The sequence below is a fragment of the Ranitomeya variabilis genome, chromosome 3 (assembly GCF_051348905.1).
Source record: "Ranitomeya variabilis isolate aRanVar5 chromosome 3, aRanVar5.hap1, whole genome shotgun sequence".
Lineage (NCBI taxonomy): Eukaryota > Metazoa > Chordata > Amphibia > Anura > Dendrobatidae > Ranitomeya > Ranitomeya variabilis.
The window spans coordinates 364902953-365118645 of NC_135234.1; the positions used below are offsets into that span (position 1 = coordinate 364902953).

General features: G+C 44.5%; 2 protein-coding genes across 4 annotated transcripts; one reads left to right on the forward strand and one right to left on the reverse strand.

The window, feature by feature from the left end:
* Positions 1 to 19072: 19072 nt before the first annotated feature.
* RHCE (Rh blood group CcEe antigens) lies at positions 19073 to 190361 on the reverse strand. Of its 2 annotated transcripts, none has more exons than XM_077295922.1 (10): positions 139619 to 139776; positions 91169 to 91355; positions 79207 to 79357; positions 73624 to 73777; positions 62466 to 62632; positions 47898 to 48035; positions 38921 to 39048; positions 26028 to 26107; positions 21879 to 21952; positions 19073 to 19272 (listed from the first exon to the last, which is right to left on the reverse strand). In XM_077295922.1, exons 1-10 carry the CDS (start codon positions 139755 to 139757, stop codon positions 19246 to 19248), a joined length of 1245 nt encoding a protein of 414 aa, XP_077152037.1. In that variant the 5' UTR covers positions 139758 to 139776; the 3' UTR covers positions 19073 to 19245. The 2 variants fall into 2 exon arrangements, with proteins under 2 accessions (XP_077152037.1, XP_077152038.1); XM_077295923.1 differs by lacking the exon at positions 139619 to 139776 and adding an exon at positions 190232 to 190361 and having other exon boundaries at positions 19104 to 19272.
* Positions 168191 to 185708, forward strand: LOC143816018 (uncharacterized). Of its 2 annotated transcripts, none has more exons than XM_077295919.1 (2): positions 168191 to 168423; positions 180310 to 185708. In XM_077295919.1, the coding sequence occupies exon 2, from the start codon at positions 180315 to 180317 to the stop codon at positions 182541 to 182543; it is 2229 nt and encodes a 742-aa protein (XP_077152034.1). In that variant the 5' UTR covers positions 168191 to 168423; positions 180310 to 180314; the 3' UTR covers positions 182544 to 185708. The 2 variants fall into 2 exon arrangements, with proteins under 2 accessions (XP_077152034.1, XP_077152035.1); XM_077295920.1 differs by lacking the exon at positions 168191 to 168423 and adding an exon at positions 169088 to 169178.
* Positions 190362 to 215693: the final 25332 nt, after the last annotated feature.

The following is a 215693-nucleotide window of genomic DNA, read 5'->3' on the forward strand; positions in this document are numbered from 1 at the left end:
TTATAGTGCAACAGTGCCTGGACCTTATTTCACAAAACATTAACTATGCATCGTCCAACAACCTCGGGTGCAACTGAAAAGTTGAGAATATATGCACAACCTGACCCCCTGATAACCTGCGGTCGAATAAAGATAATTCACCGGGGGCCAAGACTGCTAGTCAGCCAAAAAAACATGCTTCTGATAGGAGGATGGTGATTGGGAGGATTTAACTTTGAAACAAGCGACAAGCGTCCGAGCAGTTAATGCAGGCTATATCACTAACCAAGACATCCTTAACTTGGAAAATAGAGGAGGTGCACTCTGAGGTGGGACGCCTGTGGCAGGACATGCAATCTATGAGGGGCTGCATTACGGAGGTGGAGTCCCGGGTATCTCGCCTGGAAGACAACTCTGTGCCCATGGAAACTAAATTGACAAAAGTGGCTGGCTCTATAAATGCCTGGAAGCAAAAGGCGGACGACTATGTCGGAATAATATCCGCATTATTGGGCTCCCAGAACGCTCAGAGGGTCAGCAACCTGAACAATTCCTGGAGAGTTGGCTATTGGAGATGAATTCTCCTCTACCTTCTCTGTGGAAGGGGCTCACAGAGTACCAACAAAACCTCTTCCCCTGGGTGCCCCACCGAGACCCTTTTTGGCATACCTTTTGAATTGCAGGGATAGAGATGCAGTGCTCTGCAAGGCAAGACGAAAAAGCCCCATAAAATTTAATAATGCCACTATATCAATATTCCCGGATTTCTCTATGGAATTGCAGAAACAATGTGCCCAGTTCATGGAGATAAAGAAACAACTCAGGGAAAACAACATTTTATATTCAATGATTTATCCAGCCTGTCTCAAGATTATTTACAAGGGTTCTTTCTCTTTCTTTATGACCCCAGCAGAAGACGAAGATTGGATACAATCTCATGTAGGAGCTAATGGGGGGGGATCCTAAATTACCTGCCGTCTTTACATATAGATACTCCGGAAATGGAACTCTTTCACTGGGTTTTCTTCTCCTTTTATTTTTTCTTCCATTTTTAATGATAAGAGCTCTTTTCGCCAAAGTCCATGAAAACAACTATACCGGACTCTGCTTTCAGAGATGGTACCCTCTTTTTTTTTTTGGACAGCGATAGGAGCAAGAAACTTTGCTCCCTCTTGAAGCGTATTTTGCTTTATCTTGTTTTAGTATTGTTAGGAATTGGTTGTATACCAGAAATGTGATTGGCGTGACAATGTGTATTATTTGTGGATGAGGAGGTATGGCATCTGATCTTACATGTTTGACCTGGAATGTGAAAGGTCTTGGATCACCCCGAAAGAGAGTTAAAATATTTTCTCAAATAAGACGGCACCATCCTCATATTGTAACCCTAGTTGAAACACACTTGACCAGAGACACGGCCCGCTATGTACAAAAACCGTGGGTACAATGGTCTGTACATACATTCCATACTAGTTATTCTAGGGGGGTCTCTTTATTAATTCATAAGGATGTTAGATGGGAAGTTGGGAAGGTACGGAGGGATCCTGAGGGTCGGCTTATCTTTGAACATGCGTGGATTAACTTGAAAGACTATGTTATAATTTGTATATAGAGCCCCCCTCCTGCTAATATGTCCATCATAAAAAATGCGTTGAGTTTTGCTCTGAATTATCCGGATGCATATATCTTATGCATGGGAGACTTCAATTTGGTTATGGACGAGGGCCTTGATTGTCTCAGGCTGGATGGCGAGGTTTTGGGGGCAACTCCCTCCCCTTCCCATTTGTCCACATTCATGGAGGGTAGTGGGTGGCTAGATCTGTGGAGAATACGTCATCCGGATGTAAAAGAATACACCTGCCACTGGTCTGTTAGACGCACCCTATCCCGCTTGGATTATATTTTTGGCTCTAGTAACTTGGTGATGTGGGGGGGGGGGGGGAGATAGAAACAGGGGCATTTCAGACCATAGCCCGGTAATACTTAAGCTCAACTTTGGTCAGACAAGACATAATGCGGTCTGGAATCTAAATCCATTCTGGCTCAAGCTGATAGGCCCTAATGATAGAACTATAGACCAACTAGACTGTTTCATAACATCTGACCCGGAGCCACAGAATATAAATGTTTTGGGATGCTCTTAAGGTGTACTGGAGAGGATGCTTGACCTCTACAATTTCCTACATTAAAAGTATGACCTCATGGGAAGATGATGAGATGGAGAGACGACTGAGAGACTCAGAAGAGGCCTATATTACTAGCCAAACCAGTGAGAATAGGGCTGAATGGTTACTTTCCCTAAACGTAAACTCTTTTTTTTTACTCGACAAGCATACTTTGAGTTGGGGAATCAATCAAGTAAACTATTAGCATTCATGGTACGACAACACAATACATCTAATACTATACTTAAAATCCGGAAACCAGATGGTGCAAATAGTGACTTCCACAAATGATATTCTTCAATGCTTTCAGGAATATTATAAAGAGCTGTATCGCTCTCAGGGGGACCTTGATACACCAGGTTGTTTAGACCATTTATCAGACATTGAGTTCCCTACGTTGAGCCCTACACAACAAGCTTTTCTAGATGCAGATTTCACTCTGGAAGAGATTAATGCGGCTATAGCGGATATGACTTCTGGAAAGGCACCAGGCCCAGACGGGTTCGCCATAGAAATGTATAGACAATTCCGGGATGTTTTAGCACCGTGTCTTTTGAAGGTGTTTCAAGGGATTTGGAGGGGAGATTCTTTGCCAGACTCCTATTATGAAGCAAATATAGTTTTAAAAAAGGAAGGTAAGGACCCCCTGGAATGTGAATCATATCACCTTATCTCATTGGTAAATGTAGATTATAACATTTTCACTAAAATATTAGCCACTAGGTTAAATACGGTAAAACTAGACATAAAACACCCAGACCAGACTGGATTCATGCCAGGTAAAAATACGTCCATTAATATTAGGAGGGCCCAGTCGCTTGCCCAATATAGCTCACTGGTATTGGAGAATAGATGGGCTTTGGCCTCGCTGGACGCGGCCAAGGCGTTCGACTCCTTTGAATGGCCCTTCCTGTCCGCATGTTTACAGATACTGATTTGGCCCCAAATTTAAAAAATGGATCAATGCAATATATATGAAACCTAAAGCCCAGATAATTATTAATAGCTCCATGTCAGAGACATTCTCCCTGAATAGGGGAACCCGACAGGGTTGCCCCCTTTCACCGGCCCTTTTTGCTATTACGATTGAAGCCCTAGCAATACGTATGAGATCCACTCCATCCATTAAAGGTATTGAGATAGCAGACTGCATGGAGGTTATTGGCTTAAACGCAGATGATATGGTAATATTCATGGATGACGTAGAGGAGACACTAAGAAGGTCAAAAGTGGCGCACTCAACAATTGAATGGTGCTCAAATGAAAAAAGGTAATATATCAAAAAAGGATAACCTTTAGCACTCAAATAGTTCACGATAAGTTCACTTTGAAACGGTGATTTTTATTAACATTCAGCCGGTATTATTAGAACAATAGACATCATAATATTCCGACGTTTCGGCAAATTCTGCCTTTTTCAAGGAAGTCTACAACATTAGAAAAAAACAAATGAACAATATCATCATGAACAAAATTCAACACTTCAATACTTGTTTTATTACTAGTGCACTGGTTATGTTCTCTCTTAGTGTTTTCATTCAGCCTTAGGTCCTGGTTTGGGCTTTTTGTTTTGTCTATTCACTTCATTACTTGATGTTGAATTTTGTTCATGATGATATTGTTCATTTGTTTTTTTCTAATGTAGACTTCCTTGAAAAAGGCAGAATTTGCCGAAACGTCGGAATATTATGATGTCTATTGTTCTAATAATACCGGCTGAATGTTAATAAAAATCACCGTTTCAAAGTGAACTTATCGTGAACTATTTGATTGCTAAAGGTTATCCTTTTTTGGTAGAGGAGACACTGCCGCATGTGATCACCGCCATAAATAGATTTAGTAAATGCTCGGGATTGTATATAAATTGGGACAAATCCGCCTTGATGCCTCTCTCCCATGTTTCAGCAGATCATCTTAAAGAGCTATCCTTATTGCCAGTGGTGTCCCACTTTAAATATTTAGGGATAATTATACCCAAATACAGTAGATTTGACCTACAATTTAATGTCCTCCCGTTATTGGATCTAGTCAAGCATAAATTTGCGGTGTGGAGTAAATTACCCTTGTATGTTTCTGGTCGCATAAATCTGATCAAGATGATATTACTTCCGAAGCTCAATTATTCCCTTCAGCACAGTGCAGTTCCTGTTCCAAGATCATTTTTTTCAAATCTAAATTTGTTAATCTCATCCTTTATATGGGGGAAAGCCAGGCCTAAACTTAAATTATATACTTTACATAGATCCAAGCAAATGGGAGGTGTGGCGCTACCTGACTTTTTCTTGTATTATTTGGCAGGACAACTTAGGGCTCTGGGTGAGTGGATGCCTGGGGGTCATTTACCAAACTCGGAGAGTCATCTGGCCCACGCTGCAAAGCTTGATTGCCCATTAGGCTTTTTAGAAATTGATAGACTCAACACCTCTAAATTATTACCGCTTCTCCGCTTAGCGGAAATGCCATTATGGAATAATATGTACTTCCCGGAGCTACTGAACCACTCATCTACTCAATTCTGGACCTCATGCGGTGTTGTTTTCATTAATAATTTGTATGAGCAGGGCGTCTTAATGTCTTTTGAACAGTTACAGACTAAGTATGATATCCCGAGGCCCCAATTCTTCCGTTATCTGCAACTCAGATCAGCAATACAATCGTACACGCGCAGAGTAAATGCCGTGCTAATAATATCATCCCTTCCATTAATAGGGATCCTTAAATCACAGGGGCCCCGGGGTCTTATATCCACATTGTACACTCATATGCTGTCCGTAAGTGCGGACTCGGCGGTATTGCCGGTTAAGGAAAAATGGAAACTCCTAGTTCCTGATCTTCAAGATGAGGACTGGGAGACAATTCTTGAATCCCCATCTAGGGTGTCCCCTTCGGGCCAACAATAAGATGATCCAACTATATATAATACATCAATCATATTTAACCCCGTCACAACTATTTAAAATGGGTTGGACTAACTCTTCAGAATGTCTGAGATGCCATATAGGGGAAGCAGATTTTTACATATGGTCTGGGGATGTCCAGTTAATCAATCCTTTTGGAGTGAGGTGACATCGTTACTAACCTCCCTTGTACATATCCCCGTTCCTTTGAACCCATTAATATGATTATTCGGGGTGCTGGAAGAAGAGACGTGGGGGCACCATGTTCAAATTTTTTTGAGAGAAACGCTTTTTCTGGCAAGGAAAATAATAGCTTTGCGCTGGATGGGAAACAATCACCCATCCCTTAGGGCCTGGATTGATCTGGTGAATTCAGTTATACCTTATGAACGCACATTATACCTGAATAGGGGTTGCATGGGAAAATTTGATAAGATCAGGGATATATGGAACTCATACCTCACCATGTCATCACGGAACAGATAGCCTTGCCTCGTTATAATAAATGGTGGAATTCTACATTGGTTCGCGCCTCGTTTCAACATTTAAACACAATTAAAATGGAATTGGTTTTGGCAGCAAGACAGTTTTAGAGTTTTATTACAGGTCCGTGGATACACTGTATTACTTTAAATTTTCTGAGACTGGGTCTATGTACCAAGATATGTGCCGATATGACTTGTGCTATACATTTGTACTGGCTTGGTTGCAAGCAACATGTATGTCTTATTGTTCTTTGTTCTTTTGATGTTTAATAAACGAATTTTGGAAACCCAGACACGTCTCTATGCATAGACGTCTTCGCTCACCAGTGGCTGTGCAATCTAGCTTATGCCTTTCCTCCAATCCCGTTCTTACCAAGGACTATGCAGAAAATAAGATTCAAGCTGACCAGAGTCATCCTGGTAGCACCCCTCTGGCCGTAGAGAAGCTGGTACGGCACCATAACCAGCCTGTGTGTGGACGGTCCTGTAAACCTTCCTCCAGTCAAAGATCTCCTGCCCCAGGGGCCAGTCTATCATCCAGACATGGAGAACTTGCATCTAGCAGCCTGGATTCTGAGTTATCAATTATGAAGGCCAAGGGTCTTTCTGAGAGAGTGATCAACACACTACAAAAAAGTAGGAAGCCAGCAACAAATGCTATATAGCACAAAACCTGGAAGACGTTTGGGTCATGGTGTACACCGAACCGACCGGATCCCCGACAGGCCAACATCGCCCAGATCCTAGATTTCCTAGAGGAAGTATTGGAAAAAGGACTCAGACCCAGTACTCTTAAAGTACAGGTGGCGACGTTGGGTGAGATGGTTCTTGACAGCAACCTCCCGGCTTCGTCTCAGATGGTCAATCTCTCCAGGACAGTGGCAGTGAGAACAGATCAGGCTGCCCAACCCATTCATCACACTGCTGTGCTCTGAATACTGAGCATGGCTATGTCAGTATAAAGCCTCATTCACATGTCTCTGATGCATGGACGTCTGAATGAGGCCTTACTGCGGCGTCTACGACTTTGTTATTCTGTACATTTAACCTCAATGTACAGAACAAGTGTCGGCTCCATGGGCTTACATTGTAATAGCAACTTCTGGCTCATACATGGCGCCCTGTGTGATCCGGCTGATCAGATTCGCTGTCACATGAGTGAAAAGAGGCTGTAAGATGACTTTTTGGGAAGGATTACTGATACACTTGCACTACATACAATTTTAAACAGGTTTCAGGAATGAAAAAATTACCGTGAGTGCTTCTATAAAAACAATAAATAAAAAATAAACTGATATTGCTGCATGCATCAGTAAAAGTCCAGGCTATCAAAATGTCAAATTAATTAGTCCTTTCTATAAATGCCATAAATAGCAAACTGCCTCAATTCTGATTTTTAGTTCACTCCATCATCTTAAAATAATGCAATGATAACATCATATATGCCTTAACAAATTAGATTATCAATTAATGCATTAGCTCACCATGCAAAAATTAGCCCTCGCACATCTCCATCGACTGAAAAATAAAGACATAACATCACACAATGAGTGCTTTAAATAACAATAATATATAAAAAAAAATTGCGTTTATTCACTGCATGTTTATATTGCTCTGTGGAGAAAGAGTAAAAACATTTACAATTTTTGCTTCCATTCAGAAAGCCAGAATCAGGACCGTAGTCCTCGGCGACCAGGGCCGGACTGGCCATCGGGCAGTTCTGGCAAATGCCAGAAGGGCCGGTGCCAGTAGTGGGCCGCTGCACGCCGACTCACCCTGCCCCCCCCCCAGCGCCGCCGCTGCCGCATTCAACTATACCGGCGTCTATGACGCCGGTACAGTTGAATGCAATGATGGAGAAGAGAGCGTCACCTGATGCTCCCTCTCCCATCATTCCCCGCTCTGCCTCTGACACTGCGGTTGCACGCGCACTCACTGTGCGCCGGATGGTCAAAAGCAAAACAGATTCTAACAGTACCTCCCCTTTTACGAGGATCCTCCGGATCCTCTTGGCTGAGCCTTTTTCAGAATTCTCCTGTGAAAAGCCTTAATCAGCCTTGAGGCCGAGACGTCCTCAGCTTTCACCCAGGAATTATCCTCGGGACTGAAACCCGTTCCAGGACACGAGATACTTCAACCTTCCTCTGTGCCACCTGGAATCTAAATTGCGTGAAATCTCAAACTCGCCATCCTCATCAACTGGGGGAACAGTCGGCATCGCCTCCTTAGCTGGTATGTCAACTTTATCAACTTTCTTCAGTAAAGATACATTTAAAACTGAATTAATTCTTCAGGACGAGGGGATGTCTAATCTCACCGCTGCCGAGTTGACAACCTGAACCACTTTGAAGGGTCCTACAAACTTAGGCCCCAGTTTTTTAGATGGAATCTTCAAATGCAGATTCCTGGAGGACAACCAGACAATGTCCCCAACTGCAAACAACACCTCCCTTCTTTTCTTGTCAAAATATTTCTTTGACCTCCTATTTGCCTCCTTCAGATTATGGCGTACATTGGTCCAAACCCTGTCCAAATTTCCAGAAAAACTCTCCTCCTCAGGCACCGCTGCTCCAATCTTTGAAAATGGACCGAAAGATAGATGCTTCCCTGTACAGCAAAAAAAGGAGAACACCCAGCCGAAGAAGACATATGATTATTAAGAGCAAACTCAGCTAGTGGTAGATATTCCACCACATCTCCTGATTGTCTGCTACAAAACATCTCAAAAACTGCTCGACGTCCTGGTTCTTTCTTTTGGTCTGTCCATTGGACTCCGGATGATAACCTGACGAAAATGACAAATGAACCTTTAATCTGTCACAAAAAGCACGCCAAAAGCGAGCCACAAACTGTTGTCCTCTATCGGAAACAATGTCCGTTGGAACCCCATGGAGCCTGACAATCTCTTTCACAAATGCCTTAGCTAGAGTCTTGGCACAGGGTAATTTATTGAATGGGACCATATGACACATCTTACTAAACCGATCCACAACAACCCAGATGACAGAAAAACCCTCAGAGATCGGAAGATCAGTAGATAAAATCCATAGCAAGATGTGACCATGGCGAACTAGGAATCTCCAAAGGGCACAGCAACCCTGCAGCCGGGGCATGTGAGGCCTTCGACCTTGCGCACACAGTACACTGACGCACCCACTTGATGATTTCTCTTTGCCACCCTGGCCACCAGAAACTTCGACCAATCGACTTTCTAGTTTCTGAAATCCCTGGATGACCCGCCAATGGAGACTCATGACATTCAGCAAACAAAGCTCTCCGCAAGGCTCTAGGCACAAATAATTTACCATAGGGAGTGTTAGTTGGGGCAGCATTCTGGGCCTCTAGGATGCTACTCTCCAACTCAGAAACCAATGCTGCCACCACCACCCCTTTCTGCAAAATACATTCCTCCATCTCAGTATTAACTGCTGGAGAGAAACTACGAGACAAAGCATCCGCTTTAACATTCTTTGTCCCAGGGATATATGTTACGGAGAAATGAAACCGGGCAAAAAACAGTGCCCACCTAGCTTGACGAGTATTCAAATGTTTAGCAGCATCCAGATATATCAGATTCTTATGATCAGTAAAAACCTGTATCGGATGTCTAGCCCCCTCGAAAAAAATGTCGCCAATGCTCAAACGTGAGTTTAATGGCCAGCAACTCTCTGTTCCCAACATCATAGTTGAGCTCAGTCACTGAAAATTTTTTAGAAAAGAAAGCACAGGGATGCACCCCATCCTCTCCTTCCTGGGACAGAACTGTCCCCACCTCTACTGAAGAGGCATCAACCTCCACCAGAAATGGCTTGGTCTCATCTGTCTGGATCAAAACAGGAGCAGAGCTAAACCTCTCCTTGAGATGCTCAAAAGCCTTAACAGCCTCAGAGGACCATTGAACAGTATTAGAACCCTTCTTGGTGAGATCAGTTATAGGTTTAGCAATCACAGAAAAATTCTTTATGAATTTTCTGTAATAACTAACAAACCCCAAAAATCTCTGAACTGACTTCAAACATTCAGGCCTAGGCCACTCTATTACCACCTGAACCTTCACCGGGTCCATCTCAAACCCATGACTGGAGACAAGGTACCCCAAAAAACTCATTTTCTGTACTGCAAACTCGATCTTCTCCAATTTAAGAGAGTGAGTTTTCGCCCAAAATCTGTAGAACTTTGCGGACTCTCTGCCACTGCGACTCCAGATCGGACGAGTAGATCAAAATGTCATCCAAATATACAGTAACACTCCTACCGATCAATGACCTCAGAATGTCATTAATGAAATTTTGAAAAAATACAGGCCCATTAGTAAGGCTAAAAGGCATCACCAGACACTCAAAATGACCTTCTGGGGTATTAAAGGCTGTCTTCCATTCATCGCCCTCCTCCACCCGCAGCAAATTATATGCCCCACGAAGGTCAATCTTAGAGAACCACTTCGATCCGGTTAGTTGGTTAAACAAATCCGGAATCAGCGGCAATGGGTAAGGATTGTCCACAGTGATCTTATTAATCTCCCGAAAATCCAGACACGGCCTAAGGTCCCCATCCTTCTTTTTGACAAAAAAGAATCCTACAGCCACAGGGGACTTAGAGGGTTTTATGTGACCTGCAGCTAAACTAGTCTGTAGGTATTCCTTTAAGGCCTCCCTCTCGGAAATCCTCAGATTAAATAAACGACTCTTAGGAAGTGTGGCACCTGGGACAAACTCAATAGCGCAGTCGTAATCTCTATGGGGTGGCAGAGCTTGCAACTCAACCTCCGAAAATAGCCTCCAGAAATCCTGAATGGCTTCATGTAGCTCCTTCTTCACAACAGCAGCAACGTGAACATTACAACAATTACCATAACACCCCTGACCCCAGGACCTTATAGTACTAGACGACAAGTCCAGCAAAGGATTTTGCATTTTTAACCAGGGTAAACCCAGGATGACTGGGCAAGGTAATTTAGCAAGGACAAACAAGTCTATACACTCCTGATTTCCATATTCACAGTAAGTGGGAACCCGGTCACCTTTTGAGAAATACACCCATGTTCCAGAGGAGTGTTATCAATAGCCACAACAGGAATAGGAGATGACAATGGTTCAGAATCAAACATATATTTGTCTAGGAATTGTTGATCAATCAAATTAAGTGCAGAACCACAATCCACCATTACCTGAAAATCAATGGAATGACCATGATATGTGGTATTACCAGAAAAAAAACTCATGCAGATCGTAAAAACACAATACGAACTGGAGTGTTACTCCTACTGACTTTTTTTTTCTTTCCTTATGCAAACCTCACATTGCTTAATAAAATGGTCAGCCTTACCACAATACAATCATAGCCCTTCAGAAAACCTCTTCTCCCTCTCCTTTGAACGAGAGAACATCACCCCAAGTTGCATTGGTTCCCCGTTGTCGATGGGGCAATCCTGAGAGAAGGGGTTCAGCATTATAAGAGCCTTCTCTTCATTCTGCCTGTCTCTCAATCTTCTATCCACACGGATAGCTAACTGCATAGCAGTTTCCAAAGTATCAGGTGCAGGACATGCAATGAGCAAATCTTTAACTCTTTCACTCAAACCTGCTAAAAACTGACACTTGAGCGCTGGGTCATTCCACCTGACCTCAACGGACTATCGTCTGAACTGGGTGCAATACCTCTCAGCATCAGCAGAACCCTGTTTAATCCGTCTGAGCTCTGCCTCAGCTGATGTGACCCGATCAAGATCATCATATAACAACACCATAGCAGAAAAAAAAATTCTTCTACTGAACAAGGATCATCAGGATGTAATGAAAATGCCCAGATTTGGGGTTCATTTCACAATAAAGACATAATAATCCCCACACACTGTAATTCACTCCCTGAGGATCTGGGTCTAAGCCAAAAATAAAAACATATAGTAAACATGCATTTTTAAACTTACAAAATTCCTGCCGTTTACCTGAAAAAAACTCAGGTAATCCTACCTTAGGTTCTTCAGAGCGTGCTCCAGAGTAATTACTCACATGCTGTTGCAGGTCGGCTACTTCCAAAGTTAACCATTGAAAGCGTTGAGCAAGTTATTGGACGCTGCACATATTGAAGGAATCCAATTTTTTTTTTGTATGGCTGGACAAACTGTTACGGGACTGCAACACAGAACTAGGATAGAAGGTGGAAAACTGACCCTGCACTAAGACTAGGCTGCGATGGAGTGGGCGACCCATTCCTTGCGAATAGACCCATCGATGATCCTAGGTTAATCTCAGCGAAGACCTATAGCTTGGGGGAAGGAGGTCCCTGAAAGATCTAAGGACTGGGTATAAAAACAGGTCCAGCTCAGGAAGTATTTAAAGATGAAAAATTATTTATTCCAATAATTATTAAAAATGGAAACACTGCATGTCAAAATCAGCGAAAAACATATTCACAGAGGGACATCCATGAAATAGCTGAACGTGTTTCGAACACTCGGTGTTCTTAGTCCACAGGATGCCAAAATTTGAATAGATTAATTAAATAAATTAATTTAGAAAATAAATAAGTTATTAAAAGGTAATTAAATTTCATATTCAGAAACCAAAGTAAATGCATGCTGTTATATTATATGAACACTAGATGGCACTACCAAATCATAATTTTAAAGCGCATGTGCATAAACCACCTGGGATCACAGAAACCCATCCATCAGATGAATGGAAACAATTAGTGTAGATACATAAGCTAAAAATACCCTAGCCATGGAGCTGCCACAAACAAGACTTGTATGCTTTTAAATATATAGATTCCTAAGTCCTGTGGCAAGTAAGACACACTAAGGGGCCTTTTTTAACAATGCTGCAGACAACCGGTGAAAAATTAAGATGTAGGCAGCCTATGATACCTTAGGCTACGTTCACATTAGCGTTCGGCGCCGCAGCGTCGCCACATGCGTCATGCGCCCCTATATTTAACATGGGGGCGCATGGACATGCGTTGCACTTGCGTTTTGTGACGCATGCGTCACTGTGGTGCATGCGTCAGGGCGCAGAGGACGCAAGTTGCAGTTTTTTCTGCGCCCAAAACCATGCAAAAATGGACGCATGCGTCACAAAACGCTGCGTTGTGCATGCGTTTACATTTGCGTTGTGCCTTACGTCGCCGATGCTGCGGCACACAACGCAAATGTGAACGTAGCCTTAATGTTGCTGCTGTGTGGAGAATTGTGCTCTGGAAATGAAGCCTTGGGAGCAAGGAGGCTTCAGTCAACATATCGTTGTTTGCGGCAGCTCCACAGCTAGGGTATTTTTAGCTTATATATCTAATTGCTTCCATTCATCTGATGGATAAGTTTCAGTGATCCCAGGTGGTTTATGCACATGCACTTTAAAATTATGATGTGGTAGTGCCATCTAGTGTTCATCTAATATAACAGCATGCCTTTTATTTGGTTTTTGAATATGGAATTTAATTACGGTACCTTTAATAATTTATTTATTTTCTAAATTAATTTATTTAATTAATATATTAAAATGCTGGCATCAATAAATTGTATTGGCACTTGCACTTTCAGTAATTGTTTTGTATAATTATTTTTATACGAATTAGCATCTTCAGGGATCATGTGCATTAAATGAATTTAAAGATATAGGAAAGCTTCATTGCATACCTTGCTGCTATATATTGATATTAGGACTTGGATGAAGCCTCTGTATTCCAGTATCCTTTTTCCTGAAATTTTAAATGTTTTTATTTATTGTGAAATAAATATAATGTTTTAAACTTATTTAGTATTCACTTTAATTGTTTTGTTCCCCAATATTTAATCGGGAACAAACCTTGGGTTCATAAATTTACTAAGAAACTGCAGCTCACTGGTTATGGGCATATTATATATATATGGACAACTTGTAATATAAATCTAATGGTTAGGAGATGGTGGGTTATTGTTGTTTGGTGGATTTATCTGAGACTGTTGCTAGGTTTTGGTTGTGTGCTAGTTCCCCTCCTTCTACTTTGATTTTACCCCATCCTCCACTCCACGGTGTTGACCTCTGTTGTTTAAGTTAGTATATTTGTATGATTGTATTTTCCTTTATCCCTGTTTGCATTACCTTGTTAGTCTGGTTGGTATATTGCCGTACACTACTACTCCCCTCTTCCCTGGGTGGGGGAAGGGTACAGACAGAGGACGGATTCAGGAATTAAGGAAGGTACAACATCATCAACTTCAGAAGTATTCCGGGGTACAGGTCGAGCTAGGACAGCCCTAGCATTAGGGACAGGGAAGGAGCGCCACCCAACAACAGAGTCGTGACAGGTATGTGTAGCCTTTATACTTTATGTAGTGCTATATGGGGGCCATTATACAGATTGCAGGGCTATGTGGGGAGAAAATTATACTGTTTGCACAGCTATGTGGGGCCATTATACTATTTTCAGGTACTATGTGAGGGGCCACTATACTTTTTGCAGAACTATGTGGTGGGCCATTAAACTGTTTCCATTTATATGTAGGAGCCATTATACTGTTTGCAGGGCTATGTGGGTCCGTTACACTGTTTTCAGGGCTAGGTGAGGTTCTAGTAAAACTGTTTACAGGTCTATGTTGGGGGCCATTATGCTGTTTACAGGGCTATGTGGGGTGGGGGTGTTATGTTGTTTGCATGCTATGTGGGGACCATTAAATTGCTTTCAGCCCTATGTAGGGGCCATTATACTGTATGGAGGGCTTTGTGGGGGGGGGTCACAATTTGGGCATCATATGGTACATATGGTACATGTGGAGGGTACTTCACTATGGAGATATTATATCGTGTTTGGGGGGCACTTTTATTGGCATAATACTTTATGGGAGCAATGAAAGGGGAATTCAGGGGCTTCAACAGGAGGGAAATGTCTTTGAAAGGGCAGCAAAGTTTGAGATGTGCTTTTCTATATCCCCGGCGAATATTATTTTTTCTTTAGGGGGTGGTCAATTAGAACATGCCATGGGACCCCATGATTTCTAGGTACGCTCCTGATACTTGAAAGAGAAATTGGCATGTTGCAAATCTGAAATACGCACTGCAGCTTAATGTACGCAGTGAAAAAAAAGCAAAGTGGGTGTGAGATTTCGATAAATCCCATCCACTTTTTTGGAACTGTAAGACATTGGGGTTTTTTGTGCACCGAAAATATGTCACATCAAAAATTCAATGTGGGAACTTAACCTAACAGTTGCATCTAAAGACCCTGTTGAACAGTGCATTTTTTCTTAAGGGTTTCTATGGGGAACTTGAAAAAATGCATGAAATAACTCAAAAGGCAATAAAAAAAGCTGCATCAAATCTGCACTAAAAATGCATACAAATGCAGTAAAAAAAAAACAATAATTAGAGCAGATTGCTATTGCATATTTTGATGTAGAGACCTGTGGAAAAGAATGGCCTAGTATCTGTACATTACCTAATGAAACAGCCATACGTTTACGTGCATGGCATAATATTAAAGTTGTGGAAAACTGCTTTAATCATTTATTATAAAAGAGAGAGAACATGGTGAGAAATAAAACTGCAGTAAAAATACTCAAACATCAAACCCATTTTTTAGAATTTGAAACAAACTGCATAGAAAGTAAAACTTTATTAAAGAGGTTGTTCACTACTTTTAGGCCGGCGTCACACTCAGCGTATGAAAATACGGTCCGTATTTTACGGCCGTAATAAACAGAAATGTTCCCAAAATAGTGATCCGTATGTCATCCGTAGGCAGGGTGTGTCAGCGTATTTTGCGCATGGCATCCTCCGTATGTAATCCGCATGGCATCCGTACTGCGATATTTTCTCGCAGGCTTGCAAAACCGACATCTAATGGATTTGTGTGCTCAAATGTTCGTTAAAACATATATACAGTATATATATATATATGTCATTGAGACACACACACATATATATATATACATATATATATATATATATATATATATATATATATATATATATATATATATACACTGTATTTATATTTAATTCAGCGCGAGATATGTGAAAAGCCGGCAATTCAATTGCCGGCTTTTCATTTCTCCTTCCCAAACCCGACAGGATATGAGACATGGTTTACATACAGTAAACCATCTCATATCCCTTTTTTTTTGCATATTCCATACTACTGTTAGTAGTGTGTATGTGCAAAATTTGGGCGCTGTAGCTTGTGAAATAAAGGGTTAAATGGCGGAAAAAATTGGCGTGGGCTCCCGCGCAATTTTCTCCGCTAGAGTGGTAAAGCCAGTGACTGAGGGCAGATATTAATAGCCTAGAGAGGGACCATGGTTATTGGCCCCCCCTGGCTACAAACATCTGCCCCCAGCCACCCCAGAAAAGGCACATCTGGAAGATGCACCTATTCTGGCACTTGGCCTCTCTCTTCCCACTCCCGTGTAGCGGTGGGATATGGGGTAATGAAGGGTTAATGTCACCTTGCTATTGTAAGGTGAAATTAAGCCAGATTAATAATGGAGAGGCGTCAATTATGACACCTATCCATTATTAATCCAATAGTAAGAAATGGTTAATAAAACACACACATTATTACAAAGTAATAAATGAAATAAATAATGAAATAAAGACACAGGGTGTTGCAATATTTTATTATACTGGTAATCCACCTGAAGACCCTCGTTCTGTAACAAAGGAAAAATAAAAAAACAACAATATCTCATACCTTCCCGTTGCTCAGATCAAGTCCCACGAAGTAAATCCATCTGAAGGGGTTAAATCATTTTACAGCCAGGAGCTCTGCTAAAGCAGTGCTCGTGCCTGTAAAACCCCCGGGGAATGAATGGATTGCAGGGGAATGACCTGTAGTTACCTTGAGTTGCGGTGATGCGCCCTCTGCTGGATATGCTGCATAACTGTGTTTGTTATTTTTAAATAAAAATAGAAAAGTGTGTTTTGTTTTATTTCAAGTAAAAAAAAGACTTTTTTCTGGCTGTGTCTTTATTTACAATACAACTAAAAGATTAGACTCCTCTCCATTACTAACCTGTGGACCTTATGTCACCAGACAATATAAAGGTGACATCAACCCCACAAATATTATCCCCCATTTGCCACCACTACAGTGCAAATGGGAAGAGCCATGCAAAGCACCAGAACTGGCTCATCCAATAGATGGCTGTGGCCTGCTATTTTTTAGGCTGGGGGAATCAATATTCATTGCCCCTTACCAGCTTGAGAATAGTAGCCCCCAGCTGTCTGCTTTAGCAAGGCTGGTTGTCAAAACTGGGGTACCACATGCTGTTTAATTATTTATTTGAATAATTTAAAAAAAGCATCATTGGGACCCTTTTGCTTTTGATAACCAGCCTTGCTGAAGCTGACAGCTGAGTGTTGCAGCAAGCAGCTGTCAATTTTGCCTGGCTGTTATCAAAAATACAGGGGGACGCATGCCATTTTATTTATTTATTTATAGCTTAGGCAGCGACTGATGAATGCTTCCATCAACCGCCACCTGCTCTCACTGTTATTAGTGGCAGCAGGTGTAGGCTTATGGGAGTAGTAGTCTCATCATCCGCCGCCTGCCGATGCTGTTATCAGTTGAATATAACTCTCATCATTCTCCTCTGCTCGCATCGATCGCCAACGCAGCAGGAGAGAATGATGAGAGTCATCTTCAGCACCCAGCATGGGGGAACAGCGCTAACTGTACCGCTGCTTCCCTGGCGCCGGTTTGTGTAGTACTGATGAAACACGGATGTCATCCGTGTGTCATCAGTGTGCACGTGTGCGGGATGTTTTGCGGCCCGTGCTGCTGGAAAAAACAGACATGTTTATACACTGACATGTGCACAGACCCATTCACTTGAATGGGTCTACTTGTTTAAGTGTCTCCGGTATGTGTGAAAACTGTCACCACACGTACCGGATATACTGACATCTGAAAGAGGCATAAGGGAGTAGCAAAGATGCAGATATTTGCAGGAGCCCTGAATCAATATACCCTGACTGTGACACCTCAGACCAACTCACCCCCCAGTAGGCGTACACGCCAGAAAATTATGCACATCAGAACACACGTTCGCTCTGTTGGCATCATTATAGTCTATGGCCCCATCGGCGCATACACCTAAATTCCATTTTGCAAGAGGTTGGGACACAGGCCCTGATGGGATGACTGAACATGGGCAGGAACGCAGTGTGAAAGCTACCTGAAAGCTTTGCAGTGCAGACTAGGACAAAGTCAGCAGGGGGTCAGAGATTTAATGCCAGCTTTATTGCACTGATGAAATCCGAGATAAGTACAGGTAGTAACACTACTCACACATAACATTCTGTATCTCTCCTATCACTTCCTGGGGAGGAATCTGCACTCATCAATAGAATCTAATAGTCTAATGACATTTCTCTCCCTTTACTATTTATTACAACTCGCTTATATAACATCATCACATTCCACGGCACTATGCAGACTTTATCATCACTTTCCCCATTGGGGCTCACAATCTAAATTACCTATCAGTCTTTGTAACATGGGAAAAAAATAGAATATCCGAAGGAAACTCACACAAACACAGCACCTTGCAGATGCTGTATTTGGTGGGATTTGAACCCAGGACCCTAGTGCTGAAAAGCAACAATGTAACCACTGAGCCAATGTACTGTCCATTTTTTTGAAGCTGCGCACACCCTTTGATCGCCAAATTGACAGCTTTCTAGGAAAGTTTAAATAAAAACGATAGCATTTAAAGACCGTTGCTTTAATTTTTCTTATAAATTCATATTTATGAATCAATAATACACATGAAACTACAAAACTTTGTAATATATCTTATCAGAGAAATCTGCTTCTTTCTCTGCCAAGAACTTATTTATTGAATGAAGAAATTACAGAATATTAAGAGATGTTTCGGTCAATACCTGACCTTCATCAGTCATCTGGATAGAGGAGATCTGTGTGGAAGCGCGCTGTGTGAGAGACTGCAGTGTCCACTGCTAAGACAGGAAGCGCTTGATGACTGATGAAGGTCAGGTATTGACTGAAACGTCTCTTAATTTTCTGGAATTTCTTCATTCAATAAATAAGTTCTTGAATACACCTATATGAGTGTCAAGTATTTCTACATCGCAGATGACGGATTTGGTTATCCTACTTGTGCACCACCAGAATTCCAGAAGTGCTATGTTTTCCTAATTAATTCTTTCTCTGCCAAGCCTGATCATTTATTTTCAAAATTCTCAATTTCTGGATACAATCTGCATTCAGTGAAGACACATTGTCACAATGTGTCTTCACTGAATACAGATTTTACCCAGGAATTAAGAATTTTGAAAATAAATGATCAGCCTTGGCAGAGAAAGAAGCAGATTTCTCCGATGAGATATATTACAAAATGTCCTCTTTTCATGTTTACTATTGAGTTGTGAAATAAAAATTAAAACAACTCTTTAAAGGGAACCTACAAATACAGATTAAACAACAACCACAAGATGGATTTCATCAACCAAGGTATAATTTTAATCAGTATATCAGCGCCGACCTGACACTCTCTGTATGCTACTGTGCACAATCCTGCTGACAGGTTCACCTTAAGAAATAACCAAAAATTAATTACATATACCCTTTAATGTACTTTTTTGGTAAAGTTATTTTTCTTTCTTTTATAATGTAAGGTAGAGTAGTCCAGATTATATTGACTGTCACTTTCCATATCAGCATTTATAAATAGAAATTAAAACAATCTGATAAGATAGTCAGCTGAGAAATCATCTGTTGTTCTTGTTAAATATGAGAGTCCACATGGGGAAACTGCAAAAGAATGAGAAAAACACATGCTAGAATTGTCAGGGCACATATACAGAAATTAACTATATAGAATAAAAACAAACCCCCTCATTGATCTTGTGCAGCTGAGAATAAAGCAGTCATGATGACGTCACTACATCGAGTCAGCTGTGCCTCCTGTGCCGGAGCTGAGGGAATGGGAATGGGGTGAGGTGAGCAATTTTTTTTATACTGTACAGTATATGTTATTTTGGGTGGAGAGATGGGGATGTGTGGAGACATCATTATGTAAGGGGAGGATATTATTCTTTAAGGGCGCTGTGGGACATCATTCTCCATGTAGGCTGTGTGGGGACATCATTCTCCATGTAGGCTGTGTGGGGACATCATTCTCCATGTAGGCTGTGTGGGGACATCATTCTCCATGTAGGCTGTGTGGGGACATCATTCTCCATGTAGGCTGTGTGGGGACATCATTCTCTATGTAGGCTGTGTGGGGTCATCATTCTCTATGTAGGCTGTGTGGGGACATCATTCTCCATGTAGGCTGTGTGGGGACATCATTCTCTATGTAGGCTGTGTGGGGTCATCATTCTCTATGTAGGCTGTGTGGGGACATCATTCTCCATGTAGGCTGTGTGGGGTCATCATTCTCCATGTAGGCTGTGTGGGGACATCATTCTCCATGTAGGCTGTGTGGGGTCATCATTCTCTATGTAGGCTGTGTGGGGACATCATTCTCCATGTAGGCTGTGTGGGGACATCATTCTCCATGTAGGCTGTGTGGGGACATCATTCTCCATGTAGGCTGTGTGGGGACATCATTCTCCATGTAGGCTGTGTGGGGTCATCATTCTCTATGTAGGCTGTGTGGGGACATCATTCTCCATGTAGGCTGTGTGGGGACATCATTCTCCATGTAGGCTGTGTGGGGACATCATTCTCCATGTAGGCTGTGTGGGGACTTCATTCTCCATGAGGGCTTTATGGGGGCATCATTCCCTATCGGGCTGTGTGGGGACATCATCCTCCATCGGGGCTGTGTGGGGACATAATAATGTGTAAGGGGACTTTGTGGAGACTTCATTCTCCATGGGGGCTGTGTGGGGACATCATCCTGCATCGGAGCTGTATGAGAACATAATAATGGGGACTGTGTGGGGACATCATTCTCCATGGGACTTGTGTTTAGAGATTATTCTCCATGGGGGCTCTGTGGGGACATCATATTGTGTTGGAAGCTGTTGATCAAGGTACAAGGGCTGAATATCAGGAGCAGTATGATTTCTAAACTTTATAAAAAGCAGTAAATTATATGGTTTTGATTCACTGCTACTGATAAGAATACATGTTCACCTCAATATTAAGTGATACAAATTAATATAAAACAGCAGAATTAAAATTGGCTGCTTGGGTCGGCCCTCCACAATAGTCACAGTATCTCATGTAGTCCATTAAAAAATGAATTGCCCACCCCTGCCTGAACCTGTCACCTTCAAAAATGCTATTTAACTGCAAATATAGGGTTAATCTGCAGCTAAATAGCATCCCAATGCTATCCATCTTTCTTACTGAAAGTACAACTACCAGAAGAAAATGAACTTGCTGACTCCTGGAAGCCGCTGGCTATCAATCATGGAGGCATGCACGGGGCAGCTACAGTCACCACTCATTCTACTCAGATGGGCTGCAGTCTGCAGAGCTGGCTGTCAATCATCGTTTTGGGGCATTCCCATGCACGCCCCCATGACTGAAACCCAGCGGCTTGTCCAGAGTAAGTTCATTTTCTCCCAGCAGTCACACCTTAAGTACTGCGGCCGGGAATCACTGTAACGCTATTTACTTGATGGTCGACCCTACAGTATATCTGTTTCCAAGATGACAGGATTCTTTTAGTAATAGCCAGATTCCAGTATAACTATTAAGGTCACAAAGTAATTAAATCTTAAAATAAAAAGATTTTTCATGAAAATACATACTTATAGTTTTAGCATATTGCAGTACATTTCTATTGTGATGTGTCTTGGATTTGATGTCCTTTTCAGTCAATTGCTTTTAATTTTAGTGTAAGGATCTCAAGATAATGAGGACTCTTGATGTGCGTTGCGAGCTTCTATATTTTGGCATAAATATCAACTAATACCTCATGCATTTTTTAATCTTTCCAGGATGCAGACAGGCTTGTAATGTTGATGGGGTGTATAGGTTGTCTGCCCTTATGGGGTGCACGTATATAGTTTCTTCTATGTGTAGCCTTATTACTAGAAGTTGTTCTAACCATTATTTCAGAGGTTTTTTTCTTTTAATCTCCTGCAAATATTTTTTTTTCATAGATTAAGAATGTCATGTTATATGAAGGGGAGAAGACACGAGAGAAATTCATCGACTTCATATCTTTAGTTTGCGGTGATGCATGGCTGCATCAAGATGGACACAGTCTACATTGGCATAGGTGGTGATTACTAGAAAAGTGGTTGACCCTGCATGCACAAAGTTTCCGATGTGTTTTCTAGAGGCCATATTGCTTACATAAAGCATGATTATTCTGGAACTTTCGAAACACAAGTTATGAGTATCCGCAAGCACTAAATGGGTAACCCCTTTCATAAAGTGACTGTTTAACATCTTACCTCCCAATATGGCTGATCATGAAAGAAATGCCATTCCTTGGGGGGCTTCAGTAGCTTACATTTAAGCAGAAGACCTGTATTAGAATAAAGTGGAAAATAAGTCGGTGTCATCTAGAAGACAAATATATTCGTATCATTGGTATCTAGAAAGTGAGCGAGCCCAGCTACTCGTGGGAGGTTAGCGCTCAACTATACCTGTCCAGAAATAATGCAGATAGAAAGTAATTAAATGTATACAGTATACTTCTATTTTGCAATTTATGTTTCAGTTCACAGATGAACATACAAGTTTCTCATATTTTCTAAGTGACTTACTAAATATATGTCACTAAAATGGCTACTATCGCCAGTGTTGCATTCTTCAATCATCTTTTCTGACCTCAGAGACAGACTGCAAGATACAGAAACAAAACTGAAAGTAGCCACGTGCACGTAGCCTTAGGGCTTGTTCAATGTTGCGTTTTTGCAATGTATTTTTCCCCCGCTTATTTTTGCCATGAAAAAACACAGTTTTTTATACTACCAACAAAGTGAATGAGAGTCCTGAAAACTAATGCACAAGCTGCTTATTTTTTCTTGCAAATTTTAAGTCATTTCAATTGTGCAGGATGCCAATTCTTTCAGTGTTGTTTTTATTTTGTAGCATTTTCACAAAATTTCGCAATTTTCAAACTTTTAGTTTTTATGCCCTTAAATTAGAGAGTCATATCACACAAAATAGTTAATAAATAACATTTCCCACATGTCTAATTCACATCAGCACAATTTTGTTTGTTAGGAAGTTATAAGGGTTAAAACTTGACCAGTGATTTCTCATTTTTACAACAAAATTTGCAAAACCATTTTTTTAGGGATCACCTCACACTTGAAGTGACTTTGAGGGGTCTATATGACATAAAATGCCCAAAAGTGAAACCATTCTAAAAACTGCACATCTCAAGGGACTCAAAACCACATTCAAGAAGTTTATTAACCCTTCAGGTGCTTCACAGGTATTTTTGGGAAGTTTTTTTTAAAAATGAGCATTTAACTTTTTTTCACAAAAAATTCATTTTCAGATCCAATTTGTTTTATTTTACCAAGGGTAACAGACAAATTGGACCCCAAAAGTTGTTGCACAATTCGTCCTGAGTACGCCGATACCCCATATGTGGGGGTAAACCACTGTTTGGGCGCATGGCAGAGCTTGGAAGGGAAGGAGCGCTATTTGACTTTTCAATGCAAAATTGGCTGGAATTGAGATTGGACACCATGTCCCATTTGGAGAGCCCATGATGTGCCTAAACAGTAGAAACCTCCCACAAGTGACAACATTTTGGAAAGTAGACCCCCTAAGGAACTAATCTAGATGTGTGGTGAGCACTTTGAACCCCCAAGTGCTTTACAGAAGTTTTAATAAATGATTTAGCCTGCAATTTTTTATTTTCCCAAGGGTATCCAGAGAAATTGGACCCCAAAAGTCGTTGTGCAATTTGACTTGAGTACGCTGATACCCCATATGTGTGGGGGAACCACCGTTTGGGTGCATGGCATAGCTCAGAAGGGAAGGAGCGCCGTTTTGGAATGCAGACTTTGATGGAATGGTCTGCGGGCGTCAAGTTGTGTTTGCAGAGCCCCTGATGTACCTAAACAGTTGAAACCCCCAACAATTGACCCCATATTGGAAACTAGACTCCCCAAGGAACTTATCTAGATGTGTTGTGAGAACTTTGAACCCCCAAGTGTTTCACTAAAGTTTATAACGCAGAGCCGTGAAAATAAAAAAACATTTTTTTCAACAAAAATGATTTTTTAGTCCCAAAATTTTTATTTTCACAAGGGTAACAGGAGAAATTGGACTGCAAAAGTTGTCCAGTTTGTCTTGAGTATGCGGATACCCCATATGTGGGGGTAAACCACTGTTTGGGCGCACGCCAGAGCTTGGAAGGGAAGGAGCACTGATTTACTTCTTCAACACAGAATTGGCTGGAATTGAGATCAGATGCCATGTCGCTTTTGGAGAGCCCCTGATGTGCCTGAACAGTGGAAACTCCCAAATTCTAACTCCAACCCTAACCCCAACACACTCCTAACCCTAATCCAAACCCTAACCATAACCCTAATCACACCCCTAACCCGAATACACCCCTAACCCTAATCCCAACCCTAACCACACCCCTAACCCTGACACACCCTAACCCTAATCCCAACCCTAACCCCAACCGTAAACTTAACCCTAACCCCAACACTAGCCCTAACCCTAACTTAAGCCCCAACCCTTACCCTAACTTTAGCCCAACCATAACCCCAATGGGAAAATGGAAATAAATACTTTTTTTATTTTATTACTTTTCTCTAACTAAGGGAGTGATAAAGGGGGGTTTGATTTACTATTTATTGTGGGTTTTTATAGGGGGTTTTTATGTTTGGCAGCTGTTACACAGTAAAAGATGCTTTTTATTGCAAAAAATAGTTTTTGCGTCATCACATTTTGAGAGCTATATTTTTTCCATATTTTGGCCCACAGAGTCATGTGAGGTCCTGTTTTTTGCAGGACGAGTTAAAATTTTTATTGGTACCATTTTTGAGCACATGCCATTTTTTGATCGCTTTTTATTCTGATTTTTGGGAGGCAGAATGAACAAAACCAGCAATTCCTGAATTTCTTTTAGGGGGAAGCCTTTACACCGTTCCGCGAGTGGTAAAATTAATAAAGCAGTTTTATTCTTCGGGTCAGTATGATTACAGCGATACCTCATTTATATCTTGTTTATGTTTTGGTGCTTTTACACAATAAAAACTATTTTATATAAAAAATAATTGTTTTTGCATCGCTTTATTCTGAGAAGTATAACTTTTTTATTTTTTCGCTGATGATGCTGTATGGCAGCTTGTTTTTTGCTTGACAAGTTGATGTTTTCAGCGGTACCATCTTTATTTACATCCGTCTTTTCGATCGCATTTTATTGTACTTTTTGTTCGGCATTATGATGATAAAGCATTGTTTTTTGCATCCGTTTTTTTTTTTTTTTACGGTGTTCACTGAAGGGGTTAACTAGTGGGATAGTTTTATAGAGCGGGTCCTTACGGACGTGGCGATACCAAATATGTGTACTTTTATTTTTTTTTATTGACATAAATAAATGGATTTATTGGAAAAATTTATTTATTTTTCTTTATAAAAAATATTTATACATTCTAGTTTTTTTAAAACTTTATAACATTGTCCCAGTTTGGGACTTTACTATATAATGTCAGATCGCTGATCTCACAGTTTGCATAGTACTATGTCAGATCAGCAATCTGACAGGCAGTGTAGGAGGCTTGCCGACACCTGCTCTCAGCAGGCGCTGACAAGCCACCTCACTGAAGGACCCGGAAGGACCCCGTGGCCATTTTGGATCCAGAGTCTCCATGGAGACCAATGGAACAACGCGATTGCATTTCGTTGTTCTGGTGGGAGAGCGCAGGGAGCCCCCTCCCTGCGCGATTGTTGTCTATGCCACTGTCACTACTGACAGCGGCATTAGAGGGGTTAAATGCATCAAAGGAGTTAAAGCTGTTACATACAGGTGACAGCCGCACGCGATCGCCGTAGTGCTCACTGTGAGACCCTGCGATTGTGCCGCCGTATTAGTACTGCGGTTTGTGGGAACGCTGGACAAACAATTTTTGATGAATCCAGCAAACGACAGATGAAACTTGAGGCCATCCATCGCAATCCGTCGCTAATACAAGTCTATGAGAAAAAAACGGATCAGTCACCGGATTCGTTTTTTCAAAATTTGACGGATAGCAAAAAACTGAAGAGTAAAAGGGGCCAACTTGGTTTGCACTGTTGCTCTGCAGTGCTAGTGTCCAGGGTTCAAATCCCACCAAGGACATCATCTGCAAGGAGATGTGTATATGTTCTCCCCGTGTTTTTGCGTGGGTTTCTTACTGGGTTCTCTGGTTTCCTCCCACATTTCAAAGATATACTGATAGGGAATAATAATAAGTACATCATGCCATATAATATGATGATTGCAATATATTAAGACAATGAAAAAATTGATGACAGTGCCTCTTTATTAAGTGCACATACCCTAAGGTTAGTTTCTGGGCATTTCTTGTTCTTGAGACATGTTTATTATTTATGTAAATGTAGTCTACAATAAATTCTGTACTCACCTGTAAGAATTCCACCACCTAAGCTTAGAGTCAATGTTAGAAGGATGCAGCCAACACCAACTAGTGCTTGAAAGCTTGATCTATAGAAAAAGAGAAGAAGCACCTTAAAGGGGTTGTCCACTACCTGGACAACCTCTTCTTAAACACTTTATTTAAAAATAACATATACTCACTTCCTGCACGGCACTGTTCTAGCAATGTTGCCACCAGGTCTTCCGAGGCTCGCATGACATTGTTATGTCACATGAATACTACATCCATTTGGCAGTTGCTGATGGGCTACTTTGCTAAAACTTCCTTTGATTAAACCTTTGGACGTCTGAAGAATATGTGAGGACTACAGTACAACTACAGTACATGTAGAGCGCCCCCAGACGCAGGGCCGCGTGGTACTCGGCACCGGGCTTCTCTGTCTCAGTTCTGGGGTTGTCACGGTGACTAGACCCGGTCCGTGACCCTGCTAAGGGGCGTCCAATGAAAGATAAGATGATGGTGGTGCGCGGTGCAGGTCGCGATGAATAACGAGGACACATGTTTGCAGTCTCTTTACCTCTTTACTGAAGGCTTCAGGATCCTCAATCCAGAGCACTGTTAACCGGGCTGGCTCAGTCCAGCCGGTCCGATGGCACATCCAGAGTTCCCTTTGCAGGTGGAAATCGGTGCCTACCAACTAGCGCTTGTGTGTTGTAGTACTTCCCTGCTGAGCACCACGGGATAGTCCTCACAACTGTTGTGTCTGTTTCTGATGTTCCCTCACAACTGATTCTGATGTTCTTCTCCATCCCCCAGATGATATGGATAGGACGCACCCGTATGACGGGAAGGCCTGGAGTTCTTCCGGGACCCTAGCGTCGCCCCTCTCCCACAGTTGCCCCCTATGTCTTCTTAGGTGATTTTGGTGAGACAGCCAACCTAAAATCAACTGTCCTGCCTCTGTTTGAAGTATTGCTTGGAGCCTAATACTTCCTCGGCATTCTGGCCACCGGCTACGCGCCTCAATAGGATGTTGCCTCGATCTTACAGCACGACTCCTATTGGTGTTATCTCCTTTTTGCTGTCATTTCGTTTCTCACTCTCCACAATAAACCTCGCTTCTTTGCCTTTCTTGAGATACCGCCGTGATGAAGTGCAGGCGCGGCTCCTTAACGTTCTTTTCTGTTTGCTAGGCCTCTGTCAGGATCCCACCCCTGACAGGGACCCCCCTGAATCTTCCCCTGCAACACCCTCTGCCACAGGATGTTGCCTGGTTCCAACCCAGTCGGCTTTCTCTCCAACTTCCTATCTAACCCCCAGTTTTACCAGACTGTGAGGAGTGGCCTAATACATAGTGCCCTTAGCTCCCCCTGGAGGCCAGACTGTGAAGTGTATTGGTGTCTGTGATACCTGGTCAGGTGAACTCCTTCAGTGCCATCAGACGTACCATCACCCCCCTTAGCGGCAGAGCGATGTTACTGCAACGACCAGGTCTCTGGGGCGCTGCACTCCCCCCGGTTAAATCCAGTACTCCTGGACTGGGAAGAAAACAACAATACATGTCAGCAAAAAGACATACAATTTTTGAAATGCAGAAACAAGTAAATTTGAACAGAGCTTCCCTTTATGGGAGGTGAGGACACTTGAACGTTACAAACAGAACATGGTTAAATATTTTAAATAACATCCTATAAATAACTTTTCTTACCCAGCCGGGTATTCTACTTAGTGCAAATTCTCAACAATAATTTAACTTTGCCTCTAAGGACGTATAAGCTGAATCCACTAAAGGCTTACTATAAAACTTCTAAAATATAAATTAACTTTGATCACTTCTCTCTTCTAAGTGCAACACTTTCTTCTTGATTTGTCTTATGCAGGACCGCCTGTCTATCTGCCCAGGCCCACTGCCTCTTTTCTTAGCACAGGAACACTGAACCATCTCTTTATGGCTCCTAGGAGGACTCACCATCTAACCCCGTACGGGTTCACTTCCCTGTCCTCAATCTCTAGCAACATTATCAAACATTTTCTTATAACTAACTAACTACATATTACTTCTACATATAAACATTATTACTACTGCTCTTAAGGTAACATTATACTTTAAGTGCTATTGGTGAACGTTCCCTTTAAAAGGGAACCAAGTCTCTTGGAGGTAGCGCAACTTCTCAAGCTGCAAGTTCGTGTAAGGCAGGAACTCCTGTACTGTTTCCAGGAACAGTTTATTCGCAAAGAGTTCTTTTTCTTGTAAAACCAGTAGGGGGCACCTTTAATAAGGTGCAAACTATGTACAAAACAGTTTGTGAACCATTCACCGTCCATGATTCAGTAGTCTTTAAAACAGTGATGAACCAATCAAAAAGGCAAAATAGGGATCCCGGGTCAACTAAGGGATCCTTTTAAGAAAGAACCCTGATCGGGTTATAGTAGCAAAAAAACACAAAAAGACGAACAATTAACTATATACATTCTGTAAAGCATTACTGCTTACTCATGTTCTGGCTGATCCGGAGGTGGTCTCCTTGTCCCAGACAGGGGTCTGGGTGGCCACCGTTTTGGTTCCAACGCCAACTTGGGCACCAGCTACCACTGCGGCCAGGCTTCCGGCCACCAGAGCGGTGGTGGTTGCGACAGTGCAGGTTGTGGTCTTTACCACGGTGCAAGTTGGAGTAACCACTGTGGTCTTGGTAGTAACGGTGGATCGGTCGCAGGAGGGCGTCTTCACCACAGGGGACTGTTCTGCTGGCACCTTGGTTGGGGGTGTCACGGGGTCCTGTCTCTTGTGGACATTCAATGCGAACCACCCCTTCTCCCCAAAGTGCCGGGTGTAGGTGACTTCGTCCCCTGGGTAGAGGTCCCGGTCCGAATGACCCTCCCTCAGGTGGGACTCGACATCCCTCCGGTTAACAAACACTTCGGCGTACAGGCCCGGCTCTTTAATAAAGCCCCAGCCTCCACGGAGCTTAAAGGTGATGACGATGCCCTGCCTGCACGGGGCCTGATGAGCGCTGGGGTCCTTACGGGCCCGGTCCTTCACTGCCAAGTCTTTCTGGTGATGGGCCTCCAGCCCGGCCTGGTACGTCTTCTCTTTCTTTTTCCACTGCTGCTCTAGCTGGGCCTGGTATTCCTCCCAGCTGAGGGCCTGCACCATCTCTCCTTCTTGGGTCGCCACCCCGGGGAACCCCATAAAGTCAGACCCGGGGTTCACCCAGCGGCACACCGTGTGCTCGGCATAGACGGCGCCCGGCAGGGTGACTGGTGCGATCGGAGCCTTTAGAAGGTGCTCCATGCCGGTGGCCTGGTCCCAGGAAAGGAGGTGCTGGAGTCGGTGGGTCCCAGGGGGAGGTGGCGCTGCAACTGGGCCTATCAGCAGGTCCTCTGCTAATGGGGCAGGGTCGGCGAGCTTACCGGCCAGTGCAACGTCCTCCCGCACGGCTGGCTCCGCTGGTGGTGACATCCGTGGAGACATTGGCAGCAACCCGAGCAGCGGTGCAGGGACCGAGGTCAGGGGATCCTCCGCTGGCGTTTCCTGGGATGCAGTCTTGGCTTCCACCCGCAGTTGGAGAAGTTGTTCGATTAGGTCCTCCATCTCGAGTTGCAGGAGACCCACATCGGCTGTGGAGACGGGGCCGCTACGCTCCTCCGGGTAGTTGGGGGAGTTCTCCACTTCAACCCCACATTCTGGGTCTGAGCGATCAGCCATCTCATCCTCCACGTGGGTCACTTCCTGATCTTTTTCCCGCTCTCTCCTTCGTGGGCGGTTTCGTTTCCTCTGCCTCCGCCCACCATTGAGAATCAGGAGGCGGATCTCGGCTGCTGACGGATACGTCCTCACGGTGCAATAATATTTAGACTGGGCGGCCATCGTCTTTCGCGCCCTTCAGCGGGTCTACGCCCACTTTCACGCCTTTCTTCTTCGGCGCTGCAATGGCGGCGATTTTGGCGGGAACTCTTGGTGGTAACAGCAATGCACAGTCTTTGTAATAAATCACGGTTTAAGCTCAGTTCAATCACAGTTCCAAGGCACACATGACCTGCTTCTTCAGGCTTAAGTAGATCCTGTTCGTGACGCCAAGTTTGGAGCGCCCCCAGACGCAGGGCCGCGGAGTACTCGGCACCGGGCTTCTCTGTCTCAGTTCTGGGGTTGTCACGGTGGCTAGACCCGGTCTGTGACCCTGCTAAGGGGCGTCCAATGAAAGATAAGATGATGGTGGTGCGCGGTGCAGGTCGCGATGAATAACGAGGACACAGGGTTGCAGTCTCTTTACCTCTTTACTGAAGGCTTCAGGATCCTCAATCCAGAGCACTGTTAACTGGGCTGGCTGAGTCCGGCCGGTCTGATGGCACATCCAGAGTTCCCTTTGCAGGTGGAAATCGGTGCCTACCAACTAGCGCTTGTGTGTTGTAGTACTTCTCTGCTGAGCACCACGGGATAGTCCTCACAACTGTTGTGTCTGTTTCTGATGTTCCCTCACAACTGATTCTGATGTTCTTCTCCGTCCCCCAGATGATATGGATAGGACGCACCCGTATGACGGGAAGGCCTGGAGTTCTTCTGGGACCCTAGTGTCGCCCCTCTCCCACAGTTGCCCCCTATGTCTTCTTAGGTGATTTTGGTGAGACAGCCAACCTAAAATCAACTGTCCTGCCTCTGTTTGAAGTATTGCTTGGAGCCTAATACTTCCTCGGCGTTCTGGCCACCGGCTACGCGCCTCAATAGGATGTTGCCTCGATCTTACAGCACGACTCCTATTGGTGTTATCTCCTTTTTGCTGTGATTTCGTTTCTCACTCTCCACAATAAACCTCGCTTCTTTGCCTTTCTTGAGATACCGCCGCGATGAAGTGCTGGCGCGGTTCCTTAACGTTCTTTTCTGTTTGCTAGGCCTCTGTCAGGATCCCACCCCTGACAGGGACCCCCCTGAATCTTCCCCTGCAACACCCTCTGCCACAGGATGTTGCCTGGTTCCAACCCAGTCAGCTTTCTCTCCAACTTCCTATCTAGCCCCCAGTTTTACCAGACTGTGAGGAGTGGCCTAATACATAGCGCCCTTAGCTCCTCCTGGAGGCCAGACTGTGAAGTGTATTGGTGTCTGTGATACCTGGTCAGGTGAACCCCTTCAGTGCTATCAGACGTACCATCACCCCCCTTAGCGGCAGAGCGATGTTACTGCAACGACCAGGTCTCTGGGGCGCTGCACATGAGCTGCCTCTGCAGTGTTCACGTGGAGCAACAATGTTATGCAAACCTCGGAGATCCAGCGCTGACTTTGTTGGATCAACACCTGTGCGTAAGATATTGGTTAGGTCTCATTCACACGTCTGTGTTGCACGTACGTGCTCCATGCATTTTTTTTTTACGGATACAACATATACCAATGATAATCTATGGTGTGGTTCACAGGTAGGTTGTCCGAGTAGAAATATGCTGTTCACAAGGGGTTGTCCCCTGGTCAAAATGACTGTTATTGTGAACAGTTAAGCAAGGTGAAGATGAAATGATCTGTATAAGGCCTAAAGTTAAAGTTACAGAGATCATTTCATCTTCAACTTACTTATCTGTTCACAATAACAGTCATTTTGACCAGGGGTTCCCAAAAATTTGCATGCCACTGTATACCAATGTAATAGAGTACAGTCAAAAATTGGATTCATTCATTATCTTTATTTCTTATCTCTATTTATTTGCTGACTTATCTCTTATGTGTTTGGCCAGTTTAAAGGGAATCTGTCACCAAGTTTCATGTTTCCCAATCTGAGGGGAGCATAAAAATAAGGACTGAGACTCTGAATAATCTGTGACAAGGAATGTGAGGCTGCTGAAGATACCAATAGAAGAAATAAGTAGATTCTGTGAACAAAGGAGTGCACTCAACTTAAAGGGAACCTATCACCCCGTTTTTTAAAGATTAGATAAACATAGTGTGAAATAGGGGCAGAGCTGGGCTTTACATTAGTGCCTTTTTGTTGCCTTTATTCCCCCGTTAGGCTGCCGAAATACCTGTGTGAAGTGGCCGTTTTGTCCTGTCACTCAAGTTGGTCAGGTCGGATGGGCGTGGTTACAGCGCTGTTTCTCCCCCAGAAACCTGCTCATCATTACGTTGGTGGCGTAGTGGTGTGCGCATGTCCAAAGCGAAGATCCACTGCCCAGGAGATTCAAAACAGCGCGGGCTTCGCTATTCGCCGTTTACCGGTGGGCGCGGCCATCTTTCCTGTGGCCGCGCGTGCGCAGATAGAGCGCTCTGCTGCCTGGGCTTCAGGAAAATGGCCGCGGGATTCCGCGCGTGCGCAGATGGAGATCGCGGCGGCCATTTTCCTGAAGCCCGGGCAGCAGAGCGCTCCATCTGCGCACGCGCGGCCACAGGAAAGATGGCCGCGCCCACCGGTAAACGGCGAATAGCGAAGCCCGCGCTGTTTTGAATCTCCTGGGCAGTGGATCTTCGCTTTGGACATGCGCACACCACTACGCCACCAACGTAATGATGAGCAGGTTTCTGGGGGAGAAACAGCGCTGTAACCACGCCCATCCGACCTGACCAACTTGAGTGACAGGACAAAACGGCCACTTCACACAGGTATTTCGGCAGCCTAACGGGGGAATAAAGGCAACAAAAAGGCACTAATGTAAAGCCCAGCTCTGCCCCTATTTCACACTATGTTTATCTAATCTTTAAAAAACGGGGTGATAGGTTCCCTTTAAGTTAAGATTAGATAAACATAGTGTGAAATAGGGGCAGAGCTGGGCTTTACATTAGTGCCTTTTTGTTGCCTTTATTCCCCCGTTAGGCTGCCGAAATACCTGTGTGAAGTGGCCGTTTTGTCCTGTCACTCAAGTTGGTCAGGTCGGATGGGCGTGGTTACAGCGCTGTTTCTCCCCCAGAAACCTGCTCATCATTACGTTGGTGGCGTAGTGGTGTGCGCATGTCCAAAGCGAAGATCCACTGCCCAGGAGATTCAAAACAGCGCGGGCTTCGCTATTCGCCGTTTACCGGTGGGCGCGGCCATCTTTCCTGTGGCCGCGCGTGCGCAGATAGAGCGCTCTGCTGCCTGGGCTTCAGGAAAATGGCCGCGGGATTCCGCGCGTGCGCAGATGGAGATCGCGGCGGCCATTTTCCTGAAGCCCGGGCAGCAGAGCGCTCCATCTGCGCACGCGCGGCCACAGGAAAGATGGCCGCGCCCACCGGTAAACGGCGAATAGCGAAGCCCGCGCTGTTTTGAATCTCCTGGGCAGTGGATCTTCGCTTTGGACATGCGCACACCACTACGCCACCAACGTAATGATGAGCAGGTTTCTGGGGGAGAAACAGCGCTGTAACCACGCCCATCCGACCTGACCAACTTGAGTGACAGGACAAAATGGCCACTTCACACAGGTATTTAAGCAGCCTAACGGGGGAATAAAGGCAACAAAAAGGCACTAATGTAAAGCCCAGCTCTGCCCCTATTTCACACTATTTTTATCTAATCTTTAAAAAACGGGGTGATAGGTTCCCTTTAATACTTAGCTTAGTTGTGGCATTTAAACATTATGCATTCTAAGGACCTTACAAAGGACCAGGGGACATTCATTACTATAGGAGAAAGGCAATTCCAAGTTTGAACTTGATGATGCTACTGTGGCTTTTGAAAGTATTCACCCCCATGGCATTTTTGCTACCTTACAACCTGGAATTTCACTGTTTTTTTTTTTTTAGGGTTTGCATCCTGTGGGTGTACCCTGAGGTACTCTTGCACAGCTTGTACAGTTTAATTCTATACCCGACCCTCTTTCTGGGCAGGTATTGTCGGAATTTTAGCCTCCCTTTGAAATTAACCAGAGATTCATCTATACAGATGTCCCTTTGGGGGTTGTACGCCTCAGCAAATTTTCTGCTGAAGTGTTCAACCACTGGCCGAATTTTATATACAGTAGACGATCAAAGTTAGGATCGTCTTGGGGAGGACACAGCGCATTAATGCAAACATTTGTGCATTGCTTCAAATTGTGTCCTTGTCATGGTCATACAGAATACAGATGTGCTGGTTCTATGACAATGCCCATATGCAGCACAATTACCCAAAATGTCATAATTTCTGCTGCATTTACAGTGGTCCATCTGGCTTATGATGACGTGGGCTTTTGGGTGAAAAATTGATGGGTATAATTTGTCTGGACCACCATAAGATTTATTATTTCTTCGCTGAAAAACAATTTGAAAAGGTCAATTTCAGTGAGGCCTGTAGCATCAAATTGGATTCCTGAGCTGACGATGAAATGTGAAATAACAGGTAGATTATTTTCAGGGGATGCAGTCCATATGGGATCAATTACTGCAGGGGTTGCCTGTGTGATAGGTCACCTTGCTGGGGGTCCCTCCTCACTAGATGAGGAATAGAAGAATGTGGGATCTTCCTCACTGGCTGAATCCATGTCAGAGGCAAGGAAAGTGTATGCCTCCTCTGGTCAATAATGTCTTTTTGACTAATGGGCCATTTTTATTGTATTCTTCAAAACAACGGGGTTTGTGTTTAAGTGGTGCTTTTACACTTGCATTGTATGGAGCTTGTGTAAAGGGTACTATTTATTATAAAAAGTGGAGAGAAAAAAGTAGAGAGAAAAGTTAAAAGGAAAAATTTAGAAGAAACACTTAAAAGAAAAACAAATGAAAAGAAAAATCAGTAAATGTAAAAAAATAAGTTTGTATAAAAAAAATTACAGTGACATTCATTACACTAATGCCCTTAATATAAAGCTACTCTTCGCTAACTATTCTTTTTTTTTTGCAAAAGAAAAACTAACGTCACAAACAATGCGAGGTAAGCTCTCCTAAAGCACTAGCTAAAAATTTACTCGGCGCAAACAATTCTTTTTTGTTTTTGCAAAAAGAAAAACATACGTCATGAGCTGGAACCGGGATTGGAGAACTGCTGCAGCTGTGATCACAGATCAGGTCACATAGCAGCCAGCACACAGCACAGGAGATCGCAGGAGGCATTGGAGGACATAGGTTGAAGGAGGATTGCACTGGCCACCAATGAAATTCTCTCTCTAAGGCCGGCGTCACACTCGGCGTAAGACAATACGGTCCGTATTTTACGGCCGTAATACGGCCGAAATACGGTGAAATGTTCCCAAAATAGTGATCCGTAGTCAGGGTGTGTCAGCGTATTTTGCGCATGGCATCCTCCGTATGTAATCCGTATGGCATCCGTACTGCGAGATTTTCGCGCAGGCTTGCAAAACCGACATCTAATGGATTTATGTGCTCAAATGTTCATTAAAACATATATACAGTATATATATATATGTCATTGAGACACATATATATATATATTCTGTATTTATATTTCATTCAGCGCGATATCTGTGAACAGCCGGTAATTCAATTGCCGGCTTTTCATTTCTCCTGCACAAACCCGACAGGATATGAGACATGGTTTACATATAGTAAACCATCTCATATCCCCTTTTTTTTTGCATATTCCACACTACTAATGTTAGTAGTGTGTATGTGCAAAATTTCAGCGCTGTAGCTGCTAAAATAAAGGGTTAAATGGCGGAAAAAATTGGCGTGGGCTCCCGCGCAATTTTCTCCGCCAGAGTGGTAAAGCCAGTGACTGAGGGCAGATATTAATAGCCAGGAGAGGGTCCATGGTTATTGGCCCCCCCGTGGCTAAAAACATCTGCCCCCAGCCACCCCAGAAAAGGCACATCTGGAAGATGCGCCTATTCTGGCACTTGGCCACTCTCTTCCCACTCCCTGTAGCGGTGGGATATGGGGTAATGAAGGGTTAATGCCACCTTGCTATTGTAAGGTGACATTAAGCCAGATTAATAATGGAGAGGCGTCAATTATGTCACCTATCCATTATTAATCCAATTGTTGGAAAGGGTTAAAAAACACACACACACATGATTAAAAAGGATTTTAATGAAATAAACACAGCGGTTGTTGTAATAATTTATTGTTCTCTCAAATCCATTTGCAGTCCCTCGCTTGGCAACATAATAAACGCACAAGATACATACCTTCTGATGTACTGTCAGGTCCAACGATGTAATCCATCTGAAGGGGTTAACTAATATTACAAGCAGGAGCCCTGCTATAATGCAGCTGTGCTCCGTGCTTGTAATTCCCCTGCGAATGAATGAAATGTAGGTCATTGACCTACATTTCATTCATTCGCGGTGAGGCGCCCTCTGGTGGATGTTCTCATGAACTGCAGCCTGGGAACTTTTTCCCACGCTCCAGGTCATATGAGGACATCCACCAGGGGGCGCATCACCGCGACTGAATGAAATGTAGGTCAATGACCTACATTTCATTCATTCGCAGGGGAATTACAAGCACGGAGCACAGCTGCATTATAGCAGGGCTCCTGCTTGTAATATTAGTTAACCCATACAGATGGATTACATCGTTGGACCTGACAGTACATCAGAAGGTATGTATCTTGTGCGTTTATTATGTTGCCAAGCGAGGGACTGCAAATGGATTTGAGAGAACAATAAATTATTACAACAACCACTGTGTTTATTTCATTAAAATCCTTTTTAATCATGTGTGTGTGTGTTTTTTAACCCTTTCATACAATTGGATTAATAATGGATAGGTGTCATAATTGACGCCTCTCCATTATTAATCTGGCTTAATGTCACCTTCCAATAGCAAGGTGGCATTAACCCTTCATTACCCCATATCCCACCGCTACAGGGAGTGGGAAGAGAGTGGCCAAGTGCCAGAATAGGCGCATCTTCCAGATGTGCCTTTTCTGGGGTGGATGGGGGCAGATGTTTTTAGCCACGGGGGGGCCAATAACCATGGATCCTCTCCTGGCTATTAATATCTGCCCTCAGTCACTGGCTTTACCACTCTGGCGGAGAAAATTGCGCGGGAGCCCACGCCAATTTTTTCCGCCATTTAACCCTTTATTTTAGCAGCTACAGCGCTGAAATTTTGCACATACACACTACTAACATTAGTAGTGTGGAATATGCAAAAAAAAGGGGGATATGAGATGGTTTACTGTATGTAAACCATGTCTCATATCCTGTCGGGTTTGTGCAGGAGAAATGAAAAGCCGGCAATTGAATTACCGACTTTTCACTAACAGCGCTGCGTATTTCTCGCAAGTCACACTGCTGGTCCGTGTGGAATCCGTATTTTTCTCGCCCCCATAGACTTTCATTGGCGATTTTTTTGCGCAGTACGCTGACAAACGCAGCATGCTGCGATTTTGTACGGCCGTAGAAAGCCGTATAATACTGAACCGTAATATACGGCTAATAGGAGCAGCCCCATTGAGAATAATTGTGCCGTATGTAATGCGAGTTTTACGGACGTAGTTTCTGCGCTCTTACGTCCGTAAAACTCGCCAGTGTGACGCCGGCCTAAGGGTAACAGAAGGGATCCACAACCACTCTGCATGCCAACTCTGAGATAAAGATGGCGTGCCGAGTGGGGATTGCTATTTTGGATTAACCCCTTTGGCGCTGATTGGCCAGTAACTATTGTTCTGCCAATCAGTGCTAAAGGGGTTAATCAGGAGAAGTGACTTCGCAATCACCCCACTCATTGTGATGGCTGTGGTTGGTGCTGTGTCAGACAGCAAAGATGACAGCATGTGACTTTTTTTTGCAACTTTATTGTGACTTCGCTGTGATTGGCTGAGCAGAATTGATCAGCCAATCAAAGTGATCGCCAACGCCGGAAGGGGGGCAGTACAGACCCCCGGGGTGACGTGCTGTAATGGCCTGCTGATGCGGTGCGGTGACCGTAAATGTAATGTAATCTAACCAAGCCATGGGGGAGTGAACACTTTTGGAAGCCATTGCATAAAAAAAACAAGTTGTACACTTAGTAAATATACAGCATAAACTTTTAGGAGGCCATGAATAGCAGCACACACTTTATTTTCTTTTCACAAGTTGGGGTATATTTTTTTGTGCAATTAATTTGCATTATGCTACAATTTTTTGCAACACAGTCAACACTGTAAATCGACTGGAAGTATGAATCTAGGTGTTTAAGGATCCATTTAACAAGAGGTTGTGTAGATGAAAATAATAAAGTGTCTAAAAAGTAAGCAGGAAAGATATATATCTTGGTACCGTGTTAGCCAGTAGATAGAAAAATATTTAGAATTGAGAGTCCTCAGTGGTTGATACCTTTTAAAGGCTAACTGAAAAGATGGTAACACATTGCAAGCTTTCCAGACCACTCAGGTCTCTTCATCAAGCAAAGACTAATAGAAATTCTGAAGAATCACATATTTATACACAACACAGCACAGAAAAGTGCCATAGATAAGACAGGTGATATGAAGCAGAATTACCATTATGTGAGTGACAAACAGTTATGTCCATAAATATTGGAACAGTTCATAGATAAGGAGTGTGAATGTTTTATTGTCCTCTGATTGGGGTCTGGTTCAGGCCATGTGGGGTCACCATAACATAGAACCAGACCCCAATCAGAGGACAATGAAACATCCACACTCCTTATCTATGAACTGTTCCAATATTTATGAACATAACTGTTTATCACTCACATAATGGTAATTCTGCTTCACATCACCTGTCTTATCTATGGCATTTTTCTGTGCTGTGTTGTGTATAAATTTGTGATTCTTCAGAATTTGTATTAGTCTTTGCCTGATGAAGAGACCTGTGTAGTCTCGAAAGCTTGCAATTTGTTACCATCTTTTCAGTTAGCCATTAAAAGGTATCAACCACTGAGGACTCTCAATTCTAAATATTTTTCTAAAAAGTAAGCATACAGTATACACACATTCTAAGTGTGAGTTCATTATTTTAGACATTCAAATTGAATAGATCTCATATTTACATCTAAAAATCAGACTCTAGCAGTTTGCAGTAACTATTAACTAACGACTACCCCCTTCCAGCCATTTTTTACTCTGCAATATTGTACTTACATTCCAATGCCAAAATCTGCTATTAGGATGATGACTGCATAGGCAATACCCCCGAGCAGTCCCGGTATTCCAAAAGTGTAGTGAATTCCACATGTATCATGCACTAATGTGATTACATTCATTGTGTTCTGAAAAATAAAATAATAATATTTCTATTAGAATTAAATTTATTTATTTCTATTGTGTGTTTTATATCTTATATCGTTATACAAATAATGACAGACTGACATAATGCTGATGATCTCACTATGAAGAACAATATACATTCATCTATGAGTGTAACTATAGTCATAGTATTTGTTAAAAGCGCTCAAGGTATTACAGTGAGGGTTCTGGCAAAGATGTAGAATATGAAACCACATCTCAACTTGTAATAACATCTCCCTCAGTGATATCCCCCAAATCCCTAGCTGCTAGGTGGGTCACCAGAGAGCTAAATTTGCTTGTCTAGATTAAATTCAATGTGTGTTTTCAATGTCATTGAAGTAAATGTAGGCATGCATATATATTTTTTTTATTGCTGGCATTGACACGCACTTTCAGGCTTTATTTAAGCTTTATTCACATTTGTGTTAGAGCCTCTCCAGAAAGTATGTTGCATGTTCAGCCACCAGCTGTGTGTTTTTCCTCTGCTGGTTAACGAATTTTCGGGGGATCCCACACTATTTTTTCTCTAGTGATTTATAAATGAAATTCATGTACAGTAAGCAACACGAGCATTGTACTAAATATACAGTATGTAACATTTTTGTATCTATCTATCTAATGTTAAATTCGCATTACATACGGATTGCATACACATGTCATATGAATGTCATACGGATGCTAGGTGAGAAAAATCGCTTTGTATTTGCATGACACTGGTATGAATTTTCAGGGACAACATCGGACAGATTTTATTCACGCTGATGGGTATGAGCCCTAAACCTGAGAGTTCTCCTATGTGCCCTGATGATCCAATGCAGTTAGTTCAGGCCGCTCTTGGAGCGCCCCCACACCGCCGCAGGGCCTAGGGGTACCCGGAGCCGGGCCTCTAGGTCTCAGTCCTGGGGTTGTCACGGTGGCTAGACCCGGTCCGTGGCCCTGTCTGTCAGTGGGGGACGTCCGGTGAAATAAGAGGTGTTGTAACGGTGCAGTTGTGGGGTGCAGGTCGCGATAAATAACAAGGACACCAGGTTGCAGTCTCTTTACCTCTTTACTGAAGATCTCTGAGTCCTCAATCCAGAATACGGCTCACCAGGCTGCGCAAGTCCGGCCGGTCCAATGGCACTTCCAGAGTTCTCTTCACAGGAGGAAATCTGTGCCTTCCCCCTAGCGCTATGTGTTGTAGTCCTTCCCTGCTGTGCTTACGGAAAGTACCCCACAACTGTTGTGTCTGTTTCTGGTGTTCCCTCACAACTCGATTAAATGATGTTCTGCTAATCCTCCGTCCCTCCCTGAGGTTCGGGTAGGAACGGCACCCGTTTGACGGGTAGGCCTGGAGTTCTTCCGGGACCCTAGAGACGCCCCTCTCCCACAATTGCCTCCCAAGACTTCATAGGTGATTTGAGTTAGACAGCCCGCCTGAGACTGACTGTCCTGCCGCTGTTTGGAGTATTGCTTGAAGCTGAATGTTATTCTACTCCCTCGGCGTTCCGGCCACCGGTAGTGCGCCTCAGTAGGATGTTGCTTCGATCTTACAGCACGACTCCTACTGGTATTTCTCCTTTGCGTGATCCCGTTTCTCACTCAGCACAATCTATCTCTCTTCTAAGCCTTTCTTGGGCACCGCCGCTACCCGGAGCAGGCACGGTCCCGTTACGTTCGTTCTCGATGCCAAGCCTCTGTCAGGATCCCACCCCTGACAGAGACCCTACTGTTTCTTCCCCTACAACACCCTCTGCCACAAGGTGTTGCCTGGTTCCAACCCAGTCAGCTTCTGATCTAACTTCCTGCCTGACCCCCAGTTTACCCACTATGGTGGGGAGTGGCCTAATGAATAGCACCCTTAGCTCCCCCCGGAGGCCCGGCTGTGAAATGTATTGGTGTCTGTGATACCTGATCAGATGAACTCCTTCAGTGCCATCGGACGCACCATAGCTCCCCATAGTGGCGGAGCCACAGTACTGCAACGACCAGGACTCTGGGGCGCTGCACTCTTTAGTAGGGTTCTCTTGCGGTTGGCCGGTGTGTTTAATTTGTGGTTGCAAGGGTCATTTTATTGGGGTCTGTCCTTCTGTACCGAAAAACAAGAAACCAACAGAAAACTACTGACCCCAAGATGTGTGGAGGATTACAACCTGGGCGTATATATCTCCTGTGCATGTACATCAGTTTATCTTACCTACTGTGGCAGATTTAGGTACAAAGACTGAGATCATATCTGTCCTCTTGGATAGTGGGGCAGGGCCAATATGATGAATGATCATGAGTTCTGGTGAGGTCCATTCCCATATTTGCAATTGTCTTTGCACCTCTTGGTCAGGGAAGTTTTACTCATGTGGTGCATAATGTAAACTTTCACATAGGGTCTCTCCATGAGAAGCTCCTTTCTTGCTATGTCTTGGAGGGTCTCCCTACCCCTCTTGTGATGCATAATCCTGTGGTTGACTGGCAGTCCAGGGAAATAGTTAGGTGGAGTGATTTCTGATAAAAATAATTGCTTGAGTACCATTATCTTTACCATATCCACTAAATCTATACCCTCTTTTTTTGTATGATTTTGTGGATGTATTCTCGGAAAAAAGGAGTCAAGAACTGCCCTCCCCATCATGCATATGATTGCCCCGTTAACTTACTCTCGGTAGCGAAACTACCCAAGACCAGATTATATAACTTTCTGGACCAGAAAGGCAGACAATTAAAATTACATCTCTCAGAGTCTTGCTAAGGAACACATTAGAACTTCCTCTTCTCTTGTAATGATGAGGTTTTTCTTTGTTAATAAGAAAGATGGCAGTCTGTGTCCCTGTTTAGATTTTTGTGAGTTGAACCGAATTGCCATCCAAGACCCTTATCTTCTCACACTCATCCCTGACTTATTTTATCAGATTGTTGGGGCTAAATGGTTCTCCTAGTTGGATTTCAGGGGCGCATATAATATAATCATTAGAATCAGAGTAGGGGATGAGTGGAAAACAGCTTTTAACACTCCTGAAGGGCACTATGAAAATCTTGTCATGCCTTTCGGTCTGACTAATACCCCATGCGTTTTTTTCAGCACTTTGTCAATGACATTTTCCATCATGTGGTGGGTAGATTTGTAGTGCTTTATCTCAATGATATTTTGATCTCAAAACACATCAGATACATGTCAGAGAGGTGTTACAGGCCATCAGGGATAATGAACTGTATGCCAAACTGGAAAAATGTGAATTTGTCATACAGGAGGTTAAATTTTTGTGCTTCCTGGTGTCATCTGCGGGTTTACAGATGGATCCAGATAAAGTCCGCGCAATTCAGGAATGGGATCCCCTGGAAAATCTGAAAATCTTTCAACACTTTCTGAGGTTTAACAACTACTATCAGAAGTTTATCTGGAACTTCTCATCGATTGTCAAACCCCTCATTGATATGACAAAAAAGGTACAGTTTCAAGGTGGTCAGACCTCACCCTCATCAGGCATTTTCTTCCTTAAACAGATGCTTTGTCACGACTCCTGTACTCATTCAACCCTAGGTCTCTCAGCCATTCATTGTTGACTTTGATGTGTCTGAGGTGGGGGTCAGGCTGTGTTGTCTCAAGGACCATCTCCTAGTAAGTGTCATCCATGTGCTTTTTTTTTCAAAAAAGTTATCGCCGGCTGAAATGAACTATGATATTTGCAATTAAGAACTTTTGGCCATTAAGTTGACTTTTGAGGAGTGGCATCATACCTTGGAGGGACAGTAATTACTGACCATAAAATCTGCTATACCTCAAATCAGCTAAACATCTCAATCCTAGACAAGCTAGATGGTCTTTTTTTTTTACCAGGTTTAATTTTATTGTTACTTACCACCCTGGGGTCAAGAAGATCAAAGATGATGCTTTTTCCCAGCATTTCCCTGGAGGAAGTAGTTTGGATGAATGCCTCCCTATTTTACAAGATGGGGTGTTCATCGCCACCATGTGTTCTGAGCTTGAGAATGAGGTGTTGAAGGCTCAGGTGGATGCCCCTGCTTCTCGGCCTTCAGGGAAATTATTTGTGGCATTACATTTGGGTCTAAAATTTTTAGGACGCATTATAACTGGCTGGTAGTAAAGCAACCTCAGATCTTCTCTCTTGTCGTTTTTGGTGGCCAAGGTTGCTTCAGGATGTGGACAAGTTTGTGTCTGCTTGTAACATTTGTGCGTGTTCTAAGACCCTGCATAATATTTCATCTGTGTCTCTCCTACTGTTCATAGAATCATAGATAGAATCATAGAATGGTACAGTTGGAAGGGACCTCCTGGGTCATCTGGTCCAACCTCCTGCTCACAGCAGGATTCACTAAATCATCCCAGACAGATGTCTATCCAGCCTCTGTTTGAAAACTTCCATGGAAGGAGAACTCACCACCTCTCGTGGCAGCCTGTTCCACTCATTGATCACCCTAAGTATCAAAAAGTTTTTTCTAATATCTAATCTGGGTCTCCTCCCATTCAGTTTCATCCCATTCCTTCTAGTCTTTCCTTGTGCAAATGAGAATAAAGATGATCCTTCTACAATGTGACAGCCCTTCAGATATTTGTAGACAGCTATTAAATCTCCTCTCAATCTTCTTTTTTTGCAGGCTAAACATTCCCAAATCTTGTAACCGTTCCTCATAGGACATGGTTTGCAGACCGGTCACCATTCTGGTCGCTCTTCTCTGAACTTGCTACAGTTTGTTGATGTCTTTTTTTAAATGTGGTGCGCAAAACTGGACACAGTATTCCAGATGAGGTCTGACCAAAGAGGAGAAGAGGCGTAGAGAGCAATAATGACTTCACGTGATCTAGACTGTATGCTTCTGTTAATACATCCCAGAATTGCATTTGCCTTTTTTGCTGCTGCATTACATTGTTGACTCATGTTCAGTTTATGATCTATTAGTATACCCAAGTCTTTTTCACATGTGCTGTTGCTTAGCCCTATTCCTCCCATTCTGTATATGCTTTTTTCATTTTTATTGCCCAGATGTAGTACTTTGCATTTTAACTTGTTAAAAACCATTCTGTTAGTTGCTGCCCACTGCTCCAGTTTATTTATATCTTTTTGAATCCTCTCTCTTCTCTAGTATTAGATATCCCTCCTAGCTTTGTGTCAATACCAAATTTAATCAGTGTACCCTCAATTCCTTTATCTAAATCATTGATAAAGATGTTAAACAATACAGGGCCCAGGACAAGTGGTACCCCACTTGAGACATGCTGACTCTGGTTAATCACTTCATTCTTATCCAGGTACTTACATACATGTTGTTTAATAATTTGTTCAAAGATCTTTCCTGGTATGGAAGTCAGTCTCACTGGTCTATAGTTCCCTGGGTCCACCTTCTTCCCCTTTTTGAAGATAGGAACAACATTTGCTCTTCTCCAGTCTTCTGGGACTTCTCCTGTTCTCCAAGAATTTTCAAAGATTATGGAGAGTGGTCTAAAAATTTCTTCTGCTATCTCCTTCAGTACTCTAGGGTGTAATTGATCTGGACCTGGAGACTTGAATTCATTTATGTTAGCTAAATATTCCCTCCCTTTCTTTCTGTTTATGGATATCCTGGATTCTTCTATTCCTTTAATAGGACAGTGAAGATCAGTTGATGTTACATTTCCTTTCTGAGAGAAAACAGATGCAAAATAGGAATTTAAAAGTTCGGCCTTCTCAACATCCTTTCTTACCATTTCATAATTTTCATCCTGTAAAAATCCTATAGCATCTTTGAATTTTCTTTTACTTTTGACATATCCCCAGCATCCTTTTTATTGCTTTTGACGTCTCTTGCAAGCCTTATTTCATTGTCAGCTTTAGATAATTTGATTTGTGTCCTGCAGGTTCTGCAGACAGCATTATATTCTTCTTTAGATATGCCTCCCTCTTTCCATTTCATAAACATTTCTTTCTTCCTTTTTAGCATGTGTTTAAGTTCTGTGTTCATCCATCCTGGTTTCCTGAAATGCTTTGTTTTCTTCCCTCTTTTTGGAATTGTTAATGATTGTGCTTTGAGAATCAAATTTTTCAAGATTTCCCAACCTTCCTGGAAATTTTTGTCCTTAAGGATATCCAGCCATTGGATCCCTCCGATTCTCTTTCTGAGTCCCTTAAAATCTGCCTTTCTGAAATCTAACTTTGAAGTCTGAGTCTTCACAGGTCTTCCTCCTCTAGTCATCCAAAATTCTAAAATAGCATGGTCGCTACCTCCTAGGGTCCCAGCCACTCTTACCTCCTCAACCATTTATTCCCTGTTTATAAGGATTAGATCCAAGGTAGCAGATCCCCTTGTTTTTTCCCCTACCTTTTGGAAGATAAAGTTGTCAGCAAGAAAGGATAAGAATTTACTTGACCTGTTAGATTTGCCTGAGAGAGATTCCCACCAAATGTATGGATAGTCGAAATCTCCCATGACCACTATGTCATGTCCGTTGTGGTGTCAGATTGGGGAACCTAGTTCGTTTTTAAATATTGGAGGGCATTTTATTCTCGTTTGGGGATGCATCTATCCTTTTCCTCAGCATTCCATCCTCAAGCTAACGGTCAGACTGAAAGTTTAAATCAGAGATTAGAGACGAAACTTAGGTATTTTGTGTCTGATAATCAGGAAGATTAGTCATCTTACTTACCCCTGGCTAAATTTGCATTCAACAGTTGTAACAATGAATCTACTGGCAGGTCATTATTTTTTGGTGTGTACAACTTCCGCCCTCAGTTCAGTGCTTTCAGTAGAGAGGGGTCTTTAGGGATTCCTGGGGAGTAACAATTTCCTTCATTGCTTTTTTCTATATGGCAAGAGGTGCAGAACAATTTTTGGGGGCACGGATACAAATGCATGGCTTATAAAAAAAATGTTTGTCAGGTCCAGACCTGAGTGTGAATGATTATGTATTGCTGTCCACCAGAAATATTAGGTTGAGGATTCATTCTTAGAAACTAGGTCCTAGGTTCATTTGTCCTTACAAGGTGGTTGCTGTAATTAACACTGTGGCTTTTGATCTTGATCTACTTCAAACACTTAAAATCCATAACGTCATTCACAGGTCATTGTTTTGTTCACTGCTCACTCCAATACTTGGCGCAGTGGAGGGGATAAGGTTCAGAGGAAGTCAATGTCAGTAGGTTAATACTTTCCTTCTATGCGGCTTATCTTAATAAACCCAGTCCTAAGGGTCCAGTGGCCCCTCGTAAAAGTGGGAGTACTGTCAAGACTGTGTCATATCCTGATAAGACCCCCTGGGGTATCCGGGATCAGAAAGTCACAATGTTTAATCAATCGCCAGTCCTCTTAGTGTCCATTCGTCTATTACCTTGAATTGGAGTGGATTTACTTTCATTTGATGCTGAAAGTGTTAAGGACCCTTTCCCTTCTGGTTGTTAGCTTGTGGCTTGAACAAACAGCTGTAGCACCTTGTGATCACTCCCTTCCACTATGTAAATCCACTGCTAGCTTCATTCCTTGCTGATTATAGTTCTTCTATACTGACCTCTCTGAAGGAGCCTGGCTCTGGATAAGCTGAGGAGTTTGTTCCTGTTGCAGCAGTGAAGTTTCCTTTTGGAGAAGCTGAGGAGTGTTATTTGTTGTGTCTTTTCCCACCTGTTTGTCTTACTTTTCTCTTGTTGTCTTGTTGTAGTAGTGGGACTAGTGCCTCGTTGGCCTACGCACTAGACAGGGAAAGTTCAAGGCCAGCAAGGGCTTAGGCATCTGATCGCATACGGGGTGGACCCGTCTAGGGACGATAGGGGTATCTGTTTGTTAGAAGGTGACCGCTCTTCCCTCCCCATATCGCCGTGGTCTTCCTTCTTTATCTTCCCTGGTGTTCCCCTCGTGTTGCGCTGCACGATAGGCATCCTCTCGCCGCCAGCATTACAATAAAGGTATGAACCAATTGACAAATCAGAGATTTTTTTTCATGTGACTAAATAATCAACATATATGATAAGATAGCCATGCTATGAATAATGTGACACACAAGAAAATATACTTAGTGCTGTGGCAAGGACATCGTAAAAGTCTACTCACTTGTTGGTTGGAGTCCCACTGCTTATCAGTACAGATGCAACATTTAACTATAAGATGGATGAGAGTTAATTTGGTTACCAGAAATTAACTCGGGGGCACAAATGACAGCTCTTACAAACCAAAGGCTCCTCACAGTTAGGCCTCATTCACATGTCTGATTTTTGAGTACAAGTGCTATCTCTGGTTTTCAAAGATAGCCCTCATACCTGTGATGGTCTATGGGCCCATTTACATGTCCATGATTTTTCATGGATGGAGTGGTCCACAGAGAATCACGGAAACATGTCCAATTTTGATTTGTGGGTCTAATCAAAATTGCCAATGCAAGGCGCCTTGAAACAAATTGGACTATATATGACATCCGAATAAGGTACGATTTGCGTGAACTGTCAGAAAGGAGAAGGTGATTAACTTTTTTTTTCTCCACGTATGAGAAAAACTGATGACACTTAGCGCACAGTCTGATCAAAATAATCGTCTGTTTTTCTTTTATGTGAGAAAATCGAACTTGTGAAAGAAGCCTAACTGAAGAGAAGGAGCCTGGATTACACTCAAGTTTTCATCTTTGGTGAAAGGAACACTTACTTAAGCTTAGCAGTATGATTGGTTTCATCTTGTAGGCTACTGGCATTTAGGCTACAGGACACCATAAGATAAAAGTGAAAGCTCAGACCATCAAATGGATTCAAAGTATTTTGTCACTAGTTGATGACCTGCAAAGCTACAAAGTTATAAATATTGGGCAAGCGTGGGTGGTGAAATATAGAGTAACTATACAAAAATTAATTTTCCTCTTTGGGAAAGGTCTCCCAAATAAATATCTTACCTGTAAGTATGTAAAACCAATTGTCGAGACTATTCCAGATATTAACCCTAGAGTCATTGAAATCCATGGATATTGAACGAAATAAGCTATAAATCCGGATGAAACCCCTCCTGCCAGTATTGCATTTCGGACAATGGCCTAAAAGACAAAAAAACACCAATCAGTAATTATTCTGAAAAGATACATTTCAGGAAATATTTAAAATCACTTCTTACAATTATAAGCTTAAGGTGACATATTAGACAAAATGCATCCAAACTTGCATACATTCGTAGGATGGCCGGAAAACTAAATGTGTATGTGGGCAAACTTTCCCCAACAGCAGATGTTGGGGAGAGAAGCTTTATTCCTTTTAGATTTCCAGACCACTGATTTGTTTAGAAGGGAGATAAGATTCTACCAGAGGAATCTTGCTTATTTTGCTTTCCCACTCAAAGGGAATCTGTCACCCCCTGGGACACTTTTAAGCTATTACTATGGGCATACAGGTGATAGAATTGTTAAAATAGTCCTATCTGTATGCCTTATAGCTGTGGTCTTGTTGCTGAAAAATAGACTTTTAATATTTTATGTTAATTAGTTGTCTTAGGCTCCAGGGCATGCGGTGCCTGGAAGAAAACTCTGTTAATTTGCGTACCATCCCCCCTCCCATGCATGTCCCTGTGCCATGTGACCTGTAGTTGTGGTGCTGGAGTACCGTGCCTTTGCCCTGCAATCGCGCAATTATACAAATCTTTTTCACCCTTCTATGGGCATTGGCTTCATTATCCTTCTGCGCAGGCACCAGTTGGTCAATGCTACTGAAGTAGCAGTGACTCACCAGTGGCGGCTAAGAAGAATGGTGAAGACACTGCCCACAGAAAGGTGGAAAAGATATGTATAATTGGATGATTGCAGGGCAAAGGCACGGTACTCCAGCACCACAACTACACGTCACATGGCACTGTGACGCGAATGGGAGGGGGGATGGTACCCAAATTAACACCGGAGGCAGAGTTTTCTTTAAGGCACTGCACGCTCTGAAGCCTGGAAGAACTAATTAACATAAAAGATTAAAAGTCTATTTCCTAAAGATTAAAAGTACAAATTTCCTCGGCGAGTCTGGAGGGTCTACCGAGGGACCTGAAAGATTTCAAAGACGCAGAGATATTTCTAGGAAAAAGAGGAAGAGATATTACCTCCCCATTGACCTTATGACTGTGCTATTATTCTTGTCCCTAATGCCAAATTACCTAAGCTCACCTGTGTAATTGATCGAATTCTGAACATATCGCCATGAAAGAATATAGATTTGAAAGCTTGCAAAAGGGTCATATCCATCCTTCCTCCTCACCCGTAGCTGTTGTTTTTTTCTTTGTTAAATAAAAGATAGACATTTCAGTCCTTGCCTCGATTTCCATGAATTAAGCTAAATTAGGGTTTAAGAATACTTACCCATTTCCACTCAACCCTGATCTATAGGCTATGTGCCCACAATCCAGAAGTAGCAGCACTTTGAACGCAGCGTATATTCGCTGCTTCCAAAACGCTGTCTTCTTTTGAATGCAGGTAAATCAACATGTGTTCTCTGAATCATGCAGATTTACTGTATTCAATATATTCTATTGGTTAAATTTCAAGAGAAATTGACATGCTGTGGTCTTGAAAGACACGCCGCATGCTAGTGTACGCCAGTGATCTGCAGGCACAGATGCACGCATAGTGGACGTGGGATTTATAGAAATCTCACCCACTATGCTGTAACAGCTGCCCGGTGCTAGTTTGACGCTGCATGAATACGCAGCGTTAAACCCGCAGCAATTCTTGATCATGGGCATTTACCAGCTTGCTGGGGTCAAATGGTTTTCTAAATTTGATCTTAGATGGGCCTACAATTTGATACACATCTGGAAGGGTGATGAGTGAAAAACTGAGTTTTTAACGTCTGAGGGTCTATTTCAAAATCTTGTCATGCCTTTTGAGTTATACAATGTGCCAGTATTTTTTCACAACTTTATGAATTATGTCTTTTCTGTATTGACTAGCGTCACAGGAGACATCAGTTTACCAGACAGAGAAATACTACCAATAAATCCATCTTAACAGGATTCTGGAGAGGCAGTGTATTCCAGATAGAAAGTATTGATCTTGAGTAGTGTTGAGCATTCCGATACCGCAAGTATCGGGTATCGGCCGATACTTGCGGTATCGGAATTCCGATACCGAGTTCCGATACTTTTGTGATATCGGAAATCGGAATCGGAAGTGTGCGGTGCGTATGGTTCCCAGGGTCTGGAGGAGAGGAGACTCTCCTTCAGGCCCTGGGATCCATATTCATGTATAAAATAAATAATAAAAATAAAAAATATTGATATACTCACCCGTCCGGCGGCCCCTGCTCTTAGCGGTGCCTCCGTTCCTAAGAATGCAGGGGTGAAAGACCTTCGATGATGTCGCGGCTTGTGATTGGTCGCGTGAGCGGTCACATGATCGCTCACGCGACCAATCACAAGCCGCGACGTCATCGAAGGTCCTTCAGGCGCTCATTCTTAGGAACGGAGGCTGCCGGTTACAGCGGTTACTACCAGGGCGCGTCAGAGGGTGAGTATATCCCTATTTTTTATTTTTATTCTTTATTTTACACATGAATATGGATCCCAGGGCCTGAAGGAGAGTTTCCTCTCCTTTAGACCCTGGGAACCATCCAGGATACCTTCCGATACTTGTGTCCCATTGACTTGTATTGGTATCGGGTATCGGTATCGGCGATATCCGATATTTTTCGGATATCGGCCGATACTATCCGATACCGATACTTTCAAGTATCGGAAGGTATCGCTCAACACTAATCTTGAGAAACAAACATCTGATGAAGTCATCTCTAACATGGTTAAGTAAATTGTAGGGATTCACTCTCTCAGGTAGGCATTAGGTAGCGTTCGCACAGGCAATGTGGTTTGGTCCAAACAGGTGCAGCTTTATTGCTTTCATAAAACTCCAAAGGATTCAAAACCAAAATGGCCTCTGCTGGGCAAAAAGGTATCACAGTGAAAAAATAGTTAATTTAGCAGGAGACATACTGTATGTCAGTGCGTGCTCAGCACAACAGATCCATTCTCCCGTAGCAGACTTCATAAACAGAAGAGGGATTATCCCACTAATTTAGGTATCACCTTCAGCCCGAACTCCAGCAGCTTCCAGTGCCAAACAGAAGTGATCGGGTTTGACCACATGTTGAAAAGAATCTCTGTAAGATTTCGGCCTCTCTTGGCAGGAAAAACGCAGCTGCAAAAATGTGCGTTTTTTTGTGTGTTTTTTGATTGATTTGAGGGAAGTCAATGGTGAAAAATGCAGGGTAAAAAAGCACATAGAATTGACATTCTGAGAATTATTTTCTGCACCAAATCTTGGTGCTCGCCTCCAATAGGCATATACATCTCGTGTCCCACTGAGCACACTGTTACTCATCATTATAGTCAATGACCCTGTCATGCTGTGTGAGCAGGGTATCATGTGTGGTGGCTGCGGGAGATACTACTGTTTGGAGTGGGCTGTGGGGATGCATACTGTTTGAGGGGAATGGAAGCATCATGCTGCATGTATGTAGGTTATAGGGGATCATACTGTTTGGGAGGAATCATGCTATGTATGGGGAGATGTGCAGAATCATACTGCTTGGGGGGCTATGGGGATCAGACTGTCTTTGTAGGACTGTGAGGAATCATTTTGTGTGCTTGGGCTATGGGGACTTTATACTGTTTGGGGGTCTGTGGAAATATTATACTGTGAGTGGAGAGATGTGAGGACATCATACTTGTGGGGAACTGCAGGGACATCATAATAAGTGGTGAGCTGTAAGGGATTTTTCTGTTTGGATGTTGTGAAGGCATCATACTGTTTGGGGGGCTGTGATGGCATCATACTGTGAGTGGGGAGCTGTGGGTGATCATACTGTTGGGATGCAATACTGTATGTGTGGGCTATGGGAGATCATACTGTTTGGGGGCATCATAATGTATGTAGGGGGATTTAGAGTATCATACTGTAAGAGGAGGCTGTAGGTACAGGTGCATCTCATAAAATTAGAATGTCATCAAAAAGTTAATTTATTTCAGTTCTTCAATACAAAAAGTGAAACTCATATATTATATAGAGTCATTACAAACAGTGTGATCTATTTTAAGTGTTTATTTCTGTTAATGTTGAGGATTATGGCTTACAGCCAATGACAACCCAAAAGTCATTATCTCAGTAAATTAGAATACTTTATAACAACAGCTTGAGAAAGTTATTTTAAAATCCGAAATGTTGGCCTACTGAAATGTATGTTCAGTAAATGCACTCAATACTTGGTCAGGGCGCCTTTTGCATCAATTACTGCATCAATGCGGCGTGGCATGGAGGCGATCAGTCTGTGGCACTGCTCAAGTGTTGTAGAAGACCAGGTTGCTTTGATACCAGCCTTCAGCTCTTCTGCATTGTTGGTTCTGGTGTCTCTCATCTTCCTCTTGACAATATCCTATAGATTCTCTATGGGGTTAAGGTCAGACGAGTTTGCTGGCCAATCAAGCACAGTGATACTGTTGTTTTTAAACCAAGAATTGGTACTTTTGGCAGTGTGGACAGGTGCCAAGTTCTCCTGGAGAATGAAATTTACATCTCCAAAAAGCTTGTTGGCAGAAGGAAGCATGAAGTGCTTTAAAACTTCCTGGTAGAGAGCTGTGCTGAACACAGTGGACCTACACCAGCAGATGACATGACTCCCCAAACCATCACTGATTGTGGATTCTTCACACTAGACCTTGGAAATCAAGGTCCCAGAGTCTGGACGAAGAGTGGAGAGGCAGACAATCCAAGCTTCTTGACGTCTAGTGTGAAGTTTCCACAATCAGTGATGGTTTGGGGAGCTATGTCATCTGTTGATATAGGTACACTGTGCTTTATCAAGACCAAAGTCAGCGCAGCAGTCTACCAGGGAATTTTAGAGCACTTCATACTTCCCTCTGCCGACAAGTTTTTTGGAGATGGAAATTTCATTCTCCAGCAGGACTTGGCACCTGTCCACACTGCCAAAAGTACGAACACCTGGTTTAAAAACAACAGTATCACTGTGCTTGATTGGCTAGCAAACTCGTCTGACCTTAACCCCATCCCCATACAGAATCTATGGGGTATTGACAAGAGGAAGATGAGAGATATCAGACAACACAATTTAGATGAACTGAAGGCTGCTATCAAAGCAACCTGGGCTTCGATAACACATAGCAATGCCCCAGGCTGATTGCCTCCATGCTATGCCGCATTGATGCAGTAAGGCTAGGTTTACATTAGCATTTGTGTGCACAGCTTATCATCTGCATGCGCAAACGCATGCAAAAACGCATGCGGGCCTACCTCTCGTTGTACACTGAGCTGCGTGAAAACCCGGAGAGGTTTTCGAGTACACGAGAATGTCGGAACAGAGCTTCGCTGAATTGCTGCTATGTGTCTGAGGATTCATCACCAGGCAGGACGCACAGCTACGTCGAGCAATTCCTGCTGAGGAACGTCTGTTGGTGACCCTAATGTACGTAATTTTGAAAAAGAAACACCTGTCATTAATATTTTTGTTCTAAAAGCCATGTACTGATTTTTTTTCTCATTTTCTGCTCCCCAAATTCCTGGCTACCGGAGAGACCTTATCATCTCTACATTTTCAATTCCGCATTGGAGTGTCCACCCTTTCTGGTATTGTTGGAGACACCTGCCGTGCTTTATGTGACGTTCTGCATGAATAATTCTTCCCCCAACCCACAACTGAACTCTGGCTGAAAAATGAAGATTTTACAACTGCCAACTGACAAGGGCAAGAAGAACTGTGGCGTGTGCCTATGGATTGCTGGTATCTAAATGGCACATTTTGGGTAGAGCTATCAATCTTAAAATAGAGACAATTGATGAGGTTGTGAAAGCATGTGTTATTATGCACAATTACATCCTGGCAAAAGAGCGACAACAATTAGAACTTGATGAACTTGTTAATACCACATTGCAGGATTACCAAGCTCATCCTCTGAGGCCTACAGTGGAAGTTTCCCAAATGAGGGATAAATTTGCTGCCTACTTTATTTCAGATATTGGAAGCGTGGCATGACAAGATGAAATGGTTTAAGCCGCTAAGTAAAATGTACCTTTAATGTTATGTACCTGTACTGTTTCCTGACTTTAATACTAACACCTTGACTATAACTTTAATAATAAACACCTTGACTGTAACACCCGTTAATACTTCACTCAACAATACACACATGTTTAAATAAAGAGATAAAGAAAACACAGGAAGACAGGTATTGTGAAGCCAAATAATTTTTAATAACAAAAATAAAAACTATTTGAAATTTAACAAATAAATAAAAAAAGGAAAATAATGGGTTTACTTTTGGGGTCTGCGGGAGGGAGTTACATTGTGAACCTGGGGGGTGTCGGGCTGTGATGGTAGGCTAGGAGTGGTTGGGGAAGTTGTTACAGGGCAAGTGGCAGTCAATTGGAGGATTTGGTCAGAAACATTGACAGAGGACACATTGGGGGAAGAGGACACATTAGGAGTGGAATACTAGTTGGAAGGGATTGACTGTCATGATCTCTGCAGGCAGAGATCATAGCAAGCCTATAGAGGGACAAGCTCTCGGAAGATGGAACTATACTGACCATGAACTAAGCCTGCCGCGCAACTAGAAATAGCCAGGTAGCATTTCCTATTTATCGCTAGAAGCCCAGCTCTGGCCTAAGACCTAAATAGCTAGCAGAGGGAAATATAAGACCTGGCTCACCTCTAGAGAAATATTCCAAAGAAGACAGTAGCCCCCCACATATAATGACGGTGAGTTCAGATGAAACAACAAACGCAGCAGGAAAATAGTCTTAGCAAATTTGAGGTCCGCTTACTAGATAGCAGAAGACAGATAGTATACTTTCATGGTCAGCAGAAAAACACTAACAAAACACCATCCAGAGATTACCTTAAACTCTGGCATTAACTCATAACGCCAGAGTAGCAATCCCTGATCAACGAGAGCTTTCCAGACACAGTAACAAAACTTCAGCTGTGAACTGGAACAAATAGGCAAAACAAAACATGGACAAAAGTCCAACTTATCTAGTAGTTGTCTAGAAGCAGGAACAAGCACTGAGAGGCATCAGATAACATTGTTGACCGGCAAGAAACCACCAGAGAAATGAGCTTAAATAGCGACACCCACTACTGATGGAACCAGGTGAAACAGGAAAGAGGATGACAAGTCCAATTCCACAAGCGGCCACCGGGGGAGCCCAGAATCCAAATTCACAACAGTACCCCCCCCTCAAGGAGGGGGCACCGAACCCTCACCAGATCCACCAGGGCGACCAGGATGAGCCCTATGGAAGGCACGAACAAGATCAGAAGCATGAACATCAGATGCATTGACCCAAGAATTATCCTCCTGGCCGTAACCCTTCCAGTTGACCAGATACTGGAGTCTCCGTCTGGAAACACGAGAGTCCAAAATTTTCTCCACAACGTACTCCAACTCACCCTCAACCAACACCGGAGCAGGAGGCTCAACTGAAGGTACAACAGGTACCTCATACCTGCGCAATAACGACCGATGAAAAACGTTATGAATGGAAAAGGACGCAGGGAGGTCCAAACGGAAAGAAACAGGATTAAGAATCTCCAATATTCTATAAGGGCCGATGAACCGAGGTTTAAACTTAGGAGAAGAGACCCTCATAGGGACAAAACGAGAAGACAACCACACCAAATCTCCAACACAAAGCCGAGAACCAACACGACGATGACGGTTGGCAAAACGCTGAGTCTTCTCCTGGGACAACTTCAAATTGTCCATAACCTGCCCCCAGATGTGATGCAATCTCTCCACCACCGCATCCACTCCAGGACAATCCGAGGATTCCACCTGACCGGAGGAAAATCGAGGGTGAAACCCCGAATTACAGAAAAACGGGGACACCAAGGTGGAAGAGCTGGCCCGATTATTGAGGGCGAACTCTGCCAATGGCAAAAAAGCAACCCAATCATCCTGGTCAGCAGAGACAAAACACCTCAGATATGTCTCAAGGGTCTGATTAGTCCGCTCGGTCTGGCCATTAGTCTGAGGGTGAAAAGCAGATGAAAAAGACAAATCTATGCCCATCCTAGCACAGAATGCCCGCCAAAATCTAGACACAAATTGGGTACCTCTGTCAGAAACAATATTCTCAGGAATACCGTGCAATCGGACAACATTCTGAAAAAACAGAGGAACCAACTCAGAAGAAGAAGGCAACTTGGGCAGAGGAACCAAATGGACCATTTTAGAGAAACGGTCACAGACAGATTAAACAAACGACCCTTTGGATATTTACAACCCGGTATCAAATCTATGGCACAATCGCACTCACGGTGCGGAGGTAACGACCCAAGCTTGGGTTCGTCAAAGACGTCTTGATAATCAGAGAGGAACTCAGGGACTTCAGAGGGAATGGACGACGAAATAGAAACCAAAGGTAAGTCCCCATGAATACCCTTACATCCCCAGCTCAACACAGACATTGCTCTCCAGTCCAAGACTGGGTTGTGAGACTGCAACCATGGCAATCCCAGTACCAAATCGTCATGTAAATTATACAGCACCAGGAAACGAATAATCTCCTGGTGATCCGGATAGATACGCATGGTAACTTGTGTCCAGTATTGTGGTTTATTATTAGCCAATGGGGTGGAGTCAATCCCCTTCAGAGGAATAAGAGTCTCCAAAGGCTCTAAATCAAAACCACAACGATTGGCAAAGGACCAATCCATAAGACTCAGAGCGGCGCCAGAGTCAACATAGGCGTCCGTGGCAATGGATGACAAAGAGCAAATCAGGGTTACAGACAAAATAAACTTAGACTGAATGGTGCCAATGGAAACAGACTTATCAAGCTTCTTTGTACGCCTAGAGCATGCTGATATAACATGAGTAGAATCCCCACAATAGAAACACAATCCATTCTTCCGTCTAAAATTCTGTCGCTCACTCCTGGACAGAATTCTATCACACTGCATACTTTCTGGCGTCTTTTCCATAGACACCGCCAGATGGTGCACCGGTTTGCGCTCCCGCAGACGCCTATCAATCTGAATAGCCATTGTCATGGACTCATTCAGACCTGCAGGCACAGGGAACCCCACCATAACATCCTTAACGGCATCAGAGAGACCTTCTCTGAAAGTTGCCGCCAAGGCGCACTCATTCCACTGAGTAAGCACAGACCATTTACGGAATTTTTGGCAGAAAACTTCAGCTTCGTCTTGCCCCTGAGATAGTGCCATCAAAGTTTTTTCTGCCTGAAGTTCCAAATGAGGTTCCTCATAAAGCAAGCCCAAGGCCAGAAAAAACGCATCCACATCGCGTAACGCAGGATCCCCTGCTGGCAATGAGAAGGCCCAATCTTGAGGGTCACCCCTGAGCAAGGAAATCACAATCCTAACCTGCTGAGCAGGGTCTCCAGCTGAACGAGACTTCAGGGACAAATAAAGCTTACAATTATTTCGGAAATTCTGGAAGCTAGCTCTATTCCCTGTGAAGAACTCCGGCAAAGGAATTCTCGGCTCAGATACCGGAGCATGTACCACAAAATCTTGTAAATTTTGTACTTTCGTGATGAGATTATTCAAACCCGCAGTTACACTCTGGAGATCCATTATTGTCAGGTGCACACAGAGCCATACAGAGATTAGGAGGAGAGAGAGAAAAAAGACTGCAGCAAGGCAGACTGGAGGAAAAAAAAAAAAAAAAAAAAAAAAATATTCCAGCAGACTTCTTATAACTCTCCTTTCTCAACCTGGGTCTTTAACACTTTATGGGCCGGTCAAACTGTCATGATCTCTGCAGGCAGAGATCATAGCAAGCCTATAGAGGGACAAGCTCTCGGAAGATGGAACTATACTGACCATGAACTAAGCCTGCCGCGCAACTAGAAATAGCCAGGTAGCATTTCCTATTTATCGCTAGAAGCCCAGCTCTGGCCTAAGACCTAAATAGCTAGCAGAGGGAAATATAAGACCTGGCTCACCTCTAGAGAAATATTCCAAAGAAGACAGTAGCCCCCCACATATAATGACGGTGAGTTCAGATGAAACAACAAACGCAGCAGGAAAATAGTCTTAGCAAATTTGAGGTCCGCTTACTAGATAGCAGAAGACAGATAGTATACTTTCATGGTCAGCAGAAAAACACTAACAAAACACCATCCAGAGATTACCTTAAACTCTGGCATTAACTCATAACGCCAGAGTAGCAATCCCTGATCAACGAGAGCTTTCCAGACACAGTAACAAAACTTCAGCTGTGAACTGGAACAAATAGGCAAAACAAAACATGGACAAAAGTCCAACTTATCTAGTAGTTGTCTAGAAGCAGGAACAAGCACTGAGAGGCATCAGATAACATTGTTGACCGGCAAGAAACCACCAGAGAAATGAGCTTAAATAGCGACACCCACTACTGATGGAACCAGGTGAAACAGGAAGGAGGATGACAAGTCCAATTCCACAAGCGGCCACCGGGGGAGCCCAGAATCCAAATTCACAACAATTGACACATTCGATGGACAGAACCAAGGGAAGGTGTGGACAGATTTGAAAACAAAGACACATTCGGAGGTGAGGGTGGAGGGGTGGCTAATGTTTCCTTGCTACTTTTCTTTTCCTGGCCTTCGTTTTGCTGGTTCCTCTCTGTTTTTTTTCCTGTTCCTGGGGAGCTGAACTCGGCTGCGTGGTGGAAGTTGAAGGCACGGCTGCTGCACTCAGATGCGTGGTGTAAGTTGAAGGCTGGGCTGGTGAACTCGGCTGCGTGGTGGAAGTTGAAGGCTGGGCTGCTGCACTTGGCTGCATGGTGTTGCTGGGTAATATAGGAACAGTCATAATGTCCAGCGGTGGTGGTGGTGGATAGGCCACTTGTTGAGCAGACTGGTATCCAAGTCCTTGCGATCTTTGAAAAGGTGCTGGTGGATTCTGCCACTGATGCTGTGTTGGAGCTTGTTGACCTGTAGGGAAAAAAGTTTCTGCCTGCTGCTGATATCGGGACAACGGCAGTGTCTCGGGATAAGCAGCCTGACAGGCCTTCATCACATATAGCTGGAGTTCAGGACTAAGGTTTTCCGACACGCCCCGTTCTATAGCTGAAAAATAATGTTGCTCTGGTCTATTAAGGTCAGCTTCCAGGTGGTCAAGGCATCTGTGGACTTCATGGAAAATTGTGTTCACCTGAGTGAACCCACTATCCAGTCTTTCTACAACGGCCTTCATCTCATCCTGGAAGACTGAGCTTAAGTGAATAAACTCGGGCATGATTGTCCTCTTCAAGGCCCTCTGCCGCTGGTGAGCAGACCCAAGTAAAGTAGTGGCAGAGGGCTGGGAGAGAGGAAAACCAGATGGACCGGCTTTCTGTTCCCCAGCCTGTGAAGCCTGCCTGGTTGCTACATCGCTGGTGGATGATTGGGATTTGGCCTGTTGTCGGCTGGTCGATAAGAGGCCCTCCAACAGAGGACGATCAAGGTTGTGTGGTGCTGCTCCAGGTTCTGTGTGGAAAATAAATGAAAAACATTAGTAAAAAAAAAATAAAAAGTTTTAATAATAGTAAGACAACACAAAAGATACTTACGTTTGCTGAGCAACCACAGGCCTCAGAAACAAAAGCAGACAATGGTACTTTCTTTTTAGATTGTTGGAGCAGAACCACTTCGAACCCAAATCTCCTCTCTCATGTCCTTATTGAAGCGATCCTTCATTGAAAGCCAACAGACTTTTATTCTCTTCACTGTGAAGAGGGAAAAAAATGAAAAAATTAATTTTAAAACAATGCACCTACATTAACAGGTTCACTGCCTAGTCAGACCACATTGCAATACTTACGAAATTCCTTTCTGGCATATGGCGTGGCACAGTCCCAATCAGCCAGCAGCGATCTTGTCACTTCTTCCCAGAGTTGTTGAATCAATGCTGAGTCTAAATGATTACAATCACGGGGGTCCCACAACGCTGCTCGCTCATGCACAGATTAAATTAGTTGGTCGTTATCAATGTCTGGTTTGCCTTCCTCACGTTGTGGCACCTATAGATGAAGTAAAAAAAAAAATGTAAGTAAAATTAATTAATTAAAACTGAAAACAAATTCAATTACAACTCTGATAAAGACTACTTACACTCTGTCTTTCCTCCTCAGAAACTTGAGGCCGATGACCCTGGCACAATTCATATCAACTCAACTGCTCCTGCTGTTCCGCACTGGAAGGTACCTGTAAAGAACATACATGATTTACCACATGTATAGTATTGCCAGTCAATACATACCAATCAGTATATCAAATGTGATTACATAATCCTTGTCGTGTCCACTCACGGAAGCTTCACGGGAGAACATAACAGGCAGCAGTCAAGTGAAACACTAGAGAAAAGAACAGATAAGAAAAATTAAACTTGTTAAGAGCCAAACACAATGTAAGCAAAAAAAAATCTACAATGGACACCAATACTTACATTACAGGCAGTAGTCCAACAGGACAGCAGTCAGGCAGCACAGAACAGGGACAGCATTACAGCACCAGGATGGACAGCAGCACAGCACCAGGACCGCAGCACCAAGAAGGCAGCACCAGGAAAGCAGCAGCATGATGGCAGCCCCAGGATGGCAGCACCAGGGAGGCATCGTCATGAAGGCAGCACCAGGATGGCAGCACCAGAAAGGCAGCACCAGGAGGCAGCACCAGGACGGCAGCACCAGGACGGCAGCACCAGGAAGGCAGCACCAGGAAGGCAGCACCAGGAAGGCAGCACCAGGAAGGCAGCAACAGGACGGTAGCAAAAGGACGGCAGTCTGGGACCAGAGCACCAAACATTCTACAAGGAACAGAAAAATAATTAGTACAGAGTACAGACTGCAAAGACAGACAGATATTTTCAAAGCTTCTATACTTACATCCAAAGTCTTGTGCTTGCATCCAGAGTATTGAGAGTAATGAAATTGCTGTGTCCTCACCCCCTTTTATACCCCTTTGTTTTAGGAGTGGCTGAAACCAGTTTCTGAACATGTTCAGGCTGAAGTACGCATGCGTACGCATGTCCTTGCATAACAATGAGTTCCCATAGACAGTAATGCGTTGTTTTGATGCACTCATCCGCAATAATCTGTATGCACATGATTGCATAATATTTGACGCCACAAAAATGCAACATGCTGTGTTCGCCGCACACCACGAAATGACGCATGCGTATGCATCCGCATGCGAACGCATGCAAACGCATGTCCCTGCGTACACCATGTTAAAGATATGTACACATGACGCATGTAGATCTATGCGGATCATACACTGCGCACAGATACACTAATGTGAAACCAGCCTAATTGATGCAAAAGGAGCCCCAATCAAGTATTGAGTTAATTTACTGAATATATATTTTAGTAGGCCAACATTTCGGATTTTAAAATAATTTTTTCAAGCTGGTTTGAGTTTTCATTGGCTGTAAGCCATAATCATCAACATTAACAGAAATAAACGCATGAAATAGATCACACTGTTTGTAATGACTATATAACATATGAGTTTCAGTTTTTGTATTGAAGAACTGAAATAAATTAACTTTTTGATGATATTCTAATTTTGTGAGATGCACCTGTACATTATACTTTGTTGGATCATACTGCTTGAAGGACTTGGGAGCTATCAGACTGTGTAATAAGGTTGTGAGGGCAACATATTGTGTGGGGGGGGAGCAAGTGATGAAGGTACAAGGGCTGAAGAGCTGGAGAAGTATGATTTACTGCTTTTTACAAACTTTATTAAAGGCAGTCAGCTATACGGTTTTGATTACCGTAGATGCTTCTGATAAGAATATGTCATAAGCCCCATTGTAACATGTATTATCAGTAGAAGTGAGTCAACATACTTAATTCCGCTCGATATAAAATTAATAGCAATATAAAAATAATAACAAGTTATTAATATTGAACAGAATAAATTTCAGTTTATTGGTTCGGCCCTCCATAACAGTCACAAACTCTCATGTGACAGCTCGAAAAAATTAACTAACCGCCTCTGCTCTAAAAGAACAAATCTAAACAAAAAAAAACAACAAATAATAATAAAAAAAAGTTATAACATATATATATAACATATCAAGATTCTAATAACACCCCTATTTCTCAATTAAAAAAAATAAATAAATAAACATATTTGGTTTTGCTGCATCTGCCCGGTCTATGAAAATATAAAATTAATTATCCCATTCAGAAAGTGTGTAAAGAAAAAATCTAAAAAAACAATCTGCTACTCTGTGGATACAATGCTGCCTACCAAGCCGAGTGGATAGTGTACTGCCTGACAGTGGAAGCCAACTTTGAGTAGTTTGTCATTTTACAGTGGCATCTATGCTCAAGTTACTAAGGGGGCCACGGGTCACTCTGCCACATGAGGGGAAAGCAAAATTACAAATCACAGTTTTGAGGACTAGTTACTGTGTTTTACAGTATTGATATATCATTATAATAGCTGTATAATATGCATAATAGTAAATATTACGGTACTTACCATTTTAAATTTTCCCTTCTGGTTCAGGAGCGATGATATGGAAAACACACTTACAGTGCTAGTGGCTAGAGCAAAAAAAGTACTGTAGATAGCATTTCTTAACTGGTACTGATTCACCAGCATTAAAGAATTATAAGATGGCCAGAACATCCATAGGAAGAGTGTTCCTGCAGAATATAGAAAAGAATATTTGACAAAGCAATATAACAATGAATAGAATTTTTTGCGGCATCGCAGAGAATTAGTTTTTTTCTCAGTAGTTTAATCAATTGCTTATACACCTAGGCCCATGGATCTCTGTAAGTCCAAATTTGTAATGACATCATATATTCACTTTTACTCAAAAGATGAGTACCGATGGGAAAAGTTGGGATGAAGAAGTAGAACAGTGGAAAATGTAAGAAATCAGGTGGTCAGATGAATGGACTGAACACTATCGCTGCTTCATAAATTATACTGAAACTATAGACATGACTTTTTCATTTATTTCCCTATTCTTAACTTATTTCCTTAATTTATTTCGCTGTTTTTAATCTCTCTAGGGCTCTCTACATAATCTATTGTCATTATTATTACCGAATATTATGTATGCTGATAATTCGAATAAGGGCTCATACCCATTTGCGAGAAAAACGGACGAGTGTAATCCGATAAAAAATCAGATTGCACTCGGACCAATGTTATTCAATGGGTGACATCTCATCTGCGATTTTTTTTTCTCTGCTAAAATCGGACTGAGAAAAAATCGCAACATGCTGCAATTTTCTGCGCATGTCAGACGAGACTCGCCAATGCAAGTCAATGGATGTGAGAAAAAAATGCACAGCACTCGCACCTTGTGAGTGCTGTCAGTTTTTTTACGCATCGGTGTCCTTTGAAAAGCCTTTAACTCATGTGCGGTGTGCAGTAAAATCAAACTGACAGGTTAGAATAGAATAGATAGAATAGAAATATACACATAGAATGCATATATACACATGTCAGCAGTAACACACATAGATATATATATATATATATATATATATATATATATATATACATATATGTAGCGCCCCCACTGCCGCAGGGCCGAGGGGTACCCGGTACCGGGCCTCTAAGTCTCTGCTCTGGGGTTGTCACGGTGGCTAGACCCGGTCCGTGACCCTGCTGAGGGGCGTACAATAATAGATGTGGATGGTGGTGGAGGTGCGGTGCAGTAAATAACGAGGACACCAGGTTGCAGTCACTTTACCTCTTTACTGAAGGCTTCTGAGTCCTCAATCCGGAATACGGTTAACAGGGCTGCGCAAGTCCGGCCGGTCCGATGGCACCTCCAGAGTTCCCTTTACAGGTGGAAATCTGTGCCTACCTTCCTGCGCTTGTGTTGTGGTCCTCCCCTGCTGTGCTTACGGGATAGTACCCCACAACTGTTGTGTCTGTTTCTCGTGTTCCCTCACAACTCGATTCTGATGTTCTTCTACGTCCCCCTGATCTTACGGTTAGGACGCACCCGTATGACGGGGAGGCTCGGAGGTTCTTCCTGGGCTCTATCGTCACCCCTCTCCTGTTGTTACCCCCCTGTGTCTTCCTGGGTCTGTGTGAGACAGTCCGCCTGTGACTGACTGTCCTGCCGTAGGTTTGAAGTTTGGCTTGGAGCTCTATACTTCCTCGGCGTTCCGGCCACCGGTTATGCACCTCAATAGGATGTTGCCTCGATCTTACAGCACGACTCCTACTGGTATTCTCCTAGTTGCGTTGATCTCGTTTCTCACTCAGCACAATAAATCTCGCTTCTTGTCCTTTCTTGGGGTACCGCCGCTATATCGTGCAGGCGCGGTCCCGTAGCGTTCTCTCTGATTGCTAGGCCTCTGTCAGGATCCCACCCCTGACAGGGACCCCTCTGAATCTTCCCCTACAACACCCTCTGCCACAAGGTGTTGCCTGGTTCCAACCCAGCCAGCTTTCTGTCTAACTTCCTGCCTAACCCCCAGTTTTACCAGACTGTGAGGAGTGGCCTAATAAATAGAACCCTTAGCTCCCCCTGGAGGCCAGACTGTGAAATGTATTGGTGTCTGTGATACCTGGTCAGATGAACTCCTTCAGTGCCATCAGACGTACCATAGCCCCCCTTAGCGGCGGAGCCACAGTACTGCAACGACCAGGACTTTGGGGCGCTGCACCCCCCCCCGGTTAAATCCAGTACTCCTGGACTGGGAAGAAAACAACAATACATGTCAGCAAAAAGACATACAATTTTGAAAATGCAAGTACAAGTAAACTTTTTAACAGGGCTTCCCTTTATGGGAGGTGAGGACTCTTGAACGTTACAAACATGGTTCAATACTTTCAATAACAGACTATAAATAACTTCTCTTACCCAACCGGGTATTTTACTAAGTGCAAAATTTATGAACAATAATTTAACTTTGCCTTTAAGGACGTACTCGCTAAATCCACTAAAGACCTTCTTATAATCACATTATAAGGCTAATCAACTCTTATACATTCTCCTTCTTTACATCGGCAGGACCACCTGTCCGCCCCTTTCTGCCTGGGCCTACTGTCCTTCCACTACTATACATAGTATAGAACATATCATTTTTCTTTCAGTTCAAGATCACTGAGCCATCTCTGTGCGGCTCCTAGGAGAACTCACTAACTAACCCCGTACGGGCTCACTCTCTGTCCTCATTCTTCTATCAACATCATTAAACATTCCTTACAATCAACCAGTTAGCTATATATAACTTTCACATGTCAACATTATCAATACTTTCTTTCAAAACATCATCATTCTTTAAGTGCTTTTGATGAACATCCCCTTTAAGAGGGGACCAAGTCTCTGTGAGGTAGTGCAACTTCTCAAGCTGCAAGTCCGTACGCAGCAAGGACTCCAGTGCTGGTTCTGCGACCAGTGTCTTCGCAAAGAGTCCTTTCGGTCATAAAACCAGTAGAGAGCACCTTTAAGAAGGTGCAAACTATTTACAACATCAGTTTTTGAATCATTCACCGTCCATGATTCAGCAGTCTCTTGATAACTGTGCAAAGTAGAAAACAAACAAAAACAATAGGGATCCCGGGTCAACAAAGGGATCCCCTTAAGAGTTAACCCTGAACGGGTTTTAGCAGCAAAACAGTAGAAACAGTTAACTATTTACAATCATTAAAGCATTTTTGCTTACTCTGAGGGTGGCTGCCCCCATCGAGGCTTTACCTGGCAGGTGGCCCTCTGCGGCCCAGACAGGCTGGACTCCAAGTCTACTCCTGATGCCAGGTGTACCCCATGGGTTCGGGTCTTCTGCACGACCAGGTCGTGCGCTGCGATGATTGTCTGTGTGGGTCGATGGATGATGCTGGCGGCGGCAGAGGCTGCAGCAGCGGCTTCAGCGGCGAGCTCCTCCCCCTCGGTTCGGGATACCGCTAGAATGGCCGTGCAGCGCTGCATATCCCGGGCCCACCAGCTGCTCCCCTTCAGGTGCCGGCGATACGTCACCACATCCCCCGGCTCCAGGAGGGACTTAGCGCCGTCTCCGCACAGGCAGGGCTCCACTTCGTCCCGGGTGATGCGGACTCTCAGAGCCGTTCCAATCTCCTGCACGAAGCCCTTCCCTGCCTGGGGCTGGTAGACAATCACGACGCCCCATTTCGGCAGGGAGCCCTCCAACAGCTCACCACGCGCCTCCCGCTCCACCTCCCGCTGGAACTCCGCAATCAGGTGGTTCCTGTATTCTCCCCAAGGGAAGGGCCCCAAATCCGGCCCCCCCGTTTTTTTGGGACCAAGCAGCGGGAGCGCTGGGGCACCGGTGGTCGCAGCGGCGGCCGGGTCTGGTGCAGAGGTGGGGCGGCCTCCCTGGGGGTCGCGGCACTCAGTACCCCTACCTGGGGCGACTCCTCCGTCACCGCTCCACTCCCCTGGGGGAGGCGCACAAGCTGGGGACTGCGCAGGCAAAGGGTGCCCCATCGACAGCTCCCACGGGTCCAAATCCTCCAGCGGGGGCATATCAGAATAATCCTCTGGTGACGGGGGTCGATGCGGGGCCATCCTTTTCTGCAGGCCTTCTCTGGTCTCCAGTCCCACCTCATCTGAGTCATAGTTTCGTTTCTTCGGCCTCTGCCCGCCATAGAAGATCAGGAGGCGGATCTCGGCTGCTGACGGACACGTCCTCAGGATGCAACAATATTTAGACTGGGCGGCCATTGTCTTTCGTGCTCTCCAGCTTGTCTACGCCCACTCCACGCCCCTCTTCTTCTCCTACGCTCTCCTCAGCGCTGTAATGGCGGCGGATTTTGGCGGCAAGTGGCGCGGCACAGTCTTTGCAATAAATCACAGTCCAAGTATAATAAATCACAGTTCCAAGGCACACATGACCTGATTCTTCAGGCTTAAGTAGATCCTGTTCGTGATGCCAAGTTGTAGCGCCCCCACTGCCGCAGGGCCGAGGGGTACCCGGTACCGGGCCTCTAAGTCTCTGCTCTGGGATTGTCATGGTGGCTAGACCCGGTCCGTGACCCTGCTGAGGGGCGTACAATAATAGATGTGGATGGTGGTGGAGGTGCGGTGCAGTAAATAACGAGGACACCAGGTTGCAGTCACTTTACCTCTTTACTGAAGGCTTCTGAGTCCTCAATCCGGAATACGGTTAACAGGGCTGCGCAAGTCCGGCCGGTCCGATGGCACCTCCAGAGTTCCCTTTACAGGTGGAAATCTGTGCCTACCTTCCTGCGCTTGTGTTGTGGTCCTCCCCTGCTGTGCTTACGGTATAGTACCCCACAACTGTTGTGTCTGTTTCTCGTGTTCCCTCACAACTCGATTCTGATGTTCTTCTACGTCCCCCTGATCTTACGGTTAGGATGCACCCGTATGACGGGGAGGCTCGGAGGTTCTTCCTGGGCTCTATCATCACCCCTCTCCTGTTGTTACCCCCCTGTGTCTTCCTGGGTCTGTGTGAGACAGCCCGCCTGTGACTGACTGTCCTGCCGTAGGTTTGAAGTTTGGCTTGGAGCTCTATACTTCCTCGGCGTTCCGGCCACCGGTTATGCGCCTCAATAGGATGTTGCCTCGATCTTACAGCACGACTCCTACTGGTATTCTCCTAGTTGCGTTGATCTCGTTTCTCACTCAGCACAATAAATCTCGCTTCTTGTCCTTTCTTGGGGTACCGCCGCTATATCGTGCAGGCGCGGTCCCGTAGCGTTCTCTCTGATTGCTAGGCCTCTGTCAGGATCCCACCCCTGACAGGGACCCCTCTGAATCTTCCACTACAACACCCTCTGCCACAAGGTGTTGCCTGGTTCCAACCCAGCCAGCTTTCTGTCTAACTTCCTGCCTAACCCCCAGTTTTACCAGACTGTGAGGAGTGGCCTAATAAATAGAACCCTTAGCTCCCCCTGGAGGCCAGACTGTGAAATGTATTGGTGTCTGTGATACCTGGTCAGATGAACTCCTTCAGTGCCATCAGACGTACCATAGCCCCCCTTAGCGGCGGAGCCACAGTACTGCAACGACCAGGACTCTGGGGCGCGGCATATATATATATGTATTTATATTGAACTGAAAGATAGATAGAATAAAAGCCGGTAATTCATCTGCCAGCTTCTGTAAAATAACTGCAGGAGCCAACAGAATAGAAGAGATGGATTACATACAGTAAATACATAAAAAATAGGTAAATATATAGATGTCAGTGACAAATACAATTAGTACAGCGTGTGTGCAAATTACTGGACATGGATTTAATTAATAAACGATTATTTATTGGAAAAAATGGCGTGGGCTCCCACGCAATTTTCAAAACCAGTAGAGGGAAAGCCAGCGACTGGGATCAGATATTTATAGCATGGGAAGGGGGTAATACATGGAGCTTCCCAGGCTATTAATATCAGCTCACACCAAAAGAGGAGAACAGAGGAGTATATAGGTTAAAACGGTAATATTTTATTTTATTAACAATGCATCAAACAGTGTGCATACAACATACAAAATTCAGTAAAGTGCATAAGGATAGCAAAAGAGTGGACATCCCCCGGTTTAAATAGCCAATTTTATCAATACATATGATGGCAGAGAGCTGCTATTAGTAAAATCTTTGTGCTAGTGAATAAACATCACCGCAAGAGCCCGTTAGGTATAGAAAGCAGCGCTTACCAGTAATGAGAAGGCAACAAACACCGGGTTGGACCCAGGAAAAAAAAACTTTGTTCCCTGTATCCAACCCGGTGTTTGTTGCCTTCTATGGGGTCCTCTATGGGGTGTTCTATACTGTAGAGGCCTTTGGGGGTGCATTAAACTATATATAGTCTGCCTGTGATGGTGTATTATATTACATAGAGTTTGCCTATGGGGTGTGCATTATGTTATATAGTCTGCCTACAGAGTGGGCCTATGGGGGTGCATAGTACTATATAGAGTCTACTTATGGGAAGTGCATTATACTATATGGAGGCTTATCGGTGTGTATAATAGTATATGGAGGCCTATGAAGAATGCATTATATATATAGAGTCGGTCTATGGGGAGTGCATAATATTCTATAGAGGCCTATGGGAAGTGCATTATAGTATAGAGGCCTATGGAGGTGCATTATACCATATACATGCATATAGGGAGTACATTTCACTATATATGCCTATGGAGGTGAATTATACTATATACGTAGAATCTGCCTAAGAGGGTGCATTATACCATATAGGGTCTTCCTATAGGGAGTGCATTATACTGTATATAGACTGCCCATGGGGGTCATTATACTATATAAAGGCCTATGGAGAGTGAATTATACTGTATAGAGTCTGCCTATAGGAGTGCATTATACTATATAGAGTCTGCCTATGGTGGCGCATTATACTATATAGTCTGTCTATGGGGAGTGCATTATACTATATAGAGTCTGCCTATGTGGAGTGCATTATACTATATAGAGTCTGCCTATGGTGAATGCATTATACTGTATAGAGGCCTGTGGAGAGTACTTTCTACTATATATAGAGAAGAGCATTATACTATATGGAGGCCCATGAGTAGTGCATTATACTATATGGAGGCCTAGGCGGAGTGTATTATACTATATAGAGTCCCCAGGGAGTGCATTATACAATATTGAGGGTTATCTGGTACATTATATTATATGGAAGCTGTTTAAGGGATCATCATACAGAGTGGGGATAACAGTGAGGGGGCAATCATGCAGTGTGGGAGATAATGTGGTGTCTTTGTACATTGTGGGGGCCATCAAAGAGTGTTGGAGCCATCAAACAGTTCGGGGGCTACCAAGAAATCAGTATACTGATCACTATACAGTGATGTGTCATTATACTATGTATAAGAGAGCATCATGCATCATACTGTGTAGAGAGGAGTTACGCAGGGAGGAGACTCGGGACATTATTAAATGTTAAGTGGGCACTTATTGTTATAGGGGAACTTAGGCTATTGTGACAGTCAAAGGGTCACACAGAGGACATTATTACTTTCTAAGTGTCAAAATGTGGGCATTGTTTCCTAGGACACTTGCCAACGGCATTACTATATTCTAGATGCTTGTTTTACCATTTAGAGGGCACACAGTACCACACAGTGGGTGCAGTAATAGGGACACATACGGCATCAGCGACTCAGTATTAGGGTATCAGCAGAATGAGTAGTTTGTGCAGTTGGGAATAGATGGAAACAGTGCAGGAAATGTGAACAATGTGTCTTTGTAATCTCTGGAGCTGAGTGGTGGCTGGAAAAGTTGTCGTGTCTGTCTAGCCAGATGGAAAAGACAGGAAAAATGAACGACTCCACCAAAAGAACGTCACCTGTAAGTCACTATCAATAACTGTACTGTCATCTATTACATGCAGGGCTGGTACAGTTTGAACTCTGCTGACTGGCATTATCAATTCCTTGGATATCTTTTTGCATCCCTTTCCTGTTTTATACAGTTCAAGTAGCTTTCCCCGGAGATCCCTTGACCATTCTTTTGCTTTCCCCATGACTCACAATCCAGAAACGTCAGTGGCTGGATGAAAGATGCAAAAGTCTGTCTGGATCCCAGAAACTCACTCAGCATTTATGCACACACACTGATTACAAGCAAACAGGTCACAGGTGATGTTACCATTAGTAGCCAATCAAACAAATTTGTGTCAACTTCTGTGCATGTTATCAGGCCAAAATCACCAGGGTATGTGAACCTTTGATCAGGGTCAATTGGGTGTTTTGGAGTGACCCCTGACGAAGCCTCCTTTGAGGGGCGACACGTGTCGGGTCTCCGCTCCACCTACGCCTTAATGACTGGGTCATACTTTATTGGTCTCTGGTATTGTATTGCATTATTTGCACATGAGGGCTCCTGGTACATTTACTTGCTTTCAGCCGTGACTGGTGATGTGAGTCAGGATACTTACCTCTACATATACCTAAGCCAGGGACTTGCCTTTATTAAGGGTTAGCATTTAGGGCTGCATTTGCAGCATCACTTTTGGTATAAATTGTGCATATGTTATGCGTTGATGGAATTTTTGTCATTCTGTCCATTTGCACAAACTTTTTTGTGTATATGCCCGATGGTGTTTTATATGTTTGCACAGTGACGTCCATATAGGCATTATTTCCATCTGATATTGACCCACTATATATATTTTTTGGCGTGGGTGTAAGCCCTATTATGGGCTGTGTTCTTAAGGAACAAGTATGTTTCCTTTTTAATTGTTTTTAATGTGTGTTTTCTTTATAGCTTGTTTCCTATGTATTGTATTGCATTAATAAAATTATGTCTATTTTTGCTAAACCCATTGTGTGGTGATCCCCATTTTTTGCATGACCTCTACTTTTCTCTTTGTTTTTTGGTCTACCCCAACATGGTATCATTAAAAATGTCTGCTCAGGGCACAAAAAATAAGCCCTTACACAGCCTAATATCCCAAAAAATGAAAACGTTACGGGTCTAAAATCATGACAACACAAGAAAATGTGGGGGGTTTTACGCATTTCCAATTTTTTTTTCACCACTTAAAAAAAAAACTATGCATGTTTGGTATCTGTGTACCCATACTGACCTAAAGAATCATATTGCCAGGTACGTTTTACCACATAATGAACACGGTAAAAAAAAAAAATCAATTGTGAAATTGCACTTTTTTGACATTTCAACGCACTTGGATTGTTTCCCGCTTCTCAGTGCATCACATGAAAAAATGACTGGTGTCACTCAAAAGTACAACTTGTCTCTCAAAAAACAAGCCCTCACACAGCTATATTGACATAAAAAATAAAACAGTTAAAGCTCTTGGAAGAAGGGGACGAAAAAACAAAAAATAAAAAAAAAGATGAAAATGTTGACTGTGGGAAGCGGTTAAGAGGTGCATGCCTCTTAATGTATCAGGAGCATCAGACAAGTGGTGTGCTCCTCGTCACTAATCTTACTTCAGTCCAGGAGAGGAATAAGAATCTTAGGGTAAGGCACAGATCAACTCATCATAAATTAGATGAGCTGTGAAGTTTTGACTGGGAGAAACTGGCATATAAACGCCAAAATTCACAAAGATTTTGCTCAACTCTGAAATGCACAAACATTTTAATTAAATTTTCAACACAATTCTTGTGAAATTGCTATAATGAATCGGGGGATATGAGTTTATGGTATGGCTATTACACATTCAGTAGCTTAAAGAGGTTTTCCCAACAACAGTTCATTTTATTCAACAGATCATGGAATAATAATAATTTCCACTTTTGGATGTGTTTATATAAAATGTTCCTGTGCGGAGATAATCATATAAATGTGCCCCTGCTGTGTACTGTGTACTGGCTGTGTCTGACCGCACAGGGATATGGTCTGATCTTACCACAGCTCCTGGGCCGGAGGAGGACGCAAAAGAGTATACAGACATTACAACATGGGATCACAGCTGATTCTTTTTTTGAAGTAAAACATTGTTTAAAAACAGGCAGGAAAATGTTTTACCTCACAAAAAGAATCAGCTGTGATCCCATGCTGTCCTGTCTGTATACTCTTTTGCTTCCTCCCCTGCCCAGGAGATGTGGTATTATCAGACCATGTCCCTGTACGGTCAGACACAGACATTACACAGACATTACACAGGGGCATATTTATAAGATTATTTCAACACAGGGACATTTTATATATACACACCCAACTGTGGAAATTATTATTATTATTCCAAGACCTATTGATTAAAATTAACTTTTGTTTGTGGGAAAACCTCTTTAAAGTCAGAAATGCTTTCACTTTCAGTGTTGAACACTTTATGAGAATGCTTGACCTATTAGAGAAAAGTTAAAGGGAACCTGTCACCCCCAAAATGGAAGGTGAGCTAAGCCCTCCGGCATCAGGGGCTTATCTACAGCATTCTGTAATGCTGTAGATAAGCCCCTGATGTATCCTGAAAGAGGAGAAAAAGAGGTTAGATTATACTCACCCAGGGGCGGTCCTGCTGCGGTCCGGTCCGATGGCCGTCGCGGTCCATTCCGGGGCCTCCCATCTTCATAGGATGACATCCTCTTCTTGTCTTCACGCTGCAGCTCTGGCACAGGTGTACTTTGTCTGCCCTGTTGAGGGCAGAGCAAAGTACTGCAGTGCGCAGGCGCCGGGAAAGGTCAGAGAGGCCCAGCACCTGCGCACTGCAGTACTTTGCTCTGCCCTCAACAGGGCAGACAAAAAACACCTGCGCCGGAGCCGCAGCATGAAGACAAGAAGAGGACGTCATCGTAAGAAGATGGGAGGCCCCGGACCGGACCACGACGCCCACCGCAGCAGGACAGAATGCTGTAGATAAGGCCCTGATGCTGGTGGGCTTAGCTCACCTTCCATTTTGGAGGTGACAGGTTCCCTTTAAACCTATTATGTTCATAAAAGATTACAATATAAGGTCAACAAACAAGATTGATTCATATTATTACAGAATTCATGAATACGCTATTGAAGAACCTGTGTATTAAAACAGAAGAAAGAATATTCTGGAAAAACAATTCCCCCCGGACACTAACAATAAAAACTATAAGGAATAATTTCAAGTATTATAGTATATTAAATTGTGGTTAGATGGTTTGCTGTCTTTTTTTAATCTTATTCTGACTGTATCATAAAGTAATCTTCCATAGAGTAATTACAACTGATAACACATCTTTATTTGATATTTTCGACTTTAATGAGACAGTAATTAAGTTCTCACCTACCCAAAATGGAAAATAATTCTGAGAATGGTGTCAATTTCTCATTCTCTTCACTGGCTTTTTTTCCAGTTAGAGGAAGTATCATTGTCCATGACACGGCAAGCCCAAAATATGCCCCAAAAATGTGGCCATGCATCATAGTAGTATGATTAGTCATCTAAAAAGTACAAAGCAAACATAAGCTTAATAAATAAAATGAATTATGAACTATGAATGAGCTAGACTGCACAATATTAAAGAACAATCTAGATAAGATGTCTGCATGGTCAAAAACATGGAAGTATATAGTATTGCTAAATGCAGAATAATGTACTTAGGGCAGGGTAATCATGTTGCTGCATGTACATTAAATGGAAATATACTGGAGACTAAAGAACAGAAGAAGGACTTGGATATTTTGGTTACAAGAAAGCTAAATAGAAGCACTTAGCATCAAGCAGCAGCCGCAAAAGCAATCAAGATTTTAGGGTGTATAGAAAGGATAACATCTTGAGATCACCGTGCAATTTTACCCTCTATGAATCATATGTAAAGCCATATCTTTAAAGGTTACCAGTCAGCAGGATTGTGCACAGTAACTTATAGACAATGTCAGGTCGGCGCCGTTTTACTGATTAAAATAATACCTTGGATGATGAAATCCGTCTTGTAGCTTAACAATCATTTGATAGATGCTACTGCTCAGGCTCCGGAGGCGCCATCTTGGTGGAGACAATTTTTTTCCTTCTATTCGTCTAGCAAAATGGCACCAGCGGCACCTGCACAGTACCGTCCGGCGCCGATTTTGAGAAAGTTTTTTTTTTTCAGAATCAATGTATAAGACTAAATAAAACAATTTCATGCACATTATACATGCGATCATGCTGCAGTGCAGGTGCCACCACCACCTGGCTGCTGAAGGTGATTTTTTTTTCAATACATATATATGAATCAGTAAGTAAAATAGGGGGGCAGATCACTGAGTGACCTGTCATAAGCCATCAATTTGAATGCCTAATCAGAGCACCACATGAAGACCTCTACCCCCACACAGGCAGCCCCGGAGTGCGAGCATATCACTAACTCAAAACTACAAATACAGATTAGACAACAACCACAAGACGGATTTTATCAACCAAGGTATCATTGTAATCAGTATAATGGCGCTGACCTGACACTGTGTGTAGGTTACTGTGGACAATCCTGCTGACAGGTTCCCTTTAATATAGGATCTAATTTGGGGCTTCACATTTTAAAAGGATATTGGAACTCAAGAGCTGGCTGGGTGGTGGGCAACTACACTATTACATGGGATGGAAGGCCTCTTCTATCATGAGAGGTTGGAAAAGTTGGGCTTGTTCAGCTTACATGTGTAGTCAATACAAAGGACTGATATATGATTTAATTTTTCCAAGGACCTTACAAATGACCAGGAAGCATACTTTACCTCTGTAGGAAAGGCAATTCCAGAGACCAAATAAGATAGGATTCTTTACAGTTGTCTGCAGGAGGTAGTCAGGTACTATAACTGCATTTAAATAGCATTGTGGGATATAAATAGTGATATTGCATGTATACCTGGTGTACAAAGGTTGAATTTGATAGACCTATGTCTTTTTTTTTTAAATGTGTAACTATGTAATTAATAACCACTTTCAGGAAATTTGTGTGCTTCAAACACAATAAAAAGAGTAAACTAGAAATAATAATCTACAATGCTGATTTTTTTGTGTGTAACATTACAGTTTTAAGGATAGCACCGCTGCTCAAAATTTATGTTATTGTGAATATTTAAGAAAGTTGAAGATTAAATGATCACTAAAAGGGCTAAAGTTAAGATGACACATTTCCTTTGTTTTTTAGGCAAAAAAAATATGTAAATCTTTTACATTTTAAAAATTACAAAAAGAAATATGGGCTCATGCAAAAGTTTTGGCACCCTGCATGGTTAGTACCTAGTAGCACCCCCTTTTGAAATTATCACACCTTGTAAACACTTTTTGTGGCCAGCCAAGAGTCTTTCAATTCTTTTTTGAGGGCTTTTCATCCATTCTTACTTTGAAAATGTTTCCAGTTCTGTGAGATTCCTCGGTCGTCTTTCATGCACTGTTATTCTGAGGTCTAGCCACAGATTTTCAATGATTTTCAGATGAGGGGATTGTGAGAGCAATTGTAAAACCTTCAACTTGCCCCTTTTGAGGTAGTGTATTGTGGATTTTGATATGTGTTTAGGATCATTATCCATTTGTAGAAGCCATTCTTTTTTCATTCAACTTCAGCTTTTTTTTACAGATGATATTATGTTTGCATCAAGAATTTGTTGAAATTTCAATGAACTCATTCTTCCCTCTATCCATGAAATGTTTCCCATGCCATTCGCTGCAACACAACCCCAAATTATGATTGATGCACCCCCATGATTAATGGTTGGCAAGTTGTTCTTTTCCTGAAATTCTGTGCCCTTTTTTCTCCACACTTACCTTTTTGATCATTGTGGCCAAAGAGTTCTATATTCACCTCATTGGTTCACAGGACTTGTTTCCAAAATACATCAGGCTTGCTTAGATGTTATTTTGCAAACTTCTGATGCTGACTTTTATGGTGCACAAGCAGGAGAGGTTTTCTTTTGATGACTCTTTCATGAAGGCCATACTTGTGCAGGTGTCTCTGAAGAGTAGAAGAATGTACCACAGCTCCAGAGTCTGCTACATCTTTCTTAAGGTTTTTTACAGTCAAGCAGGGGTTCTGATTTGCCTCTTTAGCAATTCTAAGAGCAGATCTCACTGAAATTGTGCTTGGTTTTCCAGAACTTTTCTCGACTTCCACTGTTCTTGTTAACTGCCATTTCTTAATTGCATTTTGAACTGAGGAAAGGCAACTTGAAAACACTTTACTATCGTCTTATAGCCATCTCCTGCTTCGTGGGCCTTCATCATTTTCATTTTCAGGGTGCTAGGCATCTGCTTAGAAAAACCCATGGCTGCCTTTTTTTGGCATAACGTTAGAGGAGGCTGGATTTTTATAAAGCTGGGAAATTTGCATCGCCTGGCCTTTCCTAATGATGATAGTGAACAAGCCATAACCCTAACATGCTAATTAAGGCCTGAAACCTAGGTCAAATTTATCTGAGCATATAAATCTCCAACGGAGTCCAAACTTTTGTATTGGCCCATTTTCCTTTTTGTAATTTTAAAATGTAAAATATGACAATATATATATTTTATTTGCATAAAATACAAAGGAAATGTATTATCTTTAATTTTAGCCCTATTAGAGATTATTTAATCTTCAACTTGCTTACTTTCACAATAACAGTCATTTTGACAAGGGGTGCCCATACGTTTACATCCCCTGTATGAATACTGTAGATGGCAACACCCTACTTAGAACCATCTTCTATTCAATAGTCCTCTTTAGCTTGATTGATAACTCACTGTCTGTGTAACATTATGCAAGAAAATCAGATATTGAGCAATTAATTAAGCTAAAACGGCTAATGCTATGTGGGGAAACAAACTCTGGAGGCAGTGCCTGTCACACCCAGAGCAGTTATTACCTTATATGCAGTAGCGTAGCTACTGGGGGGGGCAGAAGGGACGGTCGCCCCAGGCCCCACGCTCTGAGGGGGCCCACCTGGAGCTACGCTACTGTAACTGAATCGGCATGCACAGCACGCCCATACAGTTACACTCTGGGGCAGAGCAGTGAGAATCGATCTCCCTTCACTGCCACCTGGCCGCTATGGGGCCCCTGAGCAGTAGTGCTAGCACTGGTCCCCCGCCACCATCATCGCACATTCAACTATATCAGCTAGATGCCAATACAGCTGGACACATTGATGAGAGTGGGAGCATTACGCTCCCTCTCCAATCATTCCCCCTCTCAGCATCTGACATCACTGATGCAGAAAATGACAGGGGGCGCAATGATGTCATTACCTGGCGCCTGCTGTCTGGAGATGTGCAGGCTCTCAGAACAGCAAGAAGGAGGGGTGAGTATTGTATTTATTTTATGAGGTGCATTATACAATATAGAGTCTGCCTATGGGGTCTGCATTATACCATAGAGTCTTCCTATGGGGGATGCATTATACTATTGAGTCTGGATATGAGGGGAGCATTTTAATTTAGAGTCTGCCTATGGGTTGTGCTTTACACTATATAGTCTGCCTATGGGGGTGCAGTCTGCTTATAGGGGGGTGCATTAGACAATATTGAGTCTTCCTATGGGGGGGGTGCATTATACAATATAGAGTCTTCCTAAGGGGGTGCATTATACAATATAGAGTCTGCCTATGGGGGTTGCATTACACTATAGAATCTGCCTATGGGGGTTGCATTACACTATAGAGTCTGCCTATGGGGGATGCATTATAAGGATGCATTATACTATAGAATCTGCCTAAGGGGGTGCATTATACTATATTGAGGACTATCTGGTGCATTATACTATATGGAGGCTATCTAGGGGGGCATCATACAGTGTGAAAATAACAGTGAGGGGGCAATCATACAGTGTTGAAGCCATCAAACAGTTTGGGGGCTACTAATGGGTCAGTATACTGTATGGATGATACGACACAGTGAGTGGGCATTATACTATGTTTAAGAGAGCAGCATACTGTGTATAGGGGGCTGTAAAGGGAGGAGACTCGGGACATTATTAAATGCAAAGTGGGCACTTATTGTTATAGGGGAACTCAGGTTATTGTGACTGTCAAAGGGGCACACAGTGCATTATTACTTTCTAGGGAGCAAAATGTGGGCACTGTTTTCTAGGGCACTTACACAGGGCATTACTATATTCTATAGCAGACCTGGTACCCGCCCGCTTGTTGTCTCCGCCCACACCCCTGCCCGCTATCTCCGCAGTCACTCTCCATCCACGCTGACTGCATTGGTGGAGGAGAGGAAAGAGCTGTGGAAAGAGCTGAAAACTGCTGTTCACAAACGATCTCCATAAAACCTCACTGAGCTCGTGCTGTTTGCCAAGGAAGAATGGGCAAGAATTTCAATCTCCCGATGTACAAAACTGATAGAGACATACCCCAAGCGATTTGCAGATGTAATCGCAGCAAAAGGTGGTGCAACAAAGCAAAGTATTAAGTTGAAGGGGCCGAATAATATTGCACGCCCCAATTTTCAGTTTCTGAATTTCCATAAAAATTTTAAATAACCAATAAATTTTGCTCAACTTCACAATTGTGTTCCACTTGTTGTTGATTCTTCACCAAAAATTTACATTTGGTATCTTTATGTTTGAAGCATGATATGTGGGAAAAGGTTGAAAAGTTCCAGGGAGCCGAATACTTTTGCAAGGCACTGTATGCAGTTTGAAGAGATTGCCTTATTGACATATTCACTTTCATCATAGACATTGAAATTACTTTATTGTCTATTATCATGTAGTGTCATGATCAACTATATTGTAGAATTTACCACTCAACACAGTGTAAATTTAGAAATTTGAAGATGAGGTTTCTTCAGTTTATTGTGTAATACTAATACACAAAATGGGAAAACCTTAGATTAAATAAAATCCTGTCAGCTTTTCATTGTGGACATTACGACTTATTTTAATTTTTTTTTAATCACAAGTGTCTCTTACCATAAGATATTGTTTCATAATGTATCTGTTTGCAGTAAATACAGGCAATTCAAGGATTGTCATTACAACCAATTGAAGAGGGTTCACTTTTCCTAAAACAGCTCCATATGAGATCAAGACTGGAAAAATGCTCATCAGTCCATTTTTTAAGCTGTGAATGAGACAATAAGGTAGATGCAATATAAACACATATTTTTTTTTTTTTTTTTTTTTACAAAAGTAAACATTGTACATTCTTTTGACATTGAGTTCTTTAGTGTCAAGTATAAAAGTTCTGTTTTTTATTGATGGTGCAAGAAAATGATGAAGATAAATATTTGTGGACCATTGAGTGACACGCACAGTGTAGGAAAGACTAAGTGAAACAATAAGGGATGAGGGGAAGGGAGCTCAACACTAGGGAAGGGGGGAGTGGAGACCCCTAGGCAGATATAAAGGCACCCTGACTGCCCTAAACATCCCTATATAAGTTCTGCACCTATCGCTGCGCAAGAACCTAATCCCTGCTTGACCCTGGCAATAAGACCTACTTAGGGTATGATGGGGTGAGCACTAGTTGATCACCACTACCACTAAAAACAACTGGGATAGATGAACAAGAGGAACACTTATTTTGAGTAGACTCAGAGATGTAACACAGATGTCCTCCAGCAACACCAAAGAGGAAAATTGTCAACTGCTATAGCTTCAAGCCTCAACAGGGGGAAATGGAAATATCACCGGCAACTCCAAACAGCAGGCTGGGAGCCTATAAATACCCAGGTCCAGGTGTGTCAATTAGAGCCGGAGAAAGGTTGCCACTGGGTCAAAGAGTCAGAAGGGTTAAGAAGATGTCTACAAGGCCTAACACAGACACCTTCTGCAGCTAGATGCAGTGCAACTGTCTGCAGCCTCTGATACACCCGTGACAGTATACCCCGTTCTACAAGTGGCCTCTCGACACTCAGGACCAGGTTTCTCGGGATTTGAGGTGTGAAATGAATGAACCAGCCTGATGGCATTCACCTCAGATGCCGAGACCCACATCCTTTACTCTGGACTGTAACCCTTCTAGTGCACCAAGTATTGTATGGAACAATGTTGGAAGCGAGAATCAACAATCCTCGAAATCTGAAACTTGAGATTTCCATCAACCATTATTGGGGGCAGCAGTAGGGGTGAGGGCTCAAGAGGTTCCACATACTTCTTGAGCAAGGACCTATGGAAGACATTGTGGATCTTAAGAGCCTGAGGTAGCTCAAGACGAAATGCTGCTGGATTAATAACGGCGATTATTTTACAAGGACTAGTAAATCTATGTCGCAACTTCCAGGAAGGAACCTACAACCTGATATTCCTGATAGACAACCATAGAAAGTCATTCACATTCAGGTCTGGACCTGGCAAGCATTTTCTGTCAGCCATATGTTTATACTTGTCCCCCTTAATCTTCAAATTACTCAGGACCCTTGTCACACAGAGGAGAATGACAAAGCAAAACCTTCCTCTTCTGGAACTCCCAAAGCCCCTCCCCCTCTAAATATACCAAACTGGGGATGGTAATTGTATGCACCAAAGAACAATGACCTGCTGGTAGAATCTTATGGTGATTATTGATAGCAAATTCTACCAGCAGTAAGTAGGATACCCAATCCTCCTGATTTTCGGAGACAAAACACCTGAAGCAGGTCACCAAATTCTGGTTAACTCCGCTCAGTCTGTTTATTCGACTGGGGATGGAAGGCAGAGGAGAAGGACAGCTGTACCTCCAGTCGAGAACAGAACGCCCTCCAGAACTTGGAAACAAATCGGGTCCCCCGATCTGACACATCAGAGGGAACCCCGTGAAGCTTCACGATCTCATTTATAAATACCTGAGCAAGAGTCTTGGCATTCAAAAGTGCCGGTAATGCGAGGAAATTAACCATTTTACTGAACCTATCTACAACCACTAGAACCACAGTCTTGCCTGCAGATACCTGTAGGTTAGTAATAAAATCCATGGACAAGTGTGTCCATGGTCTACTAGGAATAGGTAGCGGAAAAAGGGTACTAGATGGATGGTATGCGATACCTTAGGACGTGCGCAGATATTACAAGCAGCTACTTGTTCAACCACATACCGATGCAACCCCAGCCATCAAAAATGACGAAGAAGGAGGTCCGTGGTTGCCTTACCATCTGGATGACCAGCAAGCACAGAGTTGTGATGTCCCCCAATTACTTTGCGGTGCAGATTTGGTCGCACAAATAACCTTCCTGGAGAGTAGGAGGCTGGGGCATCCACATGGGCCTCCAACATCTCACCCTCCAGCTCAGGGTACAATGCCAAAATGAGTACCCCCTTCTACAAAATTGGGACAGGGTCCTCATGATCACTACCACCAGGCAAGCTCTGGGACAAAGCATCAGCTTTGACATTTTTGACTCCTGGATGGAAAGTGACCACAAAATTGAAACTAGTCAAAAACAGGGATCATCTAGCTTGCCTAGGGTTGACACGTCTAGACGATTGAAGATATGACAAGTGTCATGCCCTCAGCCGCTGGTTCGGTCTCTCATAGACAGGGAGACCGGCGCTCCTCATGCGGCGCTATGCACTTCACTTACCCTGTCCGTTGCTCCAGACGATCAGCAGCTCCTTCTCTGACTAAATATAGGAGCCGTGGCAAAACAGTTCTTAAGGAAGGAAAAAGCCCACAGGGCATCGTCTCACCGTCTGGAAAAATCTGACCCCTTCCTTGTCATGTCAGTAAGGGGTTTCACAATTACTGAATAATTCCGGATGAATTTCCGTTAAAAATTAGTAAAGCCAAAAAAAGTTGTAGGGCCTTTAAGTTCTGGGGAAGATCCCAATCAAGTACATAACATATGTTCCCTTTAAAAAGCAATACATTTATTAGTTATATATTAAAAAATCACCACCCATTGTGTACCAATAGCCGTGTTAAAAAAACCACAATTGATACATAGACTGATACTTCAAAAATAACCTAAGAGTCCCCAATTCATCCCTATATGGACCCTACCTAGCTGTGGGGGTTGGCACCCTAAAAGAAATGTTTTTTTGGTGCCCCCACTCCGCGACAGCTATCCCAATCTATCCCAGAAAGGCCCTGTCACTAGTGCAGGTAGGAAAACATATAGCTTTAAAACAGATGAAATATAGAAAAATAAGGTAAATAACAATTTTTTAAATCATCAAAAAAATATAGGATCTTAGGATATCAATACCTTGAGGTATAATTACAGCCTCAGGCTATGCTTTAAGCCGCTAAGTATGTACCTGTAATGTAAAAATGTACCTGTGATGTAAAAATGTACTTGTAATGGTTGCTGAATTAAATAATGAAGTACCTATAGTAAAACACCCATTACAAGTTCCCTCAACAATACAATACACACATGTGTGCGTTTGCGGCGGCGGCGCTTAAATAGACAAAGAAAACACAGATATTGTGCAAAGAAAATAAACATTTACTTAACAAAACAATAATTGGGTTTAGGATCAGAGTCTATCTGAGGGTGAGATGTGGTGGACCTTGGGGGTGTGGAGCTGCGAGGATTGGGTGGTAGTTGATGAGGAAGGGGTTACAGGGGAAGGGGCAACAAATTGAAGAATTGGATCATGGATAGGACTGGTCACATTGGGAGTAGACAACACAGTGAAATCATGGGAATGGATAGACAAACTGGAAGGGGCAGACACAAGGGAAGGTAGTGACATTTGACAACAGAGACACATTGGTAGATGAGGGTGAAAGTGGTGGCGCCAATTTTGACTTGGCTTTTTGCCTCCGGGTCTTCGTCCTGGTGGGAATCTGTTTACTTTTTGACCCTTGTTTTCTTGACCGAGTGGGAGTGGTGACCTCTGTAGCAGTCTTCTGGCATGGTGCTGGACTGGACAGAGTGGTGGATGTTGCTGGCTGCAGGGGTGCTGAACTTGGGAGCGTGGTGGATGCTGCAGGCTGCAGGGGTGCTGAACTTGGGAGCATGGTGGATGCTGCAGGCTGCAGAGGTGCTGAACTTGGGAGCATGGTGGATGCTGCTGGCTGCAGAGGTGCTGAACTTGGGAGCGTGGTGGATCTGTGAACTGGAGGCAGTGGTGGAGGATAGTTCGGTGATGTGGGAGTTGTAAAGTATATGTTCGGCTGCTGGTAATATTCTCTGGCCTGTGGATTGTAGCTTTGGGACTGCTGCTACTGCTGCAATGTGTGGCTGTAAGCAGCCTGGCAGGCCTGCATGACGTTGAGCTGGAATTGAAGCGTAAGGTTTTCCGACATTTCCTGCTCTATTGAAGAAAGAAAATGTTGCGCCGCTCTCTCAAGGTCGGCTTTCAGGCGGTCCAGGCGTTTGTTGACATCCTGTGTAAGTGTGTTCACATGGTTGAACCCACTCTTCTGTCTGTCACCAAACACCTTAATCCCATCCTGGAAGACCGAGCTTAAGTGCATAAATTTGGGCAGGAGTGACCTCTCCCAGACCCTCTGCCGCTGACGAGAAGACCCAACAAGAGCAGAGGCAGAGGGCTGGAAGAGGGGAAAACCTGATGGACCGGCGGCTGCCTGTTCCTCAGCCTGTGAGGCCAGACAGTTTGCTACATCACTGGTCAATGATTGGGACTGCGTCTGTTCAGTGGCTGGTCGATGAGGGGACGCTTCATCAGAGGATAATCCAGGATGTGTTGTGCTGCACCAGGTTCTATGGTGAAAATAAAAGAAAAACATTAGTAAAAAAACAAAAAAAAGGTTAAATAATAGTAAGACAACACAAAAGATACTTACGTTCGCGTAGCAGGTGCAGGCCTCACAAAAGCAAGGTTATGGTGGTATTTGTATTTTCTTATTATCCTTTGAGCAGCACCACTTTTAACCAGGTTCTCCTGTCTCATGTCCTTGTTGAAGCGATCCTTCATCGAGCACCAACGCACTCTTATTCTCTTCACTGTGAAGGGGGAAAAAAAGGAAAAAATTAATTGTAAAACAATGCACCTACATTTACAGTTTCACTGGCGCATCACACCACATTGCAATACTTACCAAAATCATTTCTGGTATGTGGCGTGGCATGGTCCCAATCATGCACCAGCGATCTGGCCACTTCTTCCCAAAGTCAACGAATCACAACAATGTCAGAGTGCCAATGATCACGGGTGTCCCACAATGGTACTCGCTCTTGCATAAGGTTAATGAGTTGCTCATTGTCAATGTCCTGTTTGGCTTCTTCCCATTGTGGAACCTAGAGATCCAATAAAACAAAATAATTTTAAGTAATAATGAAAAAAAATTACAACTCTGATGAAAAGTATACTTACACCACGTCTTTCCTCCTGAGACACATGAGCCCAACGACCCTGGGAAGAATCATTTCCACTCGACTGCTCCTGCTCTTCATCACTGGAAGGTACCTGTAAAGAAATTACCTAATTTAACACAGGTATAGTATTGCCTGTCAATACATACCAATCAGTATAGCAAATGTGATTACATAATCGGAGTCATTTCCACCCTGGGAAGCAGTCAGTTCTTCACTTCAGGACACGGTTGAAGAGCAGGCAGCAGTCAAGTGAAACACTACAGGAAAAAAGATAACAAAAAATAAACTTGTTAGAGCCAAACACAATGTAGAAAAAAAAAAAAAATGGACAAAAAAAATGGACACCAATACTTACATTACAGGCAGTAGTCCAACAGCATAGCAGTCAGCACAGGACAGGGACAGACGGCAGCACCAGGACAGACAGCAGCACCAGGACAGATGGCAGCACCATGACAGACGGCAGCAACAGGAGAGACGGCAGCACCAGGAAACAACCAATCTAAAAGGAACACAAAAAAATTAAGAGAGACAGACATTTTCAAAGCTTCTATACTTACATTAGACAGTGTTGTACTCACCAGCATGGCAGCACCAGGAGAGATGCCAGCACCAGGAGAGACCGCAGCACCAGGACAGATGGAAGCAACAGGACAGACGCCAGCACCAGGAGAGACGGCAGCACCAGGAGACAACCAGTCTAAAAGGAGCAGAAAAAAAAAATTAGTACAAAGTACAGACAGCAGTGAGAGGGACAGACATTTTCAAAGGTTCTATACTTACATAGCCAGTGCTGCTGTCAGATCCAGAGTCTTGAGAGTAATGGACTACCTGTCTCCAGACCCCTTTTATACATCACTGATTTTGTAGGTTGTAAATTAGTTTCCTGGACATGATTAGTGTGAAGTACACATGCATATCGAACGCATGTGCATGCATATCCTTGCGTACCAATGAGTTCCCATAAAGAGTAATGCGGTTTTTTTTACGCAATCATCCTAGAGTCACCAACTCATACACAATCAAATAAGCAGCACTCTGTAGCGCCAAAATTTGAAAATGAAAATTGAATTGCATTACCTTGAAATTTGTATTCATTAACCTTCTGACTGAGCACTCTGCCTCTTAGCTACAGGTGTTTTTAATCAAGGCAGGACCCTACCCCTCCACAGAGATATAGATTTTAGTCTAAGAGAGGATTCACAGGTTCCCATACAGATGAAGACTTTATTCTAAGTGAGGATTGGCATTGTTAGGTCCTGGTAAACGAGAAATGCCTTATCGTGGCTACCAGGTACACATGAGTTGGGCAATTTATGCGCTAAACTTTCTCAATTTTTCATATTTCTAGTGCAGTCATGCAATTCAATTTTCATATTTCATGCTTGCAAGTTTTGGCGCTACAGAGTGCTGCATTATTTATTTGCTTTTGTATGAGTTGGTGACTCTAGGTTAGCACTTGTTCACACCTAGTCTATGTTTGGATGTGAAGGTCAGTTTTTTTAAAATTTGTATTCATTAGCCTTCTGACTGAGCACTCCGCCTCTTAGCTACAGGCGTTTTTAATGAAGGCAGGAACCTACCCCTCCACAGAGATATAGATTTTAGTCTAAGAGAGGATTCACAGGTTCTCATACAGATGAAGACTTTATTCTAAGTGAGGATTGACATTGTTAGGTCCTAATAAAGAGAAACGTCTTATCGTGGCTACCTGGTAGCGCTAAACTTTCTCAATTTTTCATATTTTTAGTGCAGTAATGCAATTCAATTTTCATATTTCATGTTTGCAAGTTTTGGCACTACAGAGTGCTGCCTTATTTATTTGATAGTGCAAGCAAATGTAACATCAACCCAGGTATAGCAACCAGACCAAAAATGTTATGGCATAGAATGACAGAGGAAACCAACCTGTAAAGTGTGGAAAGGGAGCCCCAATGCGCGTTTCGCGATGTGCTTCTTCGGGGGGGCGTGGTTTCTTGCAGCACTCTCTCAGCTGTTTTTCATAGTACCAACCAGGTTGTAGGCCCCCCTTAAATCCAACTTGGAGAACTCCTTAGCTCCCACAACCTGGCTGAACAGATCAGGAATCAGAGTAAGAGGGTATGGATTTCGAACTGTAATTTGATATAATTCCCCGAAATCTAAACAGGGACGTAGACCGCCATCTTTTGTCTTCACGAAGAAGAACCCTGTCGCCACAGGCGAAGATGAGAGTCTCATGTGTCCCTTCTCCAGACTTTCTGCAATTAAATCCTTAAACAGTTCTCCTGGCAGTAATCCTCCCACTCAATGACCTCCCTGGATTGCCAATCCACCAACAGATTATGTTTCACCAACCAGGGAAGACCCAATACAATTGGGGTGGGAAGACCATCCAGGACATAGCAAGGAATTATTTTAGAATGAACCGACCCCACCCTCAGTCTTATATTCTGTAAAATTTAAGTGAGAGCTTTCTATGCAAGTGGCGCTAAGTCAATGGCGAAGATGGGAATGGGCTTAGCTAAAGCACAGCAAATCAGCCTGTGAGTTCTGGCAAACTCAGCATCAACCATACTGACTCCAGCTCCACTGTCAACAAACATAAATCTCCTCGGTTTTGCTCTCCAGCACCACCTCTGCTGTCAGGATAAACCAGGAACTGCAGGTTAACAATAGATGCATCCCTTGCTTATTCCACTCTAGATTACCAAGGGTTAAATGAGTCTCCATTTGTTTAGGCATCAAAGGACAGGCCCCAATAAAATGTCCCTTTTTTCCACAAAAAAAAACACACCCCATTTTTTTTGCAAACATCTCAGGAAATGTACAATGCAGAGGCACCCCCTAAGTGCATGGGTTCCTCCACCCTCTCCTGTATGGGTTTGCGGCTAGACTTCTTCCCTGGCAAAGGGGAAATACCCCCCAAAAAAAGGCTCCGGAGAAGGTGGTCTTACCCACCTATCCCGAAGGCGTCTGACAACACGTATAGCCAACGACATAGCGCACTCCAAGGACTCAGGGGTTTCATATACCACCAAAGTAGCTTTCAACCTTTCAGTGTGGCCCTGAAGAAATTTACTTCTGGGAGCCGGGTTATTCCCCTTAGTATCAGTTCCCCATGTGCAGAATTCAGAGCTGTACGTCTCCACTGACCGATTCCCCTGCTGAAGGCAACACAACCTGGACTCAGCCAAGGTGACTCAGTCAGGGTCATCATGGATAAGGGCTAGAGCCCCAAAAATCCCTCCACAGACTGGAGACAAACCAAATCCTGTGGCAAAGAGAAAGCCCAGGACTGTGGATCTCCCTGTAGTAGAGAGATCACAATACCGACTCACTGCTCTTCATTTCCGGAGGAGTGAGCACAAAGTTTAAAATAAAGTTTGCAAGTTTCCTTAAACACAAAAACTTGTCCTTTCCGGAAAACCTGTTTTGGGTTCAGGTTGAACTGGCCTACCTGCAGAGACCCCAACATCAGCAGTGACAGCGGCTGCTAAACCTCATATCGGAGGTCATTCACCTCCAGAGACAGACAGCATAGCTGCTCTGTCAGCCATGTGACCAGATCAATACCAAGGGACAAAAGGAAAAAAAACACGTGAAGTATCACGCACAGTGTGGGAAAGACTAAGTGCAACACAAACGGATGAGGGGAAGGGAGCCTAACACTAGGGAAGGGGGGAGTGGAGACCCCTAGGCAGATCTAAAGTCACACTGACTGCCCTAAATGTCCCTATATAGGTTCTGTACCTATCGCCAAGCAGGAACCTAATCCCTGCCTGACCCTGGCGATAAGCCCTACTTAGGGAATGACGGGGTAAGCACTAGTCGATGACCACTATCACTAAAGACAGTTGGGATAAACAAACAAGGGGAATACTTATCTTGAGTAGACTCAGAGATGCAACACAGACGTCATGACTAAGACTTAGGTTGAAACGCGTCGCTCTCCTAACAGTGTTTTAGTGCCCGACAATATGTGTTTGTTATTTATTTTTTTAACTTTTCAATAAAAGTTATTTTTTAGCCACATCTGCCCATCGATGGATCCTTCCTTCCTTTTATCCTAACACAGTCGTCCTGTAGCAACACCAAAGAGGGAGATAGTCAACTGCTATAGTGCCAACCCTCAACAGAGGGAAATGGAAATATAACTGGCAACTCCCAGCAGCAGGCTGGGGGTCTATAAACACCCAGGTCCAGGTGTGTCAATTAAAGCCGGAGAAAGGTTGCCACTGGGTAAGAGTCAGAAGGGTTAAGAAGGTGTCTGCAAGGTCAAATGCAGAGACCTTCTGCAGCTAAATGCAGTGTGACTGTCTGCAGCCTTTGACACACCCATGACATTGAGTTAAACACTCCATTGAGACACAGCATAACCCATAACTCAAGGTAAACCTGAGCAATTACTACAACTGTGCTACTTTGATATTTTTATTTGTGGGCTTGAAATATTAACAAAAATCTTGCTATGGAAGTGTTAGCATGTTGCCTAGTATCTCTTCCCTTACAGATAAACCCCTTCCAGCTAAAAGGATGTGAAAAAATCTGTTAAGGGGGGCTAAGTGGTTGGAAGGAACATGTGTATGGCACACATTTTCTTAGAGAGACTGAAAAAAAAACACAGACTAATATATACGATAGATAGATAGATAGATAGATAGATAGATAGATAGATAAGGAAAAAGCAGGTAGCACTAATAAAGTCAATTTTTTTTCATTATTTACTGTAGTGCTGCCTGCTTTTTTCCTTTTATATTACTTCTATAAATGGATATTTGTTTGGAGGGCGTTGCACCCTAAATTCCCTTTTATTGTACTGTTACATCTTTTCTCTTAGATTTTAATAGATAGATAAATAATACATAATAATAATATAGACATTACAGCATAACAATAAACACAGATCAAAACAGATACCAAGAGGAGTGAGGGCCCTGCTCGCAAGCTTACAAGCTATCAGTCTTGATCCAGGAAGCGAGCTAACAACAGCTCGGCAAAGCTGTGCTCATGCATCTGGATATATCGAAACCCTTTCTTCTCCATAGCACATGGCCAGCCACAAGCTAAAATGATCTAAACGACCTGCAAGTGTTCTCTTTCCAATGTTAGTCCTATTTTTTTGTAATCTGCAATGTACACATGATTTTGTCTTCTTTGTAATATCTTTTAGACTTTGTAAACACTGCCTAACTGTTTATGGAGTAAAACATATAATTTACCAGCTGTCTCTTCCTGCTCTATGAACGAACTGTGCGTCCTCTGAAGTGAATTACGCTACTGATTTGGGTTGGCTCTGGACCCGTTAACCTTTGGTGGAATCTGAGCTGGTGGCAGCATACCTTGTTCTGTGCGATTGGGAATCTTTGTAGCGACGAAAGCATTGATAATTATTGTTCCTGCCTGTGTGGGAGTAGTTATATTGCCCTCACTGCAGTGTGCCCAATAACCAGTGCATATCAGGCAGCCTTTCTGGTGACTAATTACCCTAGGTGCAGTACCTAGTCTGACCTGAGGGTAAAGGGGGCGCCAGAGAGCTGAAAGTTCCAAACCGGAACTGGGAAGTGGGTTATAGATTAATCCCCTTCAGAAGGAAACAGGGGCAACCAAAGCAACCCCGATTCATTACAAATTGATGTGAGTAGTGGGGACGATAAAGATATCCTCCCCGGGATCCCTGACATATTGTTGGGACCCGTGACATAGTGTTGGCAGCACGGTGTGAACCGTGACATATTGGTAGATAGATAGATTGATAATAGATTAATCCAAAAAATTTAAGGTAGCACAAAAGTAGGTAAAGATTCAAGTGCAGTTTATTGGCCCAAGTGCGATATTTCAGTCCAAAATGTGGACCTTTCTCAAGGAATCCAATACTTAACCTACTGGTGTGCTGCCTTCAATTTTTTGGATTTATTTACAAGTTTTGGTACATGCCTGGGAGGCTTTTGTGCCCAAAAACCTTTTTTGTGCTGCTTTTTGGCTTTCTTTTTTATAGATAGATAGATAGATAGATAGATAGATAGATAGATAGATAGATAGATAGATAGATACAGTGGGTACAGAAAGTATTCATATCCCTTTAAATGTTTCACTCTTTGTTTCATTGTAGCCATTTGGTTAATTAAAAAAAAGTTCATTTTTTTCTCATCAATGTACACTCTGCACCCAATCTTGACTGAAGAAAACAGAAATGTAGTAATTTTTCCAAATTTATTAAAAAAGAAAAACTGAAGAGAATCTGGAAGGAAGAATGGCAAAGGATCCCCAAATCCAGGTGTGAAAAACTTGTTGCATCATTCCCAAGAAGACTCATGTCTGTACTAGCTCAAAAGGGTGCTTCTACTCAATACTCAGCATAGGGTCTGAATACTTATGACCATGTGATATTTCAGTTTTTCTTTTTTAATAAATTTGCAAAAATTACTACATTTGTTTTTTTCTGTCAAGATGGTGCAGAGTGTACATTAATGAGAAAAAAAGGATTTTTTTTTTAATTTACCAAATGGCTGCAATGAAACAAAGAGTGAAAAATTTAAAGGGATCTGAATACTTCCTACTACTGAATAATTCCGTGCCCAATGTAGGTAGTCAAATTGCATAAATATATTATCTATGTACTTTTGTCACTAGTGTAATACATTATAGGGGACACATTTGAAAGTGTTAAACACATGACAGAACATACCTGTTTATGCCAATGTTTTGTATTTCAGTGGAATTCTTAAATATTAAGGTATCTAAAATAATAGCCCACTGCAATCCTATCACTCCATTCAAAAAGTTAAACGCAATTCCACTGAATCCAAACTTTTTTAAGAATCCAAATAGTAATCCGAGACCAAGGAAAATCATGACATTCACATCTTGCAGTTCTAAAGAGGAAAAATGCAAGAGAAACAAATAAAATAAGTAAATAACTTAGTTGAGTATACATTTTCAGTGATATATTGCAAATAAATAAGAGCTACTGCATTAGCATCTACTTAGCAAACACCATGGTAGACTGCTTACTGTACAGTTGTCAGCAGGATTTCAAGCCTGAAACTATATATACCTGAACATGACCAACCCACAACTCCTTAACTGAGAAATCAGCATTTGAATTGATATGCCAATAAGGTTGAAGAGCTATGGTAGATCTGAAGCTCTGCTTTATTTCCCAGCCAGCGCAGCCTCCTCCTGCTTGACTTTGGTACACTACATGAATTGAATTGTGCAGGAGCCTAGAGTGCACACAGGAAACACAAAAGCGTAAATTTATAATGTCGAGAAGGGGTTAATCAATTTTATTTTTTTATTTCATGTGAGATTGAAATCTGCAGGGCAGAACCACACCACACAGGGCAGAAGTCACAGGAGAGCAGAGCTCAGGAGGATGAGACAGGAGCTGTGATCTGCCCAGCGTGACATCTGATTTAGGTGAGTGTGTGTGTCTATGAGTATGTATGTGTGTGTATCTGAATGTGTGTGTATCTGAATGTGTGTGTATCTGAATGTATACACTTGTGTGTGTATTAGTGTTTATATCATTGTGCGTATATGCAATTCCCAATCGAATTGGGAATTGCAGTCTCTTAAATTGAAATGGTGTATTCATTGGAATCATAGGAAGGACATAATAAGGAATAGGAATAAGGACATCTTCACATTTTGAAAGGTCCTGTTAAGATTGTTGCTTCTGCAACGTTGCTCATTAATTTTTTATTACTGCAAGCCGCATGCAAAGCTTTGGCTGGTTGATATTTCGCAACATGATAACTGGCACTCCGATTTACAATTGCAGTACATGCAGTGGCATCCCTGGCAGATCAGGTGAATTCAAGAATTCTGTTGGATAATTAACCACTTCATCTACTTCCACAACAGTGTCGATGGACTTGAATGTGACTTCCTCACTTTGAATGTTAGACTGAATAATATTAAGTTCATAGACGTATTTGTTCTTGGCCGCAAGAATAGCTTGTTCACTCAGCAAATCTTGATTTTTATAATTGGTTTGAATATTGGGAAATACTTTTTCAGTAAAAAAAAATTTTGACGCCACTAAATTGCAGAAGTTATGAGGCAACGAAATTCATCCTGAGGTCAGATCCACTGGCAGCTTTCCATTCGCAATTTCCAGCAATTGATGTGAGAACATCTCAGCTGATCGATTGTTTTGCATTTGGACACAGATATTTATAGATCATTTTAACATCTTTACGTGTCGCCACAAAGTAGAGTATTTCAGGCAAGCATTTATTTCGTGCGCAGCTGTCGATCGAGGAACTACAGGTAATGTTTGTCTGAAATCTCCTGCAAGCAATATTAATGCTGAAGGTACCCAATGTAACAGGTCAGTAAATACCGCGCGCGTGCCACCTAAGAAAGAATGGGTGACTCACCGAGAACTGTTCCCTTTCTCACCGACATACTTCTGCCAAGCTTCGTCAAGCTTTGGCAGTGTTGGAGACTGCACTCCACTTTGCAACCCGAATTCTGGACCCAGGACCCCGCACAAAGTGTTGAGGATTCACCGTCACCACCAGGACCGGATCATCAACGCCTACAGGATGACACTGGATTCATCACGTGCAAACAGTGTTGGCACCACCGTTTGAACCTAGTACTCTGCAGCCAGGAAGATGTCAGACTGATAAGTTAACCCTTATGAACAGTTGCTATTCTTGTTGCCCTTGTTACCTCCCTCAGCACACCTATTGTGTTTATATCATCTGCCAAACCCCTGTCTCCCCTTTCTCCTCCCTGTGTGGAGTATTCCCGTTCAAGTAAAAATAACATTAACCCTTGATCTGCCTCCTGTCTGTTACTGCATCCCATTACCTACTCACATCTACACGTCCCGAAACGAACCCGAACTATGAAAGTGTGATGTTATGAGGTAATAAAAAAAAAGGTAATAAAAAAACATGTCAAGAATGTCACTCTTTCATTATACTGACAGAAAAAATTTAACAAAAAGTAATCAAAATGTCATTTGTAAAAAAAATGATATAAATGAAAACACTAAATCATCCCGCATAAAAACAAACCCTAATATGCCTCATTCAGCAAAAAAAAAAAAGTTCCAGCTGTCAGAATATGGCAATGGAAAAGCAAATTCATTTTTATAAAATACTAGCTGTTGCTAGTGGCTCAGTCTGATTAAATGGAAAAAAAAGAAAAGAGAAAACGCATGTTTCTAATATGTTTAATTTTACAATGCTTGTGGGCATAAATATTTTTGGTTGTTCCATTGTCTGTGGAGATATAGAGATTGTCTGGTTTGACGACTCTAGAACACGCAATGTATAATTGTCCATGTGAGAAGCAATCTGTGTCTAGATCTAAACCGCACAATTCTAAAGATTGGCCGAGTTTTGTTCATGGAGATTGCAAACGCCAATCAAATTGGGAATTGCAATATCTTAAATTGAAATGGTGTATCCATTGGAATCATAGGAATGCAAGGAATAAGGACATCTTCACATTTTGAAAGGTCCTGTCAAAATTGTTGCTTCTACGACGTTGCTCATTCATTTTTTTTACTGCAAGCCGCGTGCCGTTGCAAAGCTTTGGCTGGTTGATATTGCGCAGCATGATAATTGGCACTCTGATTTTCAATTGCAGTATGTGCGGTGGCATCCCTGGCAGATCGAGTGAATTCAAGAATTCTGTTGGATAATTACCCACTTCATCTACTTCCACAACAGTGTCGCCGGACTTGTATGTGACTGCCTCACTTTGAATGTTAGACTGAATAATATTGTTAAGTTCGTAGACGTCTTTGTTCTTGGCCGCAAGAATAGCTTGTTCACTCAGCCAATCGTGATTCTTATAATTGGTTTGAATATTGGGAAATACTTTTTCAATAAATTTTTCTTTTGACGTCACTAAATTGCAGAAGTTATGAGGCATCGAAATTCTTCCTGCGGTCAGATCAACCGGCACCTTTCCGTTTCAAATTTCCAGCAATTGATGTGAGAATATCTCAGCTGACCGATCGTTTTGCATTTGGGCACAGATATTTAAAGTTCATTTTAACATCTTTACAGGTCGCCACAAAGTAGAGTATTTCAGGCAAGCATTTATTTCGTCCGCTGGTGTCGATCAAGGAATTACAGGTAATGTTTGTCTGAAATCTCCTGCAAGCAAAATTAATGCGTTCCCAAATGGTCTGATGTTTCCACGCAAATCTTGCAATGATTGAACAAACAACAGCACTCACCTGATCCTTCTTTCAAAATGTGGTTTAATCCGTTAAATACAGGTGCTTCTCACAAAATTAGAATATCATAAAAAAGTTTAATTTTAATTTATTTCAGTTTTTCAATGCTAAAAGTGAAACTCATATCTATATACACTCACTGGCCACTTTATTAGGTACACCTGTCCAACTTCTTGTTAACACTTAATTTCTAATCAGCCAATCACATGGCGGCAACTCAGTGCATTTAGGCATGTAGACATGGTCAAGACAATCTCCTGCAGTTCAAACCGAGCATCAGTATGGGGAAGAAAGGTGATTTGAGTGCCTTTGAACGTGGCATGGTTGTTGGTGCCAGAAGGGCTGGTCTGAGTATTTCAGAAACTGCTGATCTACTGGGATTTTCACTCACAACCATCTCTAGGGTTTACAGAGAATGGTCCGAAAAAGAAAAAAAATCCAGTGAGCGGCAGTTCTGTGGGCGGAAATGCCTTGTTGATGCCAGAGGTCAGAGGAGAATGGGCAGACTGGTTCGAGCTGATAGAAAGGCAACAGTGACTCAAATCGCCACCTGTTACAACCAAGGTAGGCCTAAGAGCATCTCTGAACGCACAGTGCGTCGAACTTTGAGGCAGATGGGCTACAGCAGCAGAAGACCACACCGGGTACCACTCCTTTCAGCTAAGAACAGGAAACTGAGGCTACAATTTGCACAAGCTCATCGAAATTGGACAGTAGAAGATTGGAAAAACGTTGCTTGGTCTGATGAGTCTCGATTTCTGCTGCGACATTCGGATGGTAGGGTCAGAATTTGGCGTAAACAACATGAAAGCATGGATCCATCCTGCCTTGTATGGAGCATCTTTGGGATGTGCAGCCGACAAATCTGCGGCAACTGTGTGATGCCATCATGTCAATATGGACCAAAATCTCTGAGGAATGCTTCCAGCACCTTGTTGAATCTATGCCACGAAGAATTGAGGCAGTTCTGAAGGCAAAAGGGGTCCAACCCGTTACTAGCATGGTGTACCTAATAAAGTGGCCGGTGAGTGTATATAAAGCTGAGTGTATGTATGTGTGTGTGTGTGCGCATGTATCAATCCACGTCCACTCCACATAGCCCCGCCCACTCAGCATACAGTATCACACAGGATAGGATTAGATACACAGCTCAGCAGACTGTAACACACAGGATAAGATTAGATACACAACTCAGCAGACAGTATCACACAGGATAGGATTACACACAGCTCAGCAGACTATTACACAGGATAAGATAAGATACACAGCTCAGCAGACAGGATCACACAGGATAGGATTAGATACAAGGCTCAGCAAACAGTATCACACAGGATAGGATTAGATACACAGCTTATCAGACAGTATCACACAGGATAGGATTAGATGCACAGCTCAGCAGACAGTATCACACAGGATAGGATTAGATACACAGGATAGGATTAGATAAACAGCTCAGTAGTCAATATCACACAGAATAGGATTAGATACACAGCTCAGCAGACAGTATCACATAGGATAGGATTAGATACACAGCTCAGCGGACAGTATAACACAGGATAGGATTAGATACACAGCTCAGCAGACAGTATCACACAGGATAGGATTAGATACACAGCCCGCATAAATTCCTTCTAAAATCTGGAGCACCTATTCTGCTGTTGAGAAATTTAGATCCACCAAAGCTGTATAATGAAACAAGACTTTTGAATAAGAACCTGTTTATACAGGTAATTGAAGCAACCATTTTGACAGGATGTGCCAAAGGAGAGGACATTTTAATTCCAAGTATTCCATTCATTCCATCTGATTTGTCTTTTGATTTTAAATGCCTCCAGTTTCCAGTTCGACTGGCATTTGCAATGTCCATTAACAAGGCTCAGGAACAGTCCTTGAAAGTAGTAGGGATCGATTTGCAATCTCCATGCTTTTCTCATGGTCAACTTTATATGACCTTTTCAAGAGTTGGAACTGCCAAAAATCTGTCCATCTTTGCATCGGAAGGAAAAAACAAAAATGTTGTTTATCAAAAGGCTCTTGAATGAGTTGAAAATAAAATATTATCAGTACTTGGGTAATCATTTAGTTAATTTGTGTTGCAAATCAGTAGTGTTGAATATATAATATGAAATGTTTTTATGTGCAATATAATCATTATAATTTGCTATAACTAACCAAAGTTAGTTACTATGCCTTGGCAATGTCGGGCTCTTCAGCTAGTATTATATAAAGTCATTACAGAGTGATCTATTTCAAGAGATTATTTCTGTTAATGTTGATGATTATGGCTTTTACAGCCAATGAAAACCCAAAAGTCAACATCTCAGTAAATTAGTATAAGTAACAAAAAACACCTGCAAAGACTTCCTAACAGTTTAAAAAGGTCCCTTAGTCTGTTTTAGTAGGCTCCACAATCACGAGGAAGGCTGCTGTCTTGACAGATGTCCAGAAGGTAGTCATTGACACACTCCACAAGAAAGGTAAGCCAGAAAAGGTCATTGCTAAAGAAGCTGGCTGATCACAGAGTGCTGAATCCAAGCATATTAATGGAAAGTTGGGTGGAAGAGATGGAAAAAGTGTGGTGGAAAAAGGTGCACAATCAACTGGGATAACCGCAGCCTTAAAACGATTGTTAAGAAAGGCCTTTCAAAAATTTGGGGGAGATTCACAAGGAGTGGACTGCTGCTTGAGTCATTGCTTCAAGAGCCTCCACACACACACACGTATCCAGGACATGGGCTACAAGTGTCACATTCATTGTGTCAAGCCACTCATAACCAATACACAATGCCAGAAGAGTCTTACCTGGGCCAAGGAGAAAAAGAATTGGAGTATTGCTCAGTGGTCTAAGGTGTTATTTTCAGATGAAAGTAAATTTTGCATTTCATTTGGAAATCAAGGTCCCAGAGTCTGGAGGAAGAGCAGAGAGGCACACAATCCAAGTTGCTTGAGGTCTAGTGTGAAGTTTCCACAATCCATGATGGTTTGGGGAGCCATGTAATTTCCTGGTGTAGGTCCACTATGTCTGTCAAGACCAAAGTCAGCGCAGCTTTTTGGAGATGGAAATTTCATTCTCCAGTAGGACTTAGCACCTATCCACACTGCCAAAATACCAATACCTGATTTAAAAACAACAGTATCACTGTGCTTGAGCCAGCAAACTCGCCTGACCTTAACCCCATAGATAATCTATGGGGTTTTGTCAAGAGGAAGATGCGAGAAACCAGACCCAACAATGCAGATGAGCTGAAGGCTGCTCTCCAGGCAACCTGGGCTTCCATAACACCTCAGCAGTGCCACAGACTGATCGCCTCCATGTCATGCCACATTGATGCAGTAATTGATGCAAAAGGAGCACCGACCAAGTGTTTAGTGTATTTACTGAACATACATTTCAGTAGGCCAACATTTCAGATTTTAAAGTAATTTTTCAAGCTGGTGTTATAAATTATTGTAATTTACTAAGATAATGACTTTGGGGTTTTCATTGGCTGTAAGCCATAATCATCAACATTAACAGAAATAAACACTTGACATAAATCACTCAGTTTGCAATGACTCAGTATAATATATGAGTTTCACTTTTTTGTATTGAAGAACTAAACAAATTAACTTTTTACAGAGATGATTCTGCTTAATGGAAGCAATCTGATTGAAACATTTGGTTAACGGAATCAAGACTACACTGGTATATATCTTCCTCAGCATTGAACACAGATCATAATTTGTCTTGATCTTTTTTATCAGTACCTGAGTTACACCAATATCCACCGCCCCACCCCCCTCCCCCCTCACGTGGGCCGGGTTATGAGATGTCCTCAGCCCTTCAGGATTTCATGAAATTCCCAACCAACTTATGTGATAACTTCACTCTTGAATTCAAGATGCATTTCCTGTGGACAAAGCCCCTTCCATTTTGCTATGTGTAAGCACAAGTACCTTTGCTCCAACTTTCTGAAAATACCTTTTCCTGTCCTAATCTATAACTCTTTGTCCACACACAATAGACTTCCCCTTTTTTTCTGCAGTCCCCCTTGTTGTAAAAGGGACTGCCTGCATTTTAATTAGGATGGTTCACTTCACAACTGTATGAAAATTATTAATTCCTAATGCCCATTGCACAGTGTATTCTAAGGCCATGTCCACACGTTGCAGATCTGCAGCAGTTTCCCATGCGGCTTACAGTACCATGTAAACCTATGGAAAACCCAATCCGCTGTGCAAATGCTGCGGAAAAAAATGCGCGGAAACACAGCGCTGTTTTTTCCACAGCATGTCAATTCTTTGTGCGGATATGCAGCGTGTCTGCACCCATTGACTTGCATTGAGTCGGGCACATCCGCATCAAAACCGCAGATGTAAAAAAGATCTGCGATTTAGCTGTGGATGAAACGCTGCAGATCGGGAGGAGGGAAGTGTGTGGGCGGAGTGTGGGTGGTGACTGTGTGTGTGTATGTGTGTGTGGGCGGGGTCTGCGGGCTGTCAGTGGGTCTGCCGGTGCATCTGTGGGGCTGTCGGGGGTCTGTGTGGGGCTGTTGGGGGTTTGTGCGGGGCTGTCGGGGGTCTGCCGGGGCTGCCAGGCATCTGTGCGGGGCTGCCGGGGGTCTGTGCGGGGCTGCTGGAGGGCTGTCGGGGGTCTGTGCGGGGCTGTCGGGGGACTGTGCGGGGCTGTCGGGGGTCTGCGGGCTGTCCGGGGGTCTGCGGGGTTGTGCGGGGGGTCTTTGGGTGTGTGTGTATGTGCGTGCGTGCAGGCATTGTCCGATGGGACTACAAGTCCCATCGGGCCATGCCTGCTACAGTGACAGTGATTGACACATTAGCCAATGATGGGACAGTAGTAGTCCCATCATCCGGCTAATGTGTTGAATGTAAAAAAAACATACACACATACAGTACATACAACATACAGTACATACAACATACAACATATGACATACTGTACATACAACATACAACAGAACATACAATAGTACATACAACATATGACATACAGTACATACAACATACAATATATGACATACCGTACATGCAACATATAACAAAACATACAACATAGAACAGTACATACAACATTTGACATACAGTACATAGAACATACAACAGTAATACAACATACAACAGTACATACAACATACAACATTACATACAACAATACATACAACATATGACATACAGTACATTCAACATAGAACTGTACATACAGCATACAACATACAACAGTACATACAACATGCAACAGTACATACAACATATGACATACAGTACATACAGCATACAACAGTATATACAACAGTACATACAACATACAACAGTACATACAACATATGACATACAGTACATACAACATATGATATACAACAGTACACACAACATACAACAGTACATACAACATGCAACATACAACAGTACATACAACATACAACAGTACATACAACATATGACATACAGTACATACAGCATACAACAGTACATACAACATATGACATACAACAGTACATACAACATACAACAGTACATACAACATATGACATACAGTACATATAACATACAACAGTACATACAACATATGACATACAACAGTACATACAACATATGACATACAGTACAGACAACATTCACATTCAACAGTACATACAACATATGACATACAGTACAGACAACATACAACAGTACATACAACATACTACAGTACATACAACAGAACATACAACATACAGTACATACATAGTTACATACTGTAGTTATTAAGGTTGAAGGAAGACTTTAAGTCCATCTAGTTCAACCCATAGCCTAACCTAACATGCCCTAACATGTTGATCCAGAGGAAGGCAAAAAAAACCCATGTGGCAAAGAGTAAGCTCCACATTGGGGAAAAAAATTCCTTCCCGACTCCACATACGGCAGTCAGACTAGTTCCCTGGATCAACGCCCTATCAAGGAATCTAGTATATATATATATACCCTGTAACATTATACTTTTCCAGAAAGGTATCCAGTCCCCTCTTAAATTTAAGTAATGAATCACTCATTACAACATCATACGGCAGAGAGTTCCATAGTCTCACTGCTCTTACAGTAAAGAATCCGCGTCTGTTATTATGCTTAAACCTTCTTTCCTCCAGACGTAGAGGATGCCCCATTGTCCCTGTCTCAGGTCTATGATTAAAAAGATCATCCGAAAGGTCTTTGTACTGTCCCCTCATATATTTATACATTAAAATAAGATCACCCCTTAGTCTTTGTTTTTCCAAACTAAATAGCCCCAAGTGTAATAACCTATCTTGGTATTGCAGACCGCCCAGTCCTCTAATAACCTTGTTCGCTCTTCTCTGCACCCGCTCCAGTTCAGCTATGTCTTTCTTATACACCGGAGACCAGAACTGTGCACAGTATTCTAAGTGTGGTCGAACTAGTGACTTGTATAGAGGTAAAATTATGTTCTCCTCATGAGCATCTATGGCTCTTTTAATACATCCCATTATTTTATTTGCCTTTCTAGCAGCTGCCTGACACTGGCCACTGAATATGAGTTTGTCATCCACCCATACACCCAGGTCTTTTTCATTGACGGTTTTGCCCAAAGTTTTAGAATTAAGCACCTAGTTATACATCTTATTACTTCTACCCAAGTGCATGACCTTAAATTTATGCCCATTAAAGCTCATTTGCCATTTATCAGCCCAAGCTTCTAGTTTACATAAATCATCCTGTAATATAAAATTGTCCTCCCCTGTATTGATTACCCTGCAGAGTTTAGTGTCATCTGCAAATATTGAAATTCTACTCTGAATGCCCCCTACAAGGTCATTAATAAATATATTAAAAAGAAAGAGGGCCCAATACTGACCCCTGTGGTACCCCACTGCTAACCGTGACCCAGTCCGAGTGTGCTCCATTAATAACCACCCTTTGTTTCCTATCCCTGAGCCAGCTCTCAACCCACTTACACATATTTTCCCCTATCCCCAATATTCTCATTTTATGTATCAACCTTTTGTGTTGCACCGTATCAAAAGCTTTTGAAAAGTCCACATACACTACATCTACTGGGTTCCCTTGGTCCAGTCCGGAACTTACCTCTTCATAGAAGCTGATCAAATTAGTCTGACATGAACGGTCCCTAGTAAACCCGTGCTGATACTGGGTCATGAGGTTATTCCTCTTCAGATACTCCAGTACAGCATCCCTTAGAATGCCCTCCAGGATTTTACCCACAGTAGAGGTTTAGCTTACTGGCCTATAATTACCGAGTTCAGTTTTTGTCCCCTTTTTGAATATTGGCACCAGTCCTGTGGTACAGACCCTGTTATTATGGACTCTTTAAAGGGCCACTGTCACCCCCTCCAGCCGTTATAAACTAAAAGAGCCACCTTGTGCAGCAGTAATGCTGCATTCTAACAAGGTGGCTCTTTTAGTTTTTGATTCAGTTAATCCCTGAATAAAGCGTTTTAAAGTTTGCCACAAATACCTGACTTTGTACCTGGAGGCGGTCCGAAGCCTCCTCTATGAATCTCCCAACTGCCGTCGCTCTTCTCTTCAGGGGCGATGGTCGCCGCCCCCTGCGCGCTGTTTCTTCTTAAATCCGGCGCCTGTGCTGTGCGTGCCTGCCTGGGGCAGGCGCAGTCTTCATTGTCAGTCACAGCTCAGATGCAGGGTGCCTGACTGCGCCTGTGCGGGCAGTGCGGCCACCCTGTTGCTGAATCCCCGCCCCGCACTGTGTTATTCATTATGCACAGTGCGGGGCTGGGGTTCCTGGGCATGCGCACTGCGTTGTTCAGACGCTCCCCCGGTCCCCCGCCTTCCAGCATTGCCGCAATATACACTAATCCTCACCAGCGTTTGTAATGAGGCAGCCGCAAATAACAATGCTGGAAGGCGGGGGAGCAGGGGGAGCGTCCGAGATGGGGGAGTCTCTCTGTCTCAATCTTTGCTGCCTTGATTTGCTTTTTACAGAATTTATTTAATTTTCTGTATTTATTTAATGCCTCCTCACTACCTACTTCCTTTAATTCTCTAAATGCTTTCTTTTTGTCACTAAGGCTACGTTCACATTTGCGTTGTGCGCCGCAGCGTCGGCGCCGCAACGCACAACGCAAACAAAAACGCAGCAAAACGCATGCATAACGCTGCGTTTTGCGCCGCATGCGTCCTTTTTTTCATTGCTTTTGGACGCAGCAAAAATGCAACTTGCTGCGTCCTCTGCGCCCGGACGTGGGCGCCGCAGGGACGCATGCGGCGCAAAACACAAGTGCGACGCATGTCCATGCGCCCCCATGTTAAATATAGGGGCGCATGACGCATGTGGCGACGCTGTGGCGACGCTGCGGCGCCGACCGCAAATGTGAACGTAGCCTTATTGCGCCCCTTACAGCTCTATTTAGCCATATTGGTTTCCTCCTATTTCTAGTATGTTTATTCCCATACGGTATATACTGTGTACAGGTCCTATCCAGGGTGCTAATAAACGTCTCCCATTTTCTTTGTGTATTTTTATGTCTCAGGATATCGTCCCAGTTAATTGCACCAAGATCCTCTCTTATCATTTGGAAATTTGCCCTCCTGAAGTTTAGTGTCCTTCTCACCCCTCTACTACCCATCTTATTAAAGGATATATGAAAACTTATTATTTTGTGATCACTATTCCCCAAGTAACCCCCAACCCTTATATTTGATATGCGGCCTGGCCTGTTGGTTAATATTAGGTATAGCAGTGCCCCCCTTCTTGTTGGGTCCTGAACCAGTTGTGAAAGGTATTTGTCTCTCATAGTTGTCAAAAACCGATTACCTTTGCTGGAACTGCAGGTTTCTGTTCCCCAATCTATTTCAGGGTAGTTGAAGTCCCCCATAATAATGACTTCTCCTTGATTCGCAGCCTCATCTTTTTGCTTTACGAGGATATTCTCCATTGCTTCCATTATTTTTGGAGATTTATAACAAACCCCTATCAGTAATTTATTATTTTTTCCTCCTCCCCTTATCTCCACCCACAGGGACTCTACATTTTCATTAGATTCACCTATATTATCACGCAGGATGGGTTTTAAGGATGATTTTATATATAGACACACCCCTCCCCCTCGCTTATCCGTTCGGTCATTTCTGAACAGACTATAACCCTGCAAGTTAACAGCCCAGTCATGGCTCTCATCCAGCCATGTTTCAGATATCCCCACCATGTCATAATTATGCTCCAACAACATTAATCACCGCCCCCTGACGAAGCCGACGCGAAACGCGCGTTGGGGCAACGGTGTGGATCCTTACCTGACGCCGGCACTTTGGTAAGAACCTGGTGGATAATTTACAATGCATACGACACTTTAGAGCTTGTGTACAGGGCTCATTGTAATGTGTTTAATACGCCTGTACTATACCCCAGGAGAATATGCCCATAGTTGATTGCACTATGCACTTTACGGTAATAGAGGACGTCTGGGACGTTCCACACTAGTTTTCTTGGTCTGTGCTTTCCGGCCCTTTTCAGCTGAATGAATTTGTCATTATATGTTTATTTGACTTTAACTTATTGGTTTCTGTAATCTTGTGACTTAATAAATTTATATTTAATTAGTTATGGACGTGTACTCCATTTTTTTTGGTTATCTCTAGTCGGCAGGAGTGTCCTGGTACTTGTATTTCTCCCTTACATGCTCCTCCCAGTGTGGTTTGGAGCATGGTGGTGTATTCTATGAATGTACCCTCCATTTTGGGCTTATTTGTCTCTCATCCAGCCATGTTTCAGATATCCCCACCATGTCATAATTATGCTCCAACAACATTAATTCTAATTTGTCCATTTTGTTGGTGAGGCTTCTTTAATTAGTATACATGAACTTGATGTTCCTCTCTGTACCTCTATATATATATAATTTCTTAAATTATTAACTGTTCTAACCCCACCCCCATGCCACCGCCACCCCCCAACTTCCTTATTTGTGCCCAGGTCTCTATCTGCACTATATTTATCCCTCCTATAAACTGAATACCCTCCCCCCATTCCCTAGTTTAAACACTCCTCCAACCTTCTAGCCATTCTCTCCCCCAGCAGCGCTGCACCTTCCCCATTGAGGTGCAGCCCGTCCCTAGCGTAGAGCTTGTAGCCAACTGAGAAGTCGGCCCAGTTCTGCGGGAACCCAAAGCCCTCCTTCCTACACCAATTCTTGAGCCACTTATTAACCTCCCTAATCTCCCGTTGCCTCTCTGGCGTGGCACGTGGTACAGGCAGTATTTCGGAAAATACCACGTTGGAGGTCCTTGCTTACAGCTTGCAGCCTAATTCCCTGAAATCGTTTTTAAGGACCTTCCACCTACCTCTAACTTTGTCATTTGTGCCAATGTGCACCATGACCGCTGGGTCCTCACCAGCCCCTCCCAGTAATCTGTCCACCCGATCAGCGATGTGTCGGACTCTAGCGCCAGGTAGGCAGCACACCGTTCAACGATCCCTGTCTTTGTGACAGATTGCCCTATCTGTTCCCCTAATAATTGAGTCCCCCACTACCAGCACCAGTCTGGCCTGCCCTTCTCTCCTATTTCCTTGCCTGCCCTTCTCTCCTATTTCCCTTCTTACTGGAGCAGTCACTCCTCCGGCTTTCAGAGGACATGCCTGGCTGCAGCAGTGCTACCCCTGTACTGGCACCCCCCTCATCTGCCAACTTAGCAAACTTGTTAGGGTGTGCCAGATCAGGACTAGCCTCCCTGGCACTCTTCCCTCTACCCCACTTCCTAAATGTCACCCAGCTTGCTACTTCACTGTCCTGCAGCTCCATCCTACCAGATGATGAGAAGGGGGTTCTCATCTATCCCATTGAGCGTCTGCTCAGTGAGCAGAAGACTCCTCTCCATATTGTCAATGGATCTCAGTGTTGTCAGCTGCACATTTAGATTCAGAATCTGGGTTTCCAAATGCACAACGTGCTCACATCTCGCACAGCAGTATGCACCCTCGACCGGCTGCTCAAGGATTGCATATATGTGGCAAGATGTACACTGGATGGCATTAACAATAGTGGAGCACATTTACTAATGGGGATTGCTCCAGACAGAAGCGTTAAATAAAAATAAATACAAAGTATTAATAAAATACAGACAACAATTCCTCCCTTAGAAACTCCTTGAATCCAAAGTCACTGAATCACAAGTCACACTTACCACCGTTCACACTTACGCTCAGGTCACACTCAGCCTGTTCACACTTGCTAAGCTGAAGATTTAAACATTTTTTTTTCCCCTCAGCAACAATCCACCTTGCTGTTCAATGCGCTTCCAAAAAGGACTTGAGTCCCAAACAGCTGTCCCTTATAAACCCTTAATTATGAGCCCCCACCCTAAGTTAACCCCTTGTGAATATAACTACTTCCAATTCAGCAACTCACACCAATTCACACAGGTATTTGTTAACCCCTTTCTGACATTGGACGTACTATCCCGTCGAGGTGGGGTGGGCCCGTATGACCACCGACGGGATAGTACGTCCAGCGCGACTGGATGCGCTCACGGGGGGAGCGCGGGCGATCGCGGCCGGGTGTCAGCTGACTATCGCAGCTGACATCCGGCACTATGTGCCAGGAGCGGTCACGGACCGCCCCCGGCACATTAACCCCCGGCACACTGCGATCAAACATGATCGCAGTGTTCCGGCGGTATAGGGAAGCATCGAGCAGGGAGGGGGCTCCCTGCGGGCTTCCCTGACACCCCCGGAGCAACGCAATGTGATCGCGTTGCTCCGAGGGTCTCTTACCTCTTCCTCCCTGTGGCAGGCCCAGATCCAAGATGGCCACGGCATCCGGGTGCTGCAGGGAGGTAGCTTCACAGCGCCTGCTCAGAGCAGGCGCCGGGAAGCCTCCAGGATCTGTGCACTTCAGATCGCCTATCTGACACAGTGCACAGCAAAGTGTTAGATCGGCGATCTTACACTATAACATCATGTCCCCCCCTTGGGGCAATGTTATAGTGCAAAAAAAAAAATTTTCACATGTGTAAAAAAAAAAAAAAATTCCGCAAAAAAAAAAAAAAAATTGTTCCTATAAATACATTTCTTTATCTAAATAAAAAAAAAAATAAATAAAAGTACACATATTTAGTATCGCCGCGTCCGTAGCAACCCGGCCTATAAAACTGTCCCACTAGTTAACCCCTTCAGTTAACACCGTATAAAAAAATAAAAAAAAAAACGAGGCAAAAAACAACTCTTTATTATCATACCACCAAATAAAAAGTGGAATAACACGCAATCAAAAAGACGGATATAAATATCCATGGTACCACTGAAAACATCATCTTGTCCCGCAAAAAACGAGATGCCATACAGCGTCATCAAATAATAAATAAATAAGTTATAGTCCTCAGAATAAAGCGATGCAAAAATAATTATTTTTTCTATAAAATAGTTTTTATCGTATAAAAAACACCAAAACATAAAAAAAGATATAAATGAGATATCGCTGTAATCGTACTGACCCGACGAATAAAACTGCTTTATCCATTTTACCAAACGCGGAACGGTATAAACGCCTCCCCCAAAAGAAATTCATGAATAGTTGGTTTTTGGTCATTCTGCCTCACAAAAATCGGAATAAAAAGCGATCAAAAAATGTCACGTGCCCGACAATGTTACCAGTAAAAACGTCAAATCGTCCCGCAAAAAACAAGACCTCATATGACACTGTGGACCAAAATATGGAAAAATTATAGCTCTCAAAATGTGGTTACGCAAAAAATATTTTTTGCAATAAAAAGCATCTTTCAGTGTGTGATGGCTGCCAATCATAAAAATCTGCTAAAAAACCCGCAATAAAAGTAAATCAAACCCCCCTTCATCACCGCCTTAGTTAGTGAAAAATTAAAAAATTTAAAAAATGTATTTATTTCCATTTTCCCATTAGGGTTAGGGCTAGGGTTAGGGCTAGGGTTAGGGCTAGGGATAGGGCTAGGGTTAGGGTTAGGGCTAGGGTTAGGGCTAGGGTTAGGGTTAGGGTTAGGGCTAGGGTTAGGGCTAGGGCTAGGGTTAGGGCAAGGGTTAGGGTTGGGGCTAGGGTGAAGGCTACAGTTAGGGTTGGGGCTAAAGTTAGGGTTATGGTTGCGGCTAAAGTTAGGGTTAGAGTTTGGATTACATTTGCGGGTTGGAATAGGGTTGGGATTAGGGTTAGGGGTGTGTCAGGGTTAGGGGTGTGGTTAGGATTACCGTTGGGATTAGGGTTAGGGATGTGTTTGGATTAGGGTTTCCGTTATAATTGGTTTTTTTTTACTGTTTAGGCACATCAGGGGCTCTCCAAACGCGACATGGCGTCCGATCTCAATTCCAGCCAATTCTGCGTTGAAAAGTAAAACAGTGCTCCTTCCCTTTCGAGCTCTCCCGTGCGCCCAAACAGGGGTTTACCCCAACATATGGGGTATCAGCGTACTCAGGACACATTGGACAACAACTTTTGGGGTCCAATTTCTCCTGTTATCCTTGGGAAAATACAAAACTGGGGGCTAAAAAATAATTTTTGCAAAAAAAAAAGATTTTTTATTTTCATGGCTCTGCGGTATAAACTGTAGTGAAACACTTGGGGGTTCAAAGTTCTCACAACACATCTAGATAAGTTCCTTGGGAGGTCTAGTTTTCAATATGGGGTCACTTGTGGGGGGTTTCTACTGTTTAGGTACATTAGGGGCTCTGCAAACGCAATGTGACGCCTGCAGACCAATCCATCTAAGTCTGCATTTCAAATGACGCTCCTTCCCTTCCGAGCTCTGCCATGCGCTCAAACGGTGGTTCCCCCCCACATATGGGGTATCAGCGTACTCAGGACAAATTGGACAACAACTTTTGGCATCTAATTTCAACTGTTACCCTTGGAAAAATAGAAAACTGGGGGCTAAAAAATCATTTTTATTTTCATGGCTCTGCGTTATGAACTGTAGTGAAACACTTGGGGTTCAAAGCTCTCACAACACATCAAGATGTGTTCCTTAGGGGGGTCTACTTTCCAAGATGGTGTCACTTGTGGGGAGTTTCAATGTTTAGGCACATCAGTGGCTCTCCAAACGCAACATGGCATCCCATCTCAATTCCTGTCAATTTTGCATTGAAAAGTCAAACGGCGCTCCTTCCCTTCCGAGCTCTACCATGCACCTAAACAGTGGTTTACCCCCACATATGGGGTATCAGCGTACTCAGGACAAATTGTAAAACAACTTTTGGGGTCCAATTTCTTCTCTTACTCTTGGGAAAATAAAAAATTGGGGGCGAAAAGATCATTTTTGTGAAAAAATATGATTTTTTATTTTTACGGCTCTGCATTATAAACTTCTGTGAATCACTTAATGGGTCAAAGTGCTCACCACACATCTAGATAAGTTCCTTAGGGGGTCTACTTTCCAAAATGGTGTCACTTGTGGGGGGTTTCAATGTTTAGGCACATCAGGGTCTCTCCAAACGCAACATGGCGTCCCATCTCAATTCCAGTCAATTTTGCATTGAAAAGTCAAATGGCGCTCCTTCGCTTCCGAGCTCTACCATGCGCCCAAACAGTGGTTTACCCCCACATATGGGGTATCGGCGTACTCAGGACAAATTGTACAACAACTTTTGTGGTCCATTTTCTCCTGTTACCCTTGGTAAAATAAAACAAACTGGAGCTGAAGTAAATTTTTTGTGAAAAAAAGTTAAATGTTCATTTTTATTTAAACATTCCAAAAATTCCTGTGAAACACCTGAAGGGTTAATAAACTTCTTGAATGTGGTTTTGAGCACATTGAGGGGTGCAGTTTTTAGAATGGTGTCACACTTGGTTATTTTCTATCATATAGACCCCTCAAAATGACTTCAAATGAGATGTGATCCCTACAAAAAAATGGTGTTGTGAAAATGAGAAATTGCTGGTCAAATTTTAACCCTTATAACTCCCTAACAAATAAAAAATTTGGTTCAAAAATTGTGCTGATGTAAAGTAGACATTTGGGAAATGTTACTTATTAAGTATAGTGTGTGACATATCTTTGTGATTTTATTGCATAAAAATTCAAAGTTGGAAAATTGCGAAATTTTCTAAATTTTCGCCAAATTTCCATTTTTTTCACAAATAAATACAGGTAATATCAAAGAAATTTTATCACTATCATGAAGTACAATATGTCACAAGAAAACAATGTCAGAATCACCAGGATCCGTTGAAGCGTTCCAAAGTTATAACCTCATAAAGGGACAGTGGTCAGAATTGTAAAAATTGGCCCGGTCATTAACATGCAAACCACCCTTGGGGGTAAAGGGGTTAAAGGCTTTCCAAATACCTCTTCACTGAATCACAAGTCACACTTACCGCCGTTCACACTTACGCTCAGGTCACACTCAGCTCGTTCACACTCGCTAAGCTGAAGATTTAAAGATTTTTTTTTCTTTTTCCCCACAGCAGCAATCCACCTTGCTGTTCAATGCACTTCCAAAAAGCAACATACAGTACATACAACAGAGAGTACATACTCACCATCACCTTGATCTCCGAAGCCCTTGCTCATCTGTAAAAAATATTAAAATAATAAACAAACAATATACTCCCTGATCCACAGAAATCCAAATAATACGAGTGTCCCACGACGATCTCCCGTGGAGAGCAGACACATCAGCTGATGTGAACGCTCTCCAGGGGCTCCGACGATACAATGACGGAAGGTATCCTTCCGCACTGTATCCTTCCGCCTCTGTGAGAAATAGTCCCTACTCTCACTTGTGGCACTGCTGTGTGGGAAAAGTCCCACGCAGCTTTGCCATAAAGTGAGACCAATGAACTCAGGCAACCTCTTCAGTGATGCACTGCAGGAGCCATTGTCTCCTGTCAGTGTGTCACTGGAGGCCTACACAGCAGTGACATCACCCGATGTCACTGTTCTACAGCGGAGATTGCCGAGGGACACTCGTTATTAATTGGACTACGGCGGAAATTGAGTATACGGTTGGTTTATTATTTTAAATTTTTTGCAGGCGATCGAGTATAGTAAGTATGGTGAAATTAAGAATACTAAAAACTTTTTTCTGGCTGTGTCTTCTTTTAACTCTTTCACTATTTTAGGATTAGTAATAGATAGATGTCTCATTGACGTCTCTCCAATATTAACTGGGTTTAATGTCACCTTACATTTGCAAGGTGACATTAACCCCTTATTACCCCATATCTCACCGCTACAGGGGAGTGGGAAGAGAGGGGCTAAGTACTGGAATTGACGCCATTTCTGGGGCAGCTGGGGGCTGGTATTTGTAGCCGAGGGGGGCAAATATCCATGGCTCCTCGCTAGGATATGAATATCAGCCCGCAGCTGTCTGAGTAGCGTTTCTGGCTATAAAATATAGGGGGACCCCACATCATTTTTTGGGGGGTCCCCCTATTTTAATAGCCAGTAAAGGCTACGCAGACAGCTGCGGGCTGATATTCATAGCCTGGGAAAGGGCCATGGGTATTACCCCCTTCCCAGGCTACAAATATTGGCCCCCGGCCATCGGCTTTCCCCCTCTGGCGCAGAAAATTGTGCGGGAGCCCACGTCATTTTTTTCCGTTTTTTTTATTAAACATGTTCATTAATCAACATTGGCCTTGCTATTATATATCTATGGATATATCTATGGATAAATCTATATATCTATAGATGGATATCTATGGATATATCTGTAGATATATCTATAGATATAACTATGGATATATCTATAGATGTACAGTCATATGAAAAAGTTTGGGCACCCCTATTAATCTTAAGCTTAATGTTTTATAAAAATTGTTTTTTTTGCAACAGCTATTTCAGTTTCATATATCTAATAACTGTTGGACACAGTAATGTTTCTGCCTTGAAATAAGGTTTATTGTACTAACAGAAAATGTGCAATCTGCATTCAAACAAAAGTTGACAGGTGCATAAGTATGGGCACCCTTATCATTTTCTTGTTTTAAATACTCCTACCTACTTTTTACTGACTTACTAAAGCACTTTTTTTTGGTTTTGTAACTTCATAGAGCTTTGAACTTCATAGCTAGGTGTATGCAATCATGAGAAAAGCTACTTAAAGTGGCCACTTGCAAGTTGTTCTCCTGTTTGAATCTCCTCTGAAGAGTGGCATCATGGGCTCCTCAAAACAACTGTCAAATGATCTGCAAACAAAGATTATTCAACACAGTTGTTCAGGGGAAGGATACAAAAAGCTGTCTCAGAGATTTAACCTGTCAATTTCCACTGTGAGGAACATAGTAAGGAAATGGAAGAACACAGGTACAGTTCTTGTTAAGGCCAGAAGTGGCAGGCCAAGAAATATTTTCTATGACAATTGTCATAAGGTTTTTTTATTTACAGTTTTCAAAGGCTTCCCTAAAAACTTTTTAATATTATGCAAGAACACTTTCAAAAAGAATTATATAGTCATTCTGACATGGATTTCTATATAAGTACACCAACCTACGTCAAGAATTATTCAATACTTTATGCAATTTGTATTGTTAAATCTACCCTTTATGTTAATCTACTATATAATTGTCAATAAACAAATCAAATCTAATCACGCCAAAAAAATATCACGTGACAATAATGATTACCAACAGGGTACAGTGTACAGGTGGAGACACCATGGTCCAAGGAGACAAAGGTCTGTGTCCTTCTCATCGGTTTCATCTTCGGGTGAAACTTCAGATGCATCATATCATTCTATGAGAACACGCTTTGGGAATGATAATAAGAGAAAAAAGGAACAAAGAACAGATACAAATAAACGTACTATTGGTCCCAACCCACGGAATGATTCATTGAAGGTGATTAATTTATCTGAGCACAAATTCAGTGATGAGGAGATGTTTGTGTTATCTAAAGGTCTAACTTTTTCCCCTAGCACAAGATGTGACAAGTTCACAATTATAAAGGATCTACATGTGTTTGGTCGATCTCTTCTTTTCAAAAAATGGTACCATAGCGAGGAGATCCAAAAATTATTTCCCTTACCCTCTGAACAGGCTGCATTGAGGACATTGGAGGAATTGGCCATTGAACATCAGGGTCCATCGTTGGGTAAGATTCCCCCTTCCCTTCGTCCAAAATCTACAAAATTTCCACCATTATCTGCATGCCCAAATGTGGAGATCTTTGTTCAATTGGCTACCAATGATCTTGAGAACATACCCACACATATCTACAAAGATAATTTAACTGCCTCACAGCATCATTGTATTAAACGCCTTAAACATCTTAAAGACATTGTTATTAAACCGGCCGATAAAGGCGGAAACATTGTCGTATGGCCTACCAAGTTGTATGAAGTTGAGGCTTATCGTCTGTTGAAAAATACGGTGTATTATAAGAAATTAACATACAACCCTCTATCTTCTTATAAGGAGCAACTTAAGAAAATTCTTTGGAAAGCAGAGGAGAAAAATTTAATCACCACTGAAGTACGGGATATTTTATTGGTTAAGGATCCTCGCATACCAACACTATACCTTCTGCCCAAGGTTCACAAGAGCCTGCAGACTCCCCCAGGTAGGCCCATCATATCTGGGGTTGGTGGCCTTACGGAGGGCATCGGGAGATATATTGACTCATTCCTCAAGCCCATGGTGGAGACTATCCCATCCTACACTAAGGATACGTCGGATTTTTTAAAAAAGATTGACTCGATTCACATTGACGAGGACATGATCCTCGCCACCTGTGATGTCGAGTCCCTGTATACAAATATTCGCCACCATGATGGCTTGAGGGCGGTCTCCCATTTTCTGACCATGACGGACCTCTCGGTTGATGATGTGGAATTTTTGTTGTTGTTGTTGGAATTTTTACTTACTAAAAATTTTTTTCTGTTCAATGGGTCCTTCTTCCTGCAGCTCCAGGGGACAGCAATGGGGGCGGCATGTGCGCCCTCGTATGCAAATCTGTTCCTGGGGCTGTGGGAGAGGGACCTTTTCTCGTCAGATCGGGGTGTATCGATGGAGCGGGTCATTTTCTGGGCCCGCTACATCGATGACATATTCCTGATCTGGCGAGGTACTCCTATTGAGTTAAATGCGTTTTTTCAAGATTTGAATAACAATGATTTAAATATTCATTTAACCTTTAATTCCAGCTATCACCAGGTTGAGTTTTTGGATGTTTTGGTCAGAAGGGGTCCCAATGGTCTGTTGTCCTCTGATGCCTTCCGTAAGGCCACTGCTGTGAACTCGGTCCTACATGCCAGCTCCGCACACCCTCCACATGTGATCAACGCTGTCCCCACTGGGCAGTTTCTTCGTATCAGAAGAATTTGTTCCAACGTATTAGATTTTGAAATCAGGGCGAAGGAGATGAAGGCTCGGTTTTTGGAAAGAGGCTATAGTAGAAGGTCTATCAAAAAGGCGTATAATAGAGCCAGAAATTTGGATCGCCAGCAATTGTTATACTCATCTAGAAAAAAAGAACCAAGTAACCAGGTAAGGTTGGTCACCACGTTCAACTCACATTGGAATAAATTGTATGAAATTGTGGATAAACATTGGCCTATTCTCTTGGCGGACCCTATATTGAAGTTATATTTGACACCTAAACCATCGTTGACAGCCAGGAGATCTCCGAGTTTAAGTGATATGTTGGTTAGGAGTTACTATCCACCTAAGACCTCAACCCTTTCTTCCTTCCTTAGTACTGATCAGCAGAGACCGCTTTCAATTTGGGGATGCGCACCATGTGGAAAATGCGTGGCATGCCCCAATATTGTGTCAGCTAGGGATTTTCTCTCAACTGATGGACGCATTTTTAAAATAACACACACCATTACATGTGATACGACGGCTGTCGTTTATTATGCGTCCTGCCCTTGCATCAAAATCTACATTGGACTAACAACAAGAGCCCTAAAAATCCGAGTGAGGGAACATGTAAGAGACATTCTGGCTGCCAAGGATGAGAAAAATATTGAAGTCTTGAAGAGTATACCGAGGCACTTTAAACAATTTCATGCCTGTGATCCGACGGTTCTTCAAGTAAAGGGCATTGATTGTGTCCGCCTGAATCTTAGAGGCGGCAATGTGGGGCGTTTGTTGGCCCAGAAAGAGGCCCGTTGGATATGGGAACTCCGTACTATGCATCCTGAAGGCCTAAATGAAATGTTAAGTTATGCCCCCTTTCTTTGAGCATCCTGTTACCAGATTTTTTATGGCCTCGTCAGGGGTTTTTTATTGTGTTTAATTTTATAGTGTATACTAACTTTTAATTTTTCTTTTTCTAGTTTTTATCCTTATCGTTGAATTTGACCTATATACTCTGGCTGTTCCTCTGGGTAGTAGATCTCCATACATCATGAAGAGGACCATTAACAACATACTAGAAGTCGTTATAATGGATTTATGTGTTGCATATTGTATTTGTTTGTAATATAGTGTGTTTTTATATGACCTTTAATAGTTTTTTGTCACCCATTATATTGAGCTGTTTGTATCATCACTGTTTATCACTGTGTCATTAATAGTTTTTCTGTTAATTTTCTTATGGTTATTGCCTCTTTGCAGGTGTTTATATTTAATATATATAGTAATTTTTTAATGGGACTAATGTTATTAAATTTTTTACATTGTATTTCACTCATTTGTATATGGGTATATATATGCACTTTTTATTGCACTTTATATATTGCTAGTGATTTTTTCATTAGTCCTCCATATGCACTTTATATATTACCAGTTTTTTCTTGATTAGCTCTTATATTTTTCTTTTTGTCTGACCATTATGTTATGACCGCACTTATGCACTTTTTATAACACTGTGTCCTTAAAATACGTGGTTACCTCTCCTTTGGCTAGTGCGCATGACCGCTGTATCAGGTTGTTTACTATCGCTGACGGCGTCTCCATCGCAACCTTACCATTCACGAGCGGCGCCGTCCACGTCACTGTGGGAGGCGCCGACTTGGTTACCCAGCGATGACGCACTCAGTGATGCGTGGTCTTCCTGTCCCAGCTGCGCATGCGCCGACAGATGGCCGGCACAATGTGCCAATTTTACGGTCCGCTCCCCATTGGTTGGCCCTCATATATATACTGCACTGTGACCTGACGACGCCACTCCCCCGGAAGAAGGCACGCACGCCGAAACGCGCGTAGGGGTGGCGCCGCAGGTCTTGAGGTAATTATGCTCCTATAACTTCATACTATGTCCTTGCTCTGGTTTTATGTGCTTACTGGACGTTTTTTACCAGCCTAGTGTTATAACTTTGTAGATCACTAGTATATACGCACTGATACAGAGGTGGCTTTTTCTTACTTTAATACCAAGCATGTTCTTTCTTTTCCTCTTGCCTGCGGCTCTGGTGTAGTTGTCACCTTCAGAGTATCCTAATTAATATTGTTACTATTTTAAATTGTGTATTTTGTCCAATAAAGATTTGTTTTGGTATGATCCCTTTTGGTGCAATGTGTTTATATAGGGTTTATATATAATTGTCTAAGAGTCACTTCCGTCTGTCTGTCACGGAAATCCCGCGTCACTGATTGGTCGCGGCCCGAGGCCTCGACCAATCAGCGACGGGCACAGTCCGGCCGCGAATTGGCCCCTCCCTCCTCCCCTGCAGTCACTGCCCCCTCCTTACTCCCCCCCAGTCAGCGCCCACATAGCATTAACCGGACTGCCTTACACCGCGGCATAACGCGGTGTAAGGCAGTTTGTTAACGCTGCCATTAACCCTCTGTGTGACCAACTTTTTACTATTGATGCTGCCTATGCAGCATCAATAGTGAAAACATATGTTAAAAATAATAAAAAAAATAAAAAAATCATTATATACTCACCCTCCAACGGCCCCCGAATCCAGCCCAGGCCTTTCCCGCTCCTCGCGCGCTGCTCCAGTCCCCAGAATGCATTGCAACAATGACCGGAGATGATGTAGCAGTCTCGCGAGACTGCTACATCATCATGTGTTATTGCCGCTTGGGACCGGAGCGGCGCGCTAGGAGCGGGAAAGGCCTGGGCGGGATCCAGGGGCCGTCGGAGGGTGAGTATATAACTATTTTTTATTTAAATTATTTTTTTAACAGGGATATGGTGCCCACATTGCTATATACTGCGTGGGCTGTATTATATACTACGTGGGCAGTGTTATATACTACGTGGGCAGTGTTATATACTGCATGGGCTGTGTTATATACTACATCGGCTGTGCAATATATTACGTGGCTGTGCTATATACTACGTGGGCTGTGTAATATACTACGTGGCTGTGTAATATACTGCGTGGGCTGTGCTATATACTGTGTGGGCTGTGTTATATACTGCGTCGGCTCTGCAATATACTGCGTCGGCTGTGCAATATACTACATGGCTGTGCTATATGCTACGTGGACTGTGCAATGTGCTACGTGGCTGTGCAATATACTACGTGGCTGTGCAATATACTTTGTGGCTGTGCAATATTATTATTATTTATTTATATAGCACCATTAATTCCATGGTGCTGTACATGAGAAAGGGGTTACATACAGAGTTATAGATATCATTTACAGTCAACAGGTTTACAGTGACACACTGGTACAGAGGGGAGAGGACCCTGTCCTTGCGGACTTACATTCAATATACTACTTGGCTGTGCTATATACTACGTGGGACTGTGTGGGCTGTGTTATATACTATGTGGGCTGTGTTATACACTACGTGGGTTGTGTTATACACTATGTGGGTTGTGTTATACACTATGTGGGCTGTTAAATACTACGTTGGCTGTGTAATATACTATGTGGCTGTGTAATATACTGCGTGGGCTATGCAATATACTATGTGGCTGTGCTATATACTACGTGGCTGTGCTATATACTAAGTGGGCTGTGCAATATACTACGTGGGCTGTGCAATATACTATGTGGCTGTGCAGTATACTACATGGCTGTGCAGTATACTACATGGCTGTGCAATATACTACATGGCTGTGCAATATACTTTGTGGCTGTGCAATATACTACTTGGCTGTGCTATATACTTAGTGGGACTATGTGGGCTGTGTTATATACTGCATGGGCTGTGTTATATAATACGTCGCTGTGCTATATACTACGTTGGCTGTGCAATATACTATGTGGGCTGTGTAACATATTACATGGCTGTAATATACTGTGTGGGCTGTGCTATATACTGCGTGGGCTGTGTTATATACTGCGTCGGCTGTGCAATATACTATGTGGCTGTGCTATATACTACTTGGGCTGTGTAATATACTACGTGGCTGTGTCATATACTACGTGGGCTGTGCAATATACTATGTGGCTGTGCAATATACTACATAGCTGTGCTATATACTACTTGGCTGTGCTATACACTATGTGGGACTACGTGGCTATGTTATATACTGCATGGGCTGTGTTATATACTACGTCGCTGTGCTATATACTACGTGGGCTGTGTAATATACTACGTGGCTGTGTAATATACTGCATGGACTGTGCAATATACTACGTGGACTGTGCAATATACTATGTGGCTGTGCAATACACTACATAGCTGTGCTATATGCTACTTGGCTGTGCTATATACTATGTGGGACTACGTGGCTATGTTATATACTGCATGGGCTGTGTTATATACTATGTCGCTGTGCTATATACTATGTGGGCTGTGTCATATACTACATGGCTGTGTTATACACTACGTGGGCTGTGTTATACACTACGTGGGCTGTGTTATATACTACGTGGCTGTATTATACACTACTTTGGGCTGTGTTAAACACTACGTGGGCTGTTTTATACTACGTGGCAGTGTAATATGCTATGTGGCTGTGTAATATACTGCGTGGGCTGTGCAATATACTACATGGCTGTGCTACATACTACGTGGCTGTGCAATATACTATGTGGGCTGTGTCATATACTACGTGGCTGTGTTATACACTACGTGGGCTGTGTTGTAGACTACGTGGGCTGTGTTATACACTATGTGGGCTGTGTTATACACTACGTGGGCTGTTAAATACTACGTTGGCTGTGTAATATACTACGTGTCTGTGTAATATACTGCGTGGGCTATGCAATATACTACGTGGCTGTGATATATACTACGTGGCTGTGCTATATACTAAGTGGGCTGTGCAATATACTACGTGGGCTGTGCAATATACTATGTGGCTGTGCAGTATACTACATGGCTGTGCAATATACTACGTGGCTGTGCAATATACTACGTGGCTGTGCAATATACTACGTGGGCTGTTATACACTATGTGGCTGTGTTATACACTACGTGTGCTGTGTTATATACTGCATGGGCTGTGTTATATACTACGTGGCTGTGTTATATGCTATGTGGGCTGTTATATACTACGTGAGCTGTGTTATAAACTACGTGGCTGTGTTATATGCTATGTGGGCTGCTATATACTACGTGGCTGTGCTATATACTACGTGGCTGTGCTATATACTACGTGGCCAGCCACGAACAATCAGCGACACATGCAATCCGGCCGCGAATTGGTGCGGGATTTGAACCACGTTTCGCTAATTGGTCGCGCCCGGCCAGCCGAATTCTGTGTATTCATTGTATTATTCTAAAATCTTCATAAATAAACTGCATATATATTCTAGAATACCCGATGCGTTAGAATCGGGCCACCATCTAGTAATTTATAATTACCCATCTTTGGCATTAGCATCTGATCTGTAAACGAATGCACAGTTAAATGCACAGTAATCTTCTAGAGATTAGTGATGAGCGAATATACTCGGTACTCGAGATTTCCCAAGCATGCTCAGGTGTCCTCCGAGTATTTGTAAGTGCTCGGAGATTTAGTTTTCATCGCCTCAGCTGAATGATTAACATCTCTTAGACAGCTTGATTACATGTGACCCCCACATGTACTTGTGCATAGGCAGCATCAATAGTAAAAAGTTGGTCACACAGGGTTAATAGCAGCGTTAACGGAGTGCGTTACACCGCGGCATAACGCGTTGTATCGCAGCCATTAACCCTGTGTGAGCACTGACTGGAGGGGAGTATGGTGGGGGCACTGACTGCGGGGAGTAAGGAGCGGCCATTTTGCTGCCGGACTGTGCCCGTCACTGATTGGTCGTGGCTCTTTTATCGTGACCAATCAGCGACTTGGGATTTCCGTGACAGACAGAAAGACAGACAGACAGAAAGACAGACAGACAGAAAGACGGAAGTGACCCTTAGACAATTATATAGGAGATGAGCGTATAACTGATAGTATGAGTGAGGGGGCCTTCAATAAGTAAGGAAGGTTATGTGTGGTGGGGGATGTACTGGAGCCTACAATCAGTTATGGGTGACGAGGCCCTCATCCCACAACACCCATATCAACCTTTAGTGAATAAGGGACCCCACATTTACACTGACAGGTATACATGCATCATACATGAGTATAAACATCCATACTCTGTATATACATGTGTGACATGGCACGGGGTGGTAGCAACAGGCAAGGCACCCGTCTCCTTTTATGCCCCAGCACGCTACATGAAATTGTATATTTTGGCTGGGTGTCTGGACTTGTGCTGTGTGGGCCTTACACCGATGCAGGCTGCATGTAGCCGGTGGTGTGGGCTGGTCAGGACCATGTGTTTCACATTTCAATGAGTGAGAGGGACTTCCATTCGAAAACAAATTATTTACTGAACGGTAAATTGGTAAGGGTAATATACAAGGGATTGTGGGTACAAAGGCTTATGGATGATTCCTCTACAGTATGAAGCATTTTCTTTCACACAGTATCCCTCCTCTCTAGCCTACTCCAGGGCTAGTGAAGCACACTGTTTCGTCCTACTTCTCCACAAATCAACTTTAATGCTATAGTCCTGATCAGCAAGTCTCCTTACTTGCTCAGAGGTTCCACATCCCATTACTTCTACTACTTATGCCCTGGGTCTGCCACTCAGGCCCCCACTAGTCCCACATTCTGAGTCCTGTTTAGGCCTGTGACTTTCTGTGTTACAAGTTCTGGGGGTCGTGACTCAGTGTCCTCTACAAGGACCCTTCTCCGAAAGGCTACTATGTCTCTTCTCAGTATCTCCTCTTCAGAATCTCGTTATCCCTAGCCTTTGGTCTCCTCTTGCTATGGATCACCTATTAGGCAGAACTTCTCACTTTACACTCCAAACTCAAACTCCCTAATTTTCAGGAAGCAGTCACTTGCCCTAACATTAACCCCACCCCCTATAGACCATCTCAAACATCAGCTCTGTCTTACCCTAAAGTCACTACCTATGCCACAGACAACAATCCACATTCTATCCTATACACTATGCCTTATGCTATCACATCCTACACTATAAATTAGTTCACAATATACATAACTACATCACAATATAATACATTTCACACTGTACAACATATATAAAAGACAATATAAAAGACACATGACATTATACACACAATGCGATTGGTGTCTTCAGGGACAGGAACGAGATAGCACAGTCCACCACCCTTACCCATGTACAGGCTCACACTTACTGACAGCTATGTAGGTGGAGCTATGGGCCCTCAATCAGTTATGACAGTTATAGGTGATATAGAAACAGAACTTTTCATAAATCTATATATAATCTATATATATAATTGTCTAAGGGGTACTTCCGTCTGTTTGTTTGTCTGTCTGTAACGAAAATACCACGTCGCTGATTGGTCGCGGCTGGCTGTGACCAATCAGCGACGGGCACAGTCCGGCCGCGAATTCGCCGTTCCCTACTCCCTTCCAGTCAGTGCCCCCTCTCTACTCCCCAGTCAGTGCCCCTATAGTGGTTTAGCAGTCCGTTAAACGGACTGCGTTACACCACGGCATAATGCGGTATAACGCAGTCTGTTAATGCTGCTATTAACCCTGTGTGACCAACTTTTTACTATTGATGCTGCCTATGCAGCATCAATAGTAAAAAGATCTAATGCTAAAAATAATTCTTAAAAAAATCATTATATTCTCACCTTCTGGCGCCTTTCCCGCTCCTCGCGAAGCTCCGGTCCCAAGAATGCATTACGGCAATGACCGGACATGACGTAGCGGTCTCGCGAGATGATGACGTAGCGGTCACGCAAGACCGCTAGATTATCACGTGTTATTGCTGCAATGCATTCTTGGGACCGGAGTGTCGCGAGGAGCATCGCTAAACGCCTGGGCTGGATCCGGGGGCCGCCGGAAGGTGAGTATATAACTATTTTTTATTTTAATTATTTTTTTAACAGAGATATGGTGCCCACATTGCTATATACTACATGGGCTGTGTTAGATACTGCGTGGGCTGTGTTATATACTACATATCTGTGCTATATACTATGTGGGCTGTGCTATATACTACGTCGCTGGGCAATATACTATGTGGCTGGGCAATATACTACGTGGCTGGGTAATATACTACGTGTCTGTGCTATTTACAATGTGGCCTGTGCTATATACTATGTGGGCTGTGCTATATACTACGTGGCTGTGCTATATACTACATGGGCTGTGCTATATACTTCGTGGCTGTGCTATATACTACGTGGCTGTGCTATATACTACGTGGCTGTGCTATGTACAAGGCCTGGGCTGAATCCGGGGGCCGTCGGAGGGTGAATATATAACTATTTTTTATTTAAATTCTTTTTTTAACAGGGATATGGTGCCCACATTCCTATATACTACGTGGGCTGCGTTATATACTATGTGGGCTGTGTTATATACTGTGTGGCCTGTGCTATATACTACGTGGGCTGTGCTATATACTACGTGGCTGTGTTATATACTGCATGGGTTGTGTTATATACTGCGTGGCCTGTGTTATATACTACGTCTCTGTGCTATATACTTCGTGGGCTGTGCTATATACTACTTGGGCTGTGTTATATACTACATGGCTGTGCTATATACTACGTGGCTGTGTTATATACTACGTTGCTGTGCAATAGACTACGTGGCTGTGCTATATACTACGTGGCTATGCAAAATACTACGTGGCTGGGCAATATACTGTGTGGCTGTGCTATATACTACGTGGCTGGGAAATATACTATGTGGCTGTGCTATATACTGCGTGGCCTGTGTTATATACTACGTGGCTGAGCAATATACTACATCGCTGGGCAATATACTACGTGGCTGGGCAATATACTATGTCGCTGGGCAATATACTACGTCGCTGGGCAATATACTACGTGGCTGGGTAATGTACTACGTGTCTGTGCTATTTACAACGTGGCCTGCGCTATATACTACGTGGGCTGTGCTATATACTACGTGGCTGTGCTATATACTACATGGGCTGTGCTATATACTACGTGGCTGTGCTATATACAAGGCCTGGGCTGAATCCGGGCGCCATCAGAGGGTGAGTATATAACTATTTTTTATTTAAATTCTTTTTTTAACAGGGATATGGGGCCCACATTCCTATATACTACGTGGGCTGTGTTATATACTACGTGGGCTGTGTTATATACTGTGTGGCCTGTGTTATATACTACGTGGCTGTGTTATATACTGCATGGGTTGTGTTATATACTGCGTGGCTGTGTTATATACTGCATGGGTTGTGTTATATACTGCGTGGCCTGTGTTATATACTACGTCTCTGTGCTATATACTACGTGGGCTGTGCTATATACTACTTGGGCTATGTTATATACTACATGGCTGTGCTATATACTACGTGGCTGTGTTATTTACTACGTGGCTGGGCAATATACTGTGTGGCTGTGCTATATACTACGTGGCTGGGAAATATACTATGTGGCTGTGCTATATACTGCATGGCCTGTGTTATATACTACGTGGGCTGTGCTATATAATACATGGGCTGTGTTATATACTGCGTGGCCTGTGCTATATAGTACTATACATATTCTAGAATACCGGATGCGTTAGAATCGGGCCACCATCTATTATTCTATAATGGTGGAGAGGTAAGGAAAGTTCTCATTTTATATTAATAAAGTCATAACTGGTTAATGGCCCTTCCCATCCCCTATCTCTATCAATAAGGGCTCTTTCACACATCAGATTTTTTGGTACGTGTGCTTGCTGTTACAACTCTGTTGTTGAGTGTCCCTGGACCAGGGGCTCCTTCCCTGTCCCTAATGAAAGGTGCGCCCTAGGTTGCTATGTTCCCTGGATAACTTCTGATGGTGAACATTCCGGGGCCAAGTAGTTTGCCTTAGCTCCTGAATCCGCCCTCAGTCTGTACCCATCCCCACACAGGGGAGAGGGGAGTAGTAGTGTACAGTAATACACCAACCAGAATAACAAGGTTATACTAACAGGGATAAGAGAAAATACCAATCATACAAATATACACACATAAACAACAGAGGTAAACACCGGGGAGTGGAGGATGGGGTTAAACCAAAGAAGGAGATGAAAGGGAATTATCACACACCAAAAAACTAGCAACAGTCACAGATAAATCCACCAAACGCCTTCTCCAACAACAACCACCAACAACCTCTAGCCATGCAGCATAAGCTATCTCATAATGAGTGCTAGCCAGGACCTTGTATATATAGGAGTGGCTGAGAGCCTTAACACTCCAGGAGCTCTCAACTGAGCAGACTAAGCCCGGCACTGCTAAAATAAATGTACACAGTTTAATATACAGGTAAAGTACTTCTTTTCAGTGCAGGAGTGGGAGAAATCTGACGCTGCGGTCTTCTGGCTCCTCTCTGTCACGATAAACCCGTGACACAGTGATTACCTGTTTGTTAGGCCATCCCTGCATGTGTTCCGGCTGTCGAACAGCCACGAGACATGCAGGTGCGGTGACTCAAAATATTTTTGAAGCTCGCTGAAGTCACTCGATTAGCACCAGAGCATGAAGAGATAACACCTTATCCGAGCATGTTCGCTCATCACTAGTTCCCACATTTTCGTGACCAGTCAACACTAAAAACAACACCAGCAAAATAATCTTCTCAGGATATTAAGGTTCTTAGATGCTGGTTACTTCCTAATTTAAAAATAATGTCTTGCAGCTGGTCCAGGCACAAACTATCACACATTGGTTGGTCTGTTTCTGGGGGCTACCAATTCTTTCTCAATTCCCTGGTGCATTAGGCAGTGAGGGGGTGTCAAATTTTGAGGCAACAAAACAATGCTGACTGACCCTATGCCCTAGCTTAAGGCCTTAAGGACCAAGCCACTTTGTAGGAATGACCAGGCCTTAATTTTGAAATCTTACCACTTTCAATTTATGAGGTTATAACTCTGGAACGCTTTAAAGGATCCCAGTGATTTTGAGATTTTTTTTTTTTCATGACATATTGTACTTTATGATAGTGGTAAAATTTCTTCAATATGACTTTGTAAAAAAAATGTAAATTTGGCAAAAAATTTGAAAATGTTACAATTTTTAAACGTTTTATTTTTATGCCCCTAAATCAAAGAATTATGCCACACAAAATAGTTAACAAATAACATTTCCCACATGTCTACTTTATATCAGCACAATTTTTTAAACATATTTTTTTTGTTAGGAAGTTATAAGGGTTAAAAGGTGACTAGCGATTTCTCATTTTTCCAACAAAATTTACAAAACCATTTTTTTAGTGACCGCCTCACATTTGGCGGCTTTGGGGACCTATATGACAGAAAATACCCAAACTGACCACATTCAAGAAGTTTATTAACCCTTCAGGTGCTTCACAAGCAATGTGGAAGGAAAAAAATTACCGTAACATTTAACTTTTTTCACAAAAATTTTACTTCGGACACATTTTTTTTTTCTCAAGGGTATCAGGAGAAAATGAACCACAATATTTGTTGTGCAATTTCTCCTGGGCACAGCGATACCCCATATGTGGAGGAAGACCAATCTTTAGGTGCATGGCAGGGCTCGGAATGGAAGGAGCACCATTTGAGGTTTTGAACATAAAATTGGCTGGAATCGAGAGAGGACGCAATGTCACGTTTGGAGAGCCCCTGATGTGCCTAAACAGTGGAAACCCCCCACAAGTGACCCCCTTTTGTAAACTAGACCCCTCAAGGGACTTATCTAGATGTTTGTTGCGCACCCTCAACCCCCAAGTGCTTCACATAAGTTTATAATAAAGAGCCGTGATAATTAAAAATCACATTTCTCGCACAAAAACCATCTTTAGCATCAATTTTTTATTTTAAAAAAAGGTAGCAGGAAAAATGGACCCCAAAAATTGTTGTGCAATTTCTCCCGAGTATGCCGATACACTATGTGTGAAGGAAGACCACTGTTTGGGCGTACGGCAGGTCTCGGAAGGGAAGGAGCACAGCTTCATGTTTTGAACACAAAATTGACTGGAATCGAGAGAGGACGCCATGTCGCGTTTGGAGAGCCCCTGATGTGCCTAAACAGTGGAAACCCCCCACAAGTGACCTTATTTTGGAAACTAGACCCCTCAAGGGATTTATCTAGATGTTTGTTGAGCACCCTGAACCCCCAGGTGCTTCACATAAGTTTATAACGTAGAGCCGTGAAAATTATTTTAACAGAGGTAGCAAGAGAATATGGACCCCAAAAATTGTTGTGAAATTTCTCCTGGGTATGCCAATACCCCATGTGTGAAGGAAGACCACTGTTTGGGCGCTCTCAGCAACTCATTCACCAGTGGTTCTCAGCCTGGAAGGTCGCATCTTGGCACTGTCCAGGTTGAAAACTATTTAGCCCCCAGATATAGATTACGGCGAGACACCTCATAGACACCTCTCCATTACTAAGCTGTGGGCTTGATGTCACATGACAATACAAAGGTGACATCAACCCCACAAATATGAACCCCACTTGCCACTGCTACAGGGCAAGTAAGAAGAGCTGGGCAAAGCACCAGAATTGGCGCATCTAATAGATGCGCCTTTTCTGGACAGCTGTGGGCTGCTGTTTTAGGCTGGGGGAACTAAATCAATGGCCCCTTACCAGCCTGAGACTACCAGCCACCAACTTTGAGCTTTAGCAAGGCTGGTTGTCAAAAATGGGGGACACCATGCCGTTTTTTAAAATTATTTATTTTAATAATTTAAAAAACAGCATGGAGACCCCTCTATTCTTGATAACCAACCTTGCTGAAGCTGGCAGCTGAGGGTTGCAGCCCCCAGCTGTGAGTTATGCCTGGTTGGTTCAAGAAAATAGGGGGGAATCCATGCCGGGTTTTTCATTCATTCAATTTGTTATATCGCAGGCGGCGGCTAAGGAATACCCCGATCATCCACTCCTGCTGTAACTGTTATTTGCGGCAGTAAGTGTCAGATGATGGGAGTAATAGTCCCAAAAGCCCCCACCTGCTCTCATCGTTCTGACTTTAATATAAATCTCATCATTCTCCTCTGCTCGCGCCGATCGCCGGCAGAGCAGGGGAGAAGGATGAGTGCCGTCTTCAGCACTTGGCGCCAGAGGACAGCGCTAACTGTTAGGGCTTCGTAACGTACCCGGAGCTATCCGTGTGTCCATGTGTGCACGTAGGCCATCGGTGTGCTATCCGTGTTTATCGTCCGTGTGCTGTCCGTGTGTCCGTGTATTGAAACAATTTGTTTCAATTTTAACCCTTTGACTTAAAAAAAGCACACCGACAGCATACGGACGGCATTGACTTTAATGCGGCTCCACCTCCCATAGGGGTGGAGCCGCATATTCATCCCTGTAATGAGCGGCACCACGTGACCGCTCACACAGGACAAGCTGCGGTCGCTGAGAGGAAGCATCGAGGGAGCATTGCGGGAGCTGGGTGAGTATTTTAATGCAAGCGGGCGGGTGCACAGGGGGTGGGAGGCAGGAGGTGACCAGGAACTTTATTTTAAACACAAAAATAATAAAAAAATCTTGATTTGACATTCCTTCTCTCCAGCCAACGCTGCTGGGGAGAAGGAATGAATGCCGGCTTCAGCACCCAAAACAGGGGACAGCGCTTAACTCTAGCACTGTCTCCTGCACGGTCCGTGTGGTCCTCAGTTGGCACACAGGCGGCACACGGCTGCCACACGTGTGCCACACTGATGTGCCATGTGAGCACACGGACACACGGACACGGATAACTCCGGTACCGATTTTTCCGGTACCAGAATTATCTGGATGTGTGAGAATGGCCTCAGGCAGGCGTCACGCTGGCATATTGCATCCGATGCGAGAGCATCGTATGCGATATGCTAATGACACTCGGCTCCTGCTCGCAGAAGAGCAGGAGCCGAGTGTCATGCGTCTGTGCTCCGATTCTCTCACGCAGGGAGGATTGGAGCACAGCTGCGGAGGAGGCGGAGAAATGAATTTCTCCATCTCCTCCATTGCTGGGGTCCGCTTATAACGCACATCACTCGGATGATATCCAAGTGATGTGCGTTGTCTCACTCGCACCCATAGGCTTATATGGGTGCGAGTGAGCCGAGAGTTTTCCTCGGTCCAAGACAACCGCAGCATGCTGCGATTGTCTCGGACCGAGGAAAAAGGCAGACAAAAAGTCGGCTGGTGGGAGCTGCCCCATAGCTTAACATTGGTCTGAGTGCAATGCGATTTTTTATCGCATTGCACTCGGCCGTTTAAAACGCCAGTGTGACGCCGACCTAAGACTGTTAACCCAAGAGGTTGGCCATCACTACAGGAGTATGGCTGTCAATCACTGTTATCTCTGATGACAACTTCTGTACTCCATGCAACCATGAGTAAATGTATGTACATTCAAGTAAGTGACAGACGTTCCACAAGCAAAGGTCATGTACATAACAAGGCAGCTTCACTAGCAAACATGCATGTGATGGAGATGTATTTTAGTAAGCTCACATTCACTGGTAACGTTTGTGCTGCCGTCCAAATTATTTGAGTGAAGTTTGCAGATATCTAAACACGTGCTAGAAAATCAGTTCCAATTCAGATGTATTGAAATTAATTTCATTTACAGAAATTTCTGCAAAAAAATCTGCTAAGCAAGGTAATACAGAATAATCTGTTCATAAAAATATCATAGTCTTCTTTACTCATCTGTTTTCTTCTTTATTGAGATGAAACCTTTAAAAAACTGACAGAAATAGGGATCTCATTGATAACATGCACAATTTGCCGTATTTACAGCAGACAGGCAAACATTGGATGAAATGTCTCATGTTACAGGAATAAGCCATGTGCACACTAGCAGTATTTGGTCAGTTTTTTACCTCAGTATGTGTAAGCCAAAACCAGGAGTGGGTGATAATACAGAAGTGGAGCATATGTTTCTATTATACTTTTCCTCGATTGTTCCACTCCTGGTTTCGGCTTAGAAATACTGAGATAAATTACTGATCAAATACTGCACATGTGAACGTAGCCTAAAACTAATAGATGTAAACTGTTAAAATGGCAGGTGAAAAAAAGTTACTTCAGTTGTGAGAAAAGTGACATATATATTATGACGGATTTGGGGGGTTTAACATAATAACAACTCAAAAATTCCAAAACATTACATGTCAATTGATTACGTAGAACTGCAAGTGAAAAAGTGAAGCTGTTATCAATGCCATCCATGCCTCTGCACTCAGCTGATTGGGATATTGTACCACACCTCTTTCTACTGAACTTTTGTCAACCACAAGTTGATTATATACCATTTAGCACATGCCTGTAACACAGATCATGCTACATGTAGAAAAAAATATATGACATTTTGTGATCATGATTAGCACTCAATCTTATTTTATGGGGACAACCACAAACTAAGGCTAGAAACAGAATAGCGCATGCCATCCGATGCAAGAGCATCCCCAGTAGTTTACAGCAGGGCATGTCGGTATATTGTTGTTTTTTTATTTTTTATTTATTACAGGAGATTGAGGGCATGGTTTGGATTGCCAGAAGAAGATGGCAAAACTGTGTGTTCTTTCATTTCATTAAAATACTTTATTCTGCATGTGTGTGTTTATTTAACCCTTTACAAACTTTAGGATTAGTAATAGGTGTGTTATTGACACCTCTTCATTCCTAAGCCAGGCTTAATGTCACCTTACAATACAAAGGTGACAATAATCCCTTATTACCCCATATGCCACCTCTACAGGTATGTGGGAAGAGAGAGGCTAAGTGCCAGAATTGGCGCATCTTACAGATGCATCTTTTCTGGGGTGGCTGTGGGTAGATGTTTTTAGCCGGGGGGGGGGGGGGGCAATAACCATGGTCCCACTCTAGGCTATTAATATCTGTCCTCAGTCACTGGCTTTCCCTCTCTGGCGCAGAAGATTGCGCGGGAGCCCAAGCCATTTTTTTCAGTGAAAACATTCTATTATTAAATACATACAGGTCCAAATTTTACACACACATACTACTAACAGTATTGGTCTCTGACATATATAAATCTAACTGTTTTGCAATGGTTTACTGTATGTAAACTATGTCTCCTATCCTGTCAGCTTCTGCAAAAATTTAACAGAAGCCGAGACAAATGAATTATCGGCTATTCTGCTATCTATCTATGAAATATAAAGATATATACACTCACCGGCCACTTTATTAGGTACACCTGTCCAACTTCTTGTTAACACTTAATTTCTAATCAGCCAATCACATGGCGGCAACTCAGTGCATTTAGGCATGTAGACATGGTCAAGACAATCTCCTGCAGTTCAAACCGAGCATCAGTATGGGGAAGAAAGGTGATTTGAGTGCCTTTGAACGTGGCATGGTTGTTGGTGCCAGAAGGGCTGGTCTGAGTATTTCAGAAACTGCTGATCTACTGGGATTTTCACGCACAACCATCTCTAGGGTTTACAGAGAATGGTCCGAAAAAGAAAAAAAATCCAGTGAGCGGCAGTTCTGTGGGCGGAAATGCCTTGTTGATGCCAGAGGTCAGAGGAGAATGGGCAGACTGGTTCGAGCTGATAGAAAGGCAACAGTGACTCAAATCGCCACCCGTTACAACCAAGGTAGGCCTAAGAGCATCTCTGAACGCACAGTGCGTCGAACTTTGAGGCAGATGGGCTACAGCAGCAGAAGACCACACCGGGTACCACTCCTTTCAGCTAAGAACAGGAAACTGAGGCTACAATTTGTACAAGCTCATCGAAATTGGACAGTAGAAGATTGGAAAAACGTTGCTTGGTCTGATGAGTCTCGATTTCTGCTGCGACATTCGGATGGTAGGGTCAGAATTTGGCGTAAACAACATGAAAGCATGGATCCATCCTGCCTTGTATGAAGCATCTTTGGGATGTGCAGCCGACAAATCTGCGGCAACTGTGTGATGCCATCATGTCAATATGGACCAAAATCTCTGAGGAATGCTTCCAGCACCTTGTTGAATCTATGCCACGAAGAATTGAGGCAGTTCTGAAGGCAAAAGGGGGTCCAACCCGTTATTAGCATGGTGTACCTAATAAAGTGGCCTGTGAGTGTATACACTGCTCAAAAAAAACGAACACTAAAATCCCACATCCTAGATATCACTGAATGAAATATTTCAGTTGTAAATCTTTATTCATTACATAGTGGAATGTGTCGAGAACAATAAAACCTAAAAATGATCAATGCAAATCACAACTAATATCCCACGGAGGTCTGGAGTTGAAATGATGCTCAAAATCAAAGTGGAAAATGAAGTTACAGGCTGATCCAACTTCAGTGGAAATGCCTCAAGACAAGGAAATGATGCTCAGTAGTGTGTGTGGCCTCCACGTGCCTGTATGATCTCCCTACAATGCCTGGGCATGCTCCTGAATAGGCATCAGATGGTCTTCTAAGGGATCTCCTCCAAGACCTGGACTAAAGCATCCGCCAACTCCTGGACAGTCTGTGGTGCAACATGACGTTGGTGGATGGTGCGAGACATGATGTTCCAGATCGGAACAGGTCTGGGGAATGGGCGGGCCAGTCCAAAGCTTCAATGCCTTCATCTTGCAGGAATTGCTGACACACTCCAACCACATGAGGTCTGGCATTGTCCTGCATTAGGAGGAACCCAGGGCCAACTACACCAGCATGTGGTCTCACAAGGGGTCTGAGGATCTCATCTCAGTACCTAATGGCAGTCAGGCTACCTGTGGCAAGCACATGGAGGGTTATGCAGCCTTCCAAAGAAATGCCACCCCACACCATTACTGACCAACTGCCAAACCGGTCATGCTGAAGGAAGTTGCAGGCAGCAGATCGCTCTCCACGGCGTCTCCAGACTCTGTCACGTCTGTCACATGCTCAGTGTGAACCTGCTTTAATCTGTAAAGAGCACAGGGCGCCAGTGGCGAATTTGCCAATCCTGGTGTTCTGTGGCAAATGCCAAGCATCCTGCATGGTGTTGGGCTGTGAGCACAACCTCCCTCTGTGGACATCAGGCACTCAGACCAACCTCGTGGATTCCTCATGGAGTCGGTTTCTAACCGTTTGTGCAGACACATGCACATTTGTGGCCTGCTGGAGGTCATTTTGCAGGGCTCTGGCAGTGCTCCTCATGTTCCTCCTTGCACAAAGGCTGAGGTAGCGGTCCTGCTGCTGGTTTGTTGCCCTCCTACGGCCCCCTTCACGTCTCCTGGTGTCTGACATCTTTGCTCTATGCTTTCAAGCATGTAGAGAGGGTAGCTTCCAAACAAAGCTGTATAAAGAGTGGACATGCTATTTTTTTAACTGTATCTCTATTTCCAAATCTTAAATCAGTTAAATTAAGAGCCTTAAAGGGAACCTGTCACATGAAAAACACTATTAGGCTGGGGACACACTTGCGAGTCACTCCCATCAATACCTGGCACTGCCGCCGGCACTTATGACCGGAGCGTGCGGCTCCATGTATTTCAATACAGAAACACGCTCCAGTCCCAGTGCTGGCGGCATTGATGCGAGTTTCTCGCATTACACTCGCAAGTGTGACCCCGGCCTTAATCTGCACATATAGTGCAAATCTGCAGGTTAATAGTGTTCTGAACCTGTCAGGAACCGGCAATTAGAGCCCTACTGCCAGGAAGAAATTAAGTTTATTCCCCCCAGTAGTGTTTGGCTTTCAGTCGCTGCTCTGTGTGTGTAGAGGGCAGAGGATGTAACAGCGCCCTGGCACTGACTGATAGCCGACCCTAAAGCAAAGTCTGCTGTCAGTCAGTGCGGGGAGCATGGGTACGGCCACCGCTCTCTATAGACAGAGGGGTGACTGGATCCGTGCCAGTGCAGCCCCTGTGACCAAAAACATGAACACTACCGGCAGGCTTAAGTTGATTTCCTCCCGGCTGTTGGGCTCAAAGGGCTGGAGTCGAGCAGTTTCAGAACAATATTAACACATAGATTAATTCCATATCTGCAGGTTAATTGTGTTTTCTCAAGTGACAGGTTCTCTTTATGATGAATTTCGGGCACAATTCGCCTGACAAAGACATCATGTGCACATACCCTTACACTTGAAGGGAACCTGTCACCTGAATTTGGCGGGACAGGTTTGCGGTCATATGGGCGTGGTTTTCGGGTGTTTGATTCACCCTTTCCTTACCCGCTGGCTGCATGCTGGCCGCAATATTGGATTGAAGTTCATGCTGTGTCCTCTGTAGTACACGCCTGCGCAAGGCAATTTGCCTTGCGGCAAACCTGTCCCGCCAAATTCAGGTGACAGGTTCCCTTTAAACGGGTGTCTTTCCCACAAGGTAATGAAGATTCTACAGATTGAAAGTCGTCAATCTGCTCTTTACACTATTTAGATACATTTAGAAAGGCTTTCTAAACCACAACTACATGCATTGAATTGTAAATTGATATATACCGTATTTTCTGGCATATAAGACGACTTTTTAACCCCTGAAAATCTTAAAAGTCGGGGGTCGTCTTATACGCCGGGTGTCGTCTTGTACGCCAGGTGCAGACCTATGTGTATATGGTGGGTGGGGGGGAGTGGTCCCGATGACGAAGAGAGGGGGCGTCTCACAGGAAAGTGTGAGTGGAGTATCCCCCTACTACCTCATTGTAGCAGCATGGGGTCTCTGTGCTGGGGAGCGGCAGCGGCTGCTCCTCTTTGTGCCGCGTGGGTGCTGTGCTGTGGGGCGGCTCCTCTTCGTGCAGCGTCGGGCCTCTGTGCTGTGGGGCGGCGATGGCGTATCTTAGTGCAGAGTCGGGGCTCCTCCGGCATCTCCTCAAAGCCCAGAGGCACCGGCAGCTCCATTGCTGCGATGCGGTGGCCTCCGGGAAAATGGCCGCTGGGGACGGCGCATGGTCAGATTCAGATCTCGTCTCCCGAGATCTCGGGACGAGATCTGAATCTGAGCATGCGCCGCCCCCAGTGGCCATTTTCCCGGAGGCCACCGCATCGCAGCAATGGAGCTGCCGGTGCCTCTGGGCTTTGAGGAGATGCCGGAGGAGCCCCGACTCTGCACTAAGATACGCCACCGCCGCCCCACAGCACAGAGGCCCGACGCTGCACGAAGAGGAGCCGCTCCACAGCACAGCACCCACGCGGCACAAAGAGGAGCAGCCGCCGCCGCTCCCCAGCACAGAGACCCCATGCTGCTACAATGAGGTAATAGGGGGATACTCCACTCACACTTTCCTGTGAGACGCCCCCTCTCTTCGTCATCGGGACCACTCCCCCCCAAAGGCACATTATTCACCGGCCCTATAAGACGACACATGGCATATAAGAAGACCCCCGACTTTTAAGAAGATTTTATATTTTATCTGGAAAAGTTGGGGGGTCGTCTTATACGCCGGAAAATACGGTACTTGTGATGTGATTTTGTAGCCGTGCAAACGTTATGCTTTTCTTGCATTTTAACAGGTTTTTGTCACATTTTTTCTGTGCAGTTTTATCCCAAAACCTGAAGGATTTCCTAGTCCTAGCAACAGAAATAAGATTCCTAAAATCTCATGCACACCTTGCTCATCTTTTCCTTGCAAATTTGCAGTAGATTTAAATCTGAAACGCCGAAATGGTGCAGAAATTTCTGCAGCAAATACTTAACAGTATAGCTGCTTGATTAATCACTATAACTATATGGTATGTGGTGCCAGATTTATATCTCAGGAGCATTTGGCACAAAAAGTCCTCTCTAGTAGAATTCTGCCATACAGGAGTTATACATATGTATAACAGAAAGAAGGCCAAATATTTTTAGATACAGAAACTTGTGCAGCTTTATATCAGCACATACAACACAGCGTAACACAACAAAATGTCAACATCACCCTACCACAAAAACTATGACCTGATAGTGGCTTTTTTTCTGGTAGGATCCCACACAAGAAAAGTCTCCAAAGTCTCATGAAGGACAGAGCCCTCACTATAAGGCCAAGTTCACACAGTCTGTATTTTGTCAGCATTTTACATCAGTATTTGTAAGTCAAAATCAGGAATGGGACACTCAGAGGAAAAGTATAACAGAAACATATGCACCACTTCTGTATTTATCACCCACTCCTGGTTTTGGCTTACAAATACTGATGTAAAATACTCAACAAATAGTGAATGTGTGAACATAGCCTAAAGCCGGGATCACACATGTGAGAAATACGTCCGAGTCTCTTAATAGCCGGCATTGCCACCGAGACTCAGGAGCGGAGCATGTGGCCACACAGCAATACATGCAGCCGCATGCTCCGCTCCTGAGTCACGGCGGCAATGCCGGGTATTAACATGCGAGACTGGGACGTATTTCTCGCATGTGTGATCCCGGCCTAAGTGTATGTGCACACAGAGTCTCTGTCAGACAGATTCTCTCTGTAGGCCGCATGAAAAATGTTAAAAATAACGCATGCACAGCAATGTCAAAAAGGACTTGCTGTGCATATGTTCCAACGTTTTTAATTTCTTTTAACCGCTTAAGCATTAAAAAGTCATGAAGCAGCTAAAGGAAGTGTCCTGACCGTTCTTGAAGCCACCACTATCTTATATATAATTTTAAAATGACACTGACCGCAAAACCATCACAAATAGTTACATAAATGGATGGCATAGAAGGAAAAACCATCAACATTTTCCTGAAGCGCCTTCTGCTTCAATAACTATACAAGTGCACGAGTCTATAAGACGCTGTGTGCACAGACCCTAAGGGTGCACAGATTGAATTTTTTACCGGAATCTTAGGCCACATGAGCACGCTAAGTATTACCAAGAATAGTAAACAGTATTTTGACAAATACCATTCATCCACAGCACACAAAAATCTGCCAAGAGACTCTAGGTATAAGGGTACCGTTACACAAAACGATTTACCAACGATCACGACCAGCGATACGACCTGGCCGTGATCGTTGGTAAGTCGTTGTGTGGTCGCTGGGGAGCTGTCACACAGACAGCTCTCCAGCGACCAACGATGCCGAAGTCCCCGGGTAACCAGGGTAAACATCGGGTTACTAAGCGCAGGGCCGCGCTTAGTAACCCGATGTTTACCCTGGTTACCATCGTAAATGTAAAAAAAAAAAAACAGTACATACTCACATTCCGGTGTCCGTCAGGTCCCTCGCCATCTGCTTCCCGCACTGACTGAGTGCCGGCCGTAAAGTGAAAGCAGAGCACAGCGGTGACGTCACCGCTGTGCTCTGCTTTTACTTTCCGTCCGGCAGTCAGTCAGTGCGGGAAGCAGACGGCTAGGGACCTGACGGACACCGGAATGTGAGTATGTACGGTTTTTTTTTTTACATTTACGATGGTAACCAGAGTAAACATAGGGTTACTAAGCGCGGCCCTGCGCTTAGTAACCCGATGTTTACCCTGGTTACAAGCGAACGCATCGCTGGATCGGTGTCACACACACCGATCCAGCGATGACAGCGGGAGATCCAGCGACGAAATAAAGTTCCAAACGATCTGCTACGACGTACGATTCTCAGCAGGGTCCCTGATCGCTGCTGCGTGTCAGACACAGCGATATCGTATGGATATCGCTGGAACGTCACGGATTGTACCGTCGTAGCGACAAAAGTGCCACTGTGAGACGGTACCCTAAGGCAGATTTGCAAATGAATGCAATTTGTGAAATCCAGTGGCTAATCTGCAGTCAAATCAACAATGAAATACAGTGCCTTGCAAAAGTATTTGGCCCCCTGGAACTTTTCAACCTTTGTAAATGTAAATTTTTGGTGAAGAATCAACAACAAGTGGAACATAATTGTGAAGTTGAATGAAATTTAATGGTTATTTTAAATTTTTGTGGAAGTTCAAAAACTGAAAAGTGGGGCGTGCAATGTCATTCGGCCCCTTTACTTTCAGTGCCACAAACTCACTCCAGAAGTTCATTGTGGATCTCTGAATGATCCAATGTTGTCCTAAATAACTAATGATGATAAATATAATCCACCTGAGTGTAATCAAGTCTCCGTATAAATGCACCTGCACTGTGATAGTCTCAGGGTTCTGTTTGAAGCACAGAGAGCATCAAGAAGACCAAGGAACACAACAGGCAGGTCCGTGATACTGTTGTGGAGAAGTTTAAAGCCGGATTTGGATACAAAATCATTTCCAAAACTTTAAACAGCAGGGACAGGGAATATGGTTAAATTTGATCAGAAGATGGATGGAGCGAAATACAGGACCATTCTTGAAGAAAACCTGTTGGAGTCTAGGACTGAGAGATTTGTCTTCCAACAAGACAATGATCCCAAACATAAAGCAAAATCTACAATGGAATGGTTCACAAATAAACATATCCAGGTGTTATAATGGCCAAGTCAAAGTCCAGATCTCAATCCAATCGAGAATCTGTGGAAAGAGCTGAAAACTGCTGTTCACTAACGATCTCCATGAATCCTCACTGAGCTCGAGCTGTTTGCCAAGGAAGAATGGGCAAGAATTTCAGTCTCTCGATGTACAAAACTGATAGACACATAAACCAAGTGACTTGCAGCAGTAATCACAGCAAAAGATGGTGCAACAAAGTATTAAGTTAAAGGGGCCGACTAATATTGTATGCCCCACTTTTCAGTTTTTGATTTTCCACAAAAATTTAAAATAACCAATAAACTTCGTTCAACTTCACAATTGTGTTCCACTTGTTGTTGATTCTTCACCAAAAATTTACATTTGGTATCTTTATGTTTGAAGCATGAAATGTGGGAAAAGGTTGAAAAGTTCCAGGGGGCCGAATACTTTCGCAAGGCACTGTATGTATGTAAAACATTCAGATTGGTGTATCCAGTTTTGCTGTTAATGATAGCCAAGGGAAGGGGAAAATGAATGTGAGTGTAAAATGTAACCTTTATTAGTGTTATTAAATAATTCCAATTACATATATTAAGAATAGATAACCATACAACTAATTTAGATGTATATTGGACCATAATGCGTGATCTGTTGTATTATAAGCACCACTGTGATCCACTAGATCCTGATTGATGACTTAACTCAGACTTAAATTAATTTTAAGAGAGATTGAGTCCCAACCGTTGTCCCCAAAATTAAAGGCTGGATTCCAATCTCATTACTAGGCACTAGTTGATCATTAAAGTAAAGGAGTTGTTGTTTGCACCATTTATTAACTGCAGCAGCACACTATTAGATATCTAGATCCCTGTATTGTAAAATTGGTCAATGCTCCATGTTTTAAAATTTAAACAAGGGACTTGTAATGGTAGATACCCCTATGGTATATAAGAATACCTGCAGCAATTGACAATGTATCCTCACGTGAGAGGTATACAATGAATTAAACACCCTGGTGGTGTATAAGACTTAATAAATCTTCACTGTGGGATTAATAATGTGATTGGAAGACACCCTCATGGCATAATAGATTCCATAATTCTCAATGTGGGATACATATAGAGTGGAGTAGACACCCTTATGGTGTATTAGAATAATTGAGCACCCTGATGATGCCTGAAACAAGATATTTCTCACTGTGAAATTAATATGATGACTGAGAAACACCCTAAGGGCTCATACTCATATGCAAGAAACTCAGATGAGTCAGGGATAAATATCGCATTTTTTTCCTCTGTATTGTGTATATAGTCAGCAAAAAATTATTGATTCTCTATCTAACTTTGAAATTGCACTACCTGTTAATTCACATCCCTAAAGTACACTAGGTTTTTTTTTTTACTATTGATGACTTTTGTTTGTGAAAAAGGTAATAATTCTAGTGGAAGTGGTCATCAGAGTTTGCTACCTAACCCATCGGAGGGGGAAGGTGCATTAGAGGTCCTGGTACCTTAGCCTTTGACCCATTCCTTTGCTTTCTGGTGTGGGGGGGGGGCACCATTGGCTTCATCTGCCTAGGGCACCAAAATATTTTGTCTCGGCCCTGCTTACAATTACTACTATCTACATTTAGCTACTGCTGGAGCTAATAATCACTGGTCAGTGAGGGTACCAGGAGTCATCAGTCAACTGACAGCACAACCCTGGTCACCTGACATCCAATGAATGGAATGATCATTCAGTGCACATTGGCTGCCATTTCACCCAATGAACATTTTGTGTGTTTATTGGGTGATCGGCAGCCTGTTTATACTGAAAGAATGTCATTTTTACCTCCACTTCTATAATGAAGGATGCACTGTTTGTCCTTGTTTAGTTATTTCAACCATTCTAAATGTTATTGTACATTCTTGTTTGTTACTGAAGAAACAAATTGGACTGACAACACATTTGATAAAGGGTCAAAAAGGAAACTCGCTTCCATTCATGATCTAGAGCAGTGCCCCTGGTGTTCAAAATATTTTGAGCTAATTTAATAAAAAACAAATGGCATGCAAATATAATTTGTTTAAGGGGCTTCATGGATTTTTACAAATAGGTCCCAATTAAGAAGCTTAAAATGTGCTTCTGAAATCTACATGTACATCCATACATCATTTGTATATTAAAAAAGTATATTAGAAAAGTAGGACACATTGAATGTTCAGAAACGGAGACTCTCCAACTACAATAATGACTGTAAAATGACCAAGCATGAAAATATAAGTCTTGTATGCTTTATATTTAAATTAAGTATAAACATATTTATATTCCTTAGCACACTAATTCTCTATGGTACACGTTCTAATAATGTTGAAAAAAAACTTGCTTAAAGTTGAAAAAGCATAAATTAAGTTATCATGGGCTACAAACTGTATTTACAGTTTTGTAAAACAACATTTATGCATTTAGATAAAAATGAATTCTTACCTGAATATCTATTTACATTGTGTTCGAATTTGTAGCCTTGTGGAAAAAGAACCATAAAAACAAGTATAAAAGCTGTTTCTAACAGAAGAAGTACCCATGGCAGGCAACCTCTCAAGCTGGCAGAGTATCTTGGTGCCATTTCAGACGTCAAAAGAATAAAAAAGAGGTGTCTTCACTGAGCCTATGCAAGAAGGATGATGCTGATGGGTGTCAACCCAATGATGTAATTATGTCTTATCTCTTGCAAGCTGAGGAACTATCTGGGTGCCATACTTTGTCAGCAATTTAGCTTTCAGAACAACTTGGATGGAAAGCTCAGTTGAACAGTTTTATGCATTAGAGGTAATAGTAGAAGTAGAGACTTTAATCTCAATTACTATTTTCCAAAAAATGTGACTAAGGAGTGAAATAATCACTCCCACCAAACTTTTTATTGCCTAAATCTGTGTATGTAATGAGTGTAAAGTGACCGAAGGAGATAGCCATGGACAGGCTACTGCTTAATAACGCCATGGCACTTTACAGGAAAATTGTGTCAAAGTCCGAATGTGCTAACAGGTGTGGGGTGCATTATGCTCACTCGTGGGCAGGGCCGTATTTACCACTAGGCACGTGAGGGCACGTGCCTAGGGTGGGGACAATGCAGGGGGCGGCACCTGAGCAAGGTTCGGTTGTTTTTTTTTTGTTTGTTTGTTTTTAAAGCTGGGTCACCTCCCGACCGACCCCGCCCCAACGCCACACGCCCCCCCGCCCCCCCTGGCCGCATCATGTGTGGCCGTTATACAGTATGGAGCATCATGTGTGGCCAATGGCCATTATACAGTATGGACCATCATGTGTGGCCATTATACAGTATTGAGCATCATTTGGGGCCATTATACAGTATGGAGCATCATGTGTGGCCATTATACAGTATGGAGCACTGTGGCCATATTTTTTCGTTTATAATTATTGTATATAAAACAGTGTGATCAGCAGTGCTAAATGGCTGTGGTTGGGACGTGGATATGGGTGTGACTAGTTGTGAAATGGGTGTGGTCAGAGGCGTGGCCTAAAATTTGCCGCGTTGCGCGCCGCACACTTTATACCTCCTTCCCTTCTTCAAAAGTTGGGAGGTATGGTACCGCATTTGCCAGATCATGGCAAGTGCCACAAATCCCAAAGGGAATGAATGAGGCCGAACGCAGTGTTGCTGTAAGTGATCCGTTACGCGGCACATGCAGAAAAACTGCCGGATCTGCGGCAAAAGGCGACTTTCACATCAGCGATTCTTCCTAAAGTCACTGCCGATAGTGTCATACTCACAAAAGGGGGAGGCAGCACTAAAAGTGCCTAGGGCAGCAGAAACCCTAAATACGGCCCTGCTCGTGGGTTGCAAACCTCCACTTTCTCCAGGCGCCTTCATCTTCAGGAGCTGCAGCACATAACTCAAGGCACACGCTCATCATTTCAAATCTCCTGGACAATTCAAGTTCATCAGATTATAACACACAGTATTGGGCACAACACTTCTAGTTGTTTCCTTTAAAAAGTGTGTCTTCAGCATTACTAACCATTCCTCCTAGATAGAGATGGGAGAACCCGAACACGAGAAAAACTCTCATGGTGCTAGCGGGGATTTCACCAAGGTTACCACAGTACAGCCCGGCCGGTCACTGAGGCTGCACTCGCAGCAGCTCATTCACCAGCGGTTCTCAGCCTGGATTGTTGCATCTTGTCATCGTACAGGTTGAAAACTGTTTTTCCACCAGACATGGATTACGGCATGGGACAGAACGATGGATAGGTGAGGGATATTGTTGTTTTTTATTTTTGGTTTATTACAGGAGAATGAGGGCTTCAGTGGAATAGGCGTTTGGTAAGTATAACTGTGTTTGTTATTTTTAAATAAAAAAGTAAAAGTGTGTTTTATTTTATTTCTAATAAAAGACTTTATTCTGGCTGTGTCTTTATTTACTCCTTTACTAAGCCGTGGGCTTGATGTCACATGACAATACAAAGGTGACATCAACCCCACAAATGTGAACCCTACTTGCCAGCACTACAGGGCAAGTAGGAAGATCTGGGCAAAGAGACAGAATTGGCGCATCTAATAGATGTGCCTTTTCTGGGCAGCTGCGGGCTGCTATTTTTAGGCTGGGGTGGGCCAATATCCATGGCCCTTACCAGCCTGAGAATACCAGCCCCCATCTGTCTGCTTTAGCAAGGCTGCTTGTCAAAAATGGGGGGGACTCCACACGTTTTTTTAAAATTATTTAAAAAATACGGTGTGGGGACCCCTCTATTCTTGATAACCAGCCTTGTTGAAGCTGATAGCTCAGGGCTGCAGCCCCCAGATGTGAGATTTGCTGGCTGGTTATAAAAGATATACAGGGGAACCCATGCCAGGTTTTTTTTATTTATTTACAGCGCAGGAGATGGCTAATGAATACACCCATCAGCCGCTCCTGCTCTCGCTGTTATTAGCGGCAGCAAGTGTCAGATGATGGGAGCAGTAGTCCCATCCACTGACACCAGTGAAAGGAGGTAAACTTCATACCTCCGATCACAGCAGAGCGCTCACGCTGTCTTTTGACCGGCGGGGATTATTTCACCGCCGATTAGAAGCGGTGTTCGCCGCACTGTCATGCACATGACAGCGTGGCAAACACTGGATGTTCAGGCCGACCATTCAAGTGAATGGGGTCTGGGTTCAGGTACTGTTCTGGTACCCGAACACGAACTTTTTGTAACTGTTTGGCCGAACCCGTCGGACCTGAACATCCAGTTGCCCACCCAGATCTATTCCTGGACAATCCCTATATTTACTGTTGCCATCAGCACCAGGGATTTCCCATCTAGTCCCGCAGTGCACACTGGATCCGTTACCTTCCATTCACGTAGTTCCATGTCCATCATCCCCCGGAAGCCAAAGGATAAGGCACTCTTCATAGTACCTGTACCGAGCCTTCATCTCTGGACATTGCAGGAATGTCCGCAAAAGATTCCAGAAAGACTTCCCGCTGCCCCGACCACTACATGTTTCCCCCTTCCGACCACTACATGCTTCTGATAATAATTTGCAAAGCCCAGAAATCTCTGCAACACTTTCAGCTTACTCAGTTCAACACAATAAAGGACAGCTTGCACCTTAATGGGCTCCTTCTGAAACCCTGATGCAGAAACCAAATGTCCTAAGAACTGAACCTGCTGTACTTGACATTTCTCTAGTTTAACAAATAAATAGTTATCACATAGAATCTGGAGAACTTGTTTGACATACTTGCATACTGCTCCTGGATATGAACGTAAATCAAAATATCATCCAGGTAAATTACCCCAAATTTACACACTAGAAGGCAAAAAATGTAATAATAATAATGATAATAATAATTTTATTTCTATAGCGCCAACATATTCCGCAGCTCTTTACATTTTAGAGGGGACTTGTACAGACAATTAAAGACATTATAGCATAACAATGAACACATAAATCAACAGATACCAAGAGGAATGAGGGCCCCACACGCAAGTTTACAATCTATGAAGAAATAGTGGAGACACGAAAGGTGGATGGTAACAATTGCTTTCATTGTTCTGACCTGTCATAATGTAAGAAATCGGACGTTCATGTAATGCTGCATGAACCAGTAATGTAATTTACAATTTTTGAAAGACTGCCGGATCATTGGTTAACTCGAAAGGCACTACCAAATTTTCTAAATTATCTTCAGGCATATTGAATGTATTCTTTCATTTGTCACCCTGGCTATATGCCACTTTTAAGTCAAGTTTGGAAAAGTATTTGTTGTAGTTCCAGATAATTGGTAAAAAGGTCAGGTATATGGGGCAAAGAGTAATGATTGTAAACTGTCATTTTATTAAGCTCTCTGAAATCCATTCATGGACACAACCCTCCATCTTTTTTTTTAACAAAAAAGAACCCTAAGGCGAGTGGAGAGATGGAGGGCCATATATGCCCATTAGCCACACTATTTTTAAAGTAATCTCTCAATGCCTCCCTTTCAGGCAGAGAAAGATTAAATAACTGAGTTTTAGGCATCTTAGCTCCTGGTATGAAATCGATAGCACAAGCACATGACCTACTGTATGTGGCAGAAGAACATCACACTCGTTTCAGAAACATCCTGAATAGATTCTGGTAAGTGGGTCCTCACAAATGTCAATGAACTTGATAGACATTCAGAGAAGGAAGAGTCGCCCCACGACCTGATCTCTTGAGTCTCCCAATTGATTACAGTAGGTGTGGGCAACTAATTTTCCTGAGGGGCCACACTAGAGACTGTGACTGTTGTGGAGGGCCAAAGCAATAGGCTGAAATTAATTCTACTCAATATTAATATCAACATATAATTATTATATTATTGATAATTATATTAATTGTATCACTTAATATTGAGCAGAATTAATTATGCTGACATCCAACTATATATTGTTTGAACCCGAGTACAGCCCCTTTTGTGTACCGTATGAATCGCCCACAGCCGCTTATATACTGTAAGAGCCCCCCAAACATCCTCCCTATATACAGCATGAGCCCTACACAGCCTCCCCATAAACAGAATTAGCCACACGCAACCTCCACATACACAGCATGATCCCCACACAGCCTCCCTATATATACTGCATGAGCCCCACACAGCCTCCCCATATACGTGGCATAAGCCCCACACAGCCTCCTCATACACAGCATGAGCCCCACACAGCGTCCCACATATTATATATAATGTTAACACACCGAAACACCAAAGATGACTCAAATACAATATACCGTATATAATCGAGTATAACCCAAAATTTTCAGCCCAAATTTTTGGGCTGAAAGTGCCCCTCTCGGCTTATACTCGAGTCACGGTCTGTGGCAGGGTCGGCAGGTGAGGGGGAGAGAGCGCTGATGCATACTTACCTAGTCCCGGCGATCCTGACGCTCCCCCTGCCCATCACACTGTCTCCGGGTGCCGCAGCTCTTCCCCTGTACAGCGGTCACGTGGGACCGCTCATTAAACTTATGAATATGGACTCCACTCCCATAGGGGTGGAGCCCCATATTCATTTCTCTAATCAACGGTGCCGGTGACCGCTGATAGAGGAAGAGGCTGCGGCACCCGGAGACCAGCTGTCCGGGGGAAGGAGCGGGACGCCGGGAGCAGGTAAGTATCGCATATTTACCTGTCCTCGTTCCACACGCCGGGCGCCGCTCTGTCTTCCCGGCGTCTCTCCGCTCTGACTGTTCAGGTCAGAGGGCGCGATGACGCATATAGTGTGCGCGCCGCCCTCTGCCTGATCAGTCAGTGCGGAGAGACGCCGGGACGGGACGCTGAGGAGCTGCAAGCAAGAGAGGTGAGTATGTGTTGTTTTTTTTTTATTGCAGCAGCAGCAGCACCAGCGTTATATATGGCACAGATTTATGTGGAGCATCTATGGGGCCAAACTGAACGCTGCAGAGCATATAGGGCACAGCTATATAATGAGCATCTATGGGGCCATAATGAACGGTGCAGAGCATTATATATGGCACAGCTATATAAGGAGCATCTATGGGGCCATAATGAACGGTGCAGAGCATATATGGCACAGCTTTATATGGAGCATCTATAGGGCCATAATGAACGGTGCAGAGCATATGCACAGCTTTATGTGGAGCATCTATGGGGCCATAATGAACGGTGCAGAGCATATATGGCACAGCTTTATATGGAGCATCTATAGGGCCATAATGAACGGTGCAGAGCATATATGGCACAGCTTTATGTGGAGCATCTATAGGGCCATAATGAACGGTGCAGAGCATATGCACAGCTTTATGTGGAGCATCTATGGGGCCATAATGAACGGTGCAGAGCATATATGGCACAGCTTTATATGGAGCATCTATAGGGCCATAATGAACGGTGCAGAGCATTGTATATGTGGCACAGCTTTATATGGAGCATCTATGGGGCCATAATGAACGGTGCAGAGCATTCTATATGGCACAGCTATATATGGATAATATATGGGGCAATAATCAATGGTATGGAGCATTATATATGGCACAGCTTTATATGGAGCATCTATTGGGCAATAATGAATGGTATGGAGCATCTATTTTTATTTTTGAAATTCACCGGTAGCTGCTGCATTTTCCACCCTAGGCTTATACTCGAGTCAATAAGTTTTCCCATTTTTTTGTGGCAAAATTAGGGGGGTCGGATTATACTCGGGTCGGCTTATACTCGAGTATATACGGTATAACAAACAATAAAATTATTAACTCCTCACAGTGTTCAGTGAATGTTGGTGACTACCACCACCAAGTAGAGAAAGAAAACCAACCACCCTATGGATTTATCAGAGAGACCACACACAGGTATTATATCACAAAAATATCTTTATTCCAAATTTTTGAGCACATGTTTTGCTTGTTTTGGGTATAGAACACTGAAAGATGTATATTTACTACTCCCCTGTTCCTTGAGCACATAGCACTTTTTTTGTGCACATGCTTTGCCAGCCGCTGGCCTTTAGCACATTTTCACTTTATGTATTATATGGATACAGGCAATATGCGGTGGATTGAGGCACACTGTTTTAATTTTTAGTAATATTTTATTGTTTTCATTTTTCCTTGGGGACTATTTATGTGGTTACCTGGGTACCGATAACATCTTATATATTAATTCTGTATGTCCTGTTGTGCGTACATATTAATTGTTTTTAGATGGTTGTCATGAATAATTTGGAATAAAGATATTTTTGTGATATAATACCTGTGTGTGGTCTCTCTGATAAATCCATAGGGTGGTTGGTTTTCTTTGTCCCACATATGTGGCATGAGCCCCACACAGCCTACCCCATATGCAACATGAGCTCTAAACAGCCTCTCCCATATGCAGCATGAGCCCCACACAGCCTTCCCCATATTCAGAACTAGCTCTACACAGCCTTTCCCATATGCAGCATGAGCCCCAAACATATTCCCCGCATAGGCAGCATAATCCCCACTCAGCCTCCCCCATGTACAGCATGAGCTCCACACAGCCTCCCTATATGCAGCATGAGTTCCTCACAGCCTCCCCCATACACTGCATGAGCCCCACACAGCCTCCCCATATGCAGCATGAGCCCCACTCAGCCTCACCATATACAGCATGAGCCCCACTCAGCCTCCCCCATGTACAGCATGAGCCCCATACAGCTTCCCCATATACAGCATGAGCCCCATACTGCCTCCTCATATGCAGCATGAGTCCCACACAGCATCCCCATATACAGCATGAGTCCCACACAGCATCCCCCATATGCAGCATGAGCTCTAAACAGCCTTTCCCATATGCAGAATGAGCCCCATACAGCCTCCCCCATATACAGAACTAGATGGTGGCCCGATTCTAACGCATCGGGTATTCTAGAATATGTATGTATGTATGTATGTATGTACGTTGCGCTTAGCACAGCCACGTAGTATATAACACAGCCACATAGTATATAACACAGGTACGTAGTATATAGCACAGCCACGTAGTATATAGCAGCCACGTAGTATATAGCTGCCACATAGTATATAGCGCAGCCCACATAACACAGACAGCCACGTAGGATATAGCAGCCACATAGTATATAACACAGCCCACGTAGTATATAACACAGCCCACGCAGTATATAACACTGCCCATGCAGTATATAGCACAGCCCACGTAACACAGACAGCCACGTAGTATATAGCACAGCCACGTAGTATATAGCAGCCACATAGTATATAGCACAGCCCACGTAATATATAGCAAAGCCCACGCAGTATATAAGACAGGCCACGTAGTATATAACACAGCCCATGCAGTATATAACACAGCCCACGTAGTATAAAGCAGTGTGGGCACCATTTTAAAAAATTAAAATAAAAAATAGTTATATACTCACCCTCCGGCGTCCAGCGAAGCTGTGCCGATGCACGCGATGCTGCCGCCAGCTTCCGTTCCCAGTGATGCATTGCAAAGTTACCCAGATGACTTAGCCGTCTCGCGAGACCGCTAAGTCATCTGGGTAATTTCGCAATGCATCACTGGTAATGGAAGCTGGTGGCAGCATCACGTGCATCGGTGGACGTTGGAAGGTAAGCATAGCACATTTTTTTTAATTATTATTTTTAACATTATATCTTTTTACTATTGATGCTGCATAGGCAGCATCAATAGTAAACAGTTGGTCCGGGATGGGGCGACACACTGGCACTGACTGGAGCGGAGTGGGGAGGGGGCACTGACTTGAGGAGAGTAGGGAGGGGCCAATTTACGGCTGGACTAAGCCTGTCGCTGATTGGTCAGCGACGCGGGATTTCCGTTACAGACAGACAGACAGACGGAAGTACCCCTTAGACGATTATATAGATAGATGAGCCACACAAAGCCTTCCCCATATACTGCATGAGCGCCACACAGCTTCCCCATATACAGCATGAGCCCCACATAGCCTCCCAATACACCATATGAACCTCGCACAGCTTCCCCCATATACAGCATGAGCCCCACACAGCCTCCCTACATACTGCATGAGCCCCACAGTCTTCCCCATATACAGCATGAGTGTGGCACCCCAGGAGTTCGGGTACCACAGTAGTGCTGCCTTCCTCTCGGGGAGGGTAGTGCTATGCCTGGAGACAAGTGAGATCCCTTTGGCAGGTAAATCCCACACACAACACATTCTAACTCCAGGCCAGAAGGGGGAGCTCAAAACCCTGTTTTAGGGGAGCTTCCAAGAGATATATATAGATCCTGCTCTGGAGGAGGAGTCAAGTCAGTCTGAGAGTCTGAGAGTGAAGAGAGACAGGAAAGGAGCAGAGGAGAGATTGAGGGCTCAAGGAGGCTACGATTGGGCCTCCTAGGAGCGAGAGCACAGAAACTGGGCACCGGGAGCCCGAGGTTGTGGATAACTGCAAGGTCCACAGCAGAACCGGAGGGCATAGGACTATACGTAAACTGCCTGTACAACACCTGAGGTACAGCAGCAGTTAGAGCCTGGAGTCACCCTGTGAGAGACCCCAAGAAAACGGCTTAAGCTGCCTACCGTGCAGGTATTGTCCCAAGACAGGAGAGAAAAGGGGTACCTTGCCAGCAAACTACAGGGAGCAAGGGACCAGGAAAGCAGCGCATAGTGGAAGGCTCCCAACCAGGGCTGCCACTAGAAATTTCGGGGCCCCCTTGAGACTCCACCCACTCTCCAGCCCAGCCCCACCTCCACGCTCCACCACTCGAACTGTCCACAGTCCCACCGCTCTATCTTGGAAAAACTCCACTTCTCACCTATCACATATTAACAGTTCCCATCACCAGATCACACATATAGCCAGCAGCTTTTGTTTTGGCCAAAAGATTTTTTATGCCGCCACCATAACACGGTAGACACTTTTTGCTGGGCCCTACTCTGCTATAACCTATTAAATATTTGTTAAAATATGCAATACAATTTAGGTATGTTTTTATTTATTTTTCAATTTTTAAAATGACCAATAATATCACATACAAGGAACAAATACCTCTACACCATGTCAAGACCACATATTACCACCACAGTGATTGAATAACATCACATACAAGGAACAAATACTACAACACCATGACCAGACACCATATTATTACCACATAGTGACCAAATAGCACATACAAGGGACAAATACCACCACACCATGACCAGACCACATATTACCACCACAAAGTGACCAAATACTACAATACTGATCAGTAATTAAAAAAAACACAATACCATCACCATAAGTGCCATTATACGCAGGAGATCTGTACTTAGTATGCAGTGTCTGTGTACAGGTAATACAGTGATCACTGGTGATATTATACACAGGAGCTCCGTATATAATGTATAGGTAATACAGTGATCACTGGTGACATTATACACAGGACCTCTGCATATAGTATAGAGTGTATAGTGTCAGTGTATAGGTAACACACTGACTCACCAGTGACGTCTCTAGGTGAAGTCCTTCTTCTTTAAACCTTCATCCAGCACAGACCGCCGTCACTTCTTCCAGCCAGGACATGTCTCTGCAGGAAATAACACAGTTATCTCGAGCTCCGCTTGCAGAACACATTACTTAATTTTTCCCAACTTCTACATTACACCACATGAAGAAAAAAAGGCGACATAGTATCACTCTACACAGTAACAGGACGGCTCCCCCCCCCATTTAAAACAGTATACTCAAAAAATAAAATAAATACATCACTGCAGTAATAATATCCCTTAATTAGCCCCTATGGTAATAATATTCCCCATCCTGGCCCCATCTCATTCCTGGCTCCAGCCATATGTTGTTGCATTCTGCCCTCATGAGTATCCATTCTGCCCCATATGATCTCCCCATCCTGCCCCATATGATCTCCCCATCCTGCCCCATATGATCTTCCCATCCTGCCCCATATGATCTCCCCATCCTACCCCATATGATCTCCCCATCCTGCCCCATCTGTCTCCATCGTATCCATCCTGCCCTATGATCCTGCACGATCTGTCTCCAATCCTGCCCCCAGTGTCTCCAATCGTGCCCCCATGTCTTTCATTCTGCCCCGTGTCTCCAATCATGCCCGTATCTCCATTTTGCCCCCAGGGTCTCCAGCATTTCTGGCCCCAGTGTCTCCAGCATTTCTGCCCCAGTGTGTCCAGCATCTCTGCCCCAGAGTGTCCAGCATCGCTGCCCCAGTCTGTCCAGCATCTCTGCCCCAGGGTGCCCAGCATTTCTTCCCCAGTGTGTCCAGCATCTCTGCCCCAGTGTGTCCAGCATCTCTGCCCCAGTGTGTCCAGCATTCTCCCCCCAGTGTGTCCAGCATCTCTGCCCCAGTGTGACCAGCATTTCTGCCCCAGTGTGTCCAGCATCTCTGCCCCAGTGTGTCCAGCATCTCTGCCCCCGTTTGTCCAGCATCTCTGCCCCAGTGTCTCCAGCATTTCTGCCCCCAGTGTCTCCATCATTCTGCCCCCAGTGTCTCCAGCATTTATGCCCCCAGTGTCTCCAGCATCTCTGCCCCCAATGTCCAGCATCTCTGCCCCAGTGTGTCCAGCATCTCTGCCCCAGTGTGTCCAGCATCGCTGCCCCAGTGTGTCCAGCATCTCTGCCCCAGGGTGCCCAGCATTTCTGCCCCAGGGTGCCCAGCATTTCTGCCCCAGTGTGTCCAGCATCTCTGCCCCAGTGTGTCCAGCATCTCTGCCCCAGTGTGTCAGGCATTCTCCCCCCCGTGTGTCCAGCATCTCTGCCCCAGTGTGACCAGCATTTCTGCCCCAGTGTGTCCAGCATCTCTGCCCCCGTGTGTCCAGCATCTCTGCCCCAGTGTCTCCAGCATTTCTGCCCCCAGTGTCTCCAGCATTCTGCCCCCAGTGTCTCCAGCATTTATGCCCCCAGTGTCTCCAGCATCTCTGCCCCCAATGTCCAGCATCTCTGCCCCAGTGTGTCCAGCATCTCTGCCCCAGTGTGTCCAGCATCTCTGCCCCAGTGTGTCCAGCATTTCTGCCCCCAGTGTGTCCAGAAACTCTGCCCCAGTGTGTCCAGCATTTCTGCCCCAATGTCTCCAGCATTTCTGCCCCCAGTGTCTCCAGCATTTCTGCCCCAGTGTGTCCAGCATCTCTGCCCCAGTGTGTCCAGGATTTCTGCCCCAGTGTGTCCAGCATTTCTGCCCCCAATGTCCAGCATTTCTGCCCCCAATGTCCAGCATTTCTGCCCCCAATGTCCAGCATCTCTACCCCCAATGTCCAGCATCTCTGCCCCGTGTGTCCAGCATCTCTGCCCCAGTGTGCCCAGCATCTCTGCCCCAGTGTGTCCAGCATCTCTGCCCCAGTGTCTCCAGCATTTTTGCCCCCAGTGTCTCCAGCATTTCTGCCCAAGTGTGTCCAGCATCTCTGCCCCAGTGTGTCCAGCATCTCTGCCCCAGTGTCTCCAGCATTTCTGCCCCCAGTGTCTCCAGCATTTCTGCCCAAGTGTGTCCAGCATCTCTGCCCCAGTGTGTCCAGCATTTCTGCCCCAGTGTGTCCAGCATTTCTGCCCCCAATGTCCAGCATTTCTGCCCCAATGTCCAGCATTTCTGCCCCCAATGTCCAGCATTTCTGCCCCCAATGTCCAGCATCTCTGCCCCGTGTGTCCAGCATCTCTGCCCCAGTGTGCCCAGCATCTCTGCCCCAGTGTGTCCAGCATCTCTGCCCCAGTGTCTCCAGCATTTTTGCCCCCAGTGTCTCCAGCATTTCTGCCCAAGTGTGTCCAGCATCTCTGCCCCAGTGTGTCCAGCATCTCTGCCCCAGTGTCTCCAGCATTTCTGCCCCAGAGTGTCCAGCATTTCTGCCCAAGTGTGTCCAGCATCTCTGCCCCAGTGTGTCCAGCATCTCTGCCCCAGTGTGTCCAGCATTTCTGCCCCCAATGTCCAGCATTTCTGCCCCAATGTCCAGCATTTCTGCCCCCAATGTCCAGCATTTCTGCCCCCAATGTCCAGCATCTCTACCCCCAATGTCCAGCATCTCTGCCCCAGTGTGCCCAGCATCTCTGCCCCAGTGTGTCCAGCATCTCTGCCCCAGTGTCTCCAGCATTTCTGCCCCCAGTGTCTCCAGCATTTCTGCCCCCAGTGTCTCCAGCATCTCTGCCCCAATGTCCAGCATCTCTGCCCCAGTGTGTCCAGCAGCTCTGCCCCAGAGTGTCCAGCATCTCTATCCCAGTGTGTCCAGCATTTCTGCCCCCAGTGTGTCCAGCATTTCTGCCCTCAGTGTCTCCAACATCTCTGCCCCAGTGTCTCCAGCATCTCTGTCCCATCTGTGTCCAGCATCTCTGCCCTCATCTGTGTCCAGCATCTCTGCACCAGCGTGTCCAGCATTCTGCCCCGGGGCCCCCTGGATCGCCACTCTCAAAAAAAAACCCAAAAAATGAGTTCTTACCTGGCCACGCTCCTGCGGCGGGCGAAGCTCACTCCCTCCACGCAGGTGAAGCGCGCACTCGCTGGCGGCTGACAATGACGTCAGACGCCAGCGAAGTGCGCACTGCGGCTCAAGTCAGCTGCCAGCCTACGATTGGCTGGCAGCTGTTAACTATTGATGTGCGGGCAATAGCGTGCCGCAGCGCCTGTAGGGAGGGCCGATGCGGGCCCCCTCTGTCCACCGGGCCCCATACGCCAGTTAGGGCAGTAATGCCCTGATGGCGGCCCTGCTCCCATCCTGACCTGCCAAGGGGAATTCCCCTTGTTTCCGGGCTGCCTGGGCTCTTTCTTTACCTGTTGCCAGTACCCTGGACTGTGGCTTGCTACCACCATTAAACCAGGTAAAGACTGCAACCCTATGTCTTCCGTTATTTACCGGCAACATATCATCGCTGCCATACACCTTGGGAGCTCTGGGGACCCCGCTTCACCTGTGGGAAGCGTCACCATCTTGCTGCCACAACATCACCCCTGAGGACCCCTTTAAGCAGCGTCAGTCCCTACTGACTGAGAACCACAGGTGGCGTCACGAAAATAGACTTTCACAATTCCCTTAAAAGACCTTTCCCCTTTGAGTCCCAGTGCCACAGACCGGGTCGCAGCCACCGTGACTTCCCCTTTAAATGCAACTGGACCCAGTACAGAGTATCCCCATTGCCCTGGTGGGCGACTCATGAGCCCCACATAGACTCCCTATATGCTTCATGAGCCCCACACAGCCTCACCATACACTGCATGAGCCCCCTTAGCCTCCACACATACTGCATGAGGCCCCCATAGTTTCCCTATGTGCAGCACGACACCCCCATAGCCTCCCCATGTGCAGCACAACACCTCCATAGCCTCCCCATGTGCAGCACAAGACCCCCATAGCCTTCCCATGTGCAGCACGACACCCCCATAGCCTCCTCATGTGCAGCACGACACCACCATAGTGTTACGGTACTAAACAAAAAGTGGACCCTCTGGACCGTGACGACAAACCCCTCACGGACGAGCTGACCAGATAGACCGCCCCCTATACAGGGAGAGTTAGGGGCAGGCCCGTGAGGGACTATCGCCACGGAAGCTGGAGGACCAGGACAGGAAAAGAAAGAGGACTGGCAGGAAGACAGGAACTCAAGAACTGTAGAAAAACGGAACTGGCGGGTAAGACAAAGACAAAAAGACTAACAGGAACACTGCAGTAACTCAGAGACTGATAGAAACACTACAGAGACACAGGAACTGGTGAGAAATAGCAGCGGCACAGGGACCGACAGGGTATTGCAGCGGCACAGGGACTGACAAGTTATAGCTGCGGTACAGGGACTGACAAGGTATAGCAGCAGCACAGGGATGGACAGGAACACTGCGGAGACTCAGGGACAGTAGAGGTACAGCAGAGACACGGCAAATGGCGAGGAACTGCGGAAACAAGGACAAGCCAAAGTCAGAGGATAAAGGACACACAAAGACCACGGACGGCCTAGAGCACTTGTTAGCACAAACGATCATGAGGCACAGAGGGGCGGCAGGAAGCGGTATACATACCAGCATGAAGAACACTTCCGGGTAACAGTCCTCCAGGAAGATAGAGAGGATGAGAAGGAGCGCCCGGCAGGAAGATCAGAAGTGCGCACGCGCAGTGTTGAATCTGGCGTGCGCGCGTGCCCGACGAGCATCAGAGGCCGGGAGCGAGTGCAGAGGGGAAGACGCCGCTGGAGAGGAGGCGTGCCGGAACGCCGAAGACAGGTGAGTATGAGTGGGTGGAGGAGGCAGCAGCGGCAGCGGCATAACACATAGCCTCCCCCTGTGCAGCACGACATCCAATAGCCTACCCAGTCCACCCAAACATCCCATACACGTTAAAAAAAAAGAACACCACATACCTCGGTCCCGTTCCCCGGCCCTTTGCTTCTGTTTCTCTCTCCGGTGCTCTGACTCTCCGTAGTACACAGCTGACATGATGAAATTATGTAATCGCATCAGCTGTTTCACACGCTGATTGGTGGAGGAGGGGCCTCCGGCAACGCATATGGAGACAGCGGTCGGGAAGGCACAGTGCCACTTGTGGGCCTCTGTTTTCCAGCCCCTCAACTGTTCGGTCCGTGGGCCACACTGAGACAGCCAGAGGGCAGGATGTGGCCCGCGGGCTGAAATTTACCCAGGTCTGGATTACAGGATTGTGTGTAACTATCCATGGTAGGCCTAACCCTAAATTTGAAGGTAGATGAGGAAAAACCATGAATGAAATGGATTCAATTTGTAACATTCTTATTTTCATTCATTCTTGACCTTCATAGTAACGTGACTTTGAGAAAGAGGTGATTTATCAATTACCAAAATTTGAATGCCTCGGTTTCAGGACTTGATCCAGTGACCTCTTGCTTGCAAGGTCAGTTTCCCTTTCTGCTGAACCACAGTTTAGTTACTGTCCAACTGCTGATGGTTCTTTTGTCTTTTCTTTCAGTTCTTTGGTTTGCTTCTATTTAGGTGCCTTTCACTTCCCAATTTGGTTCTGTCCTAGTGTATGGAGGAAGACCGGGCTGTGGGTATCTCCGGAAGTGTTGAGGCTGGGTCCAGAATTGCTGTGGGGAAAGCATGGAGGAGCGGACAGGTCCTATGACCCGGGTAGAGGGGGCGTTGCTAAGCCGGGCAGTGTACAAGAAGCGCTGGAAAGAGGAGTCAGTTTCCCACCGGCAGTGAGAGTGGAGGCAGGTGCGTGGCGTGTTCCGCAGCGAGAGAGGCAGCGCGTAGTCGTGTCCCGGCAGAACTTGGCTCTGGTGAGCCAGGATGTGTGCAGTGCTCCGTGTGCTCAGCTAGACAGAGTCCAGTGCTTGCGCAGAGGAGCGAGTGCCAGGTGCAAGACCCTGAAGTGCATTCTCCATTACCGACAGACGCACAGCAGCACACGTGTGGGTCAGAGACTCCTGCAACGCTCCCCACTTCTTTTGCACAGATTTATGGAATAGGAGCTCAGCGGGCAAAACCGGTGACCGCCCGTTGCCGCCAGAAGCTGGACCGTGATTTGCTAGACTGCTTTTGAGGAGATCAAGCCGGCCGTTGCCGGTACCGCAACTCCCATCAGACTGTATGTGGATGAGGACCAGAGAAGACTACGATAAGTGCTGTTTAAATATTACACAGTCACGTTAACCCTTTACTTCCCTTGTTGTTTACTGTTCACTAACTCCGAGAGGAGGTCATTGTTATCCTTTTGCTAACAAATTAAATAATATTGTTATACAGAGTTGTTCTGCAATCCCTGTGCTACTGCATTCTCGCACCTGCTTAGACTATCACTTCTTAGGAGGGCTATTTATACTCACCTTGTGCCAGCATCTTTTGCCATATTTCAAGACAAATGGTGTTTGGCGAGCCAGAGCCCCAGCTAGGGATTATTTTACCTAATCTCAGTTGCTTTTCCTATGGTTTGTTTGTGTGTCTTCCTCCCCAGTACCATTTCCTTTCTTTTACGATTGGGGTCTGGGAAGTTTTCCATGTATTCTGTTTGTTGTGTGATTCTTCTGACTTTCTTCCATCATTCCTGTGTATCTGTCTGAACACGTTCATAGCCCTTTGCCTTTTCCTCAGATCTTTGTATATTTCCTTTTATAGTTATAATTGTTCTAGTGTTTCACATTGTTTATAGAGTGGGTGCAGTTAACAACTGTCAGGGTAAGGCTAGGTTCACATTTGCAGTTGAGTCCGCAGCGTTTCATAAGTAATCGCAAATGCATGGCAAAACGCATGCAAACGCATGATAACGCTGTGTTTTTTATCCGCATCAACTTACGCATGAAGGATAAAAAAGAGCAACGTTTGCATGCATTTTTGCATGCGTTCGCGTTGTTTATGCGCATGCGTTTGTTGTGAAAAAAATTTTCAAGGAGAATTTCCTTGACACAAGCCACGCCCAATGGGCGTGGCTCATGGGATTTCTGTATATAGACCCTTGTGCGAACACATGTCCTTGCGTTCCTATGCGTTCCCATAGACTGTAATGCGTTGTTTTGAGGCACTCCTTCCACAAGCGTCCGCATGCGTATGGCTGCGGAAATTTGATGCCAAAAAATTTCTAACATGGTGCGTCAGCCATGCCCAGACGCACACTGCGAAAATACGCATGCGTAAGCAAAAGCAGGCGAATGCATGCACCTGCGTATACAATGTTAAAGATAGGAAATCAAGACGCATGCAGATGTACAGTATGCGTCAGAAACGCTGCGGACACAACTGCAAATGTGAAACCAGCCTAAGTCGATGTTGAATGGGGGTGCCATTGTACATACTTATGGTGCCAACCTCCGTGGTCAGGCCGGGTCAGATTAGGGACTTTCTTAGTCTGAACAGGGACCTGTTGGGTCAGGGCCGGCTCCAAGTTTTTGAGGGCCCCGGGCGAAAGAGTCATGATGCACGGATACAGCAGAGAAATATAGGTATAGTACAATGCCAGATTTCACTTCTTACATGAGTGATAGCTATTGTAAATTCTACAATACCATACAGCAGAGGGGCTTTATATAAGTCAACCCCGTATATGCCAATTTTTGTGACCTACTCCCTCTTCCTCAGATACCAGTGGGCATTTAGGGTATGTGCACACGTTGCGGATTTGGCTCTGGATTTTTTGTGCGAATTCTGCATCTCTTGGCAGAAAACGCAGGTGCGGATTTGATGATTTTTTTATCTGGATTTGCTGCGGATTTACTGAGGATTTTGTGCAGATTTCATGCATTTTTACCCCTGCGGATTTCTATAATGGAATGGATACAAAAACGCTGCAGATCCACACAAAAGAAGTGACATGCTACTTCTTTTAGTCTGCAGCGTTTCCGCGCGGAATTTTCCGCACCTTTAGTACAGCCTTTTTTTTCCCATTGATTTCCATTGTATTGTAAATCACTTGCGGATCTGCAGCATTTCTGCACGGAAAAAAATGCTGCAGATCTACCGGAAATCCTCAACGTGTGCACATAGCCTTATTGTTAGCTAAACTTGGTGCAAAGAAAAAACTGCATACTTTGAATAAGACAATTTTTTAATGGAAAACTTTTTAAAGTAAACATTAGAAAGTATTAACGTAGAACATTTGTAAAAGTGCAAAATGGGTAGCATATAACAGCCACGTAGTATAGAGCACAGCCACGTAGTATATAGCACAGCCACGTAGCATATAGCACAGCCACGTAGTATATAGCATAGCCATGTAGTATATAACACAGCCCACGTGGCATATAGCACAGCCATGTAGTATATAGCACAGCCACGTAGTATACAGTATAGCACAGCCCATGTAGTATATAGCACAGCCCACACAGTATATAGCACAGCCATGTAGTATATAGCACAGCCCACGTAGCATATACAGTAGCACAGCCATGTAGTATATAGCACAGCCCCCCCCCCCCGAGAATGGCCCCAAAGTCCAGTACTCACTGTTATAGTAAAAAAAAACACTCCTCACCTCTCCTTGTGCCCGCGCTGCACTGCTCCCTGCTCCTGTCTCCGCGGCTGCCCCTGCACTGCCTGGCACACAGTGAGTACGCAATGACATCATCGCGCACCCGCAGTGTCAGAGGCAGAGAGGGGAATGATGGGAGAGGGAGCGTCAGCTGACGTTCTCTCCTCCATCATTGCTTTGAACTGTACTGGCAGACGCCGGTATAGTTCAATGCGGTGGCGGGGGAGTCGGCGCTGGCGGCAAGCGGGCCCCCCTGCCTCACAAGGGCCCCATAGCGGCTGAATGATGTGCCACTAGCTGAGGGCTCCTGGGGGAGCGGGGGCCCTAGGAAGCTGCCTGCCCCTAATGCCGACCCTGAATGGGTCCCCTGTCTTGCCAGGGCTCGGCACTTGCCCGGGTGCTGACGCCGGCCCTGTGTTGGGTTCAGATGTTTGTCTCTCTTGGTTTGTACATAACCCGTTAGAGTGTGCTTATACAGTTATAACACCGAGAGTAGAGAAATCATAACCACAGTTTACAGAGAAATCATGATCTATTAAATTGAAAGCAGTACCTGAACCCACAAATGAAGGCGTAAAGATAAAACCAGACTTAGTCTTCAAGGATACCCATAAGGAAAACCCGGATGCACGTACAAGAGGTGATCTCAGGCTCTTGGATGCTGCACCCTTACACTTTAAAGATTATTTTTTATTTTCTTTTAGAAATTAATCTTTATATTTTAACCCCTTCATGACCCAGCCTATTTTGACCTTAATGACCTGGCCATTTTTTGCAATTCTGACCAGAGTCTCTTTATGAGGTAATAACTCAGGAACGCTTCAACGGATCCTAGCGATTCTGAGACTGTTTTTTCGTGACATATTGGGCTTTATGTTAGTGGTAAATTTAGGTCGATAATTTTTGCGTTTATTTGTAAAAAAAAATCCGAAATTTGGCAAAAATTTTAAAAATTTTGCAATGTTCAAATTTTGAATTTTTATTCAGTTAAAGTTATGTGACACAAAACAGTTAATAAATAACATTTCCCACATGTCTACTTTATATCAGCGCAATTTTAGGAAAACCTTTTTTTTGTTAGGAAGTTATAAGGCTTCAAAGTTTATCAGCAATTTCTCATTTTTCCAGCAAAATTTACAAAACCATTTGATGGGCCTATATGACAGAAAACAACCAAAAGTGACACCATTCCAAAAACTGCATCCCTCAAGCTACGCAAAACTACATTCAAGAAGATTACTAACCCTTCAGGTGCTTCACAGGAACTAAAGCAACGTGGAAGGAAAAAAAGTACATTTTAATTTTTCCAACAAAAATGTTATTTCTAGCCTCAATTTTTCATTTTTGCATGGGCAACAAGGAACTTATGTAGCTGCATAGTGAGCACTTTGGACCCCCAGGTGCTTCACAAATTGATCCGTAAAAATGAAAAAGTACTTTTTTTTTCACAAAAATTTTCTTTTAGCCTCAATTTTTTCATTTTCACATGGGCAACAGGATAAAATGGATTCTGAAATTTGTTGGGCAGTTTCTCCTGAATACACCGATACCTCATATGTGGGGGTAAACCACTGTTTGGGGGCACAGCAGGGCTCGTAAGGGAAGGAGCGCCATTTGACTTTTTGAATGGAAAATTAGCTCCAATCATTAGTGGACACCATGTCGCGTATGGAGAGCCCCTGTGTGCCTAAACATTGGAGCTCCCCCACAAGTGACCCCATTTTGGAAACTAGACCCCCCAAGGAACTTATCTAGATGTGTAGTGAGAACTTTGAACCCCAAGGTGTTCCACTAAACTTTATAGCGCCCGGGCGTGAAAATAAAAAAAATCTTATTTTTTCCACAAACATGATCTTTTAGTCCCCAATTTTTTTCCCCAAGGGTAATAGGAAAAAATGGACCCCAAAAGTTAATTGTCCAATTTGTTTTGAGTATGCTGATACCCCATATGTGGGAGAAAACTACTGTATGGGCACACATCGGGGCTTGGAAGGGAAGTAGTGACTTTTGGAATGCAGACTTTGATGGAATGGTCTGCGGGCGTCATGTTGCGTTTGGAGAGCCCCCGATGTGCCTAAACAGTGGAAACCCCGCAATTCTAACTCCAACACACTCCTAACTCCAACCCTAACGACAAACCTAACCCTAACACACCCCTAACCCTAATCCCAACCCTAACCTCAAACCTAACCCTAACACACCCCTATTACTAATCCCAACCCTAATCCTAATCCCAACCCTAACCCTAATTTTAGCTCCAATCCTAAATTTAGCCCAACTCACTTTAGCCTAACTCTAACCCTAATGGGTAAACTGGGGCGGAGAGGGCGATCACCAGGGCAGGGGGTGATCAGGGGGGCAATCAGGGGGGCAGAGGGTGATCAGGGGGGCAATCACTGGGGCAGGGGGCGATCGCCGGGGCAGGTGGGCCATCAGCGGGGCAGGGGGGATTGGGGGCAGGGGGTGCTCTGGTTGATCACTGGGGCGGGGGGCTGATCACCGGGGACAGGAGGGGGGCTGTCAGGCGCGGGGGGGCAGAAGTGGGCTGAGGAGATGCAGGAGATGGAGACGGAGGCGGCAGCAGCAGTGGGGGGCAGGGGGGAGGGAGTGAAAGTCGGGGGTTGGAATTGGATGGCGGGGGAGCGGAGGGCAGCAGAGGGGAGTACCTGATGGTGGTGGCAGCGGCAGAGATGACAGCGGCGACGGTGATCGCCGTCAGTTGGTGGCAGGGCAGCATGCAGGCACGTTGCTTTTCAGCTTCCAGGGCCTGGATGAAGCTGGAGAGCAAGGCTGCAATACTTTACTCCACCCCTCCACATCTGATTGGAGAGATAGTCACATGGACGCTAGCTCCAATCAGATCTAGGGGGGTGACAAAAAGGGTCACCAGAGCGATCGTAGCCATGGAAGGGGCAAAGCCACTTCCCCGGGCTCAAGTATAAGTCCCCCTATACCTGCAGGTCCGGTGACATTTCAGTAAACCCATTCACCCGACGTGCAGGAACGCGATCCCGCCACAACGCCACATAGGCGTCACAGGTCGGATTGGCACCGACTTTCATGATGCCTATGTGGGGTCACAGGTCGGGAAGGGGTTAAACACTGAACCACAGCGTGATAATGCCAACTTGTTGACTCTCACACACAGAGGAGACAGGATGGAGACAAAAGTATAATTAACATGTGGCAGAAAATACTGTAAACTTACTTCTATCCCTGCTGTAGCACTCATAATAAAGTCTACAACAAAAAGTAGCTGCACCCACACCCTACTGGTCCCTGTTGATTAGACAATCCCTACCCGCACAACTAAGAAAAACACTACCTAGGATCTGGCCCCATAAAAGGCCATCAAGGGGTTTCTCGTACCTCCTGAGAAACCAGAGGGGAGGCTCCCACGCACAGCTAACCAACATAGGGAATGTGTGCAGAAGGATACGAGGACCCAGGGTGATGAAACTTAAATCATGTGCACAAAGGGGAAAAAGGGAGAATGAAACAAGTATAGCCTCCCATCAACCTAACTGAGGAGAAAGAAAGATGCTGAGAAGGCAGAAAAACAAACAGCAGAAATCCCTTCGCTGAAGAACTGGAACTCCTTAGGACTAATCCAACTTGAAGTATAGCCAGCAAGGAAGTGTAGTGAAGGGAGAATATATATATAGCCCAACCCAGAATGTGATAGGGCAAATCATAATGGAACGATGGGAAATACCTGAAGAGGAGCAAACCCAGAAAGGAAACATAAAGGCAATTGGTACCATTAGCATATTGCATTGCCAAGGAAGAAAAAGGCTAAGCAGACAGAAGAACTGACCACTGACCAAAATGTATGTTTGGCTCTGAAACGCTTTGGCGATTTCAGAGGAAAACATATTTTTAATAGCTGCTGGGAGCTGAACTGTGGGGCAGATTAGTTTATCAGGTGAGTCCCAGGTGGCTTCTCCCTCACCGTTCTCCTTGAGTGATAGATCGCTGCCTACATGTGCATATAGGCAGAGGTCAATTGAGGGCTGAAGGCGGGGAGAAGCCATCATGGACCCGCCTCTCCGAACAGTCTGCCTCTTGGCTTGGTCCCTGGCGGCTACTAAAAGTATGTTTTTCTCTAATACACCGCAGTGTTTCAGAGTCAAGCATATCTGGCTGAGATAACACAGCCAAGGCGCCAGATACATACTGCCCATGGATTGAGCAGCATTTATCAGGTGTAAGGTTCTCTTTAATCACGGACAGCACAAGGATTACGCACTGATGTCATGCATGTGTTGTCCATGACTTTCAGGGATCCATAGACTTATATGGGTAATCTTGATCAAAGACTCGGATCAAAAACTGTCATGTCTCTGTAATATAACTCAATGTGCAAAAAAAAATGGAAATGTGAACAGCCCCATAGATTTTAATGCGTACATATTATGTCTGTGAAAAAAAACAGAACACGTAGGTACTTATGGATGCCTGAATGAGGCTATTGCCTAATCAAGACACAAGCTGTTAATCCGACTTATGTACCGCAAATTAAGTTATTAAAAATGGTAAATTCAAAAAACATCAAAAAGTAACAAATAATGCATCAGCCCCTAAGGGACTTTTATTTCTAATCTGCAAAGAAACAGTCTCTCTTTTTGTGATCGACCTGTTTTCAGTCTAGGTCTGTTTTTAACCTGCAGTATGAATGATGCCTAAAGGTACCGTTACACTAAGCGACGCTCCAGCGATATAGACAACGATCCGACCTAAACTAGATCGCTGGAGCGTCGCTGTTAGGTCGCTGTAGAGACGTCAAACACAGCAGCTCCAGAACGATGCAGGAGCGATCCAGTGACGTAACGGCGACTCACTTATCGTTCACGCTCCATGTAAAAACATTGCTGACATCGTTGCTTTTGCTGTCAAACATGACGATACACGCCGATCTAGCGACCAAATAAAGTTCCAGACTTCTAGCTCCGACCAGCGATATAACAGCGGGATCCAGATCGCTGCTGCATGTCAAACACAACGAGATCGCTATCCAGGATGCTGCAACGTCACGGATCGTTGTCGTTCTCGTTGGAAAGTTGTTTAGTGTGAAGGTACCTTTAGGCTAATTTCATACATCCGTCTTTCGCCGCCAGGCTCAATCTGGCAAATTTTGAAAAAACTGGATCTGGCGAAAGATGCTGCCGGATCCGTTTTTTCCCATAGACTTGTATTAGCGCCGGATGACATTACGTTTCATCCGGTTTTCGCCAGATCCGGCCAAAATATCGTTTCTGGCATCTGGTAAAAACAAACATAGTAACTTTTTTTTGTCTCCGGCCAAAAATACGGAAGCGCCGGATCCGGTGCTTCCGGCTTTTTGCTAGAATGGAAGCCTATGGGAGCCGGAAGGTGCCGGATCTGGAAAATGATGGATTCCGGCGCCGGATTCCGTTTTCTTAAACTAAGTATGCTCCAATTTTTTTTAATTCCAATTATCTGGTTATGCTAGTCGGATCCGTCGCATCAGTTTTCACAATCTTCGATGGATCCGTTTTCAACATTCGACGGATTGTGCCTGACTGCAAAAACCTGATGTGTGAAAGAACCTAAGTGGGAGAATACTCATTCCCAGGCACATAACACGTATTCCCGGTGTTAGGTGTCAAGTTCCCGCCGCTGCACAGGGGGAATCCCCTGTTCAGGCGTCCGAGTCCCATGAGGCCATGGAGGTATCTCGAGCAGGACCTAAGTCCCGGGCCGCTCGAATACCCATGGTCTGTAATGTCTGCCAGCAGATAGGACAATATGCCAAGAAATGTCCCCAGCGGTCGGGAAACGACCGCGTCTAATAACCGTAGGAGGAGGTTTACTAGACACAGCGGCGTTTTCCTCCAAACTGTCCTTTAAGGGGACAATCACTTTTGGCCCTTCCACTCTTACAGTCAAGCTTTGTGTGGATTCTGGGGCGGAGGGAAATTTTATGTCCTCGGCCGTCACCCAACGCCACGCAATACCCCTGGTGATGCTCGCCAAGCCGGTGACTGTACGAGTGGTGAATGGGTCGACACTGCCCTCACAAATTACACACCAGACCATCCCATTTACACTATCTATGTCTCCATCCCATCAGGAGATTATTTCCCTCCTTGTCATCCCCGAGGAGATAGACGAGATTCTGCTAGGGATACCCTGGTTACGTTATCACTCCCCTCATATAGAGTGGTCCTTAGGGAGAATTTTGGCATGGAGTGAATCTCGTGAGAGCAGATGTCTTAGGGAGTGCGTACAGGTTGCTACTACTGAAGTACCCACAGATCTTTCCTCTCTCCCCAAGCACTATTGGCCCTATGCGGACGTATTCTCCAAGAGGGCTGCGGAGACCCCACCACCCCTATGACTGTCCTATTGACCTCTTGCCTGGTGCAGAGCCTCCCCGGGGTCAAGTCTATCCCCTATCTCTCCAGAAGACGCAGGCGATGTCCCAATACATTCAGGAGAATCTAGCAGAAGGATTCATTAGGATGTCAGTGTCACCTGCAGGGGCAGGGTTCTTCTTCATGCAGAAGAACGGAGAACTACGTCCATGCATTGATTACAGGGGTCTTAACACCATCAACGTTAAGAACAAATACCCTCTGCCTCTGATATCAGAGCTATTCGACAGGTTGCGGGGAGTGAGGGTATTTACTAAACTAGATCTGCAGAGTGCTTACAACCTGATTCGCATCCATGAGGGGGACGAAAGGAAGACGGCTTTTAACACCAGGAACGGGCACTATGAATACCTGGTTATGCCCTTCAGGCTTTGTAATGCCCCTGCTGTTTTCCAAGACTTTGTGAATGATATCTTCCGGGATATGCTCTCCACCTCAGTCGTAGTCTATCTAGATGATATTCTCATCTACTCTCCAGATATAGACTCCCACCGGAGAGATGTTTGCAAAGTCTTAAACCTCCTACGGGCAAACTCCCTCTACGCCAAGTTGGAGAAGTGAGTGTTTGAGCAGGAGTCCTTGCCTTTCCTTGGCTATATCATCTCCGCCCAGGGTTTGGCTATGGATTCTGCCAAGCTACAGGCTGTGATGGACTGGCAGGAACCTCATTCTCTCAAAGCGGTGCAGCGCTTTATGGGGTTCATTAATTACTATCGCCAGTTAATTCCCCACTTCTCAACTTTGGTAGCTCCCTTGGTTGCCTTCACTAAAAAGGGAGCAAATCCCAAATTGTAGTCGGAGGTTTCCAAAGCCTTTCTCTCAATTAAGTCACACTTCGCTAGTGCTCCCATTTTATATCGCCCCGATGTTGATAAACCTTTTATTATGAAGGTAGATGCCTCTTCCGTCGGTACTGGAGCAGTCCTCTTCCAGAAGGGTGCTCAAGGTCGGAAGCATCCTTGCTTCTTCTTCTCCAAGACCTTCACACCAGCGGAGAGGAATTATTCCATCGGGGACAGGGAGTTGCTAGCCATGAAGTTGGCTTTCTCGGAGTGGAGACACCTCCTGGAAGGGGCTCGCTATCCCTTCCAAGTTTACACCGACCACAAAAATTTGGTCTATATACAGACGGCCTAGCGGCTAAATTCTCGCCAGGCTAGATGGTCCCTGTTCTTCTCTCTGTTCCATTTCACCCTCCATTTTCTCTCCGGGGAGAACATTCGTGCCGACGCTCTCTCCCGCTCTGTAGTGTCAACAGCGGAGGAGAAACCTCGGCTTATTGTCCCTTCTGAGAGCCTGAGGACCGTGGCCCCAGTTTCGCTAGGGTCTGCGCCCCCAGGTAAGACTTTTGTGCCATCAAATTTGGAGACTATATTCGGGCGTGTGTCTCCTGCGCCAAGAATAAGTCTCCTTGACAATGGTTAGCTGGATTACTTTACCCCCTTCCGGTGGCGGACAGGCCCTGGGAGATGGTCGGGATGGGCTTACCCAAGTCCCATGGCTGTACCATCATTTGGGTAATCTCCGACCATTTTTCCAAAATGGTGCACTTGGTGCCTCTTCCACGGCTACCTTCTGCACGGGCCTTTGTAGCATTGTTTATTAAACACATTTTCCGACTACACGGTATGCCGGACAAGATTGTCAGTGATCGGGGTCCCCAGTTTGCGTCTCGGTTCTGGAGAGAGCTCTGTCGTCTACTTAGCATCGAGCTGAATCTCTCTTCAGCATACCATCCCGAGACGAATGGGTTGATAGAGAGGGCCAACCAGACCCTGGTCACATATCTGCGACATTTTGTTTCTGCTAGGCAGGATGACTGGGCATCCTTGCTACCGTGAGTTTGCGCTAAACAACGCCGTAGCCGACTCCTCTGGACAGACCCCATTCCTCCTTAACTACAGCCAGCATCCGCGGGTTCCTGTGCCTATGCCCGTGTCTTCCGCCGATTCCAGGGTGGCAGACTGGGCTGTGGAGGCACGTGACATTTGGGACCGCACTCAGGATGCCATTCGGGCTTCCAAGGAGAGAATGAGGTCCTCCCCCGATGCACATCGGCGCCCCGCTCCGAACTTTTCTCCTGGCGACAGTGTGGCTTTCCGCCCGTAACATCAGGCTGCGAGTTGAGTCCACTAAGTTTGCACCTCGCTACTTGGGTTCCTTCAAGGTCCTGGAACAGGTTAACCCTGCGGTCTACCGTCTGGCCCTTCCTCCACGCCTAGGTATCACCGACACCTTTCATGTGTCTCTTCTAAAGCACGTTCACTTGTCCCGGTTTTCTGAGTCATCTGCCGGGACATCGAATTTATCTACGGATGATTATGAGGTGAACGCTATCTTGGGGTGTAAGGTGGTAAGTGGCAAAATTTTTTATTTGGTGGATTGAAAGGACTATGGCCCAGAGGACAGGTCCTGGGAGCCTGCTGAGCACATTCGGGCTCCGCAACTCATTGCTGCCTTCGAGCGTAGCAAGGCCCAAGGAGGGGGGGCCAAGTTAGGTGTCGAGTTCCCACAGCTGCACAAGGGGAATCTCGAGCCACCTCTGCTGCAGTCTCCTATTCTTTTTCAGCGGCAGTGGAGCCTGCTCAGCGGAGACATCGGTCCCAGCGTCTGGCTCAGGCAGATACTGTGCACTTGGTTGCTGATCTTCCAGGCTCAGCCATTGTAACCTGCACTGTTCTGTGGCGAGCAGACGCTCCTGTGACTAAGTCCTGCTTTTCCTCTACTGAGCATGCCCAAGGGACGACCTCTCATTGGAGGTCGGGGGTCACATGCTCAGGTCCTCTAGCGGTTCCTATTGGACCACTAGGAAGGTCCTGGAGAGTTTCTTCTATAAAAGGTTCGCATGGCCGCACAGCCATGCGCTAGTATCAACTTATGTTCATGTGTGTATGAGCTTTCCTACTTTATGGTCTGTGTCAGCATGTGCTCAGGGTCGGGTGTAAGCCGTTAGAATTTCGGCACCTCCGGAGAGGAGTTGGTGTGATTTTAGGGCTGGCGTATAGCCACTAGAATTCCGGCACCTCCGGAGAGGAGTTTGTTTGTGTGAATTTAGGGCTGGCGTACAGCCGCTTTTCCGGCACCTCCGGGGAGGAGTTGTTTCAGTGCTGTTGCTGACTGTATGACCACTGAATGCTACCTGCTCCGTTAGTGAGATTCTATCCTCTGTGTGTGGTTAACAGAGCACAGCATTATCTTTAATCCCGGCGACTCTGTGAAGCAACAGAGTTCGCTCCTATACAGACCGGGTGATGGAACCCGTGTCTCTTCAGGCATAGTACCACCATATAGTGCCATTTACTAGCTGCAGGCTCCACCCCTGCGCGGTGGACCCCAGGCTGCGAGCGCACCTATACTATCTCTACATTTATTCGGTGCGTTCCACCAGCCCTAACACCTGGCATCTTCCAGTTTATATCTACAACTTTCTGCTACAATTACAGCATGGGCTTCATGTCATGTTTTTTTTAAGTTTTCCTATGGCGCTAAAGTTGCATTGAAAGTCCTTACTGTGGTGCTTCTTATGCCGTGATTTTTTTATTATTTGCATTTATAAAATACATAAAAAGCAAATTGTGAAGAAAGGAGACCTAATGGAGGCTTAGAACTGTAATGGAGGCTTATGGATGTGGTAAACACTAAGCCTGAGGTAATAAACCTATCCATAAGAAGCATCTTCCCTACATCGAGTACATGGTGGAAAGTGAGAGGATTACTTCTTCTGCACCTCCATGACACATTCCTCTCATTAATGCCCCTGAATATGGCCATTGTGAACGTTTCCACAAAGACTCCGTATACCGAGCAGTGTGTGCCTGTATACGGAGGTCCCATCACTTCCTGCTTCCTGCAGCAAGCAATGGCTCCCTTCCCCCTCCTTCCGCGGCCTCCCCTTCCGCTCTTAGTTCTGGGCTCCCTCTTCCTCGTGTGCGGCTCTCCATTATTGCGCCTCCACAGCTCCAAGTCTTCCTCCCGCCTTTCTCGGAGACCTCCATCCTCGTTGTTCTGTCGGGTCTTCGGTTTGCAGTAAGTTTTCGCGTCACATTTTTTGGGGAACTCGCGTGAGGAAGACGGACAAGCAGTGAGCAGGGCTGTACATAATGGAGGGGGGAAACCCGACCGAGACTCAGGGGTTAAATGTGATCAGTTCTCGGCAGTGACTGTGCAAAGGGTTAAATGCATAGACTAAACGGACAGAGCCGACTCTGAGGTGATGGTGGTGCGGAGTCCCCAGCAGGACACTGCCATCTACTTGGTGCCTTTCTAGTCAGCATTGTGAAGAGTTGCCCGAGCCCTTCTGTAAAATCATTATTCATTTCTGCAACTTCATGGATTCTGTGAGGAAAGAAGAATCCCACCCAGTGGCAGCTTATTTGCTCATGTTATATGCAGATTTTGTCGCTCTTTCCATGGCAAAGGGTGAAATCTATAGAATCCTCTGAAAGGGACCCTGTCGCAGAATTATAGGGGTTGTCCACCCTACTCATTCCTCATCTTTGGCCCTATACTCGCCTTGGGTGCCGTTCCAGTGGTGTCGGCACTTGCGTTCCCTGCTCTCACGTGAGCTTTGCGCCCAATCGGGGCCGTCATCATTGTCCCCACCTTTGGCTTTACAGAACATCAATAGGAAATCAGAGCCGTAGGCGGCCGCCGTTTTATTCTTGATCTATTTGTCTGAAGGCAGGGACAGTGACGCCAGCACTGATTGGGCCAACGTGATGGAACAACCTCATGTGAGAGCAGGGAACGCACGGGCCACTGGAACGGCGCAGGTACTTGAGGTGAGTTTAGACATATTTATTTTAATGGGGACAAATCTAGGGAATGAGAATGAGTTAAAGGGAACCTGTCACCTGAATTTGGCAATTGCCTTGCGCAGGCGTGTACTCCGGAGGACAGAGAATGAACTTCAATCCAATATTGCGGCCAGCATGCAGCCAGCGGGTAAGGAAAGGGTGAATCAAACACCCGAAAACCCCGCCCATATGACCCAAAACTGGTCCCGCCAAATTCAGGTGACAGGTTCCCTTTAAACCCTTTAAAGGATTGGTCCGACATTGCTTTAAAAATGAAGGTGTGGATGGGCCTACAATTAAGAACTGTGTCCAACTCGCCTTCAGGGCCCTTGTAGATCCAAAGCGGGCCACTCGGGAGGTCTGCGTCCGCTCCAGATGAGACACCTGCCCAGTTTGGAAGGCAAAGAACCATTGACTGGTGGCAATGGTCAGGTGACCAGTAGAGCATGTTACCAGAGAAATATCTAGTGGCGTGCTCTTTTAGTCACCATCCAATCACTTAGCAGGCATCACTTCCCCAGCTAGCGGAAACCTCCGGAGCTCTGTTCACTGTATTCACAGGAGCCTTGGAAGTCGAGATTGCCACCATTCTTTATTTGAAGCCCATCCAGGCATCTGTCACCAAGTTTTTGGACTTCATGTGGAGCAACATGATGTAGTGGTAGAGATAGTGATTCCAGTGATGCATCACTTGCTCATGGTAGTTTTGATAAAATCGCTGATTTATCTGCTGCAGATCTCCCAGCTCTCTGAGTGCTGAGCTCTGTATAACCCCAGGGACAGCAGTGATTGGCAGCTTTCTGCACAGTGCGCACAGAAATCCGCCATGCTTTCACTTCTGCTGTTCCCTAAACACTGCAGCCGGTCTCTGACTTTCTGCTGCTTGTGGTTTGTGCAGCTTGAATCATGTGACAGGTTCCCGTAAAAAATGTGTTGCAGGAAAATGTACTTACAGAAAATATGTACAGAGTGTACAGGTCCTTCTCAAAAAATTAGCATATAGTGTTAAATTTCATTATTTACCATAATGTAATGATTACAATTAAACTTTCATATATTATAGATTCATTATCCACCAACTGAAATTTGTCAGGTCTTTTATTGTTTTCATACTGATGATTTTGGCCTACAACTCCTGATAACCCAAAAAACCTGTCTCAATAAATTAGCATATCAAGAAAAGGTTCTCTAAATGACCTATTACCCTAATCTTCTGAATCAACTAATTAACTCTAAACACATGCAAAAGATACCTGAGGCTTTTAAAAACTCCCTGCCTGGTTCATTACTCAAAACCCCCATCATGGGTAAGACTAGCGACCTGACAGATGTCAAGAAGGCCATCATTGACACCCTCAAGCAAGAGGGTAAGACCCAGAAAGAAATTTCTCAACAAATAGGCTGTTCCCAGAGTGCTGTATCAAGGCACCTCAATGGTAAGTCTGTTGGAAGGAAACAATGTGGCAGAAAACGCTGTATAACGAGAAGAGGTGACCGGACCCTGAGGAAGATTGTGGAGAAGGACCGATTCCAGACCTTGGGGAACCTGAGGAAGCAGTGGACTGAGTCTGGTGTGGAAAGGCGTGTGCAGGAAATGGGCTACAGGTGCCGCATTCCCCAGGTAAAGCCACTTTTGAACTATAAACAGCGGCAGAAGCGCCTGACCTGGGCTACAGAGAAGCAGCACTGGACTGTTGCTAAGTGGTCCCAAGTAATTTTTTCTGATGAAAGCAAATTTTGCATGTCATTCGGAAATCAAGGTGCCAGAGTCTGGAGGAAGACTGGGGAGAAGGAAATGCCAAAATGCCTGAAGTCCAGTGTCGAGTACCCACAGTCAGTGATGGTGTGGGGTGCCATGTCAGCTGCTGGTGTTGGTCCACTGTGTTTCATCAAGGGCAGGGTCAATGCAGCTAGCTATCAGGAGATTTTGGAGCACTTCATGCTTCCATCGGCTGAAATGCTTTATGGAGATGAAGATTTCATTTTTCAGCACGACCTGGCACCTGCTCACAGTGCCAAAACCACTGGTAAATGGTTTACTGACCATGGTATTACTGTGCTCAATTGGCCAGCCAACTCTCCTGACCTGAACCCCATAGAGAATCTGTGGGATATTGTGAAGAGAAAGTTGAGAGACGCAAGACCCAACACTCTGGATGAGCTTAAGGCCGCTATTGAAGCATCCTGGGCCTCCATAACATCTCAGCAGTGTCACAGGCTGATTGCCTCCATGCCACGCCGCATTGAAGCAGTCATTTCTGCCAAAGGATTCCCGACCAAGTATTGAGTGCATAACTGAACATTATTATTTGATGATTTTTTTGTTTGTTATTAAAAAACACTTTTATTTGATTGGACGGGTGAAATATGCTAATTTATTGAGACAGGTTTTTTGGGTTATCAGGAGTTGTAGGCCAAAATCATCAGTATTAAAACAATAAAAGACCTGACAAATTTCAGTTGGTGGATAATGAATCTATAATATATGAAAGTTTAATTGTAATCATTACATTATGGTAAATAATGAAATTTAACACTATATGCTAATTTTTTGAGAAGGACCTGTACATGAGGTTTGTGAAATCTCATCTACTTAGTTGGAACTGTAGCACGCAGTGGATTTTCAGCACACCAATCCGTGCTGAAAATTCTCAGCAATGTGTGAATGTAGCTTAGACTGGACTATAAATTTTACCGCCTGTTATAATCTCCCACAAAACCTGACATTTGGTGTGAACAAAAAATTGTACACACTTGATGCTATTATTGTCGTGGCAACCAGACAATTCTAAGGCTTCTTTCACACTTCCGTTGGTACGGGGCCGTCACGAAGCGTTGGCGCGACGAACTGAGGGAAGTGTTTGCTTTCACATTTCCGTCTGCGTTGCCAAGCAGGAAAGATCGTGAGAGCGATATTTCCTGCTGGGCATGCGCAGAGTGTAACACTGGATGCGACGTACGGAAAAACGTTCCCGACGCATCCAGTGGACGACGCATGCAACGTATGGCCATACGTCGCAAAGCGTCGCTAATGCAAGTCTATGGAGAAAAAAACGCATCTTGCGGGCAACTTTGCAGGATGCGGTTTTTCTCCAAAGCGACGCATTGCGCTGTTGGCCAAACGACGGAAGTGTGAAAGAAGCCTTAACAGTATCGTGCGTAGGGTTGAGCGACCTTGACCTTTTTAGGGTCGAGTCATGTTTTGTGAAACCCGACTTTTTGAAAAGTCGAGTCGGGCGAAATCGGCCGATTACTGCGAAAAGTCGAGGATCGGCCGGAACACGAAACCCAATGCACGTCAATTGGGAATTTTTTTTAATTTTTTTTTTTTCTCTCTCTCTCTCTCTCTCTCTTTCTTTCTCTTTCTCTTTCTCTTTCTCTTTCTCTTTCTCTTTCTCTTTCTCTTTCTCTTTCTCTTTCTCTTTCTCTTTCTCTTTCTCTTTCTCTCTTTCTCTCTCTCTCTCTCCCCGTCATTCGAAACGCGACTTTGGCGCCAACATTGCGTACCGCATGGCCGACCCCACACAGGGATCGGGTCGGGTTTCATGAGACGCCGACTATGCCAAAAGTCGGCGACTTATGAAAATGAACGATCCGTTTCGCTCAACCCTAATCGTGCGTTGTTGCTTTTGGTGGTTCTATCTGGAGGAACTGTAGAAAGGTGGTCCAATTTTTAAAAACTAATACAGGATCCAAATGGTAACTTTTCTCCTTGCGGATAGTGACATGACAAGCCTGACATGCAAAGGTGAGATTTTTACACCGCAATTCTCCTCTGGCAAATTGTCTCTTCAGAGAGGAAGAGGACTCGAACTCTAGTGCTACCTATAAGATGTAGCAATCTTAAAAGTCAGTATTGACTCTTTAACGAGCTTTTGTCGCATAACTTGGGATAAAAGCTCAAACCAAAATGCTGCTTCCAATAGGTGGCACTAGAGTGCTAGGTCCTCTTCTCTCTAAATAGACAATTCATATATTTCCCAGAGGAGCATTGCGGCGTAAGTCTCCCCACCTTGGCATGTTAGGTTTGACATGTCACTCTCCGCAAGGAGAAACGTTACCCCTTGAATCCTGGTTAGAAGCCTCACCATGTGAGAAGGCTCGTTAGAGTCGATATTAACTTTTAAGATTGCTATTTCCTATAGGTGGCAGAGTTCCTGTCCTCTTCCGCTCCAAAAAGATAATTTGCATAAAAATGAATACAAAACCCATGATTCACTCCTTTCCTTCCTCGCCTCCACCCGTGAAGGGCAGATTTTTAAGCCATCCCTGACAGTCTGAGAAGCTCCCAGAAACTTCTGCAGCAGAGGTCTGGTAAGCAATTACAGGTGCTTCTCACGAAATTAGAATATCATCAAAATATTAATTTATTTCAGTTCTTCAATACAAAAAGTGAAACTCATCTATTATATAGAGTCATTACAAACCGAGTGATCTATTTCAAGTGTTTATTTCATTAATATTGATGATTATGGCTTACAGCCAATGAAAACCCAAAAGTCAGTTTCTCAGTAAATTAGAATTCTTTATACCATCAGCTTGAAAAATTATTTTAAAATCCGAAATGTTAGCCTACTGAAATGTATCTTCAGTAAAGGCTCTCAATACTTGATTGGGGTTCCTTTTGCATCAAATACTGCATCAATGTGGCGTGGCATGGAGGCGATAAGCCTGTGGCTCTTCTGAGGTGTTATGGAAGCCCAAGGTGCTTTGATAGCAGCCTTCAGCTCGTCTGCATTGTTGCGCCTGGTGTCTCTCATCTTCCTCTTGACAATACCCCATTCTCTATGGCATTAAGGTCATGCAAGTTTGCTGGACAATCAAGCACAGTGATACTGTTGTTTGTAAACCAGGTATTGGTACTTTTGGCAGTGTGGACAGGTACCAAGTCCTGTGGGAGAATGAAATTTCCATCTCCAAAAAGCTTGTCAGCAGAGGGAAGCATGAAGTGCTCTAAAATTCCTTGGCGACGGCTGCGCTGACTTTGGTCTTGATAAAACACAGTGGACCTACACTAGCAGATGACATGGATCCCCAAACCATCACTGATTGTGGAAACTTCACACTAGACCTCAAGCAGCTTGGATTGTGTGCCTCTCCAGTCTTCCTCCAGACTCTGGGACCTTGATTTCCAAATGAAATGCAAAATTTACTTTAAGCTGAAAACAACACCTGGGACTACTGAGCAACGGTCCAGTTCTTTTTCTCCTTGGCCCAGGTAAGACACTTCTGGCATTATCTAGTGGTCACGAGTGGCTTGACACAAGGAATGTGACACTTGAAGCCTATGTCCTGGATACGTCTGTGTGTGGTGGCTCTTGAAGCAATGACTCCAGCAGCAGTCCACTCCTTGTGAATCTCCCCCAAATTTTTGAATGGCCATTTCTTAACAATCTTTTCAAGGCTGCGGTTATCCCGGTTGCTTGTGCACTGCCACACTTTTTCCTTCCATTCAATTTTCCATTAATATGCTTGGATACAGCATTCTATGAACAGCCAGATTCTTTAGTAATGACCTTTTGCGGCTTAAGGTACCTTCACACTAAACAACTTTACAACGAGAACGACAACGATCCGTGACGTTGCAGCGTCCTGGATAGCGATATCGTTGTGTTTGACACGCAGCAGCGATCTGGATCCCGCTGTGATATCGCTGGTCGGAGCTAGAAGTCCAGAACTTTATTTGGTCGTCAGATCGGCGTTTATCGTCGTGTTTGACAGCAAAAGCAACGATGTCAGCAATGTTAAACATGGAGCTAACGACCTGTGAGAACGATAAGTGAGTCACCGCTACGTCACTGGATCGCTCCTGCATCGTTGTGGAGCTGCTGTGTTTGACATCTCTACAGCGACCTAAACAGCAACGCTGCAGCGATCGGCTCGTTGTCTATATCGCTGCAGCGTCGCTGAGTGTGACGGTACCTTTACCCTCCTTGTGGCGTGTAAATGACTGCCTTCTGGACATCGTTCAAGTCAGCAGTCTTCCAAATGATTGTGGAGCCTACTGAAACAGACTAAGGGACCTTTATAAACGCTTAGGAAGCCTTTGTAGGTGTATTTTTGGTTAATTCTAATTTACTGAGAAAATGACTTTGGGTTTTTCATTGGCTGTAAGCCATAATCATCAACATTAACAGAAATAAACACTTGAAATAGATCACTCTGTAATGACTCTATATAATGAGTTTCACTTTTTGTATTGAAGAACTGGAATAAATTAACTTTTTGATGATATTCTAATTTTGTGAAAAGCACCTGAATGTGCTGTCTTTACTGAAAGACTACCTGTCATGAGTGGCCAGTTTTTGCTCTTGTTTTAGGCTATGTGCACATGATGCAGATCTACTGCGGATCCGCAGCGTTTTTTTTTTTCCGCGCAGAAACACTGAAGATCCGCAAAGTGATTTACAGTACAATGAACACGATTTTTATTCACATGTGACAAACGGAGGAGGAGGAGGATGGGGGTTATATACCGGGGGAGGAGGAGGAGGGTTATATACCGGGGGAGGAGGAGGATGGGGGTTATATACTGGGGGAGGAGGATGGGAGTTATATACCGGGGGGAGGAGGAGGAGGAGGATGGGGGTTATATACCGGGAGGAGGATGGGGGTTATATACCGGGAGGAGGATGGGGGTTATATACCGGGAGGAGGATGGGGGTTATATACCGGGAGGAGGAGGATGGGGGTTATATACCGGGAGGAGGAGGAGGATGGGGGTTATATACCGGGAGGAGGAGGAGGATGATGGGGGTTATATACCGGGGGAGGAGGAGGAGGATGGGGGTTATATACCGGGGGAGGAGGAGGAGGAGGATGGGGGTTATATACCGGGGGAGGAGGAGGAGGAGGATGGGGGTTATATACCGGGGGAGGAGGAGGAGGAGGATGGGGGTTATATACCGGGGGAGGAGGAGGAGGAGGATGGGGGTTATATACCGGGGGAGGAGGAGGAGGAGGATGGGGGTTATATACCGGGGGAGGAGGAGGAGGAGGATGGGGGTTATATACCGGGGGAGGAGGAGGAGGAGGATGGGGGTTATATACCGGGGGAGGAGGAGGAGGAGGATGGGGGTTATATACCGGGGGAGGAGGAGGAGGAGGAGGATGGGGGTTATATACCGGGGGAGGAGGAGGAGGAGGATGGGGGTTATATACCGGGGGAGGAGGAGGAGGAGGATGGGGGTTATATACCGGGGGAGGAGGAGGAGGAGGATGGGGGTTATATACCGGGGGAGGAGGAGGAGGAGGATGGGGGTTATATACCGGGGGAGGAGGAGGAGGAGGATGGGGGTTATATACCGGGGGGGAGGAGGAGGATGGGGGTTATATACCGGGGGGGAGGAGGAGGATGGGGGTTATATACCGGGGGGAGGAGGAGGATGGGGGTTATATACCGGAGGAGGATGGGGGACCTTGAACTGTCCTCCCATCTCTCTTCTTGCTCCCTCTTTGACCGCTTACAATCTGGCTTCCGGTCACACCATTCCACTGAAACTGCCCTAACTAAGGTCACCAATGACCTCTTAACCGCCAAGAGCAAGCGACACTACTGTCCTCCTCCTCGACCTGTCGGCTGCCTTTGACACAGTGGACCATTCCCTATTATTACAGACCCTCTCATCCCTTGGCATCACAGACTTGGCCTTATCCTGGATCTCATCATACCTAACAGACCGGACATTCAGCGTCTCCCACTCACACACCACCTCCTCACCTCGCCCCCTATCCGTCGGAGTCCCACAAGGTTCAGTCCTAGGGCCCCTGCTCTTCTCCATTTACACCTTTGGCCTGGTACAGCTCATAGAATCTCATGGCTTTCAGTATCACCTCTATGCTGATGACGCACAGATCTGCATCTCTGGACCAGATATCACCTCCCTACTAACCAGAATCCCTCAATGTCTGTCCACTATTTCATCCTTCTTCTCCGCTAGATTTCTGAAACTTGACATGGTCAAAACCGAATTCATCATCTTTCCCCCATCTTACGCGACCCCCCCCCAACGAACCTATCCATTACAGTACATGGCTGCCCACTCTCCCCAGTCCCACAAGCTCGCTGCCTCGGGGTAATCCTTGATGCTGATCTCCTTCAAACCACATATCCATGCCCTTTCCACTTCCTGCCGACTTCAATTCAAAAATATTTCACGAATCCGTACATTCCTCAACCAAGAATCTGCAAAAACCCTAGTCCATGCCCTCATCATCTCTCGCCTTGACTACTGCAACCTCCTGCTCTGTGGCCTCCCCTCTAACTCTCTCGCACCCCTCCAATCTATTCTAAACTCTGCTGCCAGACTAATCCACCTGTCCCCCCGCTATTCCCCGGCCTCTCCCCTCTGTCAATCCCTTCACTGGCTCCCCATTGCCCAGAGACTCCACTACAAAACCCTAACCATGATGTACAAAGCCATCCACAACCTGTCTCCTCCATACATCTGTGACCTCGTCTCCCGGTACTTACCTACACGCAACCTCCGATCCTCACAAGATCTCCTTCTCTACTCCCCTCTTATCTCCTCTTCCCACAATCGTATACAAGATTTCTCTCGCGTATCACCCCTACTCTGGAACCCTCTACCACAACACATCAGACTCTCGCCTACCATCGAAACCTTCAAAAAGAGCCTGAAGACCCACCTCTTCCGACAAGCCTACAACCTGCAGTAACCACCGATCAACCAAACCGCTGCACGACCAGCTCTACCCTCACCTACTGTATTCTCACCCATCCCTTGTAGATTGTGAGCCTTCGCGGGCAGGGTCCTCTCTCCTCCTGTACCAGTTATGACTTGTATTGTTTAAGATTATTGTACTTGTTTTTATTATGTATACCCCTCCTCACATGTAAAGCTCTATGGAATAAATGGCGCTATAACAAATAATAATAATAGGAAAAATAAATGCTGTGCTAATGGTGCGGAAAATTCCGCATGGAACACGCTGCGGATCAAAAGAAGGAGCATGTCACTACTTTTGTGCAGATCTGCAGCATTTCTGCACCCTTCCATTATAAAAATCCGCAGGGGTAAAAAACGCATAAAATCCGCATCAAATCTGCACCTGCCTTTTCCTGCCAGGAGATGCAGATTTTGTGCAGAAAATTCTGCACCCCAATCCGCAACGTGTGCACACAGCCTTATTTTTGCAACCCTAAGTATACCACCCTTTCTTTTTTTCTTGTTAATCCTTCATGTGGTTCTAAAGATGTGGGCCTGTCTATTTATTGCTAATTTTTATGGTCTTTACTAATAAGATGATGCTCTGAGGGTAAGGCCATGTTCACACTTTGCGGTGTGCTCTGCAGGTTTATCACGCAGCGGAATTGATAAATCTGCAGGGCAAAACCGCTGCGGTTATCCCTGCAGATTTATCGCGGTTTGTTCCGCGGTTTCCGCTGCGGGATTACTCCTGTACTATTGATGCTGCATATGCAGAAATATGCAGCATCAATAGTAATGATAAAAATAATAAAAATTGGTTATACTCACCCTCCGATGTCCGGATCTCCTGGGCGCTGCACCCGGCGGTCCGGTTCCAAAGATGCTGTGCAGAGAAGGACCTTCGTGACGTCACGGTCATGTGACCGAGGCGTCATCACGGTCATGTGACCGCGACGTCACCACAGGTCCTGCTCGCACAGCAAACCGAAGACCGGACGGCCGCGGGCAGCGCTGAGAGGTGAGTATAACATCATTTTTTATTTTAATTCTTTTTTTTTTTACACTATTTATGCTTCCCAGGGCCTGGAGGAGAGTCTCCTCTCCTCCACCCCGGGTACCACCCGCACATTATCCGCTTACTTCCCGCAACGTGGGCACAGCCCCATGCGGGAAGTAAGCGGTTCAATGCATTTCTATGGGTGCAGAATCGCTGCGATTCTGCACAAAGAAGTGACATGCTGCGGGTTTTAAACTGCTGCGTTTCTGCGCGGTTTTTCCCACAGCATGTGCACAGAGGTTTGCGGTTTCCATAGGGTTTACATGTTAATGTAAACGCTATGGAAACTGCTGCGGACTCGCAGCATCAAAATCGCCGCGGATCCGCGGTAAAAACCATAAAGTGTGAACATGGCCTAATAAAGAAAAGCAGCCTAAAGACACGCCCGCAGGAATCCTGTGATCTTTGCCCCCTTTGTTTAGACAATAAAAATTAGCACTATATAATTAGGCCCATATCTCTGGAACCGTATGGCAAATTAAAAAAATAAATACTTAGGGGAGCAGCGGGAATAAGGTGACCTTACACTATGGTTCAGTTATGTACCTGAAGTATGGTATGTAACCACTAAAGGGACAGCTTGCCAGAAAAACTATGGCATAGCCAGTGCTAAAGTGCTGGATTGAAGTGGTGAATAGTGTGTTCTGTTACAGCCACAAGCCCCTGCCCGATCACTGGTTTTGACGTTGAGTCTGTACTTGCAGCTATATTACACCTGTGTGATATTCGCCTTGGGCCAGTTTCAGACTAGTGTATTACAAGTGCAAGTCCTGGTCTGAAGGCTAGTGATAGGACTCACATTGACTATCAAGCTGTGAGCATTAAACAATACTGTCATGGTATGTACTGTATACTGATAACATGGCGCAGCGTTCTAAATCTGTCAAGTGATGGACAACCATCGGTCCCTGCAGACCTTATTTACTTGTAATAGGGTCTATTTTTGAGTCCATCTTTTTGATTGAGTACCTTTTTATACTTTTTCACAAATTCTATAGAACTGCAGATGAGCTCAGAATGTGAACGGAACCTTAGCACAGGTGTGGAGAAATGTTACTGCTCCCGAGGCAGGATAGGTGCAGAGGAAAAGGTTTTCCATTTGAAATCAACAGGAGCTTATTAAATGGGTATTTTTAAATGCATGACTGCATGCATGCAAATCGCATACTTGAGGTCACGTGACCATGTGCTATCACCGGCAGTGTCGGTGAATTCTGACAGCATACACGTTTTTGCGTAAATGCTGTAATGCACATAACCAACTGCCTGCACAGAAATCACAAAAAGACCATGTGTGGCTCTTGTATATTGTCAAGACGTTTGTGGTTTAATAATCAACATTTTGTCATAAGTTTAATTTTTTTATATATATATATTTTTTTTTCAGATACAATGCCTTCTTGTGTTGTGCAGGGCTGTTTTTCTGGAGGAAGAAGAAAGGAGGAAGGAGTCATTTTGCATGTGTTCCCAAAAGAAAGGGAGATGATAAAAAGATGGCTTATAGAGACAGGCCAAGACTTTGGGGACATTGATGCCTTTACAGATAAAATTATTGAAGGAAAAAAATATGATACTTATAGAATGTGCTCCAAACACTTCAGAGAGTACTGCTACACACAGTCTGAAGGTTTCCGCAAAAGTTTGCGTAAAGATGCTATACCAACTGTCTTTGATGCGCCATCAACCTCTAATGAAACGTGCATCCTTTTACCATCTGGTAAAAGGAAAAGAATTGATGACGAATATGAAGGCCCATACTTGGATTACCAGTTTACTCATGGTGAAATTTGCCCCACATGTGGCCATGTCTTTGAAGAAAAGCCAAAGACCGATGAGAAAGGAATAGTAACTGAACCAATGGGAAGAAAACTACGCTCAACACAAACCGATCCAAGATGGGGAAAGAGAACTGTATCAACTGAAACAAAGTTTAAGAAATACCACAAAAAAACTCAATGTAGGCGACTTTCTGAAAAGAAATTAAAGACACTGTCTCTACTTAGTACTTCAGCTAAACATCAGTTGATTGAAACAATAACAGACAGTGAGGACAGTCTCGACAGTGTAATGGTTAAAGACAGTGACAGCAGCAGTGACAGTCCAAAACATGAGTTTGAGTCCTCGTTTCGGCTTTCTTTTCCTCCCCAAAATCCCCCAGAAATGGAATTATCGCCTACTGATTTGCTTGATCTAAAACTTCGGGCGGAAGAGACTCACTCCATATGCAGTGATCCTGTAAAGGACCGCAAATTTCTAGTTTTTGAAAGCTGCTTAGATAAACTAATCTTGTCAATGCCATGCAGAGGAGAGCAAGGTTGTGATCGACCGATTGTTAAAATTTGGAAAGAAATAAATGGTACTTTCATAACTGTTCATGTTTCTTGTGGGAATCATAACTATAAACTGTGGGAAAGTCAACCACAAACTGGAGGAATACCAGCAGGCAATCTTTTATTATCTGCTGCTATTCTGTTCAGTGGATTAACCTATGTGAAGGTCAGACACGTTTTTCATATCTTGGGACTTTTGTGCATAGATAAGTCAACATACTTGAAAAATCAAACTTATCATCTCTTTCCTGTTATTAATAATCAATGGATATTAGAACAAAATGCTGTTGTTGACAATCTGAAGAAAACCCCTCTCTGTCTGGCTGGGGATGGCCAGCGTGATCATCTGGGGCACTTGACTAAACATGGCATCTACACACTGCTGGACGTCAATAGCAAAAAAGTTGTATCATTCCATGTGGAACAGCTTTCTGCTGGAAACTCTTCTCTTGGTTTGAAAACAGAAGCATGCAAACAAGCTCTAAGAGGTCTAGTTAAAAAGCAATTAAACATAAAAATTGTATGCACCGAAAAGCAATTAGGCATTCGAAAAATGATCAAGACACACTTTCCAAACATCATACATCAATATGATATATGGCAGCTTTCAAAATCAATCGGCAACAAATTGGGCAAGGTTAGTAGAAAAAAAGACTGTGAAGAGCTAGGCAAGTGGATTGGCGCTGCTAGAAACCACCTGTGGTGGAGTGCAAGTACCTGCAATGAGGAGCATTCTCTTCTAACTGACAAATGGAACTCTATTTTATTCCACATTGTTAATAGGCATTCGTGGGAAGGCAGTGACTGTTACAATAGTTGTAGCCACGTCCCCGTGGTTACATCTACATTTGGTCCAAAGAAATGGCTTGAGGAAGGTAGTATAGTTCACAGTGAAGTAGCAGAAGTTGTTTTGAACAGGAACCTGCACAAAGACCTACAGCATTTGTCATACTTTTCCCATAGCAGGGAGCTTGAGGTTTTCCGCAGTGCCATTCGCAAATACCGTTCTAAGAAAAAACGCCTCTTGACGGATGGCATAATTGCCCGCACACAACTTTCTGCACTGTATCACAATCATAATGTGCACAGTGTCCAACAGCAGGTTAGAATGGCTTCAGAAAAATATTCACAAGGAAGAACACTTCTCAAAGCTCAGAGACAAAAGCTTGTTAAAGCTCTATACAAGCCTTCACACCAAGAGTTCCTATTTCCAATAATGTCAGAAATTATACAAATGGCCCCTAAAAATCGTTATATTAATCGTGAACCCAAAAAAAGAATCCGGTATTGAGAAGTTTAATAACCAATACTTTGGAGACATTTCCAATATAGCCACTGGTTTCACTATTGCCACTAACTGTATATTAAAAAAGACCAAAAAATGTTCTTTTGTAATAAAGATTCTAAACGAAGCACTTAGAAATGTGACGTTCAATTTCATAGGTTGGACATACGGCATTAGGGTTTGTGATCTGAGAATTTTAGAAGTAAAAACTACATCTAATTAACTCTGTAAAGTGTGTTTTGTTTTTTAAAGCTAATGTAATATTTTTAAATATGACTTTTTTTGGAGGAAATTTGATTTATACTTTGCCGTTCTAAGTCTGTTTTTCATGAGACTGTAGATGTTTTTATGAATTATCTGCATATCCATGTGTTCGTTTTTGTTCACATGACAGCATTTGTAGGCAAAAATGATCAGTGGAACCTACACAGCTCTTCAGTGGTTTTGGAGCCACTCTTCATTTTGGCTTGGATATACTCATGAAAGATTGTAAGGTCTGACATTCTGATTATGATGCTGTTTTTTCACTGATTTTTCTAAAATGATCAACTTTTATCCACCTTGTGTACATTCTTTTTAGAAAATCTGATTCTCATTCAGTATGTTGAATTTGTACTTAATTTGGTCTTCCCACCCTCCTTTCAGTCTTTGGCTTGGGAAAAAATTATATTGGCCATGTACAAGCGGTTGAATCTATACAGTAGTTAGACCTACTTCTATGCTGGGGACATGTAACCTGCACGATCAATATAATTCTATATTGCATGTTTGAATTATATACACAGGACTAATTGAAAAATCAGAAGTCTAAAGAGGTGCAGACTAATGTCCACTCTCGTGTGTGCTCTGCAGTCTGACAGCCGAGCATCCATCATTCAGCTATGCAATTGCAGTGGTATATGTTCACGTACCGGATTTAGCCCATCAAGCTGTTTACTATGAGGAAGACAGGCACTTTTGTAGAGAGGTCTTTGACACACAAAAAAAGGATTCCTCTTCAATAGAGGACAAAAAGCACTGTGACTTTAATGTGGGTTCTGTCCAAATCAAGGTTTACATGGCTACAGACGGAAGCCCCCAATGTGTGATGTCCACCTTCCCTTATTTACTTAAAGGTTGGAAATTCAGTCCTATATGCAGGCAGCAATCTACAGAGCAGAAGGAGCTTAGTAGATTGTTTTATTCATTTAAAAGGGACCATTCACTGGATTTTTTTTTTTGTTTAAATTGAGTACCTCTTCCACTGATTGTGGAACAGATTTAATTTTTTTCTTTTATGCTCCTCTGTAGTGAAGCTGCAAATTTTCCAACTAGTTATTGAGGTAGTTGGAGATGTGGATAATCTGCGTTGCTGGTGATGTATCCACAAATAATTCCAATAAGTGGTTACAGGGGAAGCAGTGCAGTTTATTCTCAATGTGTTTTAATGTTCTTAGACTTCTACTTCAGAACTAAGAAGGTTGAGACCCACAATCTTTGTGGTTCTCCTGGAGAAGCCTAAGAACTTCAAAACACATTGAGAATAAACATCAGTGTAAACACCGTTTATTTGGAATAATTTGTGGACACATCAGGTTATCCACATCTCCATTTAACTCTCAATGCCGCATTGGGTCTACCAACATGTGGAGCTGCAAAACCTCAATATCTTAATATTGTCTCAAACAACCACAATAGGTGACCAGTACTGCTATATTTATACATTGCTACATGGAGAAAATCATATTGTGCTTAAACTGTCCCCACAGATTTTTTTTCTACATTTCCAACTAGGTGTATCAAATAGGACAAAAAGAAAAACTACAGAAAGGTTCTGTGATATACGCCCAGTTCGTTGTAGGGAAAATTTACATCTTTATTACTGGAGGCATAACTTTGGAAAGTAAAGGCACAGAAGAATAACTTTCAGAATCAATGAAACGGTGAAAATTGGGGGACTTGTTCAACTTAAATGTTAAAAAATCCAGAGAAAGGTCCTATTACAACATTGCTCATTTTAGGATTTTGAGTCAAGTGGGCACTACCAATCAGTCATATACATGAAAGGTTGTCAAAGGCTAAGTGTGCATACACATTAGCCACTGATAGAACCAATTACTTGACTCAATCAAAAAACGAGCAATGGTTTAAATGGAAAAAAAAATAAGTTAAAGTTTAAAAACAAAATAAAAGGATTCAGAATATTGGTCTGTGTTGTACCATACTGGCTAGAGATTAGGCTGCATTTGCAATGTGACAGATTCCCTTGGACCTTTCACAAAATTGTTCATGTTGAACTGAACCCACAGTGTAATATGAGCTGCAGAATGGAATAAAACTTTTTTTTTTTCCTGACTTTCCGTTGCGGAAATATTAGGCACCTAAATGTGTTTCTTTTTTTGTTAAGTCAAAGTTCACATTATATCAGACAGCTTTCACTAGGGGGAATTTACTTCTCTCTGGCTGATGTTCACTAATAAGCAAGCAGCAACACTCTGCAGTGAACGTGCCCCACCATAGCTTCAAGCACAGCCTTCTTTATAATTAGAAAGTACTGGAAGTAGAGCACAGATGACCAACACCTTTCAGATAAGGTCCCAGCAGTCAGTGTGGGGGAAGATGCAGCACAGATGAGTTTAGGTGTGTCATATTACATTACAAACCCTTTTATCAGCTTTCCTAGCGCCTGTCACCTCTGCTGTAATGCCCCTCATCTCACCCTGCCTGTATGAAGCACAGAGCTTGAAGCGGTTATTATCACACCTGTCTGTTGTGCTCCAAGCTATTTGTAATTTACTCTGCAATGAGATCAGGCTGTCTGTCATATTTATCACTCTGGAGTATCCTGTTCTGGCCTACAGCTATCTGAGTTGTAATTGCAGCTTGCTCTGCTCTCAGTTCCATACAGGCTATGTGAAGGGAGGGTAGTACAGTAAAGGTTAGGGTACCGTCACACAGTGGCACTTTTGTCGCTACGATCCGTGACGTTCCAGCGATATCCATACGATATCGCTGTTTCTGACACGCAGCAGCGATCAGGGACCCTGCTGAGAATCGTACATCGTAGCAGCTCGTTTGGAACTTTCTTTCGTCGCTGGATCTCCCGCTATCATCGCTGGATCGTTGTGTGTGACAGCGATCCAGCGATGCGTTCGCTTGAAACCAGGGTAAACATCGGGTTACTAAGCGCAGGGCCGCGCTTAGTAACCCGATGTTTACCAGCGTAAAAGTAAAAAAACACAAACAGTACATACTTACATTCCGGTGTCTGTCCCCCGGCGTTCTGCTTCTCTGCACTGTGAGCGCCGGCCGGCCGGAAAGCGAGCACAGCGGTGACGTCACCGCTGTGCTTTCCGGCTGGCACAGACACAGTGGAGAGAAGCAGAACGCCGGGGGACAGACACCGGAATGTGAGTATGTACTGTGTTTTTTTTTTTACTTTTACAATGGTAACCACGGTAAACATCGGGTTACTAAGCGCGGCCCTGCGCTTAGTAACCCGATGTTTACCCTGGTTACCCGGGGCCTTCGGCATCGTTGGTCGCTGGAGAGCTGACTGTGTGACAGCTCTCCAGCGACCACACAACCACTTACCAACGATCATGGCCAGGTCGTATCGCTGGTCGTGATCGTACCCTTACAGTCCTATGAGAGGAGGAGAGCTGATAGATGTGTTTTAAGGTAGTACAGCTAAACTCAGCTATGCTGCCCTCACACCCACAGGGCTGGGACCTTATCTCAAAGATAAGTCATCTGTGCTATACACCAGCGCTTTCTAAACATGTACAATGTTAGACCATGAGATTAGGGCTGACATTGTGCAAGATATATAATGAGAGATCTCTAAATTATTAAGTTAGCGAGATTATTTTTGTGCTGTGTATTGATACCTGATTTTTAGTGGGCAATCTCATACAGGAGGATATATTTCACACCCCCAGGGAAAACTGTTAAATCCTACCTTGTTTTTAAGGGAATCTGTCACCATATTTGATCTATCTTAACTATTAATATGGCTTAATATTGTCATACAGTAAGGGACCTGACTAGTGATGAGCGAGTACACTCGCTGCTCGGGTGGTCTCCGAGTATTTGTGAGTGCTCAGAGATTTACTTTTTGTCCACACAGCTACATGATTTACGGCTGCCAGATAGCCTGAGTACATGTGGGGGTTGCCTGGTTGCTAGGGAATCCCCACATGTATTCAAGCTGTGTAGCAGTCACAAATCATTCAGCTGGGGTGACTAAAACTAAATCTGCAAGCACATCCAAATACTTGAACACCACCCGAGCATGCTCGGGGAAACCTGAGTAACGAGTATACTCGCTCATCACTAGACCTGACTTTCAAATAGTTTGCATCATCAAGTGTGTTAGGCTACGTTCACATTAGCGGCGGGCGCCGCAGCGGCGCCGCATGCGTCATGCGCCCCTATATTTAACATGGGGGCGCATGGACATGCGTCGCACTTGCGTTTTGTGTCGCTGCGGCGCCCGCGTCCGGGCGCAGAGGACGCAGCAAGTTGCATTTTTGCTGCATCCAAAATCAATTTAAAAAAGGACGCTTGCGGCGCAAAACGCAGCGTTGTGCATGCGTTTTGCTGCGTTTTTGTTTGCGTTGTGCGCTGCGGCGCCGACGCTGCGGCGCACAACGCAAATGTGAACGTAGCCTTATAGAGGCCTGTTCCAGAGGCCACAAAAAATTCTTCTGTTCCTAGTGTCATACAGTAGTGGACCTGACTTTCAAATAGTTTGCAACATCTGGTGTGTTATAGAGGCTTGAGCCATAGGCCACAAAAAATTCTTGTGTTCCTAATGTCATACAGTAGGGGACATATAACTTTCAAATTGTTTGTAGCATATCTTCTTTGTGTTGCATGCCTCATCTACACTCAAGCAATTCTTCTGTGACTAACTCGATACAGCTTGCCATATTTCACCTTTGAATGTACTGTTGCTTAAATTAAGCTGTTTGCAAAGGTGTTTCAGTGTTTAAAATCTGTTTTTTGTTCCTAATACTGTGCTCCTATCACACTATCTGAGCAACATGACTAGGAAAAACAGTGGTGGAAGGGGAATTAGGCTTGATGTCCAAGGTGTAGTGGGGTAGGTGGTAATGTTTGTGAAAGCACTAGTGAATCAACGTTGCGTCCTACGCAAAGACCACTTCTGGGATTGGACGGGCTCCTCCACTACCTTTCTTTGGTAGACACACAGCAGTATGCCTTGTTGATGAGGCCCAGAAAGAGCATGTGCTTGAGTGGATGGCAAGCGCAGCTGCAGGTGGCCTCTTCACTTCGACATCATTCCCAGTACAGTCCACAGAGGTGGCACCCAAATTCCCCTTGCTTCCCCTGAGTCCCAACTCTCCACATTATAGTGTGGAGCACTACATGGGGCCATTATACTGTGGAGCACTACATGGGGCCATTATACTGTGGAGCACTACATGGGGCCATTATACTGTGGAGCACTACATGGGGCCATTATACTGGGGAGCACTACATGGGGCCATTATACTGGGGAGCACTACATGGGGCCATTATACTGGGGAGCACTACATGGGACCATTATACTGTGGAGCACTACATGGGACCATTATACTGTGGAGCATTATATGGGGAAATTATACATTAAGGCACTATATTGTTCCATTATACTGTGAGGCGCCACATGGGTCCATAATACTGTGAGATCGGCAACTGATGAGCTGTGTACTTACGTCAGCTTTGTTCAGATCCATTGGGTATCTTGGAACACAAGGGGGTCCGCAGTGGCTGCTGCTACAGCCTATGGAGCTTGGTTCTCTGAGCAAGGCTTCATAGCCTTTGGACATTGAATTCAGGGATCGTCATGGGAACGCCAAGGACTACGTCGGACCTGCGTGGGAACTTTTTGTTTTCTAATTGGTGAACGAGGGGCAGAGTCTTGTGGACTACATCAGATTCCCAGGACTACTGTGCACCTGCATGTTTTGTTTTTTTTTTTATATAAACTTGGAACCAGGGAACATGACGAGGAGTGGTTTTTGTTTTTTTTTAAATAAAATGTATTTTTCTGCCTGTGTATTTTTCTTTCATTATTGTGTTAGTAATGACAGTTTCTGATAGACTCATCATTACTATCACCAAGGCCTGATGCCAGCCTGGATTTTTGAGAAATTACAGCTGTCATCAACCCCCAACTACCGTTACTCTGATTGCCACCGCAACAGGGCAATCGGTAAGAGCAAAGGCGCAGCGCCAGGATTGGCACATCTATTATGATTTGACAATTCTGAGGCGGCCGTGGGCTACTACTGACCCATATATCTAATCCCCATCCTGCGTGATATGCCCCAGACCAGTGTATCTAATCCCAATCCTGTGTGATATGCCCCGGAAACGTATCTAATCCCATCCTGCCTGATACGCCCTAGACCTGTGTATCTAATCCCCATCCTGCATGACATGCCCCAGAACCATGGATCTAATCCCCATCTTGTGTGATACGCCCAAGAACCATGGATCTAATCCCCATCCTGCATGATACACCCCAGAACCATGTATTTAATCCCCATCCTGAGTGATGCATCCTAGACCAGTGTATCTAATCCCCATCCTGGGTGATGTGCCCCAGACCATTTATCTAACCCCCATCCTTTTCTGATATGCTCCAGAACCATGTATGTAATTCCCATTCTGCATGATACGCTTCAAACCCGTATAGCTGATCCCCCGTCCTGTGATCCGCCCCAGACCCGTGTATCTAACCCCCATAATCTGTGATATGCCTTAGACCTGTATATCTAATCCTTATCCTGCGTGATACACCACAAACCAGTGCATCTAATTCCCATCCTGCGTGATATGCCCCCAGAACCATGTAACTAATCCCATCCTGCATGATACACCCCATACCCGTGTATCTAATCCACATCTTACATGATATGCTCTATAGACCCATGTATCTAATACCCTTCCTGCGTGATAAGCCCCAGAACCATGTATCTAATCCCCATTCTTTGTGATACGCTTCAGACCTGTGTAGCTAATCTCCATCCTGCGTGATCTGCCCCAGACCCGTGTATCTAACCCCCATCCTGCGTGATGCCCTAGACCCATGTATATAAAGTGGGTATGGAAAGTATTCAGACCCCTTTAAATTTTTCACTGTTTCATTGCAGCCATTTGGTAAATTCTAAAAAGTTATTTTTTTCTCAATAATGTACACTCTGCACCCCGTCTTGACTGAAAAAAACCAAATACAATTTTTGCAAATTTATTTAAAAAGAAAAACTAAAATATCACATGGTCGTAAGTATTCTGGCTAGTGATGAGCGAATATACTCGTTACTCGAGATTTCCCGAGCGCGCTCGGATGTCCTCCGAGTATGTTTTAGTGCTCGGAGATTTCGTTTTTCTTGCCGCAGCTGAATGATTTAAATCTGTTAGCCAGCATAAGTACATGTGGGGATTCCCTAGCAACCAGGCAACCCCCACATGTACTTATGCTGGCTAACAGATGTAAATCATTCAGTTGCGGCAAGAAGAACTAAGTCTCCGAGCACTAAAAAATACTCGTAGGACACCCGAGCGTGCTTGGGAAATCTCGAGTAACGAGTATATTTGCTCATAACTAATTCTGACCCTTTGCTCAGTATTGAGTAGAAGCATCCTTTTGAGCTAGTACAGCCATGAGTCTTCTTGGGAAAAATGCAACAAGTTTTTCATACCTGGATTTGGTATCCAATGCCATTCTTCCTTTCAGATCCTCTCCAGTTCAGTCAGGTTGGATGGTGAACGTTGGTGGACAGCCATTTTCAGGTCAATTGGGTTTAGGTCAGGGCTCTGGCTGGGCCAGTCAAGAATGGTCACAGAGTTGTTCTGAAGCCACTCGGTTATTTTAGCTGTGTGCTTACGGTCATTGTCTTGTTGGAAGGTAAACCTTTGGCCAAGTTTGAGGTCCAGAGCACTCTGGAAGAGGTTTTCATCCAGGATATCTCTGTACTTGGCCGCATTCATGTCTCCTTCAATGACAACCAGTCGTCCTGTCCCTGCAGCTGAAAAACACCCCCATAGCATGATACTGCCACCACCATGTTTCACTGTTGGGATTGCATTGGGCAGGTAATGAGCAGTAAACAAAAAACCTATATAGAAAAGAAATAAATATTGATCATAAAAAACAAAGAATACTAAGCATAGTATATCATCCAAAAAAAGTATTCAAAGAAAAAGATAAAAAATATTGAATTTTATTAAAAATTAGTTAGGCTACGTTCACACTAGCGTTGTGCGCCGTTGCGTCTGCGACGCAACGCACAACGCACGCAAAAACGCGTCAAAACGCACGCAAAAACGCTGCGTTTTGCGACGCATGCGTCGTTTTTTGCCGAAAATCGGACGCAAGAAAAATGCAACTTGTTGCGTTTTCTTGGTCCGACGCTTGCGGCAAAAAAGACGCACGTGTTGCACAACGCAACAAAAAAAACGCATGCGTCTCCCATGTTAAGTATAGGGGCGCATGACGCATGCGTCGCCGCTGCGTCGCCGACGCAAACCCGACGCACATTAGCTTAACGCTAATGTGAACGTAGCCTAATACATGATTACACACAACAAATACCTAAAACACATTTTTACTGACAGGAAAGTTGATGTAAAAGAATATTAAAAATTAATTCTCAAAATCAATGTGTAACGGGATACAATGTCAGACAGTATATATATATATACACTCACCGGCCACTTTATTAGGTACACCATGTTAGTAACGGGTTGGACCCCCTTTTGCCTTCAGAACTGCCTCAATTCTTCGTGGCATAGATTCAACAAGGTGCTGGAAGCATTCCTCAGAGATTTTGGTCCATATTGACATGATGGCATCACACAGTTGCCGCAGATTTGTCGGCTGCACATCCCAAAGATGCTCCATACAAGGCAGGATGGATCCATGCTTTCATGTTGTTTACGCCAAATTCTGACCCTACCATCCGAATGTCGCAGCAGAAATCGAGACTCATCAGACCAAGCAACATTTTTCCAATCTTCTACTGTCCAATTTCGATGAGCTTGTACAAATTGTAGCCTCAGTTTCCTGTTCTTAGCTGAAAGGAGTGGTACCCGGTGTGGTCTTCTGCTGCTGTAGCCCATCTGCCTCAAAGTTCGACGCACTGTGCGTTCAGAGATGCTCTTAGGCCTACCTTGGTTGTAACGGGTGGCGATTTGAGTCACTGTTGCCTTTCTATCAGCTCGAACCAGTCTGCCCATTCTCCTCTGACCTCTGGCATCAACAAGGCATTTCCGCCCACAGAACTGCCGCTCACTGGATTTTTTTTCTTTTTCGGACCATTCTCTGTAAACCCTAGAGATGGTTGTGCGTGAAAATCCTAGTAGATCAGCAGTTTCTGAAATACTCAGACCAGCCCTTCTGGCACCAACAACCATGCCACGTTCAAAGGCACTCAAATCACCTTTCTTCCCCATACTGATGCTCGGTTTGAACTGCAGGAGATTGTCTTGACCATGTCTACATGCCTAAATGCACTGAGTTGCCGCCATGTGATTGGCTGATTAGAAATTAAGTGTTAACAAGAAGTTGGACAGGTGTACCTAATAAAGTGGCCAGTGAGTGTGTATATATATATATATATATATATATATATATATATATATACACACTTCAAAAAAGGCAGCACTCCATTTTCTTATAAATAATATGCAGGATTTATTTACACCCACATCTCTGCGACGTTTCGGCTCTGAATGAGCCTTTCTCAAGCCTTGTAAGTAAAGGATTTGTGCTGTTCCAATTTTTGCTAATATATATATATATATATATATATATATATATATATATATAAGTCTCACTGAAACAATTACTATAAAATTGATGCATGCGCATGTGCCCGCCTCATCGCTGGATTGGGTGTCGGGATGCTGCGTGGCCGGCTGTGACCTAGGTTGCATTTGGTCACGTACTTCCAGTTTCCTGGCCCATGGTTTCTGCGTCCACATTTGTATGTAGCGGCGTCATAATATGGCGCCGCTGATTGATATTTTCATTAGCTGCATCCACCCTATTTATTTGCCACTGTACCCCTGCTACATCACTCCCTGACGAAGCGGGAGCGAAACGCGCGTTGGAGTGGTGTGTGCAGGGGACAGCAGAGTGTCAGACTGATTGGTATGTGATCTCCAATGCATCTCTATAAGGCCGGCCTCACACTCAGCGTATGTAAATACGGTCCGTTTTTTACGGCCGTAATACGCAGAAAAGTCCCCAAAATAGTGATCCGTATGTCATCCGTAGGCAGGGTGTGTCAGCGTATTTTGCGCATGGCATCCTCCGTATGTAATCCGTATGGCATCCGTACTGCAATATTTTCTCGCAGGCTTGCAAAACCGACATCTAATGGATTTATGTGCTCAAATGTTCGTTAAAACATATATACAGTATATATATATATATATATATATATATATATATATATATATATATATATATATATATATATATATATATGTCATTGAGACACATATATATATATATATATATATATATTCTGTATTTATATTTAATTCAGCGCGATATAAAGTAAATCCATCTGAAGGGGTTAAATCATTTTACAGCCAGGAGCTGTGCTAATGCACTCGCTCCTGCCTTTAAACCCCCAGGTACTGCAAGGAAAGCAAGATGATCTGTACTTACCTTGAGTTGCGGTGATGCGCCCTCTGCTGGATGTCCTCATGAACTGGAGCCTTGGAAAAGTTCCCACGCTCGAGTTCATATGAGGACATCCAGCAGAGGGCGCATCACCGCAACTCAAGGTAAGTACAGATCAGGCACGAGCGAGTGCTTTAGCACAGCTCCTGGCTGTAAAATGATTTAACCCCTTCAGATGGATTTACTTCGTGGGACGTGACAGATCATCTGAAGGTATGTATATTGTTGGTTTATTATTTTTCAGAGCGAGGGTCTTCAGGTGGATTGAGAGAGCAATAAAATATTAAAACAACCTGTGTGTTTATTTCATTAAAATACTTTTTAATAATGTGTGGTTTTTTTAACCCTTTCATACAATTGGATTAATAATGGATAGGTGTCATAATTGACGCCTCTCCATTATTAATCTGGCTTAATGTCACCTTACAATAGCAAGGTGACATTAACCTTTCATTACCCCATATCCCACCGCTACACGGGAGTGGGAAGAGAGTGGCCAAGTGCCAGAATAGGCGCATTTTACAGATGTGCCTTTTCTGGGGTGGCTGGGGGCAGATGTTTGTAGCCGGGGGGGGGCAATAACCATGGACCCTCTCTAGGCTATTAATATCTGCCCTCAGTCACTGGCTTTACCACTCTGGCGGAGAAAATTGAGCAGGAGCCCACGCCAATTTTTTCCGCCATTTAACCCTTTATTTTAGCAGCTACAGCGCCCAAATTTTGCACATACACACTACTAACATTAGTAGTGTGGAATATGCAAAAAAAAAAAAAGATATGAGATGGTTTACTGTATGTAAACCATGTCTCATATGTCGGGTTTGTGAAGGAGAAATGAAAAGCCGGCAATTGAATTACCGGCTTTTCACTAACACCGCTGCGTATTTCTCGCAAGTCACACTGCTGGTCCGTGTGGAATCCGTATTTTTCTCGCCCCCATAGACTTTCATTGGTGATTTTTTTGCGCAATACGGTGACAAACGCAGCATGCTGCGATTTTCTACGGCCGTACAAGACCGTATATTACGGATGCGTAATATAGGGCAGATAGGAGCTGGGCCATAGAGAATCATTGGGCCGTGTGTAATGCGTATTTTACGGACGTAGTTTATGCGCTCATACGTCCGTAAAACTCGCTAGTGTGAGGCCGGCCTTACTATACTATGTTCCTCACAGTGGAAACTTACGGGTTAAATCTCTGAGACAGCTTTTTGTATCCTTCCCCTGAACAACTATGTTGAATAATCTTTGTTTTCAGATCATTTGACAGTTGTTTTGAGAAGCCCATGATGCCACTCTTCAGAGGAGATTCAAACAGGTGAACAACTTGCAAGTGGCCACTTTAAGTAGCTTTTCTCATGATTGCATACACCTGGCTATGAAGTTCAAAGCTCTATGAGGTTACAAAACCAAAAAAAGTAAAAAGTAGGTAGGAGTATTTAAAACAAGAAAATGATAAGGGTGCCCATTAGTGTTGAGCGATACCGTCCGATACTTGAAAGTATCGGTATCGGAAAGTATCGGCCGATACCGGCAAAGTATCGGATCCAATCCGATACCGATACCCGATACCAATACAAGTCAATGGGACTCAGGTATCGGACGGTATTCCTGATGGTTCCCAGGGTCTGAAGGAGAGGAAACTCTCCTTCAGGCCCTGGGAACCATATTAATGTGTAAAAGAAAGAATTAAAATAAAAAATATTGCTATACTCACCTGTCCGACGCAGCCGGGACCTCAGCGAGGGAACCGGCAGCGTTGTTTGTTTAAAATTCGCGCTTTTACTTGGTTACGTGAGGTCCCGGCTTGTGATTGGTCAGGGCGGCCATGTTGCCGGGACGCGGACCAATCACAGCAAGCCGTGACGAAATTACGTCACGGCTTGCTGTGATTGGTTAATGGCGGCCATGTTGCCGGGACGCGGACCAATCACAAGCCGTGACGTCACGGGAGGCTGGACATGCGCGTATTTTGAAAAGCGCGCGTGTCCAGCCTCCAGTGACGTCCCGGCTTATGATTGGTCACGGCGCCATGTTGCCGGGACGCGGACCAATCACAGCAAGCCGTGACGAAATTACGTCACGGCTTGCTGTGATTGGTCCGCGTCCCGGCAACATGGCCGCCATTAACCAATCACAAGCCGTGACGTCACGGGAGGCTGGACACGTGCGCTTTTCAAAATACGCGCATGTCCAGCCTCCCGTGACGTCCCGGCTTGTGATTGGTTAATGGCGGCCATGTTGCCGGGACGTCACTGGAGGCTGGACACGCGCGCTTTTCAAAATACGCGCATGTCCAGCCTCCCGTGACGTCCCGGCTTGTGATTGGTTAATGGCGGCCATGTTGCCGGGACGTCACTGGAGGCTGGACACGCGCGCTTTTCAAAATACGCGCATGTCCAGCCTCCCGTGACGTCCCGGCTTGTGATTGGTTAATGGCGGCCATGTTGCCGGGACGTCACTGGAGGCTGGACACGCGCGCTTTTCAAAATACGTGCATGTCCAGCCTCCCGTGACGTCACGGCTTGTGATTGGTTAATGGCGGCCATGTTGCCGGGACGCGGACCAATCACAGCAAGCCGTGACGTAATTTCGTCACGGCTTGCTGTGATTGGTCCGCGTCCCGGCAACATGGCCGCCCTGACCAATCACAAGCCGGGACTTCACGTAACCAAGTAAAAGCGCGAAATTTAAACAAACAACGCTGCCGGTTCCCTCGCTGAGGTCCCGGCTGCGTCGGACAGGTGAGTATAGCGATATTTTTTATTTTAATTCTCTTTTTTACACATTATTACATTAATGTTGTTGCGATACCCGATACCCGATATCACAAAAATATCGGATCTCGGTATCGGAAATTCCGATACAGCAAGTATCGGCCGATACCCGATACTTGCAGTATCGGAATGCTCAACACTAGTGCCCATACTTATGCACCTGTGAAATTTTGTTTGAATGCAGATTGCACATTTTCTGTTAGTACAATAAACCTCATTTCAAGGCAGAAACATTACTGTGTCCAACAGTTAATAGATATATGAAACTGAAATAGCTGTTGCAAAAAAAAACAATTTTTATAAAACAAACATTAAGCTTAAGATTAATAGAGGTGCCAAACTTTTTCATATAACTGTATGATCTTCAAGGTATAGATGGTCTAGTTTTTGTAAAGCTGTGGTAGTGTCCTGGATATGCAATGGAATTGTAAGTACCAAGGGTTTTAAATAATGATCAGTGAAGACAATGGTTTCACAAAGACGGCCATTGCCAGATATGATGGGCCTTCCTGGAGGATCTACAGGGTTTCTTGTGTACTTTAGGGATTAGGTACAATGTTGGTAGTTTGGGAGGAAGATGACATTGTTTCAACCATATTTTTGGAGATAATACTTAACTCAAAAGCTTTTTCAACAATAATGAGAAGTTCGGCTTGATATTTAGGCCGGAGACACACTGGTGCGAGAGACGGCCGAGTCTCGCTGGTTAAAAGCAAGCTGTGGCACCTGCACTCCGGAGCGGAGCGTGCGGCTCCATAGCAATACATGGAGCTGCACGCTCAGCTCCGGAATGCAGGTGCCACAGCTTGCTTTTAACCAGCGAGACTCGGCCGTCTCTCGCACCAGTGTGTCTCCGGCCTTAGTGAGAGGATTGGATGTTAATTTACGATAGCAATGCGGAGTATTGAAAAGTTTGTATGCATGTTTTTCATATAATGTGGTGGGCCGTACCACCACATTGCCCCCTTTGTTGGCAGATTAGAACACCACCTCCTTGAGAGACTGTAAATTAGTTAGGGCCTGTTTCTCCTCTTTATTCAGATTGGAGGACCATGAAGGTTTGGGTGGGAGAGCTTCAATTTCTGAAGTGAGAACTTTAGTAAAGACTTTGATGGCCGGACAGGTGCTGATTGGAGGAAATTTTTTAGATTTGTTGAATAATTTGTTTGGAAAATTGCTTACCTGTTCCATCCCGTTTTCCGATAATAAGTCTTCTAGATTCCTTAGAGCTTCCCTTTCCTCTGCTGTGGTAAAAATGTCATCGATCTGTTTTTTTATGATGTCATTTTTTAAGAATAAGCTTCCTGGCGAAGAGGTGTACCTTAAGATGGTTGCCCTGTGTACGATGATTTTTGGATTTTGTAAATATATCTGGTAGTCTTGTTTCATTTCTCAGTGTTCACCGTGTATTTGAAGTCTCACTGGTGTCGCTCAAACATGTATTGTTATCGGACACTGATAGAGCCGAGCTTTCTGATGGACTTTTGTATCTGGAGCATCTTGTCTTATCATTCCTCTCTTTTTCCTTGTGGACAGATTTGGTCTTTTTATTTTGCCAGCGGTATATTTTGTTGATGTCAATAATTTAAGTCTACAATTTTTTTATTTTATCCTGGCATACCTATCTCCCTTTTGTAAGCATCTTTATTAATGTCAACAAGAATATTGTCAAAGTTTTCCACTGGAATGTCCTTTAGGATTAATTTTTCAATTTCATCAACGTCCTCATCAATATTGTTTAATGATGCCGTATTTTTATCAATGATGATTTGGATGAATTCCAGAGAGCAAGATATAGATAGATATATAGAGGTCAGTGACAAATACAATTAGTACAGTATGTGTGCAAATTACTGGACATTTAATTAATAAAAGATTTTTGGGAAAAAAGGCGTGGGCTCCCGCACAATTTTCGTACCCAGCAGAGGGAAAGCCAGCGACTGGGGGCTGATGTTTATAGCCTGAGAAGGGGGTAATACCCATAGAGCTTCCAAGGCTATTAATATAAGCTCACAGCTGTATACTTAGCCTTTACTGGCTATTAAAATAGGGAAGCCCCACAAAAAAATGACCCACTGGCATTTTCCCAAGGTCCAGAGCTTACCGCAGTTCAGGCTGTGAGGGAGCGCTGCCTCAGTGACGTCACCGCTAGTCACTGAAGCTGCGTTCGCAGCATCTCGTTCTCCAGTGGTTTTCAGCCGGGATGGTCGCATCTTAGCACCGTACAGGTTGAAAGCTGTATATCCCCCACTGGCGTGGGACACAACGACGGACAGGTATGGTATATTGTTTGTTATTTTACGTTTATTACAGGAGATCGAGGGCATCGCATGAATTAGGCGTGGTTGTAAGTATGGTTTAATTAAGAATATCAAAGGAGTCTATGTCATTATTTCAAATAAAGGACTTTAATATGGGTGTCTGTGTTTTCTTACAATGTGACTATGGGGTTAGTAATGTGGGCGTCTTAATGTCACCTCTCCATTACTAACCTTGGGGCTTGATGTCACTGGACGGTGATATCAACCCCCCCAACTATTACCCCACTTGCCACCGCTAGAGGGCAAGTGGCAAGAGCAAGGCATAGTGTCAGAATTGGCACATCTTACAGCTGCGCCATTTCTGGGGCGGCTGAGAGCTGGTGTTTTTATCTGGGGAGGGGGGCCAGTATCCATGGCCTCTTCCTAGGCTATTAATATCAGCCCTCAGCTGTCTGCGTAGCCTTTGCTAGTTATTAATTACTAGATTGTGGCCCGATTCTAATGCATCGGGTATTCTAGAATATGCATGTCCCGGTAGTATATGGACAATGATGATTCCAGAATTCGCGGCAGACTGTGCCCGTCGCTGATTGGTCGAGGCAACCTTTATGACATCATCGTCGCCTGGAAATCCCCCGTTTCTGATTGGTCGAGGCCGCCAGGCCTCGACCAATCAGAGACGCGGGATTTTCAGGACAGACAGACAGAAAAACCCTTAGACAATTATATATATAGATAGGGGGACCCCATGTCATTTTTTGGGGGGCTCCCCTATTTTAATAGCCAGTAAAGGCTAAGTATACAGTTGTGAGCTGATATTAATAGCCTGGGAAGCTCCATGGGTCTTACTCTTACCCCCTTCCCAGGCTATAAACATCCTGCCCCCAGTCATTGGCTTTTCCTCTGCTGGTTATGAAAATTGCACAGGAGCCCACGCCCCTTTTTTCCCAACAATAATCTTTTATTAATTAAATACACGTCCAGTAATTTGTACACACACTACTAATTGTATTTGTCGCTGACATCTATATATCTACCTATTCTATTTGTATTTACTATATGTAATCCATCTCTTCTATCCTGTCAGCTCCTGCAGTGATTTTACAGAATACGGCAGATAAATTACCGGGTCTTATTCAATCTATCTCTCTATGTTATATAAATACATACAGTGCCTTTGCGAAAGTATTCGGCCCCCTGGAACTTTTCAACCTTTTCCCACATATCATGCTTCAAACATAAAGATACCAAATGTAAATTTTGGTGAAGAATCAACAACAAGTGGAACACAATTGTGAAGTTGAACGAAATGTATTGGTTATTTTAAATTTTTGTAGAAATTCAAAAATTGAGAAGTGGGGCGTGCAATATTATTCGGCCCCTTTAACTTAATACTTTGTTGTGCCACCTTTTGCTGCGATTACAGCTGCAAGTCGCTTGGGGTATGTCTCTATCAGTTTTGTACATCGAGAGACTGAAATTCGTGCCCATTCTTCCTTGGCAAACAGCTCGAGCTCAGTGAGGTTTGATGGAGATCGTTTGTGAACAGCAGTTTTCAGCTCTTTCCAGATTCTCGATTCAATTGAGGTCTGGACTTTGATTTGGCCATTCTAACCCCTGGATACATTTATTTGTGAACCTTTCCATTGTAGATTTTGCTTTATGTTTGGGATCATTGTCTTGTTGGAAGACAAATCTACGTTCCAGTCTCAGGTCTTTTGCAGACTCCAACAGGTTTTCTTCAAGAATGGTCCTGTATTTGGCTCCATCCATCTTCCCATCAATTTTAACCATCTTCCCTGTCCCTGCTGAAGAAAAGCAGGCCCAAACCATGATGCTGCCACCACCATATTTGACAGTGGGGATGGTGTGTTCAGGGTGATGAGCTGTGTTACCTTTATGCCAAACATATCGTTTGGCATTGTTGCCAAAAAGTTCGATTTTGGTTTCATCTGACCAGAGCACCTTCTTCCACATGTTTGGTGTGTCTCCCAGGTGGCTTGTTGCAAACTTTAAATGACACTTTTTATGAAAATCTTTGAGAAATGGCTTTCTTCTTGCCACGCTTCCATAAAGGTCAGATTTGTGCAGTGTACGTCTGATTGTTTTCCTATGGACAGACTGTCCCACCTCAGCTGTAGATCTCTGCAGTTCATCCAGAGTGATCATGGGCCTCTTGGCTGCATCTCTGATCAGTCTTCTCCTTGTTTAAGATGAAAGTTTAAAGGGACGGCCGGGTCTTGGTAGATTTGCAGTGGTATGATACTCCTTCGATTTCAATATGATCGCTTGCACAGTGCTCCTTGGGATGTTTAACCCCTTAACGACCGCTGATACACCTTTTAACGGCGGTAGTTAAGGGTACTTAAACCACAGCGCCGTTAATTAACGGCGCTGTCGAAAAAGTGTATAGCGCCACCCAGAGTCAGATTTTCTCTGGGGTCTCGGTTGCCGGGTGTGCCGGGTCGGCACCCGGCAGATCTTTGGGGTCTCTGCTGCCGGGGGTAGCCGAGACCCCAAAGAACATGATCGAGGTTGGTTTTTACCGACCCCTGTTTTGCGATCGCCGGTAATTAACTGTTTACCGGCGACCGCAATAAAAAAAAAGAGGTGACATTCTCTGTCCTCTGACGTGATCACACATCAGAGGACAGAGAAATAGGGGAATCGGGGACCCTGTTATACTTACCAATGTCCCTGGGTCCGCCTGCGTCCCCTCCTGGCCGTCGGCTTCTTCCTTCGGGAAGAAAATGGCGGGCACATGCGTAGTGCGCCCGCCGTGATGTGCCTGCTGGCAGAGGAAGATTATTCCTCTTGTTTTATTTTGGTCACTGTGAGATCCTATCACAGTGATCAAAATAGAAAAAAATAATATATAACCCCCCCTTTATCACCCCGTTAGGAAAAAATAAAATAAAAAAATGTATGTATTTCTATTTTCCAATTAGGGCTAGGGTTAGGGTTGGTGCTAAAGTTAGGGTTGGGGCTAAAGTTAGGGATAGGGCTAGGGTTGGTGCTAAAGTTAGGGTTAGGGTTGGGGCTAAAGTTAGGGTTAGGGTTGGGGCTAAAGTTAGGGTAAGGGTTGGGGTTAAAGTTAGGGTTTGGATTAGGGTTAGGGTTGGTATTAAGGTTTGGATTAGGGTTATAGTTGGTATTAGGGTTAGGGTTGACATTAGGGTTAGGTTTGGGATTAGGGTTAAGGTTGGGATTAGATTTAGGGGTGTATTGGGCTTAGGGTTGGGATTAGGGTTGGGATTAGGGTTAGGGTTGAGGTTAGGGTTGAGATTATGATTAGGGGTGTGTTGGGCTTAGGGATTTTATTAGGGTTAGGGCTGGGATTAGGGTTAGGGGTGTTTTGGTGTTAGGGTAGTGATTAGGGTTATGGTTAGGGTTGGGATTAGGGGTGTTTTGGGGTTAGGTTTTTGATTAGGGTTATGGATTGGGTTGGGATTAGGGTTAGGGGTGTGTTGGGGTTAAGGTTGGAGTTAGAATCGGGGGGTTTCCACTGTTTAAGTACATCAGGAGTCTCCAAATGCGACAATTTTGCGCTCAAATAGTCAAATGGTGCTCTTTCCCTTCTGTGCTCTGCCGGGCGCCCAAACAGTGGTTTACCCCCACATATGGGGTATCAACATACTCAGGACTAATTGGACAACAACTTTTGGGGTCCAGTTTCTCCTGTTACTCTTGCAAAAATAAAAAAAAATTGGGGGCTAAAAAATCATTTTTGTGGAAAAAAAAAATGTTTTTTTATTTTCACCGCTCTGCGTCAAACTTCTGTGAAGCACTTGGGCATTCAAAATGCTCACCAGATATCTAGATAAGTTCCTTGGGGGTCTAGTTTCCAAAATAGGGTCACTTGTGGGGGGTTTCTATTGTTTAGGTACATCAGGGGCTCTAAAAATGCAAGAAGACGCCGCAGACCATGCCATCAAAGTCTGCATTTTAAAACGTCACTACTTTCCTTCCGAGCCCTGATGTGTGCCCAAACAGTGGTCCCTGTTATGGACCTGGTGGATAGGAGCACCCGGAATGACCTGATGAGTAAACTAGTAATCGTTACAAGCTCTGGGAAAGTGGGAACTCTGCTGACCGCAAACTCTACTCCTATCACACACACCAGAAATAGCCGTGGAGCGTACCTAACTCTCCCTAGACGCCTCTTCACAGCCTAAGAGCTAACTACCCTTAAAGATAGAAATAGAAACCTAACCTTGCCTCAGAGAAATTCCCCAAAGGTAAAGGCAGCCCCCCACATATATTGACTGTGAGTTAAGAGGAAAGTCACAAACACAGGAATGAAACAGGTTTAAGCAAAAGAGGCCAGACTTCACTAAATAGTCAGAGGATAGAAAAGGGAACTATGCGGTCAGCACAAAAGACTACAAAAAAACCACGCAGAGTAAGCAAAAAGACTCCCCACACCGACTCACGGTGTGGAGGTGCCACTCTGCACCCCAGAGCTTCCAGCTAGCAAGGGAATATCATGATAGCAAGCTGGACTAGAAATTAGCAGTACTAAGAAATATATTCAGGAAGCAGTAACAACAAATAAACTAGCAAAGACTTAGCTTCTGCTGGAGTAGACAGGTCCTCAGAGAAGTCCAAGAGAGATCTGAACCAATACTGATACATTGACAGCTGGCATGAAGTAACGATCTGAGTAGAGTTAAATAGGGAAGCCAGCCTAACAGTAAACGAGGTCAGCTGAGAAAGCAAACCTCAGAGACCAGCAGTTCCGCTCAAAGCCACCAGAGGGAGTCCAAGAGCAGAACTAACCAAAGTACCATTCATGACCACAGGAGGGAGTCCGAGAACGGAATTCACAACAGGTCCACCCCACATATGGGGTATCAGCGTACTCAGGACAAATTGGACAACAAATCTTGGGGTCCAATTTCTCCCTTGGGAAAATAAAAAATTGGGGGCCAAAAAAATCATTTTTGTGGAAATTTTTTTTTTTTTATTTTCACGACTCTGCATAAAAAACTTCTGTGAAGCACTTGGGCGTTCAAAGTGCTCACCACACATCTATATAAGTTCCTTGGGAGGGTCTAGTTTCCAAATTGGGGTAACTTGTGGGGGGTTTCTACTGTTTAGGTACATTAGGGGCTCTGTAAACGCAACATAATGCCCGCAGACCATTCTATCAAAGTCTGCATTCCCAAACGGCGCTCCTTCCCTTCCGAGCTCTGCCATGCGCCCAGTGTCCCCCCAACATATGGGGTATCAGCGTACTCAGCATAAATTGCACAATAAATTCTGGGCTCCAATTTCTCCTGTTACCCTTGTGAAAGTAAAATTTGGGGGTGAAAAGATCATTTTTGTGGAAAAAATATGATTGTTTATTTTCATGGTTCTACATTATAAACTTCTGTGAAGCAGTTGTGGGTTCATAGTGCTCACCACACATCTAGATAAGCTCTTTGGGGGTCTAGTTTCCAAAATGGGGTCACTTGTGGGCAGTGGCGGATTATAATGAGGTCAATGGGGGCCCTGGGCAACCGCTCAGATTGACCGCCACCATCAGGGCATTACTGCCCTGACTGGCGTAAGGGGCCCGGTGGGCAGAGGGGGCCCGCATTGGGCCCGTCTCATCTGCTCACCGGGCCCCTACCGGCGTTGCGGCAGTTTAACGCTATTGACGTGCGAGCGCGCGCCCGCACGTAAATAGTTAACAGCCGTCAGCCAATTGAAGGCTGGCAGCTGACGTCAGGTGCAGCATAAAAGTCGCCGGCGTCTGATGTCATTGTCAGTCGCCGGCGAGTGCGCGCTGCTGGAGGAAGCTTCGCCAAAGGAGCGCGGACAGGTGAGGAGAACTCGTTTTTTTTTTTTATTTTGAACGGCAATCCAGGGGACACGGGCCGGAATGCTGGACACACTGGGGGCAGAGATGCTGGACACACTGGGGGCAATATGCTGGACACACTGGGGGCAATATGCTGGACACATTGGGGGAAATATGCTGGACACACTGGGGGCAGGATGCTGGACACACTGGGGGCAGGATGCTGGACACACTGGGGGCAGGATGCTGGACACACTGGGGGCAGGATGCTGGACACACTGGGGGCAGGATGCTGGACACACTGGGGGCAGGATGCTGGACACACTGGGGGCAGGATGCTGGACACACTGGGGGCAGGATGCTGGACACACTGGGGGCAGGATGCTGGACACACTGGGGGCAGGATGCTGGACACACTGGGGTCAGGATGCTGGACACACTGGGGCAATATGCTGGACACACTGGGGCAATATGCTGGACACACTGGGGGCAGGATGTTGGACACACTGGGGGCAGGATGCTGGACACACTGAGGGCAATATGCTGGAGACACTGAGGGCAGATTGCTGGACACACTCGGGGCAATATGCTGGAGACACTGGGGCAGATTGCTGGACACACTGGGGGCAGGATGCTGGACATTGGGGGCAGAGATGCTGGACACATTGGGGGCAGAGATGCTGGACACATTGGGGGCAGAGATGCTGGACACATTGGGGGCAGAGATGCTGGACACATTGGGGGGCAGAGATGCTGGACACATTGGGGGGCAGAGATGCTGGACACATTGGGGGCAGAGATGCTGGACACACTGGGGTCAGGATGCTGGACACACTGGGGTCAGGATGCTGGACACACTGGGGTCAGGATGCCTGGAGACACTGGGGCAGAATGCTGGACACACTGGGGGCAATATGCTGGAGACACTGGGGGCAGATTGCTGGACACACTCGGGGCAATATGCTGGAGACACTGGGGCAGATTGCTGGACACACTGGGGGCAGGATGCTGGACATTGGGGGCAGAGATGCTGGACACATTGGGGGCAGAGATGCTGGACACATTGGGGGCAGAGATGCTGGACACATTGGGGGCAGAGATGCTGGACACATTGGGGGCAGAGATGCTGGACACATTGGGGGCAGAGATGCTGGACACATTGGGGGCAGAGATGCTGGACACATTGGGGGGCAGAGATGCTGGACACATTGGGGGGCAGAGATGCTGGACACATTGGGGGCAGAGATGCTGGACACACTGGGGTCAGGATGCTGGACACACTGGGGTCAGGATGCTGGACACACTGGGGTCAGGATGCTGGACACACTGGGGTCAGGATGCTGGACACACTGGGGTCAGGATGCCTGGAGACACTGGGGCAGAATGCTGGACACACTGGGGGCAATATGCTGGAGACACTGGGGCAGATTGCTGGACACACTGGGGCAATATGCTGGACACACTGGGGGCAGGATGCTGGACACACTGGGGTCAGGATGCTGGACACACTGGGGTCAGGATGCTGGACACACTGGGGCAATATGCTGGACACACTGGGGGCAGGATGTTGGACACACTGGGGGCAGGATGCTGGACACACTGAGGGCAATATGCTGGAGACACTGAGGGCAGATTGCTGGACACACTCGGGGCAATATGCTGGAGACACTGGGGCAGATTGCTGGACACACTGGGGGCAGGATGCTGGACATTGGGGGCAGAGATGCTGGACACATTGGGGGCAGAGATGCTGGACACATTGGGGGCAGAGATGCTGGACACATTGGGGGCAGAGATGCTGGACACATTGGGGGGCAGAGATGCTGGACACATTGGGGGCAGAGATGCTGGACACATTGGGGGGCAGAGATGCTGGACACATTGGGGGCAGAGATGCTGGACACACTGGGGTCAGGATGCTGGACACACTGGGGTCAGGATGCTGGACACACTGGGGTCAGGATGCCTGGAGACACTGGGGCAGAATGCTGGACACACTGGGGGCAATATGCTGGAGACACTGGGGGCAGATTGCTGGACACACTCGGGGCAATATGCTGGAGACACTGGGGCAGATTGCTGGACACACTGGGGGCAGGATGCTGGACATTGGGGGCAGAGATGCTGGACACATTGGGGGCAGAGATGCTGGACACATTGGGGGCAGAGATGCTGGACACATTGGGGGCAGAGATGCTGGACACATTGGGGGCAGAGATGCTGGACACATTGGGGGGCAGAGATGCTGGACACATTGGGGGCAGAGATGCTGGACACACTGGGGTCAGGATGCTGGACACACTGGGGTCAGGATGCTGGACACACTGGGGTCAGGATGCCTGGAGACACTGGGGCAGAATGCTGGACACACTGGGGGCAATATGCTGGAGACACTGGGGCAGATTGCTGGACACACTGGGGCAATATGCTGGACACACTGGGGGCAGGATGTTGGACACACTGGGGGCAGGATGCTGGACACACTGAGGGCAATATGCTGGAGACACTGAGGGCAGATTGCTGGACACACTCGGGGCAATATGCTGGAGACACTAGGGCAGATTGCTGGACATTGGGGGCAGAGATGCTGGACACATTGGGGGCAGAGATGCTGGACACATTGGGGGCAGAGATGCTGGACACATTGGGGGCAGAGATGCTGGACACATTGGGGGCAGAGATGCTGGACACATTGGGGGCAGAGATGCTGGACACATTGGGGGCAGAGATGCTGGACACATTGGGGGCAGAGATGCTGGACACATTGGGGGCAGAGATGCTGGACACATTGGGGGCAGAGATGCTGGACACATTGGGGGCAGAGATGCTGGACACATTGGGGGCAGAGATGCTGGACACATTGGGGGCAGAGATGCTGGACACATTGGGGGCAGAGATGCTGGACACATTGGGGGCAGAGATGCTGGACACATTGGGGGCAGAGATGCTGGACACATTGGGGGCAGAGATGCTGGACACATTGGGGGCAGAGATGCTGGACACATTGGGGGCAGAGATGCTGGACACATTGGGGGCAGAGATGCTGGACACATTGGGGGCAGAGATGCTGGACACATTGGGGGCAGAGATGCTGGACACATTGGGGGCAGAGATGCTGGACACATTGGGGGCAGAGATGCTGGACACATTGGGGGCAGAGATGCTGGACACATTGGGGGGCAGAGATGCTGGACACATCGGGGGGCAGAGATGCTGGACACATTGGGGGCAGAGATGCTGGACATTGGGGGCAGAGATGCTGGACATTGGGGGCAGAGATGCTGGACATTGGGGGCAGAGATGCTGGATACACTGGGGGCAGGACTGGAGACAGATGGGGCAGGATTGGAGACATGGGCAGAATGTAGATACGGGGCATGATTGGAGACACGGGGCAGAATGAAAGACATGGGGCAGGATTGGAGACAGATCGTGCAGGATCATGGAGCAGAATGGATACAATGGAGACTGATGGGGCAGGATGGGGAGATCATATGGGGCAGAATGGATACTCATGAGGGCAGGATGGGAGAACATATGGCTGGAGCCAGGAATGAGATACAAGGGGCCAGGATGGGGGATATTATTATTGCAGTGATGTATTTATTTTATTTTTTGAGGACACTGTTTTAAATGGGGGGCGGTCCTGTTACTGTGTAGAGTGACACTATGTTGCCTCTTTTTCTTCATGTGGTGTAATGTAGAAGTTGGGAAAAATTAAGTAATGTGTAAAGACGAGCCCTGGCTGGATGAAGTGATGGCGGTCCGTCACCGGTGATCACTGTATTACCTCTACACAGACACTGCATACTAAGTACAGATCTCCTGTGAATACTGGCACTTATGGTGATAGTATTGTGGGGTTTTTTTCTTCCTAACTGAAGGGTAAATTGACTAGATCAATGGATGTTTGACAGGTTATAGTTACACACAGCAACTATTTTTCTGGAATAATCTGGTTCTGGTATATGATGACCCCATCACATGACCGGGGGACCCACAGTGTCTGAACAGCCCAGGGCCCTAGCTACCCTTAATCCACCCCTGCTTGTGGGGGGTTTCTACTGTTTAGGTACATCAGTAGCTCTGCAAATGCAACATGACGCCCGCAGACCATTCCATCAGTCTGCATTTTAAAACGTCACTACTTCCCTTCCGAGCCCCGATGTGTGCCCAAACTGTGGTTTACCCCCACATATGGGGTATCGACGTACTCAGGGCAAATTGCACAACAACTTTTGGGGTCTAATTTCTCCTGTTACCCTTGGAGAAATAAAAATTTTGGGGCGAAAAGATCATTTTTGTAGAAAAAATGCAATTTTTTATTTTCACGGCTCTACGTTATAAACTTCTGTGAAGCACCTGGGAGTTTAAAGTGCTCACCACATATCTAGACAAGTTCCTTAAAGGGTCTAGTTTCCAAAATGCTGTAATTTGTGGGGCGTTTCTACTGTTTAGGCACATCAGGGGCTCTCTAAATGCGACATGGCCTTCGATCTCAATTCCAGCCAATTCTGCATTGAAAAAGTCAAACGGCACTCCTTCTCTTCCAAGCTCTGCCGTGCGCCCAAACAGCGGTCTATTCCCACATATGGGGTATCGGCGTATTCAGGAGAAATTGCACAACAAAGTTCATGGTCTAACTTCTCCTGTTACCCTTGTGAAAATAAGAATTTCTGGGCGAAAAGATCATTTTTATGTAAAAAATGTGATTTTTTATTTTCACGGCTCTACGTTATAAACTTCTGTGAAGCACTTGGGGGTTCAAAGTGCTCACCACACATCTAGTGAAGTTCCTTAAGGGGGCTAGTTTCCAAAATGGTGTCACTTGTGGGGGGTTTCTACTGTTTAGGCACATCAGGGGCTCTCCAAACGCGACATGGCGTCCGATCTCAATTCCAGCCAATTCTGCATTGGAAAAGTAAAATGGCACTCCTTCTCTTCCAAGCTCTGCAGTGCGCCCAAACAGTGGTTTACCCCCCACATATGGGGTATCGGCGTATTCAGGAGAAGTTGCACAACAAATTTTGTGGTTCATTTCTCTTTTTACACTTGTGAAAATAAAAAAAAAATTGGTTCTGAAGTAAAAGGTTTGCAAAAAAAAGTTAAATGTTCATTTTTTCCTTCCACATTGTTTCAGTTCCTGTGAAGCACGTAAAGGGTTAATAAACTTCTTGAATGTGGTTTTGAGCACCTTGAGGGGTGTAGTTTTTTGAATGGTGTCAAGTTTGGATATTTTCTGTCATGTACACCCCTCAAAGTGACTTTAAATGTGAGATGGTCCCTAAAAAAATGGTTTTGTAAATTTTGTTGTAAAAATGAGAATTCGCTGGTCAACTTTTAACCCTTATAACTTCCTAACAAAAAAAAATTTGTTTCCAAAATTGTGCTGATGTAAAGCAGACATGTGGGTAATGTTATTAACTATTTTGTGAGACATATCTCTGTGATTTAAGGGCATAAAAATTGCTAAATTTTAAACATTTTTGCCATATTTCCATTTTTTTCAGAAATAATTGCAAGTAATATCGAAGAATTGTTACCACTATCATGAAGTACAATATGTCACGAAAAAACAATCTCAGAATCAGCGGGATGCGTTAAAGCGTTCCAGAGTTATAACCTCATAAAGTGACAGTGGTCAGAATTGTAAAAATTGGCTCGGTCTTTATGTACCAAATTGGCTGTCACTAAGGGGTTAAAGTTTTGGAAATCCTTTTGTATCCAAATCCGGCTTTAAACTTCTCCACAACAGTATCACGGACCTGCCTGTTGTGTTCCTTGGTCTTCATGATGCTCTCTGTGCTTCAAACAGAACCCAGAGACTATCACAGGGCAGGTGCATTTATACGGAGACTTGATTACACACAGGTGGATTATATTTATCATTATTAGGCATTTAGGACAACATTGGATCATTCAGAGATCCAAAATGAACTTCTGGAGTGAGTTTGCTGCACTGAAAGTAAAGGGGCCGAATAATATTGCACACCCCACTTTTCAGTTTTTGAATTTCCATAAAAATTTAAAATAACCAATAAATTTCGTTCAACTTCACAATTGTGTTCCACTTGTTGTTGATTCTTCACCAAAAATTTACATTTGGTATTTTTATGTTTGGAGCATGCACTTAAAACCTGTGCCACTGACCCCCACCCCCCTGCTTCCTCTCTCTGGGGTACTTTGGAATGCCCACTCTATCTGCAACAAGCTCCACAATCTCTTTACTTCCCGCAACCTTTCCTTCCTGGCCCTCACTGAGACCTGGCTGACACCCCTGATACTGCCTCCCCTGCTGCAGAGTTACGGTGGCCTCCACTTTACCCATACTTCTCACTCTGGCAACAGACATGGCGGAGGAGTGGGTTTCCTTTTTTCTAAAAACTGCTACTTCAACCCTATCCAACCTCCACCCTCCCTTATCCTCCCTTCTTTCGAGGTTTACTCTGTCTGTATCTACTCTCCTTCTAATCTCCAAATGGCTGTCATATACCGACCTCCGGGCTCAGCCACTACCTTCATTGACCAATTCTTAATCTGGCTTCTTCACTTTCTCTCTGCTGACATCCCCACCATCATAATGGGTGACTTTAATATTCCTACTGACACTCGTCAGCCAGCAGCCTCCAAGCTCCTGGCCTTTACCTCATCCTTTGGACTTACTCAATGGTCCTCCACAGCCACCCACACAGACGGACATACACTAGACCTCATGTTCACCCATCTCTGTTCCTTATCTAATCTCACAATCTCTCCCTTCCCCCTATCTGACCACTACTCGCCTTCTCATCCTTGTCCTCCTCACCCGCCCTCCATGTTCAGCCATAACCACATCCTCGCAGAAACCTTGCACACCTAGACATCCACAGACTCTCACACTCTCTTCTAGCCCTGTCCTCCATATCTTCACTCCACGACACGGACAGCACCACCGCTTTATATAACTCCACCCTCACATCAGCCATAGACTCAGTTGCCCCTCTCATGCATGGCAAAGTGCGACAAATCAATAGGCAACCCTGGCATAACCTCACCAAAAAACTCCAACAAGCATCCAGGGTCGCGGAGCGGCGTTGGAAAAAAACACGCCTGCCAGATGACTTCATCGCTTTCAAACAAGCTACTCTTGCCTTCAAACTAGCCCTCACTTCTGCTAAACAGACCTATTTCACTAACCTTGTATCCTCACTATCCTACAACCCAAAACAACTGTTCAGCACATTTAACTCTCTCCTCCGCCCCCCACTGCCACCTCCAACTCCCCTCATCTCTTCGGAGGACTTTGCCACCTACTTCAAAAACAAGATCGACCAAACAAGGCAAACCTTTACTGTTCCACCACCCCAACCACTCCATATACCAGTCCTTTGCCCTTCCCCAATAACTTCCCTCTCCAACATCACTGAAGAACTTACTCGCCTCCTTTCCAAATCACACCTCACCACCTGTGCACTTGGCCCCATCCCTTACCACCTGCTCCCCAACCTCACTAACACGCTCATTCCAGACCTAACCCATCTCTTCAACCTATCGCTATCTTCTTGTACTTTCACCTCTGCCTTCAAACATGCCACCATCACACCATCCTCAAAAAAGCTAACCTTGGCCCAACTGCTATGCCCAGCTATCGCCCCATATCACTGCTCCCGTTTGCTTCCAAACTCCTTGAGCAGCATGTCCATGGTCAACTTTCCTCCACCTCTCATCTAACTCTCTCCTTAACAACCTCCAATCTGGCTTCCGCCCCCAACACTCCACCGAAACTGCTCTGACCAAAATTACTAATGACTTACAGCCAAAGCTAACAGACAGTTCTCCATCCTCCTCCTTCTCGACCTGTCCTCTGCTTTCGACACACTCGACCACTGCGTACTGCTACAGATTCTTATTCTTTCTTCCCTTGGCATCAAAGGCCTTGCTCTGTCCTGGATTGCCTCATACCTTTCCGACCGCACATTTAGGGTTTCCCACTCCCACACTACCTCCTCATCCCGCCCTCTCTCTGTTGGAGGCCCTCAAGGCTCTGTCCTAGGGCCTCTACTTTTTTCCATCTATACCCTTGGCCTAGGACAATTCAAAGTCCCATGGCTTCCAGTACCACCTATATGCGGACGACACTCAGATCTACCTCTCTGGCTCAGATGTCTCCTCTCTGCTGTCCAGAATCCCGGAGTGTCTGTCAGCCATATCCTCCTTCTTCAACTCTTGTTTCCTAAAACTCAATGTAGACAAAACCGAACTCCTCATCTTTCCCCCATCTCACGTATCCCCCCTTCCTGATCTACCTATTATGGTAAATGGCATCACGCTCTCTCCCTCACCTGAAATCCGCTGCCTCGGGATAAATCTCGATTCTGCCCTGTCCTTCAATCCGCACGTCCAAACTCTTGCCACCTCCTGTCGCCTCCAACTCAAAAATATTGCCAGAATCCGTCCCTTCCTCTGCCCACAATCTACTAAAACTCTTGTGCATGCCCTCATCATCTCCCGCCTCGACTACTGCAACACCCTCCTCTGTGGCCTCCCCGCTAACTCTCTTGCACCACTTCAGTCTGTCCTCAACTCTGCTGCTCGGCTAATCCACCTCTCTCCTCGCTACTCCCCTGCTTCTCCCCTCTGCAAATCCCTCCACTGGCTCCCAATTCCCCATTGAATCCAGTTCAAACTACTTACACTGATCTACAAAGCCGTCCCCTCCCTATATCTCTAATCTCCCACTATCTTCCCTCACACAATCTTCGATCCTCCCAAGACCTCCTACTCTGTTCCACATTTATTCATTCCTCACACAACCGCCTCCAAGATTTCTCCCGAATATCCCCCATCCTCTTGAATTCCATGCCGCAACACGTCCGACTATCAACCACCCTCGGATCCGTCAGACGGAACCTGAAAACCCATCTCTTCAGGAAAGCCTACCACCTGCAATAACCATTCGGCTGCCTCACCAACCACCCAAGCTGCCGCCTCACCACCACCAGAGCTGCTGCCTCACCAACCACCCAAGCTGCCGCCTCACCAACCACCCGAGCTGCCACCTCACCAACCACCCGAGCTGCCACCTCACCAACCACCCGACCTGCCGCCTCACCAACCACCCAAGCTGCCACCTCACCAACCAACCAAGCTACCACCTCACCACCACTCGAGCTGCTGCCCCACCAACCACCCGAGCTGCCGCCTCACCACAGCACTGAGCTGCCACCTCACCAACCAGCCGAGCTGCCACCTCACCACCACCCGAGCTGCCGCCTCACCACCACCAGAGCTGCCACCTCACCACCACGAGCTGCCGCCTCACCAACCACCCGAGCTGCCGCCTCACCAACCAGCCGAGCTGCCGCCTTACCACCACCAGAACTGCCGCCTCACCACCAGAGCTGCTGCCTCACCACCATCCGAGCTGCCACCTCACCACCACCAGAGCTGCCGCCTCACCACCACCAGAGCTGCTGCCTCACCAACCACCTAAGCTGCCGCCTGACCAATCAGCCGAGCTGCCGCCTCACCACCACCAGAGCTGCCGCCTCACCACCATCCGAGCTGCCGCCTCACCACCACCAGTGCTGCTGCACCCCGACCTCCTATCTCTAACCCATTATCACGAAGAATATAAATCCGCAAGGACAGGGTCCTCTCCCCTCTGTACCAGACTGTCATTGTAAATTTGTTTACTGTTAACGATATCTATAACCCTGTATGTAACCCCTTTCTCATCTACAGCACCATGGACTTAATGGTGCTATATAAATAAATAATAATAATAATAATATGGGAAAAGGTTGAAAAGTTCCAGGGGGCCGAATACTTTAGCAAGGCACTGTATATGTGTGTCACTGTTATCTATATATCTATTTATTCTATGTGTATATATCTATTCTATTCTAACCTGTCAGTGTGATTTTATACTGTCTATACTCCAGTCACACCCAGAGCTGCAGTCACTATTCTGTTCTTACATTATGTCTATACTCCAGTCACACCCAGAGCTGCAGTGACATTATGTCTAGACTCCAGTCACATCCAGAGCTGCATTCACTATTCTGTTGTTATATTATGTCTATACTCCAGTCACACTTAGAGCTGCAGTCACTATTCTGATCTTGCATTATATCTATACCCCAGTCACATCCAGAGCTGCAGTGACATTATGTTTAGACTCCAGTCGCATCCAGAGCTGCAGTCACTATTCTGTTCTTACATTATGTCTGTACTCCAGTCACACCCAGAGCTCCAGTCACTATTCTGTTCTTACATTATGTCTATACTCCAGTCACACCCAGAGCTGCAGTGACATGTCTAGACTCCAGTCACACCCAGAGCTGCAGTCACTATTCTGTTCTTACATTGTCTGTACTCCAGTCACACCCAGAGCTGCAGTGACATTATGTCTGTACTCCAGTCACATCCAGAGCTGCAGTCACTATTCTGTTCTTACATTATGTCTGTACTCCAGTCACATCCAGAGCAGCAGTCACTATTATGTTCTTACAATATGTCTGTACTCCAGTCACACCCAGAGCTGCAGACACTATTCTGTTCTTACATTATGCCTATACTCCAGTGACACCCAGAGCTGCAGTTACTATTCTGTTTACATTATGGCTGTACTCCAGTCACACCCAGAGCTGCAGTCACTATTCTGTTGGTACATTATGCCTATACTCCAGTCACACCCAGAGCTGCAGTCACTATTCTGTTCTTTCATTATGTCTATACTCCAGTCACATCCAGAGCTGCAGTCACTATTCTGTTCTTACATTATGTCAGTCTTCCACTCACATACAGAGCTGCAGTCACTATTCGGTTCTTACATTATGTCTATACTCCAGTCACATCCAAAGCTGCAGTCACTATTCTGTTCTTACATTATGTCTGTACTCCAGTCACATCCAGAGCTGCAGTCACTATTATGTTCTTACATTATGTCTGTACTCCAGTCACACCCAGAGCTGCAGTCACTATTATGTTCTTACATTATGCCTATACTCCAGTGACACCCAGAGCTGCAGTCACTATTATGTTCTTACATTATGGCTGTACTCCAGTCACACCCAGAGCTGCAGTCACTATTCTGTTGGTACATTATGCCTATACTCCAGTCACACCCAGAGCTGCAGTCACTATTCTGTTCTTACATTATGCCTATACTCCAGTCACACCCAGCGCTGCCGTCACTATTCTGTTCTTACATTATGCCTATACTCCAGTCACACCCAGAGCTGCAGTCACTATTCTGTTCTTACATTATGCCTATACTCCAGTCACACCCAGCGCTGCCGTCACTATTCTGTTCTTACATTATGCCTAGACTCCAGTCACACCCAGAGCTGCAGTGACATTATGCCTAGACTCCAGTCACACCCAGAGCTGCAGTGCCAGTGTCACTCCCCAGTGCCTGTCTCGTCCTACCATTACACACACTGGCTACCTATCAGACCCGTTTTGTCGGGGTCCCTGGGTGACAGTGGGTCCCGGTCCTGTGACCATACGGCACCGTGCTCGGTATGTAGCCCTGTCCCCATCAGGAGGCCCCAGCACAGCGCCACCCCCGGCTCTCAGTGGTACTGCGGGCTCCACAGGTCGCGGGCATCCTCAGCCCGATGCACAGCGCTGCCTATGGGGCAGTAGCCCGCACAGTTC

Bases quoted from the DNA above. Each gene is read 5' to 3' on its own strand.
- LOC143816018 (XM_077295919.1), top strand. From the start codon at position 180,315: ATGCCTTCTTGTGTTGTGCAGGGCTGTTTTTCTGGAGGAAGAAGAAAG.
- RHCE (XM_077295922.1), bottom strand. From the start codon at position 139,757: ATGGCACCAAGATACTCTGCCAGCTTGAGAGGTTGCCTGCCATGGGTA. The intron at 73,778-79,206 runs GTAAGAGACACT...TGTACTTTTTAG, and splicing joins TTATGAAACAATATCTTATG to ATGACTAATCATACTACTAT. The intron at 26,108-38,920 runs GTAAGTACAATA...CTTTTTCTATAG, and splicing joins GCAGATTTTGGCATTGGAAT to ATCAAGCTTTCAAGCACTAG.